At 48.3% G+C, this 288,358-nt stretch overlaps 2 protein-coding genes across 10 annotated transcripts; one reads left to right on the plus strand and one right to left on the minus strand.

Moving 5' to 3' along the window:
- Nucleotides 1–264: 264 nt before the first annotated feature.
- ZRANB1 (zinc finger RANBP2-type containing 1) lies at nucleotides 265–68,809 on the plus strand. 4 transcript variants are annotated; one of them, XM_040254504.1, is made up of 10 exons: nucleotides 265–667; nucleotides 27,832–28,682; nucleotides 48,431–48,618; nucleotides 52,594–52,747; nucleotides 55,097–55,168; nucleotides 57,975–58,173; nucleotides 63,757–63,877; nucleotides 65,643–65,772; nucleotides 65,875–66,104; nucleotides 67,288–68,809. In XM_040254504.1, the coding sequence occupies exons 2-10, from the start codon at nucleotides 27,869–27,871 to the stop codon at nucleotides 67,339–67,341; spliced, it is 1,962 nt and encodes a 653-aa protein (XP_040110438.1). In that variant the 5' UTR covers nucleotides 265–667; nucleotides 27,832–27,868; the 3' UTR covers nucleotides 67,342–68,809. The 4 variants fall into 4 exon arrangements, with proteins under 4 accessions (XP_040110438.1, XP_040110436.1, XP_040110437.1 ...); XM_040254502.1 differs by having other exon boundaries at nucleotides 530–667; nucleotides 67,284–68,809; XM_040254503.1 differs by lacking the exon at nucleotides 265–667 and adding an exon at nucleotides 26,490–26,875.
- Nucleotides 68,810–70,710: 1,901 nt separating this feature from the next.
- Nucleotides 70,711–238,309, minus strand: CTBP2 (C-terminal binding protein 2). 6 transcript variants are annotated; one of them, XM_040254495.1, is made up of 12 exons: nucleotides 238,164–238,309; nucleotides 237,808–238,018; nucleotides 186,485–186,588; nucleotides 118,096–118,255; nucleotides 82,647–82,801; nucleotides 82,222–82,366; nucleotides 78,334–78,540; nucleotides 74,839–75,053; nucleotides 74,527–74,657; nucleotides 73,866–73,993; nucleotides 73,260–73,377; nucleotides 70,711–72,101 (listed from the first exon to the last, which is right to left on the minus strand). In XM_040254495.1, the coding sequence occupies exons 4-12, from the start codon at nucleotides 118,151–118,153 to the stop codon at nucleotides 71,921–71,923; spliced, it is 1,338 nt and encodes a 445-aa protein (XP_040110429.1). In that variant the 5' UTR covers nucleotides 118,154–118,255; nucleotides 186,485–186,588; nucleotides 237,808–238,018; nucleotides 238,164–238,309; the 3' UTR covers nucleotides 70,711–71,920. The 6 variants fall into 6 exon arrangements, with proteins under 6 accessions (XP_040110429.1, XP_040110434.1, XP_040110431.1 ...); XM_040254500.1 differs by lacking the exons at nucleotides 237,808–238,018; nucleotides 238,164–238,309 and adding an exon at nucleotides 237,336–237,352; XM_040254497.1 differs by lacking the exons at nucleotides 237,808–238,018; nucleotides 238,164–238,309 and adding an exon at nucleotides 236,121–236,324.
- Between the last annotated feature and the right edge of the window lie 50,049 nt (nucleotides 238,310–288,358).

Here is a 288,358-nt window from a genome sequence, read left to right on the forward strand (position 1 = left end):
GTCTCCGTATCCCGCACGGTCGCCTCCCTGCGTCCCCCTCACGTCGCCGAGTTTCCGCAGCCCCGGCCTCCGCAAAGTGGGCGGGGTTTGGGGGGGGCTGGCGCGCGGTGCTGCCTCACAATCGGGGCCGGCGCCTGCGTGACGTCAGCTCTCCACCGCCCGCCTCCCGCGCCTGGAAAGAGGCAGCCGCCCATTGGCTGCGCCGCTGGCGGCCTCGGGGCCAATGACAGGGCGACGAGCTGCGGGGTCCGGACTTGACGTTGTGCGGCTACCCGCAGGGTTTATTTGGCTCCGGGGCCTCTCACCGCCGCCATTAGGAGCCCGCTGCGTCCGAGGCAGCCCCCTCTCCTGGCTCCCCCCTCCCCTCGGCGTCCCCCCGCCTCCGCGCCTGCCTTCCGCCCCTCTGCCCCCGCCTCCGGCAGTGGGAGCCGCGCGCGGGCCCGCGGAGACCATGTCCTGACTGTGGGGAGAGGGCGGAGGCGGCAGCAGCGGGGCGGGCGGAGGCGCGGAGGGAGGCGGAGAGGGGCCGGGCTCGGCTCGTCGCCGCGGGCTGCTCGGGGGGGAGTCGCCGCCGCCGCCGCCGCCGCCGCCGCCGCCGCCGCGGCTGCCGGGCGCCGAGCGTCGGACGGGGCGGAGGAGCAGGAGCTGGAGGAGGAGCCGCCGCCAGGTAACCGGGGCCCCCCGGGGAGGGCGCCCTGCCGCAGGCCCCTTGCGGCCCCGCCGCGCGGCCTGCCCGGCCCCTCGCTCCCTCACGGCACCCTGGTCGCAGGGTCTCCCGGACACCCCCCTCTGCGTCTTCCCCCACCCCACCCCCGGGGGCAGCGTCGCCGGCGAGGAGAGGGGAGGGGGGCACGGGCTGGCCTCGCCGCGCTTCCATCTTGGGCTTTCCTAGTGAGGGGACAGGCCCGGGGCTGTGGGAGGGTGTGGGTCCGCCCGGCTTGTTTACCGACCATCGGTCCGCCACGGCTGGACGCGCTGCCTGCCCAGCCGCCTCTCTTCCGCCAGATTACGTCCCCCTCTGCCCCCAACTTCTTTTCCTGCCACCTACGGGCTGGTCTCTGCGATAGGGCCCTCAGTACTTGGGTTCGTCGCCACAAGTTGGTACCGGTCCCCCAAAACTGGTATTTCAGCCCACCCCCCAACCCCCCGGCGGCTTCCTCTCCGCCTCCCGCGGTGGCCTCCCGTTGTTTCCCTTTTTCTCAGAAAATAAAGGTGGGGGCCGACAGGGGTGGGCTGAGGGGCAGTGGGGGGCTGGTGGTGGGGAGAAGCTGGAACTAGTGGAAAGATTGTCTGGCCCTCTCGTTCGCAATAAACGATGGTTCCGTGCACACTTACCTTGTTATTCCCTTGCCTGTGGCTTGATGTGTGGGGTCATTCCACAGACAAAAGGACCGTAATGAATACTTGCATGTTAAGCTCGAGGGGCCAGCAGTTGAGGTTCAGCCTGGAAGTTTGAGCCGACCCCACTTACCTTTGAGATAACCCCGGTGTTTGGAAATTCTTCTGGCAGAGAATTAGGTATTTCAGTCAGTTGATTCCGTAACTCCGTAGACTTGTATCAGGTTAAACGCCGTCCCCTTCCACCCAAGTGTTGTGGTCTGTGTGTCCCCCTATGATCCGTTACGTTGTTGTCAATAAATTTAATGTACACAAATGTTTTAGGAATACAGTTGAAGAGAAATCTTTATCGCTCTTAGAAACGTTATATAATGAGTGTTTTTTTCCTGAGGTCTCTTTTTTTAGTTGACTTTATCACTTGTGCGACCTCAAGGGTACCCATGTTTTGATCAAGCATGGATGACTCAGTGTTCAAACCATAAGCCAGGGGAAACCATGAGGAATTTTGATCTTGGCTTGTGCCAGGGGCCTTAGGAAAATCATCTAAACTACGTTTGTGAAAAATTAAGCTGGACCTCTCCTCCTGGTTATTAGTTGTATTAATTAAATGAGGCAATTATAAAGAAATTTAGAACCCTGCTTCCCTGTTTGATTTTTAGCTCTTGACAAGATATGCAGTCACCTTCTTATGCTAAAATTTCCTAACATTGTTTTTATAGGGCTGTTAGTGGCACTGAGAGGACAGGAATGGCATATTTTAATCTTTGGGGAGGATACTGTTTGAATGTCATGAGAGATTTTAATTTCTGTTGTTGTTTCAACCCCTTTTATTAATGCTTGGGAGCATTGAGACACCCATTTATATACTTTTGAAATGTGCTTGGGTTAGTATGATGAACTCTTTCACAGTATTTTAAAGTTTGTGGCCTTGATTCAGTTCTGTACACTGATAAAGGTTTTGGCATATTATATTTAAAATCTGAGGGTTAGCATAGGTTTGGAACTCATGACCCAGGTGTAGGATATTTGAGGTAAATTGCCTCCTGTGTGTAATTGATACAGTGAGAGCTGTTCAGTGTGCTTTTATACTTTGCTTGCTTTTATAATAGGTGGAAACTTTAAACAAATGGGGATTGCAAAAGTAGACCTCTGTAGCTTTTTGTTTAACTTGGGTCAGTGTCAGTATTTGTGCACTGCTGCTCACTTCCCTCCTTCCCCCCCAAATAAGCTCTTGTACCTGGACTTTGAGTACGTTTTTCTCCTGGTGATGTGTTTCACCTGGAGTATTTGTGCTTCACTAATGCTTTGAGTAAATAATATCTTGCGGATGTTAACATTCACCTTCTCACATCACAACATAAAAACTTCCAGAGACTCCCTGTTACACGCAAAGTAAGGTTTTAACTCCTTGGTGTGGTTTTCAGGTTTCTCTATAATCTGGCCCTGATCCATTCTTCAATCTTAACTCTTATTTCTTGCCTTTGTGAATCTTTAGTTCCAGCCAAACTAACTTGTTTGTTGTTCCTTTGAAGTTGCTCCTCTTGGCCTTTCTTTGTGCTTTTCTTTCTGTTTGAAACCCTCTTCTTCTTGTGTTCATGGATATACCCTTTATTCTGGCCTTGAGAAGCCTTCTTGACTACTTCAACCCCAAGAGATCTAGTCTCACCTCTGCAGTGAGAGACTGTTTTTCTCGCTTTTTTTTCCTCCTTCTTAGAATATGCTGGCCTGGATTTCAATTTATCTTTTTATTCTACTTCCCAATTAGATTTTTAAGATCTTTGAGGATTGGGTATGAACCCTAAGCCCTACATCTGTGCACCATCTATTACGCTCTGAAAATATGGATACATGGTCTGACAAAGTGTTTTTGGTTTTAGAGATGTTCTAGAATACGAAGTTTGTACTTCTCTAAGTATTGGAGTTGCTGGAACTTTGATTTATGAGGCAAAATACTGGAAACTATCGGTTCAGTAGTATTTGACTCTTTGCGACCCCATGGTGCTGCAGTCCATTAGAAACTATGACAATCTCTAAAAAAATTTTTTTTGCCAGTGTGTTTATATCTAAGTGTCTCAGTGGTTAAAAAAAAAAAAAAATCTGCCTGCCAAGCAGGAGATGCAAGTTCGATCCCTGGGTTGGGACGATCCCCTGGAGAAGGCAACCCACATCAGTATTCTTGCCTGGAGAATCCCATGGACAGAGGAGTCTGGTGGCAGGCTACAGTCCATGGGGTCACCCAAAGTCGGACACGGTTTAGAAACTAAGCAACATTATCAGCGTAATTCTTTCTATAGAAGATGCTTAACATTTTGATAATGATCATTGTGTTATTCAAATAAAAATAAGTACTACAGGTCTGTGGTTTATTTCAACTTTGACTCTGGGCCAGTTACTTGGGTTTGAATTTGGCACCAGTGACATTAAGGGTTGGTCGTTCCATATTTGTACTGCTGTTGATGTTTAGTTGCTAAGTCGTGTCCCACTTTTTGTGACCCCCATGGACTGTGGTCTACCAGGCTTCTCTGTCCATGAGATTTCCCAGGCAAGAATGCTGGAGTGGATTGCCGTTTCCTTCTCCAGAGGACCTTCCCGATCCAGGGATTGAACCTGTGTCAGCTGCATCGCAGTGGATTCTTTACCACTGAGCCACCAGGGAAGTTTACAGGCAGCATTAGCATCCTGGGAGGGGAAGCTCATCTGTCACCTCAGTTTGCGTCTTTAACCTCAGCTGTTGGCTGCGTGTGTCACTGATCATGAGGCAGGTGAGGCTCAGGAGAGTGTGATTCACTGCTACCTGTCAACACTGTTGGAAGGAAAACACAAACTGGTCCACAGTAGTTTTGTTTACCAAGGATAATACATGTAATTATGCGGTACATGGGTGGTTGCTGATGCAGTTGGAAAATAGGTGTGTGTGTTCGTGTTGTGTTGTGTTGTGTGTGTGAGTGGGAGGCCTGATGGTTTGTGGATACAGAGTCTCCTAGCAGTAAATCATCTTGATTTATCCACTGCATCTATATGGAAACTTGTGCTCTTCCCCCAGTTCATCAAAATACTTTTTTCCCCTTAAAATTGATTGGTTTTTAGAAACTAGATTACATAAAAACTTTTTTTAAGCTTCGGAAACCTTTTTAGCATAATTGAAGCTAAAATTAGTCTGTTAACTTTCCAGAAACACTAAGCATTTTTACTTAGGCTACTTGCATTTGTAAAAGGGACTTTCATAGAATTACATCAGTAATTTCACCACTTGAGAAGTCAGGATCAGCAAGCATTCTTTGCTCTCTGGTATTTTGGTTTGACAGGAGTCATTAGTTGGAATTTTAAAATGGAGGTTGGTTAGGTAAATTGAAATAAAATTAATAATTTTTCAGGTGCTTAATGAACTTTTCGATAATGAAAACACTTATTTCCTTTATTTTTATAGTTAATTTATTGAGGGCAGACTGCCCCACTCCCTCTCAAGCAACACAACGCAATTTTGGTTTTTTATTTTGTCTTGTTTGGCAAGTCAGATTTTTATGTGGATTGAATTTACATAAGTAAAAACTATTCAAATAGATAAAAGCATTGTTGGAAGTCAGCTGCACATCTCCAGGTGTTTCTTAATTTAAAAAAATATCAGCTTAGGGTATTTGCTGGCGGACTAGAGGTTAAGACAGCTTTCCAATGCATGGGGTCCAGGATCAATCCCTGGTCAGGGAGCTAAAATCCTACATGCCTTGTGGCAAAAAAATGAAAACTTAAAACAGGCAGTGTTGTAACAAATTCAATAAAGACATCAACAATGGTCCAAATTTTAAAATCTTAAACAGCTTAAATAAACTTAGTTCATATAACTAAATAAGTTTAGTTCATGTAAAATTCACCCTTTTAAAGTATTCATTTCATTAGTTTTTAGTGTATTCACAAAGTTACATAACCATTACCACTATTCAGAACATCTCTCACCCTCCAAAGAGACCCTGTACTCATTTGCAGTCATCTCCCTTTGCCCCAGTTCCTGGCAACTGGAAATCTACTTTCTCTGTGGATTTGCCTGTTCTATATAAATTGGTTGTTCAGTCACTCAGTCGTGTCGTGCAGTCACTCAGTTGTGTCCGACTCTTTGGAACCCCATGGACTGCAGCATGCCAGGTTTCCCTGTCAAAGAGTTTGCTCAGACTGAGGCGATGATGCCATCTGACCATCTCATCCACTGTTGTCCCCTTCTCTCCTTACCCTCAGTCTTTCTCAGTGTCAGTCTTCTGCAACCAGTCGGTTGTATCAGGTGGCCAAAGTATTGGAACATCAGTCCTTCCTTCCAATGAATATTCAGGGTTGATTTCCTTTAGGATTGACTGATTTGATCTCCTTGATGTACAAGGGGGCTCTCAAGAGTCTTCTCCAGCACCACAGTTCGAAAGCATCAGTCTTTGGTGCTCAGCCTTTTTATGGGCCAACTCTCTTAAATGACTACTGGAAAACACATAGCTTTGACTATATGGACCTTTGTCTGCAAAGTGATGTCTCTGATTTTTAATACGCTGTCTAGGTTTGTCATGGCTTTTCTTCCAAGGAGCAAAGGTCTTTTAATTTGGTGGCTGCAGTTGCTATCTGCAGTGATTTTAGAGCCCAAGAAAATAAAGTCTGTTACTGTTACCATTTTCTGCCCATTTATTTGCCATGAAGGAATCATACAATATGGTCGTCCCTCAGTATCCATGGGGGATTTGTTCCAGGACCCCCCTCAGATATTAAAATCCAGGGGTACCCAGTTCCTTTATATGAAATAACCAAGTATTTTAGGTTTGTCTAGGTCCGTAGGTTTATGCATATCCTTCTATACACTTTAAGTCATCTGTAGATTACTTATGAAGCCTAATATAATATAAATGCTATGTAAGTAGTTGTCAGTGTGTGTAAATTCAAGTTTTGCTTTTTGGAACTTTCTGGGTATGACCTTTTGTATCTGGCTTTGTTCACTTAGCTTGATGTTTTAATATTTATCCATGTTGTAGCATATATTAGTACTTCATTCCTTTTTATAGCTGAATAATGAATATTCCATATATGGGTGTAAATCACATTTTGTTTATATTTTTCTATTCTTTGAGGGACATTTAGGTTTTTTCTGTGTTTTGGCTTTTATGAAATATGCTGCTGTGAACATTGTGTACAAGCTTTTGTGGGGACATAAGTTTTCATTTTTCTTGGGTATATACCTAGGAGTGGAATTGCTGGGTTACATAATGGCAATCCACTCCAGTCAATACCATTGCCTGGAAAATCCCATGGATGGAGGAGCCTGGTAGGCTGCAGTACGTGGGGTCGCAAAGAGTCGGACACGACTGAGCGACTTCACTTCACTTCATGGTGACTCAGTGCTTAACCTTTGAGGGACTTTGTGACTGTTCTCTTCCTGCAGTGTATTATGAGGGTTCCATTTCTCTACATGCTCATTAACACTTGTTGTCTTTTGTATTATAGCCATCTGAGTAAAGTGACGTCTGTTTTTACTTGCACTTCTCTAATGGCTGATGGTATTGAGTATGTTTTCACGTGTTATTGGTCATTTGTGTAGTTTTAGAGAAATGTCTGTCACAGTCCTTTGCCCATTTTTCAATTGGATTATTTGTCTTTTTATTGTTGGATTGTGAGAGTTCTTTATATATTCTGGATAGAAGTCAGATGATTTGCAAGTGGTTTGCAAATACTTTTCTTATTCCATAGGTTATCTCTTCACTTTCTCGATGGTGTTCTTTGGAGTACAAAGATTTTAATTTTGGTGTCCAGTTTATCCATTTTCTTTTGTCATTTATGCTTTTGGTGTTATCTCTAAGAAGCCATTATCTAATCCAAGGTCAAGAAGATTTGCATTTCTTCTACAAATTTTACAGTTTTTGCTCTTACATTTAGCTCTTTGATAATTTTGAGTTTTGTATATAGTGTGAGATAGAGATCCAACCTTACTCTTTTTGCAGATGGCTGTCTAGTAGTCCCAGCATCATTTGCTGAAATTCAGTCAGCTTTAGTAACATAATTATTCTCAACTAAAATTGATTATTGCAAGACAGCATTCCCTGGGTGTCTGAAGAAATTATCCTGACGTTGCAGATGGAGAAATGGAGTTCTACTGAGGGTTGCAGCAGTATCCTTGAGATTGGAATTCTGAGGGCAAGACATCATTTCTGTAACTTTTAACAAGTCACTTTTAAATCCTTTTCTGATTGGGGTGGGTAATTAACTTCATTTTTTGGTATTTAATGATGCTAAAGTTTGTTTTTAAACGTGGGAATGATAGCAATTTGCAGAACTTTTGACTAATCTTTGTTTGAAATACTATCCTTCGATATCAGTAGAATAGTGAATTGCTTTTTGTTGACTAAATGATCAGTGAGCGGCTGTTTTATAGCAAGCTCTGTTCATAGAGACATTGAGGTTTTTTTTTTTTTACAGTTGATTATTCGAAACAAACCTTAATCCACTAAACAGAGTACTGTGAAGTGGTAAAGAAAGGACTGAATTAATTTAGCACAAGATTATGGTTGCACCAAGAAGGGTTGCACAGGAGTGGACACAGTTCAGCTAGGCTTTGAAGGAGGTTTCTAGGTATGTGTATGTGTATGTATACACGCACATATAAGCGGGATGGGGGAGCATTGTGTGCAGAAGCAGCCATGTATAGTGAAGGGGTGGAGACGTGACAATTCCATGTCACATGTAAGGACCTGCAGAGGGTATAGTGTGGCTTAAGCATGTGGTAGAGGTTGGAATATTGATCCTAACACCTGGATGTGAGTGCCTTACTCTTCTCTAGTCCTTACTCCTCATTTTCCCTTAGAGCTAGTATTGTCAAGGAGCTGGAAAATAGAAAGAAGTGATCCTCTCCAGTGTGGGTCGTCTTTACAGGTAGGAAGAAGGAAGGGTTGCCTCTGTGTGGGGAGGGGATATGACAAGGCTATATGTTGTATTAAGTTTGAAATCTGTATTTACATTCTAGTATATAGAGAGAGCAGACAAGGAAGAAACAGAAGCAAGCAACCAGATACCCAAACCAAACCCAGGTGGTGATAAGCGCTCTGCCAGTAATGTAATGAAAGTAGGGTAATGTGGTGGAGGGTGACATCAGTGTGGTGAGGGAAGACTTCTGAGGAGGTCATATTTAAATCTAGTTTTTGATGACAAGAGCTGGCCATGTGAAAATCTAGGGAGAGAGAATTCTAGGCGGAGGAGATTGCTCCTAGAAAACTCTCATGGAGAGACTGAGCTTGCTTGTAAAAGGAACAGAATGAAATCCACTTTTATGTAAAGATTTGCAAGAAAGACTGGGGAAATCTTAATTTTATTCTGAGTGAGTAGGGTTTAAGACCTTATGTGGTAACCTGGTTTACGTTCCTAAGGGATCCATCTGGCTTCTATGCGAGGATGGTGGCTAGAATAGAAGCACCAAGATTAGTGGGGAGGTTACGTAGTAATCCACGTGAGAGTTGGTGGTGGCTTGGAAGAGGGGCATGATAGGGTGATCTGGAGAAAAACTCAGATTTGGGGACTTGCTCTGGAGGTAGTGGCCATGCCTTGTGGTAGCCAGACACAGTGACTATGCAGTCAGTCCATCTTGTAATCTAATAGTCGCATTTCGTTCTGTGAAAATGTTTTTGTAACTCTGGAAGGCTGTGGTGTATTAGTTGGGAAAAATAGAAGTCAGAATTTGGGCTTTACTTCCTGAAGTTTGGGCAAGTTCCTAAACTGTGGGCAAGTTCATTTTACCTTTCCTGAAGCCACAGATTTATTGTCATTAAAATGAAGATACTTGTACCTCAGAGGGATTCTGTACCCGAGGGTTTGGAAAGTACCCGAGGGTTCTGAAGATGAAGTGAAATAATACAAATGTTCTGTGATCTGAAGCTTCATATAAAATCGAAGGTGTGTTAATTCAAACTGACATTTGTTCATATTATTTATAGGATGTAGATCTTGAGATTATTGGTATTAGCCCCCAAGTAAAGACAGAAAAGAGATCATAATTTTTTCAGGTGAAGAGCCTTGGGTCTTAAGGATTTGGCAAAATCCTCGACTCAGTAACAGGTGGAGAGGGACATGAACTCACATCTAAGAAGTGCAGTGCATTCTTCTCTATATGAAATATCGAGAGATGGAACTCATCTTCCCAAAGTACAGTACATTTTCCCTTAATAATGCTTTGGTGAAAGGCAGTAAATCACTGAAGGAAAATACTGTCAGATATTCTTGACGCACACATGTGTTTGTGTTTGTTAAGGATCTTTTATGTTCTTTTTAAGACTTTTAATTTTAGTGGGGTGTTGACATTTTTAAAGTTGCTGAATAGCAACACCAGATTTTTTTTTTTTTTAACAGATTACTTTGGTGGAGATGTGAAGTATGAAGGTAGGAAGACCAGTTAAAATAATAAAATAGTTGAGAGAAATAATGAACTAAGACTTGGTGGTAGCGGTAGAAAGAACTGACAATTCTTGAGAAATATTTGGGATATAGGAGCCACATTTGCTCTCATTTGTTGTGTACCTGTTTTGTGGACTTCCCAGGTGGCTCAGTGGTAAAGACTCCGCTTGCCAATGCAGGAGACAAGAGATGCAGGTTTGATCCCTGGATCAGGAAGATTCCCTGGAGGAGGAAATGGTAACCCACTCCAGTACTCTTGCCTGGAAAATCCCATGGACAGAGGAGCCAGGTAGGCTATAGTCCATGGGGTCACAAAGAGTAGGACACGACTGAGCATGCACGCACCTGGACATATGTAAATACAAATATATTTTCCCACCAGAACTGTCTGAAAGTAAATTGCAGGCTTGATATCCTTTAATCTCTAAGTATTTCAGTGTGTATTGGCCTTCTCCTATGTAACCACAATAGAGGTATCAAAGTCAGGAAATTAACAGTGTGATTTAATTCTTAAGAATAAGATTCTATAAATCTTACTTAAATTTTGCCGGTGGTTCTGTTAATGTTCTTTATAAAGACAAAAGAAAATCTGAGATCATGTGTTGCAGTCTATTGCCTTGTTTTTTATAAGCTCCTTTAATTGAACAATAAAGTCCTATTTTTCATGATACGTTTTTGAAGAATATAGGTTTAGTAATTTTGTAGTTAGGGCTTCCCAAGTGGCACTAGTGGTAAAGAACCCGCCTGCCAATGCAGGAGACATAAGAGATGCGGATATTTGATCCTTGGGTCAGGAAGATCCCCTGGAAAAGGGCATGGTAATCCACTCCAGGATCCTTGCCTGGAGAATCCTGTGGACAGAGGAGCTTGATGGACTATAGTCCATAGGGTCACAAAGAATTGGACACGACTGAAGTGACTTAGCACACTCATGCAATTTTGTAGAAAGTCACTTAATGTAGCATTTCTGATGTTTTCTCATGATTGTAGTCAGAGGATGTACTTTTTGGCAAGAATATCACACAGTTTTGTTCTTAGAACAATATAACAAAAGGCAAATGATGTTTTTCCTGGTGTGGTTAACTTTGATTATTTAGTTAAGGTGTCTGTTGGCTTTGTGACATAACCAGTTATGATTTTGGGGAAATACTTAGAGACTATTTAAATATCCTGTTAATACTCAAATTTTCACCTACTAGTTTTAATGTTCACTCGTGATCTTTTTTTTTGATTGTAGTGGGAAGATTGCCAAATGGTGAATTTTTAATCCAGTTAGTCCTTTTGCATTTATTTGATTTCTGTTGTAAGGAAGAACTTTTCTTCTCCATTATTTAGACTTACGGAGTTTTCTTTTAGTCAGTACTTCAAAAATCTTTTCCTATTTTTGTGTGGGTGCTTGAGTTGATTGACATTTAGCTAGTGGGGAGCCTTTCATGTTAATTTCAGTGTCTTTTAAAAATTTAAAATGTTGGGTGTGAGCATATTTCAGATTTAATTTTTAATTTTTTGTTTTTTTGCAGTTCTGTTTGTTCACATATCTTTGGCTGCACTGGGTCTTGGTTGCTTTGCGGGGCCGCTATCGGGTTGCGGTGTGCAGGCTTCTTGTGGTGCTGGCTTCTCTTGCTGTGATGGGTCTCTAGGGCTGGTGGACTCAGAGTTGTGGTGCACGGGCTTAGTTGCTCTGAGGCATGTGCTCTTTTCCCAGACTTGGGATCGAACCCGTGTCTCCTGCATTGCAAGGTGGACTCTTAACCACAGGACCACCAGGGAAACCCATTTTATTTTTTAAAGCAGTTTTATTAATTTCACATCAAAAGCTACATAGTTTTTAAAACTTCTTGTCATTATGAGGACTTTTTTTTTTTTTAAGAACATATTTCCTGGATATTAGTGACTAAAAACATTGTTAAGAAGTAGGTTTTTAAAAGTCTTTATTTTTTAGAGCACTTTAGGTTCACTACAGAATTTAGCAGAAAATAAAGTTTTTAAACTCCTCACTCTACACATGCATAACCTCTTTGACCATCAGCATCCTGCACCTGAGGGGTGCATTTATTATGTTGATGAGTCTACTGTGATGCATAATTACCGATCAGAGTACATAGCTTACATTAAGGTTCATTTTTGGTACGTACATTTTATGGGTTTTGACAAATGTATAATGACATGTATCCACCATTATAGTGTCATACAGAATAGTTTCATTGCCCTAGAAATCCTCCATGCTCTGCCTGTTCATCCCTTCCTCTCACCAACCCCTGATCTTTTTTCTTAATCTCCATAGTTTTGCCTTTTCCAGAATGTTGTGTACTTGGAATCAAACAGAATACAGCCATTTCAGACTGGCTTCTTTCACTTAGTAATATGCTTTTACGGTTACTCCATGTCTTTTCATGGCTTGTTAGTTGATTTTTCTTTAGTGCTAAATATTTTCTTGTCTGGATGTACTACAGTTTATCCATTCACCTTCTGAACTTTGGTTGCTTCTGTTTTGGCAGTTATGAATAAAGCTGCTATAAACATCCGTGTGCAGGGTTTTGTATGGACCTATAATTTCAACTCCTTGGAGTAAATTCCAAGATGCACAATTGCTTGGTCATATGGTAAGAATAGCAAGAAGAAATAAGAAAGCCTTCTTCAGCGATCAATGCAAAGAAATAGAGGACAAGAACAGAATGGGAAAGACTAGAGATCTCTTCAAGAAAATTAGAGATACCAAGAGAACATTTCATGCAAAGATGGGCTCGATAAAGGACAGAAATGGTATGGACCTAACAGAAGCAGAAGATATTAAGAGGTGGCAAGAATACACAGAAGAACTGTACAGAAAAGATCTTCACGACCCAGATAATCACGATGGTGTGATCACTCAACTAGAGCCAGACATCCTGGAATGTGAAGTCAAGTGGGCCTTAGAAAGCATTACTATGAACAAAGCTAGTGGAGGTGATGGAATTCCAGTTGAGCTATTTCAAATCCTGAAAGTGCTGCACTCAGTATGCCAGCAAATTTGGAAAACTCAGCAGTGGCCACAGGACTGGAAAAGGTCAGTTTTCATTCCAGTCCCAAAGAAAGGCAATGCCAAAGAATGCTCAAACTACCGCACAATTGCACTCATCTCACATGCTAGTAAAGTAATGCTCAAAATTCTCCAAGCCAGGCTTCAGCAATACGTGAATCATGAACTTCCAGATGTTCAAGCTGGTTTTAGAAATGGCAGAGGAACCAGAGATCAAATTGTCAACATCCGCTGGATCATGGAAGAGGCAAGAGAGTTCCAGAAAAACATATATTTCTGCTTTATTGACTATGCCAAAGCCTTTGACTATGCGAATTACAATAAACTGTGGAAAATTCTGAAAGAGATGGGAATACCAGACCACCTGACCTGCCTCTTGAGAAATCTGTATGCAGGTCAGGAAGCAACAGTTAGAACTGGACATGGAACAACAGACTGATTCCAAATAGGAAAAGGAGTACATCAAGGCTATATATTGTCACCCTGCTTATTTAACTTATATGCAGGGTACATCATGAGAAACGCTGGACTGGAAGAAACACAAGCTGGAATCAAGATTGCTGGGAGAAATATCAATAACCTCAGATATGCAGATGACACTACCCTAATGGCAGAAAGTGAAGAGGAACTAAAAAGCCTCTCGATGAAAGTGAAAGTGGAGAGTGAAAAAGTTGGCTTAAAGCTCAACATTCAGAAAACTAAGATCATGGCATCTGGTCCCATCCATCAGTTCATGGGAAATAGATGGGGAAACAGTGAAAACAGTGTCAGACTTTATTGTTTTGGGCTCCAGAATCACTGCAGATGGTGACTGCAGCCATGAAATTAAAAGACGCTTACTCCTTGGAAGAAAACCTAGATACAGAGACATTACTTTGCCGACTAAGGTCCATCTAGTCAAGGCTATGGTTTTTCCTGTGGTCGTGTATGGATGTGAGAGTTGGACTCTGAAGAAGGCAGAGCGCCGAAGAATTGATGCTTTTGAACTGTGGTGTTGGAGAAAACTCTTGAGAGTCTCTTGGACTGCAAGGAGATTCAACCAGTCCATCCTAAAGGAAATCAGTCCTGGGATTTCTTTGGAAGGAATGACTCTAAAGCTGAAACTCCAGTACTTTGGCCACCTCATTCAAAGAGTTGACTCATTGGAAAAGACTCTGATGCTGGGAGGGTTTGGGGGCAGGAGGAGAAGGGGACGACAGAAGATGAAATGGCTAGATGGCATCACTGACTCGAGGGACATGAATATGAGTGCGGGAGTTGTTGGTGGACAGGGAGGCCTGGCGTGCTGCGATTCATGGGGTAGCAAAGAGTCGGACACGACTGAGCAACTGAACTGATGGTAAGAGAGCCCATTCAATGGAAAAAGACCCTGATGCTGGGAAAAACAGGGCAGAAGAAGGGCATGACAAAGGACGAGATGATAAGATGGCATCATTGCCTCAGTGGACATGAGTTTGAGCAAACTCTGGGAGATAGTGAAGGACAGGGGAGCCTGCCTTGCTGTAGTCCATGGGGTTGCAAAGAGTTGGATATGACTTAGCGACTGAACAACAGTGTGGCAAGAATAGGGGTTTCCCTGGTGGCTCAGTGGTAAATAACCCGTGTGCCAATGCAGAAAATGTGGGTTCATTCCCTGAGTCGGGAAGGTCCTCTGGCAACGCACTGCAATACTCTTCCCTGGGAAATCCCATAGACAGAGCAGTCCATTCGCAAAGAGTCAGACACAACTTCGTGACTGAACAACGATGAAGCACTGGTGGTGGTTTAGGCACTAAGTTGTGTCTGACCCTTGGGGCCCCGTGGACTGTAGCCCACCAGACTCCTCTGTCCATGGGATTTTCCAGGCAAAAATACTGGGGTGGGTTGACATTTCCTTCTCCAGGGGATCTTCCCAGCGCAGGGATTGAACCCCCATCTCCTGCAGTGGAGGTGGATTCTTTACCGACTGAGCTACAAGGGAAGAAGTTGCCAAACTCTTCCCAACTTAGTTGTATCACTTTTCATTCCAGTCAGCAATGGATGAGAGTTCTTGTTGATCTGTATCCTTTCTAGCATTTGTTGTTAGTGTTCTAGATTTTGGTTATTCTAAGAGCTGTGTGTCATATCTCATTGCAGTCTTAATTTGCAGTTCTCTGCTGCTGCTGCTGCTGCTGAGTTGCTTGTCCTGTCCGATTCTGTGTGACCCAATACTAATGAGGTATAATGTTGAATATTTCTTCTTATGCTTGTTTGCCATTTGTATATCTTCTTTGATGAAGTGTCTGTTCAGGTCTTTGCCCTTGTTTTAATTAGGGTGTTTCATTATTATTGAGTTTTAAGAGCTCTTTATAGTTTAGATAACAGTCTTTATCAGATATTTTTTCCTGTTTTTTGGCTTGTCTTGTCATTTTCTTGACCATGTCTTTTGTAGAACAGAAAATTTCAATTTTAATAAAACCAGTTTATAAAGTATATCTTTCATGGATTGTGTCTTTGGGTTTTATCTGAAAAGTCATTTGCATAGTCAAGGTCATCTAGATTTCCTTTCATATTATCTTCTGGGAATTTTATAGCTCTGCATTTTAGTGAAGAGGATCTACGAGCCTCATGATGAAGGTGAAAGAGGAGAGTGAAAAAGCTGGCTTAAAACTCAACATTCAAAAGACTAAGATCATGGCATCTGGTCCTGTCACTTCATGGCAGATAGATGGGGATAATGTGGAAAGTGTCAGATTTCATTTTCTTGGGCTCCAAAATCACTGCAGATGGTGACTGCAGCCCTGAAATTAAAAGACCCTTGCTCCTTGGAAGAATAGCTATGACAAACCTAAGCGGTGTATTAAAAAGCAGAGACATCACTTTGCCGACAAAACGTCTATATGGTCAAAGCTATGGTTTTTCCAGTAGTCATGTATGGTTGTGAGAGTTGGACTGTAAAGAAGACTGAGCCCCAAAGAATTGATGCTTTCGAACTGTGGTGTTGAAGAAGACCCTTGAAAGTCCCTTTTGTGTACATCAAGGAGATGAAACCAGTCCATTCTAAAGGAAGTCATCCCTGAATAGTCATTGGATGCGCTGGTGCTGAAGCTGAAGTACCAGTACTTCGGCCCTCTGATACGAAGAGCTGACTCATTGGAAAAGACCCTGATGCTGGGAAAGATTGAAGGCAAGAGTAGAAGGGGACGACAGAGGCTTGATGGTGGGATGGCATCACCGAGTCTATGGACATGAGTTTGAGCAGGCTCCGAGAGATGGTGAAGGACGGGGAGGCTTGGCGTGCTGCATGGTTCACGGGGTTGCAAAGAGTCAGACATGACTGAGCAACTGAACAACAATTTAACATTTGGTCTGTGATCCATTTTGAGGGAATTTTTGAGGGGTGTGAGGTTTGTGAGCCATTTTTGTTACTGCATGTGGATGTCCAGTGGTTTCAGCACAATTTTTTGAAAGGATTTTTTCTCCATTGTATTGCCTTTCCTTATTCAAGTCAAATATCAGTTGACTCTATATGTATGGGTCAATTTCTGGGCTCTCTATTCTATTTCATTGACCTATTCTTTCACCAGTACCAGTGTTTTGATTACTGTAACTGTATGAAAGCGAAAGTTGCTCAGTCATGTCCGACTCTGTGTGACCCCATGGACTGTAGTCTGCCAGGCTCCTCTGTCCATGGAATTCGCTAGGCAAGAATACTGGGGTGGGTTGCCATTCCCTTCTCCAGGGGATCTTCCCAACCTGGACATCAAACCCAGGTCTCTTGCATTGCAGACGGATTCTTTACCATCTGAACACCAGGGAGGCCCACTGTAGTTGTAGAGTAAGGCAAGAAGTCAGAACTCCAAGTTCTCTGACTTTAAGTAATCTGGTTTTGGGTGTGCTAATATAAATGGTGATGTGTTTTAAATTTCAGATTCCATTTGTTTATTGCTGGTATATAGGAAAGCAATGGACTTACTTAACCTTTATCCTGCAATCCTGTTACAATCCTGTAGTAGCTGTAGTTTTGTTGATTGTTTTTTGAATTTTCTTCGTAGACAATCCTGTCATCTGTGAATATAAACAATTTTATTTCTTATTTCCCAATCTATATCCTTTTTCTTTTCTTTTCTTTTCTTATTTTACAGTACTTGCAGGAATTTCCAGTTTGACTTTGAAAAGGAGTGGTGGGAGGCGACCACCTTGCCCAATACGGGTATTGGCTGAAAAGTGTCTAGTTTCTCACTGTCAAGTGTAGAGTTGATGTGCAGGTTTATTGTACATGCTGTTTATTGCATTGAGAAGGTTCCCCTGAAATCTGCTGTTTGTTTTTTTTAATCATGTTGGATTTTATCAAGTACTTTTTCTTCATGTATGTATGTGGTCATGTGATTTTTCTTTTTCTTTAGCCTGTTGATAGGATGTGTTATGTGTATTGATTTTTGAACATTGAACTAAGCTTGCATATCTGGAATAAATACTTAGTTCTGATGTAGAATTCTTTTTATACATCGTTGGGTTTGATTTGTTTCTATTTTGTTAAGGGTTTTTGCCTGGGTTCCTGAGAAATGTTGAAAAGATGGATTTTTGTCACTCCAATTTAAGTCTGTCTTGGTTTTCTGAAGTGTGATACCCATCTGCAGGTTTAGCGTGGGAGAAGCTGGTTCATATTGTGATACGTTTTCTCTCTCTAATGGACCATACCTGTGAGTTGAAGATAAGTTTTTCAAATGTTTTAGCATTGCATCTCAAACACACACGCAGATGTTTTACTACTATTTTCAGCAATCATAAAATTATTCTTTAAAATTGCTAATAAAATTACTCATTTTCTCTACAGACTAGTAAACAGTTTGTAGAATATCACAGGACCCTGGACCAAGTTTTGAATAACAGTCTTAACAATACACGATATACTACTTTTTGCTCCTTTTCTCGTTTTAGCAATGTAGTCTTAGAATTAAAGGCTTGATTCTTAGTCTGTAATAGCACTTGTTACCTTCTTGATAGATTTTAAAAACTTTTCATGTGAAAAATTTCAAACAAATATGCATACAGAGAGACTGGGAGAATGAATTCTCATGTAAATCCATCACCCAGTTAGCAACACATGTTCAGTCTTGTTTCATTTATATTCTTCTTGCTTCTCCCCAGTGTATTATCTTAAAGCAAATTGAAGACATAATACTGTAAATAACTCAGCATGTGTCTCTTAAGAGAGAAGTACTCTTTTAGAAACATAGATACCATACTGTTAATCATACCTTAAAATTTTAATAACTTTGTAATATCAGTTCAGTGTTTAATTTTTATCACATATTTAAGTTTTAATATGGGCTCCTCTGGTGGCGCAGATGGTAAAGAATTTGCTGGCAGTGCGGGAGAGCTGGGTTTGATCCCTGGGTTGGGAAGATGCCCTGGAGGAAGGCATGGCAACCCACTCCAGTATTCTTGCCTGGAGAACCCCGGGACAGAGGAGCCTGGCAAGCTGCAGTCCATGGGATTACAAAGAGTCAGACATGACTGAGCAACTAAGCACAAGTTTTACTATACACAAACCCATAGGAATTTACTGATTGCATCTCCATGGAATCAGTTTGAGTCTGTATCCCCTATGATCCTATAAACTGGTAGTTACATCTCAAAGCTCAGTCGCATTCAGGTTTGATACATTATTTGGCACAAATAATTCATTGGTGGTATTGTATATGAGTTTATTGATATAGCTTTGTTTTAGAAATAGGATTTTGATACTGTTTAGGTATAGTAAGTGATCATTAACTTAATATTAAGTGCATATTTTAAAATTTGGGCTTGACTGTTGGAGTTTGTCACAGATGGAGCAGGGAAAAGTTAGAAATGTTTATTTGCAAAATGAATAGAGTGAATCTTTTTAAACACTCGATCCCTGGGTTGGGAAGATGTCCTGGAGAAGGAAATGGCAACCTACACCAATATTCTTGCCTGGAGAATCCCATGGACAGAGGACCCTGGTGGGCTACAGTCCTTGGGGCCACAGAGTTGTGCACGACTGAGCACACAGCATACTATTAAAGAGTGTTGAGTAGAGTCCCTGTGCGGGGCGGTCGTGGGTCCTTATTAGCCATCTGTTTTATGTACAGCAGTGTGCATGTGTTTATCCCAGGCTCCCAATTTATCTCTCCCCGCTAAAGTGAGTCTCTACATAGAAGAATGTGGGACTCTGCGAGTGAGGGTTTTTACACACTCTGCTGTATTTGTTTTTGGCTACGCTGGGTCTTCACTGCTGCATGGGGACTTTCTCTGCTTGCAGACAGCAAGGGCTACTTTCTGGTTGCGGTGCGTGGGCTCTGAGGCGTGAGGGCTTAAGTAGCTGCGGCACGGGGGCTCACATGGGCTCTAGAACATGGACTCGGTAATTGTGGTGTAGGGGCTTAGTGGCATGTGGAGTTTTTCTGGACTAGAGATGGAACCCATGTCCCCTGCATTGGCAGGCAGGTTCTTACCCACTGTGCCACCAGGGAGGCCCTGGAGCTCATCTTAACTCATTTTTTCACAGATGAGAAAACTGAGGCTCTCAGCAATAAAAACGATTTACTTACTGTCTCACAGTCTTTGCCCTAATACCAGGCCCTGGATAGGTAGTGAAATCCACACATGCCCGTCACTGGGGGAGACTTTTCCCTTTTTCAGTTGTCTCAGTGAAAATGGAAGGTTTTCTGTTGATGTACTTTTAATTGATATACTTCATTTCTTTAGTAATTTGGATACGTGTATTGGTTTAAGAGAAGTCAAGCTGACTTTTATATTTTCTTATCCAGGGATTGCCTCCAGAATAGAAAATACTTAAAAAGCGTTTTGTAGTCAAAAGCCATGATGTATATATGAGGTGGTTTTTTTTCTTTTCCCCATTCTACTTTACATGGAAAACTTAGTGTTATCTTGTTTTTAGAAATAACTTTTTAGGTCCTGTTTACTTTTTAGCCATTTTGCAGTAGTTCTCATTCTAGATAAGCTTTGGGAAGATTCTGTGTAACTTTAAAAAGCTAATAAAATTTGACCAAGTGTGTGTTTTCAAGTTTAGTTTGCTTGTTTAGAGATTGTCTATTTTTAGTTATCTAGGAAAGACTGTTTAATGAGTCAGTACAGTTTATTAGTTGTCCAAATTCTGGATAATGGGAATAAGTGATTATGGGCTTCAGTATAAGTGTATTTTTATTACCTTGTCTGTTTAGTACAGACTTTGGAGCCAGAATGCCCAAGTTCAAATCCTGGCTCTGCCACACAGCAGTTTGTCACTTCAGGAAAGTTATTCAACTTTTCTTTTCCGGTTTCCAGTCTTTAAAATTGGAGATTATATTAATAGTAGTACCTGTTTCATAGAGTTCTGAGGATTAGATTAGTTAATAATATATTCAGTACTTAGAACAGTATCTGGCATATAGTAAATGCTTACGTGTTAGCTATTTTCTTTTCTTAGTTGGACAAGGCTGACCCTGGCAAAATTGTGAAATAGAGTTGGCCTGTACACTCATTCATCTCTAGTAGTTGGGTAAGCAGTCCTTTTTCAAGCTGCTGCTGTCTTTGGCATTCCTTCCCAGGTTGTCCTTTGTTTCTCCCTGCTTAAGCAATGAAAACGCAACTCACAAAATCCCCACCCTATTTTCCTGTTATTCATTATAGTAGGAATTGTGAGAAAAGTAATCTGATTGGATGACTTCACACTATTAATAAATAAAATTTGTGAATAACTTGCTTTGTAATAGCTCTGAGTTGGTTTTGCCCTGGAATAGTTCATTCATTTGCTTCTGCCTGCTTTTCAACTTTTATATCAGAACTCAATATTTTAAAAGTTTCTACCCTTTCTTTTTCTGTCACACAGAAAACATAGTGTTTGGTTAAAAAGATGGCCTTTAGTTGGGCTAGGTTTGGTCGTGACTTTTGGTTCCTATCCAGGCTTCCCTGGTAGCTCAGATGGTAAAGAATCTACCCACAATGTGGGAAACCCAGGTTCAATCCCTGGGTTGGGAGGATCCCTTGGAGAAGGAAATGGCAATCCACTCCAGTATTCTTGCCTGGAGAACCCCATGGATATTGCTTGGTTCCTGCGGATATTGTTAATTGGGACTTATCTGTTCAACGTGAAGAGAGGATGGATAGGATGATAAAAACCAAATTCTGAGTGAAGTAACATGTTCATAGCTTTTGCAAAATACAGTTGTTTCACTGTATTTTAAATCCTGGCTTGATGTGCACTCTTAAAATAATCTCCCCAGTTCTGTGTGCATTTAAGAAAAGCCGTAGTCATCTTTTATCTAGTTAAATTGCAGGTGTCCTGAGCATAAGGACAGTATTTTATCTAATAGATACACCTTTGCACATTTCTGAATGTGTAGTAGATCTTCTGTAACTAGTCCTAGGTTGTTACATTAAATTAGTTTTGTTTATGAGGACTAATTTGCGGTGCATGATTGACCTGTGATGTTGACCTGTGATGTGTCTGAAACTGTGTATAGGAAGCATGCTAAGAGGGGTTCTGCAGTACCTCAAGATCAGTCTGTGTGTCTGTCTGTCATTGTATTTATCACTCCTCCTTTCTTTTTTGTTACTTTTGAAGAACTGGAGAGTACAGAGGAAGTTGGTGAAATTACAGATAAAGCCCTAGTATGTAAATAGGTAGAATTTCTCCTGAAATGACTGGGATTCAGATTTTAAAAAGTAGCCTTACTAGTGTTTGAGATGTGATAAACTGTAAATTAACCTTGTGTTTATGTATCAGTGGGGTACTAGTTATCTGGTGGTTTAAAAGAAACCATTAACATTGTAGCTTTTATTAATTTTCCTGATTAACACAGTGTTGACTTACTGAAATGTAAACTTTATATTCTTTGTTATATTTTAAGGACTTCGGTTTGGTAGAATGAAGTTACATGTACTGGCTGTACTGGTAACTGCCAATAAGGCATGGTGCCAGTAAGGCCAAAGTCACCATGACGGTGTTAGTTAATTATTATTATTTTTAACTATTATTTTAACCAAAGTAATTTTGTCCAACTTATCCACACATTGCTTGGAAGGGATCTTCTTAGCAAATATGTTTAGTATACAGATGAAATAGATAACAGTGATCTCTGAAGGTCAATCTGAGGGGAAGGTCAGCATATTTTTTAGGTCTTACTGATTCTTAATCATTTATACATGATTTCACACAGATTTAGGACTTTCAGAGGATGTTTAATGAGCAGAGAAGTCTGTGCCCTTGTGCCCTTGCCACCTCAGGACTGGAATACTTAACCAGCTCATGTGTGCCTTCGGCTTGGTACCTAATTGTTAGTGGTAGGCACTGTCTACTGAGGTCTTGCTACAGGAGTGGATCCCATCCTCTATAATCTCTCCTCTTTTTCCTGAAATTGCTCAAAAGCTCCACTCCTTTCTCTGTTCAGGTCACTCAACATGGTCTCCTCTCTGGATTTTTCTAAACATAGGACTGGTCCCCATTCCATACCATTAGAATCTCTGAGCCAAAGTTCTTGACAGCTTGGCTCTGCTGTGCTCACTCAGTCCTGTCTGACTCTTTGCAACCTCGTGGACTGTACCGTGCCAGGCTCCTCTGTCTGTGGGATTTTCCAGGCAAGAGTACTGGAGCAGGTTGCCATTTCCTACTCTATGGGATCTTCCTGACCCAAGGATGGAACTGAAGTCCCAGGCGTCTCCTGCATTGGCAGGTGGGTTCTTCACCACTGGTGCCACCTGGGAAGCTCTGATTGAAAACCGAGTGTAGGAAATGATATGGCTCAGTGTTCCACAAATCAGTGTTCCAGAAACGAGACCCAGGAAGACATACAGTAGATGCCAAATGTGGATGGAAGTGTTGTGGTTGCTTAGAGTGTATATACTTGAAATGATTTGAAAAACTTTATGACAGAGATGAGATTTGAACAGAGCTTTAACGGATGGGTAGGATTTGCCAGAACTGAGTGTGTATGTCTGTTGTGCTTGTTTTTCTCAGGTGATATCTTCATGTGTATATTGTGGAGGGGTGGTAGTACATGAGTGGGTCTGGGGTGTGTGCTGTGTTTGTGTGTTGGGAAGGAGCTGAGAGTTTGTGCTGTTACAGAAGAGTTTCAGAAAGAGGGCCTTGTTATTAGGATTATTTTGGTAACGGTGAGCTGGATGGATTTAGAAAGGGAAGGCGCTTAGGAGGCTATTAGAGTAGTTCTGACCTGAACGGAGAAAGGGTTGATGGCTGCTGGAATGGAAAGAAAACTGATTGTACAGAAACCACTAGAAAGAATCTATGGGGTGAAGGTGGACTTCACGATGGGTCTGAGCTGCTGTGCTGGGTCCAGTAGTCTTAGTGGTGTCCTTAATGGAAACCGGAGAGAGAAGTCAGGCTGGGGTTGGTTGTAGGTGGACGATAAGAGGTTTAATGTGGAATGCGACAAGCTTTTGGAGTCCTGCAATGAGGTGAGATTTGTAGACAGACGGTCCACCATATCTGCATGCTTCATGCTTTAAGATCTTGCTCAAGACCAGTTGTTTTTTTCTGTTGACTGTTATGAGGAAGACAGCGATGTAGAAAGATGCTGAGGGGAAAAGAGGAAATGACTGTGTGGAACTTGGAGCTCAAGAGTTAAGCATGGTACTTTCTAAAAATAGAAACATTGCCGTTCAGAATTACCTTGTGCTAATACTTCAATAGAACCTGAAAGTTCAACTTGGAGTATCCTTCTAGTTTTAGCTTTCATGTTCATTCCCCTAAAATGCTTTCTGAGCATTTGTAAATCTGCACAGGTTTATGTTAATTAATATCTACATTAACAATTTACATTAAAAATGAATATTTGTATTACTAAATATAGGCTTACTAATAAAGCTAATATAAAACATATCTTAGACCTTCCTTTGGATAACTGGTTGTCATTTGACACTTACTGGCAGTTAAGTTTCTGTCAGTTTGTTTCTCAAGGAGTTTGTATTTGGTGAGGACCATTTCACTTCTCTAGTTCTCCTTCAGAGGGTTTTAGTAGGTGGTTGGGGGAATTTGTAGTGTATTTACAATTTTGAGTAGTTGACCTCAAAGATACGTTTCTTCGTAGTGTTTAGTAATGCTTCACAAGTATGGTCTAATTCACTGCTAAGGATGACAGTATAAAAAATGTTTAGTTGGGAGCCCCTCCCTTTTGCTAGCCACTGACTCATGCTTCATAATACTGAGTTTTATTAGTGTTTGAACTTGGAAGTGTATCGAAAGCAGTTGTGAATTTAATACTAGAAAATGGTTAATATACTTGGAGACATTATTCGGTCTGCAGGTATGGTTTGATGTATAGATTTGTGGACTCTTTGGTCCACAAGATGGGAACTGCTGGTATTGCATTTCAACCAAGGAATGTTTAACATTAGTAGTTGTGTCTCATGCCGCTTGAAGGGGCACTTATATATAGATTTTATTGTTACTTTGTGTACCAGTTAGCTGAAGTATGATTCACTGGATAGAATTTGGAAAGCTGTGTTTTATGCAAAAGTAGGCTTGTAAATTAAATTTACTTGGGTATTTGAATATATGTTTACTTGAAAGATTTTTTTTTTTAATTTATTTATTTTACTTTATAATTCTGTATTGGGAAAGATATTTAATAATGGTTTTATTTCAGTGTGCAGTATTAACTCTTAGAGCTGGTTGCTGTTAAAAATAATTTCATGTTCTTTTTGGGATGTTTTGACTTTGGTAGAAAAAGTGTACTCAGTATTAATGTCATCTCAGTAATGCAAAATCATGTAGTTGAACTGATGTTATTTTTACTCTTCCATTCCATTTACTGTTACCACAGGTACAGATGATGCTCTCAGATAATTCTAAGATTTTAACTTTGTAAAAAAGTTTTGTAGTATTAAGTTCACAACTGCTTTTAATTATATACTTCTAAGTTCAAACACTAATAAAACTATGAGTATTATGAAGCATGGGTCAGTGGTTAGCGAAAGGGGGGGGCTCATAAGGAAACATTTTTTATACTGTCATGTTTAATAGTAAACTAGACCATACTTGTGAAGCATTACTGAACACTACAGAAGAAATATATCTGTTTTGAGGTCAGTTACTCAAAATTGTAAATACACTACAAATTCCCCTGTAGTTAAAACTGAATTTTAACTTTCAGTTATGAAAAAACTTCCTACAATGTCTCAATAGAGTGTATATGTATCATTGTCTAATATAATGCACTTACCTCAGAATTCTTGAGTTTGGTTTTGGTATTGCTTAGTTACCTGAATTTTGGGGAGGAGTAGGCTATGTACTGGGCTTTCTTGGCAGCTCACACGGTAAAGAATCTGCCTGCAGTGTGGGAGACCTGGGTTTGATCGCTGTGTTGGGAAGATCCCTGGAGGAGGACATGGCAACCCACTGTAGTATTCTTGCCTGGAGAATCCCATGGACAGAGGAGCCTGGCAGGCTACAGTCCATGGGGTCACAAAGAGTCGGACACGACTGAGCAACTAGGTACACAGCACACACAGGCTGTTTACCAGGCTCACATGATGACTTTTTATTTTTTAATGGCAGGGTCTTCTGTTTGTTTTCTGTGAGACATGGACATTTAAGTTATGCTGGCACAGCATTAATTCCTTGAATATTAGCTAAGGTAACGTAAGGCCACAAACTGTTTAGTTGAGACTATATCAAAGAAATACTTATCAAAGCAGGCGTGAGTTTTTGAATGTGAATGTTTTAAATGACATCTTGAGATTACCTATCCTTGGATATGTACATTATGTCATTTGTTCTTGTCATGTTAAGTTTCTGTTTGCTCATTTTAGTTTCCAGTAGCAGAGCAAGTAATTTATATTTCATTCCTGAGAAACCAAAGTAAGAAACTGCCTAATGAATATGAAAGTTGCCATCAAATCTCAATTGCCCATTTTATGGATGCTTTTATGATCTTAGCCTTTGCCCTTCAACACACTTTTGGATTGCTGTCAGATTGTGTATAATCAGTAGGTGCAAACTAAATTTAAAAATCTTAAGTAGATAAATATAAATTACCTGGATTTGAGAAAAATAAAGCTGCTGAATGAGAAAGGATTTCAAAGTTAAATATAAGCGCTGCTGCTGTTGCTGCTGCTAAGTCACTTCAGTCGTGTCTGACTCTGTGCGACCCCATAGACAGCAGCCCACCAGGCTCCCCCGTCCCTGGGATTCCCCAGGCAAGAACACTGGAGTGGGTTGCCATTGCTTTCTCCAGTGCATGAAAGTGAAAAGTGAAAGTGAAGTCGTTCAGTCGTGTCTGACTCTTTAGCACGATTATATATATATATATATATATATATATATATTTGCTTTTTTCTGTTAACTTGGTTTATACCATCTTTATCTCTGCAATAATAATAAGTAATACAGGTAGGAATTGACTTATTAATACTACCGACTTAAATTGTAAGTCACTCAGTTGTGTCCGACTCTTTGCGACTATACAGTCCATGGAATTCTCCAGGCCAGAATACTGAAGTGGGTAGCCTCTCCCTTCTCCAGGGGAATCTTCCCAATCCAGGGATCGAACCCAGTTCTCCCGCATTGCAGGCGGATTCTTTACCAGCTGAACCACAAGGAAAGCCCAAGAATACTAGATTGGGTAGCCTATCCCTTCTCCAGGGAATCTTCCCAACCCAGGAATTGAACTGGGGTCGCCTGCATTGCAGGCAGATTCTTTACCAACTGAGCTATGAGGGAAGCCCTACTACCAACTTAAGATTAATGATAATAGTGCATACACACATATGTTTAAGGTTTTCGGGGAAAAATATCTTTCCTGTACCTAACTTGACCAACCCAATCAGCTGACTTTTTGCTATGTTAAAATTCTAAAGATCAGAGTCCATTATTAAAATAAATGAATAGGATTAGAATAGAGAATTTACAAAAATAAAGCCTTTTAAAAAAAAAAAAAAACTTTTGGATAAAGAAGCAGGCTTCAAGTGAAATTCAGTTTTGGTCTCATTTACAGGAATAGCTATTCACAGTTCTGCAGAACCACTTACCACATTTTGCAGTATCTCCTGAGGAAGTCAGAATCTGAGCCACCATGACGACTGAGTCTTGTCTTTGTTCTGATTTATAAACTGTGCTTTCATTCTGACCATGTACAAGGTGGAGGTTATAGCATGGAAACTAAAATCTTAGTAAGTGTGATTTTTATTTTAGCTATTAAATAGTAGGCTCTCTTATAGTGAAATTGTCCTCTTAACGAAGTTTACGCTATTAAAAGGAGTGAGAACTTGGCAAGCAGGGACGTAATAATATACTTGTAAAGTGAAAGATTTTGCTTTCCAGGTTCAAAAGGAAAAATCCTTGAGAAAGAGAAGGAAAAACTTCTGTTACTTTCCCTAGATTTCTTTGACTTTTTTGGTTTCACATAGGTAGCAGGATGATATACATTTAGTTGAGAAAGGGATTTAAGAAAAAGGAAAGGCTGGCTTTTGTGGCCAATGTCTAAATTCAAGCCATTAAAAAAAAATCATTACGTTTGCTGTGCAAGTTGCCTCATTTATAAATTGGTTGTCATTAAATAATAAAGTCTTCATAGTATTGTAGTGTTAGTAAGTCCAGTGTAGAATCCTAGGAACCTTTTAAATAATTAATTGAGTGTATTTTAAATATTGAATATTTTGAGTATAAATATTCAAAATTATATTGGAGTGATTATGCTAGTGGTTATCTCAGGGATGTTTTGTTGATTGGTTGTCCTGAGAGTAGGTAATGTGCAGTTTTTATTTTTTGTACTCTAGACAGCAAGATTTAATTGATGGTGATGACCTGGCTGAGATGAAACATTTCTGTGAGAGGCTTCCTGCTTTAACTTCCTTCCCTCTTAGAACAAACTTACTTTTGCCTGTCTCTCTTGCTTTCCAAAGTACGTTTTCATTAAATCCCCAGGTCTAAGATTTTTCTTTGGGAACTATCTCCAGTGTCTCTCTGGAAATTAAAAAAAAAAAAAGATTTCAGTATGAAATGTTACATGCATATCTTGAGAAATTGATATTTTATAAGTTGAAGGTTACGTTTATATTTTGGGCATGTTTTCAGGGGTGAAGTTATGTACCTATTGCTTTAATAACCATGTCCTAATTATTTATAGCTTCCTGCCTGACATAACTCACTTCAAGAAGTGCACAATGTCAGAACGTGGAATTAAGTGGGCTTGTGAATACTGTACGTATGAAAACTGGCCGTCTGCAATCAAGTGTACTATGTGTCGTGCCCAGAGACCTAGTGGAACAATTATTACAGAAGATCCATTTAAAAGTGGTTCAAGTGATGTTGGCAGAGATTGGGATCCTTCCAGCACCGAAGGAGGAAGTAGTCCTTTGATCTGTCCAGACTCTAGTGCAAGACCAAGGGTTAAATCTTCATATAGCATGGAAAATGCCAATAAATGGTCATGCCACATGTGCACATATTTGAACTGGCCAAGAGCAATCAGATGCACTCAGTGCTTATCCCAGCGTAGGACCAGGAGTCCCACAGAATCTCCTCAATCCTCAGGATCTGGCTCAAGACCAGTTGCTTTTTCTGTTGATCCTTGTGAGGAATACAATGATAGAAATAAACTGAACACAAGGACCCAGCATTGGACTTGTTCTATTTGCACATATGAAAACTGGGCCAAGGCTAAAAAATGTGTTGTTTGCGATCATCCCAGACCTAATAATATTGAAGCAATTGAGTTCGCAGAGACTGAAGAGGCTTCTTCAATAATTAATGAGCAAGACAGAGCTCGATGGAGAGGAAGCTGTAGCAGTGGCAACAGCCAGAGAAGATCGCCGCCAACTATGAAACGGGACTCGGAGGTGAAAATGGATTTCCAGAGGATTGAGCTGGCTGGTGCTGTTGGCAGCAAGGAGGAACTTGAAGTGGACTTCAAAAAACTAAAGCAAATTAAAAATAGGATGAAAAAGACTGACTGGCTGTTCCTCAATGCTTGTGTGGGTAAGTTTCTGTGTTTTTGAATAGGTTGGGAAAAGATATTAATGACGTGAAAGATATAAGGAAGGTAACATTTAGCATTTAGTTCATTCAGCATGATAGTACACTCCCAGTGTGCATGCATAAGAACCTCTGAGTTTGTGACCTTGTCCTTTGAATGGGTTGGGAAAAGATACTAAAAGTAACATGAAAGATACAAGGACGGTCACATTATTTAGCCTTTAGTTCATTCAGCATGGTGGCTGCTACTTGCAGTAGGTGCGCATGCACAAGAACCTCAGAATTTGTGATCTCGGCGTAACATTTTCCTGTATTGCCTCCATTTCATTGCGCATGTGTCTTTCCATCTTTAGAGAGAAAAATGTCAAGTTATAGCAGAGTTTTTTACATATCTGTAGTAAATATATACCTGCAGTTTAAAACTGCTACTCTGCTTATTGTAACAAGATGTGACTGAGGAGCGCCAGCTGCAGCTTCGGAGTGTCTGTAAACAGTGTGAGCGTCTTGTGATGGTAGAAGCTTCAGTCAGGAGTTAAAAATATCACAAAAATGTGTGACTCCAAGAAGTTGAACAGACAAAATACTGACCTTGAAAACGCTGATGTTAATTTTTTGTAAATGTCTTGTAGTGAATATTTGCAAACTTCGTGAAACTGATTTCATGTGGCCAGCTGGTTCCTTAGTTCAAATTATGATTTGTGTGTGTTGTGTTTTGGTACTTTACTAAGGAAATGCTGGATAATAGTCTCAGTTACTGGCTCAGAGCTGTTAAGGGACAGAGCCATGTTGTGAGAGTAATATTTTCTCCAGTTACTTATCTTGTGAGTTAATTATTTATGATGTAGTTAATGAAAGCAGTTATTTGTATGCCCCCGACTGCTTTTGAGTAGATTAGCTATTTTAATTATATAAATTTAAATAATTTGGATTGGGTGCTTACTTTTTTTTAAAATATAAATTTATTTATTTTAATTGGAGGTTAATTACTTTACAATATTGTATTGGTTTTGCCATACATCAACATGAATCTGCCACGGGTGTACACATGTTCCCCATCCTGAACCCCCCTCCCACCTTCCTCCCCATACCATCCCTCTGGGTCATCCCAGTTGGGTGCTTACTTTGACATTCAGTTCTGTAAAGAAAATTTTGAGTGACTGCTAAAGTAAAATCTCGTGTGGAATAATAGCTATGCCTTAAACATGGCTTGGGCTGTGTGTGTGGTATGTGTGTGTATTTCCCAGTACTAATTAATTTTGTTTATCCTCCTGAATATAGCCCCAAGAATATGGAGTACATAACTTATGAACCTACAAGTCCAAAGAGTAGATTTCAAGAAATCTGTTTTTTTGTTTTAGCTTGGTCCTGGCCCCCCAAGAAAGTCCCAGCAGATGGGCCCTTCTGCACAAGACACAGACACAGCCCTTAGGAACCATTAGCTCCAGTTTTCTCCTGTCCTGAGGACAAGGAACGAAAGCACACTGAGCTGTGTTCAGTCGTCTGTGCTGTCCCATTACAGCCCATCGATTCTTTTTCTCTCCCCAAATTGAGGTACCACATATGGTGTGAGTGTTTTTTCTTTTTTTTAAAACCCGGAGATACAGAAGGGTTTTTTTATTATGAATGTTTAAAAATTGAGGTCAAATTCACATAACATAAAACTCATCGTTTTGAAAGTGAACAATTTGGGGGTATTTAGCACATCCACAGTGTTGCAGCCATCATCTCCATCTAGTTCTGAACATTTTCATCATCCTGGAAGAAAGAAACCCGTTACCCACTTAAGCAGTTGTTCTACACCTCCAAGACCCCCGTAATCAGCAGTCTGCTTCTGTTTCAGTGACTATTATTGTGAATATTCCATACAAACGGAAACTTATGTGATCTTTTGTATCTAGGTGTGATTGTCCTTTAATTACCCATCTGCTTTTTAGAACACTGTTACGATTATTTCTGCAGGCAATAGTGTAATATATTAATATTAACTGTAAGGTGGTGTTATAGTACCTGTATGTTTATAGAAGGTAAGAAACTAGATTGCAGTGATTTTTTTAACCTCTTTGGGGTTACTGTTTCTTCAAGTTAGTGGATCTAATGATGAGAACTGCTTTGAAATATTTTTTCTCCTTGACATGCACAATAGACCTGTCAGTATATCTTTGTCTTTATGGCTGTTATTTCTTGCATTTCTGACTACTGTGTCTTCTTGATGTTTGTCTTTCTTTCCATATATTGAGTTTTTTGGGTAACTATCTTTTTGCCTCTTTGAATTCTTATAACTGAGCAAAGTCAAGCCCCATTCCCACATACTCCGTAGTTTCTAGGTTCTTAGGGCTAAAAATTGATTGGTTCTTGGTACTGTGGATTCTCTTTCCTACCAGCAAGTATTTTTGAGTTTTCACTGTATAATATGGTTCTAAACAGTTGTATGAAAGAGTTTGGTCCTGTCTTTGTTGGATAGTCTTATCCTGATTTGTAAATACCATTGAAATATGTTAACTTTTAGTTGTTTACATTGTGTTGGGTTAGCAGAAGTCTACATGTATTGAAAATTAATCTTCTCCCTTTCTGTCTGCCTTATGCTTTCCAGATTTCATTAGATACGGTATATTATGGCTTACCGATTTAGACATTTAATAAAGCCATCTTAGTACTTGGTTTGGCAGCATATATACTAAAAAAAATCATCTCCAAAGTGTATACTATGCATAAAATTTATACTAAGTATAAAATGTGAGACTTTCCCAATTGAAAAATCTCAACCTCAGGCCAGCATTTTAAAATGGGAATGAAGATTCAGTATTGAGAAGGCTAAAGCTGAAGTTTCCACAGTATTAAGAAAGTGCCTTTTATGTGACTGGTGGGTGTACGTTTCACCTCAGTGGTATTCTCTCGCGTGGTGAGGGGATGTTGGGGACTGCAGTGCCAAAGCCAGGAGAGAAGGAATCTGGGAGTGGGTGCCCGGATGGTAGAGGCAGAGGTGTGGTTAAACGGTGCCCATCTCTGGGATGTCTGCAGTTCAGTGCCCGGTTATTTTCTGGGAGCTCTGTTGGTTCTAATCATGGTCTGCCTTTCCCACTGGATAAGTGATGATGTCCCTAGATAAGGCAGCACCACCTAACACACTGTTTCAGTGCTGCTCTTCTACTGAATCAGCTGCCCTTTAGAAGGACAACAAGGGACCCCCAAGTTGGTCCCTTGAAAAGACACAGGGTCAGATAAGAATCTCAGGTTAAATCTGTACGATAACTTCTTGTATGCCTGAACACTAGACTCTTCTATCCAGCTGCTGCCTCTGCAGCATTTTCCCTTGAATATGTAGTATTTCAAACTCAGTGAGGCTAAATCTGAGCAAGCCTCTCAAATCTGTTCTCTCTCTCTCTCCCATGTTGGTTTAGGACTTTGGACCCAGCAAGTTCATTTATATTTGCTGTGTCCAAAGCTTTGGTCATCCTCGGTTTTCTCCTTTCTCTCTTATACTTCATTCTCACTGGCTGTCTTCAAAATATATTCAGAATCTGGCCACCTGTCATCACCCTGGTCCAAGCCATGATCCTCTCTTTGTTTGTAGCCTTGTTTACAGATTGTTCTCGGAATAAGAGCTGCTCCACTCAGTAGTAGCTACTCACTCCTCCAGTGATTCCCTGTGTTGCTCAGAGTAAAAGCCAGTTTTATAGGCTCTTTCTGCTCTCTATCCCACACCTACTTCCCCCATTTTTAGACACATTTTCTTTCTCTCTCTTTCTCCCCCTGATTCCAGCAACTCTTGCAACCTTTCTTATCTGCAAATAAGCCTCAAGCCCTTTGCACTATTTCCTCTTCCTGGATTACTTTCTCTAGATTTGCAGGATTAGCGAATGTACCTCCTGCAGGTATTTTCTCACAGGTTATCTTCTCTGGGAGGCCTCCCTGACTGCTGCATCTGAAATTTCAGTCCTTTTCCCCCAACTTCCATTTTCTTCACAACACTTGTTAACCTCCTAGTATACTTATTAGAAATTACCTCATTTGTCTCTTTCGTAAAACTTAAACTTTTTTTCCTAGTACCTTAAACAGTCACAGTCCCTGATATATAGCACATTGAAATTTTTGTTAATCAGTGAATAAAGTTTTGTGGAAACTGGGATCTGGACAACTAGACCTTTCAGAGACAAATCTTTTTGCTTCTCTCTTAAATTTCTCCACTTTGCTTTCTCCCCACCTTTCTGTACTTTTCACCTTATAGACTGCCCTCAACCAGCTTGGCTTCTTGTCACGTTAAGAAGAGCAAGTAGGTCCCATGGATCTTATTATAAGAGGTCTCAGTTTATCACTAGGTGGTCTATGGATATGGAAAGTCTGAAGTCAGATTTCTTCATATTTAATTTCTCCATCTTCCTGATGAATATTTGATAGCTTGATGAATATATAAGGGAGAGAATTATGGTGTGTGTTTTCTGTACCTTGAGTCCTAAATCAAAGTTTTTTTCTAGAAAAATTTTTATTCAGTTGCCATTGGATGTGTTGCTTCCTGTTTTGCATTTTGCCTTAAGCAGCTGCATATTTCTTACATTTAACTTGTCTAGTGATGCTAGGCAATGGCACCCCACTCCAGACTCTTGCCTGGAAAATCCCATGGACCAAGGAGCCTGGTGGGCTGCAGTCCATGGGGTCGCTAAGAGTCGGACACGACTGAGCGACTTCACTTTCAGTTTTCACTTTCATGCATTGGAGAAGGAAATGGCAACCCACTCCAGTGTCCTTGCCTTGAGAATCCCAGGGACAGGGGAGCTTGGTGGGCTGCCGTCTATGGGGTCACATAGAGTCGGACACGACTAAAGTGACTTAGCAGTGATCCTGCTAATGAAAATGGGAAGGATTTATATGGGAGGACAGTGGGAAGGAGTGCTGTTGAAGGTGTAGGAGGGAAAGAACTGTGCTTGGCAATGGCATTAGAGGTAACATATGCATTAGTAACAATCTCTGTTGCCCCCAAGCTTTGGGGTGACCTACAGTATGTACTGGTGTACCCCTGTTGAGAATCAGACTTAGGAGCTAACCCAGAATCTCATTATCATGGAGCATGTTGAAATGGAGTCACGAGGATTGTAATCTTATTACTGAGCAAAATTCTGATGTATCTAAACATTGATTCTTAAAACATAGGAGATACATTAGGTTTAATTTTTTCTTACAAAGTGTCTGCAAGCATTTTGTTGTATTTGATGGAATGTTTTTCCCTTTCTCATAACTTCTGTTGAAAAGTAGTATTTGTGGCAGTTATATTCTGTATTTATTCTGTTATATTTTGGCCCCCTTACTATATACAGTGTTACATGCATCTGTCCACTCCAGAGTGTCAGATGTTAACTGTAGACTGTAGAAATGTCTAAAACTTGTGTGTTGTTAAACATGTCAGAATGTATTGCTTTCATTAACACTTTTTTCATTTTAACAATAATTAGTGTATAGGCTTATTGCATTTTAAAATGGTCTTTTCAGTTTATTTTGGTACTGCTATTAAAAATCATGTGTATGATGGTTTTTCTCAAGGAAGTGAATGACTAAGGTTTCATTAATGGTGTTTTCTTCCTCTTGTGTAAAGGGTTTCAATTCCAACATGTGTCTGTATTGGGAAGCTTCCTCATGTCTCAACAGGTCATTCTCAAAACAACACCAGCAGGGTGCCTCAGGGTTCAACTTAATTCTGATACTGTCTACCCTGTAGGTTGAATCAAATCCTGTAGGTGAAGGAGTCAGTCCTAGAAGACCTCCCTCCACTTCAGGTGCCAGAAGCCAACCCCAAGCCCAGGTTGTTAACCTGTACTTCTGACTGCCTATAAATCAGAGGTTCCCATGACAGTCCCACCCTCACGCACCTTGGGTTTGATAAATTTGTTAGAACACCTCACAGAACTCAGAGAAGCAGTTTACTTACTGGGTCACTGGTTTATTATAAAAGGATGATTAAAGGATACAGATGAACGTCTAGATGACAGAGATGTGTGGAGAGTAGGGTTTGGGGGAGGGGCGCGGACCTTCCATGATGCTCTTCCCAAGTGTGCCGCTATCCTCAGATCTGTGTGTTGTCACCAACTGCAGGCTCTTGAAACTCTGTCCCTCTGGGGTTTTATGGAGGCCTTATTACAGAGACGTGGTTCATTAAATCATTGGCCACTGGGAGTCTCCTGCTTCTCTTCCCTCTCTCCTCTCTGGACGTCAGGGTGGTATAGTGGGTAGAGCTGAACGTCACAATCCTCTAATCACATGGCTAGTTCCCCTGGCAGCCAGCCCCCACCTTGGAGTGGGATCCAAATGTTACCTACCCTGATGTGTTTTCAGGAGCTGAGGAAAAGAGACCGAAAATATTATCTCACTGCTTTTATCACTCAGGAAATTTAAGGGTTTGGGAAAGTTGTGAGCCAGGAATAGTGGATGAAGGTCAAGTATATATATATATTTATATATAGTTCAGTTGCTCAGTCGTGCCGACACTCTGCGACCCCATGGACTGTAGCACGCCAGAATTTGCTGTCCTTCAGCAACTCCTGCAGCTTGCTCAAACTTGTGTCCATCGAGTCGGTGATGCCATCCAACCATCTCATCCTCTGTTGTCCCCTTCTCCTCCTGCCTTCAATCTTTCCCAGCGTCAGGGTCTTTTCCAAGGAGTCAGTTCTTCGCATCAGGTGGCCAAAGTATTGGAGCTTCAGTATCAGGGCTGATTTCCTTTAGGATTGACTGGTTGGATCTCCTTGCAGTCCAAGGGACTCTCAAGAGTCTTCTCCAACACCACAGCTCAAAAGCATCAATTCTTTGGCACTTAGCTTTCTTTGTGGTCCAACTCTCACATCCATACATGACTACTGGAAAAACCATAGCTTTGACTAGCAAAGTAATTTGACCTTTGTTGGCAAAGTAATGTCTCTGCTTTTTAATATGCTGTCTAGCTTTGTCATAGTTTTTCTTCCAAGGAGCAAGTGTTTTTTCATTTCATGGCTGCAGTCAGCATCTGCCATGATTTTGGAGCTCCAAAAATAAAGTGTCTCATTGTTTCCATTGTTTCCCCATCTGTTTGCCATGAAGTGCTGGGAATGGATGCCATGATCTTAGTTTTTTGACTGTTGAGTTTTAAGCCAACTTTTTCACTATCCTCTTTCACTTTCATCAAGAGGCTCTTTAGTTCTTCTTTTTCTGCCGTAAAGGTGGTGTCATCTGTATATCTGAGTTTATTGATACTTCTCCTGGCAATCTTGATTCCAGCTTGTGCTTTATCCAGCCCGACATTTTGCACTATGTATTCTGCATATAAGTTAAATAAGCAGGGTGACAATAGACAGCTTTGACATACTCCTTTCCTAATTTGGAGCCAGTCCATTGTTCCATGTGTGGTTCTAATTGTTGGTTTTTGACCTGCATACAGTTTGTGCAGAAAGCAGGTCAGGTGGTCTGGTATTCCCATCTCTTGAAGGATTTTCCACTTTGTTGTGATCTACACAGTCAAATCTATGGCGTAGTCAGTAAAGCAGAAGTAGATGTTTTTCTGGAACTCTTGATTTTTCTATGATCCAACAGATGTTAGCAATTTGATCTCTGGCTCCTGTGCCTTTTCTAAATCCAGCTTGAACATCTGGAAGCTCTCGGTTCATGTACTGTGGAAGCCTGTCTTGGAGAATTTTGAGCATTACTTTGCTAGCTTGTGGAATGAGTGCAGTTGTGTGGTAGTGTGAACATTCTCTGGCATTGCTTTTCTTTGGGATTGGAATGAAAACTGATCTTTTCCAGTCCTGAGGCGATTGCTGAGTTTTCCATATTTGCTGGCATATTGAGTGCAGTGCTTTCACAGCATTTAGGATTTGAAATAGCTCAACTGGAATTCCATCACCTCCACTAGCTTCATATGTAATGGTGCTTTCTAAGGCCTACTTGACTTCTCACTTTAAGATGTCTGGCTCTAGGTGAGTGATCCCACCATTGTGGCTATCTGGGTCATTAAGATCTTTTCTGTATAGTTCTGTGTATTCTTGCCACCTCTTAATGTCTTCTGCTTCTGTTAGGTCCATACCAACTCTGTCCTTTATTGTGCCCATCTTTGCATGAAATGTTCCCTTGGTATCTCTAATTTTCTTGAAGAGAACTCTAGTCTTTCCCAGTCTATTGTTTTCCTCTATTTCTTTGCATTGTTCACTGAGAAAGGCTTTCTTATCTCTTTGCTATTCTTTGGAACTCTGCATTCAGATGGGTATATCTTTCCTTTTGTCTTTTGCCTTTAGCTTCTCTTCTTTGCTCAGCTATTTGTAAGGCCTCTTCAGACAGCCGTTTTGCTTTTTTGCATTTCTCTTTCTTGCGGATGTCTACCCAGAAGTAGCCTCAGATCCCACAGTCTTAAGGGCTCAGTCCCACTAGAGTGTCTCTCTCCTTTCCTACCCCCTTCAGACGCCAGTACTAATCCAGGTTGTCACCTGTGTTTCTGACTGTAGACTATAAATCCTAGGTTCTGACAGTCACCTCCTTGGCTTCAATTTTTCAGAATGGCTTACAGAATTCGGGAAAATAGTTTACTTACTAGGTTGCTGGTCTATTATTAAAAATACATGATTCAGGAATAGCCAGGTGGAGGAGATGCATATGGCACGGAATGGGAAGGGATTCTCGCAGCACCTTCACAGGTTCACCAGCCTAGAAGCCGTCCAAACCCAGCACCAGGGATTTTTATGGAGTCCCGATGGATTAAATCATTGGACACCGGTGATCGTTTCAACGTTCAGTCCATCTTCCCCCAAGGAGGTGGTAGTGGGGTGGGGCTGAAGATTCCAACCTGCCAATCACTGAGTTGGTTCCCCTGGCAACCAACCTCCATCTTTAGGGGCTTTCCTAAAAGTCACCTTATTAACATAAGCTCAGAGGTGTTTGAAAGGGCTTGCTATAAGAGTAACAGAAGACTCCTATTTATTTTATCTTTATCATTCTGGAACTATTTAGGAACTGAGAACAAAACTAAGTACTGTAACAAAAGATGCCTTAATGGCTCTTGATAGGAAATTACACGGATTTTAGGAGTTATATGCCTGGAATAGTGGATGAAGACCATATATTTCTTATTCACAGTATGGTGGTGTTTTTTTTTTTTTTTTTCTTGATTTGGTTGAAAGAAATGCTGTTACTGGGACTTTGGAACGATGTTTGATGCCAGTGAATATTAATGTTTTCAGTCTTCTTTTTCAAGTCAGCTAAATAAGTATGCCTAAGTGAAGTTTATTGTCGTATCCTAAGGTAATCTTACCACTTGCTAGTATTTCTCAGCATTCCATAGCTAGGGCACATTATTTGAGCTTGATTTTTAGTATGAAGTATTTGTTCTGTTTGCTTTGCTGTGTTTGCTTATACCTGATAAACTGCAGCTATTTCCATCTTTAGAATTTTTCCTGCCTTGTGGAATTGCTTAGTTTTAAGCTATGGTTATTCTGTAACTGCTGGACCATTTTATTTGCTTGTGAGATTGGTTTTATATTGATACCAAGCTATCCTCCTGAAAGATAACTCTTCTTTAGTGTCCCTTTTTCCTTAATACATTGCTTTATGTATGAATGAATGTGGAGCCTGCAAAAAAGGTCTTCTTAGTCTTTGACATTCAAAGCCATCACACCTTTTAAAAACATTTAAAAAAATGGTTTGAGTTGCAATATTCTGTTAAAAGCTTTTAATAGAATCCAGAATATATGCAGACTCCTGCAGCAGATCTTTGGCACTGCACCCCTAAAAGGAAAGCAGGCTGCCGCGATGCTGGCAGTGCCTTGTATGTCCTTGGTTAACTCTGTGTGATACTCTTCGTGTGCGATGTTCGTGTAGCTGTAAGGACGATGGTGTCTTCACTTCATACCCATTTTTGGTAGTGGATCTCCTTCCTGTCCCAGGTAGTTGATGTCACAGGTAATGGAGCTCTTTTTGGCCCTGTGAAAGCAATATTATCTTCAGCTAGTTCTGTCTTGTTTTTCTTCAAGTTTCAAAGGATTTCCTTTTGTGCTTTTGGAATTCTTGTTTTAAAATAACATTTTTAAGTCATGGTTTTTAAGTGAATCTTGGTAATTCTCCAAAATGTAAGATTGTAGTCAGGAGGGAATACACACTCATTTTAAGTGTTTCCCCTGGCCAGTTCAGTCTGGCTTTTCATAGTGCTTCCTGACACCTGGGATAAGAAAGAAGCTTCCAGGAATGAGTGTGTCAAGGCAGATGGACGACAATGGCAGAAATAGAGCCCTGGCAGGATTCTTCTGATTGCCTTTAGTCCCTGAGACGTAATTCCTGGCTTTTAGAAATGATTGATTACACAGGGCTGCCAACTAATAATGTGCCTCCTACTGCTGAGAAAGGGAATATGTCTGATGATTCTTGGTTGTATGATACTGATGTTCGAGTATGCATCACTGATTTAGTGAAGGCTTTCTTTCTTTAAAAACATTATATTAAATGAACACACTGAATTATGAAATCCAAAAGTAGCATTTAAATATTAAGTATGAAAAGAAATATTTAGACTCCAGGGAACTTTACTGTTTACCATAAAATGTCTTTAACTTTAAACATTTAATAAATTATGCACACGGTTATAAAAATCAAGCAGTTATAGAAGGAATTTATAAAGAAAATAAGTTTCCTTTTCTTTTCTCCAACTTCAGTTCTTTGTGGAGATAACTTTCCCCCATCAGCCTTTCATTCTGAGAAATTTCAAAACCAATAGATAAGTTACAAATATAATACATTGAACACCAAATGCTTTTGAAATAGGTTTTCCAGTTGTTAGTACTTTGCCATATTTTGAGCTTTCTTTTTTTTTTGTCTCCGTCTGTCTCTCTATAAGAGCTCTTCTCTGAACAACTTGAGAGTTAGCTCCAGATGTCATGACATTTACCCCTAAATATTTCAGCATTGTATGTTTTAAGAACACATTTCTCCTGTATATTCACACAGTGTAATTATCCAGAAACTCTAATATCTGAAGACCATATTCAGCTTCACTATTAGTTTCACTAATAACTTTTGTTCCAACTCCATTCAGTCAAGGTTATTTAGTTTTATCTCCTGTAATCTAAACAGTACCTCAGGTGGTTTTTATTTTTGTTTTTTGTTTACTCATGTCATTACCATTTTCAGAGGCCAGACCGTTTCTTTTACAGAATGAGCCTCAGTTGGATGTGATTAGGTGAATATAAACATTTATCTTTTGAGGAGGAGGGAGGAACACTACATAGGTGATTTATTTGAAGCAAGGCCTCTAATATCTCTGAATATTGTCCTTTTGTCATTTTTTCCTTTAAAAAAATTGAATTGTGATGAAATATACATTGTATTGAAATATACATAACAAAATTTGCCATCTTAACTGTTTTTAAGTGTATGGTTCAATGGCTTTGGTACATTCACATTATTCTGTAACATAAATAACCATCATCTGTGTCCAGGACTTTCTCCGCCTTGCAGGACTGAGCTCTGCGTACAGGAAGTCCCCATTCCCTCTTGCCCTGCTCCTGGCAGCCGCCACTCTCCTGTCGCTGTGAATTTGACGACTATGGGTGCCTCAGAGGTGGAGTCATATGCTGTTTGTCCATTTGTGACTGGCTTATTTCATTTAGTGTAATGTCTTCAAGATTTATCCATGTTGTAACGTGTCAGAATTTCCTTTTTTTTTTTTTTTTTAAGTTGGAATAATTCCATTTCATTTATATGCCTCACTTTGTCTATTCATTTGTTGATGGACATAGCGGTAGTTTCTTGTTTTATCAAACTTGACATTATATACTGACTTCCTTTATGAGTTTAATTCATTTTTAAATAATAAAAGCAGAGCACCCTAATTGTAGAATATGTCAGAAGTAAGAGACAGTATGAAGAAAATACAGTTTATGCTATCTCTATATAGAAGAAATCTTTTGTGTGTATATTTTGTGCATTTTGAGTGTTCAGTTTTTAATATTTTTATGTAAATGAAATACATTCTTTTGTTGTTGAAGATTACATTTTGAAGTAATTAAAATAATTTCATCTTTAAAAAAATGAATTGTGCTATGACTTTGAGTTGCCATACTTTGTTAACCTAGCTCTTATTACTGGCCTTTGATTTATTTGGAAATTTTTTATTCTCATAATGTTTTGAGGAATTGAATTGCCAGCATTTTTGATGCTTTTTTTAGATTCCCAGAAATGGGATAATAGGATCAAATGATGTAAATGTGTCACAGGTATTTTATGCATATTAGTAAATTGCTTCCTGGAAGGACTGGACTGGTTATATTCTCTTCACTGTAAGAGACTGCTTGTATAGCTGTACCTTTGCTGATGTTTGTTACTAAAAGAAGCAAGCTATCTCATTTAGTCAGTCATTTGTATTTTTTTCTGTGAATTGATTTATGTCTTCTATTTTTCTTTGTGATTTTATGAAGTTTTTGTGAATATAAATGTTTATATTACAGATATGTACCAGTTATGTTTGTTGAACATTTTCTTTACCCTTTTTTTTGTGGGGAGAGTTACAGCATTTTGTCTTTCACCATCTTTTTTTTTTTAAGTGAGGATTAAAATGTGTTTTCCAAGTAATTTCCATTTTGATTTATTAAATTCTCCTTTGATTTGGGTGGTTCTGTCTTACATAAAATAGTTCTGCTTCATTTGTTTTGAGGCTCTTTATTTTGATTTTGTTTTTTATATCAGTATCGCACTTCTGCTTAAACAATTATGGCTTTATTAGATATCTTAAAATCTCAAAGGCAAATGTCCAACCTGTTCCACCCTCCCATTGCTTTTCAGAGTTGTCTTAATTTTCACCTTTTCTTTGTCCATTCATGTACACATTCAGATGATCATTAAGTGTGCTCACAAGCACTCAGAAAGAAGTCAGGGCTCTCAGTAAGTTTGTGGTCTGGTCAGTGTAGTGTGATAATTTTAGGAGAGGAAATAAAGGAGGCTAGAGCAGTAAGTCTGTACCCTAATTTCATTGGGAAATTTGGAGAGGACTTTCAGGAAGAGATGACATCTAAGCCAGAACTTTAGAAGAGGGGAAAGAGTGTTTCTGTCAGAGGGAATTGCTTTCGTTAAGACCCCAGAGGCTAGGGAGCGTGGCCCATCCATTCAGTTGAAGTCTGCAGGTTGGAGTGTAGAATGGGAGCTGTGAGAGAGATGGCTGCAGGGTAATGCTGGGCCTTTCAAGCCTTTTAATCTGGTTACAGATTGTAGCTCTTAGTGTAAGGGCAGCGGTAAACATTTGGAAGGGGACTGCCTTCATCTGATGTGTGGTTGGGAAGCTCATTCCAGTCAGCGTCTAGAGACTAGATTGTGGGGGGCAGCACTGGCGGCAGACAGATCATCTAGAAGGAAATGACGGCAGTCCAGATAAGAAAGGGTGCAGCCTTGACCTGAGGTCAAGACGGTGGGTGGAATAAGGGGGATATATTTGAGAGAGACTTTAGTGGCTCAGAGGTTAAAGTGTCTGCCCGAGATGCGGGAGACCCAGCTTCAATCCCCCGGTCGGGAAGATCCCCTGGAGAAGGAAATGGCAACCCACTCCAGTACTCTTGCCTGGAGAATCCCGTGGACGGAGGAGCCTGGTAGGCTACAGTCCACAGGGTGGCAAAGAGTCGGACACAACTGAGCAACTTCACTTTTCACTTTACAAAGGTAGGATGGGTAAAACTTGGAAGAATTGATATTGGAGTTGAGGCGAGAATTAAGAAAGATACTCGGGTTTTTGGCTGGGACACTTGGGTTGGCTATTAGTATCATTTTTCTGAGACATCGAAGACATGAAGTTCTGTTTTAGGCATGCTGTGGTGAGGATGTCTGAAACTTTGGGGAAAAATTTACCCCACTCACTTTTATGTTTATTTTTCTGTGGATTGTTGTGAGGCCCTGAGTGTTTACTGAAGCTGTGGAACCTTCTCTTTCAGTAGCAAATTATAGCAACTTCCTTGTTTTGTGCTTCTTTCTGAGGACCTTATCAGGATGAACTAATACCTTTTCCAATCTGATGATTCTCTTCTTAATTCTATCAATATTTTGGCTAGAAGAAGAGTTATGTGAACATAATCTAAAAAGTATAAAGTTATGCCATGAGAGGTTTTCTTTTTATCTATCTGCCCCTTTTAAAATGCTTATTTACTCTCTAACTTTCTCACTTGTAAAAGAGAGTAGCTAGACTTAGTCTCTTCACTTTCATGCATTGGAGAAGGAAATGGCAACCCACTCCAGTGTTCTTGCCTGGAGAATCCCAGGGACAGGAGAGCCTGGTGGGCTGCCGACTGTGGGGTCGGGCACGACTGAAGCAACTTAACAGCAGCAGCAGACTTAGTCTAATTCAGTTCCTCTTAGAAGGCTGATCTAAAATGGTATAACTTTAAACATCTAATGATTAGTTTTAAATTTGTGCAGGATAGCTTGACAGTAGAGCAGATGAAATTTTTTCTTGAAGAACTTTAATATCCCTTCAGTTGACTTTTTGACAACATGTTAAGTAACCATTCTAATTTGAACTCACATTCATCTTTAACCCATTAACGTTGGTCCTCATCTCTGATCGCCTTCCCAAAATAACTTTGTGACATGTTCCTTTCTACCCTTCCATTGTGCTTTTAGCAGTAATTCTTCCTGCATGGCAAGATCTTCTTATGTAGGTATCTGTCAATTCAGCTATTTTTTTTGGTGACTGTGGGGATTTATATTTCCATGGCAGTTAACGATGATCAAAGATATAAGAAGGTAAGAGCTCGAAAGTGTAAACTGCATTTATCACCACTTGTCGTGATTAATAATAGAACATTTAAAGGTGTTCCTTAGATTATTGTTTTGACTTCCCTATCATTTGAATTCATTTTTCTAAAGAGGATGTTTCTGGGAGTTCCCTGGTTAGTGGTTAGGATTCTCAGCCTTCACTGCTGTAGCCCAGGTTCAATCCGTGGTTGGGAAATGGAGCCCACAGGCCACACGACGCAGACAGAAATAAATAGAGAGGATCTTTTCATAATGAAGTAAGTTTATTGAATGAATTGAATAGAAGCTCATCTTGGTAAAGTGTAGATTCAATTAAGAATTTGTTTCCAATTTATGATTTTCACATCTTGGTTTTTTGAAAAGGTATTGTTTACTTAGCACTATTCTAGGAATAGAAATGATAGATTTTGACTTGTTGCCATTGGTTATGTGAAAAATGCATCTAGAAGGTGATTTGTTTGGTCTTCTCAAACTGTTTTTGGGATTGCCATGAGCTTGCATATACTTAAGATACACCTAAAAATATCAAGGTCATTTTATTAAAAAAAACAGCTTCTATTTGAGTATTGAGAGTGATGGCTGTGTCTGTCTTAAGTTCATCTTTGAACTGTAGCCAAATGGTTAGGAGTCTGAAGAACTGGGTGGTCAAGTTTCCTTTTTAGTATGCAAAGACAGTTAAGGGAATGGAAAGTAGAGGAAAACTGTCCAGACGTTGTAGCCACCGACCTCTGCATCTTTCTACTGACCAGAGTAAAGGGCATTCTGAACATTACCACTTAAAACTAACTTTTCTCTTTAAGGGCTCCTGAAATTGTGCCAGCTGACTCCAAGTCCACCCTGACCCCACAGCATAAAGCATGCTGTGATGTCACAGCTACCATAGAACTCCAGGGTAGTGTTGAGCTGGCCCATGTGGGCTCAGGTAAGTCCTGGCTTTTTTTTTACCATTTGGCATTCTTTTCAAAGTTAGTTACCATTATGATTTTATGTCGAAAGAAACAAGGCAAAACTTTGAAAACTTTGCCATATATGGGGGAAAAAATAAGTCTATTTTCTAAATATCTATGAGCCAGCTCCATATTCTAACCAACGGAGTTCCATAGTAGCTGTGAAGTCCTCCGTGAATTGTGACCTGTGACTTCAGAATATGTTAAATTCTACTCCTGGCCCACCTTACGGAACAGTATGAATTTTTTTTTCTTTTTTTTTTTTTTTTTTTTTTTCCCACTTATTCTGAGGTCTCTGTGTTTTTAAAAGTATTTTAACTTGATCAGTAAGTATGTACCACCATTTAGCTAGTGTGTGTTTCAATCAATTTTGAATGCGTAATGGTACTGCCAATTAGTTTTTAAAGTTAATCTTCTTAGAGTGCTTTCAGCTGTCTTTTTAATTGGTTTTCATAACATGGGCTTCCCTGGTTGCTCAGAAGGTAAAGAATCTGCCTGCAGTGCAGGAGACCTGGGTTCAGTCAACTGGGTTGGAAAAATCTCCTGGAGGAGGGAATGACTACCCACTCCAGTATTCTTGCCTGGAGAATTTATGGACAGAGGAGCCTGGTGGGCTACAGTCCATGGGGTCACAGAGTCAGACATGACTGAGTGACTAACGCTTTCACTTTCACTTGGAGTAGGAGGGGACAGAGCATGTAATATATGTTTGTTAAATTTTCAGACCAGCATATTAGAGAAAGAACCTTCCCTTAGCTGTTGGAGTTAGTCTGAGATGTCAGTAACCTAGAAAGCTTGTATATGTTACCTATTTCTATTCTGCTGGGACTTTCCAATTTTTTCATGGTCTTTGTGGCATTAAGTGAGGTTTTACCACTTAGATTTATTTACTGTATTTTCCTACTTACCACTTCTTTTATTTTCTTCCTGCTTTCCTTTTATCCCCTAATGTTAAAAGGTGGTAAAAATGTTATGTGAAGGACTCAAAGACATTTTCTTAGTTGCTTTGCATATAATCTGATGCTTTTTTCTCCCTAAGGAAACGTGTAGCTAAAACTTAAATTATCTCAGTATAGGTCAGATCCTTTAGACACCATGTTGACAGTGAAAACCCATCTGTGAAGAAACTTTAATCACTAGCTCCTCTTGAGCAGTGTGTAAGTGATATACAACAAACATTTGGACAGTTCATTGACATTCTTGTGAAATTTGATTTGTAATAAATTTACTGATCTTTTGTAGTCCAGAATTCACCGAGCAGTAACCAAAACTAAGAGCTCTTAATTATGGTTGATGAAAAGAATGGAATTATGTATTCCTAAAATATTAGACAATGAAGTATTTTTCTTTTAAATGTTATTTTGTCTCTGTAGTTGAATTCGTGTTTTTCGTGCTCTAGAAAGTTTGAAGATTTATTTATTTATGCTCTGAAGAATAGAGAACAAGATCTCTGTTCACCTTCATTTTCTGCCCTCCTGTGTATATTCCAGGCTAAGGGCAGCAGCATTTCCCATTTACAGTTTAATGCAGAGCTTCTGGTCAGGGGAAGTAATTGTTTTTGAGATCTTGGATTAGGCCAAATAGAAATCTGTTTGTATGTATGTATGTCAGCTTTATTGAGATGTAATTCACATACCATGCAGTTAAGTCCTGTTTTTGGTAAAATACACGAAGTGTGAAGGCAGACTGTAAGTCACAATTCCCAAGCACAACTTCTGAGTTTGTTGTGCTGTTTGGTCTGCACTTCTTCCCACCTTTGACTGGCTAATTAGCTTCTAGTTACAGAAATCCTTCAGAAACATTAGAGAGGAAATGAATTCTTGAGCATGAGCGTGTATTTCTGAGGTGAGATCCTTCCAGACATCAGCTGTGTGATGAATTAAAATAGTGAAGACAGCAATTTAGAAGTTGTCTTCTCCAACCAAAAAAGCACAGTTAGTTGGCATTTACTTTTAGATTACCTCATCTTTGGGAAACAAAAAAAATGTATGTATGTATATACACACACACAGTCTCTTGTGTGTATACGTGTACTGTGTAGGTCTTCCTCTTTTTTTCAGGTAAATTGATCAGAACTTTTTGGTCCTTTTGTTGCTTTTGAAAGTGCTTAGGACATTTTTTATATCACACAAAATTTTATAGATGCATATAATTTTAGTTTGAAGCTAAAAACTGTAAAAGGTACAGTGATACTGCACCTAGGAGTAGTTAACAGCTTTGCTAGAGCTGAAGTGAAAAGTTGTTGCCTTCATAAGGAAGTAGTGTATACATGAAAAGAAATGGAACAGGGCATGTTCAGTTAAAAAAAAAAAAAGCTGCATTAAATTATTCAAAATGTTATGAACCCTACTAGATTATTCTCATCTGTTTGTTAAAACAGGTAGATTTTAGATTTCTGTGTCTGATCTCCAGGCTTGCTCTTTTGAGAAGTCCATCTCTCTTTATCTCATGCCAGGTATATTACGTTTCAGCCCTGATGACGTCTCCAAGGCGCTGTGCCTCATAAGGTTTTGTTGAAGTCCTTTATGTGTTGGAGTGGGGGCTATAGCTGTCCTTAGGTGTTTATGTTGAGGAATGTATTAACCTTTATTGCTGTGAAATAAAAATTTATCTAGGAAGGTATTATCAGTTTCAGGGGTTGGGGGTCATCTTTCTGGGGAGAGGATCTATTTTTGCAGAAGGGATCTTTGATCCCAGAGTTGGAAAACTTTGAAGCTGGCTTTTTATGGCTCACAAATATGATGAAGGGCTGTTTTGAGCACAGGAATCATGTTTTTACGTTTCTCACATTGCCTGGCATATTGCTCTCTGTGTTATGGGCATTCAGTGAATGTGGGGATTATCATTTTAAAGCTTCGTTATTGTTAATAACGGGGGAGATTGTGGCGTTGAACCAGTCTATTACACTTTAAGGAACAAGTCTTATTTATCTAATTCCTAATTCAAGATAGCAGTTTAAAATGCAAGTATACTAAGAAATATTTTTAGCTAGTAGCAGCATTTTATGTAACAAATTTTTCTTGATGTAATTTAGGAAGCAGTTATTTAGTCCTGCAGTCTTGGGGTGGGTGTGTGTGTGTGTACCACTATTTGTGGTAAATGTGAAGCTAACCTGCACCTTCATATTTTTGCCAAGGTTATTTGCTTATTATTCATAGATATACTGCACTTACTAAATAAGATTTCTGTTATTAACATCAATTGTGTTAAGAATAATAACATAGTTTAATGGGAACAGAAAGTTCTTTATAGATTTGGGAAAATTGGAAACTTGTTTTGTACTTCTACCCCCAGCTGGTTTATCGCATTTTGTTTTAGCATATTTCTATTCAGAATTATCTAGCTCAAGTTTTATTATATTAATAATTTAATAATTCTTAATGGGTATAAGGAAGACTTGACTGTGAGAAATTCTGAAATCAAAGTATTGCTAACTTTTACTTACATTAAACATTTATTTTAACTGCTCTTAATTGTCTCAGTTAACAGCAATGTGGAAGGAAAGCTCAGATTTACTTTGATTCAATTTAAAAAATGCAGCATAGGGACACCCCTGGTGGTCCAGTGGTTAGGATTTGGTGCTTTTACTGCCAAGGACCAGGGTTTGATCCCTGGAGGGGAACTAAGGTCCTGCAAAGCCACTCAGTGCAGCCATAAAAAGGGACGGGATCAGAATAAAGGGCAGAACTTGCCCAACAGCGGCAGCAAGCACATTCTTGTCTCCTTGGTTTCTGTAGAACCAGGACCAGAAAACAGGGGCTTTAATGTCTTCACACTAGATGGTTGATCTTTGATCCTCTTAATATATTCTAATAATTTCTCTAAACTTAACCAGAGCATGGAGCCAGCACTGATGGGATGGTAAGTGCCCAGCTAGGCAGTTCTAGTTCTGGAAGGAAATGAAAGGGAAAGGAATACACTGTCATTTCCTTTGTATTCTTTAGGACATTTGAATGATGCCCTGGGATCCAGGAATCGCAGAGAATCAGAGTTTTGAGTGACTGCTACAGGTTTGTGCTTTTTGAAGAAAAATAGAATTAAACTTATTTTCTGTCCTGATGCTTGTTTTAGGTGTTGTAGAAGGTGATTTAGCTGCTATTGAAGCTTACAAATCATCGGGAGGGGACATTGCCCGCCAGCTCACTGCAGATGAAGTCCGCTTGCTGAATCGCCCTTCTGCTTTCGATGTTGGCTATACTCTGGTACATCTGGCTATACGTTTTCAGAGGCAGGATATGCTAGCAATATTGCTTACAGAGGTGAGTGTGGCATTCTGATTAAATATTCTTTTATATGAAAGAAATGTGTTCTTTAGTTTTTATTTTTGATGTTTTAATATTTCTCAGTTCTTAAATGTTTTAGATTTGATCAGCCCTCTTTTAAAAATGACATTTAAAATTAAGAGATTTCAACAGAAGGGATATGTGTTTTTTAAAACAGGACGTTTTGCCACAATGATTGAGTCATATGTTTGGTTTTAAAAAAACTGAAATGCATTAGTCATTCATTCAGCTAACAAATATTTACTGAGTACCTGCCATGTTGAAGGCACTGGGCATAAAGGGGTGTAATGGTGAAGACACTGGCTCCTCCTTCAGTGAATCTCCAGTTGCAGTGATTCTGTACAGAGTGCACTTTCATAGATGGAAGTGCCAGGTGCTGTGGGGAGCACTTGAGAAAGTGTTTTGCGGTACCTTACTTACCTTCTTACCCACAGCAGGTAACGTTTTAGCTGAGATCTGAAGGAGTAGGATGAGTTAGCTTCAAAATAGGTGGAGAAGAGAACAGGATTGAGGAGGCTGTTCAGAGGCAGAGGTGGTGGTGTTTGTGGCAAATTTGGAGCTGGTGGGCAGCTCAGCGTGGTTGTATGGCAGATGGGATGTGAGAGAGACAAGTAGGGGATGCAGTGTGAAGGATCTTCTAGGCCAGAGACCTGGAAGATGATTCTGAGGGCAGTTAAAGGCTTTGAAAAGGCTTAGGTAGAGGAACAGCGGACTGAGAAGATGAGAGTGTTCTGGCCACTGGGATTTGAGGGGGCGAGCCTGGTTAGGGCACTGCAGTGACGCTGGCGGGAATTCCGCTGGGACAGTGATGGCAGTGGCCGGTTTGGGAGAGATGCTGAAGATGCCAGTGGAGTTCAGTGGGTGGACTGGCTGTGGGGAGTAATGGTGGGTGGGCGTCAAAGTGGCTTCTGGGTTTCTAGATTAGATAACTTGGTAGATGTTACAAGTAACAGAGGTTGGAATGAATTAATTAGGATGTGACTGTATCATCCAGGTGTTTCTTTTTTAAATAAGAGAAATAGGTTAAAAGTGCAGAGTGTTTGATTAGTTGTTGATTCAAATCCATTATGGTCAGTATACTCCTTCTGTGTATGCTTGTTTGCGTATTTGAGCTCTCCAGTATCTGGAAACATTTATGCACAGAGCATAAAGTGGGAGGAGCGGTTAAGAAATATAAATATTAGGTAGAGGCATGATTGAGACGGCTCGCCATTGTGTTTAGTTTGTTAAGAATCCAGTTAAACCAGGGGCAAGGTAGGGCTTGAGAGACAGTCGTGCTGAAAGCAAAGGGCAGGCTTACTGAAGACAGGGCTTCCCTGGCAGCTCAGATGGTGAAGAATCTGCTTTTAATGCAGGAGACCTGAGTTTGATCCCCAGGTTGGGAAGACCCCCTGGAGAAGGGAATGGCAACCCACTCCAATATTCTCACCTGGAGAATCCCATGGACAGAGGAGCCTGGTGGGCTACAGTCCGTGGGATCGCAAAGAATCGGACACAACTTGGCAACTAAGCAGCAGCAGCGGGTTCCCCTCTGGCTGGTAGAGGTCTCTGAGAAGGTTCTGCAGGGACTGGTGTAAGCCATCAGCCTCCTAAGAGCATTCCGAGGACTAACAGTGGGAAGACAGTAGGACCCCAGTGGGTAACAGATCCCCTCAAAACTTAGCAGCTTACCACAACACTTGTTATCACAGTTTCTGAGAGTAAGGAATCCAGGAGCATCCAAGCTGAATGATTTTGGCTCAAGGTCTGATGAGGTTCCAGATTGCCAGGGCTATTGTTGTCAAGAGGCTTGACTGGGGCTAGAGGCTGTGGTTCCAAGTACACTCATGTGGGTGTTGGCAGGAGGCTTCAGGTCCTTGTCCTGTGGGCCTGTCCGTAGGGCTGCGTGTCATGTGCTGGCTGGTCTCTCCTTGAGCAAGTGAGCCGAGAAGAGCGTGAGGAAGAGAGGGGGAGTGTGAGAGAGCGAGTGAGGTGGAAACCGCAGTGTCTTTTCTGTATAGCCTAATGTAGGAGGTGATACTCCATCATTTCTGCCATATTCTGTGGTACACATGGACCAGCCCTGGCACACACCATGGGGGAGGTGGAGAGGATGCTTGTTCTAGGGAAAGAACAGAATCGGTGGTGGAATTTAGTCTCCGTGGTGTGGGCACTCCACAGGACAGAATCGAAGGGGTCAGTAGGGAGACTGGGACGGGGGAGCATGAGTGTGGGCTGAGGGCTGTGTCTGCAGACAGGGCATGGAGCCAGCCAGGGCCTTTGGGGTTGAGAACAGGGGAGTGTTACATTTTGGGAATGTGTGTCTGGGGCTGGGGGCTTACTTAATGGGATTTTAAACCATGAGCCCTGTTTGTAGTCTGGTGGAATAAATGGACTGCTTTTCAAACTGTTGTTTTTAAATATATAAAATAGAAAATAGATTTGCAAAGGAAATCAGTTACATTGAAACATATAGTTGTCAGAATATTAAATTTGTGATGTATAAGAACATGCATTTTAAATGTAGGCAAATGAAATGAACGATTTAAATTAAATTGAACTTCCTGTTCTAGTTCGTGGACCCTTCCCAAGTTCATGGGCCCTAAATTAGCAAGTAGGCTAAGGAGCTGATGGAGAGTCATGAGGCTGAAGAGGCTAGGAGATCAGGGGCAGGGTTCAGGGGCAAGTGCTTAAGGATGGTGGCGGGAGGAGAGGTTTAGCAGTCAGTCACTAGCTCTAAGGTTTCTTTTGAGGTGTTCAGTGTTCAAAATCTCCCCAGGATTTTGCAAAGGGACTAAGGGTTAGCAGTTTCAAAAAAGCTATTTTTGAGTTTACTTTTGAGATCCATTTTAATGCTGTTATTTGAGAAATAGTTATATTCTGAAAATATTTAATGTTTTTCCACAGTTTGTTGCTTAGGTTGGGCTTGTGGAGTTCAGGTGTGGTGACAACTTCACCATCAGTGTTAATCCTGGCCAGTAATGTTTAGAACTGAATTTTCATGCAAGGGTTTTCAGAAGGGGATGTCTGATGGTTGTCATGAGTATACAGGGTGTTTAAGTGTGTCCACATATGTTATGTAGATGGCAGTATCATAAAACTTTGTGTGTGGCTTTATTGGAAGATCTGCTGCTCCAAGCCCCACTTGTGACTGGAAGTCTGTTCATGAAGGTCGCCCAGGTTAGTGGCTGCAGCTGTAGTGACAGCAGACTCATTTCCTCTCGAGTAGATGGATACTCACCTTGGGTTTCAGGATTCTCTGTGTATAGATTTCTTGAGCTCCACAGAGGAAGACAAATGTAAGATAATGCCTTTTCATCCTTTGTTGTTGTTTATCATTTTAAAAGGACAGGAAAGTTCTTGCTCAGGTTTCATTCCTGTTGAGTTGTACTACTTCAGAGCTTTGTTGTCTGCTCTACACTTGGGGAAGCCAGCTGCTTTTTAAAAAATACAAAATTATAGGGACTTCCCTGGTGGTCCAGTGGTTAAGATGCTTCCACTGCAAGCAGTGTGGGTTTGATCCCTGGTTGGGGAACTAAGATCCTGCTTCTACTTTCCTCTTTCTCTGTGAGCTGGAATTCCCTGTTTAAGAATGTTTTTATTAGGGGCCTGATGGTTATTCTTAACTTTGCTTTCTGTACTCATTCCCTCTCCTATGATGAACCTTTGTGAACAGCTCTGTCTTACATACATTTTTATCTGCCTGTTTGTATATTTCCTTGGGATAAATGCCACTAAAAATTACTGAATTACTGAATCGAGAGGGTAAAGCATTTTTATCACTGTTTCCCAGGAAAGTTGTACTGATATATACTCATATACTGTTGAGGACATAACACCAATATCTCATATATTTAAAGTAAAAACACCTTAAGTTACTGGGAAGTTTTGGTAATTTCTTTTTAATGCTGTTGATTTCTGCTTCCCGTGATGATGAATGAGATGTAGAGGAAAGTTTCTTTTGTATTTAAGGTGTCTCAACAAGCTGCAAAGTGTATTCCTGCAATGGTGTGTCCTGAACTGACAGAGCAGATCCGTCGTGAGATCGCTGCCTCTCTTCACCAGAGAAAGGGGGACTTTGCTTGCTATTTCCTAACTGACCTTGTAACATTTACATTGCCAGCAGGTAACTCCAAATCTCTTTGTGAAAACAAATTTCCACTTCATTATATTCTTTCAGTGTCTGGATGAAAATGATTCTGTTAGAAAACAGCCACTATTAGTGGCTATCAACTTGACTGTCCTGTTTTACTGAAAGTAATCACTATATAGGTCATTTATAAACTAATGCTATAGAGCTGAGAGGAAGACAGCAGCTGGTAATAACTGACTTCTTTGTGCACCTCAGATATTTTTAAGAATCTGTTTTATCCACTTCTTTTTTCCTGTTTTTTAGAGTGTTATGAATCAGGTTTTTTCTTTTTCTTTTCACATGTGTTTATTATTTTTAAATTAGATAACTATTGGTTACCTGATATTAGGAGATAAGATCAGAACATGGGTTTTTGATGGGTAGATACAAATTATTTGAATCAAAGATACTGGCATTCTTTTGAAAGTGTCATTGCTTTACTTCACTTGTTATGTTAGTTTCTACTATATTTGTGAAGCAACTTTTTATTTTCCAGTTCCATGACAAGTGGAAATGTTTTCCAGGTTGTTTTTTCTCAGTTGACACTGAATAAATACACTGAACACCTGAAGTTTCTAAGTAAAACTTAGATTTTGGTTTTGAATGTTCTGAGCTTTCTATTTTAAGCTTATATTAAGATGTGAGCAGAGGTATTTACAAAATGATAGGAAATTACAACCAAGCCTTATAAAATTAGACAAATTTCATTTCAAGTGCACTCTCTATATATTTAAACTTATTACACTGAGTGATTAGATTTTATTTTGAATTGAAAATAGTACTGTAGTTTTAAAAAATGTTGTAAGGGTAATCATGCTTTTTATTCTAGACTACTCAATTAGTAAACTGAATAGAGCATAGAAAATTTCAGGAAGGTGAGAAAAACAAATTTGTGTGCCAAAAGGACTGGTTCATTGACTTTTATAAGAAGATTCTAAAGTCTGCAAAAACAGTTCTGAGCAGAGATTGAGCATGGTGGGGGTGGGGCGGCAGAAAACAGATGGAATTTGTCTGTTGTTATTTTAACCTGAGTATCAGAGACCTCTGTTCTTGTTTCCCCCCCCCCCCCACCCCTTTTATTTCAGCTATATTAAGTTGTCATTAACAGAAAATTGTAAGATTTTAAGATACACATTGTGGTGATTTGGGGCTTCCCTGATAGCTCAGTTGGTAAAGAATCCACCTGCAATGTGGTTCCTGGTCGGGAAGATCCGCTGGAGAAGGGATAGGTTACCCACTCCAGTATTCTTGGGCTTCCCTTGTGGCTCAGCTGGTAAAGAATCCGCCTGCAATGCTGGAGACCTGGGTTTGATCCCTGGGTTGGGAAGATCCCCTGGAGAAGGGAAGACCTACCCACTCCAGTATTCTGCCTAGAGAATTCCATGGTGATTTGATTCACACATAAATTGTGAAAGGCCCCCCCACCCCCACCCAGTCTAGTTAGTTAACACACTTATTACCTCACCTTGTATTTATCTATTTATATTTTGGGTGAAAACATTTATGTTTTGTTCTCTTAGAGAATTTCAAGTGTACAATACGTGTTACTGATTATCATCACTATGCTTTACATTAAATCCTATCCTCTTCATCTTATGGCTTATAGTTTGTACTTTTACCAGTTTCTCCCCATCTTTTTTTTTTTTTAAGATCTGTATATAAGTGATGCCAAGCAGTATTTGTCTTCTTCTGTTGAACTTATTTTGCTTAGCATAACATCTCCAAGGCCCTTCTGTATGTTGCAGATGGCACGATGTTTTCTTTCTCATGGTTTAGTAGCCCATCTACTTTATATTTATTCACCCACTGATAGACACTTAGTTTGTTTTCGTATGTTGGCTATTTTGAGTAACATTGCAGCTAGCATGGGGATACAGGTTTGTCATTTCTATTGTCTGTATACCCAGAAGTGAGATCGCTAGATCATTTATGATAGATTTATGTTTTTGAGGATCCTCCATAACGTTTTCCATAGTGGAAGCCCTTCTCCAGTTTACATTCCCACCAGTGGTGCACAGGGATTCCCTATTCTCTGCGTTCTTGTCTGTATTTGTTATCTCTTGCCTTTTTGATAATAGCTGATTATTATTACTGGTTCATATGCTTTTCGTCTTATTATTTGTAGATAGATCGCTGTTTTGACAATGAAGTACAGAAAGGAACAATTCTGCACCTCATACACACAACTCATGAGATACATGCATGTTTTTTAAAAGACGCTGCTTGACAGTCTTCAGTGGAAAGGGAGTTATTTTAGAGGAAGTTACTGTTAGATATTGGCATCAAATTTTTTAAGTTATGAGGCATTTAAAAATTTTTTTAAGACAAGGTTTTTCTTTGTAGATATTGAAGACTTGCCTCCAACAGTCCAAGAAAAATTATTTGATGAGGTGCTTGATAGAGATGTTCAGAAAGGTAAGCATGAAACTAATGAGTATAATTTAATTTTTAGTGATTTCAATAAATGTTTTGCTCTGCTTTGTAAGCTTTGGAGTAGTTTGGTGTATAGTCATTATATTTTATTTCTACTTTAAACTGAAAATGTATAAAGTCCTTAAGAACAGTATTGTATTATGCTGTTAAAACAGCTCATTCACAGCTCATAACTGTGGTAGAGTGAATACAGGTATAAAAGTTTTAAAACCTTGGTTTTGTGTTTCCTATTCTAGGATGAGTATTTTTTCATAATAAACATTTTAAGAAAATAAATTATAAAGAATTTAAAAATTAAATTATTCTAGGGCCTCAAGATGTTTCCATTACTTAAAAGGTTTATATTTCAGTTGATCAAAATTTCTAGCTGTTTATTAGTATATTACATATACATTTTTTTTACACTTTAGAGAATAGTTTCTTTCTTCCAAGAGCTTCCCTGGTGGCGCAGACGGTAAAGTGTCTGCCTGCAATGTGGGAGACCCAGGTTCAATCCCTGGGTCAGGAAGATCCCCTGGAGAAGGAAATGGTAACCCAGTCCAGTATTCTTGCCTGGAAAATCCCATGGACTGAGGAGCCTGATAGGCTACAGTCCACAGGGTCACAAAGAGTTGGACGTGACTGAGTGACTTCACTCTTTCTTTCTTCCAAATAGAATATTTCTAAATTGCAGAAGAATGAAACTGAACATGTTACATTTATTTACTTACTTGTGTCTTTATTTATATTGTAGTTGATTTACAATATTGTGTTAATTTCTTCTGCTATATAGCAAAGTGATTCTATTATACTTCAACATATGTTCTTTTTTATAGTCTTTTCCATTATGGTTTGTCACAAGATAATTGAATATGTTCCCTATGCTATATAATAGGATCTTGTTTATCTGTTCCATATATACTAGTTTCCATCTGCTAACCCCAAACTTCCACTCCATCCCCCCACCAGTCTTGGCCACCACAAGTCTATTCTCTGTGTCTGTGAATCTGTTGCCTGGAGAGTTTCATTTATGTCATGTTTTAGCTTCCACATTCTAAGTGATGTCAGATGGTATTTGTCTTCCTGACTTCTCTTGGTATGGTAATCTCTAGGCCGTCCGTGTTGCTGCGACTGGCATGATCTCGCTCTGTTTTCTGGCTGAGTAGTATTCCATTGTGTATGTGCACCATAGGTTTTCATCCACTCATCTGTCAAGGGACATTTCGGTTGTTTCCATGTCTTGGTTATTGTGAATAGGGTCGCTGTGAACATAGGAGGAGCGTTTGTTTATTTCAGTTACAGTTTTGTCCAGGTATCTGCCCAGGAGTGGGATTGCTGAATCGTATGGCAGCTCTATTTTAAACAATTGGTTCAAGAACCTCCATACTGTTCTCCATATCGGCTGCACTGGTAGTGCAGGAGGGTGTTCCCTTTTCTCTACACCCTCTCCAGCATTTGTATTTGTATACTTTTAAATGATTATCACTCTGACCAATGTGAGGTGGTATTTCATTGTAGTTTTGATTTGCATAATTCTAGTAATTAGCGTCGTTAAGCATCTTTTCATGTGCCTTTTGGACATCTGTATGTTTTTGGAGAAATGCCTGGTTAGGTCTTTGCCCATTTTTCAGTTGGGTGGTTTTTCTGTGGTTGTGTTACATGAGAGCTGTTTGTATATTTTAGAAGTTAAGCCCTTTTTTGGTTGCATTGTTTGCAGATATTTTCTCCCTTCCAAACATTGTGATCTCTTTTTGTTTATGGTGTCCTTTGCTGTGCAAAAGCTTTTAAGTTTGATTAGGTCTCATTTGTTTGTTTTGCTTTTTTCTATTGCCTTGGAAGACTGACCTAAGAAAATATTAGTACAGTTTATGTCAGAGAATGTTTTGCCTTTGTTCTTCTCTAGGAGTTTTATGATATCATGTCATATATTTAAATCTTTTAAGTCATTTTGAGCATATTTTTGTATTTGTTGTATATTGATTTACATGAAGCTGTCCAACACCGCTTGTTGAAGAGGCTTTTTCCCATTGTATATTCTTACCTCCTTTGTGGAAGATAATTGGACATAGGTGTGTGAGTTTATTTCTGGGCTGTTTTGTTCCACTGAGCTATGTGTCGTCTTTTGTGTGAATACCATGGTGTTTTGATTACTGTAGCTTTACAGTCTTATCTGAAGTTTGGGAGTGTTGGACCTCCTACTTTGTTCTTTTTAAAAATTGTATTTTTTTTTTTGGCCGTGCTGGGTCTTCGTAGCTGTGCGGGCTTTTCTCTAGTGGAGAGCAGGGGCTACTCTCTAGTCGTGGTGTGTGGACTTGTGGTGGTGGCTTCTCTTGTTGTGGAGCGTGGGCTCTGGTTGTGGCACGTGGGCTCAGTAGTTGTAGCTCCTGGGCTTTAGAGCACAGACATGCTCAGTAGTTGTGGTGCACGAGCTTAGTTGCTCCACGGCATGTGGGATCTTCCCAGATCAGGGACCGAACCCATGTCTGCTGCATTGGCAGGCAGATTCTTTACCACTGAGACACCAAGGAAGCCCTTGCTTTGTTCTTTTTTCTCAGGAGTGCCTTGGCAATTCTGGATCTTTTATGGTTCCATATAAATTTTAGGATTGTTTATTCTAGTTCTGTGAAAGATGTCTTGGGTAATTTCATAGGAATTGCCTTAAATCTGTAGGTTGCTTTAGGTAGTGTGGCCATTTTAAGAATATTAATTCTTCGAGTCTTAAGAGCATGGGCTATCTTTCCATTTCTTTGAATCATCTTCAGTTTCCTTTATTGGTGTTTTATATGAATATGTTAAATTCCTCATATAGAGTTAGAAGAAGAATCTCCAATTATAAACTGGTCTTTGGAATTGGCTACACGTTTGGACAGTCGACTGTATGCACTTTGGAACCGGACTGCAGGAGACTGCTTACTTGATTCAGTACTACAAGCTACCTGGGGCATTTACGACAAAGACTCGGTGCTTCGGAAAGCCCTGCATGACAGCCTGCATGACTGTTCACATTGGTGAGCTGACATCCTTCCCTTTTGAAATCCAAGAGAGCACTAGCTGAAACCTGTCCTTACAGTGATTGGATGCTTTTTGTCTGTTGTTTTTTTTTATGGAAGCTGGGGGAGGGGGAAGCTTTGGTTTTAGACATTGAGATGCTTTGAACATTGCAGTGGTTTTTACATGTTTTGCTAAGCTTTAAAACAAACATTTGAATTTGTGGTAGTGGTCTTATTAAATATAGGAAGGTCTTTGCTCATATATTAAAGTAGCTGCTATTTAGTATTTTTGTTCAAGTTTAAGATACTATATTAATGATGTATTACACGTTTTTCTTCCTGAGACAGGTACTCTTAAGACCACATTTTTGTAATTTTGCAAATTTTCAAATCCACAGAAAAGTTAAAATCAGTCTGGTGGACCCCAGCATCTCCTTCATTGGCTTGATCAGTTGTTGATGGTTAACATTTTTCTGTATGTTCTCTCTATATATTATCTCTATATATTAATGCAGAAACAATTTATTTTAGACACCGTGATGCTTTCTCCTTCAGTGTTTTATCCTGTATCTTTTAAGAACAAGGATATTCTACTACCCAATCACATCCTCATTACCACATCTAAGAAAGCCAACATGGACTCAGTTATCTGATGGTTTAGTCATTTAGCCTTTGTCCATTGGAGAGGACTTTGTGCCCTTTAGAGGAGGGAGACTGCTGTGGATTGATTTGGTATTCAGGGGAATACCACTCTTTTTGTGGTGTGGATTCATCAGGCCAGGTAAGCCTGATGCCATTAAGTGTCCGTCCTGTCTCACCTCTCTGGATTGGGTGGTGTGCTCATCAGACAACATCCTCGTGCTCTGGCTGTTTATGTGGGCCTGCCCACACTGAGAGGATGACAATTGTTTGGGGTACTGTGGCTTTATAGGTCTGCCTTGTAGGTTTGATTAATGTGTGTCTGCCCTGGAAAGATGGATCTGTGTTTTGAGTGTGCATAGCCTAGAAGCTAGATCTGGATTTTGGTAAATCTACCATTTTGCAAGTCCTTTAAAACAGGCAAACCTAGAGTCTTTCCTTTGGTGGTAATATCCTGCCTTTGTTGTAAGGTTGAAAGTGTACTGTAAATTTCAGCAGTGGTAACTAATGTCAGGACTGAAATTCCAGTTTTGAGTCACTTGAAGTCTCAAAGTTTAATGTGAAAGTAGATAAGTGCCATAATCTGAGGTTTGGGCTCGATGGCTGGTAGAGTGGGGAAGACCTTGGTCTTAAGAGTGCAGCCACAGTAAGTGCTATTGCAGCAGGTCTTTCAGGAATGGCGGCCTTAGTTCTAAAAGGATATTTCAGCCAGCATATGAACAGGCTTCTGAAAATAATGTCTCTCTTGGTACCACCTCTTCCAGTCCCTTCCATATAGGATCAAACCTGATGTTTTACATATAGGGTCAAACTTGATGTTTTACATACAGGGTCAAACCTGATGTTTTACAGTTAAGGTGTAGGAAGCTGCAAGGGTTATAGTGATCACACAGACGTCTTTTTCAGTATCTTGAGGTGGAGATAGGCTGGGGAGAGGGAATGAAGACTATCAGATTTTGGGGGGGACGTGATGCCATAGATTCAGAGCTTAGGTGATGTGGGTCAAATATATTAGCCTTACTGAATAAGCATTAAAATGGTGACTATTTTGAGTTGTGACCAGTTTGTTGACTGGGATCTTATATGGCTATTACTATTAGAAGGTAGAATGAGAATGCCAACATGTCACTTGTGCAGTCTCCTTTAAATCATTTTTTTTTTTTTGACTAGGATTTCCTGTGCTAATAATCCAGATCGGGTGGAATGAGACATTCTCTTACATCGTATAAAATATCTGAATGAGAATGGAGAAAGTAATTTTATTTAAACCCCTCCCCCATCACGTCAAGATAGGCCTTTTTTTTTTTTTTGTCGTAGCAGCTGTGCTTTTCTGTTGAGTGCCTGTGATTTGAACTGACTCAGGTGCTCTGATGGACTATCGTACTTGTCTTTGATTGACATGTCAATCCAAATAGAGAGCCAAGTGAGAGTAATATAAATGGGAAAAATCAGTTATTTTAGAAATATGATTTGTAGCTTAGTATTGTGCCTCTCTATGTATCAAGTTTTACACTTAATATATTGTTGCTATTATTTTGAATAATATCTGTTAAATCAATTAAGAGTAAAAAAAAGTTTTAATTTTATCTTCAGTTTATTTCCTGATGCAGATAAAGACCTTTATGTAGTTCAAAATTTCTGATGTATGTTATTTTCCTTCTTTCTAAAGGAGTTCTTTGAATATTTATGAAGCAGGTCTCTGGCAACAAATTGCCTCCATTTTTGTCTGAAAAGGATTTTAGCTTAAAAAAAAAAGAAAGGTTTATTTCTGACTGTCCTGGGTCTTGGTTGTTACACGCGGGCTTTCTCTAGTTGTGGCGAGAGGGGCGTCCTCTTTGTTGCAGCACAGGCGCTTCTCATTGTGGCGGCTTCTCTTGTGGAGCACAGGCTCTGGGAGCAGGGGCCTCAGTGGTTGTGGCTCTCGGCTCTAGAGCACAGGCTCAGTACTTGTGGTGCTCAGGCTCAGTTGCCCTGTGGCATGCGGGATCTTCCCTAACCAGGGGTCAAACCTGTGTCTCCTGCATTGGCAGGTGGATTCTTACCCACTGTGTCACCAGAGAAGTCCTCTCATTTACTTTTGAAGGATAATTTCACAGGGTATAGAATTCTAGGTTGGTGGGTTTTTTTCTCTCAACTTTAAAAAATATTTCACTTTATTCTCTTCTTGCATGTATGCATGGTTTCCGAGAAGTTGGTTATAATTCTTTTATTTTTCTGTAGGTAGGGGTTTTTTATACTCTGTCTTCTTTCAGGACTTTTTTCTTTAATTTTCTGTCATTTGAATATGATATGCCTAGGTGGGGTTTTTCTGGCGATTTTCCTTCTTGGTTTTCTCTGAGCTTCCTGAATCTGTGGTGTGGTGTCTGACATTAATTTGGTGAAATTCTCAGTCCTTACTGTTTCAAGTATTTCTTCTTGTTACTTTTTTTCTCCCTCTTTACTGTCTGTAATGTTATATGTTGTACCTTTTTTAGTTGCCCCACAGTTATTCTTCTGTTTTTTTGTCCATGTTATCTTTTTTTTTTTGGTTTTATTTTTTTTTTTACTTTACAATTCAGTATTGGTTTTGGCATACATTGACATGAATCCACCACGGGTGTACACGCGTTCCCCATGTTATCTTTTTAGATTTGAAGTTTTGTATTGATGTATCTTTAAGAGGTTCTTTCTTTAGCCAAGTCCAGTCTACTAATAAAGCTGTCAAAAATACTTTCATTTCTGTTAGTGATTTTGCTCTCTGGAATTTCATTTTCGTTCTGTCTTAGGATTTCCATCTCTGTTTAAATTGCCCATCTGCTCTTGCATGCTGTCTTTTTCCATTAGAGAGCCCTTAACATATTTATTATAGTTATTTACAGTTTTTAAATTTATTTTATTTTTTTCACTCAAGTACTTGGTACTTTTGTTGAAAAATATTTTCATAAAATAAAGATTTGTTTCTGGACTCTTGGTTTTTCCTGTTGATCTATATGTCTGTCTTTATGCCAGTGTTAGATTATCTTGATGATTATAGCTTTGTGGTAGGTTTTGAAATCAGGAATCTTAAGTCTTCCAACTTTATCCTTCTTTTCTTCAGATTCTTTTTGCTGTTCCCTTTGGACTTCTAAGTGAATGTTAGGTTCTAGCTTCTGCAGAAAAGCCCTCTGGGATTTTGATAGAAATTGCACTGAATGTGGAGATTAATTTTGGGAGTATTATCAGATAGAGTGTTAAGTCTTATCATCCTGAAATTGACTTTTGAATGTTAAGCCAAACTTGTATTGCTGTCTCACTTAGTCTCTTGTTCGGATTTGTGTCCTTGACTGAGCCAGGTAGATTGACAGTTTAGGTCTTTGTGTGGTGGGTGTGATTTTTAAATATATTTTTGAACCCCTTTATTCTGCAGTCTTCTTTAGTTTTGAGTGCAGTCATCATTTGATTCCTGGCAAATTTAGCTATCTCGATATTAAAATGATTTTAGGCACTAACACAAGAAATTTATTACCACATACATCTTTCAGTTTGTAATAACTTTCTGTTTCACAATAATTCCCCCAAACTGATATCAAAACAATGTATTTTGTCATTTGTGCATTAAAATATATTTCTGTATATCTTAGGTATTTTAAGAGGGATATCCATATTTTATTTTTAAACATTTGGCATTGAAACTTACATTCCTGAATTACAAAGAAAAAACCTGTGGGTTACTATAAATAGAAAAATTTTTTTTTCTAATCAAGAGTTAAGCCTCTGTAAGGCAATGCACCCCACTCCAGTACTCTTGCCTGGAAAATCCCATGGACAGAGGAGCCTGGAAGGCTGCAGTCCATGGGGTCTCTGAGGGTTGGGCACGACTGAGCGACTTCACTTTCACTTTTCACTTTCCTGCATTGGAGAAGGAAATGGCAACCCACTCCAGTGTTCTTGCCTGGAGAATCCCAGGGACGGGGGAGCCTGGTGGGCTGCCCTCTGGGGTCGCACAGAGTCGGACACGACTGAAGTGACTTAGCAGAGCAGAACATTCTATTTTAAATCTAAAATAACATTAATTTACTTTTTACAAAACCCTGCATTAAGTTAAAGAAACGCTTGACACTAAGACATTTAATACCTTAACTTTTCAACAGTTGGGAGAGAATGTTTTCTGATCTTTTGATTCTTTCACCTAGAATTGAAGTACATAGAAGTATTGGGGATTGATAGTTCATTACATGTGAGAGGATTGTAATGTTACAAGCTGGTTAACTGTTTGTAATCTGTTACTGGTTAATCTCTCTTCAGAGGCCTTTGCTGGTTTGTTTGTAAGACAGTGGATCACAGTTTTCAATGTGATTATATCTGGCTTTATTTAATTGTATACTTCATGTTATAAAGAAAAAGAATGTTTAGTTTTAGTAATTCAGTCTACCAGTGGCCTAGTTTGAGTTTTAATCTTCATAATTTATTAGGCTGAAGTATTTAGAGAGGGTATTAAGCATGAAGAGGGGATTATTTTTGTAGTTGCATTTTTTTATCATGTGATATTCAAATAATTTTATGTAATGAAATCTCAAGGAAGTGATTTTGATATTCTCGTAAACACATGGGCTATTTCTAAATCTGTGACCAAGTAGTGGATACTATTCATTAATGGAGTAAAGTGTCTTTGATTTTATCCAAACTGTCAGATGATTTTGAGTGTTTTCCTTTTTCATTTGTAAACCAATAGTAGACAGTTGAAATCAGCTGTTCTTGTCATTAGTGTTTGAAGTTCTGATGAAAGTTTTGTGGGTGGTGAATCAGATTATGTCTGAAGATATGTTGAAAAATGTCTGCTAGCAGAATGGGGGCATCTTTAATTTGAAAAATTTACTTCAAGCCAGGTAAAATTAATTATTAAATCTCTGCATATGAAGTGCTTAAAGACTACATTAAATAAATGATTAGAACATTAAATAACTGTTTATAGAAAGGCTTCTTTTTTACTGTGTTGCTTTTTAGGTTTTATACACGTTGGAAAGATTGGGAGTCCTGGTATTCTCAGAGCTTTGGTTTACATTTTTCCTTGAGAGAAGAACAGTGGCAAGAAGACTGGGCATTTATACTGTCTCTTGCTAGTCAGGTAAGAATGCTTCCAGGCTTGTTGCTTCTCTGAAAAAAGTGAGGCAGCTGCTCTGCATGTCTTGGTTTGCAGTGAGACCACGTTGGAGCAGAGTGGACAGAGGTGAGTCGGGGACTTGGCATCAGGTGACTCGGGTTCCACTGACTGCTGATTGGCTCTGTGACCATAGGCCTCATTGCCGAACAGGGCGGGCAGTATGTTTCTATGTTAAGTCACTAGAAAACTGTCAGAATGAACGTTTTACTTAGTGATTTAACCTCTTAAATATTTCCTCAGATTGCTCTTCAGTTATGTTGTCCTCACGGAGAGGTAGCTTTGGGGGATTGACATACACGCACTGCTACATATAAAACTGATAACTAAAGACCTACTGTATAGCACAGGGAACTCTGTAATGATCTTTATAGGAAAAGAATCTAAGAAAGAGTAGACGTATGTCTGTGTATAAATGATTTCACTTTACTGCAGAAACTAGCACAACATTGTAAATAAACTATATTCAAATAAAAATTTTAAAAAAATGGCGGCTTTACGCCTGCTTTACCCACCTGTGGGTTAGCTCCCGTTCCTTGTCCAAGATCACTCACTGATAATGGGCACTCCTGTGCTGGTGGTGCGCTGTCAGGCCCCTGAGGATCAAGTTGTGGTCTTCGTAGGGCTCCCTGGTTGATGCTGTGTCCACGTGAGGTGGGCCAAGGAGAAGGTTCCATGGACAGAAGTGATTGGGAATGACCTTGTGTAGATGTGTCGAGTTGTCTCTCAAGACACGTACTAGTTTTGTGAAGTGTTATTAATATACTTCCCTCATAGCTCAGTTGGTAAAGAATCCGCCTGTAGTGCCGGAGACCCCAGTTCGATTCCTGGGTTGGGAAGATCCGCTGCAGAAGGGATAGGCTACCCACTCCAGTATTCTTGGGCTTCCCTTGTGGCTCAGCAGCTAAAGAACCACCTGCAATGCGGGAGACCTGGCCTTGATCCCTGGGTTGGGAAGATCCCCTGGAGAAGGGAAAGGCTACCCACTCCAGTATTCTGGCCTGGAGAATTCCATGGACTATATAGTCCGTGGGGTCGCAAAGAATTGGACACGACTGAGCAACTTTCACTTCATTAATATACTGAACTGTAAAGTTCATGTATATGCACAACAAATTACTTCTTTTCTTTGCAGAAAACACTCTAATTCATTAGTACAGTGTGAGGGAAGTCCCTCTGCCTTTGACCCTTTGGGCAGGGTTCACCCTTTGGGCAGGGTACACGTCTGAGACATGTACCTGCTGTAAAGATGCTGCTGGATTCGCTGCTGAGGGAAGGAGACCAGTTGAGTATTCTTGTGTTAGGTGATGTGGCCATTTCCAAGCTGTTTGTATTCCTGTGAGACAGTCAAGCGCATCTTTTCACTTCGGGAGGACCCTGTTGTAAGTAGTACTTCCATGAGGAACTTAACCAGAAGGCAATTATATAAATAAAACTTCCTTTGTTGTCTTAATCCCTTATTCCTCAGATCAATATTTAACCAAATCTGTTTAGTTCTTGAGTTTTGGATAGCGAAGGATATCTGTATGTAAGCTTTGCAGATTTCTCTCATTGGACTTTGCTATTTGAGGAATCATTCTTTAGCTTGACAGTAGTAGTACCATTTTTTTTTTTTTTAATGAATGGAGATAGTGTGCTGAAGGAGAGCAGCATTTTGTTGTACATGTCAGTTTTCCAGGGTGGTAGTGGATGTTTTAAAGAGAAATTCTTTCTTTTGTTTTGTTCTGTACAGCCTGGAGCAAGTTTGGAGCAGACTCACATTTTTGTACTTGCACATATTCTTAGACGACCAATTATAGTTTATGGAGTAAAATATTATAAAAGTTTTCGGGGAGAAACTTTAGGATATACTCGGTTTCAAGGTAAACCATTATTAGTATTTTGGAACTTTCTTGTTTATTATTTTAAGGCACAGTGCAGTCACATCCTGAAAATCCCATTGTGATTTTCTTCCCTCTCTCCAGGTGTGTATTTGCCTTTGTTGTGGGAACAGAGTTTTTGTTGGAAAAGTCCGATTGCTCTGGGCTATACAAGGGGCCACTTCTCTGCTTTGGTTGCCATGGAAAATGATGGCTATGGTAACCGAGGTGCTGGTGCTAACCTGAACACCGATGACGACGTCACCATCACGTTTCTGCCTCTGGTTGACAGTGAGAGGAAGCTACTCCATGTGCACTTCCTTTCTGCTCAGGAGGTAAGACGTTTCTTGCACTAACTGCTTAAAGTGGCAGCGCTGTGCTAGAGCAAGCAGCGATGTGCCAGAGCCTGGCCTTGGGTCTCTCGGATGTGCTGGTATCTGCACTACCACTTAGGGTTTTGAGTTTGGTCACAGTTTGTCACTTTGTATAGATGCTAGTCAGACAGACTGAAGTTTGCCCTTTCAGAACAGCTGTGTAGGAGGTGTTGTGTGGAGATAAAGCAGTGAGGAGGAAAGTCCATGCCCTCAGGTAGTGATGAGTGCCAAGGAGGAGAAGTAAAAAGATGGGGTGAGGGGAAAGGGAGGGATGGGGGTGTAGGGTTTCGGTGACTGAACTGGGGGGGTAAGGTAAGGTGTCACTGAGGAGCTGGTGCCTGAATCGAGACTTCAAGAGGAAGGAGTCTTGCAGAAACTGGGGGAGGAGAGTTGTAGCAGAGGGAACTGGAAGGCCGACGTGGCTTGTGGGACTGGGTGGGGTGGAGAGGAGGCTGAGGCTGCGGGCTGGCTGTCGGCAGTCTTTTCAGTCTTTCTGACTTTTACTCTGGGTGAGCTGGGGAGCCAGCAGCCAGTTTGCGTAGAATAGGCGCACTGGCCCCTCAGGTGAGACTAGGTGCCTGGGCAGTGGTGGGAGCAGCAGGTAGGAGCTCCCTGTAGCCGCAGGGAAGTGATGAGAAGGTGTGAAAGAATACTCGCAGCAAACCTGTATTCTTATAAAAAGTATTGGCCTTTTATTTAATAGTAATTATTATAAAACTTTTATAAGCATAACATTAAGAAAAAAATTCATAGATAATTTTTGTAACTTCACCCTATACATAACTTTCTGAGCAAACTTACCTTGTTCTTTTTGAAGCTGCGACTTTTCTTTCTAGTCTTTTCTTTGCCAGAATCAATGTATTGGATAACACTTGTTTTTTGCCATTATATCAAACAAAGGAATTTATCATTAGGCTGTTCTTCCCTCTAGGTTTGTCTGTGACTTTTCAAGTTGATATTTTCCTGTTTACCCGTAGGGTTTTAAACATAAAATTGAAGAGAGTAGAACCTAGGTTGAAACTCTTTGTTGCTCTGGCCCTTTCATTAATCATACCAGCTGTAGGTCTCTGAAATTTTTCCTGTGAGGTCTCTGATCTGTCATATTATTTTTCCTTTTCTTCATTCACATTCCTCTAAAAGCTAGGTAATGAGGAACAGCAAGAAAAGCTGCTCCGGGAGTGGCTGGACTGCTGTGTGACTGAGGGGGGCGTTCTCGTGGCCATGCAGAAGAGCTCTCGGCGGCGGAACCACCCCCTGGTCACGCAGATGGTAGAGAAATGGCTTGACCGCTACCGACAGATCCGGCCTTGTACATCCCTATCTGATGGAGAGGAAGACGAAGATGATGAAGATGAATGAAAAAAAAAAAATCCAAGAACAGAAGACCAAGGTATCAGCTCTCTGCGGGACCCCACATGAGTGTGTTGCTCCAAGCAGAGTGCACGGCATGGAATGAAGAGAACCTGGCAGGATCTGCTTGGAAGGGTTTTTTCTGATCCACACCCAACAGAGACGATGTGTCTGCTGCATGAGGAGACAGAGAACTTTGGACTACAGTTTGTAAAAAGGAAACAAAAAACTAATTTTATTAAGACAGAACTTTTTTCCTTTCAGATTGTAAATCTGTCTATAAATGTAACGCATGTGGTTGTGTAAGAAGTTGTGTAATAGGAAAAGTTGTACCAGCATCTTCATATTACTGAGACGTTTTTCCAGCATGGGCACCTCCAAAAGCACATGGCAGGTCACTCTTTGTTCCTTTGAGATAATTCTTTTTAAAGTAGAACCTGGCATTCTACTTCCATCTGAAAAGATCCATTTTACATTCTGTCTCACTAGAGCTCGTTAGAGATTTGGAAACTTTTTGTACAAATTATCCATAGCAAAACATAAAAATAAAAACAAGCTTTTATTTTTTATTGGTAATTTAGTTCCTGTTGTGCCCAATAAAATCAAATCTTTAAGGAACAAACTGTAAGAAAAGTCAGAATTTTTTATTGAGTGAACTTCATGTAGACATTGATCCCTTGTTTTGAAAAGGGTTTTGGTTTCTCTTGTCTTCAGTTTCTGATAAGCCACCTTTCAGTATTTAGGTATTTATTTGTTTGGAAGAGTGCTCTTAAACTGAGGCTTCCTCCACCAGACTCTGGGCAGCAGTCTCCTTGTGAGTTACCCCGTGGATGTACATTAGGGCAGTGGCTGGGGAGCCAGCCCACTCGAACTGAATGAATTATGTGAAAAGTCTGCTCACTTGCCTCTGTGGACATTAGACTCGCAGATTGCCGTGCAGAGGGTCTTTGGATTCTTCATCATCAACTCTGCTTTAAGCAAATTGTGTTAGAAAGGCATGCCTTTGCTTGGGCTAATTGCGAATTTCTGTTCAGAATAGAATAAAGATTTGAAGAATGCAGTAAGGTGGTTAAATGCATTGTATAATGAATTTCTCAGTGAGTAGTCTGAGAATTTTTGCATGTTGGTTAATTGTGGCCATTCTTATTTAAAGTTATAACTATAATCTTAGGTAGAAAAACTTTCTATAAAAGTATTATTTGACCACTTCAGGTATACATTCAATACTGGGTAAAAATTTCAGACCTATCTCAGGAACACAAAAAGACTTAGTGTCCTGATAAGCACTTTGTAGACTATTGATGTGGCAAGGAATTTCAACACATACACACACTCTTTCCCTTTGATAAAAAGGCTGTGAAAACCTTTAAATATTTGCTTCTTGTTTTCTTCTAAGTTCTATTTAGATGGTATTGAAATGTGCACAACCTCAGATTTGATGCTGAAATACTAAAAATAGTAAAATACCTGTGAGATGTCATCTCTTTAGTTCTTTCTTCCCTCTCTGAAAGGCATTCCCAGGATGAAAGGATTGCTGCTGCTGCATGCTAAAACTTGTGGGAAGAATTGGATTCCATATAAATGAATTTTGATATAATATTGGTATGTTACTGTTTCAAGGGGCTGATGTTTTCTTACAAAATGGACCCTCTGGTTTGCTTTCGTTTTGGACAGTGATTAAGCAAGGATTTAGAAGGCTGCTATTCTGACTACTTAGCATAGCATCCCTATGCACTTTTCTTCATATGTAGGAAGAATTTTGTAGCGGCTAGACAACCCGTTCTAGTTGCGGTTAAGCCAGTTGAAGAAGCCAAAGAGAAAGGTTTGAGGGAGAAGCACCTGTGCCAGGGTCTCTAGGGTAGCCAGTGCTGTTTAGGAAGCTGCTGCTCGGTCTTCAGCCTCCGTGTGCTGTGTCTGCTGAACGATGTGACCCTTGAGGTGCCTCTTTATTTATAGATCAGTGACCCTGGCCACATCAGGCTTAGCAGGTACAGCATTCTTGCCTGTGGGAAAGGACTACACCTGTGTGTATGTGTGTGTGTACACGTGTGTGTGTGTGTGACTTCAGACGGGGCGGAGCTTTAAATGGTTTTCACCATTTAATGGTTGGCTGGTAAAGGCTAACGTTTTGGTGAGTCAATGCTATGTTAAGCTCTTGAACTATCAAACAGCCATAACTATCGTCCCAAGACAGAATTTGCAGTCCTTTCTCGGATGCCATGTGGCGGGGTGGCAGATAACTCGGTGTCTTTTGGTTGACTCGGGACGGTACTACCTGAACCGTATGGACTTGACTTTACGGTTCCTCTTCTCGGGAGAATACAGTGCGGTGGTTTCTGTCCAAATTAAAAGGCAGGGTGTGGGCCTGCCTTTTCATGTTTCTGGCTCCTAGGCTCATCCTGTGGCAGACGAGTCTGTGTTAAGGGAACACTGCTGCACACAGGCGGTCGGGGTCTCCTTGCTGTGCAGATGTCATCCCTGCACTGATGACCCGTTTGACAAGTGGTTATGGAGACGACAGTGAACCGCCGCCCCACTCCCCGGAGTGATGATAGAGGTCAGTAACCATGCGTTCCACCTCGATCCACGTCAGGTGGTGGTAATGTAATTTTTCACAGGAGAGTTGGGATGGGACCACCACCTTAAAATGAGTGAGGAGGATGATGTTTTCAGTTGCCATGACTTTTTTTTTTTAATGGAAAGAGGCGGGGCAGTTGTAAAAGTGTTTGATATCTGGACTTGTTGGACTTAACCAGCATTTACAGAAGGGATTTAATGCTATTTAAGAAAGGAAGACTCATTAAATCAACTGAAAGTTCTTAACACATGGAAATGACTGATGTTACTTATTTTGCAACATTTCTTTGTAAATATCATTTACAAACAATTTTTTGAGATTCACCTCCCTTCCTGCATTAATGCTCAGGTCAGGTAATTTTACTTTTGGGTAAATTAAAATCAAAACTCAAACTTAACCAGTTTTGTTTCTTGAATTGACTTAGTTCTAACCCACCCATTTCATCTTAAGAATGGACATATGTGAAGTTTTGGTTTATCACATGAAGTAATTACGAGCATTCTTGAGTCTGGTTATGAAATAGGTAGGAAAGTATTAATCTTTGAACCTGGGAATAAGAAGAGCTGGGAAAGAAATGGGCTAATTGAAAATGCAGTTAACATCTCGAGAGAACTTTTACATTAGTGAGATGTGCTTGAATTTCAAAGCTTAACAGAAGTTTTTATTACTTTTTATTGAAAACTGCACTGAACGCTAAATGTCCACCTTTACAATAAACAGATACAGTAACGGTAACTCACACTAAAACAAAACATATTTCTGATAGCCATTATTTTTCTGTTTGGGACAGTTTTTAAGTTTTTTTTGTCACAAAAACAGGAATGTACCTATACAAAGGCTCAAAATAGGCCATCTTTTAAACAAAAAAGGCGATGATTCACAAAAGACTATGAATATAACATGTAACTAGTTGATACAAATCTAATAGGATTTGTTAAAATCAGTCACATCTAATAACACACCTGAAGTGTTCTTGTATAAAATAGCACGTGAAGAAAAGAAGACTTTATCAATGTCTAAAAAAGTGGGTTTGTTCATAGACAATCTGACAAGTTACCATAAAAAGTGTTTCCTGAGACATAAGGAAATGCAACATTATTCTTCTTGAACCCTTTCAGTTCAAGACTTTCCACTCAATAAAATAGCTGAGGATCTGAAACTGAGAAAATATATTTGAGTACAAACAGCTTGTGAAACTTAATACTTTTTTCTTTTTTTGCATCATCAGAGGGTTTTACTGAACTCACAACCAACTTGCCCGCTCAGTACGCAGTTCAGATGGGGGAGAATTCTCTGTACAGGAGCCTGTACTGTCTTCACTCCTGTGCTCGCGGTGTCTAACACAGGCAGACAGCGTTCTCCCCATTTTGTAGTAATTTAATCTTCCTATTAGCAAAAGAGGTAACCAGTCCGGTGGACTGAAGGGACTAGAGTCATAGGGTGGGGATTTCCTCTTTAATATTTTATTTTGATGTTTGGAACTCTTGATGCAACATTCTAGAGCAAGGTGTTCAGGACCTCCTGTGCCCAAGGGACTGATAAAGGAAAAAGATCTATATTTATTCTTTGTGATTTGATGCACAGATGAAAAACTTAACACACAATAACAGAAGTTGGTCGTTAATAAATCACGTCCTAGTCTCTTTCAGCGCTTCTGCAAGCAGACGACATCTTCAGTTTTCCCACGTCTCGGCTTCTAGCTCTTTTGTAGCTGTAACACTGCAACGTCAATGATGCATATATGTCCAGAATCAGTTAAAAAGACTGTCAAATTCCTTTTCTCTTAGTTCATTTTTCACTGTCTCTTGGTCCCAGGTGTATCTGAATGATTACCTTTCATCACTCGCTGCTATTGCTCGTTGGGGTGCTCTCGATTGTCCCCGTGTTTTGTGGGCTGGTTGGGAGAGGGAGCTTGGGAGGGATGTGCCACTGTGGGGAGGTTGTGGGTCACCGGGATGCCTCCAGGGATGATCCCTTCCATGGCAGCAGGAAGTCCTCCCGGAGCCACGCCCACGATGCCTGGCGGGTATCTGAGGAGCACACGAGAGAGAGGGCTGGTTAAGTTCAGGGTCCGGAAGTTGCCGACCTCTTGGCTCTGCCTTTTTTATGGAATCCTACCAGCATGGGCTTCCCTTGTGGCTCAGCTGGTAGAGAATCTGCCTGTAGTGTGGGAGACCTGGGTTCGATCTCTGAGTTGGGAAGATCCCCCGGACAAGGGAAAGGCCACTCACTCCAGTGTTCTGGCCTGGGTCGCAGAGTCAGACATGACTGAGCGATTTCCACTTCACTAACAGCATGAAGTGCGCTTCCTAAGCGTGACTTCCTACCCTGGTTATGTGTTCCTGTAACAGACACGGAAGGGCAGCAGGGGAGATGGTGAGCTGGCGATGGGCTGGAGGCCTGCCCCCTGAAGATACCTGCAGGGCGGCTGGACATGGGTTCCTCTTACACTGTGGGCACAGGGATGGCTCTGTGTGTGTTCGCAGTGCACAAACGTGACTCGGTACATTCACAGTTTTTGAGGACAGAACATACTTATGAGGCAGGGGCTTTAGAATTCATCTGAGGTACCCAGCCCTTCACAGCTGCGGTAAAGCAGGGAGTGTTTCCCTCTGGAAGCTATGCTACCCCTCACCCTGTAGCCTGTGACAGTGACTCTGGTCAGGGACCACCCAAAGGGACTCTGGACGGACAGGATCCCTGTGAGCTGCAAGCCCCTCCGGCACAAGCAGTTTTCCTAAAGGCCAAGGAGCCTTGCTGTGTCTAGAGGAATAATTAGGATGTGACTCTTAAAGGGTACAGGGGAATCCAATCTGGGACTGGGCTCAAGTGTGGCTTGAAAATGCTTATGAGGAGGAATCACAAGCGGAACTTTAATAGAACCTGTGAAATGTAAATAAAGCCATGGGACCTGGGAAGAAATAGCTCCGCTTGCCCAGAGCAGGAGCTTTCATGTACAGGTCCTGTTACACGCACTAAATATTTAATCACATCCTGGCACAGTGGTTCAAAGTCTGTATCCTTTAAAATAGAAATTTAAATTCTTGGCTCTGCCCCAAAACTTTAAAATTTGTTTCACCGAAACCAGGGATGAGGGGACGGGCCTGGATTTCCCGCCAGTGCTCCCGTTGGCTTTATGCCCCGGACCCACCCCTGGGGAGCGGGGCCCTGGCCGTTCCTCTCCTCACCTGTATGTGGCACCATTGAGCTCTGGATGAATTGCTTGCTGATCTATTACTGACCAGGGAGCTGTTGTGACAAAGAATTCCTTGTTCACACAGTTTCTTAAGCTCTCTGGGATGCGACCTGGAATAAGACGATTGAAATTAATCAATGAAGTTAAACATTAGCTGTTCTGGGGGAACAACTACCATGCTAGTCTCTCTACCTTTGGACCATTTTAAAAGTCTTGGTTACAGTACTGTGTATGTTTTGGTATTTTGGCCACAAGGCATGTGGGAATCTTCGCTCTCGAGCAGGGATCAAACCCGCACGCCCTGCACTGGAAGGCAGAGAGTCCCAACCACTAAGCCTCCAGGGAAGTTTCCCCAAGTCTCTTACTCATTAATAGGAAGGGCTGGCTCATAATTTCCCAACATACAACCCATTCCAGGCCTGAGCCACATGGGTCCCTCAGCCTAACAAGGGCGGCTCCTCCTCCAGGTCTGCAAAACTTCACGTTGGCTAATACAAAAGGGGATTGGTTTCCTCTGAAAGCAGCATGGCCCAATTCACTCACATTTCTTCGACTTGACCCCTAAAAGCAATTCCTGCCCACGGCAAGGCCTGCTCACCTGTGATGGCCCGGCGGATCTCGGTGGCGGCCGCCTCCCGCATCTCCAGTGAGGCTTGCTCACTATACCAGGCTGTGTGGGGAGTACAGATGAGATTCGGTGCATCTTTCAAGGGACCCTGAGCAAAGCTGGGTGAATGTACAAAAACATAGGAAATGAGACGAGTGCACATCACTCCCTGTCCGACTGGTCAAACGGGAGCTCTTGGCCATGTGGGATGTTAGCTGACGCAGATAAAACAGATTCTGCAGTGTGTTCTAGGGGGTTGGGATTTTCAGAACCCACTCATACAACTGCTCTGTAATTACAATGTCAGGAGTACTCGGGAAGAGGAAACAGTTCTCCGGAGGATTGGCTGGCCTGCCTTTGACCGGGATGGTCGGGCTGTGGACACAGCCTGCTCTCCCCCACTGTTTTTCTGCCTGCCCCCTTTCTGGTGATCTTTGGGGGAACTTCTAGCTCTTTTACCCTTAGTGAGAATATAGCACAGCCCTTAGAAGAACAGAGTCCTTTAGCCTCTGGTTAAAGCCACCTCCCCAGGACCTGTTTGGGCAGCTGCCCCAAGTTCACAGCGAGGAGTTGGATGAGGACCTGGGGCCTAGAAGTCCCAGTGAGTCCTGAGCTCCAGCTGCAAACATCGCCACAGTCTCCCCAAACCAACCTGAAAGGCTCCGACTCGTGCACGTCGAGGGCCGCCCCTCGTATCCTGCCTTCTTTGAGGGCTTGGGCTAAGGCTTTCTCATCCACCAGTCCGCCGCGGGCTGCATTCACTAGGAAGGCGCCTTGCCTCATCTGGGGGGGTGGGGGGGGCGGGGTGGGAGAGAAGCTGGTGAGCAGATGCTGCCCCCTCGGGAGGTGCCGGTACCGAGGTTTCAGGAGGAAAGTGGGGCTGCAGTGGAGGTTGGTGGGTCCACCGACATTTCCCATTTCCCCTCTCATTTGGAGAGAAGTTCTCCAGTGTGTTTCCATTTACCTGCTTTATAGTGAAGTCATTGATGAGGTGGTGGTTATGTTCGTTAAGATTGCAGTGCAGGGAGACGCAGTCGCTCTGGTACAGTAAGTCCTGCAGGGTATAGACCCTCTGCACGCCCAGGGACCGCTCCGTCCCATCCTGCAAGTAGGGGTCATAAAATAGGACGCTGAATCCAAAGGCCTTGGCTCGAACGGCAACCGCCTGCCCCGTGCGACCTGTGCGGAAAGAGAGCGTCCCGGTGAGTGAGGCCGGCCCCTCCTGCTCCTTGTCACCAGGCTGGGGGGCCTTGCAGGGTGTGCCCCACCTCTGCTGCCTGCATTATTATTTCTGGGACCGGGAACTAGCTGGAGCCAAGCAGTGGTGGCTGCTGGAGGAACACCCAAGGTTTGGCAATGCCATGCCAGCACTTCTTCCTTCCTGGGTCACTTGGGCAGAAGCTGGGCCAGCTCCCTGGGTGAGCAATGCAATGCTTATCAAGTGTACTTACTATCAGATGTTGCTTCTTTTCAAAACAGTCATTGTTGGGCACATTTTCAAACATAACCAGAGAGAACAATCTAGTGGCCACGTGTCTGTCTCCTACGTCCCAACCACCAGCATTCTCTCCCCTTCGCATTTATCTTTCCCCTCCTGTTTGCTTACACAGCAGCTTTCTTAAGTTGAGCTTCATCTCGTCATTGCTCTCAGTGTTGAACCAGGACTGTTCTCTTATGTAATTACCACTAGGTTTGTTTGCTCATGAAGGGGGTAAACTGACTACTGCACTCTGGCCTGAGCACTCACTGCCACGGGGAACCGGTCTGGGGGGGGTTCTGAGTTTGTGTAGAGCATGGACCAGGCGCTCTGGCGAGTCAGTGACATCACCCGACAGGACGCAGAGGCTTCCCTGACCCCCACCGACCCCCAGGGATGGAGCGCTTTACTTTCCAGAGCAGTTTTCTGCTGGAACACAAAATGGTGTGAATGATGTTTGAAGGGGCTGGTTCGGGGACAGCACAGAATAAATCTTGGTGGGAAGCCCACCAGAGGGCAGGGGCAGACCGGCTCCCCCTCCAGCAGAACCGTCATCTCAACAGGCAGCACTGGTAACAGCGGCTGTGCTTTGGAGGAGGAGGTTTCATAAGGCCCTTCAGGAGGGACAGCTGCAGGGGTCACCAGGATACTCATGTCAGCCGTGCCCAGGGTCACCACTAACACACAGTGAAGCAAGAACTACAGCCACACACAGCAGAGAAGCTGGCATGAGAGATGGGCCGGGAACAAGGGCGACCCAAAGACCCTCCTCTAATGAGCCTGAGATGTGGGACACGCCCCCACCACGCGGGTGCTGGGAGCTCACAACCAATACCGGAACACCCCAACTCTGCTTTGTGGGTCCTCAGGCCCCCCGCCCCATGTCCTGACGCGCTAAGGGGAGATGGGGTCTGGGTAGCAGCTCCAGGGCCTGAGGGTCACGGCCAGTTTCAACGTTACGTCTCACGGCTCTGCGGCTCTCAAATTCACAGACCCTCACCTTTCCACCATGGGGTTTTCCTGACTAAACTGTACAATACCCGATGCTGAATTCTCTTACTGACTTGGTCAAAACCCAGTCTCAGGAGAGCCCAGCTGCCTTGGCCTTAGTGTGTGTGTGCACACTGCCACCGATGGCAGAGTCTCCCTTCATATTTTCATGCTTGTTCGCAACTTGCAGGTCAAACCCAGTCTCAGAAAGGAGATCCCAACTGTCTTGGCACGCGTGTGTGTGTGTGTACACATGCTGTCACCGATGGCAGGCTTTCCCTTCAGACTTTCATGCTCGTTCCCAACCTGGAGGCTGGCCTTGAGCACCGTCCTCAGGCCAGCCCGGGCTGGGGTTGAGCTCGGGCCGGCCCGTCCAGGGCCCCACGTGGTGGCATGAACTGGGTTTGGCGGCACCCGCTCCACACTCGGGGGCCTGCTGCTGCAGCCGGGCAGAGTCTTAGGCAAGTGGGTGCTTCCAGCCTGGGATGGCGGGCAGCAGGGGGCGAGGCTGCCCACGACCGAGCCCCCTCCTGTCTCGGGTCCGCCTGCAGTTCTGGGAAGCTACAGACAGACCAGCAGAGGCAGCAGGGAGAAACTGTGTGTGTATGGGGCACCGTGACCGGGGTGGGGCTGGGGGGCTTGGTGTACAGCCCAGAGCAGGCGGGCTGGCATCACAGGACTAGCTTTCAGAAGGTGGATGGGGAAGGATACAGCGCAAGAAACGACCCCTCTAAGAACCTGCTGTGATGCCTGGAGGCAGAAGCCATGGAAACGAGTGTTCCTCCACGTGGCTGGGCCACTCGCATGGGCAAGAGTGCACGATGGTGTAAGAGCCAGCTCCAAGGCCCACCTCCTGGAGCAGCAGGAAGCCCTGCAGCACCAGCAGAGGGCGCTACGGCTCGGCACCAGCATTTCTTAGTCCTTTCCTACCTTCCACTGGAAGAAACGAAGCTGGACTCTTGTAACAAGTTTACCTGCAAGAGTGTGATCACCCCTGACACGTGGGCTCTTAAGACTCAAGAAAGATGCGCAGGAAACATGTGCGTGCCTGGAAGACGCTCCCTCTACCTGTTGAAGCTGGCACCATGGCCATCTCAGGGGTCCTGTTATTCAGAGACAGAGCTCCAAGCTCAGGGCTGAGGGACAGCTTGGGGGAACCTTCTGGAAGCCAAGCCCTGCTGTCAGGACCGACCCCATGGGCTTCTCCTGTCTTCTTTGAGTTCTAAGGGGCAGCCACTGTGTATCACTCATCCCTAATGTACAGATGGGGAGACTGAGGCAGAGAGAGTTGGAAGGTCCTTGAGGTAGAGTTCTTGACCTTTCCTCAAGGTCACACACAGAACTGGAAGGAGCAGGATTGACATGCAGCAGCAAGCAAGAGCCCTCCTCCTGTTTGACTCGGGTCCCTGTGTTGCCTATAGCCTGGCAGTCCGGCTTCTCTCCACCCAGTGTGTGCCACCCCCAGCTCCCCACTGGGCTAACCCGCCCCAGGCCCCCCCAGAGCGGCCAGTGGGCGCTGGGTCTTGTGTTTCCCCTGGTGAGTTTTCCAAGCTGATGATCTGACCGTCTGGCTCGAAATCCTTCAGAGACTCCTTGCACCCACCCCTGCCTGGCACCTCTGGGTGCTCAGCCCAGCCTGCTGCCCAGGTTTCCACCCGGGCACCAGTTGTCAAGCGGGCACCTGCCCTTCACCCTCTGCCCCTGGGGGCGGTCAGGGAGCACGGCCCCTCCCTAGGGACGCCCTCCTGCAGCCTCCTCCTTTCCTCACACCCATCAGGCGGGGTCTTCCAGAAGCAGCCCCCATCTTCCCTGGGGTTCAGCTCCCTAGCCAGCATTGACCTCTGACCTCCCAAGCCACGCAGCCACGGCCCTCTTCGGGCCTAAGAGGTCCTCCTACAGCTACGGTGAAGCCTGAGTTCCAGGGCTGGGCCTCCGCCTCCCCGAGGGTCCCTGCGGCAGCCCCTCCCCGGGCGGTGGGCGGGGCGCACTTACCGAAGCCAATGAGGCCCAGCGTCTCCCCGCGGATGCGTGCGGCCCCCGAGGCGACCTCCCGGATCTGCTCGACGCTCTGCACCCGCGTGCCTTCCCGCAGCGCCTGGTACAGCCAGGTGTTCCTCCTGTACAGGTTAAGGATGTGGCAGATGGTCGAGTCCGCTGTCTCCTCCACAGCCGCAGATGGGATGTTGCACACGGCGATCCCTGGGAGAGGCAGAAGGCCAGGCGCGGGCATCAGAGCCCCGTGTTCCGTGGGGAAGCGCCAGGGCTTCCGGGCCACCCAGGGTGGCAGCGTTGGCCGGTACAAGCCACTCTGCGCGTGTCATCGCCGCGGGTCAGGGTCTCTGTGGCCTGGGGGCCTCCAGCCCCACGGCCATCCCAGGAGGATTGCTCTCCAGGGCTTGGCTCCCCGCCCCTCAGCCCCTCACTGACCCCACGTGCCCCCAGCCCCGTGCTTCTAGACCCACGTCTCTGCAGAGTGAGGAGCGAGCAGCTCTGACCAGCACCCGCGTCCAGTGGCAGGAAGGCGGCGAGCAGGGCCCACTCCTGGCAGGCCGCGGGGCCTGGAGACCCAGAGGTTCCTTGCCATACACGAACTCCTGGATCCTCCTCTCAAGGTGTGGTTGGGGGTCATGGAGGCTGGCCTTTTGTTGAAAATTGTATTCTAAAAGTCTAAAGTCATGAACGTGTTGTTACTGGTTTTTTTTTTTTTAAAGGCAAGACAGAATTAGAAACAAACACCTTCAAGGCCCATGGGCTGGGACAGGATGCATCTGTAGTCCAGTCTCACCTTTGTCCCGCAGACCCCAAACCCTCTCCCGCTTGGGCTGGAAAGATCGAGGGACAGGTGCCCACCCGGCTTTTTCAAAGCATTGCAGGGCTGAGAGCAGCTGCGGAAGAACTAGCCCTCGGGGGTCTGCGTGAGGAGCAGAGACGAAGGCCAGAGTCTGCCAGCACCGGGAGGCCTCCGGGGAGACCTGCCCCAGGTCTCCCGTGGGAAGGGCCTGGGCACTGACCCTCCTCACTGGTGGGAGGAGGAGAGTATTTGTCACACGAGGGAGGGACAGCTCCTCCAGCTGCCCAGCGTGGCAGCCCGGCTGCAAAGGTCCGCCCTGAACCCCAGGCGCAGGAACCCGGGAAACACACCAGGGCTGCAGCGTCGGGCCCCTGCCGCTGTCCTGCAGAGACAGGACACGGGACCCACTCCATGGAGCACCTCCTTCTATGTCATCACCCCAAGAGGGCCTCCCTGAGCTCTGGGGTCTCGGAGACCCCCCAGGAGGAGCTGCTTTTGCTCTCTGCTCTCATCTGCTGACCTGGGCCAGACTGGACACCACATCAGCAAGCTTGCCAGAAAGGCTCAGAGGGACAGTGCTCGGTCTGGTCACGGGCTCTTGCTACCCACTGCCCGCCTCATCCTGCTCCTTCCTGGACCTTGGGGTGACACGCCCTCTACCTGCCCAGGCCCTAGGGCGTGCTGGAGGGGAGCTGCCCTCCTGGGAACACAGGCCAGGAACCCGGGGCATCGTCTGGAGGGGCAGACCTGGGACACCTGCTCTTCCATCCTCATTACAGGTCAGCTGACCGAACAAGCGGCGAAGGCAACGTGGAGACAAAGGATGGCTGGATGGAGGCCCAGGCTCCTTCCACAGATTCCACATTTGAAAACGCCCCTTTTCCGACAGCCCAGCAGATGACCCTGAAGCCGCGCTCTTATATCAGAGCGGGGATCAGTGAAAAGGCCTCCGCGGACACGCAGTTTACATCCTCCAACCCGACATCGCAGGCCCCGAGCTGGCCTCCGCGGTTAGGGGTAGGGGTAAGGGCCACGGGGCCCCACTCGGGCACAGCCCCTGCGACTGCATAGACGGCAGGCACCTCCCCCATCCAGCCCGGCCCCGCCCCAGAGCAACGGCCGGGTCCAGGCAAGGAAGCCCGATGGCACACACATGCGGGTGGCTGCGCCGCAAAGGGCCACACCGTGGAGACGGGAAGGGGGTGGGGCAGAGGGAAGGGTGCGGAGCCCTCGGGGAGCCGGGCCCCACTTTCTCAGTCGCTGCTTGAACTTGGGATCTCAGCTCCATCCAGAGCACAAAGAACGTTTGTTTTCAAACAAAAACATTCTTCTGGCGCCAGGGGAAAATGGAAAATTTTAGTTTACATTAGACATGCTTCTGGAGGCGCAAGTCTTCCCTAAGCTTCTCTGTGGAGACAAAGAGGGACTGAGAGTGACTTGGTGGACGTGGGAGCCCCCTCGGCCAGACCCCTGTCGTGAGCCTTCTCTTGGACGGGGTCAAGCGAGCCCTTGGGAAGGGGGTTGAGATGCTGGAGACTGGCCAGGGGGCACCCGGAAAAAAACCAAGATCGATCTTCTGAGCCACCTGCCACGAGGCACCCCACTCGGGATGGGCGAGGGGAAGAGCAGAACCCGTGGGGCAGGGACCACTTCCTGCTTTTTCCTCAGGGGTCACCTGGGCAGCAAGCCCGACCTGCTGGGGCCCGAACTCCCAGACCGCCTGCCAGATCGCACAGCAGGCCCGTGCCCTCATGAAGAATCAAACCAGACTCAGCACCACTCAGAACAGGCCCCACTGGGTCAGGTTTCCCCTGCTTCCTGCTCGTGCCCATAAAGCTCCTGCGGCTCAGGAGCTGGGTGCAGCCCGGATGCACGCAGGGGACCTCAGCGGGGAGCTGCAGCCCACCTGGTGCACCCAGGTGGAGAGGCGGCAGGTGGCTGTCAGTGGGCTGCGACCAGAACCATCAGGTCCCACGTGCGTAGGTGGTCACACGCAGGTGTGACGCTGAGCTGATGGAGCCGGGCACCGCGTGTACCCTCCTGCCTGTTGCTGGAGCAGGCAGGGGCTCAGAGGCCTGGGTTCCCGGCCACTGGGAGGTGCCCGCCTCAGCCTCATGGTTGCAGAGCACCAGGCGGATCACAACCTGCGTACTAGGTGCCGGGCTGGCATGCTTCAAGACAGCAAGGACGCTGACTTCAGAGGGACTTGTCCAGCAGGACCTCCCTGGCCCCTCCAAAGACAGCAGGGCAGCCTGGGGACCCCTGTGGTCAAAGCTTAGGCCCCTTGGTGGTGGTGATGACGGCAGTGGAGGTGATGGAATTCCAGCTGAGCCATTTCAAATCCTGAAAGATGAGGCTGTTCAGAGTGCTGCACTCAATATGCCAGCACATCTGGAGACCTCAGCAGTGGCCACAGGACCCAAAAAGGTCAGTTTTCATTCCAATCCCAAAGAAGGGCAATGCCAAAGAATGTTCAAATTGGGCCCTTGAATCTCTGCCAACACTCCAACACGCTTAGTGCCCACATCAGGTGCCAGGCCGCCATGCCAACGCCCTCTCTCGGGGAATGTGCAGCCAGGGGTCTGGAAAGCAGCCAGGAGCCCCGCCTTCAGGTGCCCATCTGCTGGGCGGGCGGGGGGACGCTCGGAAGTGGTCCCCCTGCACTGCCCTGACCTGGGAAGGTTCCCGTGTGGACAGCTGCCCTGGGGAGATGGCGCCACCCCAGGACGGGAGGAGACCCAGAAAAGGGCGCCCCCCACCCCAGGAACACCAAGCTATGCGCTCAGCAAGAGTAACCTCGGTTGATGGGTCCTGGCCGGCTGGCACAGGGCTGCGGCCGCTCACACAGTCCCCTCTGCAGTGGAGGGCTTGTGGCTTCGCCTGGCTCACATCCTTCCCAAATGAGACAGCCCAGCACAGCCCCCAGGCCCCTTGATGGGGCCTCTGCCCCCAGCAGGGAGGTGTGTCTGGCTGGCTAGGTTCCCTCTGAAACCAGCCACCACCCTCCTGCCCGGAGCCAGCAGGGCGCTGTCTCAGTTCCGGCCTCGTCTGCTCCACCGGGCACTTGGCAGGCACTGGCGGGCACTTACCGAGTTCCCCCGCAGCTTTGATGTCGACGTTGTCGTAGCCGCTGCCTATCCGCACGATCACCCTCAGGGCCTTGAACTTCTCCAGGTCCTCCCTGGTGAGCGTGATGGTGTGATACATCATGGCGCCAACCGCCTCGTTTAAAACCTGTGAAGGGGCGAGCAGAGCACGGCTGGACGCCCCCATCACCCTTGAATTCTGGCAGGAAGATGACCGGTGAGGATGCGGCCTAGGTGTCCACAGTGTCCCCCTAGGGGAGAGGGCCCTGGTGGGGCTCTGGGGGCCTGGTGGTGACTCTGGGTGATGCCAGGGAATGGGGGCAAGGGGCAGGCTCAGGGAGGAGGGGCAAGGCACTGGCCAGCAGAGACCAGGGTAGAATATCTAGGGGGCAACCCCAGCCGGGCGGACAGGATGGGGCGGGGCGCACCTTCTCGTGGATCTCCTGGGTGGACTGCGCGTCGCAGAAGGCCACGGTGGCCAAGTCCTTCAGGATGGGCATCTCCACCGTGCAGTCTCTGCCGTCAAGCAGCGCCACCAGGGGGCGGGGGTGCAGGGGGCCGTTCATGATCTGGGGGCGGATACCTGGGAGGAGGGAGGGGACAGGGTGTGTGTGCCAAGTGGCCGGGGCTCCCCTAGCTGTGGTGGGGGGCACCCACGGAGGTGTCCCCACTCCAGCATCCACGTGCCTCCCTCCTGGGAGGATTCTGGGACCAGCCCAGGAGACAGAGAAGAAACATCTGTGCAGCTCATTTTGGCAGAGGAGCTAAGATGCCCCTCCACGGGGCCACGTGCGGCCAGCCCTATCACCATGTGAAATCAGGTCAAGCCCACATCAGCTGCTGCCACCAGGGACACAGCCTCAGGGCTACCCGGCTGCCCCTAAACCTCCAAGACCCAGAGACCTTCAGGACATCCGAGGGGGTCTAGGCCACGGCTCCTGGAGGTAGAGCAGACTTCACTTGGCCCCTCTGCCGTGCCTTGTTGTCCCTGCCAGGCCCCACTGCCCTTCTAAACATGCGTGGCATGTGCTGAAGTGAAACAAGAGGGACACGTTAGTCAGCATCCTGTGGGATGAAGCTGAAGGTCCAATTCTTTGGTCACCTGATGCGAAGAGCCAACTCATTAGAAAAGACCCTGATGCTGGGAAAGACTGAAGGCAGGAGGAGAAGGGAGCGACAGAGGACAGGATGGTTAGATAGCATCACCAACTCAATGGACATGGACCTGAACAAAATGGGAGACAGTGGAGCACAGAGGAGCCTGGCGTGCTGCGGTCCATGGGGTCACAAAGACTTGGACTCGACTGAGCGACTCAACACCATCCTGTAAGAGCTTCCTGGAGGAAACCCGTGGGAGACATGCACCCTCTCACTGGGCTTGGGGAGAAGCGGTCAGGTGAGGTGGTGGAGAAGGGTTACGTGTATATGACAGTGTGAGTGTGTGTGTGTGTGTGTGTGTAGGCCAGTCTGAGGTGGTGGACAAGAAGTGTGTGTGGTGGGGGCACAGGAGGCCTGCTGGGGATTTGACAAAAGGAATCTTCTCAAAGGACCACAGTGCAAGTCAGCTACATAGACCAGCCAGAGCTGTTTTCATGTCCTGATGCTTCCAATGGAGACCAAGGATGCTGGACCCCACAGCTGGCGAGGGGGCGGGCCTGCCCGCACGCTGCCTAAGTCCACATTCTCCAGTGGCACCGTGCCTCCAACCCAAATGACGGAGGACTGCTCTGCCCTCTGCTGTGGGGACCCATCGTCGGGCCCACACATCAGCCCAGGGCAACTCATCCTCTATGACCAAACCATTCCCTTCACATTCACACTGCAAGGGCTTGGATTTTTGGCCCCCATGTTCAATCACCTTCCTGGGCTTCCCTGATAGCTCAGTTGGTAAAGAATCTGCCTGCAATGCAGGAGACCCTGGTTTGATTCCTGGGTCGGGAAGATCCTCTGGAGAAGGGAGAGGCTACCCACTCCAGCATTCTCAGGCTTCCCTGCTGGCTCAGCTGGTGAAGGATCTGCTCGCAATGCGGGAGACCTGGGTTCAACCCCTGGGGTGGGAAGATCCCCTGGAGAAGGGAAAGGCTGCCCACTCCTGTGTTCTGGCCTGGAGAATTCCATCACAGAGAGTTGGACATGACTGAGCACCTTTCACTATGTTAAATCACCACGAGGAACTGCAGCACCCGGTGGCCAGGACAGGGCCACTCCTGTTTTCTTACCAAATCACAAGCGTGTGTGTATATGTGTGAGTGCTGGGGTGTGTGTGTGTGTGTGGGTGTGTGTGTGGTGGCCTGCCGGGGACCTGCGAATGACTCTTCTCAAAGGACCATAGTGCAATCAGCTGGCATCACAGGTCACAAGACAGCCTTCCACACATCTAAGGTTCTCAGATGTTCAGATAAACTCTGACCATGGTCACTGCACCAGGGCCAGGCCGAGCACAAAATCTCTGTATCCTCTTCAGCACTGGGCTCACTCAGGCTCCCGAAGGCCAAAGCAGGAGCTGCTGACGTGCTCACACGTGGGGCCTCAGTCTTCCAGCCCAGAACCACCAGAAAGGGCTCCCCTCGCGGTAGCCATGAGACGGCCATGGGTGAGTCCCCTCCTTTGTTGGCCACCAGGGCTCAGGACCCAGCCCCACAGCGCCTGCACGACCTGGACATGTCCCGGACAGCTCTCCCACGCCACAGCTGCAGCCTCGGGGGACAACTGTCTCTTTGAACTCGAGCAGAGAAAAGCCTTTTGTTCTGGCCTGGGAAGAACCAGCCGGGGTGGCTGGGGGCAGCAGGCTACCTCTGGGCAGCACTGGGCTGGGGCTCACAAGTGATCAAGGTCCCTCCCAGCCCTCAAGTGGCAGCCAGACCCCTACTGCCTCCTCGGGACCCGGATCCCCCAAGGGGGGCAGCCAAGGGAAGCTGAGTTCCCAAGTGGGGACAGGGTCCCCAGCCCACATCCCACAGCACTGAGGCCAGCTGCTTTTTGGGGGGGCTGGTGCGCACCCCACGAGCATCCTGCTTTGCCCCAACGGAAAGGTCCATGAGAGCCAAGGTGCTGTGTGCAGATGGGGAGAACATACCCCAAAGACCAAGAGTGATAACTGCAGACAGGACCCCTGGACACCCCGCAGAGGGAGAAGTGGGGAGCAGGGATGTCACCTGGCGCCCCACACCCTCCCCTCACCCTTGAGACGGCACCACTGTCCTGTTAGCAGACGAGGAAGCACAAGGTGGAAAGCACTTCACTGGAGGAGACAGTTGAAGGGGCGGGGGGCAGCCGGTGCCAACTTGGGGTCCACACCCACCCTGAGAGGTAAGATGGCGAGACAAGCAAGCCTGAAAGGACCCATTCTCTTCCTCCAGCTTCACCTTGCCCCCAACACCTCCTACGAAGCCCAAAGCTGGGCCCCTGGAGGACCTCTTGGGTAAACGTGCTCACTTGGCCCAGGCTGACACTCCCACTGGGTGAAGAACACCCCAACTTCACTCCAGGGTGGGGGGTGCTGTCAGGAGGGTTAACCAGACAACATTTGTAAAGTTCATGATCACAACTAGAGATCCAAGCGGTTAATTAAAAAGGCGTCACACAGGAAAACAGTGGGCACCAGGCAGGCATCTGGAGAGGCTGAGGGGCCAGTGCTGCAACGTGTCCATCCACAGCATCAGTGCATGCATTCCGTTACCTGGGAAACAAACTCCGGGTTGCCTAGCGATTGCCTCCCTCCCTGACTTGGGTCGTCTTTCTCTTTGGTGAAACCCACCCTTTGCCCTTGTTCAGGCTGGGCATGCAGAACGCACAAGACCCATGGGCTTCCTGAAGCCTGAGGCTTGGATATCGGCTTCAAGCTCTCTATGGTAAGGCAGGAGTCAGAGACGCAAGGGGGACCACGAGGCTCAGGTGCAAAGGCTGGGGAAGGATGCTGAGGGGGGATGGCTGGCTGGCAGGTGGGCGTGGGCGAGATTCACAGGTGTTCTGGATGAAGTGCAGGGACCACAGTGTAGAGCCAGGCTTTAAGGGGGCCACATGAGGCCCCAGCACTGAGGACAAGACGGATTAGCCAGGTCACTGTCAAGGTCGGATTCTACAAAGGGGCCATGCTGGATAGACAATGCTCCCTCAGTTCCAGATGGGACTCATCAAGCCACATGCCTCAGAATCCAGTTAATTTCAAGCCACTGTGCCCAGAACCCAATGTCCCTACAGTCTTGCTGGAGGAACCCAGGAAATGCCAGGAAGATGAAGTAGCAATTAGACTTTACATCTCACCTCACATTAACTGAGACATTCTCTAGTGCTTCTGGCATTGAAACACTTTTAACTGTGAGATTAAAAGACGCTTACTCCTTGGAAGAAAAGTTATGACCAACCTAGACAGCACATTAAAAAGCAGAGATGTTACTTTGGCAACAAATGTCCGTATAGTCAAGGCCATGGTTCTTTTCAGTAGTCATGTATGGATGTGAGAGTTGGACTATAAAGAAAGCTGAGCGCCGAAGAATTGATGCTTCTGAACTGTGTTGTTGGAGAAGACCCTTGAGAGTCCCTTGGACTGCAAGGAAATCCAACCAGTTTGTCCTAAAGGAGATCAGTCCTGAATATTCATTGGAAGGACTGATGCTAAAGCTGAAACTCAGGACCAAGGACCCAGCAGAGGCCAAGAAAGCACCTGATGATGAGGATCAGAGGGTCCTGGTGGCCCTCAAGTCAGACTGACCATTGCCCTTCTCCAGTCTCCCTTCCCATTGATGAACTCACTCCACCCATTTCAGAATAATTCCAACTGCACCTGGATACACCTCGGAAAGTGTATCAGTGTCCAGCATTAAGTCTGTAGGGCAGAGAAAGCTCAGCCAACTCCCCTAGTGTCAATTACTTGCTGGTTTCAGGCTCGCTTCCTCACAAGCAGGGACACAGCGCCCCAGCTCGAGGCTACCTCTGATGTCTGCCCCTGGGCCTGGTGTTGCTTCAGGCTGCAACTGCACACAAATAATTGTGCAATTAGACACATTTAGTGGAAAACAAACACCACAACAGGCTGAGTTGCCGGAGGTTTGTTAAAAGGGGGTGCCCCAGGGAGATATGGGTAAATTTCAGGCCCCCAGCCTTGATGCCACCTTATCTGGATAACAGCACCAGCTCCTTCCCCCAGGCGACAGGCTGATGGGGCTGCAGTTGAAGAAACGGGAAGACGTGCTCATGCCATGTAGAGCGGCCCTGTGGTGTATTTCCTGGCCTTTCTGGACACCAAGTGAGTTCAGTGGACATCCTACAGAACCATGCATCAGTTTCTAAAGGTTGGGTTCTGTCACTTGCAATTCAAGAACCAAACTGTCTGAGACGTGATTCTGCAGCTTTTGGATTTTAGTCGTTGTGCAATTTTACCCTAAAGATAGTGGCTGTAATAATCATGTTTGACCCCGCAGGCAGAGAGGCCCCTTTTAACAACGGACCAGATTTTAGGAAGTGTCCCCACACCGCAGCAACCTCAGAGTCCCCAAAGCCAGGCTGGCCAGGATAATGGATGACAGTCACGTGTGTAGACGGCCACACCTGTGCGGGGTCACCTCTCTGCTCACAGACGGGGCTGGACAGGTACAGCGAGGCTGCCGTTTGAGGCCTCACAGGACGCACAGGTGGGGCTGGGACCCCTGAGGGAAGAGGACCTGCCATGCATCCCAAGTCCATACTAAGGTCCTCCCTGCTGCCCAGGATTCTCTGCGCGGTATCACTGGTCTTGGCAGCTGACACCCTGGGCAAGCACCCGGAAAGGCCAGCAGACGGAGACCTGTGTGGGGCCGCAGAAAGACCCAAGGCAAAACGCACTGCTCTGCCCAGCTCAGCAAGAGGGTGGGGAGACGATCAACCAGCTGGTCATTAGCTCCCAGGACCTGCACGGGGGCCCAGGAGGTAGAAGGTGGCTCCCATCCTCACGTGCAGGTGGCCCTGGGGAGAACAGGGAGACGCAGCCATGCAGAGCTCAGAGTGGGCGGAGAGGGACACGTCAGGCCCGCACCTGTAGCCCTCTAGCCCGGGTCACTTCGCAAGGATCTGATCGCATCTCCCCTCCCTCCCTTAAATGCAGCTGCTCCCCAATTAAAAGGCCATTTCCTGCAACCCAGCATGGCCCCACCCTTCTTGGCTGGGCTCGTCAGTTCCGATCCCCAGAAGGTCAGACCCAGAATCAGACCCCATGTCTGACGAACAGCATGTTTCACAGGCTGGTGTTTCCATGACCCAGAGCTGCAGCTCGTGACTCGTGGGGCCAAGGAGGAACCAGATGCTGACCCTGGGACAGAAACGAGCCCTTATCCGAGACTCTGCTTTCAACTCGCAAACGTGGCTGTGTTGAAGGGTCTACTTGTCCACCCGCGGCCTAGGGCAGCAGACTCCTGCCTGCGGAAGGAGGCTGTGGAGCCTCGTGGGGGGCGGGCTTCCCTTGCTTTGTAAACATGTTTATCCATGTTACGAAAACTATTCTACACTGTTAACAGCAAACGTTCTGCAGTTGGCTGGAGCTTACTCAGAAAGCAGTTCTGGAAAGCGAGCGAAGGCAGTGACTGTCCCCAACACCCCAAGAAAGTGCCTGACCTGCAGGAGCGCCCCTCGCCTTTCATGGCAGGGACCACGGCAGGAGGAGAAGGTGAGGGGTGGTTCAGAGAGCGGCTGCAAGGCAGGGATTTGCAGAACGATGTGTGTCGCTAAGTGTGGCGCTATTTTAAGGTTAAAAAAGAGTGCAGTTACTTTTGGAAACCTCATCTTTGTTCCCACACTGCTATCTGCCTTTTCATTTGGCAAAAGTGCTTTTCTCTGCGGTGTTCCTGGGCAGCTCTCCCAGGCCCAGGAAGCCGCGTCCGCTTTCTCCGGGCCAGTCTGGGATGCAGCCAGGCTGCAGTTTGATTTTGAAAACTTGGTCAAGCGCAGACGTGCTCTCCCGGCATGCCGGAGAACCCAATTTTTCTTTGGCGGCCTCGCTTTTCACACCTAGTTTTGCATCGCAACACTACCCACTCCAGCACTCAGCCTCCATCCTGCACCCTACCTGGCCCGAGTGGCAGTGAGCCCTTTCTCACTGGTCTGGGATCCTGAGCAGGAATGTCCCAGGATCCTGGGCAGGAATGTCCTAGGATGGAGGCGATGACCAAGGAACGGTGCACCTACAGGCTGAGGGCTGAGGGCAGTTACTGGAGTGGACACTGGTTCACAGGCTTCCAGCTGCCCTCGCCAAAGTGGACCTTCAGATCCAATCCATCCCCGCTCCTTCCCGATTTCTCACCTCCAAGCTCTGCCATGTGAGAGCCTGGCCTGGCTCTAGGGCCCCAGTGAAGATACAGGCATGGATACTTTCCTCAGGGAGCGCTACATGCACAGAGACTCTGGCTTATAGAAGAAATAGCTTTCCCCGAGATACTTCAAAATTCAGAGCAGGAGGGAATTCCCTGGCAGTCCAGTGGCTAGGACTCTGCAATTCCACTGACGGGAGAGCCCGGGGTTCAACCCCAGGTTGGGGAACGAAGATCCCACGAGCCATGCGGCACAGCCAAAAAATAAAATAAGAATGAAAACAAAGTCAGAAACACGAAATCAGTTTCTATCTGGGCCTAGATGGGGAAGTCCACTCGTCTAATACAGGCCAAGCAAGATGGGAACATCTTGCAGTTCGACGCAGGCTGGAGCTGAATGGCCGTGTGCTCAGGGCTGGAGGGGACAGCAGACCTGGACGACAAATGCAGATACACAACCCCTGCGCTCACGGCAGGCATGACTAATCAATCCCAGTGGTCTTGGTCTCAGACTCCCTGCTGACCCTGTGGGGTGCCCCGCAAGGCTAGCTGACATCTGCCGGCCATGCTAAGTGGACCCAGTCTCCCTCTTGGATTGGGTAAAGGAAAGTGAAGGTCAGTGTTCCACACGTAACACCACCACTGTGAGCGTGAAAGAAGCAGGGAGATGTAGGGAGGCCCCAAGGGAAGGACGCAAAGGCCCCCCAGCCAGGCGCAGCCCTCTGCAGTCACTCTGGGACGGGCCTCTGTTCTGCTAAGGGGTGGGTGGTGGCTTCTGGAGAGGAAGAGGAGAGACCCCCCGCCTAGAGTGGGGCTGGGCTCTGCGGCAGGTGCCTGGTTTGCACCCAACTCCTCGCAGCAGGACCTCAGCTGTGCCTGGTACTGCTCTCGGTGGCCTCTGACACCCGCTCTGTCCAAGGGTAACTCTGTTGCCCCCCTCCACCAACCCCAAGACGGGGAATCACTTCCCCACTCCTGGGAAATGGGCTGGGCTTGAACTTCAGCCTGAACCCCCTAGAGTGACAGAGGGGCTGCTGTACCACTTCCTAGGCTGGGCCCCCGGGGTGGGCACCATGCCTTCCAAACTCACAGTGAAACTGAGACCAGCTGTGAGCTGGGACACACTGGGAGGCAGGACCACAGCCAGGGTCCAGCCATCTAGGCCGAGGAGGGGAGGGCCGCCACAAGCCGTCCAGTCCCAGCAGAGCCCCGCTGCCTGCAAGCCAGAAGTTCTGGGGCCATCGGCTGCCCAGCAACAGCAGACTGATGTGTTCAGCAAGGCCAGGCCAAGGCGGAGAGCGCCCACGTGTCCTCTGACTAGCAGGGACCCATCGCCAGTGCGGCAGGAACCCCCAGAGGCCGGTCCTCAGGCCTCCTCAGGACAGATCGAGGCAAAAGATCCCATGGACTTCCCCAGGTGAGGCGCCCCAGGCAGGGATCAAGCTGGGGGTGGTTCAGTGATGGGACTGGTTCACCAACACGGGCATCCCTGTCAGGAAGCAGCTCCCCCAGTGATGGGTGAGGCTGCCCCGACAGCTCTCACCAGGGCCTGTCTCCAAGGCCTGGCAATGGCAGGATTCTGGGGTGGCCTTTCGAAAACAGAGCGGGGGGTTCCCTGGCGGCTCAGAGGGTAAAGCGTCTGCCTGCAGCGTGGGAGACCTGCGTTTGATCCCGAGCTCGGGAAGATCCCCTGGAGAAGGAAATGGCAACCCACTCCAGTACTCTTGCCTGGAAAATCCCATGGATGGAGGAGCCTGGCGGGCTATAGTCACTGGGGTTGCAGAGCAGGACACGGCTGAGCGGCTTCACTTTCTTCTTTCTTTCGAAAACAGAGTGGGTTGCCATTTCCGTCTCTAGGGGACTGTGCCTACCCAAGGACTGAACCCCTGTCTCCTGCACTGCAGGTGGATTCTCTGTTGACTGAGCCTCCAGGGAACACCCTGGGGAACCAGAAGATCTGCGTAGATTGGGAGTTTGCGATGGACACGCACACAGTTATGTTTTAAGATAACCAACGAGGACCTACTGAAAAGCACAGGGAACTCTGCTCAATATTGTGTAATAACCTAAAAGGGAAACGAATCTGAAAAAGAATAGGTACATGGATACGTGTAACTGAATTACTTTGCTGTACACCCGAAACTCACACAACATTGTTAACCAAATGGATTCCAATATGAAACCACTAAGGAAAAAAGTTAGTGTAACTTGCTTTATTTATGATACTTTATTGCGGTGGTCGGGCACAGAACCCAAGTCATCTCTAAAGTATGGCTGTGCGGGCACTGCCCACAGGTTGCCCAGGGATGAACAGTACCATCAGGCAGGAAGGGAGTCCAGTGGTCACTGCACACACAGCCCTTTCCTGAAAGACCATCAGCAACTTGAATGCCGCTTGGTCTTCCAAAGCCAGGTTCCTCTACTCAGCTGTGAATACGCTAGTAACCGCTGCCCGGGCGTGAAAAACCACAAGTATGGGGAGATCTGGCCCTCTGAGTCCTCAGGCAGGGGTGGCGCTGTTGGGGGTGAACCACACCAGGGGGCTCCCCAGAAGGCTGAGCGTGCCCCATGGTGGGGGGGGTGGGGGGGGGAGGGTGGGTTTGCAGCCACTCCTCAGCCCTGATTTTAGTGACCTCTATAAAGGTGGCTGTAGGCTTGGTCCAGATGGCTACAGAGTGGCCCAATAAGTAGATTAGCTTCTTAAATAAAACATGGATCTTAATGAGTCATGGCCTCCGAGTGAGAGGCTCTCAGGCCATCTCGCCTTAGCTCAGGTTAACAGCTGGACAGAGAGCTGACGAGTTGGAGGCTCACGGGCTCTCCAGGGCCCCGGCCACTGCCCACAGCCCACCCTAGGCTCACTGGGCAGACACGCGAACCCAGGATGCACACGAGGGCAGCTTCTGGAAGCTGAGGTCTAGACTTGTGCGAAGCATGCCATCTAGTTTACAATCTGGGACTTCCCTGATGGTGCAGTGGTTAAGAACCCACCTTGCAGGGGATGTGGGTTCGATCCCTGGTTAGGGATCTAAGATCCCACTTGCCACGGAGCAGCTGAGCCCGTGCGCCATGACTGCCGAAGCTCTCACACTCGGGAGTCTGTGTGCCACCGTCAAAGGTCCTGCAGGACGCAACGAGGTCCTGAGTGCTATGACTGAGGCCCGATGCAGCCAGCTTCTGCACCTCCAGAAAGACCAGCACCACATCACTTTAACTGACCCCTTAGTGCCACACAGGTGAACTGTCCTGGCAGCCTGAACTGTGTAGGGTCCACACCACACTGGAGAACGAGAACTGAGAAAAAGAAGTGACAGACACTTTTCCTTTGCCCAATAGAGCTGAAGAACAAAACCAGGCCCATTTTGCACTTTCTTAGACACTCACACCTGGGCAGCTGTCTGGCATCTAGACGCCCTGACTCTGCTGCACTGGACACGCTACTTGCAGGGTGGCCCTGGGTCTTCAGTGCTTCCCCCAGTCTCCAGGGAGCCTCCTGTGCGCCTGGTGAACCCCTCTGCCCGGAAGCAGCACCTATGTTCTGCCTGGAAACCTACTGCTTTCGGCGGGGGGGGCGGGGCAAACATCACCCACATCAGAGCGCAAGACTGACCCTCCCGACTGACTGGTCCAGAGGAAACCACTGAGCACCACTGAGAAGCAAACCCGCCACCAAGGAACACATCTGAAGCAGCCAAGGACATGTGGCTCTGCTTCTGACTTTTCGGTCAAATGATCCAATGGTCTGTATGTCCCCCAAAGGCTCAGTCTCACGTGGGTGGTCCCACAGGTTCCGGGATGTGGCATGGGGACAGGGCTGCAGGCTCTGGGCTTGGGGAACAGCAGGGCTCCGGGTGCGAGGACCCACTGGCTCCCAGTCCAGGTGAGGTGGCACCTTTGCCCCCAGCATGGGGGAAGAGTCCCTGGAGGGGCAAGTGACCAGGTAGCTTATGCCTGGAGCGGGGACGACCTCAGTCGCCCCATCTGGCCGGGAACATATACACGCCTCCTTTCCAATCAACAGTGTCCGTGGGAGCCTCTGGAGCCCCTGCTCTTAGTGTGGGGGTTGCCAGGAGTCAGAAGCCCCCCCCAACCCCCGCCACCAGTGACCTGAGCCTCTCCCCCATGCCCTGCTTCCTGGTGGCAGCTCCTCCACGCCTCTGCCAAGGAGATGAGCCCACAGCGGGAACTTCTGAAGGACAAAGGGGGGCTCCCAGGCCACACGTGAAGTGACCCGTGTGTCTCAGTGGCCAAGCTCACCCACCACTCCTTGGTCAGGGCCTGGCTACCCTTCCCCGGGACCAGGGCTCCCGCAGCAGGAGGTGGGCACTGGCGGGGGGGTGGACGTCCAGGCCTGCTCCCTGGCATGCAGGCAGCTGCCTCTCTCTGGTCCCAGCTCACAAGCCGGGGTGTTCAGAAACCTGTCGCCCACTCCCCCCGCCCCCCGACCCCAGCCTTGACACTGGGTGGGGGAAGCTGAGCCCGAGCCTTGGAGACTTCTAGGAAGGCCCTGCCCACGGCGCGGAGGAGGCGGGGGGGATGCCAGTGGAAGACACTCAGTGTATATTTCTCTTGAGAGTTTCTCAAGTTCTAAAAACGTGCCTGTAGCAACGACACAAGAGGATGTTTGAGAGAAAACACAAGTGAAGTAAAGATGAGAAAAGAGCCGGCGGATGCCAGGAGTCCGGCAGAGGCAGGCGCTGCACACCCACAGCCCAGCCCGGGTGCCGCCCGCCTGTGACGGGCTCACGCGGGGCTGGCGGGACCCCGGGGGCAGGAAGACCCTTAGAAGGGTCCCCACCAGGCCGAGGACACCCCAGTCTTCTTGATTCCTGAAGGGCCGCTCCTTCCAAAGCACAGGAAAGAGCAGTGAACAAGCCTGGCTCTGCGAGCCCCCCAGTCAAGGTCGGGGCTCACAGCGGACACACCACGAGGAGGGCAGGGCTGCTCACGGGTGCTGCCCGCCCAGGTCGCTGCCTCTGTGGTTGACTCGTCCCCTCTGATCAGAAGGACCGGCTCCACCAGGGCCCCTGAGGAACAGACAACGAGCCCTTCTCCCTAACGGCCCCTGGAAGAGCCTGGCAGACTCAGGCTTATTTTTCTAATTGCATTGCCTGAGCCGAGGGCCCATAAAAACAAAACACCGCCCTGCTTCTTAGCCGTGGCAGCCACTAAGGCCAGGAAGTAGATAGAACAGGGACAAGGCTTTCGGTTTATTGCAGTTTTTCACGGGGCTCTAAAGCCCGAAAGGAAAGTGAGTCTTAAGCACCCTTTCACAGGCTTGCTGTCCGGCGGGCTGGAGGCCAAGCGTGCTGCCCTCGGGCCCCGAAGCAGCCAGGAAGTTCATTTTCCCAAGTGCGACAGCTGGTCGGATGTCCCCACCCTGCTCTTTTCCGCTATAACTTTTTCTTAAAACTTAATGATGTCTTAAGCAATCCAGGCTCAAAGCCCAGTTCACAGGAAAACACTAGAACCCATCACAAAGCCATATTTATCCCTTCAAATAAAAAGCATCTCACAGAAAGCTCTCCAGCAGGGATGCTGGTGGGGTGAGGAGGGGAGGTTGTAAGGACCGTGGCTGGAGGGGAAGGGACAGGCCTGGGCAGGGGTGCTGATGACAACATTCACGCCACGCCACCCCCAGGCAGAGAGCCCCCTCAACCGAGCAGAACCGCCCCTTCCCCGTGGACTTGGCAATGCCAACCAAGGGCTGGATGAAGGAAGCAGCGGATACCCTGGGGAGGAAGCCACTGCCAGCTGCTGAAGCAGCCCAGCCAGGCCCCAAACCTGCGCCTGTGAGCTCAGCAGCTTCAACTGGACAAGGCCCTGGGACAAATTTTGTCTGAAATTTTAGATGAGAGGTAGCAGCCTGTCAATAGGAGGGTGCAGGCTGGGGCAGGCACACCTCAGGCCGGTGCTGGCTTCTTTGGACATGTGGTTGAGGGCAGCAAAAATCCGGCTCTTGATTGCTCAGAAAAAGGTTCTTTGGAGCGATGGACTCGGTGGTCCCGTCTCAGGCACAACGTGAACCTCACAGCGATCTCATTTCCCTCATTACCGTGGTGGCTAGGAAGCTCAGCATCAAATCCTTTCCTGTCCTTTGTGTGCAGGACACTGGGGAGTCCTCTCTGAGCTCTGGCCTCATCCCCCAGCTTCATCTTTTCTGCCCTTATTATTTCTCCATCTACTCAGTTTTACCCTTGTATGTGTTAGAGCCCTTCTAGAGCCAGGCTTAAATCCTCTTAGGACCAAGGAACATCTGACATTCCATTTAATCACACAGAAGAATTAATTTCGGGGACTTCCCCGGGAGGGAGCACAGTACGGAGGACAGGGGCTTGGCTCAACAGCAGAGCCATGCGTGTCCCAGGGCAGCTTGTGGGGCACCAGCTGGGGACAGGCAAGTGCCTGCCGGTACCCTGGGAGCCACCAGCACTGAGCTTGTGCTGTGCAAAGCCTGGGCCCGTCCACACGATGGGGTCCTCAGAAGGCTGGGGAGGGGCCCCCAACTTGCCCTCAATGTCACACCTGGGGAGGTGAAGCTCACAGCACCTTGGGGCTCATGCTCTGGAATCACCCTCTTGACTGCCTCTTGCTGGCGTGGACCTGCGCTCCCAGCATTGGGTTGGAGTTCCTTCAACCCAGCTCACAGTGCGACTGAATTTCCCGTGCTGTGCTTGGTGCCTCCTCCTGACACAGCAACCAAGAACAGGTTTGGAGTCAGACAGGTTGGCCCAAAGTCCTTGCCCTGCTGTGTGACCTGGGGAAGAATCGAACCTCTCTGAGCCTCAGAGTTTACATTTTAAAAAGGGAAATTGTCGAGAGTCTTCCTGGGAATCAGATGCGATCACTGCACCCAGATGCTGCAGGACAGTGACACTGATTGGGCCGGGCAGGTCCCAGAGGACTCACGGCTGGCTTCGCTGACCCCAGTCTTGGAGAGTGCAAGAGGCCTATCAGGGGAACTTGGGACCAGGAGGGGCCCCTGAGCCCTGCAGGGGGCTATGAGTTCCGATTAAGTCAGTATTGGGAGGACCCGCTACCCATGGGTCTCGCCAGCACTTCACAGGCGTCAGATACAGAGCCCTGACTCCCCTCCTGGCCCATCCAGAGACCTCGCTCAGGAGGGCTTTCTCACCCAGCCCTCCCACAGTTAAACAAGGAGTTGTTCTGCTCACATTTGCAAACCCTTCCTGGGATCAATTCTCAACCGAGCTTGGGAAAACACATCCCCAAGAGTCGCTCACCCCTTGGTGGGGACAAGTGTTTACAGGTTTGATTTTATGCTCTCCTAACAATTTGGCAAAGGGTGCTTTATTCATACACTGAGCACCACTGTTGGGCTAAATTTAACTGCCTGTTAAACTGTCCCTTCCTGTTTCTTGAGCAGGAGGGAGCAAGTAGAAGTCAATGGTCTTGTATTTTTCCCCCATTACATGAAAAACAACTAGAAACATCCTTTATGTATAAGCCAGTCTCAGAGGAGGGTAAAACACACCTAACATCAGTTCATTTAGTACATGGAGGTTCTATGCTGCTAATGTGGGCTATGTTATGGATGAAAGCACTATTTCCCTTTCATAAACTTGAAAACAAAAAAGAAAAAAAAAAACAAACCTCCATGTACCAGCAAAGAACCTATGAAATGGCTTTAGAATTCTTGCCTTGTATAATCTTGGGGACAAAAAATAGGTTCCAAACACCTGCAAATCTTCCACGTTAATATATGTTGATATTTCTCTTTCTAAAAATGGTGCCTGGGGCTCCCCTGGTAGCACAGTGGTAAAGACTCCATCTGCCAATGCAGGAGACGTGGGTTTGATTCCTGATCCAGGAAGATCCCACATGCCGTGGAGCAACTAAGCCTGTGTGTCACAACTATTGAGCCTAGGAGCCACAACTACCGAGGCCCACGCTCCAGAACAAGAGAAGCCACTGAATGAGAAGCTCGCACACCACAACTAGAGAGTCGCCCCCAATCACTGCACCAGGGAAAAGCCCACAGCCAGCCATGAAGACCCAGCACAGCCAAAAGCAAGCAATAAGATAAATAAGCAAAAATGGTACTCAGACAACTGAGCCTCCATTGGCAAAACAATGCAGAGGGACCGCCACCTCACTCTAGATTCAAGTCAACTCAGGATGCTTCAAGGACTTAAATGGGAGAGCTAACACTCCAGACTTTTTAGGAAGAAAACATAGGCATAAAGCTTCATGACCTTGGCACCAAAACCAGAAGCAACCAGAGCGGAAAGAAAGAAACTGGACTTTATCAAAATGAAACCGTCTGTGCTTCAAGGCACCATGGGAGAACATGTTTGCCGATCAGGTGTCTCGTACCAAAAGCCAGTGAGGACTCTGGGTTTTGCTTCCTGGCCTACCCAGGTCCCACCCAGAAGAATGTGAACTGGAGAAGCCCTGTGTGGACACTGGACACTCAAAGGCAAAGGTCACGTGAGGAAGTAATGTGGCGAGGGGGTATGCTGGCTTTGCCTCTTCTCGGGTAGATAAACGCACCACGGCTTGCCCCGTCTTGGGGCTCATGTCCCCGGGCAAGTCTAACTGCTGCTCTGGGCGAGACTGCCACTTCTCAAAATGCGCAGAGTGGAGTTGGGGGTTGGAAAGAGATAGTAACACACAAAATTGTTATCTGCAGACCAGAGCCACATGGGACAGGCTGCTTCCTGAAGGCAGAGGCCCTGGTGCATGGGCCCTACTCTTTTTACTCAGATCTGCTTTCCAGAACTGGAAGAGAAAATGCCTCAGAGATGAGAAGGCTCGGCTACCCTGTGCTGGGCAGCCTGGGCCACACAAAGAGGGTCTGGTGGTGGCAGAGCTGGCTGGTGTCCAGCCATAGTCCTGGCCCCACGTCCCCCCATGAGGACACGGATCGATTCCTTTGAACTGAATGGCAGGAAAGCACAGCAAGAATAACTTCATTAATCACGTTCTCCGTGTCCCTTACTATGCCAGGTTGAAAACCTGTTAAACAAGGACCTCAGAGCCCTCCAAGCAGCCAGGAGCCCACTCCCCCCACACCTTATTGGATGGAGTTTATTAAGACAGTCCACACCCACATTCCCATATAGGATTTCCCTGGGGGTGCAGTGCTCCCAGTGGAGGGGGCATGGGTTTGATCCCTGGTGAGGAAACTAAGATCCCACATGCCACAGTCAAATAAAATAAACAGTAGTAATAATAATAAAATATTAAGAATAAGAAAACCCAAAGCCCAAGTCCCCACAGACCACACTCCTTGTACGATCATGGATATACACGCCTGGCAGCAGGGGTCACGGCAGACAGAGCTGGGAGTGGAACACAGCAGAGATGAACGGACAGAAGTGTCCAGAGACCCGGTTCTGTGAAAGGCCCGTTTGGTTCAGCCTCACCCAGGCTTGGCAGCACCACCCTCTGCCCCGCTGCACGGACAGCAGCTGGAATGCCGCCAGGCCACAGCTCACCCAGATGCCGGCCTCCGTGGACAGAAGGGCCCAGTCCATACCCGAGAGGTCAGAGTGGGCCTTTCTGAGGGACAGAGAGCTCAGGATAAGGCCGGTCTCTGAGCCAAATGCCCCACGGCCAGACAGACTCCCACCCCGGGCCTCGGAAGTGGCCCAGGACAATGATGACGACCAGGGTAGGCCTGGCTGATGGGGCCCCCTGGGTGAGGAAGAAGAGTGAACCAAAGGGGGAGCTGGGACTCTCAACCCAGGTGCAAGCGGCCAGCCCTGCAAAAAGTCTCAAAGCGAAGCCGTTCAGTCGTGTCCGACTCTTTGCGACCCCACAGGCTGTAGCCTACCAGACCCCTCTGTCCATGGGATTTTCCAGGCAAGAGTACTGGAGTGGGGTGCCCTTTCCTTCTCCATTTTCCTTCTGCCAGTCCCAAACACCTACCAAATACAAAAGCAAAACAAAGCCTGTTGATTTTACTGATCTGGGACTTGTGTCAGGGGTTGGAATGGCCTGCCAGCACCTTGAAAGTGCACAGCTCCATCCCTAGAGCTTGATTTGGAAGTGACTGCTGGGGAGAAGGGCTCTGGACGAACCCCCTTCCAGCTGAACTGAGGCTCGGATTTCCTGATCATGGAGGTAGAGGTCGACCAGCAAGGGAAGCCTGGAGATGCCCCAGGGAGCCCCAGGCAGCAGCCAGGACCTCAACAGCCTTCCCGGGGCTACAAACACTGACACAAACACACAACCACTCTCACGCTGGTTTGCACAGTGACCTCTCCCTCAGCTGCAGTTTGACGGTCATTCTGGAGTCAGAGCACTGTGCTCAGTGGCCCCTGCTGGGGTACAGGCTCTTCAGGGATGCATTTCAAGTGCTGCAGGCTCCCCATGTGTCCTTATCACATTGTGGTGACTGTCTTTCTATTTACTAACTGGGTGGGCGGTGGTGGGAATGCCTAAGAAGACCAGGCTGGGCTGCACCCATGTGTGAGTGCCCAACACGTGACCCCAGGCCTGGAACACCACGGGGGCTGGAGCAGTGCTGAGGGATCCAGCCCCGAGCTCGGGCCCTGCCCTGCTCAGCCAGGGCTCTGGGTTCAGGAACCCTCCCTGGACCACAGCCCAGAGAGGCCTGCTCCTTTCACACATCTCCCGGGGTTAGGATGTAGGGTCCTAAAAATGAGAGAGCTAGGGGTCAGCATCCCACTGCTTGCTCTCTGCAGGGCCAGCTGGCTCCCAGGCTCAGTCCCCACACCCAGTCCCCGAATGTAGACATGCAGGGGGCTGGCTGAGCCCACCCTTCCTGGTCCAGCTCTGCTTTGAGGTTGGGGAGTGGGTGTCATCAGCTGGCTTGGTGGGAGGGTGTCTTTGGGGGTCTCATGGCACCCCTCTCCAGGCTGATGGTTTCTGGGTCATCACTCTCAGAACCAGTGAATCATTTGGACCCCACTCCCCAGCACAGATCTTCCTGTGCAGAGGGACCTTCAAACAAAGGCAGGGATATGGGAGGAGTCACCAGGTGTGAGACGGCCGGACAAGAACAAACCTCCATTCAGATCCAATGGGACTTCTGACCCAGGGGGGTGCTGGAAACCACTACTACGACGTTAGCACGAGTGAAGCAAAAGCGACCAGTTCCTGTTGACCTAACACTGTGACACCACCAGCCTCTCCCACAGTCCCGGTGTAAACGGGCCCCAGACACCCCCTCTCCTGTCCTGGAGGGTCTCTGGGTAGTGTCCCCAGGAACTAGATGGGGATTACAGGTGAACTACAGATCGAGCTGTATCTAGAAAAATGCCTGGACAGAAACCAAAGGGAACCAGAAAAAGACTGGGCTGGGGCTGTGCTTCTCACACTGGAAGGTCTGCAGCCCCTGCAGCCCCTGCAGCCCAGGTGCGTGGCTGTGTTCAGGGGGACAAATCCGTGAAGATGGCTGCGGAGCTGCTGTTTACGCAACGCGTCCGGCTGCACCAGCTTAGGGAGGGCTTGTGCGACAGCAAATCCTTGGCTTCGGTCAACGCCATGTGACACAGGGGAGGGGGCATTGCTGGGTGATAGCCACTGCCAGAAGGTTCCGCAGCCTGTGCCCCAGTCGAGCAAGTCAGCATGTAAACAGCAGCAGATCAGGCAGCTACTGCCGCTCACATGGGTCTGACATGTAGCCCCAGTAATCCCGCATCACTGGGGCTGCGGGCTGCTCCAGGGGCCTGTCCTCACCTGGCTACTCTCCACTGCCCAGTCCACAGGAGCCAGTTATTTATACCAATGAAGCCAACCAAGATGAAGCATGTAGTTCACAGACAGAGAAAAGCAAATACAAATTAAAATATGTACTCAAGGATGTGCCATACAACACAGGGAATATAGCCAATACTTTGTAATAACTGCAAATGGAAAGTCACTTGGAAAAACACACAAAAGATGAAAAAGATTAAAATACCCGAAGCACATAAAACCAAGCACTCAGAAACAAACAAGACACCCACTACAAGCGTTTGGATCACCAGTCCGGACAGAGAGAGGAGGGAGGCCTCCTCCCGGCACCCCTGGCCCGCCAGATCAGAAGCAAACAGGCGAATTAGGCAATGACCAGAATGAAGATTTATTCAAGCTGGTTGTGCCACAAATGACCGAGGCGGCAGGATCTGGATTGAAAGATCGCCATCTCCCATTTCAGCTCAGGGCGGTGGGGCTGCCCCCGTGAGCTTCAGGTTTCCGGACCCGAGGTCTGCGGTGCGTCCCTGAAACCTCAGTGTTATCCTCCCCGGGGGCAGAGTGACCGCCCAGAGTGGGACTGGAGGCTCCAACAGATCCATCTGCTATTGCCTTTAGGAAACCTGCCTCACAAAATGTCTCTTATCCAGGCTCAACGCTCCCGGGGCAAGCCGAGCGTCTACCCCCACCCCACTCCCCATGCCTGACACACTGCTTTTGGGGGAGGGCTATGATGACACACTCAACATGCAAGAAGGAATGAGAGGCGACACTGCTACGGGACAGATCATCTGACAGAGAAATTTATTTCCTGGCAGACTTCCGACTGCAGGCTTCTTGGCACTGGCTTGCTGCCATGCAAATGAAACAAAAATCAATATCCCTAGGTCTGCAAAACCGTGTGTTAACAATCACACTCCAAACAACTTAAATAAGATCCCTAGCCCCGTCCCCAAATAACAGAGACTGTTTTTGTTAGAAGGCAGTGCAAAATAAACAGAAATGAAAAGAAGAAGAAAAGAAGGCAATTTAACAGGTCCTCCTTCAGCAAAACCTTTCCAGGACTTCAGCATGCAGATAATCTTTCTGTGATTATGACCAAACCCTCCCGTTGCTTAGCAACACATAATTAAGGAATATGTTTTCAGATCCGCTTTGCAAGCCCAGCCATTATCAGATGAAATTACTGAAGCAACAAATGTCATCGCCATGCAAATTAGTTGGTTGCAAAGAATGAATGTTTGACGGTGAGGGGAAAGACACAGGCCCTGGGAAACATTATCTGACTTTTCTCCTGCCACATACCGATTTTAAAAAGTCAAATAAATTTTATATAAGACTGAAAAAGGAAATCTATACATGAAACAAAACTAGAATACATATATAGAGAGACAACAGAGAAATTCAACCAGTGCTTCTTTGTAAGTAAGAAAGAAACGTGTGAAGGTCAACTTATAAAGCAACAGCCCCACTTCAGTCTGCGAGTAGCTTAACCATCACCAGCTTCACCAACGTAACAGATAAACCTAACGCTTATCTCAGGGCTATCACATCAGGCTACCAGCCCCCATCCACAGCTATTTAAGAGATATTTTCAAAAAGGTCCCTCTTATTTTTACCACAATTCTCATCCCACTATATCCACCCTATAATGCTAATAATTCATTAAAATAAAAAAAGTCATTGAAAAAAGGTGCAGTTTTCTAAACTATGTTGAGGGGAATGGGGAAAGAAAGGAAGAAAGTTGATTTACAGCTTAAATGGTCAGTAAGGGTTCTAGGGTTGAAAGGACAATTCTGAAGCACGGCTCTGCCGAGGGTGTCCACCTGGAAATCTATCCAGGTGCCCGGGGACACACACGCACTCAATTCCACTTGGCTCGTGGTTTGAAGAGGACAAGCTAGGACCATTCTCTCTTTCCTCCGCACAGAAATACATTCTTCCCTACAAGCAAGCAGAATCCCCCAACTGTGTTTTCCAACATGCGAGACTGAGTCTGTTTTTGAAACAGGGAGTTCTAAGGGATTTCAACATCTTTGTTTAACACACACGTCTGGAAGCACACCGGTTTTTAGCTCGGCAGTGATTAACCCTACCTCTGATACTGTGTAGACCCTTCAGAGGGGCGTTTCCACACGGGAAAGCACTTCTGATTGCAAGTGAACGCTGCCTACTGTACAGGTAGGCACTGCACAAATACCCAGCATTCTCCAAAGCCACTGAATATGAGCTGGAGAAAACGCCACTGCCCGTGAGCTGAGGGCTTCATCCTGTTCTGAATGATCTCCTTCCCCGCCCATAAACAGTTGTGCTTCCTCTCCATAAAGGGAAATCCACAAATCGGCTTGAGCTCAATTGGAGAAAAACGAAGGTAGTGCCATTCTTAGTGGGTCAGCCTGAACCACACACACCAGTTTCACCCAGGAGAACCCTCCTGTGTGTTGGCCAGCTGGCTGGGGTGCCCTGTTTGGAGAAAGGGGTGTATAGCTGGGTCTGAGGCAGGGGTGGGTTGGTCGGTCTCTCCAGGTTCGGCCGGAGAGTGACAGCAACAGGAACCTGTGGGGCCCACTGTCCATTGCTCAGACCTCGGCCCCCACCGTCCATCCCCTCAATGTCCCCCGCGAGGAAAAGGCAGGGAGGGGCGCATTACTTGGTTCCGGGGCCAGCATGGTGGAGACGATGATGGGGGCCCCTGTCCGCCGGGCCACCTTCTGGTAGGGCGAGTGAGGCGTGTGGAAGCTCTGGCTGGCTGGCGGCAGGGCGGGCGGCTCCAGGGGTGCGCCGGGCTTCCGCAGGAGCTGGGGGCTGCTGTGGGGGCTTGGCACAGGGGAGACCGCTGCGCCACGCTCCCGCTTCAGCAGTTCCATGGGCACCGTGTACGCTGTTGAGTAGGCAGTCCTGGGGCCCGGGTGAGTCAAGGGCACGCCGGGTTGCAGCGGGTACGTGGGGCTTGGGCGCGCAGTCAGGGCGCAAGGGGTCGGGGAGCTGTACCCGGAGTTGGACGAGAAGTGGGCGGCTTGGGCGCCCACCCCGGGGGCTGAGTAGGTGGCAGCGGTCTCCAGGAGGTGCTGGGACGGCGCGCTGGAGGGGCGGCGGTGAGCGGGGTCTACAGCCCGAGGGGACGCCGCCTGCAGGGGCCCCGCCTGGGGTTGGGGCTGGAGGGCTGCAGTGCCCAGGCCAGCCGAGTCGCCTGGGAGCTCGCTGCGGTGGCTGAAGCTGCTGGAACGCATGCGGGGCAGGGGTGCGCCCCGGCCCTGCCTGCGCAGCCGCATCTCCGCCCGGCACCCGCTGGCCAGGCGGCCCAGCACTCGGGCCTGGCCCAGGTTGGGCGCCACACACTTTATGTCCGCGTCCTCCATGGTGGCCAGGACGGCCGGAGAGTCGAAGCCTTGCTGAAGCAGGGCCACGAGTGTGGCCTCTGCCACGCCTTCTGCCCGCAGGAGGGCCAGGAACTCTGGCATCACGCTCCTCTTGCTGCCCCCGGGCCCCTGGAAGGCGGACGGGTCGGCCTCGCACCTCTCGTAAGCCATCCTGGGGTGGATGCCTTCCCGGGTCGGCCCATAGCCTGGGGGTGGGGCGCCGGGGGCGGTCCCCACACCGATCCTGGAGGCAGCTGGCGCTCCCGGGTCCACAACCAGGCACGTGGGGGCCGCCTGCCTGGAGGCGGCGGAATCCCCCGGCCTCTCGCCCGCATCGTTGTAGACCTGGCCGGTGGGGTAGGCGGGCACCTCTGCTCCGTACCTGCTGTCGGCCGGCTCCCCGACGTACCGCGCGGGCGAAGGGGCCCTGCTGTGTGATCGCTGCCCCTGGGGGATCATTTTACCTCCAGGGTCCCGGTACAGGTGACCGGTGTCCTGCAGGGCAGAGACCCGGCCTGCCACTGGCTCCCACGTCATCCTGCCGCCCGGCGCTCCGTAACCAGGCAGCGGCTGGCCAGCTCCCGGGTGGCGATGGTGCGGAAGCTCCCCGGGTGCCCGGGCGGCTCTGGCCGGGTCACTGTAGTAATCCCCCGGCAGCAGGGCCCCGCGGGCCGACATCACCGCCTGTCTGCTGTCGTAAAAGGCAAAGTCGGGGACGGAGCTCTTCCTGCCAGCAGCCGTGCTGTAGAAGGCCTCCCGGTAGAGGCAGGGCTCAGCTGCTCCAGGCATGGCGACTTCCTGCAGCCCCGGGTACCAAGGGCCCTCTCCGCCTCCATCCGTCAGAGAGCTTCTCCTCCCAGGAGCCTCGGCGACCTCCCAGGGGCCCTCGTACCACCCGGCTGCATCCCAGCTCTGAGATCGACCAATATTTACATGCCTGCTGGGAACCGGCATTGGAAAAGGGAAAAAAAAAAAAAAAAAGACTGCGGCCAGAGGCAGAAGAGGAAGGCTTTCTTTATAAATCTTCAATTACATGCATCCGAACCAGACCTGGCTATATTCTAACCCTTCTGAGACGGCAGGAAGGACCAACTGGGGGTTTTCGATTTCAAAGTATGGCCTGAATTATTAATTCTCCGAAACCTTAGTAGACGAAACACTCACGGTAACTTTGCCTCACTCTCCAACGGTAGCACCAGAGGTCTTTTCTTTACGGCTCAGTCCCAGAAAGGAGGCTGCAGCCAGCCAGCCGGGCACCCCCACCCCCCCTGGCTGGAGTGCTCACATGGACCTCCGCTCTCTCAGCGAGCGGATTAGGAGCTAAATAAAACCCCTAAAGCTTTTGTTCCATGTGACATCTCGTTGGACTGATGAAACCGGCTGCGGGCTCCATCCAGGCCTCCCGACCTGCGACCGGGAATTCTTTTCACACTGAAGCCCTGGCTTATCTCCCCCGTCCTCACCAGTGCACTTTTTGGATGAGCCCACCTCCCCCTCCTGAAGGTGCACCCCCCACCCCCCCCAGATCAGGATCGCCTAAAAGTGACAGGAGGAAAATAGAAAAAGATTGCTTTACTGTCGATGCAATCTTAATCCACCCTGATGAAATGTTAATCCATTGCACACGGCTAAGAACAAATTAAATGGGAACAGGCAGGCGGGATAAGAAAGAAAAAGCCTCACGCATAGTCCTAGAGCAGGAGGTGCCAGAGAGATGGGCCAGGTCCGCCGCCCGACACTTTGCCAATATTGAAATCTGGCTCCTAGATGACTCTGGTTACAAATCAAACGAGTTATTAACATCGCTCAAGCCCAGACGGAATCTTTCCCGTATTATCACACAACACAGACCCTTTCATACCGCCTGGAAAAACCACGGCAACAGAAATATATCCCATGTGTGTAGCCTAGAATTGAGCATTTTAAGAGGGCAACAGAGGTCAGCAACTAAACCCCAATGTTATGAAGCAGAGCCGGGAGGGAGGAGGCTGCATCTGAGGCATGTTTGCCTTTAAATCTGTTTGCAAGGGACGCATTAATTTTAGCAGGCTTGGCCTGGCTCAGATCTCGTGGATCATCTCCCATATTCCCATGGATTAAGATTTTATGGAGCCCACTAGGGACGTTAGGTGCAGTAATGCAGAGGACGGCAGTTATCTGCATGCAGGAAAGCCCCACAGAGGAGCATTAAAACATTTCCTCTAACGTACAGTCAGGGCCCTGGGAAGCGCCACCACAGATGCGACTGGGGTCCTCCAACTGTAGGTTCCAAGACACAGAATTCACAGCGAAACCGAAAGCTGGGAATCCCATGCTTACAAGGGCTGTGTATAGTCAGAACATTTAAAAATGAGACAATATACATATTTGCAGCCATTAAACTTCAGAATGTTTCGTCTTCACCCACATGTCCCTTAACCGAAGATGCCATTAGAATCTCTAAAGAGAATTACCAGTTAAAAAAAAAAATTTTTTTTTTTTTTAAATGAGAAATATTGAAAACTTAAGAGTGAGAAGGAAAGAGAGTGCAAATCCCTGTGCAGAACCTGGAGGCACAGGGAAACACAAGGGCAGCGCCCCCTTGTCCTGATCAGTACGTATTAAACTTTGGGACAAGCTCTGCTGAAACCAATATGACTCCCCAAAGAGGACTTGGTCCCCTAAAGCCAAAGCTCTGGGAAAAGCCTGACTGACTACAGAGAACTGAGCCAAAAGCACTGACTGCCTGGGGGCACAGCCCCAGGACCCCAGGCTGTGACCAAAACACCACTTCTGACCCCAAAATGCCAAGAAGGCCTCAAGTTAACTGGGAAAAAGCCCTGGCAGATGGCAAAGCGACTCTGACCCTCCCCCAATCCCCTCCACCTCCTAGGATGCATGACAGCAAGGGAAAAAAAAAATGAAAAAGCCACACTGCAAAACGCTGGGTTTCCATCTACGAGAGCAGCCTGCTGGCGCCAATTTCTCTAATTTCTCTTCTGGCACACTCACTGTCATGGGCTCAAAGGCCTGGGCAGGGGAGACAGAGACAATGGGCCCGGCCACACACAAGACAGTATTTGCACCACATCTCGCCAACAGCCCGAGGATGTGCTCACTTCGAAGAGACATCAAAAAGGCCAGGAAAACGTTGGAGCCCCAGACTAAACAGAAACAGCACTACCTGGTTGCAGCAAGTCGCTTCCCAGCTCTGCCGGGCAGGCGAGCCCGATTTCCGCAGGCCTCCTCTTCGGAACTTCCTCCCCTCCGGAAAGGAGGGGAAAGATGGGGTGGTCTCATGCTAAGAAGGACCCCAAGGAGACGGGACTATGCAAAAATTGGCCTGCTGTATCGAACAGGACACATCCTCACCCCGGAAAGGATACTAACCTGATGACCCTGGGCAGCCCCAGCCCACCCAAACCTGTCACCCCCTCCTCCCAATCTGGGCTCCTTTGGCCAAGAGGCCTTTGTGGCCTCCCGGCGGGGGTTCAGCCCATTGCCACTGCCGCCCCTGCCGCCCCTGCCACCTTCACTCTTCCCTCGCTGGTCAGAGGACACTGGCTGGCTGGGTGGGAAGGGCTGCAATGGCCCTGCCTGACCCTTCAGGGTCACCAGAAACAGGGCATCTTTGACAGCCTGGTTTTCTTCCAGGATCCTCGTTACAGGGGCCTCAACATGTGTTCAGTGTCCATACCGGGCCTTGCTCTGGGTGTCTCGCTCATCCCCAAGGTGTGGGGATGGAGAAGTTGGGTACCAAGATGCACAGGAGCCAGGTCAAGAATTCCCTGTGTCGACCTGGGGAAACTAACAGCCCTGCTAAAACAGCAAGAGGGGAACCTCTTTAACAAACTAATCCTGTTATTTTCTTAAGGTTTCCCCAAACCCCAAATATAACATATATCACTTGAGTCAGCCACTTGAGTATCCGACAGTAATTCCTAAACAGATGACTGCTCCAGCTCCTTGAAACAAGGTGCAGTGGGCCCCTGGGAGAGCCAGGAGCCAGCCCAGCTAACGGACCGCACCCATCAGTATTGTGCCATCTCAGCGTTTGCCTTCCCTTCCTTCCTGTCATAAAGAAAAACTTAACATGAATGTGGTGTTGATGCTGCAAAACTCCACTTGGGGTGCAGACGCTCCCTTCAGAGACACACAGGTGAGCTTTGGAAGTCATGCCAAATCTTTTTGCAGTGGGGTAGCTGGCGGTAACTCACCCAGCTTACAAATAATTAACTGGTCTTCGGCTGAGTCCTCTACTTCAGCAGGTCGACCTAGGACCACACGTGCTCCACAGCCCTGGTTTATTAGGTGCAAAGCTGTAATGCCAAGAGCAGGTCAGCAGTGGGCAGGAGAGCTTCAGGGAGGTGTCACGCTAGGCCCCAGAGTGAGGAGGCCCAGATTTGCTTCCATCAATTTCTGACCCATTCTGCTTGGAAGCCACCAAAACTCATGCAGCCTCAGCTCTGCAGCCTATCAAATATTATCACACATGTTTTCCTGTGTTAGGTAAAAACACCTGTAACTGGACTTGGACTTTTCTGAACACCCTGGCAGATTTAAAAAAAAAAACAAAAACAAAAAACCCATTGCAGTCTTTAGAAAAGGGAGGATTTTTCTGGAAAAAAATCTCATGTTAACTAAATAAAGTGAGATGGGACCAATTTCTGAAAGATTACTGAGTCTCGCAGACTTCATTTGTAATCCTGCAAAGAGTCTCTTACTACAGAAAACTGCATGAAGGAAAAAGCCATCTTCTGAGAAGTGAGAAGAAACAGGCAAGCCAAATCCTCTTGCAGACAAAACAAACCAAGATAAAGCTGACCCTGTAGCATCATCTGAATGGGGACCTCAACGTTATACGCGACATCCCCCCAAAGCCAAGTCTTCAATTCCCTGTGCAACGTAAGGCATCAGCTGAAACCTGTAGAGACCTGAAAATTGAGATGATTTAGACAGTGCCAGAAGAGCAGGGGAAAAAACAGGCAGACAAGCAGAGGGACAATCAACGATCCCCACCATGGAGCCGCCCTCAGATGTATCTCCTACAAGCGCTTTATGTTCTCATCAACATTACTTGGGAAACTGCTCGAAAAGAATGGGAAAGAGAAGTACTGCTCTGGGTCTAGTCCTCACTTTTTTTTTCTTCTTAAATTTGTTTCTTTATCTATTTGGCTGTGTCAGTCTTAGTTGCATTATGCAGGTTCTTTCGCTGTGGCATGCCCACAATGAAAGGGACTAAGTTAGGTGTCCCTCGACATGTGGGGTCTTACTTGGTTCCCCGACCAGGGATCGAACCACATCCCATACACTGTGAGGTGGATTCTTAACTACTGGGTCACCAGTGAAGTCCCTTCATGCCTTAAAAAAAAAAAATCAGGTATATGGTGGACTTTGTGAATCCAAAGACTGGATTTGCATGGAGGTCGCTGGGTTGAGCAGTCCCGACAGCTGTGCTGTTTCTGCCGAACTGGCGTCAAGGGCGCTCACTGCTTCCTCAGGAGGGGCTCCGAAGCGCTGGTCACTTCGGCTGGCCCTCCTCCCTATGCTGGGGCTTTCCATCTCCTGGGACTTCCCTGTGGCTCAGATGGTCAAGAACCCAACTGCAATGCCAGAGACCCAGGTTTCCATTCCTGGGTAGGGAGGATTTCCCTGGAGGAGGAAATGGCAACCCATTCCCGTATTCTTGCCTAGGAAATCCCATAGACAGAGGAGCCTGGCGGGCTACAGTCCGTGGGGTTGCAAAGAGTTGGACACCACTGAGTGACTTTCCTCCCCATCTCCTGGTTCTCCAGTCCTTGGGGCCAGAAGCCCAAGGCAGCTCTGAAAGCCAAGGAGGAAATCAGAACTCCCTGGAGATGCTTCCCTGTGCTTGCTGTTGGCCAGAGAGAGGCCACAGCGTTGCCTTTGCCCCCTTGCCTCCCATGGGTACTGCAGGGGTTAGCGGGTCACACTCATTTCCGGCAGCGACGGCCAAAAATAGGCCCGTGACATCCCACTTCCTACTTTTAACTGTGTACAGGCTGTGTTGGGTTGTTGCTTGTTTCTGTCAAGTGTTTGAGAATATATGTTTAAAAACAGCTTTCTGTCTTTAAAAAAGTTTTTCTTTTTTTTTTTACTGTCTCCATACTATCCCCTACCAAAGCAACTTACTTGGCTAATCTAAATCAGAGAGGGGGAATAAACCCCATGTACACTAGAAAAACAGCAAACAGGGTCTGGCAGGGCTTTAAGACCGCCTTCGTCAAAGTGACAAAGTACAGAGACAAAATGAGCAGAGCAGACCAGACGTCTCAGTCATCCCACAATGGATACAGCCCCAGAGGTCCCTGGATGCAGGCTCCGGGCTCCTGCACCCCAACCTGGAGAGGGAGGCTTTCAGTCATCAGCACAACTCTCCAGAGAAAACCCAGGACCCGAGGTGGAGCCTTGCAACCAAATCAGCTGCCTGCTGAACAGTCCCAGGTCGCCCAGAACTTACAATTTAGCCATTTAAATGAAAACCGAGGCTTGGGCATGGCTCCTGACAATTTCTTGACTAGATAATGATACAGCTTAATGACAGCCATGTTATGAAAGTTACACTTGACTCCCACAGGTTATGGGATTAAAAAGTCTCTTTTATGGCATGTTTTGGCTGTGCTGGTGAAGCAGGAAATATGAGCTGGGACCGCACCTCAGAGGCAGGGCCTGCGAAAAGCACGGGAATCTACTCGGAAAGACCTGGCTGGATCCCTGACACAAGGTTGGTAGGTGCTCAGAAAACTCTGCCTCCTTCCTCTCCATAAAATCCTGCAGTAACAGCTCTTCCTGCAAAATCAGTGTCTCAGGACACTGAATCCCCCCACACATCTCGACGCCGCGACCCTCTCCCCGCCCTCTCCCTCCTGACACGCCCCTCCTTCATCATCATGTGCTCGCTGGCTGGACACACACGTAAAAACGAACCCAAAGAACAGGACTCTGCACGAGAAAAAAGACTTTGTGGCAACAGTCTTTGCTCTCCGAGCCCAGGTCCAGGCTAAAGCAAGCACAGTCCCTCACTTGCAAGGACCCAGGCACAGTGGGGCATTGAGTGAAGATGGCAGAGGACGACGACCGCTTGCAGTATCAGAGCCTGCTGGCAGGGATCCAGCTGTCCCAGCTGCCCTCATACGAGCCCTGGCTTTAAGGTGAGGGCCATAAAGAACCATAAAGAACCTTCTGCAGACAAGAAAGGACCGACTGCCAACACTCGTGTTTCACTCATTCCAGGGTACGAACAGGAAGGGGGCACCCTCTAGGCACGCTGTTGTCGTTTAATCACTAACTCACGTCCAACTCTTTTGCAACCCTAGCCCGCCAGGCTCCTCTGTCCATGGGATGCTCCAGGAAACAATACCCAAGTGGGCTACCATCTCCTCCTCCAGGGGATCTTCCTGACCCAGGGATCAAACCTGCCTCTCCTGCTTGACAGGAGGATTCTTTACCACCGAGTCTCCAGGGAAGCCCCCTCCAGGGAAGCCCCCTCCAGGCACATACAGCTCTCCAACCAGAACCCAGGAGGCAGGTTGGTGGATATTCCAGCCCTTCTGATGCCCGTGCAAGGAGCACAGGCAGCGTGGAGCCGGTGGTAAGCTGGTGCACGACCACGTCCAGAAGGCTCTCCAGGCCGTGACACAGTCCCACTGCTGCCACCCCCGAGCCAGGTTCCAGCCCAGACCTGAAGGAGCACTGGCATCTCAGAAAGCCTCTAGGAGGACCGAAAGCCCCCTTGCACTCTAGAGCCAGGGAGTCAACCAATGTCCAGGACGTTCATCAATAAGTAATGGTTTGATGTAATGAGTGTACGTCAGTTGGGACTTACTCCCATGTGTCTTTGGAGAGAAGTCTTACTCCACCCACACATGTCATTTGTAAAAGGAATCAGAGGGTGGGAGGCAGGGAGCAAAGCCCTGTATCTTGGGGTGCTGGTAGCAGGGTCGCCCCATACACTGGGGATCAGGTTGAGCTGTGTAGGACATGATGCTCCCCCATCTGCAGGCCTCCAGCTCTGCAAAGCCAGGTGACCCTACTGTCCTCAGGCCTGCTCTGAACAAGGAGGCCTGGCCCAACGTGTTGGAACCCTGGTTCCTGCGAGGAGTTCACTGGGCCTGGAGCAGACACTCTTCCCTCAAAGGTGCCACTGACCAAGATGAAACACATCCAGGGCGAAGCAGGCTGGGAAGGCGAGGCAGGCGGCGGCTCATGCCTAGGAGACGTGACCCCAAATGCCAGAGACAGGAGCTGCCCACTTCGGGCACCTCGGGGGGAGCATGCCCCGTCGTGGAGGGGCGAGAGGCAGAGCAGCGGCCACAAGACAATACCCAGACGCTGATAAACAGCTGCACCTGGCCACTGACTAAAGTCACCACACCCCAAACCCCAAATGGAAGCAGCCTTAACATGCTGCTTTTAGAAATGTGGGGAGTTTAAAAAAAGTCTGCCAAGCCCTATGAAAGTCCACCGGCAAATCAACCAATGCAGAGAGTAGCTTGAGCATGCATTTCATAGATGAGCGATGTCTGAGAAATGATTACAATGTTGAACCCGGTTTTCATCTGCAGTAAGTGGGGGCCTGAGTGTGGGCAGTTCTACAGACCCAATCCCCAAGTGACAGCGGGCATCCCGGGGAGGGGCTGCTGTTCCAAAATTCTCTTTGAACCATTTATCTCGTGGACATTTATCCTTTGCAAATTAAGTCTATGAAGCTGCCACTTGACCATTCTCCCCCTTCCTTTTCTGATCCTTTACCTCATACCATGTTGCTTCATCCTATTCCTTTATACTAGAGTTTTAAGTCATGTCTGGTTGACTATTGTATATTTACATACCTAATGTAATTATCACTAATCACATAATTACTGGAAATGTACATAATTGCCTGATCCAAACATATAATTATAATGTATAGCAACATTATGAATCCCATTTTTAAGGTCTACATTTTGGGGCTATTTAAAGATATTTATTAGAAATGATTGTGGACAAACATAGGTAGCCAGTTTTGACGCGGCTTCTTGATAAGGTGCTTCCAAGTGCTTTATAAAACAATAATTCTACAGTGCCTTTTCTTAAGCCTGGTCAAACAAAAAGCATGCAAATGAAAGATAAAATGACTCTGGTCTGAGTCTACAGATGAGGCTTTTCCTGTGGGGAAATATAGGTCAATCCTTCTGCTCTATGGATCCCGAAGGGCATGAGCCAGGCAACGAGATGCTCCCAGTCCTCCCTGCTGGGGGCTCTCACCTGGCCCAGACGCCCTCACTGCTTCCGCCACCTCTGTAAGACCGAGAAGCTCTTAGACAATATTTTTGCTCCTTGAACACTCTGGGATCATGAATGAACATCCCTGGGGGAATGGTCCACGGAGACGTGCTTTGATAACAGCAAGCTCATCCAATTAAGAAGAGAATGACACAGGTGAAAGCGTTTTCCTCCACTTCATCCCTATAGTATTTTCTCTCTGTCTTTTCTTCTGCTCCTCAGGGACAAGATTAATCTAGATAAAGATTTCCGAGATGTATAACTAACTATGTGTTCGGCGGACACCAGATGACCTTTGTCTCCTTCCCCACGTCCACCCAACCAACCCATCCATCTTCTTCACTGCCTTTTATTCCGTTTTCATGAGAGCATCCCAGAGGTGAAACAGAAGTGTTAGTAAGTCGTGTCTGACTTTTGTGACCCTGTGGACTGTAGCTCACCAGGCTCCTCTGTTGATGGAATTCTCCAGGCAAGAATACTGGAGTGGGTTGCCATTCCCTTCTCCAGGGGATCTTCCCGACCCAGGGCTCGAACCTGGGTCTCCTGCACTGCAGGGAGATTCTTTACCACTTGAGCCACCAGGGAAGTTAATTCAAAGGTAAGGAATGTTGAATTTGATTGTTTACTTAATAGGAGGTCTCTAACATTTCTTTTTCTCCTGTAGAGGAAAGGAGAAGTCTTCTCCTGAATTATGTAATGAAGGGGACTTAGCTCAGCTGATATAATCCTCAGGACCATTTTTCCACATGTATAAGACATTTGAACAAAATGAAGTAAAATGAAATATCTACTTTTCTCCAAATTACATTTTCAACAGCCACAGGAGAGGATGGTGTTCAGTGCTTTATTGTTCCGTAACCCACAGTAAGATGTTCCAACAGAAAGTCATCCGCAGAACCACCGTGGTGTATTGCAGCTCTGTAAACCCAGGGCCCGGGAAAATGCTCTGCTGGGTTCCTTCTGCCATGAGAAGGGATGGCAAGCTCTCCTCTCTGGCCAACAAATACTTGGGGCAAATCAAACTGATTCTGCCATGATGTCATTAGGTCCTAAAACACTCTGAATGGTGCCATTCACAAACACGATGTGTCCATTAAGGACACAGCAAACCAAACAGAAAGGAAAATCCAGCCCTATTCCATACACCAGAAAGAGAGGACTGCAGCCTGCTCAAGTCTGTTCACAGACCCTGCTCCACACAATCGTTACACAACAGCACAGAACAGGCATCGAGAAAGAGCAGAGAATAAATGACAAATATCAAAACAGAAGAATAGCTTTTTGGGGAAAAAAAAAAACCAAACTGGCTTTTAAGTCAGCTTGAAAGACTATTATTCTCTAATGGATTTTGATGGAGCCCCGAAGATGGGAGGAGAAGGGGACGACAGAGGATGAGATGGTTGGATGGCATCACCGACTCAATGGACATGAGTCTGAATTGGTGATGGACACGGAGGCCTGGCGTGCTGTAGTCCGTGGGGTCGCAAAGAGCTGGACACAACTGAGTGACTGAACTGACCTGAACCCAAGACTTTGGGTGGTGAGACGCCAAGCTGTACTCTGCTTAATCTCGGGCAGGAACATCCCCTTTGAGGTGCTAAGGTGCAGATTCTGGGTGCAAGAAGATGGACAGACTAGGTCCCACAGGGACTGTGGCTCAGGAGGAAGAGACCCCAAGGTCCAGCGTGAAAGGTTTGAGGGAGAAACGGACCGGACTCTGGAGGGAAGAGAGATAACGTGGGAGAAGTATGTTCGTAGGGGTGACTTCCCCCCAGTCAGGCTCAGCTGGAGGAAAGGGGTTCACTGCGGAAAGTGGAGGGCTGGGAGGGACCCTTGAGGCCACTGAAGGCTTGTCAGGCTTGGGGTTGGCAGCAGGTTGGAGGGAAGAATTGGAAGGAATGTGTGTTCCCAGAGACCGAGTGAGAAAACAACGTTCCTACAAGCCCACAGCAGAGGAGGGCAGCTTCACGCTTTAAATCATAAAACAATGAGAGATACTGCAAGTCCTCGGGGGTAGGGTGGGGGCAGTGGAAAGGAGACAATCTTTGCTGGGCTTGCTGGACTTCCAAGGAGAACATTCTCGATCGGTTAGTTCAGGTTTCTAGAACAGAGCCTGGTGAGAATCCAAAGCCAGGGAGGGAGATGTGTGAGGCTGTCAGGAGGGAAAAATGACAGAATCCCCAGGGCTGATCGGAGGGCAAGGCCACATGCAGAGAGCAGATGGCCTGGGTGCCCGAGCTGCTCACTAACTGCCCTGGACCTCGCCGGCACCACCTGGGAAACGGTGACCCCCCAGTCCCTGACCTTTAAAGGCACTGCAACAGCTAATAAATGCACGGAGCACCAACGAAGCATCTTGAAACAGCTCTTAAACTTCATGGGACACCAAATGAATGTGTGGGATAGTGGATTATAAATCACACCTGGGTAACTTCACGTCAAGCATCTACCTTGACAGTGGATAGTGAAAAATTAAACAAACCATTGCTACTGGCTCCTTGCGTGCTGCAGTCCAGGGGGTCGCAAACAGTCAGAATGAAAGAATGAATTGTCTCAGGACCACTGTTCATGAATAACGAAGATCCTGGAATTTGTTATAAAAAAAAAGGAAGGTTGGGGACTGGTGAACTATGACTGAGAAAGAGGTTTTGAAAGAAGGTTCAATGGTTTTTTTGCTGCCACTGACCGCCCTGAGCATAGAAAGGAAAGGCCACTGACGCTTCGACCCCATTCTGGTCTCCGATGCGGTATCTCGAGTTAAGCACTGGGGCTCAAGGGGTGCAATCAGCCCGCAGACATTCCTGATAACTAACCTTAGAAAGCTGATCCACCAGGGCTTTCTGGAATGGGGACTCGGTACCAAAAATGAAGGACCGAAGTAAAACTTTAAGACCCCCCGAACAATCATGTGAACCTAGACGGTGAGACATTGTACAGACCTATTGGCTTGGGTTCAGCAATGATGTCAATGTTTCTGAAAGTCAAAGGCCAGGGAATTATTTTTGACTAAGGAGACATGACCACTAAATGCCACATTTATGCTCCTTGATTGATTTCTGCACAGAGGCAAACAAGCCAGCTAGAACAGACGCGTGGGGGAGACATGAGCACACCACCTAGGTCAGATAAGGGTGCAATGACCTCCAGTTCCCTGGGGGTGATGGTGGTGGTGTGTTTATGTAGAAAAGGAGACGATCGTACCTGCCACCAAAGGTACTTAAGAATAAACGGGTGCATCTGCAGCTGCCTTTCAGGTAGTTCTGGAAAAGTCCATCCATCCATCCTCCATTCATTCACTCTCTCTCTACACACACACGCATCTCTATCTATGTACCTCGGCATACAAGGAAGCAAGTGATAACGAATGCTTGTGACTGGTGAATATAGTTGAAAGGAATTATCAGTGTCCATCGCACTGGATCTATCTTTCTGTAGGTTTGAAAAGTTATATCTAAAAATATCCCTAATTCCCCAAACCTCCTTATACCCAGGGGTGTGGGGGACAGTGGGTGCTCTTCAATTCTTTTAGGTGGGAGCCATCACGGGGCAGAGTCTCAGAGCACAACACGACTTTTAAGGCCTCCACACCACCAGCTTGAGCCACATCTACAAGTGATCCCACGTGGACAGCTTATGGGAGGCATATTCCCGGGCTCGAGTCAGCCGGCCAGCTAGTGCACTAGCATGCTTGGGGGCTGCTGAGCCCATCCTGCCCAGGGGCTCCCCTCCACAGCCCCTGAGAGAAACGCACAGCCCGGCAGTGTGGACACGGGCCGGCAAGGGACACTTCACGCCTAGCCCAGGCCTACGCCCTAGACTTCTCACCACTCCCCCAAGGAGAGGATGGTCCTTAACCCACATTTTAGAGTTCTGTCCCTTGTTTCCATAAGATTTGAACTGTTTAATTTCCTTTCATGACCAGAACAACTTCCAGAACATTTTCAAAGATAACCAGGGACATGAATGTATTATGAGGGGCTACGCTGGGCTCTAGGTATTTGCAGTGGCAACTGTTTCTGTTTGAAGTGGAGAAAGTCCAGAAACTTCAGAAAGTAGGTTATCTTTCACATGCAAAATGATCCTGGGACCACAGACCCCCCCCCCCCAGCTGCCCTCCTTGCGCCACCCCTGCCCTGGGGTCCCCTTCAGCCTACTCGAAGGGCAGGCCAGTCACCCCCAAAGACACGGCAGACAGGTGCCTGGGACTGTGGGTGGGGATGGGACAGCAGCCTGGCTAGGAGACCGGGCCCAGGAGCCCAGGGCCGGTCTGCACGTTCTGTTTAAAAACCGCCAACCACGCTGGCTCTTACCTTCGCAAATTCTGTCCAATCGCTGTCGCTTGACTTTGTGCTTATCCACAAGGGCCATTCTTTATCGAACTTTGCACCTCTCTGATTCAAAAGGCAAAGCAGTCCTCTAAGAACTTAGGGGCCCTCGCAGGAGTCTGCGGGCATTACGCCACTACGCGCCCTGAAACGAGGAGAAAAGAAGCCTTACTCTCTGGACACCCTGGGGGCAAGGACAACCGGTCATTCAGGCTTGGCTGCCACTTGCGACAAGGGGACCTGCCCTGGGGGACTTGTTCTCCTCCAAGGCTGGGGACAGGGTTTGCTCCCTGTCCCTGGGACAGTCTCCTGCCTCCGAGGGAAACGGGTGAACAAGACAAAAGGTCATCGGTTCCTGAAAGCGGCCAGCAGCGCATCTGCAGCTCTTGCTGCTGACGGCCAACGCCAGTCACCGACCAGCCTGGGCCAGGATACCTCGGCCTCCAGTGCCAGAAACGAAGCAACAGCCAGTGGCGCCGCCCTGTAACCTCTGGAAGCTGCAACGGGACAGAGGCAGGGACCAGCCCGGACTGCCTGGGAGCCCACCCCAGCGTCCGGAGGGATGCAGGCACCCAGCTGCGGCTGCTCTCCCACTGCCATCCCCCAGGCAGTTTCCAAAACTGTCCTTTGGCCACTGCTCAGCACCTTTCAAACCCTTCCCCCACTGCCCAAGGAGGGGGCAGGAATGGATGCCCCACCTAACCAAGGCTTGCCCAATTCCACCTTCCAAAGCCTTGCTGGCTTCCAGGGGGGTCACCGCTGGGGTCCACAGCCTGTGCCTGTCCCACTCCCGCGGTGTTTCAAGCATGTGAGGCACAGGAGGTGGGGTCTCCCGTTTGGGTTTGGGGTATTTGGGCCACTCCCGAGGTACTCCACTGCCCAGTTTGTGGAGATAAGTCAGGGCTGCCTGTTTGGGGAGGCCCTGACCTTCATCCCCTGCTTAGCCAATGTGCCAGTTGAGGCCATAAGTCATCATCTCCAACCTCTAAAGCCCTAGAGCTTCTCCTAACACCACCACCAACTGCAACACACCCACACACACCCACACACACACACACACCCCCACCCACCCACCCACACCCCCCCCCACCAGTTATCCAACAAATGAGGAGGGGGCAGGAGACAAACATGAGGCTCCAGGGTTAATAATGAGAATTTTTATGGGTGGTCATCAATTATGCAGAATGCTGGGAGTTACTTTATCAAAGGTCAGAAAATGCAGGTCTGACTATGAAAAGGTAGCTGACTTCCTGGAAGTTAATGGCTAATTTCTCAGCAATGAGGCTGAAAAGGCACCCTAAAGATTTATGGCAATAATTATGTGATTTTTAAAATAAGAACAAGGGGGGAAAAAAAAAAGCACAACTTCTAATCACATAAATAATTAAGGCAACATCCAAGAGATACTAAATCCTTTCCCAACCTGGGATGACCCTGTTGGACAAACAAGGAGATGAAGGTGGTCCTGAAGTGAGCCAGGGCATTGCTGGGAAGACCTGGGTCAGCAGAGATGGAGTGGACAGATTTCTAAAATCCTCGAAACTCCCCTGGTGGGTGGTCCAGTGGTTAATACTCCATACCTCCAATGCAGGGGGGAAGGGTTCAATTCCTGGTCAGGGAATTAAGGTCCCACATACCATGAAGTCAAAAGAGTGGCTTCACTTTTGCTGGGCTTTGTGAAAGGTAATTATGCAAAGTGGGGAAGGTGGTTCCTTACTGGCCAACTTGAGACAGACAGACGGAGGAGCAGGAACTCGACCAAGGGTTTGTGCCCAAGAGAGCCCCTTAGAGGCCAGCTGGCAATTTTCATCTGCTTGGGTCCCAGGGTCTGATCAAGAGATGGCCCTTCCTTCCTTGGCTCCGGAGACAGACCCCATGTTAGCCGCGGCATCCAGAGGTGGGAGAATTAATTAGTTAATATTTGTGAAGTGCCATGGAGATGAGAAATGACAGCATTATCATCCGAGGCAGGACGGGTTTCACACCCTCCTCCTCCTCCAATTCCCTGAGTGAGGCATAATCATTCTTTTTGCTTTCCTTTGAATTTTAATTTGTATAATTAGACGGCTTCCTGAAAAATTGATAAGTAGAATCTCAATTATGCAATCAAAGGAAAGATCAGGCATCAGCTTACACAAAATGTGTGCGTCCTAGTATTATTTTTTAAAAAAAGCGGGCGGCAACTGACTTCTGTGTCTTGCTTGGGGTGGGGGGCGGGGTGGGGAGTGGGGACCAGCCCTTCCACGGGGTTCCCTCCAGGTCTAGTACCTCTCATGACTCAGGCTGGCCCTGCTGATGGAGAGTCTAGTCGTGAGGCCACCAGGCGGAGGCTGGACACCATGGCAGTGACCACTGCTTCAGGTAGCCCCTACCCCTGCCCGCCAGGACATCCCTCCGCCCAGTATTTCTTTTGAAGCAAGGATGTATGCAATATGACATTTTCCACCTTCACCCTCCGAAGCAGCGAGATATTTACGAGGACTTAGTGAGCACAACCCTCTTCCTAATGACAGGGACAGGCCCTGCTCAGAACTGGGCTGTAGGCAGTGGTCCCCAGCTGATGTCCCCTGCAAGAATGCCAGCACCCCGCCACGCACGCCGGTCCTGGGCTCCCTCGACAGGGGCCCCAAGCGATGCAAGCCAACCTCTGCCTTTACCGTACGCCAGTCTAGGCTCCACGCATCCATCACAAACTCTGGGCCACCGGGGTTATCAGTACTCTCACCAATTGACACCATCTGGTCAATATTTCACTACAAACAGATAAAGGTCCACATAGGGAAGAAAAACCAGAAGGAGGATGTATTACGTTGTCCCACTTTGAAATGATAAACCTTCGAACCATAGTGGTATGGGTGGGAAGAGAGTTCTAGAACCCGCTTGCAAAATGACTGTGAGGGAGCCAGCCCCATGCTTGCACGACAGGGATGGTGTTGCAAAGAAGCTGTGAGGATCAGACGAGAACACACAGGAAAACAACTGGGGCCCAACGGCAGGCCTCTGAGAACAGCTCACAACTTCCCCTGCGAGAGACAGGCCTGCCTGGACGTGGGCCGCCGTCACACTGGGTCACCCGCCTCCTGCCGAGGCTGGAGATAAATCGCAGTGAGACTTAAGAAAGGGCAAGAGGAAACTCAGGTCCTTTCACAAGTAGGAGGGGCACACTGCTCACAAGCCTTACAGGAAAAAACCCTGCCTCCTTCCCCCACAAAGGGAAGAGATCTGCCTAAAGTCTCTTAGCTTGAGAAGAAGGGTATGATCGGGCGCTGAAAGGTTTGGGAATTCAACTTACTTTAGAAAGAGAAAGATGCTTGCATGAGAAAGCTACTTGGGGGAATTCCCTGGAGATCCACAGGTTAGGACTCCATGTACTGTTACCACCGAGGGCTGGGGCTTGATCCCTGGCCAGGGAACTATGATTCCAGAGTCGGCACAGTGCACACCCCCCCCCCCAAAATATAGATAAATGCATTGATTAAATAAGAAAAGAAAGCTACTTGGAGATTCTTGGAGATACTAGAAGGAAGCTACAGGCCCGGGTCTACGCAGGCTTCAAAGACAAACCTGAGAGTTAACAAAAGGGAGAAAAGAAAGGAAGGCATCACTTTACAAAGAAAGGCAAAACACCCAAAATTGAGACTGAGGAAAAGAAAAGGTTCCCCACTCACCACTCCAGGACTAAAATCTGGGCAGATTAACTAAACCACAAGCAGCCCTGCTGGTCAGGACCGAATCACTATAATGACCAAAACCTAGCCATCACTGATTGGCATTCTCAACGTCTCAAATAAGTTTCTAAGACTCCCTCAGTTTTTTTCTTCCAGTTTCAAGTCTTCTTAAAGATTAGGCAGATGAAGGAATTTACAGAAAATAAACAATGTCTTCAATGATGTCTCTCAAACTGAAAATTCCTCTAAAACCAGTTAATGGTGATGCTGCTACTGCTAAGTCGCTTCAGTCGTGTCCGACTCTCTGCAACCCCATAGACGGCAGCCCACCAGGCTCCCCCCTCCCTGGGATTCTCCAAGCAAGAACACTGGAGTGGGTTGCCATTTCCTTCTCCAATGCATGAAAGTGAAAAGTGAAAGTGAAGTCGCTCAGTCGTATCCGACTCTTAGTGACCTCATGGACTGCAGCCTACCAGGCTCCTCCATCCATGGGATTTTCCAGGCAAGAGTACTGGAGTGGGGTGCCATTGCCTTCTCCGTAATGGTGATGGTAGCCTTCAATTCTGTTAAGAAAATCTATGGAAACATTATGTTAATGAAGACAGACCAAGTAGAACAGACGCCTGCAGCCCCAGCAGCATTGGTTCCTGAGGTCTCTGGCCTTTCTGAGTCTGGGATCCCTAAAGCAATGACACCATTCCTTGGGTCTCCTTTACCGTGGCCGACAAGGATAGGGTCATCTCACAAACTTGTGCATGACCAGCAAGTCGGCACCATCCAGGTAAAGGCAACACCAATGACTAAAAAACCCTCTGCTTCTTCACGTTGTACGAAATAAAGCCAAGGGCTTCAGGTTACCTTGGAAAAAACCTCTTCCAGAATCGTTAGAAGCCAAACAAACATCAACAGCAGATGATAAGCTGGGTAGAATCCTGGGAGCTTTCCAGGTGGTGCTAGTGGTAGAGAATCTGCCTGCCAATTCAGGAGGAGTAAGAGACCCAGGTTCGATCCCTGCGTTGGGAAGATTCCCTGGAGGAGGGCGCGGCAACCCACTCCAGTATTCTTGCCCAGAGAATCCCATGGACAGAGGAGCCCAGTGGGCTAAGGTCCACAGAATCACAAAGAGTTGGACATGATTGAAGCAACTTAGCATGCAAGAATCCTCCTAACAGGTGGATGTGGGTTTTGTTTTGTCAACTATGCCTGAAGGACCAGTTAAAATCCAGATAGAACAAAAGAAACTTCCTACAGGAGCAAGAGCTGACTCACTGGAAAAGCCACTGATGCCGGGAAAGATTGAAGGCAGGAGGAGAAGGGGGCAACAGAGGACGAGATGGCTGGATGGCATCACCAACTGGGTGGATATGAGTTTGAGCAAGCTCCGGGAGTTGATGGACAGGGAGGCCTGGCGTGCTGCAGTCCGTGAGTTCTCAGAGTCGGACACAACTGAGCAACTGAACTGAACTAACAGGAGTGAGGTATCAGTGGGAAAAACACTGGCGTAGCCTTTGGTCAAATGGTTGACACAACACCCCAGGTTAATAACAAAAATGATTAAAACTGCACTTTATTCAACAAAATAATCTATGGCTAGAATCTAGAAAAGAGTGGATATATGTATACATATAACTACTGATTCACTTTGCTGTGCATCTGAAACTAACACAACATTGTAAATTAACTATACTCCAATACAAATTTAATAAATAAATGATTGAAAAAAAAAAAAAAACCCCAAACACTGCACTTTAAGAAAGAAGAGGAAACTTCGGGGAAAGATCAGTCGCAGGAAATGAGTTTACTGAAGTTAATCTTATCCACATCTAAAAACTACTACTGGTCCCTGATTATTACTCAGTAGCTTTGGGGCATATTTGGGTTTTGAGGAAAGAGGGGAACGTGTGCGCTGAATGGTGCGCAGGGACACTGACTCTCCACCCCCCACCCCCCAGGGGTAACCAAGCAATACCCTCCAATACACACTGAGGCCTCATCTGGTTCCTGGAGTCTCCCACACTGCGCAAGTTAGTGTCAGCCGCTCATTCGTGTCTGACTCTCTGCATCTCCTTGGACTGTGGCTAAGCCCCCAGGCTCCTCTGTCCATGGGATTCTCCAGGCAAGCATGCTGGAGTGGGTTGTCATGCTCTTCTCTGGGGGATCTTCCCTACCCAGGGACTGAACCTGGGTGTCCCTCATTGCAGATGGTTGCTTTAAGGTCTGAGCCACCAGGGAAGCCCAAGGTGGTTTGTTATTTCCCCAGGGAATGCAGGGCAGCCCAACCCCAGGGTGACAAGGTCACACCCTGGTCACATGCCCTCCATCTGATCCACGGGCCCCACCCTTGAGCCCCTGGGGCTGAAGCAACACCAGTGTCCCAGAGAGAAGTGCAGATGACTCCAGAGCTGTGAACACAGGGCCACCACCCTCTCCAACACTAGAGGCCAGGCAGGTTTCAGAATTCAGGTGGGATTTTAAATGGGCAATCTGGTGCTTCCACCATGTTATCATGGACCCCCAAAACAGGCAGTAACATTTCTACGCTAGGACACAGGAACACGCTTCCCCAACTGGATCAATATACAACGATATCCCCTCAACAATTCAGGCCAGGTCAAAATCTGCCACTGAATGGGTTACCAAGAATTTAAGTCATGGGTTACCAAGAATTTAAGTTTTCAGAGCTTTTTACAATTTGGATGTGAGGTTAAGGAACTGTGGGTTTACGATCCCCCCCAACCCGCATCTAAACTCCACCAAACCATTTTCTGGGGCTTTGAAGGAGAAAAACAAAGTCTATGATCTCTGTCAAGAGTGTGACAGCAGAGAAACACAGAAAGCGACTCTTTCAGGAGGTGGAATGCCAGTGCGTCCTGTGAGGTTTGAGGCTGCCAACGTGAAAACCACGCTTCCGCTGAGACGACCTCCTTGGCCAGCAAATAACTTCTGAGCGCATCCTTTTGCCTGGTTTAGATTTAGAAAAGATTATCTCCTGGCGTTCAACATAAAACTCAAGAATTCTAAATATTTTCACTTGCTAAAAAGCTTTCATCAAGAACAGAGGACTGGAGCAAAAACAATTCATGATTTTCCTAATTGGTTGTTGTATTTGTGTCATGATGAAAATTAAGTGTTGGTGAAGAAAATGAGACACTTCTGTGTTAAGAATTTTCACACATTTTTAAAGCATCTGAATGGATAAATATGCTCAAAATAAATATTATTCATTCTAATACTAGAGAATTCTTTAAAAAACAAAATGAAACAAAAAGGGTAAAGGCAAATAAGCAAACTTTCACCCAGATTAGGAAGTGTCAAATGACACCTTTTATTTCCATTGTGTTGAGACTGCAAGTGAATATTCCCGTCCCAGCTTTCTGACCCCTTCCTCCTTTGGCAATTCTGATTGGTCGCTGAAGAGTCTGGCTGAGCAGGATGAAGGGATGAGCACCCACAATTTCTCCGTGGACAGAGGAAGCCCCATCCTGACCAGAGGACTGACCCTTTTTCACATATTACATGCAAGAAATTATTGAAACAAGTTTATATCTGAGCGACTAAAAGTGAACAGAGGAAGAAGCCGCAATGTCGGAAAGTTTGGAAAGATTTCACGAAATGCCTGGAGAGGAGCCTTGGCCATGGTGCGGCTTTTAGGGTGGCCCCTCTGTGCCCCGAAGATCGCCTGAAGGTGATGCCTGCAGGCTATGAAAGGACTGGGCGCCCATGTGCACTTGCTGTGGTCCAGTGCGGAGTAAAACCATGGATAACTTGACGTCCACTGGGGCTTGGACCCAGGGGGCCACCGAAATAGGAGCCACCTGGAGACAGCTAACGGGAGGTCATATGACAAACTCATGCTAGACTTTAAAGACAGACTGTGGAAGGGAGCTGGGGTGTCAGGTGGGGAGTAAAGAAGATTTAACCTTTGAAAGGCAACTGGAGTATTTGGTTTTAACATACACGAGTTGCACTTGCATTTACAGCAATTTGTTGGTTATCAAATAGCAACAATGAGATCTTAAATGTTTAAAAACTTGATGGGAGATTTTGCAGACATCTGCTTCTTGATTTCTTGCCACTGGGAGGCCCTAGAACCTAGACTGGCTTCACTGCGTCCAGCTTCCATCAGGGACACAACTGCTTTGCTGCCCTTGTGAGGTCCCAGCCCACGTGCTCGTGACACTATGGAGTCTGGAAACAACGTACATGGGGAGGAGGTCTGCAGTCTCAAAGCCGATGGAAACACCAGGAGGTCCGACCTTCTGTTCTGGTCATTCCTTGAGCAGACCCACCCAGAGGAGGCCAGGCGCCCAGCAGTGGGGCCCGTCGGCCAGCAGAGGGCACTGCACACCCTGCAGGGCCTTTCCGAGGCGGCAGAGGCCGGAGCTGCTTTGCTGGGACTCATCTTGGCTCCTTTCAGTCCTAACTTGGAATCTGCGAGCATCTGGAGAAGTGAAACCAGATACCTCCAAAAGGGAAGGTCTGAGATGGCTTCAGGATGATGGGCTGCATGTCCCCTCAATCTCAGGATGCAGAAGGGACAGAAGAGACCTCCAGCCTCCCTTAGAGCAACAGGTGTCTAGCCTTTAGGAGACATGGCCAGCCAGGGGACAGAAGAGGGCACAAAGATCAATCCCCTCGCCCAGCTCCCTCTCTCCTGGGCGGGCAGCCAAGGTTTCCCTTTTAGAGCTGCAGGAGCTGGAGAGGTGGGGCGGGGCGGGGGGGGGGGGGCGGGGGGGCGGGGCGGTGCTCGAGGCCCTGGGCTTGGGGGTTTTGATCCAAGGAAGGCCATGGACCACCCTGAAGCATGACTTTCCATTCTATCTGTGCTTCTTGTGTAAAGATATCAATACGTCAACGAGGAAGGAGCCACGCAGTGAAAGATGAAGACAGATCAGAGACACAATTTACAAGGAGAGAAGAGGATCGAGGTGGACCCGGGCAAAGGGCACTGGGGTTTCCATTACAAACCACAGCTCCTGGGGCGCCCCGCACGCCCGCTTAGCTGGAGGCTGCTCCACCGTCCTCAACCCCCAGATCCCTCTGTTGTGAAACAGGGATGACTTCAGGACATGTGACCTTTTTTAGTAGACAGTAATTTGGAAAGAAGGTGGAAAAGGGGGGATTCTTCCAACCTTATTCAGGAACTGACTTTGGCTAGAGGCACCAGCTGGGAGGTGGGGGCCTTCGCTCTGGGCCCCTGAATCCGCCCCGAAGGCGGCAACCTTTATGGATGCTGGCTTCTACCTGCCAGGCTGATCACCACATTCTAAAAAAGCTGACACACTGATGCTGTAAATCTGTTCCCTTCTCTGTGCCTGCAGGGCACCCAATGGTTCCTGCTGGAGAAGCAGAGGAGGGGCTGGGGTCGTCCATCAGTGCTGAAGCAGGGGGACACACACCCCACCCACTCCCCACACCTCTGTAGGACCAGCATCCTTTCTCACCACCGCTTCAAAGCCAATGTTGCCATAGCAACAGATGCCACTGGACAACACGGGTTAATCTTGGCCTGACTTGGCAAGTGATACCTTTGGAAGGACTAAACACACAGAGATCCTGGGGGAGTCTGTCTGCTCCAGGAAGCCCCCTGCACAAGCATCTCTGCCCTTCTTCTCGCCCTGCCTCTGACACCACAACCCAGTCCCTAGCTTGTTCCAAAACCACATTAAGTGGGATTCGCTCTGACCTCATGGAGCAGAGTACTCTGTACAGCCCACTTCAGGGTGGACAAAAGTGAGGCACGTGGGCTACCTCATGCCAGAGGAGAGGCTGAGAGAGGCCAGCAGGTGAGGCCCAGGTCAGGCTCACAGGAGTGGGCGGGCTTCAAGCTGGTCCAGTAGAGATGAGGTTATCATCCACGTGAAGGATGGCTGGCTGGCGTTCTTTGTCCATGTTCAAAAACCAAGTGTCTGGAAAGATTATCTCAAAAACAAACAGCAGAGCTTACTCCAAAAGTGAAGGAGCAGGGACCCACCTTCCCAAGTTCGGTGCCAATGGGTCACAGGGTCACCAGTCAAGAACCAAAGCCAAGCGAGGCTTCTGAACAGCCCTGCTCCACACACCCGTGGCCCAGACTGAGGCGCGCAGGTTGGGAGGAGCATTTCTGGGGACCCAGGCTTGACTCCCACGCAGCTCAGCTCATCCCATCCCAGGTCATCACTCAAGGGTACGGCCAGGGCAGGAGTGCTCCACGGGCCTGGGGCCAGCCCATCCTTTATTGCAAAGGATTCGCTGCTTGCACAAAGGCAGACACACAGGAAGGCCAACTCAGGCCTTGTGATCAGAGTAAGAACTCTGTATCATGACAGATACTCTGCGTCTGGATCTTTACAAATATCCAAGCCCCATCGTCATGTTGCTCTTCAAGGAAAGGCAGGGGGCTGCAGCTGGGGAGGTGCAGGGAAGCCTGCGCGACACTGCTCTGAAGCAAGCGCTTTCTAGAAATGTTAGCAGGGAATCAGACACGATGCATCCCAGAAAGTCTTTTTGTTAGAAAAGAGGTTCTTCCCAGACCTTATCTTTTCAACCTGAGTCACAGAAAGGAAAATCTTCATCTTCTATGTAACTATTTAACAACACGAAATAGAACAGCTTGGGGCTATTTATTTTGCTTCATGCAGTTTTAAGGTGGAGGATGGGGAGTGTAACGGCCCCCGGGGGTGGGAAGGGTGGGGGGTAGGCCAGCTTTGTTCGTGTCCAAGACGAAAGTGGGGAGAGGCAGCGAGAGGTTGGGGGTGGGGGGAAGCAGTGACACTCGTGTGTTACACGAATCCATCTTTGCCGATCAAACTGAGAAAAAAGGGAGTCGCTAACTGGCTGCTTTTGTTTTGCTGTTCATTTCAGGGTATTCTTAACCAGTCTTCTTGAATTTTTCCCCCTGCGCCGGACTCCTGGCTGGCTTCCACGGCTGTGAGGGTGAACGATTCCATTTCTGCACGGTGTGAAGCTCCGCATCGTCTGGGCTGTGGCCAAAATGTCACCTGGTGTTGAGTGGCTGCTGGGACTGGGGACAGGAGGTGGCCGCAAGGCTCCACCCGCCCCCCCAAGAATTCTCTAGGTGTGAATCCTTGTCATGATCAGTTCAGTTCTTCACAGACAGGGTGAACACGGGGCTGGTGGGGAAGGATGGGGCGTGTGTGAGAAGAGGCACCTGTTTATACAATTATGGCTGACAGTGTGCTTAATACCCAAGGATCCTCATTTCACATCAAATCCTACCAAAGAAGTCTTGACAAGGTGATGGCCATTTAAAAGTCTGCTGGGCTAATGTACGTGGATGCTCTACACGTTGGGGTCCCCACCACCCCAAGGACAGGGCAAGGAGGCTCCAAGGGGCTGGACATCTGGACGCCATGTTCATGTCCCCGGACCAGACAACCCATGGGGACGAGAAGATCTTCTGGGGGAAGGCAGGCTCCTGAGTAACCCCTCCTGGCAGCACTGGGCCTCCTGCCTGATAAGCCCAGACTGCTCAGCTGTGGGCTGAGTATATGGAACCCCAAAGGCTTAACACAGTTCCTACTAACTGCCCACAGCCACACCATCCTGTCGTGGACTGAATTATGCACTTATCACCATTTATGTTGAAGTCCTAAGCCTCAATACCTCAGTGGCTTTTTATTTGGAGATAGTCTTTATAGAGATAATCAAGTTAAACTAAGGCCCTAATCAGAGGATGGCATCACCTAATCCAAGGTGAGGGACAGCAACACTGACTCAATGGACAAGAGTCTGAGCAAACTTCGGGAGATGGTGAAGGACAGGGAAGCCTGGCGAGCTGCAGTCCAAGGGGTCGCCAAGAGTCAGACGTGACTTAGTAACTCAACAGCAACAATTGAAGGTGAGCGGGGATCCTTCTAAAAGGGGAAATTCAGACACAGAGATACAGACAGAAGACCACACGAGGTACAGGATGAAGACGGCCATTTACAAACCAAGAAAAACCCAGAGAGATGTTGTGGGGAGGGGGGTGGGAGGGGGGTTCATGTTTGGGAACGCATGTACACCCGTGGTGGATTCATGTCAATGTATGGTAAAACCAATACAGAATTGTACAGTAAAAAAAAAAAAAACAAAAACCAAGAAAAGAAACCTGCAATCGAGCCTCCTTCCCAGCCCATATGGGGTACTCTGAATATTCACTGCAAGGGCTGAAGTTGAAACTGAAGCTCCAATACTTTGGCCACCTGATACGAAGAGCCGACTTGATTGGAAAAGACCCCGATGCTGGGAAAGATTGAAGGCAGGAGGAGAAGGGGATGACAGAGATGAGATGGTTGGGTGGTATCACCGACTCAATGGACATGAGCTTGAGCAAGCTCAGGGAGATGGTGAAGGACACAGGAGCCTGGCGTGCTGCAGTAGATGGGGTCACAAAGAGTCGGACACAATTTAGTGACTGACCAACAACACCGCAGTCCTCAGAAGCCAAGCCTGACACCTTGCTCTCCGGTCTCTGCCTCCAGAACAGTGTGACGATACGTTTCTGCTGCTTAAGTGGCCTGGCGGTAGTGCTTTGTCATGGTAGCCCTAGCAAACCACACCTCGGGATATCCTGGGGTGACTGCCCCCTGAAACCTCTCTGGGACCTTGCCTCAGTGATGCTGAGGAAGCGCAGGACCAACTTGGTGGGAAGCCCAGCTGTAGTGAAGAGGCGGCCTCTACAGGTCCTGGCCTTACTGCAGAGTGCCACAGCGAACCATGTCCAGACACGAGTTTGAACGTACAACCAATACTGACATGCCTGTGGCTGTGCCCCAGGGGCTGTTCTGCCGGGCAGCGGGGTCTGGCTGTGGGACCGAGGGGCTGGGGGCCCAGCACAAACTCCCACAGCCCTTGACACCAGCCTCCTGGAAGACACACCAGAGTTTCCAAGGGAGACACACAAATGGTGCCAACCTTACTTTGCTTTCAACTGTGTTCTGCTCCCCAAATCCAGTCTCTTCTGAACACCTTGGCTCTGTGTCCTCTGCATCAGCTGCAGGTAGACGTGCCCACCCGGGTGCCAGGGGCGGGGGAAGGGTGTCCCACACCACCGCCCCGTCCCTTCTCCTCAGTCACAGGCAGACCTTATTTCCAAGATGGCAGGAATCTGCCCTGGGTCTGCATGGCCCCTTGAGGTGCTAGCAAGCAGATGACTGGGCTGTGCCTTGAACCCCAGGGTCTGGGTGCTAACAGTCTGGGGCCAGGTTCCGCGAGGGACCTGCATTCTATACACAGTGATGAGACGTTGTTTCTGCTTTGGAGCCAGGGATCCCGGGCTCAGGGTGAACACTGAGGCTCAAATTGCCTCCATTAACATACCATGAGGGCGGCTCGTACATCCCCATGCTTCCAAACTTCCTGGGCAACTGAACGGAAATCATCCCTGACTCTTTGAATACATACACACCCCAGCACACAATCGGCAGGGCTGGCAGGGGCCGCCCTTCATGCCCAGCGACACAATGAGCCAAAGAGCCTGCACAGGACAAGCCGCTGCCCAGGACTCCCGAGAAGGTGGCGGGGACAGGTTGGTGTGATTGACCTCGCTCCCACAGGGGCTGCCTGGACCCAGAACTCCAGGGCCGCTCTGCACAGCCCCCTGCTGCTGGCACAGAGGTGCCCAGGGAACAGTGAGGAAGGGGCATGAGCTGTCAGGGGGCCGTGGAGGATTTTCAGACCCTTCTTAAGAGGCTGATGACCTTCCCTCTTCTCTGCTCGGGACAGATTCCATCTTTGCTATGGAGACCAGAACAACAAACACACACAGCCCCCAGTGACCCCACCTCCTGTCTAATCTCTGCTGCTAAAGAACAGACTTGATAACAGCAACCAGGCAGGTGGGTGGGACGCACTGTTCAGACCCTGCCATCTTGGGCGTCTTCTCTCTCCCTCCCCAACCAGCCCTGGCCTTTCTCTCCCTCCCAGGAATCTGGCTGCCAAGTTGTGAGCTGCTTTACGGAGCTGACCAAAGACCCAAGGTGGCCAGTGAGGAACCAAAACCCACTAACAAGCACCCAAAAGGCCTCCCCGAGTCGAGCCTTCAGATGAGGTGGCAATTGGGCGGACACGCTGCTGGCAATTATCACGAGAGACCGCGGTCACGGCACCCAGCTGAGCTGCGTTGGGTTCCTGACCTGAGAAGATGCCAAGCGAAGGTTTTGCTGTTTTAAGGCTCAGTAAGTTTTGGGGTGGTCTGTCACAGAGCCACAGACAACTAATACAACACTCTCTGGTTGGATGGCGTCACCGACTCGATGGACAGGAGTGTGAGCACGCCCCGGGAGTTGGTGATGGACAGGGAGGCCTGGCGTGCTGCGGTCCATAGGGTTGCAAAGAGTTGGACATGACTGAGCGACTAAAGCAAACTGAACCACGTCTGTCAAACTCACCAGTACGGTCGTTCAACAGAAAGATAAAAGAGGTAACACATCTGTACCGCAACGGTGCCAAGTTTCTATTACCTACAGGACAGAGAATGCTAACAAGAGGCCGGCTGGCTGCTGTAAATCCCCGGCTGCCCACGCTGACATGAGGGGTGTCTGTGATATATCCGGCTATGTAAACCCTAGGTGAGCTCCATTCTGTGCACATCAGCAATGCCCACAGGCCTGGAGAATGGGGTGGCTTGTGGTGTTTTCACCCAGATGCGGCCATAAATTCCAGGGCTGTGCTCAGTGTGCACAGAGTTAACTCGGGCGCCCTGGGGTCTCCACTCTGACGCACACACACCCATAAATCTGGGACATTAAAAAGATCTCCCCAGGATGGGGCCCCACATTAAGAATTCAGCCTTGGAGGCCACCCCTCTGCATGGGAATGCACTGGATAAACAGGCCCTTGTGCTTTCTTATTCTTAGAAGAAGTCCTTGAACTGCAACTGCTATTTAAGCAGAGAGCAAAAAGGAGGCAGGTGACATGAAAGTCAATCAGCAGAGCGTTTCTGAGATTCCCGCATGAGAAAGGGCAGAAGGGAGCTTAAGATACCAGCAAGCCTGCCCGGAACCCGAGGGGCAAAAAAAGGCGGGCAGGGAGTGTAACACAGTCATCCACATATGCTCACGTGGTCCTTGGTGATTTCCTGGAACCATGGCACTTCTGGAACATTCTTCGGCCCTCAGAGAGAGACTGAACCCCTAGCTCGTATTTGTGTTCAACCCCTGTAACTCCTCGGTCACCCCAGCTTCAGTTAGCCACTGCCCCAGTCGTAAACTCTATCTAACATGACTCCCTGCCGTGGGAGAGCTAGCTCCCAGACCCTGAGGGAGGGAGCAGCCATAGAAGGAAGCCAAGAGCCACAGAAGGAAGCCAAGAGCAAGATCAGCGAAAGAGAAAAACTGGTCTGTAAACACATTAGACCAAGTCCAAACAGAAGGGACCCAGCCCCCAGAAGGGCTCCTCGGGGGAGTGGGACCGTGCGATAGGGAGGCCTCCCACAGTACAGTTTGCACCCACAGCTGTTAGTTTAACCACAGCGACCACTCAGAGAGGATTTAATGTGCTGCAGGCTCGACTCCAAGCGCTTGCGGAGGGTTAACTCCAGCACACAGATAGCCCGAAAATACATTCTGCAGCACAGAACTCAACAGCAACAGCGTCTGGCGGCACACGGCACGTCCCACCCCATCGCCCACTTCGGTTACCACACGGGCCCTGGGGGAGGCTTTGGGCAAGTCCCCAGCACCCCAGCTGTCACAGGGCAGAGGTGCAACCCCGATCCCAGGCACTTCTAGAAGAGTGAGCCCAGAGGAAGCCTGAATCCCTCTCAGATAAAGTCATAACACGGGGCCCCACGCCGGCTCGAAACACCCTCTTCTCAGGATCCGCTGGTCTCCAAGCCATCGTGTAAAGGCCGAAACAGCAGCATCACCTTCCAGCCTCCAGAACAGATCTGGCCTCTGGTCAGATGGTGGTGGGCTGTTCTCCTGCAGGAGGGGCGTCAGTTCCAGAAACTTCCATGGGCCTGGGACCCCAGCCTGATCCCTCCCAACCCCACCACAGGGAAGGGCTTGTCTGGGTCCCACAGGTGAGGCGCACCTACTGGGGACCTGCCTCCCGGTCATCCTGTGCCCCCAGGGCTTGATGAGCTGTGATCACACCCAGACCCAAGTGCAAAGCTGCCAGATCCTAGAAGGTTCCCTCATAGTGAGGTGGTTGGGTCCTTCACTGCAATCTTGGGTTATTAGTCTTCATTACACCTCTCTTTTTCAAGGGGTTTTTTTTTTTTTTTTCAGTGTGAACCATTCATAAAGTCTTTACTGAATTTTACAATACTTCCTTTTAAAATAAATACTTTGCCACACATCAACATGAATCAGCCATTATATATACATTCGAATGTCTCTTCTTAAACCTTCCTTCCACTTGCCACCCCATCCCACCCCCTAGGCTGTCACAGGGCGTCATTCAGCAGATTCCCACTGCCTATCTAATGCTACGTACGGCATCGGCTATGTCTCTGTGCTGCTCTCAATTCGCCCCACCATCTCCTTCCTGCACTGGGTCCCCAGGTCTGTCGCGATATCTGTGTCTCCGCTGCCGCCCTGCAAAAACAGGTTCATCTTGTTTTATGTTTTGTCCCCATGAGGCACGTGGGTCTTAGCCCCCTGATGAGGGATGGAACCTATCACACCTCCTGCATTGGAAGGCAAAGCCTTCACCACTGGACGCCAGGAAAAGGCCCTACATTACACCTCCAGGTGGAAGCTATAGCTCTCCACGGTGGGTCTGCCCAGCTCTATGGGACCCAGGGTGGGCTCAGCTCCCTCCCGAGTAGGTCTGGGGACAGAAGAGGGACCTGCTCAAACAGGAGGTAGTGCTTTTATTCTCAGAGGGGAACTCAGCAAGGGTTAAATGAATTTTTAGCAACACAACTTATGAAAACGGCCCCAATACGATTTGATGAGGTCAGCGAGTAGAGAGGCCTAATGACACTTGTAAGAAAAAACATCTGTCCGTGTCGAAAGGTCGGCAGGAAGTGAGTGGGACTGATGCGGCTCTGATTGGCCAGACCTACACTCCTAGAAAGAGAGACACATGGCTTAACTTAGCCCAGAGGAACAAAAAGCCCCTTTCAATTGTCCTTGGACCAACCCCGCCCCCCGCTACACAAGAGGCCAGCCCCTGAGCTGAGAAATCCGTCCAGGACCCTGACTGGCAATTAGGTCTTTGTTCACCCGCTGGCTGATCAGCCAGAGAGGCCAAAATATTCCTGAAGGAGCAGTCATCTTTAAAGGGAATGAGGTTCTTAACAAAATCCCCAGTTTTACTTTTTGGTTGGAAAACAACAGGGGTCAGTCAAATAGCAAATATTTCAATAATCCATCACTGCGAAAACCAAAACAAAGGGTTTTGGAAAAACAGGAAATCTTGGTACATTACATGGCTTAAACTAGGGCCAAAATCATCTGTTGACAAAACCCAGCCTCCAAAGCCTCTTGCCCTGATCCGTCCAGTTTGAGTGTACCCCCTAAGCCTCCTCGGGACCCTGCCCCCTTCCCTCGGGTGACAGGCTGGCCTGGCCTTTGTTCCTCTGACTCAGGACACAGGGCTGGGCGGCCTGCTTCCTGTCCACAAGCTCAGAGGAGGGTCTTGAGAGGAGCCCTGCCACTGCAGGAACCAGGCCTGGGGCTTTTCATGAACCGGGGCCCTTTCAAGCATCTCACTGGAGTCACATAAAACGAGGAGGCCTTCTGGAATTAGTGTTCTGTTTATCCTTTGTAGACAGTTAGCAGAGCTGGGTTACACAGAAGCCCAGACTCTTGAGCAGACAGCCCGTGGGTTTTACCTGAACTCAAGCCCCTGTGCAGCCTGCAGAGACTGTACCCAGCTCCATCCACGTCTGGAAGACCAGCCTCCTCCTCCCTCCTACCAGGCAGGAGAGGAGTCAGGAATTTAGTTTCCAATCTTCCCAAAGACATCCACTTTCAAGAGGGTAGGCACAAAAAAGGTTTCAAAGAAAGGGACTGAAAGTTCTTCAGCTGACAGGTAAAGCTAACCCTGCCACTGCCAACTCCACTCCATCCCCACAAATTTCCACCTTTTCTTTACTAGCCACCAACCACCAGGAGGACGGTGGCAACACGGCTTGGGGTGACCACGTATCATCACCGAACATTTGTTAAAACGTGAAACCAGACAATGTGTGCTGAAAGATCACAGAACCGAGCCAGCCAGATTCTGAGACACCTCACCACCACCAAGCTCCACTTCCCAGGGCACGCTGATTCTCTAGACCTGTAAAATGTCTCTTTACCAACAGGAAAGGCAGAAGCGGGTTTCTATGTTCTAATTATAAAAAAACAGTCTGGTATGTTGCATTACGTAACTTTTCTACACAGTTGGTAACCTAAAGGAGAATTTTTCTCAAGTCCAGACTTAAGTAGAAAATGCTAGCTGTTTCAGAATTCCGGTGGGTTTTGTTGGTTTATGGAGAAGAAAGGCACCTGCAGCTCTGTGAAGAGTTAATAGTCATGCAATCTCATGTAAGAGAGGAGAACTTAAAATTCAGTCCCTAAGCTTGTTCCCTGGCAGGTCTATGACAAACCCAGACAGCGTATGAAAAAGCAGAGACATCACTCTGCCGACAATGGTCCATATAAAGAAAGTTATAGTTTTTCCAGTAGGCATGTATGTAAGTAAGAGCTGGACCATAAAGAAAGCTGAGCTCCAAAGAACTGATACTTTCAAACTGTGGTGCTGGAGGACTCTTGAGAGTCCTTTGGACAGCAAGATCAAACCAGTCAATCCTAAAAGGAAATCAGCCCAGAATATCCATTGGAAGGACTGATGCTAACACTCCAATACTTTGGTTACCTGATGTGAAGAGCCAGCTCATTGGAAAAGACCTTGATGCTGGGAAAGATTGAAGGCAAAAGGAGAAAGGGAAGGCAGAAGATGAGGTGGTTGGGTGGCATCACTGACTCAATGGACCTGAGTTGGAGCAAGCTCTGGGAGACAGTGAAAGGCAGGGGAGCCGGTGTGCTGCAGTCCGTGGGGTCCCGAGAGTTGGACATGACTTAGCGACTGAACAACAATAACAACTCTAATATGTGGCCAACTGTAGCGGAAAATGGGGGAAAACAGAATACGTAACCTCGACCAATAATGTGATACAGATAAAATTTTGTTTGGGGCCAAGACTTGCCTGATTCACAGATTCCTGGACCCTAAGAAGGGCTACAGCTTGAGGTCAGTATGCTGTGCCAGCCGACCATCCCCCAGGGCACTGAGGTGGGAGGGAACCTTGCAAGGGAGGAGCCCTCCTCTCAGGATGTCCTGCCTACCGACTCGAGACATGCTTCCAGGGCTTAGAGAATCTACCAGCCTCTGGGATCATTGGGAAAGGATAAGCCCGCATGGGATCTGACTGAGCTGCTCTCTGGGGGGAGACACTTAGGATGAGATGGGGTTCAGGTCCTAAGCAGCTCACCCAGCACCCTGCTGAACACAGTCCCCGTCCCAGACGGAAACCCTCAGGACCTTCCTCCCCCGGGGCCACAGGCAGGGAGGTCTCTCCCCCAGAACCAGACAGTTGCCGGAGGGCGGCCTCTGCAAACCACGTCTCCAAGCCACTCTCTAGAGGAGTGAACAGTATGGAGAATTTGAACATATGTGACAGCACGCAGCTGACGCGCACAAGCATTCCACGCAGCTTTTATTTCAGGGCCTCGTGAGCTATTTTTATTCTCCACCGAAACACTGCCAAGGGGATCCACAAAGGAAAATGAGTGCACGATAGAGCCGCTCTGGCTGCTCTGGCTACTCCGGCCGCACATGGTTACAAAAGGAACCAGCGCAAGGCACACGGTCTGCTGCATTTCTCGAGACAAAGGTCATCAGACAAATCACTCCAAATTATTTGAGTTCAAGCACTTTTTCTTGAAAGAAAGAAAGAAAGAAGAAAAGCACACAAGTGGCCTTTAAATGGAAATGCAGTTTTCTTATTCACCTCTGCTCCCCGTGATATTCTACAACCCTTGTGTGTGTGTGTCACGGCCCACCTGCAATACTGGTTCTGAGCAAGTAACCTGCTTGAAACTCCACTGTGGGAAGAAGTGGTCATGCTTAAGGAAGAGAGAAAGTTCTGGAGCCATGATCTCTGCCTGCAATTATGTGCTGGGCAGTCATGCAGAAGATCATGTGTGTCCCATGTAGGCAGAGCCGTGACCAAGGAGGGCGAGGAAGCCAGGAGAGATTTCAGATGGATAAAAGAGTTTCTCACAGTTAAGGACGGGCTGTCGGTGAATGTCAGCCAGACGCCCCCTGCCCCCAACGTAGGGGGCACAGCCCAGTCAGGAGACCCCCTTGAGCAATGGGGCAGGGGCACTAAAAAGTGAAGGCGGGGGAGGGACATTCGGTCTCAGACCTGCAGATGCTTTTCCCCTGCTCTAGAACCTTCCAGCCTGCCCCAGAGGTGTGCCCCAGGACAGCCCACTGCCAGCCCCTACTGGCCCCAGGTTGCCCGAGACCCTCGTAATTCTGAACTCTCACGGGATTCCTGCGGAGGGAAACAGCCCTGGTATGATCCACTTTATTTTCACTCAAAACATCCTTCCTGGGACCATCCCAATAAGCTGAGCGTACTATTTTCAACTGAGGCCTTGGCATTGTTTAGGAATGTTTTCAGGACTAAGTAAATTGCTAAAGCAAACATCTTATTTTTGTCTCCTAGGACAGCCAAGCTGGGTAAAAATATTTCCTGCCGGGACTTCCAGTGGAACGGCCCCCTCTGGTGGAACCGTCTAAGCAGACACTCGGATCAGGGAAAAAGGCTCTCGCTCTGGACACGGGGGTGTGGGACACCCACATGTTCCCTGGGGGTGGTGTCTGCTTCTGGTATGCACCGCCTCCCACACCAGGAGCTCAGGAAATGTTCCCTTTCCTGCTAGCAACCTGCTCCGAGGCACAGCCAACGTGTGAAACCAAAAACCAACTCTCTTGCTCTCTGCTGGAGAAGACAGACCCCAGTCCTTTATCAGGGCAGCCTGGGACTCAGCCCTGTGGTGATCGGGGCATTCGAGAGGGGAAGAGGGTCCAGAGAATCAGAGCAGTGGGATCGGACACTCTCCAACCAGGGCCAACGGCACTGAGGCTGGCACTCTGGGGCCCGATGCACGCCGCAGCCGGTCCAGCCCCTCGGGCCATGGCCACGTGAGCAGCTCCGATGGGAGCAGAGCTGCAGCGGGACCAGCGTCCACAGTCTGAGCGGCATCCACAGTCCGAGCACCGTTCTCGGTGTTTGCGGCATCGCCTCCTCCCTTTTCAGTCTCGGGAAGTAGATTATTAGCATCAGGGTCCCCACTCCCTAACATTATAGCAGTGTAGTCCCCACGCTGGCCTCTGCAGCAGAGACAAAGCTCGTGGGCGTCTGTTAGCATTTTCAAAAGGCCAGATGGGGTGGTGGTGGGAGGGGGAGGGGTGTGCCACTGAGGCCCACCGTCTACACTCCCCCAGCTATGGATAATTAGGCATGAGGTGGCCCTGGCAGCGGGGGCGCCCAGGAGTGAAACAGCAAGGTCGCAAACTTCAATTTTCTTTAGCTGCCCTAATGCTACTGTCACCACATTTTTTAATGAAGGGTCCTTAGCATTTAGGAATGTAAGCTGAACCCGTTTATTGATGCCAGGAAATGATGGCAAGGCTCTGCTTTAACGTAGCCTGCACAGGAAGTGAGACTGGCCCTTCACGGACGATGTGGATGTCTGGTACAAGTTTTCTCTGCTTTCTTGTATGTGAGACCTTCTGTCTGTAACATGCAAGGGCTTTCCCTGGTGGCCCCGACAATAAAGAATCCGCCTGCAGCACGGGAGACGTGGGTTCGATCCCTGGGTCGGGAAGATCCCCTGGAGAAGGGAATAGCTACCCACTCCAGTATTCTTGCCTGGAGAACTCCACGGAACAGAGGAGCCTGGAGGACTGCATGTCTGTGGAGTCGCAAAGAGTCGGACAAGACTGAGCAACTAACACCTTCACTGCCATCTGTAAAATGGGGACAGCATCATCCATTTTGCAGAGCAGCTGTGGGGACTGGAGGGTGAAGCAAATTCTTAGCACACGGGGGAGCTTGTTCTGAGTGACGTTCCTGGTGGCCCCAAGGACGGCAGGTGGGCAGCCAGCTGGGCTCCAGGGAGCAGGCCAGCACCCTGGAGAGGACACCGCCCACTGCAATGCTGAGCACCACACATCCCATCAGCTGCACCCGGACTTTCACCACCACAGACTGTGCTCAACAGACAGCATGGGCTGATCCAAGACGGAACAGTGAGCAGATGACCCACCACCCTCCTCCGTGGGAACAGGTCTGGAAAGCTGACTGCGTGTTACCCCAGGCACATTTTTGACATAGAACGAGGGTGGGAGATCGCTCTAGTGGGCCGAAACATCCTATCTAGGAAATTCATATGAGCTTCTCCTCCGTAAGCCTTGTGTAGGCCCATCACACCGCGAGGAGTGGCCATTTGCTCACAGGCCTGACTCCGGCCACACAAGGAACCCAGAAGAGGCAGCAAGGGCCCCACCATGACCACTCCCTGGGCAGTCCTCAAATGGATCCTTTCTCACGGTGGCGACCCCGTTAAGTTCTTCTCAATACACACAAACACTGGGGTAAAAGATCTAGGCCCTTGGCTCCCTGCCAGTAGTAAAAACTTAATTGCCACATAAAATTGCTGATTCCTACCAAATGAAGCTCTACGATTTATCAACTCCTGGATGGCACAAACTCAATAGTGGTTTAACTGCATCACCTAAGTTATTGCTGTGTTTTGTATCAGTGACAGCTTTACTGGGAAGGAAAGTTTTGCAAATTCAATTCTCGCAGGGCAAACTTTGAAAGTAAAGAAAGGCATTAAGCAGACCCAGGTCCCCTCACCCCCTGCAGCTGTGTCACACAGATTCTCAAAGCCAGAGGATATCTGGAAGGACAAGGTTTTCCTAGCACAGGCCTGGGGTGGGGACTCACGAAGCTCACTTGCACCAGAATCACTCCCTACCCCCTCCCAGGGGTGCTGTCCTCTGACCCTGGAACCGCGGCCCTCTGACTTTTAGAACCCATCTTAATATTTCAATTCTGCCTACCTGAAGGAACTCCGGAATTAAAAATTCATGGAAATAAATCATTGCCAATTGCTTTTTATTTTTAGCCAGGACAATAAATCTATAAATAGCATATCCACTGCACCAGACAATTAGGTGAAGACCAACACTGGGGCTTCCCAGCTGGCACTAGTGGGAAAGAATCTGCCTGCAACGCAGGAGACCCGGGTTCAATCCCTGGGTCGGGAAGATGCCCTGGAGAAGGGCATGGCAGCCCACTCCCAGTATTCTTGCCTGGGAAATCCCATGGACAGAGAAGCCTGGTGGGCTACAGTCCAGGGGGGGGGGTCACAAAGAGTCAGGCATGACCAAGCACACGGGCAACAACACCAGGCTCCTCAAGACGCTTTGTGCCAGTGACTTCCCAGCGCTTCATGGGTTACGACTGCTGCCTTCCTCGCCTAATTCCACATTTGTTGGACTGAAATGGGTTGATCTTTTTCTAATTTGAATCAGGGTAGATTACTTTCCTGTTTATCCACAATCAGTGGAACATGCAAGTTTCACTCAAGTTTTAAGTTTAGTTCTTCCCAACTCCTGATAATGAGGCTTTTGGAGGAAAAAAAAACTTTCCTTTTTTTTGGAGGGGGGGGCAAACTTGGGGTAGCGGGTTCTTAAGGAGAATTCTGTAACACTCACTGATACTTCTTCAAAGCCCTCGCTCTCAAAAGGGAAGCACCCCAAATTAAACTCAAGAATTCGAATTACATTAAAAACACACCAGTATTGGGACTTCCCCTGGCAGTACAGTGGTTAAGACTGCCTTCTAATGCAGGGCATGCAGATTTCATCCCCGGTTGGATAACTAGGATCCCACATGCTGCAAGGCATGGTCAAAAAAACCCAAACAACAAACAAGAAACAGCAGTGTCATAACCCGCTGTATGAACGGGCTTTATTTTCTATCTGTATATTCAGAACAGAGGCTCTGAATCCATTTTAGAATCTTATTCTTACGGAAACCGTGAAATACAAAGCAGAGGCTGGTTTCTTAAAAGAAACAAATCAGAGCCGTTACTAGTGTCCAGGCTGCTGATTTTCCCCATTTCTGGCCTCCCTCCAATCTGTCACTTTGTCGCCCTCAGCCGCTCCCTGCCCAGGGACTGAAGAAGCATTGGGGGAGTGGCGGGGGGAGGGTGGTGCGCGCGGAGATACAGCCTGGGTTTGTGGTCAAGGTCACAGGAAGAAGAAAGAATGAAAACTTTCTGGTTTGGTCACTTGGCTCAAAGCTGGTTTTGTTCTTTTCTTCTTTCTTGGCCAAGTTTTGCATATTTCGGGTTTTAGTTTCACAACCTTCCCTTCCTCACTGGTTTTACTACTGAGCAGAGAACACTCTCTAATGATGATCTTCTAACACCCCCACAGGTAACCTCAGCCGCTTCACGTGCCACGCGAGACGCTCGCAGGACGCGAGCTCTGTGAGTGGTGATGCGGTGTTCACCACCGGAAACACACCGAGTCATCCCGTGTCACGGGCCGGACGCCACTCGCTACAGAAACTGCGGATCAATCAGGAGGCGGCTTCAGAGAACACCAGGGATCTCCCGGGTTCGGCGGCTGGGAGGGGAAATCAGGTCTCGGGAGAACACAAACAAAATGCCCATGAACAGCTGCTCTCCCTGCCACGAGCTATATTATCTGGAATGTTCTCTGACCCTGGCGTCTGATCCTTCCAGGAAGGCCAAGCCATCCTGAGAGCCCAGATGGAAATCCTGCAACCCTGGGGCTCTGCTGAGCTCATGACCCCGCAGGGCCTGCCCCCTGGGATGGCTGGCTCACTGTGAGGCAGTCTGGTTTCCACCTTTCTCTGTGGGCATAACCAAGGGAGAGTCATCATGTAAATCAGCTCACACCTGGCTGTAAATAACTTCAGCAAAGATACAAGAAGGAGCCACTGCCATGGGGCTGCTGGTCTCATCACTGGCTGGTGGAAGCCCCTGGGAGATTCAGGCCAGGGGAACTGCTCAAGTGAAACTTGGAGCCAGTAAAAGGATGCCACATTTGTGCCCCTGGGCACCCAGCTCCCGGATTTTGAATCCGTGGGTCTCTGAGCTGTGAACTAAGTGGGGGGTCCAGAGAAAGGGTGGGTGGGCGCGTCAAGTTAGAAGTGGTGCCCACTGGCTCGGTGGGCTGCTCCAGCAGAAAAATCCTCCTGAAGCTTAAGACTCAAGGTAATATCTGTCCAGCCTCCACTGAAGAAGAGGAGTGATGTGTGTGTGTGGCAGGGGTCGGGGGGGGGGTCACTTCCTCTGTGGTCCTGCCTGGCTTGCCAGGTGAGGCTGATGGACAGCTCTCAGCCAGATGACTCTGAGCTCCTCTAACACCCAGGCTGATGTTGGCAGAGGGATGTCAGAACCTTGAGCCCGTACCGCGCTTGCATTAAATGCAGCAGCTGGACACAGCTAGCTGCCCCTCTGCCAGGCCATGGCCGAGACCCTCTCCCAGCAGAGAGGACTAGTGCAACGGTCTGCAAAACCTCTAGTCCAGAATGATCTCTGCCTCCTCAATTTTTAGGTGCACCCATGGGGCTGGGTGGTACCAGACACACCAGGTGAGGAAGCAGGGCTCCCTGTCCTTGGGGAGAAGTCCAAGGGAGAGGCAGATACACGAAAATGCCGAAAAAGTGGGGTGAGGCGCGTCCCTGGTGGTCCAGTGGCTAAGACCCCATGCTCCTAATGCAGGAGGCTCGGGTTTGATGCCTGTTCGGGGAACTAGATCCCACAGGCCACAGCTAAGCCGTAGCACAGTCAAGTAAATAAATCAAACAAACACGCAGAGTGTGGTGATGCTGCTGTGCGTGTGGGCTGGTGACAAAAGTGGGCGACTGGGGCGGTCCCACCGCGGGAGGTCTGAACGGTGGAGGAGGCTGACCCCTGAGGACAGAGGGCTGACTCTTGTCCCTTACGGGCAGTCTCTGAGACTCTGCAGCCCTCCACACCTCGATTCCTCATCCATCAAAGGAGCCACCTCTCTGGATTGCAACAACAGAATGAGGAAGGGTCGAGTCCAGGATGTGGCAGCCCTCAGTACTTCACTTATGCCTCAGGGTGACCTGAGGGGATTCCAGAAGCTTCCAGAAGAGACCAACTCTGTGCCTGGGAACGTCCATGGCCAGGGAGCGGTGACTGCCTCTGACTCCCTGGATGGTCTTTCTAGCTCCATGGAAAAGTCTGTGATGAACGGAACCCCAGCAAGGGCCCGAGACTCCTGAAAGTCCTCAGACCTAGGGCAGCATGAGGTCAGACCCAGTCAACACCGGGTCTGAAGGACAGGACTGTGCACCCAAGGACAGCGACTCCATGGGGTGGCTTGTCACTTGCTGGCCAAGTTTCACCTTTAAAGCATCTTTCGTTTGAAAAAGCCCACAAGAAATGGCTCCCACACAACCCATAATCCCGTCTACTCATGAGAAAACCAGCAGACAAACCACAACAGAGGAACAAGCCCACAAAAAACACACGACCGGACTCTTCAAAACTGCTGTGGTCAGCAAAAGCAAGCCAAGCCTGAGACACTGTCACAGCCAAGAAGAGCTGTGAAGGAGCCACAAGGAATAAATGTCACGAGGTGTCCTGGATAGGGGCCCTGGGACAGAAGGACATCAGGTAACCTGCATATGAGATGGACCTCAGAGAGCAGCTTGTCAACACCGGCTCATTCGTTGGAATAAATGTACGACAGTAATGTAAAGCGCGTTAGGAGCAGAGAAATGGGGCGGGGTAAGTGGCAACTCTATGCCAATCCCCAACTTTTCTAAAAGTGTTCCAGAAAACAACGAGCATTTAAAAAGGGGAGGGAAAAAAAAATCAGTCCTGTATGTGCCATTTCTCACCATATCAACAACTGCTTCTCACCATCTCGGTAACTGTTTCAGCCAGCAAAATATGGTGCGTGCGTCCTAAAACGTGGGGCGCACCTAGCCTGCCCAGGCCACCTGGGCCCTCTGCGGGAAGCCAGCAGGCGCAGGGTCAGCCCCCAGGAGCCGGCGAGCTCCAGGCCCTCAGTACCTGATGGGGCCTGGTCAGGCCTCACAGTGCCCCCTCACTCAGAACCCACATCTCAGTAACATCGGTCGACGCCAGTCACCCCCAACATCCGGGTGTCCAACGGGGCCACAGGAACCAAAGTGGGGGTAACAACTGCCCTCCACGGGGCAGCAACCCCAACGATGAGACTCCAAAAGCTCGGGGGGCAAGAGTCCTGCCCCAGGGACCTTCCTGGTGTGTGGACAAGTCCTGTCCAGCAATGTCCCCTGAGCCCCTGCTGGGCAGAGGGCAAGCACCACAGAACGACTCTCCCAGTTCAGGCATCCGAACTTACGTCTGCACTTTTTACCACCAAACCAAAAATAATGTACAGAGCAAACAACAGAAATCAAAGGAAACGGTTAATCTGCACATACAATCCCACTGTCCTGTTTCTCTCAAAGCAATAAGGTGCTTTAGGGAGCAAAGAAAATGTTATGCATACTTTAAATGGGCTTCCCAAGTGGCTCAGATGGTAAAGAATCTGCCTGCCAGTGCAGGAGACTCAGGTTCGATCCCTGGGTCAGGAAAATTCCCTGGAGAAGGAAATGGCAACCACTCCAGTATTCTTGCCTGCTGGGCTATGATCCAAAGGGTCTCAAAAGAGGCAGACAGGGCTGAAGGAATGAACCACAACAACATTTTAAATAACTAAAGGTTTAGTGATCAAAGAAAAAGAGAACTTTCCTCCTGAAAGAGAGTCTAGAAGCCCCGATGGTGCATGACGCACAGTGGAAAGAAGATCAGAGTCACAGGCTCATCTCATGGGGGAGCTGAGAACGCCCAGCCTCCTGGACCGAGGAGGGGGGCTCCCAGGCCCTGGCCCAGACAGCTGCCCTGGTTCCTCAGACCGGCTGGAGAAGTCCCCTGACGCCCACCCCCAACACAGAGGGCTTCCTGAGCCATCCCTCTTGGCCCCAAGGGAACCTGGGATGCTCAGGGTTTCGGGGAGGCATTCATCGCGTCACCAAGCCCTTCACAACCTGGAGGCCCAGGGCCTGCCCGTCCCTGTGACCCCAGCACCCCCTCAGCAAACACTCCAGGCCCATCTCTTTCCACGTGAGGCTTGGGTTCCCTCTGGACTTCCAAGCCTTGACCTTGGACCACGCACTTCATCTGTTCCTTCAGCTCCTGATCAGCAAGATAAGCCCCCAAGGATGAAATGGAGCGATGCCCATGAAGAGCCTGGGCAATGCGGGTACCTACCACCCCTCCCAGCAAACAGCTTCCACTCAGCCGTGCCACGGCTGAGGCTCCCTGGTCGCCTGCCTTGTCACCGAGGGAAGGCCTCCTCCAGGAGCTCCAATGGTGGGGGCCCTTCGGCTGGCAACACCGGCCCCGCAGAGCAACGGCATCCCAGTTCTGGAAGGTTTTAAATTCCAGCATCAGGATAAGTCTAATCTACAGAACATTGACAACAATGAGTTTCACCCAGCACATACTTGCTCAAAGTTTCCATGTAGGCAATTCTATTTCCCAGTATTAAATTCCTAAGCTACGACACGGTCACTTCTGTTTGTTTTGCTATTTAATCAGGAAATGGAGACTTTTGCTGACTAAACCTCCTTTTTAATGGAGGTTCTACACAGAATATTTTGTTTGCCTGCCCCTCAGACACCCCAAAATTGATCAGAAACTGAAGATGTGTAATTATTTCCTTTACTGCATCATTTCAAAAAGATAAAAACACAACACTAACACCTCTTAAGAAATTGAGTGCTGTGGAAAGATTAAAAGTTACTGTTTTTAAATTAACTATGGAGAAATCTATAATTACTGGTTCATTAATTGTAAAAAATCACACTAACTTCAGGTGTTAATGATAGGGCAAACTGGGTTCAGGGCATATGGCAATCTTTGTATTATCTTCTCAATTTTTCTGTAAAACTTAAAAATATATATAAATGTAAAATTGATCGAAAAATATTACATCAAAGAAAAAAAGTCACCCATCCTTCACCCTGACACTGTATTCCTGTAAAGAATAATCCCACACTGGCAGGGATTACCTGCTTTCTACTCTCCCGAGCACACATGAGTTGTGTGTTAAACCACTGTTCCATTAGCATCCATCAGAGTCTATGGACGGAGTTGGGGGTGGGGAGGAGGGGTAGGCATGGTCAGGGTAGCAGCAGGCAGGCTGGCAGAAACCAGGTGATGGGGGAGGGGTGTCCACAAACCTCAGGGCTTGTTGAAGGCTAACAGTCCTTGGCATCAGACTAGAGGGGCCAACCAGGGATTTGGGGAAAAATGAGGAAATACATGCAGAACGCCACCGACGGAGGAAGTGGAGAAGCCTGCTAACAAATGGGTCATTTATGTAGTAAGCGTGAGCCGGTGTGGGGCAGGAAATTAATCCAACATGCTGAAGACTCGCGTTTCAATTTCTGGAACAAGGCAGGGGAACCCACCCACCCCTCAAAAGTGAAGTCAGACCAGAAAGATGGCAGTAAAAACTTACAAGACTCAAATTGAAACAGAGCTAATGGTGATGACAACCAGCCAAGGAGCCAGAGAAGGGGCCCGTCAAGCCAGGTTTTTAAGAGCCCTTCAGAGCAGCCAGGCTGACGGGAACGGCAGAAATAAAAACCCTTAACAGATCAGACAATATATCTCTGAAGCCAGAGCGAGCAGTGCAACATTTTCCCTTCAACAAGAAAACGATCAGCAGAAAGCGACTCCCCAGAAATGGATACCACGCTGTCCACTGCTCCCCACAACAGATACCACACCTTCACAAAGATGTCCACCGGTCGCTGCGACTTCAGCATGAGAGCAGGAAACGCAATCTGGCAACATCTACGGGGAGAAGGAGCCAGAACAGTCGGCTGCGCACAGATGCAGAAGCTGGAGCACGTGGGAGAAGGAAGACGGGCGGTCAGGACCGGCACCTCCCCTCCAAGCTGCGAGGGTGGCCGGGCCGGGCCAGGCTGTGCCCACAACGCATGCCGCCTCAGGGCCTGGGCACCGGCTTTTACAGCCAGATGCTGGACACCAGGATGGAACCCGGGCCCGGCGAGAAAAGGCCCCAGGAGAAAAGTTCAGGAAGTAATAATAGATGCCGATTCCTGGGCCTGTCACACACCAGCCTCTGCTCCCCATGGGAAGTGAGGAGGCCCCCAACACTGTCCATCACCAGGGGCCGGGTGACCGTCTGGGACTCTCAGAGGGAGTCTTGGGGTGACTTGGGGTGACAGGTCTCCCCACCTGGCCTTGAAGGGCCTGAACGCTCAAATCAATAAAAAGCTGCTCTCAGAGGTGTGGTGTATTCCCCTTGATAGGTGCTTCAGGACCAAATATTTTATAAGCAAGGCCCCCAGTCATGAACAGAATCGCTGCCTGCAGTTTTGGCAATCATTACCGAAGCCATTACTTAAACTGTTGGATGCAATAAATAGAGTCAGGACAGAACAGCGAGCCGCCGAGATCCACCTCTGGAGCCCGAGAACACTGCGTCAGAAAAGGAATACAGCTCCGCTGGCTCCAAACGAGCTGGCTGGGTCTTCAGTTAAACCCACCTGAGAAATTTCCCTGAAGACTCCATCCCATGGTTGCATTTCTGGGGGCCACTGCAGTTAAGTTTTGATAATTGTTTCTTCCTTAATCTCAAGTTGATGACATCCCCTTAGAAGCTCCAAAGCATCACATTCCTCCAATGGCTTCCGCATTGCTTTCACGTTGGCACTTTTCCATAAAGTGAACGTATTGATGGGACTGGAAACCAATTTTCACACAGGCAACAATTTTCCTGTGGCAAGCCAAGTGTCTTGATTCCTGCATTTGTGTGTGTGCGCTAAGTTGCTCTGTGCTTAGTGTTCAACTCTTTGCAACCCCATGGACTGTAGCCCGCCAGGCTGCTCTGTCCATGGGATTATCTAGGCAAGAATAGTAGGTTGCCATTTCCTTCTCCGGGAGTCTTCCCAACCCAAGGATTAAACCTAGGTCTCATGTCTCCTGAGTTGCTTCAGTCATGGCTAACTCTTTGCAACCCCATGGACTGTGGCCCGCCAGGCTCCTCTGTCCACGGGATTCTCCAGGCAAGAGTAATACTAGAGCGGGTTGCCATGCCTTCCTTCAGGAGCGCTTCCAGAACAAGGAAGGGAAGCCACGTCTCTTAGATCTCCTGCACTGGCAGGCGGGTTCATATCACTGGTGCTATCTGGGAGCCCTTGATTCCTACAGGGGTTACCTAATATTATGGCTACCAAAGGTGTTTGTTTGTTTTTTTTTCCTCCTAAAGAAAGATAAAAGAAAGATGTTTTTTTAGAATACAGGTTCAGTATGACTTGCAATCTGCAAGAGGCTTGCCGGCGTGGATACAAGTGACCTGAGAGAGAACACTCCCCCCAGCCAGGGCCAGGTGCTGGGCTGGGAGGCTGGGAAACGCCCTCTCACCCAGGCCATAGGACAGTCTGTTCTCGACCATAGGCCACACATGGAATCAGCTCCTGAGGGTTCTCAGGCACTTGTCCAAGTCCAGTCTCCAGCCTGAGTCTCCTGGACCCCGATCCTGAAACGTGTCCGACAACATAGGATGCTGAGTGTCACCCGGGCATCTTCAGGCTTCCCCAACCCTGTGCACATTCGGCCGGTGAATCCCTCCCCGTCGGGGGCTGGCCTGCACATCGTTGTATGTTTAATCGCATTCCTGACTCTTAAGTGTCCGTAGCACCCCCTACCCCCACAGAACCACCAGAAAGGTCTCCAGGCATTGGATTAGTACCAGCGGGGACAACACTGCTAGGCTTTGTGATGGAAGTGGGCCCAGACTTTCTCACCAGGGCACGTGGCTGCGGTAAGAGGGCAACACGCAGTGTACAAGTTCACCCGTGGCCTCTCTGCGGGGCCAGCAAGGCCCCTGCAAGGCTAAGTGGGACCACCTCCCTCCCCACCCCCGTTCTGAGACCCTCTGGCTCTGCAGGGCTCCCACGACCACCAGGCCCTCGGGGTGGGCGTGCTGATGACGCTGCAGCAGGAGGGCACCCCGCTGGAAACAGGGGGTCAGCTCCTCATTATCGCTATTTTTAGACTACAGAAAATTCTGACCCAGTGTGACCATCATTTGTCTCAGGAGGCATTCCATAAAAAGCCACATGTATATTTTCAATGCCGAGGGTCTAGAGACACCTTCTACTCTGCAGAACTTTTTGGCAAGACGATGGATCTTTCTTTCCCACAGAATTTCCTTTTAAAACAGCTTCAGGAATTTCCCTGGTGTTCCAGTGGTTAACAGTCCACCTTGCAACGCAAGGGACGCCGGTTAGATCCCCGGTCTGGGAAGATTCCACATGGCACAGAGCAGCTAAGCCAGCGGGCCACAACTACGGAGTCCACATTGCTTTAACTACTGAAGCCTGGGGACCTAGAGCCTGTGCTCCACAGCAAGATAAGCCCTCTCACTGCAATTGGAGACTAGCCCCTGCCGCAACTAGAGAAAGCCTGCTGTGCAGCAATAAAGACCCATGACAGCCAAAAAAACAAAAATAAAGAAATCTTAAAAAAACTAAAACAACCTCAACACTATTCATGGGACTTAGGGGCCAATGAATACAAATCACCACCTTGGCCCAAGCTGAGGGAAACAAAGTCTTGGACTGCTGATTCCCGGAGACATGTAGCATCACCTAAGCATCATGGGGGGGTCACCCTGTATCACTCGCTACCATGGTGACTGTGGGGAGGAGCTGGGGCCGGATTTTCAGGTGTGGTCTTGAGGACAGGCTGTCCATTTGGAAGAATGAGCCCCCAATTCACAGTGGATTTGCCCCTTTCCACTCCTCACTCCCCTAAAAGGAAACTTGGAAGGTAACTGTTCTCCCCAAAATTCCCCTCCCAATACCTCCCTGAGAATCTTAATGAAAAGGTTCAGCGAGCAAGCAATCTAAAGCCACCTAAGAGTTCAGATCCTTTTCTCTCCCTGGAAATAAGTCACATTTCGGGCCTCAGTGTTCTCATCTGAAAAACAAAGAGGGTGACCTGGTGGCCTCCAAAAGATTCCATCCAAGCCTTGCACGTTGTGACTTGAAGCCTATGGGTCACTTTGCAATTCTGAATGAGAGGAATACAGCCAGAATCACTAAAAGAACAAGCTTAAAGCACCCGCACACAATTTCACGGGACAATATTCTGTGTAACTCAGATCCTGCTCAGGATAATAGAGAGGGGAAACATTCTTAGGCTGTAACAGCCATGAGCCAAAGTAACTGCCAGCAAACACACCGATCATACAGCAGCAGTGTTTTCATTAGGAAAACAGTGGCTACAGGGAGGAAGACAATGCATCAGGCCAGGGAGAGGAGGGGATCCATATGGATGGCTGGCCACAGGGGTGACGTGGAGTCTTGTTGGCGAGGTCATGGCGAGCACTGCCTTTTGGGCACTGGCGTCAGGGTGGCCGAGGGGTGTGTTCTGAAACACACAGCACTCGGTCTTGCTAGTTCTCCCGTGTTTTTTTCTGAGCCTTGAAGCACACCTGTGCCTCCCTGTTGCCCTGGCCTTTTCTATATATTAACTGCTTAAATCCCCATCACCCAGGGGCAGGTCCTCCTCATGAGCTACAAGTTCACAGAGGCAGAGAAGGCGGACCAGGTGAGCTGCAAGAACCAGGGAGGCCTCCCACACCCAGGACAGCCCAAGGCTATATAAAGCCCCGAATGCCCAGCAGCAGTAAGACATATACAGTCACTGAGGTTTGTTCATACAATGGAGTGTTACAGAGCAGTGGGTAAAACAAACTCCTGCCTGTACAAAACACAGATGAATCTCAGACGCAATGCACGAACACCGTAAGTACAAGACAAAGCTGATGTAAGTTGGAAGAGTAACTTTGGGGGGAGAGAGACGTGGCTTGGGGTGGGGTGTGGGGGGTGGTCTTCAAGAGACTTCTGAGGGACTAGCCCTAGGTGGGGGTTAAACAGTGTATTTGCTGTGTAACCTCATCAAGCTGTACACTTCAGTTTGTCCACTGTTTGCACAGTCTGTCTTCATGAAAAATTTAAAGATGAATAAGCAGCTGAGTCCCTTCACTTACCCTAGGCTTTCCCTTCCTCCCTGCAATGAACAGCTGCCTTCCTTCTCAAGCTCCAAATTCCCACAACCCAGATGCTGCGTCCCAACACCAGAGGGAGCACCCACTTCTGGGCCGCATCCCACTGCCCCAGTCCCAAGGGTGATCCTGAGCCAGGGTGTCGAGGACTCAGCCATGTGGCTTCCACTCAGGGGACTGGAGTCCCGTGTTGTTCCCGGGAGGGTGGTTCAGGCAGGACTCACGGGGTCCAGCCCCAACTCCACAGCTCCCTCACCAGAGCCATCCTGCCCTGCTCAGCTCACACACCATGGGCAGCTTAAGGAGAAGAGTTAACCTCTCTTCCAGGTCTGGAAACTTCCGCCCTGCCCATGATTGCCGTCACGATGCTGCCCAAGTCCATCCTTCAGCTCTCTCCAGTCCTCACCAAGGGAAACACAGGGATCTGAGAGGCAAGAACCTTGCTGCGAAGCACCAGCTCATTTTTACGAGCCCTCCCGCCAATGACTGCACGTAAAAGGCACATTTAAGCACAAACAAGCCTCACAAAACTAAATGCCAGCCAGGGCAGCACGGCTTTGAGATGACAGAAGAAGAGAAATTGAGTTGTCGCAGGGGTTGAGAGTCTGACATCTCTGCTGGCCAGAGGCAGCTCATTTCTCAGGACTGTCTGCTCATTTCCAGATTTCTTCCCATGAGAGTCTGAACATCCAGAAAGGTTTCTTCCTTCCCAGACCCTCTTCTCATCCTTCCCTCTTTAAAGGATCACTTCTGCCAAGAATCATCTGTCTCGCTACTTCCTGCTGCTCCATTAATTACAATAACAAGAAATAACCCTGCAGTGATGTCATCCAAACTTTTACTTCCTGGAGTGAACCAACAGGTCAGCTCGGAGGCCAGCTGCATCACGCCTCCATTTTGCAAACAACAAAATTATGGCTCTTGCCCTCCATGAAAGCTTTTATGTTTTCAGAGGCACTCGCCCCCAAAGGTTTTACAAGTTAACTAAAAATCAAATGGGTGTCAGGCGCTGCTACCACCAAAATGTAGCTATTGTAAGGGGACGACAAGCTATCGATTGTGTGAAGCTGTGAATGTAGGTTTACATACATAAAGAAAAGCCACATTTTCGAGACACGTGGAACGAGAGGGAGGACACAGCATGAGCGGAGAAGAGGCGGAGTTCTTAGATTCTGGCGTCTGCAGGGACATGAAGGCAGCTGTGGGTGACAGGGACACTCGTGGGGGAGGAAATGCTTCCTTGATGGGTGTGATCAGAATGACAGGGCAGCACTGGGTTCCAGGAAGGAAGCGTCAGCCTGCCGTGGACTCCAAGCTCCCTGACTGCAGAGAACAGAGCGACTTGCCTCCTTCACAAGGACTGGCAGCCAACGTTGACAGCTACTGTTTTTCTTTTTCTCCTTTATTCTCAGTTGTGCTTGGGTCTTCACTGCTGTGTGGACTCTCCTCTATTGCAGTGTGTGGGCTTATCCTTGTGGGGGCTTCTCCTGTTGCGGAGCACAGGCTCTGGGGTGCCTGGGCTCCAGTAGCTGCAGCCAGAGGATGAGATGGTTGGATGGCATCACTGACGTGAGTTGGTGATAGACGGGGATGCCTGGTGTGCTGCAGTTCATGGGGGTCACAGAGTCGGACACGACTGTGCAACTGAACCTAACTGGGCTCTGGAGCACACAATCTTAGCTGCTCTGTGGCACGTGGGATCTTCCCAGATCACGGATGGAACCCGTATCTCCTGCGCTGGCAGGTGGATTCTTTACCACCGAGCTGCCAGAGAAGCCCAGACACATATTTCTAATTTTCTGAAGGGATCAAAGAATAAAGCTGTGGCCCAATGGCACATGGTGGAAACGTTCTGTGCTTGGGATTTCTTATGAAAAGGGCTCTCTGGGGCGGGCAAACAGGAGCCTCCCTGGAAGAAAGGGAACCCAGGTGGGCTGCAGAAATCACTCCTGAAATAGCTGTGTCCAAGGCAACTGCATTCCACAGGCTCAGCATCACTTTGAACACTGCATCAGCCGCAGGTCACCTCTGCAACATCCTGTCTAAACGGGGCCACCACCTGGAGTCTCTCCTGTGAATTCTGTGACTTCAACGTTTGGTTACCTTGGGTTACTGCTTCAAGGGCCAAGTCTGAATCCAGACATCCCTGGATGTAATGTTGGGGGAGGCAGTGGAGGAAACCTACTCTGACCTCATCATCACATTGCCTGTAAGAACCAAAACAGAGCCCTTCTCATGGGAGGCCACTCCTGTGCGCTGAAATCAACAATCAAGGCAACACCTAGGGCTCATTTCCTGGGGCAAGGACAGCGCTCTGTATCACAAGAGGGGAGTACTTTTTGTTCCTAGCAAACTGGAAGTAAGGTCTTATCAAATATATAAATGATTTGCAGCTGAACCTGTTGTGGTCCACAAGGACACTCCGATACTAAGAATTAGACATTCTAGAGGCAGACAATGAGATGGTGGGATGGCATCACCAACTCGATGGACATCAGTTTGAGCAAACTCCAGGGAATAGGGGAGGACAGAGGAGTTTGGAGTGCTGCAGTCCACGGGTTCGGAAGAGGAGTTTGAAGTGCTGCAGTCCACGGGTTCCCAAGAGTCAGACATGACTTAGTAACTAACCGAAAACAGTAACAAAATAGCCAATCCACAACAGTAACAAAATAGCCAATCCACGAGTCTTCAATTTCTATAGCTGTTTTAATCCAAAGTGCCTTGGACAGGTCTTCATAAACTCCACCAGGATCAATTCCAAGTCTATGGGGAAAGTGTTAAGGAGACATGGGGGTACAGGCAGGCTGGACTGTAAAGGTGAAGCCTGGGCAGGAGGCAGGTGGGGCGAGTCCACTTTATTGGAGGCAACTCTGGAGCTGCAGCCAGTTCATGCAGGGGGACCCAGGAGCATTTTTTAAAAATATACCAGGGAGCAGGCTCCACAATTCACTTTGACCCATACCAGTGATAATGTTTCTTTTTTTTTTTTTTTTGCCTCATCTCGAGGCTTATGGAATCTCAGTTCCCTAACTAGGGATTAAATTCACACCCTCTGCAGTGGAAATGTGGAGTCTTACCACTATGCTTCCCTATAGCTCAGCCAGTAAAAAATCTGCCTGCAATGCAGGAGACCCAGGTTTGATCCTCAGGTCAGGAAGATCCCCTGGAGAAGGTAATGGCAATCCACTCCAGGATTCTTGCCTGGAGAATCCATGGACAGAGGATCCTGGCGGGCTACAGTCCATGGGGTCACACAGAGTCAGACATGACTGAGTGACTAACACTACACTACCACCAGACAGTTGGTAAAGAATCTGCCTGCAATGCAGGAGACCAGGGTTCAATCCCTGGGTTGGAGAGATCCCCTGGAGAAGGAAATAGCAACCCACTTCAGCATTCTTGCCCAGGAAATCCCATGGACAGAAGAGCCTGGTGGGCTACTCCATGGGTTGCACAGAGTCGGATACGACTTAGCAACTAAACCACCACCAGCCACCACCACCAGCCCACTGGGGAAGTCCCTATAATGTTCTTTCTTGAATTTTGTCTTCCTACTGTGGATCATGGCCAGGGAATTTCTTCCAGGCCAACCAGAAAACTGGGGGAAGAGCATCCCAACCTCCATCCCTAGGTGGGTCAATTTTCCCCACCCTCCACCCAGAGTCCAGAAGCTGCGAGCGGGGCCCCTGGCTTGTCGAGGCCCCCGGTCCCTTGTAGGGGGAAGACTGGAGGAGCAGCACCTTCCACGGTGTCTGCTGACTCTGACATCAACCGGTGTCCCCCACAGTGCCAGGCACCCCTCAGGGAGCCTTAATTGATCCAAACTTGGGGCAGGGGCCACCCTTCAGTCTCGTGGACGCCACACCCTCCACGCTCTCCTCCCACAACAGTGGACTGGTTTCAATAAGATATGAAGAAACAATGAGGAAAGACCGTTTTGAAACAGCCTATTATACACACAAAATTAAAGCAAGCCCTGGCTCCAAACAGAAGGGTGGGCCATACACTAGCCTGCATTAATTACTAATTCTCCAGCAGCGTCCCAGTGTGAACCAAGGCGCCCGTTCCCAGAGGGCAACGTTCTCACCGACAGAAGAAGACCGAAGTACCTATAACCGGCGTTCATCTGAATAGAATCAGTTCCAAAATAAGGAGGGGCGACTATTTCAACGGTGAGTTTATTTACAGGGCATTTTCTCTGATGAAGCCAAGGAGACTGATTTTAGAAACCACAGCCTTTCTCCCGTGACAAAGCCCACTTCCAGTATTAAGCGCTCTGCGGAGAAGTACTGACTTACATTCTTTCCCTTTGATTTTGAATATTTTAGGCAGAAGTTTAAAATCCCAGTAACTGTGCTAAAAGGTTTCAATGGTGTACCTGAACATCTGAGTGATCCTGTCAAATAAAATGTTCTTCCGAGTTAACTGTGCTGTATATTTATGCATTTAATATCACGGCTTACTGCAAAGCGCACAAATCATTTTAACCGAGTGTACATTTAACTACCATGAAGGCATTTTATCCTCTGCTTAACTTCTCTGAGGGGCCCATATTTTTTGGAGCAGATAAATCAAGCTTCCATATAACTCTACTTAAGGGAACAGCAGTCAAAACTTCTAAAGAGAAATATACCCCTCAAGGCTCCTTGGCTTCGGGGGTAAACAAACACAAGTCTACACCCTCAGTCAAGTCGCCTACCTCTGGCACCTGCCTCCTTTTCTTACCAAGGACCAGTGGCCAGCAGCACACCTAGGTCCGGGCAGGTGTGGGGAAGCGACAGGCTGGCTTGTCAGGGCACAGCCTCCTCCTCGCCTCTGGTCACTCATTGCCCCCTGACCATTCTGGAAGGACAGGGAATGACCACTGTGGACTGGAGAATACCCCTAACATCATGCGGCTGCCATCTGTGCCATATTGACTGTCGTCGTCAGAAACACGATCTCCTAGGGATCCTTTCTCAGATGGACTCCAAGCCCCAGCACCACAAAGGTCTCCAGATGCACGGAAGAAATAAACAAGTGGTCCAAAAAAGAAATCCATGCCTATGGCAGCTGAAGTCGTAAATTATTTACCAAACGGAGGGAACCCTAGCCACGGTCCATCTGGGAGGGCCAGACTTGGGTCTCAAGCTGGACCCCAAAGGTCGACAGAGAGACTCTGCCGGCCCCAGGGAAGCCCGAGGCAGTAGCTGCTGAACTCACGGGCACAGAAGCACACTTCTATGTTCCGAGTGTGTAATCACACATGTGTCCTACTCGCAAACTAGAAATACTCAATACTGCCTCCCTAAGCCCACCCAGTTCATACCCACACACTGTATGTAGGAGAAAGACACACAAAGTCATGTGTAGGATGACATGGGGGAGAAAAGGAGGTTGAGTCAGAAAGAATGGAAATGCTCCAAGAAATAGAGAGACATTTCAGAAATACGAGACAATACTGTAGCCAGCTGGACACCCACTGGCCAAATCTGAAGCGATTTGAACATCACAATGAAGGATGATCAGAATCCATTAGGTGAAATAAGAACCTGAGGCTTTATATATATACAAATAAAGCACGTTATCTTATTATATGTAAGGGAAAGGGGGAAGCTTCTTTAAAAAAAAAAAGTAGAACATAAATAAGTGTATGTCGAAGAAAGGATGGAGTTGGAAAATTATAACTTGGCAACCATCATCATAATTGATTTGGGTGAGAATCATCAATGGACATTGAGATCAGTGACTGAGAAAGTGTGAAGGCCAAACAGCATATCTCCATAGTCTCAAAATATCTGCCCCCCACAACATGCTTATTAATCAGAAAGGGAAAGAGCGTAGCTTTACAGTGGGGAAAACAGAAGCACTGAAATGCAGTGTTTGAAGTTAAGCTCACCAGGGATGAGATAAAGTGACGTCACCTGCCTCCTGTGAGGATGCACGGAGAAACACATCATCTCCCCAGTAGTCCTGCCCAGAGTACATAAGCTGACTTTAATAAGGAGAAAACCTGAGACAGACCGGATGGAGGACATACACCATGACTGGTCTGTTCTAGTTTAAGGAAAAAAAAAATCAATGTTATGGACCAAAGGCAGATTAGGGATTGCTCTGGGATTAAAGATGACCAAGGAGAGTTTCACTTTCTCTCACTTTCTTTCAAGGAGAAACGGCAACTAAAGTTTCTTCAGCCATAAACTGTTGTGACAACTGGCAAAATCTACATGCATAGTCTGAAGACTAGATAATATATATCATCAGTGTTAATTTACTGATTTTGATACTTGGTGTTGTAAAAGAATGTGCTGGGACTTAGGAAACTTTTTTTTTTTTTCCTAAACACATCTGAGTTAGGTATTTAGAATCTCAGAGAGTTCAACAAATATAATGTTTCTGTGTTTGTGTGTATGAAAGAAGAACCAAGCAAATATGGTAAAATATCACTTGGGGGTATCTAGGTAATTAGAAATTCTTTGTCTCATTCTTGCAACTCTTCTGTAAGCCTGAAATTATATCGACTATAAAACTAAAGAAAAAAAAAAAAAGAAATGGGCATAGATATCCACAGCAGTTGTGATGAAGTTTAAGGATTATCTGATATTTCAGTGTTTTCCTGATGGCTCAGTGGTAAACAACCTGCCTGCCAGGGCAGGAGACAAAGGCTAGGAAGATCCCACATGCCACCATGCAAGTAAGGCCCTATGCCACAGCTACTGAGCCTGTGCTCTAGAACCTGGAAGCTGCATTTACTGAGCCTACAGGCCCACACGCCCTGGAGGATGAGTCACATTGGGAAGCCACTACAGTTGAGAAGCCCAAGCACCACTGCGAGAGAGTGAGCCCCAGCCCACAGGACCTAGAGATAAGCCCGCACAGCAAGGCAGACCCAGCTCACCAAAAATAAAGGAATTATGGGAAAAAGGGAAAAAAGTTGATTGACACTCCAACACAGAACCCAAATCATTGCAATGTGATTCTGGTACTCCTGAAGGTAAAATGATCAAAAACACAACAACAAAGTACGATTCCCAGGTCAGGAGCTCTAAGTGACAGACAAACGGACCAAGTTCTCCCCCTGCCCCGCGCTGGGTTAAGAGGGGCTCTGAGACAAGGGCCAGTGAGGTCTCCCCACTCTGCCATCGCAGTCTGGGGTTCCCTGGCCTCAAACAAACCGCAGAGCTCTAGAAAGGTGGGAGAGACCAAGCAGAGAGTGCCTGTCTTCTACCTGCGCTGGGGCGGCTCCGAGAAATGGGCCAGAGAGTGAGGAGCCGGAAACACCTCAAACGCCTGCACGGCCCCTCAGGCGGTCTCTGGACCCACAACCACTTCCGGTCTCTGGCTTCAGCTCGAGGCCCCTGGCGTGAGAAGGATCAAGAGTTCACACACCTCTCCCTGTTCTCAAACTCCACCGGACACGGATGACATAGGCAGCAGCCCAGTGGCAATGCTGAGGCCCACGGCAGGACATGGGGTCTTCACTTGTCCTTTCTGGTGGCCCAGGGGCAAGGCCGCCTCTTCAAAACCCCATGTTCCTCACAGTTAAAACAGACTTGCTCCCCAAGGAAACACAGCCTGACTGCTCAGTCTCCCTGGAGCAGAAGACTGTCAGGAGCTTCCACAAAAAATTGTTTTTCTGTAACTCCTCTTGACTTTTTCCATCATTCAATCAATCCTTCAAATCAATCAATCAATCACCCATCCATCAATCAAAAACTGCATATCCCTCTTGCCTCAGGTAGCGCTTTCACCTAACTCTCCCTCTCCCCTGCGGCTCGATCACTGCGGCCGGGGCATATGGCCACGCTCGTGCTGGTCTGGCCAGCCAGCTTCCGCGCTACCTTCCAGTCTTCACGTTCTTGCTGCTGGAAAATTCAGTTCTGGAAGCGCTTTCTCCAGGAGAGGGCTTCCAGGAGCCCAGGACTGCCTCTGAACCACAGGGCCTGTCTGGGACCCAGGGGCAGAGACCATCTCCCTGGGTGGCCATCCCCACCACCCTCTGAGGATGTGCCCAGGAGGACAGGGACGGGGTCAGCTACAGCCAGTGCCAACAAAGTCAGACCCCAAAGACGTGGCTGGGTGTGAGACCGCTGGGGCTGGCTAGCACAGAGTCCCAACAGAGTTCCCCAAACGGGAGCGAACACAGCCAGGTCACGTGGGAAGAGCTCTTGATCTGACTCTGGCTCAAAAAGAATCTCTAGATACATGTGTTAGGACAGAGACCTATCCCAGGCACGACCTCTCCCATCACAGAGGCCTATCCACGAAGCACCAGACACCTGTCGCACGACCTCACATGAGCCCCCGCCCTCGAGGGACAAACTGATGGGAGACAGCTTCTTCAGGTGCAGAAGGTGAGGAAGATGGCCGCGGCCGGGAGAGGAGGACCACACCCTCCAAGTTCACAGTCCAAACTGATACTGAGCGAGGAGCCAGGATGCCCCTTCGCAGAGGGGATCCAGGTGGCCTGTGACTCTGCCCTGGTCCACAGCACAGGGGGCCACAGCAGGGGAGGCCAGCCCAGGGTCCTTCTAGTAGGAGCCCAAGGCAGCTGGGCAAGGAAAGGCAGCTAAAGGAATAAGAGCCTGGCCTGCAGGTGCGTTCCTGCAGCCCTACTTGCCACACACCCTGCCCCTCCCTGCCCCTCCAGGTAGGAAGGGCACCACCGGGAGGGGTACCCACCCCAGCCTCTTGTCTTGGCAGCCCTCGCTGGTGGCCCCAGTCTGGCACGATTTCTCAGGCCACTGGGATTCTCAGAAGTGCCCACAAGCCTCTCTCCTTCCATCCTGGGTTCCTTGGCAGAGAGGGTGGGCCTTCTGATCACAGGGCAGGTCATGACCGCCCAACCCAGGAAGCAAAGCCCACTCCCTGTTACCTTCAGCCTGGCCTTGCTGACCATCAGGGCCTCCTTTCTACCCAGGCTCCTCGTGATCCCGAAACACTGCCCCACTGCTGCCCCCGAACACGCCAGCTTCTCCACCTGACACCGGGTGCTTGACACACGAGCCCAAAAAGCACAGCCTCCGACACCCAATCTGCAAATCTTCACAAAAGTGCACTTGCCCTTGAACATCCCCTAGGCTCCATGCAAACAAAGCCCTCTCCTTAGCAACAGCTCTGGGGGCAAAACCCCAAGGCGACACGACTTGGAGCTGCCCTGGCAACCCAGGGCTCCTGGCCACCAGGACAGAAGTCACCCTCCACCCACTGCGCCCACCCATCACCTGAGTTGGGACACTAAGACGTCCAGAAGAAACAGGAGGCAGGGTGTAAACGGCTGCCCAGCTCCAGGATAAAGTTTTATTTTAGTGGCTAAGAGGGAATCCAGTGGAGAAAAGGCGCCAAGATTTTTACTAGCAGAATAATTATATCAGAGACAACCCCCTAGTCTAAGATTCCTACAGGCAGGCCCTGACAGCAATTTAAGCAGCTGAGAAAAGATGGTGAAGATCAAGTCCTTACAGCAGGATTTCGGCTCTTTCTGACACGCCCGTCTGACGCTTTTTAATGACAATGAAAGCAAGCTCTGAGGACATATGAGAGGGTCGCTACCCAGTCTGCACTGGCAGTTTCAGGAAGTGTTCAAGCGGGGGATTCCGCTGTTAAAGACCTGTGTGTGTGTGATTCCATTGTGTCTGACTCTGCAACCCTATGGACTGAAGCCTCCCCCAGGCTCCTTTGTCCATGGAATTCTCCAGGCAAGAGCACTGGAGTGGGTTGCCATTCCCTTCTTCAGGGGATCTTCCCGACTCACAGATCCATCTTGGGTCTCTTGCACTGCAGGCGGATTCTTTACCATCTGAGCCACCAGGGAAGGCCAAGAATCCCATGGACCAGAAACAACTCCATCTCAGACTCCAGGCAGAACTGTGAGCTTTACATTTGAGATTAGGGCAAAAAAAAAACAAAAAAAAAACACCTCAAAAGTTATTCTGGGGCCATGCTACCATCCAGCAGGAAACTTTAGGGAAATCTACTCTGACTGATTTCAAACTCACCACCTCCAAGTTAACTCAGACATTCTCGGCTAAAGAATGAGTAATCTGAATAGATGGACCATGATCTTACAGGCCCACTTAAATGGTCTCTATCTATTCTGGCCTCCTTCAAAACCATTTTCCACCGAGGGGTCTCAGTTTTTTTGGCTTAAGGGGGTATCGCTTTTTTCAAAACTTAAATCTGACCATATCACACTGTCCTTGAAGCCACAGCTCCCACTGCCTTGACGGTCAAGAGCAGGACTCTGACGGCCAGCCTCCCACTGCGTGCCCCCTTGTGCAGCCCCAGCCACACTGGCTGTGGTCCTGTGCAGAGTCCTTCACCCAGACCTCCACCACCCCAACCTCAGCTCTGTCCTGGGAGGCCTGCTCTCAACACTCCTGCCGAAGTGGCTACTCTGTCCAAGTCAGACTGTATTCTCAGTCTGGCACTTACACACCTCGCAGGAAGACCATCAGCAGGGGCTTATCATCCTCTAGAACACAAGCTCTGCGACAGCTTGTCAGCAGTACACACAAATCCTAGGACAGCCTTTGGCACGTACATGCACATGATGTTTTAAGGGTGAATTGACACACATGATTTTTGAACGGATGTGTGGTTGAGTCTGTCGGGAGCACAGGCTGACCAGCCTCCACCTCCATCCTGAAAAGAGGGGCTTGGGCCCCTTTCTTGCTACGGACAGAAGCATTTGTGAGGGTCAGTTGGTCAAAGGAAATCAAGCCCTGGGGATGGACCATCCATTCATTCACACCAGAGCACATCCTGCTGGCCCCCAGAAGGTGAGGTCTGTCTGCTAAAGGAGCCCAGCCTCCCAGCTCTGCAAAGCTACTGACCCATCACCCCACATCTTGCATCTCTCTTTACATCTATTTTCTCTTGGAATTTTTCTGTTGGCTGACAAGCAAGAACCTCCCCCCTCCCCCCACCATCTAGAAGGGTGTGGGCTTCTCCCATGTGTTGACTCTAGGATATCTTTGGGAGGCAGACACTCCTGACATGCAGTGACCCTGCAGGCTTGAACAGGTGGCCTGTCAGGCAGTCTACCAGACATGGGGTTCTGACTCATGACTGGACAATGTGTTAATCTTAAGAATTCCTTAGGTTTAGGGACTTCCCTGGTGGCCCAGTGGTTAGAACTCTGCCAAGGACCCTGGGTTCAACCCCTGGTTGGGGAACTAAGGATCCGAAAGTGAAGTCAAGTAATTCAGTCGTGTCCAACTCTTTGCATAGGCTGTAGCCCACCAGGCTCCTCTGTCCCTGGGATTCTCCAGGCAAGAATACTGGAGTGGGTTGCCATTTCCTTCTCCAGGGGATCTTCCGGACCCAGGGAGTGAGCCGAGGTCTCCCACGTTACAGGCAGATCCCTTAACATCCGAGCCACCAGGGAAGGATCCGAAGGGCGAGGCCAAAAAAGAAACATTCCTTGGGTGTAAAAGAACTCGACTTCCCGCCTCCCCGCCCAGCTCTGCCCTCTGGGGCTGGCGGCCTCCTCCCTTCACGAGGTAACACTCCTGCTCCAGAGTCCAGTCCCTAGGCTCAACTTGCTTCTGTGAGCTCTGCAGGGGTGGAGGTGCGGCCACACCCAGCCCTGGAATCTGACTCCGGCACCCCAGGCTGCGGGCCGCTGGGGCACACCCCACTCTCTCCTTCTGCTCCCCCCTCCTTCTGCCTGCTGGGTCTAAAGGTCACACGCATTCCTGGGACAGACAAACGTCACGGGCACCTCCCAGGGGTCAAATACGTACCACAGGATCCCTCAGGCTGCTCCCGGAATGGGGCAGCAGGCTGTGACTAACGAAGAAACCGAAGTCAACGGAGCAGGCAGCTGGCAAGGGGCACGGGTTTCCTTGTTACAGGGAAGGAACTGCGCCAGGAGAGGGGACAACACAGGGATACCAGGGTTGGTCGCGAGCGACCACCCAAAGGGAAGAGTTATAAACTATTCCCTCTCCACCAACGCTGCAAGCATCCACGCTGCCCTCTAGTAACCTTCCATGCCCTTTAAGGTTCTACTTGGAGAGTGTTTGACAGGCTTCCCACGTGGCTCAGCAATAAAGAATCCACCTGCCAATGCAGGAGACCCGGGTTCGATCCCTGCAGTCAGGAAGATCCCCTGGAGAAGGGAATGGCAGCCCACTCCAGTATTCTTGCCTGGAGAATCCCATGGACAGAGGAGCCTGGCACACTTACAGCCCATGGGGTTGCAAAAAGACACAACTGAGCGCGCGTTCATTCAAGACATTCATTTGATAGCGTCTGTCGCTCAATCACGGCCAAAGATCCCAAGCAGGGTTGGAGCAGCAGCACCCCTCATCAGTGGGCACAGTGGACAAGTCTACACCCTTGATGATCCCTGCATTTCCTCTGGTGCCATTATCTTCTGGACTATTGTGGTATGACTCAAAGGCATGTGAGGAAGTCTCTTTCCTGGGAATTACTTACTGTTCCCAATTGTTGGAAAACAACGATTCTAGCTAAAGTGTGTAAGAGTGTTGATTTTCCTTAAAATACATGCCAGGGGCTGCATCCATTGCAGGGGGCACAGGTCAATCCCTGCTATGGGATATTAAGTTCACATAAGCTGCGTGGTATAAAGTGAATGTGAAGTCGCTCAGTCATGTCCAGACTCTCTGTGACCCCATAGATTGTAGCCTACCAGGCTGCTCTGTCCATGGGATTTTCTAGGCAAGAGTACTGGAGTGGGTTTCAATTTCCTTCTCCAGAGGATCTTCCTGACCCAGGGATCGAACCTGGGTCTCCTGCCTTGTAGGCAGACGCTTTACTGTCTGAATGGGGCTTCCCTGGTGGCTCAGAGGTTAAAGCGTCTGCCTCCACTGTGGGAGACCTGGGTTCGATCCCTGGGTCGGGAAGATCCCCTGGAGAAGGAAATGGCAATCCACTCCAGTATTCTTGCCTGGAGAATCCCATGGACGGAGAAGCCTAGTAGGTTACCGTCCACGGGGTCGCAAAGAGTCGGACACGACTGAGCGACTTCACCTCACCTCACCTCACCTCACCTCACCTTACTGTCTGAGCCACCAGGCAAGCTGTGTGGTATGCTCCCCACCAAAATTAAAATACACATAAAAAGAAAGAGCACATAACATCACATTGCCCATCATTCTGCTTCTCACCATTGTGCAAATCTACCTTAAAGAAACACCCCAAATAAGGAGATCCAATTGGAAGGGAGATAAATATCAAGTCTCAGCTCTGCCCAGCCCTCATGATTCAATGATGAATTCTACCGAGCAAATCAATCAAGACAAGATAAAATATCAAACGGAACCATTTAAATTTTGTAGCCTATCAGATGTGCCTTTCCCTCTAGCCAGGACTCATCAATTTGGTTTCTGAGATGTAAAATTAGTATCAAGACCCAAATGCTGGATTCTAATTTCTTCCCCAAAACATGCAACAGAATATGAGTAAGTGTTCTCACGAAGCATATTTCTCATGTGTGTCCCCCAAAGAAGCCGAGCCCTGCACAGGATACTCCTGAGCCTGATAACATGATGCAGAACATTCTCTTTTTAACTTTCAGATATTTGCTCTTGGCAACAGCTTCTAGACGAGAGAACAAGAATTGTTTTCCTTCTCAACACTCTTGTGACAAAGCAAACACAACTAAAGAGATTTCTGACATAGGAGCAGGTTGATGCAAAAAACAATTTAAATTGGGGCAACAAAATTACCTGACGGAATCAGTGGAGTTCCTCTTCAAAAAGCTGAGCACAGAGGTGAACTAGAGAAGAAACAGCCTGAGCAGGGAAAGCCTGACTCCAGGTGGACGAGTCAACCTGGGGTTACTGAATGACAGCTTTAATTTTGTCCACCGAAAGCCCCATCACGCAGCACACAGGTCTTAGGACCTGTCCCGTCCTGGATGGGCTCAACTGGTAGGATTCCCACCTTGGTCTCTGCTGGTTCTGTTTGCACAAACCCCCGCCCCGTCACCCCCATAAGTCAGCATTCATTTTTTGTCCCTAGAAACACTTTTCCGGCTGGGTCCACCCCTGAATTTCTCCTGGTTCCAAGAGGCAGCTCCAATGCCACAGTCCTCGAAGACCATGACCCAAGCATGCTTGCTCCAGACAGATAACGTCCGCTTGTGGTGGGGAGGGGAAGGAACAGGAGTAACCCAAAAGAGATTTTCCTTTAAACACAGAATCTGTGAAAGGCTCTGAGGAGAGGCGTAGAGTTTGGCTGCTGTATTAGGGCCATTAAGTGCAAAGGATGCGTATTATGAACTGAGTTCTGTGCTTTTAAAGTGTTACATGTGTGTGGTTACAAATATGGGGAGAATGTGAACTAATGCAGGTTTTTAAAAACACTGGGAAAGAACACTGTAAATCAACTATACGCCAATAAAAATCAAAACAAACCAACACTGGGAAGATGAGAGTGGCACCGTGACCGAGCTCTGGGAACCAAGGTGGTTCACCCGGCGGACAAACACCGACTCGTCAAGTACTCTGAGTTCTACCGGACAGGCACGACTGCCCCTGTTTTTAAGGAGGAAACTGAGGCACGAGAGTGCACGAACTATTTCCCAAAGTCACACAGCGACCAAAGGGCAGCTGGATACCAGCAGACACAGCTCCGCCAAGAAAGACAACAGCAGGGGTGGGTGGTGTTGCAAAAACCGAAAGACAAAGCAAGTACACAGACCCACTGACATAGAGAGTCCTGTGTCCACTCACGGGACCAAAAACAATCACAGGGAAATACGGGGATGGCTGGGTTCTTTTGGATTAGTCAACAGAAACCCTTGTGTTTATACACCCTTTATACATAATTTCAGGAAAAGCACGGAGAAAAAAACCCTGAGGCTTTATCTTGAGTTGGAATGATGGACTTTGCTTTTATAAATCTTGTAGTGCATTTCATCCCTCTTCATTAAGCATATGACCCTTCTGGAAACATCAAGATGACCAGCAAATTTTTTCCCTGTTTAAAAAAAAAAAACCCACAAAAGACAACATATATTCATTAGAGAATACTGACTGGAATGAGAAGAGTGGGGGAAAAAGAAAACACACCCAAATTCTACCAGCTAAAGATAAGCACTATAAAATATTCATCATCAGATTTCCCCCACGAGTATTTCTCTGGCTTTATTCATAAATGTACATTCAATATTGGATCTTTCCACTTTAAGACAAGCCTTCTACTTATGTTATTTCAAACTGTGAAAGCATCATTTTAAAACGAATGAGCTATTTTCCCAGTGTTGGGTGCTTGAGGCATCTGTCTTTTTGCCATCAAATAACATCATCTTAGTGTATGAAAGCTTTCCTGAGAATGGGTGGGAAAGGGAGCATTAGGAGGTCAAAGGGCACACATGGCCATTTTTGGAGGTGACACTGGTTTCCACGTCTGAAGAGTCTGACTCATCACCTCGTACTCACAATCTCTGAGAGCGTCTTACTAACCTTCCTCCCTCCAGGGACACAGCCCACCTTCCACAGAGGCACCGGAGCAACCCCCGCTTCTGGAGTTTAAGGGCGGCCCACGGCCCAGCTGGGGCTGCTGGGTGGGGCATGACCAGTGCCCAGAGCGGGTGACATTGCATGGACCTGGCAACCGGGGATTCCGGGGCCCAGGCTGCCTGGGCTCTGTCCTGCCTTGGTGTCCCGGCTCCTGCCCTTTCCTGGAGAAACCTGCAAGTCAGAGCCGTCATCGCCTGGCCTGCTTTCTCAGGAAGCATTTAACACTCCTGGTATTGGGTTAAAAACACCCTCCAGAAACAAGGGCTTCCCTGAGAGCTCAGCTGCTAAAGGATCCGCTTGCAATGCAGGAGACTCAGTTCCATTCCTGGGTTGGGAAGATCCCCTGGAGAAGCGATAGGCTACCCCACACCAGTATTCATGGACTTCCCTGGAGGTTCAGATGGTAAAGAATCCGCCTGCAATGCGGGGGACCTGGGGGTTCCATCCCTGGGTTGGGAAGTTCCCCTGGAGGAGGGCACGGCATCCCTCTCCAATATTCCTGCCTGGAGAATCCCCATGACAGAGGAGCCTGGTGTGCTACAGTCCACGGGGTCGCAAAGAGTCAGACACAAGTGAGAGACTAAGTGCAGCACAGCAATGCGAGAGACCTGGGTCCGACCCCTGGGTTGGGGAGATCCCCTGGAGGAGGGCATGGCAACCCTCTCCAGGAACACAGCTTCACTGTGCCCTGTGACCTGGAGCCAGGTCCATGGGCACCCTGGGGCCGCCGGGGAAAATAGAAGACCGGCTCGGTTACCGAGTCCTCGCCAAAACAGGCACGCTGTCACCCCACGTGCTGCTCTGGTCCAAGCATCTGACCCAGCCTGTCTGTCTGCGGACAATCACGGCAGTAGGCCCTATTTTAGGCAGATTTTCCACATTAGAAAGCAAACTGGTTAAAGTGATTGTCCGACACACCTTCCACTCCTGGCGCTTTGTTTAATTCCCAGGCAAATAGCAAAGCAGGAGAGGGGCCGGTTTCGCCCATTTATAGATTTATAAACGGCCTTCCCAACCAGCACCCAGGCCGCCCCTCCCCCTCCCCCCCTTTCAGACACACAGCTGGGTAGGAATTCACTGACCTAATATTACTGGACAGATAATTCCTCGCCTCGGGGAAAGACTGGCAAAGCCCATGGCATCTGCCATTTCCAATCTTTGTTTCAAAATGGTAAACAGGGGCTCGTGCCAGGCGGCGGGGGGAGAAGCGGGCAGGGAAGGCGCTCCTCTGTTAAGTGACAACTGCAAACACCCCCCGACCGCCTCGGTGGCGTCACCGCGCTGCACTGGGAACCAGGCGTCCAACTCCACTAAACCAGCTCCAAACCCACGCTGGGGAAAATAACTGAATTAAAGAGTTGCCGTAACTCATTCAACTGAGATAACCACCATCATCCGGGGGAAGCAGAGACAGGGCTGTTCAAACACGCCGTCTTCTGGAGATAGCGCGGAAAAGGCAATAGAACGCGGTTCAAAGGACAGATGGGACTTCCCTAATTGTCCCCAGATTCCTACCAGCAGGGGTGGTAACTAAACGGTTTCAATTAAAAGTTAAAGAAACAGGGAAAAGCAGGCAGTAAGTTATGCCTGGCGCTGAGAAGGCTCCTCCAGTTCAGACTGAGGGGTGCCGAGGCCCAGTGTCCAAGGACATGGCACTGTACTGCCGGCAACCGCCCGTGTCGAGTCTGCGGGCTGAGCAGGAAGAGGACCGCGTCTCAGAGCAGGGAGGAGGCCTCGTCCTCCACCAGGACCAGTGAGCAAGCAGCCAACACAGGTGCGCAGGCCGTGTGTTCCCAGAGACGCAGAACCGGCTAGAAGGTGATTTCCCAACAGGCATGGAGGAGACATCAGCCCGGGAAAAAAGTGATCTTGGTAGCAACACGTATACCTAAGGCACCTCAGGTAATGTGTCTGGACACCAGCTGCCAGAAAGCGGGTAGGAAGGGTGAGCCTGGCACGTGGTGGGTGGGGCCAGGACTCACAGGACAGCTCCCCAATAGGGACTCAGTAGGGGTCCCAAATGTCAAGAGCCCCCCCAAGCTGAGAAACGGCCTGAAAAGAATCCTAAATTGAAGCTTCTGAAGCTTCAAAGGAACTGGAACACTAAGAAATGGCCGGGATCGACGGTTCACAAGTTAACTTTCCACCGATGTGGGACAGAAGAGACATCACTCATGTGACGTCTTGGGAGACGTTATGACCATACCCATCCCACAGCTGCGTGCGGTGGAAGCAGAAGCCGGAAGCGCAAAGGGCACATTTCCTGATCGGGAGATGAAAGCAGACGCCCAGGGCAAGTCTCTCAGCAGGCTCCAAGTTCACATTCCATTTCCCAGCCGAGCCACTGACTGTTCCGAAAGCCAAAGATGGACACCTACCAACTGATCTCAGGAAAAGACCAAACCCCTAAATGTTAGAAGGTCCCTAAACCAACAAAGGTAAAGAGAAGGATGGAAGGGTTCAGAAAGCCTACTTCAACAGATAAGAACCTCAAACCCGATAAACAGAATCCATCAGACCACTCCCAGGACGTAACCACATTTGGGCCCAGTGGTCACTAACTGAGTGGGGGGTGGAGTGGGAGGCAGTGGTCCGTCCCCGTGTCCTCCTGGGACCTGGAAGTCAGCCTTGGGACTTCCTTGATGCTTTCGTGGTTAAAACTCTGCACTCCCAGTGCAAGGGTGCAGGAGCTGCAGATTTGATCCCTGGTCGAGGAACTCAGATCCCACACGCTTCATGGCAAGGCCCTCCCTTCCCGCAAAAAATCAGTCTCCCCAGGTCTTCACTTCCTTAGCCCTAATGGAGTCCTTTCTAGGAAGCTCTTGGAACACGGCATCCACCGTGGATGGCAAACCAGGAAAACGAGGAAAATGGAGAACCAGGGTGGAGTCATCTTTTCCCTCCCTTTTTAAACACTCAGTTTGTTTTCTGTCCCCAGTGTAAAACAAACAAATCATAAACCAAAGCAAAACAATAACCACACTCAAAAAGAAAAAAAAAGCAAAAAAATCTGGAAGATTTGAATATCCCTTAATTACACAGCACCACCATTACTCAACTTTCTGTTTGCCTCTGTCCATAGATCTCCCAGGCAAGAACACTGGAGTGGATTGCCATTTCCTTCTCCAGGGGATCTTCCCAACTCAGGGATGAAACCCATGTCTCCTGCATTGCAGGCGGATTCTTTTACCACTGAGCCACTTGGGAAGCCCAAGGTTTTGTTACTACAGTTAATACTTCCTACTCATCTTTTTCTGAGAGTAGGTTAAAGAGTAAGAGCAGACACTGACTTCAGTTTTGGATCAGCTCCATGGGAATAGAGCTGAAAAAGTGAAAAAGTAAAACAAAAACGCAAAAAACACAGTGATGATGAGAAATTTGAGACAGCCTCAGGAATCGAATACGGTCTGATCAAGATTTCTTATTTTCCAGCTCAAAAACAAGGACAATAGACCTACCCAGCCAAAACCACAGTCAAACCAAAAACAAAGAAAAGAAAAGTTAACAGTCACTGAAATACAGAACGTTATGTTCACAAATCTCCACTGGGTCAAATCATGTAGACACAGCTCTGCCCAACAAATTCTCTCATTTAAGACGATCAAGTACGTAACGGTTTTAAAAAAAAGAAAGTAAGCTAACTCAGGTAGGAAATACAAAAGTCTATGTAGCATGAAATATCTCCAGGAGACTTGTTTAGTGAAATTAACTAGCGGTTTAATAGGGGGGAAAGCCTGATATACAAGGGTGCCCCAATTTCTTCAGAGGAATTAACATTTCAATCCTGTTTTTATCTAGAAGTCATTAAACTGTGCAACATGAATTATTGGAACTGTAGCAAAGAATTAACTCTATTCATCAACTAAGTCCAAACACTTTCGAGTGCATCTGTAATGAAAAAATAGCTCTACATTTCTATCTCTTCTCATTAAAGTAAACCGGTTTTCCCCCTCTCAGTATATAAAACTGTCTTCTCTTCATATAATTTATATTACCATAAGCTGGCTCACACTCTAAACTATTACACGCCTCCAATTAATTTTTGCAGCTTTTGCCTGAAAATTTAATGAGATAGTAGTGTATGAACCTGCTGACTCTAGATTACGTGTGTGCGCCCAATATTAATGTTGGCATAATAAAATCATCTGATCCATACACGGTGAGAGGCTCCGGTGGCCACAGTGGTAAAGCTAACGTGCCAGCCCGGGCCACACAGCTTCCTCTCTTAAATCCATTATAACATTTACTAGTCTCAGATGAAACTGCCCCTACGCGTCAAGCTGGGGAAGATGGAGAAAGAAGCAGCAGCGTCTAATTATCCCCAACTCCATCTCTATAAACATTTCAGCCAACAGCGTAGATGGATGTCTTTGTCTAAGACCTCTCTGCTCACCACCATGGAAGCAGAGAGCCTGTACACGTTTGAGCTGATCCCAAGAGTCAGCCAAGGCGAGCACCCGGGGATGGCCCTGAGAAGCCTCCATCACAGGGTACACCACAAGAGGGCCACACCCCCAGGTGTGCACATAGGAGTGTGTCCACATCTGTATGCATGTGAGTGTGAACGTGAATCTGAGTGTGTGCGACTGTGTGTACATCTAAGTGCACCTGAGTGGACAAGTTCAGCCAGAGATGAATAGGTCACGGGTGCTGGTAACTCAGCAGTCTCAAGGACAACGCCTCTGCAGTGATTTTGCCAAAGGATCTAGGTTCAAATGAGAGAAAAGAGGGACTTCCCTGGTGGTCCAGGGGCTAAGACTCTGCACTGCCAGTGAGGGGAGCCCAGGTTCGATCCCTGCTTGGGGCCCTACATCCCACACACCACAACTAAAGACGCTGCACGTCACATCTAAAACACCCTGCAAGCTGCAACAAGGATCAGAGATTCCGTGAGTTGCACTAAGACCCAGTGCAGCCAAATAACTATTTTTGAAAAAAAAGGCCAACAGTAAAGTCACTAACCACCCTCGTGAAGGCCCTACTATGCACTGCAACTCTCAGCCACCAGTCCCTGGGCAGGTGTGAAGTAGGCAGTGTTCAGCCCACAGAACCGGCTGTAGGGTCTTGGACAGAAACCCTCAGATGGCACAGCCCATTTCTCTACCTGTGCTGGGAATGACAACACCTACACACCATCACAGGTGGCTGAGCATCAGGGCTCACAGGAGGATACACTGCGCTAAACAGTGCCCAGCACATGGCCGGCCCTTAATACATCACTTGGCTGGAGTCTCTGTGGTCAGCAGCCCGCAGGAAGACCAGGACCTGGGCGTGAGAGGGCCAGGCTTCCAGGGAGGGGGCGGGCGAGAAGACCTGCTGTTCATCCGTTTCCCCTGCCTGGCCCCCACTCCAGTTACATCCTCACAGTGTCAGCGTGGCAGCGTGGGGGCTGCTTCTGTTAAACAGAGATAAAAACAGGAGGGACGGACCCTCTGAGGTGAGCGCTCCCCTCTCTGCACTGGTCCAGCCTGGGGGCTTGACTACTGCAAAGTCCGAGGGGCTTGTCCTGGTCTGGGGCCACCCCCAGCCAGGTTGGGTACCTTGCAGCTCTGGATCCCAAACAGAACACAAGAGCAGCTGTCTGGGAGTATTTAGGTCAAGAAGCCCCCGATCAGAGGTTGTCTGCAAACAAACTTGGGAGTCTGCAGGGAGAGGACAATCAGATCAGCTGGCCAGGGACACTCAACATCAACATCAAGCCCTTTATACCCAGTGTCCAAAGGCTTCTGGGAGATGGTGACGGGGTATAACAGGCTGTGTATGCAGGTACAACCCAGACCTAAGTTCAAACCCCACCTCTGCTCCTGCCAGGAGCCAAGAGCAGGCAACTCACCCCCATTATCCACTATAGGGAAAGTGAAAGTTGCTCAGTCATGTCCAATTCTTTGTGACCCCATGGACTATAGAGCCCGTGGAATTCTCCAGGCCAGAACATTGAAGTGGGTAGCCTTTCCCTCCTCCAGGGGATCTTCCCAACCCAGGGATCGAACCCAGGTCTCCCACGTTGCAGGCAGGTTCTTTACCAACTGAGCTCTCAGGGGAGCCCCTAAGATAATAAGAATAAAGATTCCCTGTTCCCCGCCTTCACAGGACCAGCCACGTGGAGGAGATCGAATGCAGTTGAGCGCCCAGGAGGGACAGGCTTTCTCAGAACCCGGGACTCAACCTGCCTCCTTTTGCGAGCCAGTGCTGAACCACTTCAAGCCTCCAAACACAAGTGCCCTTTCAACTCTGTGCTCCGTGGCCAGGGCAGGCCTGCAACACAAGCCCCAGTGCCCAGCACACTGGAGGGACGCCTCCCCTGCCCAACCTGGAGCATCTGCCACCAACTGCTAGAGAAACTCTCCTTTTCCAGGGGGCAGCATTTAGAGTGCAGCTCCTCAAACCTAGTGGGAAAAGGCAGGACACTTCCTAGCTACGGGTTTGGAAGAAAAAAACACGTTCTTGAGTTGCCAAAACCATTGCCTAAGGGAAAATACAAGGGCATTCTGTGACCAGAGGAGGTGGCATCTCCAAGGAGGACAGAAAGGTTCTGAGGGCTGCCCAAGCCCAAGGTCACTTGCTCTGAACCCATCCCTCTACCCAGTCTGGTTTAGGCTGGGGTGAGGGGTGGGGACACAAGACTAGAGCTGGCTGTCCTCCTTATCAGGGGGTCCCCAGCCTCCGGGCCACAGACCAATACTTCCTGTTGGCTCGGCAGCAGCATTAGATTAGAAATAAAAAGTGCACAATGTGGGACTTCCCTGGTGGCGCAGTGGGTAAGAATCCCCACCTGCCAACGCAGGCAACTTAGGTTCAAACCCCAGTCCCGGAAGATCCCACATGCTGCAGAGTAACCGAGCTGGTGCACCACAACAGCTGAGCCCACGCGTGGAGAGCCCGCACTCTGCAAGTACAGAAGTCACCGCGGTGAAAAGCCCGAGCAGCATAACCTGCTCGCTCCAACTAAAGAAATCCTGAGCAAAGCTACGAAAGCCCAACACGGCCCAAAATAAATAATATTTTTTAGTAAGTACAAAATAAATGTAACATGCTGGAACCGTGCCCAAACCACTACCATCCCCCAACCCCCCACCTTCCTGGTCCGTGCAAAAATTGTCTTCTGTGAAATCGGTCTTCAGTGCCACAAAATTTGGGGACCAATCCCATGGTCTCAGGCCCCAAATTCCACAGGGCCAAGCCCTGGGGAAGACACAGTATGTCTCAGCGAGGTTGCATACAGTGAAAACCTCTTCTTATGTGGAAGATCGGAAGCTATTAACTGTGTTACTGGCAAGCACAGATGTTGTCTATATCTGAAAACTCCCAAATAGATCAATTAGCATATTATAAAGAATTTACTTTCATTTTCCCTTGACAGAGCATAAAAGCCAAAACACAACTCTCAGTTTGAAACTGACATGTGCGTATAGCAGGAGACGCTCTGTTAAATGGAGACAACAGCAAAAGAAAATGGTATTTATAATGATTAGCCACCTAATTAATTCTAAGAGCAGAATGTCAAAAGCTATAAATCCATTTCATTGGTAACTGAAGCTCAACATCAAACACGTTGCTTCTGTACTCGGGAAGGGAAGCCCTTGTCTCTTCCTGACATTTGCACCCGGCAATATGGCTGTTCTATTAGTTTTCCAGGTAACAAGCTTTAAATGCACGTGGAAAAAAAGCCATGGAAGGACAGAACTCAGGGGGGAATAAAAAACACATGCACACACACGGATAAGCAATACAGTCTAGAAAGAAATTAGGTTAACCAGAGTTCTCGGATGTGTGTTCATTTCTTGTGAATCAGTTCAAGCTTCTGCCCTCTGATAAAATCTGGGGTCCTTTTGTGTTTCTTCAGCTTGGGGTGGTGGGATGTGTGTGGAGGAAAATTCTAAGGAAGACAAAGATATGACATTGCTATTATCCTTTGAAACTTTAGGCGCTTTCCTAAAGTTGTGTGTTTACAGATTACCCTTTGGGGTAGAAGGTTAAGGGCAAAAAAGGCAGAGAACTACATGAAACCAGAATTGATTCAATAGATGCAGAGTTGTCCTTCTTCCTACGCTTCTCTTCCTAGATTGCAAATCAAATCTGCATTTAAAAAGGAAGCCCTAGGGTACAGAGGTATTACCTTCAGTATCTACGGGCACAACATTGCATTTTAAATGAGATGTGGCATCTTGAAATTTACCGAATAGATTACACATTCCAAATGGTCTCATTATTACTACTATTTTTACTAAATTCGCCTCTCCTAATAGGTGTGTTTCTTTTATGGCCAGGACTGTTAATAAAAGTAATGTGATATTACATCATGCTATCAATTGAATCTTGAGAAAAGATTACACCGATCCAAGGATCTCATAAGCCCCTGGCTCTGATAATTCCAGCCATTATTCAGTGTGAAATTCAAACAGTCTGAATTCATTAACGTTGGTTGTTACAAATCTGCATTTTTAGACGTTGCCATAAAATGCAGGAGTCCAAACCCGGTGACCTGAATCTAACAGCCTTTCATGTGAAGTGGCCGTGCTAACCAGCCTCTCCCGGCTCGCCTCTCAGGATAAAGCCCCGTGTGCTGGTTCCTCTCCAAGGCTGACCCGGTCACCGCTGGGGAGAGACCAGGGGTTGAGTCGGCCTCAGCCCTGTTGATCACACTCTGTGTTCAGGCAAATTGCAGAGACCCGAGCCTCTGACACCAGAGTGGGGGACTGCTCCCAGGACATGTATCATTAGACAGGTAGCCAGGCACACCTGGGTGCAGATCCTGGCCGCCAGCACCTCGCCTCTGCTATGGCTGCAATCAGCTCATCCTCATGAAAATAAAAGCTCAAACTCAACATGCAACATGTAGGGAACGTCTCGGGGAACCCTATACCTTCTCCATCCCTTGATGAAGAAAACATCATTACTAGGCTCGTGGGAAAGGGGGGGGCGCATGCCACTTCAACATCCCAGGAGGAAAGCCAGCCAGAGCTGCAGTGAACAAGGGAGTCTATAGAGTTCATCTCAATGTCCACCCAGAGCACGGGTGTCTCCTTTGCAGGGTGCCCTGGGCTCTCTGCTCCTCCAGCCATGGGCAGGTCACTGGGGCTCCCCTCCAAGCTGAGCGACCATCTCATTTGCGGATACTGCTAATGACGACGACAGCAGTGATGATAACGGCAGTCGTTCTCTAGGAAGCCCTCACGATGCAGCAGGTACTCGCCAAACCCTCCTCGATGTTTCACTGAACCCCCATAACTCTGGTTTAGTACTGACTCACCCGCATTCAGCAGAGAGAGCGAGCCTGTCGCACTAAGTAAACAGGGGTTTAGTTTGCCCAAGGCTGATGCCATTGGAGGTGGTCCAGGGTACCCTGCAAGCATCTCCTGGCTCCACCTGCAGGACCCTGTCCCCCACCATCACCAAGGCCTTGGCCGCTGCAATTTTAACCTTCCCCATGGAAACACAAGGCCGTGAGGGCTGCCCTGCTCGCGCAGTCCCGGACTAAAGAGCTGGGCAGCTTTCCGGCCAAGTCTAAGGCCACATCCCTCTGCCTCGTTTAGACACGCCAGCAGAAGTCTCTCCAGCCTGAAACAGGCCTCCACGGCGCTGCCACTGGCCGTGGGTGATCCGAGTACCAGTCAATAAGGACCCTCTTTAGAGAGGAAGTTCAACCCTGCGTCGCAGTTTGGAGGTCCTCTTCCACTGTAATTAGGAAGTGGCAGTGAGCCTGACTGAATTATGAAAAGTCAGGAGCACTGGATTCTCAAAGTTCGAGTTTTTAACAAACAAGATCCGCATGCACAGAATCCCAGCCTCCAGATCTCCAAAGGCAGGCAGGGCAGGACAGGCCGCCACACTGTGTCCATGAAGGAATCTGATATGCGCGCCATCTGTCCTTCGGCCCCAAGGGACTGGGGCAACATCCGGGTCTTCGTAATCCCAGCTCAGACACAATCAAGGCGGCTGAATCACAACCCCCTCCTGCCCACGAAGCCGCCACAAGCACAGCCCTCCAGATGAGAGGAGAGTACAGCTGGGTCCCCCAGACACACAGAATTCAAACTCCCTGCCCTACACATGCCCACCTGCACGCAGGGGAGGCACAGACATGCTCTCCTGCTGCGGAAAGTTCAGGAATGTGGATTTATCATTTCAGAGCACACACACATCTCCAAACAGGTAGTGTAGCACACGCTGGTTCGCCTTCTGTCAGCAGAAAACACTCCCAGCTGACGCAGAGTCCACCCTTCCTTTCGGACAGATGCTGGGACGGGCAGGCTCCAGCATGGACTCAGCCACCCTGCACCTCCCTGGTCTCTCCACAGCCTGGGATTTAGTTATTCAAAAAGCAGTCCTGGGACATCCCTGGTGGTCCAGGGGCTAAGACTCCATCCTCCCAATTGCAGGGGCGATGAGTTCAAGCCCTCGTCAGGGAAGTCGATCCTGCATGCCGCAAGTTAAGACCTGGTGCACCCAAATAAATAAATAGCTTTAAAAAAAAAAGAAGGTGGTCCTGTGGCATCTGTAACATGTGGACCATGTACAGAAAATCAGAGAGATCATGAGGGCATCATCAGATGTGGCCTCTGCTTCGGAAAGCTTGCAGAAATCACTCTGGAAGGTTCTATAACAGAGCACCACTTCTGAATCTGAGTTTCTTTACAAAATCTTTGTCTCTTCTCGCCTGATGGAGTCAGAAGAGACTCAGGTCCTGGGTTTCTGCGTTAACGATGACTGGAGAACTCGCCAGTACCCAGGAAACACGAGTGGGGACCCACATGAGCTGGGGCAGCAATGGGTGTCCAGAAAAGTTTATCAATATTGATCAAGGGATGTGATGGAGCCAAGGGCAATTTGAGTCAATACCTCGCAGGATGCAGAACCCACCTTTCCCATGGTGCTTCTTCCCACATGTCCGTTTCTGAGTTGTGGACACCTTCTGCAGTATGCAGAGGGGCTGGGACACAGGTGGTCATGCATGACCTGAGGAACCAAGGGGAACCCCGGAATGAAAGCCTCACGCAGCCAACAACAGCCTCCCTCTGGACCCCACGAACGCAAGCACTGCCCTGTACTGCTTCAGCTGAATTTTTCAAGGAGTTGCAGGTTACACCCTGCTCTGGCCAACAAAGGTTTCCTTTGAGTTCAACAATGTATACGCTGAACCGGAAAAGGGGAGGCGGCCACAGACCAGGTGTTGAGTTACAAGACACAGGAACCAGATATCTTTGCACCAAGACTCATTTGCTGCAAACCTCCTATATTAAAGGACAGCACAATGCTGCCCGACAAATCAAGGCTGCCCTAAGCGGGTCTGAGGAAGCTCACGAGGACACCTGATCCATCTGTCAGCCTGCAGAAAGGCTGGAAAGCGGGTCCCGGGTGGGAGCCACGGGAGCCGATCGGTAGACACATGAAGAGACAGAAATTAAATACCCGGATCAGAGGCTCGGAACTGCTTCTCGCCCATGGTCTGTTTCTTAACCCTGCATATTCACATTTTTTCCTTAACGTTTTATCTTTTTGACAAATATAATTAATTTTAACAGCTTCTGTAACTTACCCCACAGGTTGTTGCTGTTGCCTTTAAACAGTAGACTGCTGACAAATTGATTTGTTTGAGCCCTCTGCTTAAAGAAACCACGTTATAAAATATGTATAAATGTCACTGTTCGGGCTGCTGCTTCAGAGAAGTACAGAAAAATGTTGCATTTTACCCCTTCACAGGAGTCTACTCACGGCGGACATTCTCAAGTATTACCCATCTGCCCGCACACACAAACCAATGGATTACAAGGCATTTTCTTTTAAAACCTCCTGTTTATCTTTAACTGGTACAGAGTCTAAGGGAATTATCTTAATTGCTACATGGAAGAATGAATTGCAAACCAGGAAGACTTATTTTTAATAGCATGCGGCCAGGTGGGAGTTGCCAAGTTTGCCAAAAAATAAAAGAATCAACCATCAATAAAGCAAAAGTGTTCTACCACGTGTTTAAGACAGATGGGAGGGCAGGAGGAAGCCACTTCCCCCTTGGCCGACTGAAATCCAGCCACTTCCTAAAGCCTCACTTCAGAAAATATACGCAACTCAGGACCCGGAAAGTAAATGAACAAACTCTGAAGTGTCCTGGATCATTCTGCATCACGTGGACTGATTCTTGGGCTGTGGAATATTTCCTTAGCGTTTACACCTGAGAAGTTGAAAGCAGGGCCAGATGTACACTTGAACTTGGGGAGGTACCGTGTGTTCCTCCACAAATATCTAGATGGAATGACCACCAAATGGCCCTAAAACTAAGACAGTATTTTAAAAAGACGTTTAGCTGATCCAATGCATTCTAGAAATACTTACAGCAGCAGTGGTAACATATAAGTGCTCAACAAAAATATTTATATGGAGAAATAACCTCTTCCTCTCCAATTAATCACAACCCAAAATGCTTGCCTGAGACCCAAACAATTTTAAACTAGAAAGTCCATTTCCCCACCCACTCACACACTGACATGTACACACTCAACCTGAAACTTACAATCAGTATGAAGTATGTCCATCAGCGGGCCTGGCCCTAACCCTGTCGCAGGTCCTTACCTCCATCCACTCTTCCCTCCCACACCCACCTGGCTCCCAGTCCCAGGGAAGTGATAAGGATCAGACCCGTGACACAGGCCTCTGGTGGCCCCAGAACCTGGGGCGGCTGCTCCTGTCCATCAGGGAGGCCAGGGGCAGGAATCCCCGTGTGCGGGCTTGTCCAGGTCCCCATCACGGCTGGCCTCAGAGGGGTTTTCCCGGCACACAGTCACACCCTCGGAGACAGGCAGCCAGCCCACGGTCAGCCCCCGCATCCCCGGGACCAAGTGCCTGATGCAGGGACAGACTCCATCACGCAGACAAGAACATGAACTTCCCAGAGAGCCGCAGACCCCAGGAGCAATAATGACAGAGTCTCGCTACAGAGGGATCCTGTATGAGGGGAGGGCACAAGTCAGAGGACTCAAGTGTTTCAGCAAGGACCTAGGGACCCCTGAATCTGGGGTTACACCATCGGAGCCTGAGCCCCAGGTCTACTCGTGGGCCCCATGTGCTGGCATACGATCTCAGCATCACTTAGTAAATTAATACTACTATTACACATTAATAAAACAAGAATCTCAGCCAAGGTCATAGGATCTTGGGAAGAGAGGGCCAATATCTAGCCTGTCCCTGCATAACACTGAATGGCATGCTTGGTGATGACCCAACTCGTGTCCCTCCCAGGACAGAGGGCTGCAAGAAACAGTCTCTCCCAGCCAGGCCCGCCCCCTGCCCAGCAGGAGAACACCTCAGTAGAGTCCCTCCCCGGCTGGGAACCCCAGGAAGTCCACGAGGCAGACTGCCTATATTCCAGACACATGGATGCCAGAGTTCCGTGCCTCCCTGGCTGGGGAAGAGACTTGGATTAAAACCAGCCATCGGTCTGGAGGGGCGGGAGGCAGGGAACAGCACCAACAGAGCAGAAAAGTGACCTACTAGAATGAGGGGCCTGGGGACTTGACCCCATGTGAACAGGATACAGACAGTAAGGGGACTGGCTGGCTGATCTCCCTGGGGCTGCCCAAGAAGCCTTGTGGGAATCTGGAAATTCTAGGAGGAAAGGATAAGGGCTGAGCCAACATCTTCCAGAGAAGGGCCCCTGCAGGAGCTTGGAAGCACGGCTCAGGAAGAAACACAGACAAGAGCCAGGAACCCAGAGCTCCAGCAGGGCCCTCCCCTCTCTCCACGGAGAGCGAGCTGCAGCTCCATCAGCATCATCCCCGCCGCCCGGATCATGGCCTCCTGGCCGTTTCTCATCTAGAGAGTCCCCGGAGATGAAAGGCCCAGCGAATCTTGCTCTGGTTTGTGGTTTCCGATGTTGGCAGCTGTGCCTCTAGCCTTTAAGTTGGAGGAGGATCACAAGGCCCTTGTGCAGACTGAGAGCTCCAGGGGAGCCTGGAGGCCACAATCAAGGACCAGCGTGACCAGAGCCGGGTCCCTCCAGTGCCCAGGGGAAGCAGCAGTCAGGGTGGCTGCAGGGTACAGGCATCTGTTTCTGGGGTAAGGCAGTCCTTTCCCCTTCTGTCAGGGGAGAAAGAAGCTGTGTTGGCAGAAACGGGGCAGAGACCCTAAAGACTGGAGACGATGTGGCTGAAGCCCACTGGCCCACTGAAGCCACACTCAGGTCAGAACTGCCTGGTCCCCAAGGCAGACTTCGCAAGGCCCTCCCCTCTGAGTCACTGGCGCCTGGAGAACCTCAGATTACCTTTCCCTGGGGTTTTGTGAGGCCGGTCAAGCTTCTACAGCATTATCACAATCTGTCAAAATAAAGCAGCGCACGCGCTTCTCTGGGTGCAGGCAGCCGGATACCCCACCGTGTCTGCCAAACCACAGCCACCGCTACCCCACCATCACTTTACAGAATCAAAGCGAAGGGAGGTGATTTGTGTTTCCACTTAGTTGTAGACATTTGACAACAAGCACTTATTTCTTTCCCCGACACTTCTGTTGAAATTACAAGGTTAACTGGCACCGCTACAAATATTAATGCTTAATGACAAAATGGCACAAGAAGAAACAATGGACCCATCTGAACCACGGGAGAACTAAGGCTGGTCCCAGAAACCTGCAAACTGGGGGCGTGTGGGGTTTTCACCAGAGCAAGCCAACAACTACAGGCTGGATAGTAAAAGCAGGACAAAATGCAACAGATCTTAACGCAGCAGGTAGCTGTTCATTATGGACAACAGAGGAGCCTCTCTGGGGAGAAAGTGGAAATGTCTGGTTTGAACTTAGGAAAAGAAAAATCCACGAAAGCCAGAGTATCAAGTCTAGAAATATTAAGAGAAATCTTAATGCCCTTAAATGAGGACACGCACAAATATGCCAAGAAGACAAGAAAGACCTACGCATGGTTCTAGCACCACGCAGGTCTGCCATTCCAAGACGGACTTCCTATGAACTGTGTTTTTCATCTATTTCCTTCTCCCCTCCCCACATTAAAAAAGGTGTGTCTAGAAGGAGACCTCAACACGTAAGCTATCAGGTTGAAATCGACATGGGGTCCCTTTCTCAGGCTGCAATTCAAGATGCTGCCCCACAGGGGCTACAGGTGGGGCTGAGTGGATAGCCACCCGAAAAGTGGGGTACAGTGTGTGCTGGGTGTAGAAATGAGCTGAGGAGAGAAGAGCCCGGAACTAACACATGTTCCTGGGACAGGGACGAACCCCACCCTGCGAGTATACCTGGGGGTGGTCAGGGGCAAAGGTTAATCCGCTGGCAGGGTGCCCAGTGCTGGGGAGGAGCCAGGCCAACAGGGCCACAGTTGCCATGGGTGAGGCTGCGGACACCACGAGGCATCATCCTCCAGGCATGGTGGCCATGTTCCAATTAGGGCCAACTCCAGGGTCACGCTGAGCTTCTTGAGCTTTTTCAGAGCACTGCCAAAAACCTGTTCCCCCAAATTATGCTAAAAACATGTATGTCCTGAGAACCATCATATGAGGTGGAATGTCTGAGCATGCTAGGTGCCCAGGAAAAGTCTGTTATCAGGAAGCGTGTTGCCACTGCATTCTGACATTGGATGCATTTTATCCCATGGTAATGTTCAAGCTGGTTTCAGAAAACCAGAGATCAAATTGCCAGTATCCGCTGGATCATGGAAAAAGCAAGAGAGTTCCAGAAAAACATCTATTTCTGCTTTATTGATTATGCCAAAGCCTTCGACTGTGTGGATCACAATAAACTGTGGAAAGTTCTGAAAGAGATGGGACTACCGGATCACCTGACCTGCCTCTTGAGAATCCTATATGCATGTCAGGAAGCAACAGTTAGAACTGGACATGGAACAACAGACTGGTTCCAAATAGGAAAAGGAGTATGTCAAGGCTGTATATTGTCACCCTGCTTATTTAACTTCTATGCAGAGTACATCATGAGAAACGCTGGGCTGGAAGAAGCACAAGCTGGAATCAAGATTGCCGGGAGTAATATCAATAACCTCAGATATGCAGATGACACCACCCTTATGGCAGAAAGTGAAGAGAAACTAAAAAGCCTCTTGATGAAAGTGAGAAAGTTGGCTTAAAGCTCAACATTCAGAAAACTAAGATCATGGCATCTGGTCCCATCACTTCATGGGAAATAGATGGGGAAACAGTGGAAACAGTGTCAGACTTTATTTTGGGGGGCTCCAAAATCACTGCAGATGGTGATTGCAGCCATAAAATTAAAAGACGCTTACTCCTTGGAAGGAACGTTATGCCCAACATAGATAGCATATTCAAAAGCAGAGACATTACTTTGCCAACAAAGGTCCGTCTAGTCAAGGCTATGGTTTTTCCAGTGGTCATGTATGGATGTGAGTGTTGGACTGTGAAGAAAGCTGAGCGCCGAAGAACTGATGCTTTTGAACTGTGGTGTTGGAGAAGACTCCTGAGAGTCCCTTGGACTGCAAGGAGATCCAACCAGTCCATTCTAAAGGAGATCAGTCCTGGGTGTTCACTGGAAGGACCGATGCTGAAGCTGAAACTCCAATACTTTGGCCACCTCATGCGAAGAGTTGACTCACTGGAAAAGACCCTGATGCTGGGAAGGATTGGGGGCAGGAGGAGAAGGGACGACAGAGGATGAGATGGTTGGATGGCATCACCGACTTGATGGACATGAGTTTGGGTGAACTCTGGGAGTTGGTGATGGACAGGGAGGCCCGGCATGCTATGGTTCATGGGGTCGCAACGAGTCGGACACGACTGAGCGACTGAACTGAATGTTCCTCTCTCTGAGATAGAGATCACAGATCAACAGGATCCTGCAGTGGTAAAATTATTAGGTTGAGTCAAATGAAAACGCTGTTACTTAACCATTTTTTTTGATGTTTGGGTCGGGCACTGCCAGTGCTTGGACGTGGAACTGGGTGTGCTTGGGAGCCTAAAGGATCTCCATCACTGTGAGCTGCTGAACACATCTTCAGCCCCAGAGCCCTGTCTTGGAACTTTCCCAGGTCCACAAAGAATGTGTGCAATGACGTCCCTGCCCAAGAACCCGGGGCAGATTACAGCACATGAGGTCTTTAAAACAAAGCCTTCTTTTAGAAGATGAGTGGCAGACAGGAAAGAAAGAAATATTGGCTTTCAAAGGCCAAATTGAGTGGATATGGTTGAGAGAGGCCTCCATGACTAAAACAGACACACCCATGTCCCACTGTCCCAAAGGAGGTTCACCGATTATTTCTAGCTTCTCATCCCCTCAAAACAGAGACTTGTTCAAAGGTTACGGAGCCCTCTCTGTGAGGTCACCCTCTGTGACCTGCACACTCTGCTGCGACCTTCGGCCGGGCAGCCTTCTCAGACGACTCTTGGCAAAGGTTTCTGGACGTCTATTGGGTTGGTCAAAAAGTGTGTTTGGATTTTTCCATAAGATGTTACGGAAAAAAATCTAAACAAACGTTCTGGCCAACCCAATACAAGGCGGGGGCGCACGGGGACCACTGCAGTAGAACTACCCATTTCACAAATAAAGGCCTTTAGGAGGGACCTGCCGGGGAGCAGGTTTCACAGGCCCAGGTCCGGGGGAGCAGCACCAGGGCCCACAAGAGACTCTCCTCCACAGGGGATGGGGGGAGACTGTACAGGGAGACCCCTCCTGGGCCACAGCCCCTTGGCTGGCTTGAGACTGAGGGTCAGTTTCTCACGCCCAGGCAGGACCACCCCCAAAGCCAGGCTGCCTAAGGCTAACATGTTAAAGGCAGCATGTATTTCTGTATTATTACTAACATTTACTCTAGGGCCACGTACAGGGACCTGCTTAGGAGTCCCAGGCACGGACACTGCTGCACAAATTCTTTGTGAGCCTCTGACCCATAGCTAAGAGATGGTCTGTCCTACTCAATACTGCAGGGAGTAAACCCAGGGCCTAGACAGAAAGAACACCAAGAAACTTTGCTCACCTTCTTTTTTTACCCCTGGCTTTAAAATGACACTGTCAGCTCAAGGAGCAATTTTTTTTTTCCCCTAGTAGGTTGAAAATCAATCATTTCTGAGAAGCTGGCACTTTGAGACTCTGTAAAGGTTTTGTGGGAAATGGCTAAAGGCACGTTGAAATTAACTCAGGAGCCCCCTCACCCTGCAGACTCCAAGTCCTTGCTCTGGTGGTAGGAAGGGGACTGAAGATCCATCCATATTTTCTCAACCACACTCTACATGAGGGCTGGCAACTGAAGGGTCTCCTCAAAGCATACCCACATCCCTAATCCATTCCACCAGAGAGAAATCATTCTATGTTCAGGACATCCTTGAGGGACTCCCCTGGTGGTCCAATGGTTAATTCCACTGCAGGGACACGGGCTTAATCCCTGGCCAGGTAACGGTAAAGCATCCGCTTGCAACGTAGGAGACATGGGTTCAATCCCTGAGTCTGGAAGATGCCTTGCAGAAGGGAATGGCTACCCACTCCAGTATTCTTGCCTGGAGAATTCCATGGACAGAAGAGCCTGGCGGGCTACAATCCATGGGGGCTCAAAGAGTTGAACACGACTGAGCCACTAACACTTTCTCTTTCAGGTAACTAAGATCCCGTAGCCCTGTGAGGTTGTGGCAAAAAATTTAAAAAGGACATCCTGGAGGTCTGTAACTCTCAGACTCTTAGCTCATTAAAGATGCACCAGCATCAGCAAGCTGCTTTCTTCCTAAAGACGTCCATCTACCATTTTGCTTGAGCCACTCGGCGTGGCATGGGACTATTTCTCTAATTCATTTTTATTCTTTGTAATTAATATGTCGAGAAGCCCTAACACAGCTCCATCCTGACTCGAGTTTCCTAGTGTAATTTCCGTTGACTTATCTCTATAGCAGCAGCGACAGCAGCAACATCACTTTACACTGAACTGTATTGCTTCAGAGTTAATTACATGTATTTTGCTTTTGATAAATGAAAATACCAGATGCAATTAATTGAAAGACAATCAATATGATCCTGCTATTAAACGTCCCAATGAAATATCCAGAGGCTGTCGGAGATCCATAGTCATCAACAAATTGAAAACACAAAGGGGATTTTTGAAAAACCTGAACTTTTACCTGGAGCCATTTTATAATAACTCACCAACATAAATTTGTCCACAAACTCTATAGTTCACACGATGGGCTGTCCGTCTTTTTTAAGAGAATCCAGCTTCATTGGTTCAAAACCATTTAAGGCGATGAAACCTTGAAAGCAAAAATGAAATGGGTCAGTGGAGCTGAGGCAGTGATTTCTTTCTTTGTTGTTTACATCTAGCCATCCTTTAATTGCATTTTTCCAATGCCTTCGATTCTAAGCTACCAGAGGTTATTAAATGGTTTCATTAAAAATACTATTTGTCTTGCTTTAGTCACACACCAGATCAAATTAAACAGTAGAGCACCAGAACAAATGATCTCTTTCCATCTATTTTGACACGAAGCCAAATGTGCAAAACCAGAAGGTGATATTGTGTCATCGCCCTGAAAATGTCATTTAACTTCTTTACATCTCCAAGTAGCAAGCAAAGGGACAAAACAATCAATACCTTCAAGCAAACCATCTTACCAGCAGTTTGAGAAATATGGAATTGTAAAGTGCAAACCAGAATTCCATGGTTTATAAGTGCTATTAGCATAAGTGCTGACAACTGTTAATCCACTGTAACTGATTAACGGTTGCAGTTGTCATTAATAGAAGGCATTTTAACTTACTACCGAAATTGATTACTCAGTTAAGAATTCAATCCTAATGTTCAATAAAACTGCACTTTCTTGGCAAATGCAATATGAAACGAGGTGATGCATTAAACAGCACTCACATCTATTTTACTATACGTGGAACGAAGAGGAAATATATGGGACCTTCCACATTATCTGAACCACTTCCTGCACACTCAGAGTAAGAGGGGGTGGACGCAGAAGTTACAACTCCCAGGGCTGATAGAAAAGGCAAACACCTGGGCGCAGGCGTGTCTTCTCTGTGCCGTTCCCATGAAGGACAGAAACAATTGCACCATCAGAGGTGCCAGGCACCAGGGGTGTTCATGTCTCAAGTCCCGTGAGAAAGAACTGCTGCAGCCGACCCTGACCATTTCCAGGCTCACCTTACAATGAAGCAGGATTCAAATGGTTGATTGATGTTTTTTTAAAAATGTATGAAATTACTGTAACCTGTTTCCCAGCTGCACTCTACTTTTCAAACCATTCAAAAGAAAGCATACTCCTGAGACTTCCCTGGTGGTCAAACGGCTAAGACTCCACGTTCCCAATACGGGGGGGTGGGGGGGTGGGGGTGGGGTGGCCCAGGTTCAATCCCTGATCAGGGAACTAGTTCCCAGGTGCTACAACTAACAATTCTACACGGTGCAGCTGAGGCCCAACACAGCCAAATAAATAAATAATTTTTTAATTAAAAGAAGAAGAAAGAAAGAATGCCATATTCCTGTGCTCTTTCTAATGGAAGGAAGGGTCCAAACACTGACACCAGCCAGCTTCTCTTGTCCATGAGCACCGAGTCAAGAACAGGAACATGATGGTCTCTATGGTCAGGGCGAGCATATACCCAAAGGCAAGAAGTAATTCACGCCCACTGTGCCCCACACTGCCTTACACCCCAAACTTTCCAATCAAGGGAGTGGGTGGGGAGAGCGGAGACATCCAATCTCTGATGTGCTAGAAGGGACGGATAAGTCACAGGCTCTCAGTGGTCGCAAGCCTCTAATGACACTTTCCTTGACTAAGTATCTATTACAGCCAAGGAAACACCCTCTGGAGGCAGCGAGAACCTGCCTAACTAACTCTCATCCACCCTTCAAATCCCATCGCCTGGCCATCTTCTGTAACACCTTCACGTCAGACTGCCAGGCTGCAACATACTCTGCACATCATCAAATCCCTAAAGTATTTTAATGCCCTGATTACACATCATTCATCTCCAAAGTCCTCCAGGTCTGGAACACAGCGGGAAATCAAACATCTAATTAAAACAACAAAAAAAATTACTTATAATATCTAATACATATCATATTAAATATATATATATATATATTTATGTTTAAAAGGCTTCCTAGGTGGCTCAGTGGTAAAGAATCTGCCTGCCAATGCAGGAGGTGTGGATCTTCCAATCCCTGGGTCAGGAAGACTTCCTGGAGAAGGAAATGGGAACCCACTCCAGTATTCTTGCCTGGGAAATCCCATGGACAGAGGAGCCTGGAGGGATACGGTTCAGGGAGCTGCAGAAGAGTCGGACATGCCTGAGCCACTAAACAACAACAGACAAGTGTGTGTGTACACACATGTCTGTCAGTAACATTCTTTTCAAAGAAGGCCTGATACCAAAGGTGACATGTTAAATCTACCCGATCTTAGTGGTGGGTACAGACTCTCCTTGAGATACTTCACAGTAAAATTAATTAAATAGGGAACAGACAACCCCACCTGTGTAGAAGGCCTCACAGAGGAGGTGACCTTCCATGGAATTTCAAGCCAAAAATTTGGAAGAGCCTGCAGTCTGCCCAAGTGAACAGTGACAGCTCCTTTAGTGGATTAAGAACATTAAAAAGCTTGGAAGACTGTCAGAATCTTTAAAGCGAGTGCCCATTGTTACTTGAAGGTGGAAAAGAAGTACTTAAAAAGGCTGGAGCCAGAAAGGCTAAAAATTCAAAAACACTTTGTTTCCGCACATACTTGATGACAGTTCAACGGGGAGCCGTGCCCCGTGGATTCGCCAGGGGAAATTTTCCTGGCAGGATTCCTCTAAGAACTTCCAAGAGTATACAACAAGACACAGAAATGACTGCGGTGATTAAAATCACCACTGCTCCTACACCAGCAACCCCAGGAACCTAAGCAGGCTGTTCCACCAAGTACAAAACTCGGCCTCAGCCAGTAAATGCCAGGAAGCTCCAAGTTGACTCAGCTTCATCTGGCCAAGGGAAAGGGCATCTATTTTTGTACAATAACCTGGGTGAATCTATTAAACATCACTTGGCAAATGTGTCCCGCCACAGTTGATAATGAGGAAGGTGTGAGCGCGTGTATGCACACACACACACACACACCCATGCACGCGAAGGGGCAGCACCCAGGGCCTGCAGGGGTCTGAGCCAAGGCTAGGATTTTCATGCAGGAAACTTACAAATTGAGACGCATTGCCTAGCAGGGTCCCCACTACCTGGACTTTTAGTTTCTTCTTATCCTGAGTTGAGCGTATGAAAATTACCTTTTAGGTCCACAGTTAAAACTGAATGAGATGCACTCTAAAAAGGTCTGCAGGGGGTCCTGAGAGGCTCTGCCCTGGCTCATTCTGGGAGGACCAGCCCTGTTCCCACTTGAACTTTGCTCTCTCAAGGCGCTGCCACTGTGCTCCGCTCTGTGCCCTGCATGAAGGTCCTGCCCCATCCAAACTCTACAGAGAAGAGAGGCACGCGGGCAGCCCAGCGTGGGCTCCCTGGGACTCCCCGCCAACCCTACCTGTGGCAGGTATCACAAAGTGCCCACTTATCGGCACTTACTACGGATGAACTATTTCTAATGCCTCTAAAGCTGTGATGAGTCAGCTCTGCTACTTTCCCGGGGCCTGCCTGAAGCCACCTGGATTCTCTGCTCTGTCGGACTCACATTTGGGTCACGGAGGCTTTGAAATGCCTGTCCTCTGTCCTGCCATGGGCGGTGGGCGTAGGCTTCCAAGGAAAGTGCCTCTGTTCCTCTCCCTCTGGCTGGGAGGAACAAGGTGGCCAGTGAGCAAAAGAGAGGCCTGGCCTGGACATCTGTGAGCAGAAGAGGAGGTCCTCAAGGGGTAACTGTGGACAGAAGCAAGAAAACCTGGTGCAGAGAGAACACGGGTCTTAACTGGAACCCGCCCTCCTTCACGCTGTGCTTATCTCGGATCCAGGGGGCCCCCTTCACATTTAGTACTTCCGGACTTTCCTGCTGGTCCAGTGGTTAAGAATCCGCCTACCAATGCGAGGGACAGAGGTTCGATCCCTGGTCCAAATGCCGCGGAGCAAGTAGGGCCCCAGCGCTGCAACCAGTGGGTGCAATGAGAAGCCCCCGCACCGCGGCCAGAGAGTAGCCCCTGCTCGCTGCCAACTAGAGAAAGGCTGTGAGCGGCCACAAAGCCCCAGCGCCACCAAAAATGAATATTAAAGGTTTAGTACTTCAACAGAGAACCAGCAAGTAGTCCACAAACTCTTTCCTCAGGCAATCACGAATATGCTGCAGTAAGTAGAGGGGCGAGTGGGGAGGAATGGAGGGGAGAGTGTGGAATTAACAGGACTCCACAGAGAAGCCCAGGCTCCTCGGGTTGAGGTGACCAATGCCCTGGGTCTCTGTCCCATCTGAGATGGAGGTGACAGCGTCTGCTTCATGGCTGATCAGGTCCTTTCGAAGAGATCATGCTTGGGGGCTCGGCACAGGGCCAGGGTCCCGCAGGTGCTCAGTAAATGCTAGTGGTCATCAGATACCGGCACGTGACTCTGACATGAGTGTGTCATCACCAGCCTCAGCTAAGGGCCAAACCAGTCTCTGCTCACATCATGAGATAAATGGTTCCCGTTTGGCTCTCGCCAGGTCACGAAGGGACCCGCATGCTCCCTGCAGGCAGGGTGGACCCGCCCTCCCCATGGTGAGAGTCCTGAGGCCAGGCTGTGCTCAGGAAAGGAACACGGGACCGGGTGGAGAACGGTCCAGAACCCCAGGCTCGTCAGTGTTCTTGGCTCAGTTGCTGCTGGCGGGCCCTCTCAAGGGGGCGCCTGTTATCAAATTTACAACTGAACATACCGAGTGAAGTCAGGCAGAGACGGAGAAACAGCGTATGACATCCGTTAGATGCATAAACTAAAAAGAAATGACACACAAGAAATTATCTACAAAACAGAAACAGACTCACAGACTCAAGAGGACGACGAGTCCAGGGTGGTCAGGAGAGAAGGACGAGCGGAAGGGGCAGTTGGGGAAGTTCGGGATGGACAGGTACACACTGCTGCATTTAAAACGGACAACCAACAAAGACCTCCTGTACGTCACAGGGAACTCTGCTCAATGTCACACGGCAGCCAGGATGGGAGGGGAACTTAAGGGAGAATGGATACATGTGTAGGTGCGGCTGAGTCCCTTTGCTGTCCACCTCAAACTATCACCAACTAAAGAAAGGCTGTGAGCTATCACCACCTCAAAGCATTGTTAACTGGCTATACCAAAACAAAAGAAAAAGGTTTTCAAAGTAAGTATGCCTGAAGCGATGCACGGTCACTCTCGGAAATGCTGGCCAGCTGTCCACAGCTGCAGGGTCCCACCCTGGGGAATCCAGCTGCCCACCTGCGCCCCAGGCAGAAGGAACCACTTGCCCATGGGTTGCTGCAAGAGGGACCCACAGACACGGAACCTGAGTCCCATCTCTAGACAAAAGCCAGTCCTGGGGAGCCGGGGTGACCTGGAGGTCACCCCAGGCCAGCCCTGAGTCAACCTGTTCACCGTTTCTGCTCCACACACCAGCCACACAGCACTGTGTCAATCTGTGCAAAAGGGGAGCGACCCTCTGGGATGGGGTCACAGTAAGGATGTGAGGGCACGGGAAGTGGGTGCCAGGGGCTTTCCCCGTGTATCCACCGCAGGGCCTCGGACTATCTCAAGTTCAAGGGTGGCGGGTGGGGAAAAGCCTCAAGCAGACATGGAACCCAGAAGCCCCCAAGAGAAACCAAATGCCTGCCCTGCAGAACCAACCCACCCCTATCAGCAAAAAGAAGCCCTCTGGCCAGAGAGGCACACCCAGACAGGACAGCCAGACAGAGGTATCAATCTGAGGCCATGGGCTCCCGGAGCACAGCTCATGGGACCCCTGAACAGCCCGGGCCCTCCCGCAACCCCTCCAGCTCCTGATTCACACCTGACCACCCTCAGCAGCTCTCCCGCACATCCAGGGACCCATAATCATCCACAACAGAAACAGATGGTTTCGGACTTCGGCTGGACCAGGGGACCAGAGCTGCATACATCAGGGGCTGCTGGGAGCACAGATGGGCATCTCTGAGCACCAGGGGGGAAGGTGGGTTGAGTGGGAGGGGCCAGGGGCTGCTGGGATGTAGACCCCGCCCCCACCCAACCTCTGCCCCTGGGCTCAGAACTTGTGTGGCCCCCAAGTGTGATCTGACCCCAATCAGGACCTCAGACTGACCCAAGTCACCTGGGGTGGGGCCCAGCCTCTCAATATTAACACAGCCCCCAGAAAGACCTGGCCCACCAGGCATAAAACAGTGTGGAATTCTGGACTGGTTGTCACCAGGGAAGGACAAACGTCCTCCAAAGACGGAAAGGCTGGACAAGACAGAGTTAACACGGTATGACCTGAGATGCCTTCCCCTTCTACAGCCATGCCATTCCTTCCCAGGATTCAATTCCATATGCGATTGCCTAATAATGAATAAATCGTATTAATTAGCTTGGAAACAATTACCCTTTATTGAGGGGGGGGTGGGACCCTGAAAGTTAATTGTCCATGTCCCGATACAATTGCGCTACTATCAAGACACCTAAGGTCAAATCAACACTTCATGATTACCCCGGTGTCCAAGAGTTTCAGCTTCAAGAAGAAACGTGCCCTCCAGGCACAAACTTCACATCCAGTCTTTGCAGAGGGAATGCTTATGGAAATTTTGTAATATTAAATATCTTCAGCTGGGTTTAAGCTTTAAGAACATGAAGAGGCCCAACAGCCAAGATTTCAGAACTCTGTCTTCAAATATAAGGACAGCCAGTGGAAAACTGTAAGGGAAGTCTTGGAACCCAGCCACTTTCTTAAGGAAAACAAAATAGGATATTTTCTCAGTGTTGTCTCAGATGTAGTCAATTAATGTGTCCATTCCTTGGCTGTCTTTGAGCTTTTTGCTTTCGCACCCACCCTACAGAGCCAGCAGATTTGAGCCGGGCTAGGTGACCGGGAGGAGTCTAGCCTCATAGCATTAGCTGGCCTTCAATCCTCTGGAGAGAGCCTCTCTCTCAGTGGTTCCAGAGATGGAGAAACAAACAAGGGCATCGGGATGGGGGTGGGGGTAGGGTTGGATACAGCTGGAAAAATGAACATGGAAAGCAAATCGACGGGTGCTCAGGCCGGATGTGAGCCAAGTTTTGAAAGAAAGAAAGAAAGAAAAAAAAGTGGAGCCGTGAACAGCAACCCACGCACACCACGACGTCATCCTGTGAATTCAAGCAGCGTTCCCACACCCTAAACTGCCCAGTTGGCGGTGGAAGTGCTGATCTGAGCAGTCTGACCCCCAGCTCCCAGAAGCCTGGCTGTGACCCCGAGCATCTGTCCCAATGTCAGACAAGCCGTGAAGCCGCCTTGTTAACTTTGAAATGCCCAGGGGTGGAGAGTCCTTTCTGGGGAAGGACCCCCTTACAATCAGCCTGGCTCAATGCATTAGGCAACGGGGGTGTAAGTCCATAAGGCAAATCAGAGATACTGTAAGTGGCCTTTTGTGGATCCAGACAGCAAGTGAACCAGAAAGCTACAGGCCCAGGTATTTCCACCTCTAGGAGAGGTTCCAGAACCTGCCAGGACTGGGAGAGAGATGGGCTAGCCCACAAAGAGAACATAGCAAGTAGCAACCACTAACCAGTGGGTCATCTTGAAAGAAGGCCCTGGCCTCAGCTTTCTCCCTGTTAGATTGCAGAGCGCAGAAGAGGTGTGCTGAGTTCCTTTCCATCGGGTACCCCACTGAGCAGGCGCACAGGGTCAGACAGCAAGCACGTCTCCTGATGCTCAACACAGAGACAAAAAACCCACTCAGCTGAGGATCTTTAACGTAAAATCCACGGATGGCAGAACAGAATGTTTGAAGAGCTTGTGAGACAAACACCCCCCCAGTCCCACCACTTCAGTGGGAGTATGAAAGGGCACCATTTCTGAAAAGTTAGAGTTCATCCCCCAGCTCACTCTACCCTTAGACAATAACTAGAGGAGGAGCCAAGATTTAGATAAAAATAAAAATAAATCATCTCAGGGATTTCCCTGGCAGCCAGTGATTAAGACTCTGCACTTCCAATGCAAACGGCGTGGGTTCAATCTCTGGTCTGAAAACCAAGATTCCACATACCACACCAAAAATACAAACCACTTAAGATGATCCCTAAAACAGAAAAGAGTTGGATAACTATTTCTGCGACACTACAGACATGACCAACAGCTATCATGGTATACCTATATATATTATGATACATGTAATCTCAACAGATTATTCAGTTTTAAAAATTCAAAAACACTTCATAACTTAGGAGAAACACTTGTAGGTCAAATGGAAAAGCAGACAGACTCCAAATCTTATAAATTAAAAAAAAAATTCTTAAACAGTGAATTTCATTTCTTAGTGTATGCACATATGCACGAGACAGAAAACACACCCGAAGTGTTAAGAGAAATTATTTTTCCATGCTAAGGTGATTTTTTAAATAGAAGGCTTTTGGACTTCCCTGGTGGCTCAGACGGTAAAGCGTCTGTCTACAATGTGGGAGACCCGGGTTCAATCCCTGGGTTGGGAAGATCCCCTGGAGAAGGAAATGGCAATCCACTCCAGTACTATTGCCTGGGAAATCCCATGGACAGAGGAGCCTGGTAGGCTATAGTCCATGGGGTGGCAAAGAGTCGGACACGACTGAGAGACTTCACTTTCACTTTGGATCATAAAAACAGTCTTCATATTTTCCTCGATTTCTCCATTTTCTGTAAAGGGCAGGTCTCTTACAATCTGGAAAATGCACAGTGAGTCTGTGTGGGCTTCTGCCTCAGGAGAGGGAGCTGAGGCTGGGAATACAGAAACGGAGCTGCTGCTGACGGTTCCTGGCTCGATTCAGCACCTAAGCCCTTAAGTAACTGCTTGCTGCACTGTGCAGGTGAGTCCAAAAGGAAGCAGGAAGTAAGGCATCCCCTCCAAGCTCATGAAGTTAATCTACAAACAGGGTGATGAGACTTCCTTGAAGGCCCAGTGCTTAAGACTTCACCTTCCAATGTAGAGGGTGGGGGTTGGATCCCACATGCCTCGGGGTCAACAAACCAAAACATAAAATATAGCAGCAATATTGTAACAAATTCAGTAAAGACTTTTAAGAAAGTGGGGGTTAAAAAAAAAAAGTTAAAAAAATTTTAAAACAAAACAAAAAGGTGTCCCTCGTATGGATGCCAACACATCAATCTGAATTCCAGTAGCCAATCAACCTGGGAGAAGCCCAGAGGGGCAGAGGAAGGGGCACTAATGCAGCGGGGATCCCTTGACTCCCACGGGGAGCTCAGAACCCACTCTCCCCAGGGCCTGCAGGACAGGATGGCACTGCCACAAGGTGGCCTTGGCAGGCTCCAGCCAAGTTCTTGGCTACAGACTAGACTGCAGAAGAATGAGCTGCCGCTGCTAAGTCACTTCAGTCGTGTCCGACTCTGTGTGACCCCATAGACGGCAGCCCACCAGGCTTCCCTGTCCCTGGGATTCTCCAGGCAAGAACACTGGAGTGGGTTGCCATTTCCTTCTCCAATGCATGAAAGCGAAAAGTGAAAGTGAAGTCGCTCAGTCGTGTCTAAAAGCAAAAAATACAAATATACACATACACACACATATATACGACTTGAGAGTCAAACGGCTGCGTTCATAAGCCCTGGAAAAATTACTCACAAAAACAGTGACTAGATTTAGATACCAACTGCTACTGATCATGGGACTATAGGCAGAATATCGAGTTGGGAGGAAGTTGGGTAAAAATGAATTCAGCTGGTTAACACCCCTCAGACCCCAGCTCTCACCAACTGTTTCCCCATCTCCAACTCTATCATATATTGTACGGGCACCGACCACTTTACAGGTTTGTCACTGGTTTGGTTGGTCAGCTCCCGGTGAGCAGTGAAGGGCGTTAATCCCTCCGTCGTGACTGACTCTTTGCAGCCTCATGGACTGTACCCCGCCAGGCTCCTCTGCCCATGGGATTTCCCAGGTAAGAAAACTGGAGTGGGTTGCCATTTCCTCCTCCAGGGGATATTCCCGACCCAGGGGTCAAACCCACGTCTCTTGCACTGCAAGTGATTCTTTACCATCTGAGCCACCAGGGAAACGCTGATGGCTGCCACCAGGGAAGGTGAGCAGGGACAACATAATTTTTATCTTGGAGAACTTGGAGACCAGCCACTAGCGAAGAGCACTGAAGGAGGCTGTGAGCGGCCCCAGAAAAGCTGCCTAACCCCTCGTTTCGCTTCTTCACCAATAAACCCAGGACATGACCGTTCTTACCTAGAATGAGGGGCCACAGTGGGGTGAACGCGTGATGCCACAGATAAAGCACTCAGCTCTAACATGTATCTGTGAACACTTCTACTGTTTAACAAATGCTTTTCTAACAGGCCTAGGATAATTCAAGAATCCAGAGTCCTGGGAAGAAAGGCCTAAAGGAAATTCTGTTTTATTTCAAAACAAATGTATTAAAACCCAAACCTATAGGTTCAGGGGAGATTTTGGTGTGAAATGAAGCGCTTCACTGCCATCAAATGGACTGGCTGCTGTACCTGCAACCAAAGAGACGACTTCACTTTTTAAAATCCATTTACAGCGCTATGCATGTCACAGTGCAACTCCGCAAATACAAACGCGAGTGAGGACTCCCAGGGTCGAACGGAAAGGAAATTCACGGGGCCAAAATAAGTTTCCTCTACCAGCAACAAATTCTAGTCCTCAGAATGAATCCCAGGGACTTCCCTGGTGTTCCAGTGGTTAAGACTCTGCACTTCCCATTCATGGCTGCAGAGGACACGGCTTCAATCCCTAGTCAGAGAACTAAGATCCCACATTCCCACCTGCAGCGCAGCCAAAAAAAGAGAGAATAAATCCCAGAGCCAGATGAGACCTCAGGGAGCCTCTTATCGGGAGAGGGAACCTCCCCGCTACAAACAGCCTGATGATACAAACCTCCTGATTCATAGTAACACTGGAACGAACTTGCTCACAGACCGAAGCACTCTGTTGCACTTGTTAATTCTGAAAATACAGATGACCTTCCATAGGGGTAATAACTTCATAAATGCTCTCCTCACTGACGGGACACGTGTGTAAATACACAAGCATGTATGTTTAACACAGTGCAAATACATCCACTTTCTGAGGGAACAACAGCTCGAAACTTTCCCTGTGAAAGTAGATTCTGGGGCTATGCCACTTTACAGCTCTCATGAAGGCATGCCAATGCCAGGGAGGTGCTCAAGGTTTCCTCTAAAGAAATCATGCTCACGGAGTTTTTAACTTCTCTTGTGCACCAGACCAGAACTCTCGTTGGTTATTTTTATAGCAGCAATACTAATAATAAAGTATCAAAATCCAGTCACCTTTTATCCCAACTTTTGTTTCAGTCCGTGTACACGGCTCAAAAACACAACAGCACAGATGAACAAAACTCACAGGCTTAAGGCAGGCCCTTCCACTGGTTCCCCAAACCAGCCAAGCTATCAGAGCACACAAACTTCTTCAAACATCACCCCCATGGACATCTGCTACAAGATGCGGGTAAGCTAAGCAGAGGCCAGAGATGCCTCGCTCCTCTCATTCTGCAGCTCTCAGGTTTCCACAATGGATTTCCTCTTACCCAGGGTTCCAGTCTAAGACTGGGTTAAAAAATCTTGGGATGGAATATTCCTCAGCCACAAAAAGGAACCAGCCGGCAATGCAAGTACCTGAATGAATTTCAAAGGAAACTGTGCTGAGTGAAAACACTCTGCCCCAAAAGGGCAGAGTGTATCACCTGATTCCATTTCTATAACATTCTTAAGGGACAAAACTACAGAGATGGAGAACAGGTTAGAGGCTGTCAGGCTTTAGGGCCTGGGGAGCAGGCAGGACACTCTAGCTCCAGAACTTTCTCTGAGTAAGCAGGGTCTTGGAAGTCAGCCAGCCCTGCTGACAAGCTTGTATGTTGGCCATGAACTGTCTGTGCCACCTAAAGTGGGTGTGGCTGGAAATGGGGAACAGGAGACACCCTTGTGGGCTGGGACACTGTTGTGTGTCTTCACTGTGGTGGGGCACACGGAACGTGGTACAACTGCAGCAGTGAATATACCCAAACGAATCCAGGTAACACTGGGGAAATCCGAATAGTACCTGTGGATTGTATCAGTATCAGCTTCCCGGTCGCTTTATCGTCACTGTGTCCTGCAAGATGTTACCAGCTGGGGGAGAACCAGGTAAAGGGTCTTAACAACTTACATGTGATTCTCTGATTACGTCACAATGACAAGCTTAATTACAAAAATAACAAGTAGCTTTGTCCTGTTGTGTCTGTTCCTTTGGCGCATGCTGACCAATAAACAGGGCAATTCCTTTTTGTGGTGGGCCGGGGTTTGTTTACAAGGAGCCACAAGGAGCCTAGCCTGTTGACACGCTTCACGCTCTGAACTGGGATCAGCTTCCTTTGGCTGCCACGGTACATGGCTCCTGAACCCTGACCTTCTCTGCTGCAGCTGGCAAAGATGCTTGCTACGTAAGATCTTTCCTGGGAACAGGCACAACTGACTGGTTTCTCTTGCCCAGCTGCTGCCAGCTGCCCAGGGCTCCCCAGGTCACATCTCACAAAACAGCTCCGGAGAGGACAGGAGAAAGCCAGCCCCCGGGGCTGTTCCATGTGAATGAGTGGGCAAGGAACCCCAGGACTCCCAGACCCCACTTGGCTGCCTCAAAACACCAGGCGGCAGGCTCCAACAGGGCAAGACCGTCCCTGGCTGACACATGCAGTTGTACGCTGGGCTGGCCACCTTCCAGCACCCAGCTCACTCAGAGAAAGTTCTGGAGCTGGTGAGTCCTAGCAGATTGGCAGAACCAGCGAGCCACCTGTCTGAGCTGACCCACAGCTTACATTCCTGCTTTTCCAGCAGCCTGGGGACCTTGAGGTTGCCCTCAAACTCCCCGTCAGCCTCTTGTGACCCAACTTAATCACACTGTATCAACCTCAAGGTCTTTGGTGGCGCTCGGAATCTGTCCCCCGAGATCGCGTGTTGTCTCCCTTTTAAGGAGAGCTGGCAGTCAGTCCCAATACTCCCCGGCACCTCCCTGCTGATTCAAAGAACCCAGAAGGAGAAAATTACAGGAGCATTTTTGCTGTCTCGCCTTATTGTCTTCAGGGTCACACGTCTTTCAATCCATTCAACAGGAGTTTATCCTCAATGCCTCTCAGAAACAATCACGAAAGTAGTCCCCCTCTCCCCAAAATGTGCCATTCGGTACAGTCTACAGATAAAACATATTTCCATCATAATACTATTTTTTCAGGTTCCATAAACCCTTAAATAGCCATTTACTCAAAAAAGCTGAACGCTTTCAAACATTGCCCAGCTTCAAAGCTGATAAAGAAATAACCAGCGACTCCTCCGCGGGGATAAAAATTACATTCTACATAAATTAAATATATAATTTGATTAAACATGTTTATGTCTTTGTGCTGACATTTAAAATAGAAGTAATCATTTTCTTTCTCAAAAGAAAAACTCTTTCAAATATAATTCGAAGCTGTCAAACCTATCGCCTGCTACAGATCTTTTAAATGTCACGTACCTTCAAAGGGGGGTGGCAGTTTCCTTTTAAATATGCAATTCCAAACAGTGCGTTCTGGATCAAGCATGTATTAAAATACACCACTGGCATTTACCCTGATTAAGTAGGGCCCTCTCTCCTTGTTCCTGAGGATCAGCTCCGGAGAGCAGCTCTGAGAATGCTTCCTCCCCATACAACTCCAGAGGCTTAACGCTTCCACACTGGCTGCAAAGCAGCTGGCCCCTGGGACCAACACCAAGTCACACCCCTGAATGCCTTAAGGGGCAAAGGTATTCCTTATGATGCCTGCAGTTTCCCTCTCAGGTATCTCGTTGAACTCTGTGTAACCCAACTATGGCACAGCATCAACGGCCCAATTGTAAGACAGTGTTAATCAGATGCAAAGAAAAACTCCAAACTCATTCTTCTAAGTCAATGACCTACATATTCAATTGCTTCTTCTCCAACTCAGTAGCAAACACCATGCTATATTTAAACACAGAGCACAGATATATCTTTCTTCTGAAATGCTTAGAGATACAGATAAAGCCTTACACTGTAGCCCTCCTCTTCTCAGCTTAAGGAATGCAAGCCTTTGTCAACATCAACTGTTTGGGGAACTCAAGACAACGCACATGATCCATGACACTACTGTGTTTTAATAATAAGGGTAGTTTTTTGTAAAAACTGAAGATGAAGCTCCCATACTTTGGCCACCTGATGAGAAGAGCCAACTCAACTGGAAAAGACTCTGATGCTGGGAAAGACTGAAGGCAGGAGGAGAAGGGGATAACAGAGGATGAGATGGTTGGATGGCATCAGTCAACTCAATGGACATGAGTTTGAGCAAACTCAGAGATAGTGAAGGACAGGGAAGCCTGGCGTGCCACAGTCCATGGGGTTGCAAAGAGTCAGACATGACTTGGCAACTGAACAACAAAAGGTAAAAAGCATCTTCACTGGAAGGCAAGCAGAATGAAGCCCGCCTTCCCAGCCCCTGGCCAACTACATGTGCTCACAAAGAAAACAGACCAAAGGACTTCAAGTCAGTTAAGCACATCACATACCAAGTGTCCAAGGGAGGCGCAGACTCTTCGTAACTGCTCAACCTCAGAACTACGGACCAGCATGGGGATAATCTAGGAGTCAGCAGAGACGACAGGAGAGGAACAGAGAGCTCTCAGAGTCTGTTCTAAGACCAGGGAAAGGGGACTTTTCACTGCCAATCTCTTTGTATGTCAGCCAAACTTGATGATATGTGGGTAAGTCAACTGCTTCACCACCACCCTCTCCAACCAATGTTGCAGGAGGATCCTACAATTATCTCAAGAAGCATCAAGGCAGAGGCTGGGGAGACCACCCAGACCAGCTCTGCACCCGCTGCCTTCCTCCTGGGGAAGGGGCGCTGCCCGTGGAGGAAGAGGTGAGCAGAGGCCAGACCCATGCCCGCACAACTCAGGGAGCCTTGGAGACAGATTACCCACTATGCGGTGGGCAGCCTGGGAGAGGACCAGGGTCGGGAGATACGCTTCACAACCCAATCTGGGCTGGAGCTGGGAAACCTCAGCTGCGGACACCCTGCTGTCTCATCCTACACTGTGACCTCAGGCAAGTCGCTTTACCTCTAGGAAACCTGCTTCTCTCGGGGATGGGAGAGGAAAGCTCCAGAGACACCAAGTTTTGGTAACTCCAGTTCTAATTCCATTTAAAACAGGCAACTCCTGAGACTTAGAGCCAATTCTCTACTCACTGGGGCTTGACAGAGAGCAAGCACATGGAAACAGAGGTGTTATGACCGGAACTCCTCTTTCTCTTTGAATTCAGGTGTATGTCCTTCCTTGGGTGGCGGACCCCCCCGCCACCCTTACCCACTCTGCCCCCCCACCGCGTGGAGCTGAAGGGCCAGTAAACACCACCCGTGAGGCCAGACGCTGCAAACTGACCCCAGCACCCACGGAGAAGCCAGAGAGCACGGCTGAACCTAAATGTCTGTGTGTCGTGGGAGATCTTTTGTGTGCTTCCTGCACCCCCAGTCTCCTCCTAAAAGGGGGGCCTTCCCAGTTAACATCACATGTGTTCCCTCCCATCTCCCCACATCTGGGGCCCACAGAAGTCATCCGTCCAGCACCCCTGCCCCAGTAGACTCTTCCAGCTTCAGTGCTTTTTTTTTGAGCCTTGCTATCTATCAAGCTTAATGAACCCAACGTATGCACACATATCTGTAGCTATAGCCATATATAGACACACACACACTCATTCAAAAAATCTGGCGTGGACTCCTTCCTGATGGTCAAGGCCAACAGCCCCTTCTCATCTGCCGTCCACCTTCCCAGCTGGACCCCACACCACTCCACCCATTCTGCTACTGCACCAACGGAGGGGCAGGCACCACTGAGAGGCAGATTTGGAGACAGACATAACCTTGTCTTCAAGGAGTTCCAGAACGAGCAAGAACAGAACACCAAGTGCTAGAAAAGCAGATATGGAAGAAGGAGAGACAGCAACTTTGCCTGAACTCCCACTCAGACGCGCCCAAATCACTGTCTTCCTCGGTCCCTCCAAGGAGCTCCAGATGTACCTCACCACCCTCCCCCCTCCGCCTACCAGCTACTTGACTGCAAGTCCCTCCCACCCTCAAAGTCAGACTGTTCACTATCGTGGACACCACTGCTTTACCCTGTTGGGAGTCCGAGACTCAACCAAGTCCAGACCCTGACTTAAGTCTCTGATCCTGGAACTGACCATGCCTGCCCCTATGTTTGTCCACCTCCACGTTGGAATCACATCAATCCCCGGGCAAGAATGAAAACTCCAATCATCTTCTCTAAAAACACCTAGAAAAAAATCCAGTTGAGACAAATGTCATTTTGGGAGAATGACCCAGTCCAACTCAACTGGTCTAGTTAAAAAGTATTGTGTTTTAAAAAAAAAAAAAAAAAAAAGGCGTTAGTCGCTCAGTCTCATCCGACTCTTTGCCACCCCGTGGACTGCAGCCCACCAGGCTCCTCTGCCCATGGAATTCTCCAGGCAAGAATACTGGAGCAGGTTGCTAGTCTCTTCTTCAGGGGATCTTCCCGACCCAGGGATTGATCTCAGGTCTCCTGCACTGCAGGCAGATTCTTTACTGTTTAAGACACCAGGGAAGCCTGAAGTGTCTAAAATTCCATCTCAATCAGACATCGTCAGAAGGGCTCCTCCCAGAACAGCTTCCCCTAAATTCTCCCTCAACACTGCTTCTAAGTGTGCCCGCAGACCCGGCCCAAGCAGCAGCTTGTGTTGCCAGACCTTAGCAGCTGGTAGAACCCTCAGCTCCTATTTGTTGTTCAGGTGCTAAGCTATGTCTGACTCTTTGAGACCCCATGGACTGCAGCATGCCAGGCTCCCCTTGTCCTTCACTCTCTCTCAAACTTTGCTCAAATTTATGTCCACTGAGTCGGTGATGCCATCTAGCCATCTCATCCTCTGTCACCCCCTTTGCCTCCTGCCCTCCATCTCTCGCAGCATCAGGGTCTTTTTTCAATGAGTTGGCTCTTCTCATCAAGTGGCCAAAGTATTGGGGCTCCAGCTTCAGTATCAGCCCTTTCAATGAATATTCAGGGTTGATTTCCTTTAGGATTGACTGGTTTGATCTCCTTGGAGTCCAAGGGACTCTCAAGAGTCTTCTCCGGCACCACAATTTGAAAGCATCAGTTCTGCAGCGTTCAGCCTCCTTTATGGCCCAGCTCTCACATCTGTATATGACTACTGAAAAGACCACAGCTTTGACTATATGGACCTTTGGGATTACAGGACCTCTATTCCCATAACTCCCTCTAAGGAAGCATTTCACTTTAGGATGAACTCAAAGACACACACCATCTCTCTAAACTCAGGAAAAGAGAACTGTTTACAGCCAACTGTCCTGAAATCTGTGGTTCCTGTATGTCCATTTTTTAAACAACTCTAGTCGTTCCCAATCTCACCTCTTCTTACAGTATCCTTTTTTCTTTTTTAAATCCTCAAAGCATTGGGTTGGTCAAAAAGTTTGCTTGGGTTTTTCTAGCTCACGGGGGAAACCTGCATGAACTTTTTGGACAACCAATACTTTCTCCAAAAAGACAAGATATAAAAAGTAAAATGTAATCCACTCATTAGGACCTACTAGCAGCCCTATAAACCATATCCCCAAAAGCACTGGCCCTGAAGAGACTCGGAGAAGCTGGCAGTAGCCTCCCCAAGGCCAGCACACCCCAGACCACCGGGCTCCTAGGTGGCCCGGCTCACAGGGTGACTGGTCTGCAGCTGGTTAGAGCTGCGTAGCACGCCTGCTCAGCCAGCTCCCCCACACTGAAGCAAACTAGAAATGCACACACTCCCACGCGATGATGAGCGGGCTCCGAAAACCAACTTCGGTCAGTCGTGAATGCAAAACCGTGGGCACAAGGTTAAGAAACACCAAGGGCCAAAGGCCCTGACCCCTCATGCTTCACTGGAGAGCACAGTTATTTGATAGGTAGGGAAGGGGGTGGGAGATGACGTGGTAACGGGAGCAAGGAGAGAGACAGCCCAGAAAAAAATCAACGATTGTCCCGAGTCGCCAGGGAAAGCCAACAGGAGCAGGCCTCGAAATAAAACAAAAAGTTTCCTTTTACCAAAGCAGGTACACTTCATGGCCCACCCCCAGCAGAGCAGTGGGGTAAACTTTGCATCTATCTCGCTGGCGGAGGAACCGAGGAAGAGGAAAGCATCCCCCACCCCATTATACTGCCCTCAAGCAGAAAGCCAATGTTCTGCTAAGTGGTTTAAAAAACAGCTCCATCTTCCACATGTGATTGGCAGCAGTGTAAAACTTTATTATAACTGCTTTATAAAACTAAACATACACCTATTCTATGACCCAACACTCCACTTCTAGGAATCTACCCAAGAGAAATGAAAACATATGTCCATAAAAAGGCATGTACGAGAATGGTGCACTCCAGCTTTACTTAGGATTGCCAAAGTGTCCATCAACAGGTGCATGGATACACTCACTACAGTGGACGCTGCCCCAGAATACTACACAACAAGTAGAAAGGAACGGGCAACTGTTCCAGGTGAGAACACCCCAAAATTTCAACAAACATGTTACAGTGAATTTAGAAAGCTTTTGCTGAAAGGTATATGTGGTATAATACATGTGTGTAATATTGCATGTGTACATATACATGTATGTATAACGTGTGTACACAAATGTAGTATATTAAGTGCTAGAACATGAAAGATTAATCATATGGGAGTGGAGAGTATTTGCTGGAGATGATCAGGGAGACTGGAATGGGGGCTACCTGGCAAGGGCCATGAAGAGAGTTTCTGGATTGGTGCTAAGCTGTATACTGTGATATACCTGGGGGTACCCAGGTATGTGAATCTGCCAAAACAAATGGATTGCCTCACCTAGGATCTATCCCCATTCCCACCCCGCTGAACACCTCCTCCAAGTCCTATCTCAAAGGAAAAACTAAACTATAAGAATCACAAAAAAGTCAGCTTCAGAAATGAGATGCGTGCTGAGGGACCCAGGCAGGGGTGGAGCTGAGCAAGGACTGAGAACCATTGAGAAGCACTGCCAGGTCAAGATGGACTGATGGGCAAGGGGGTGGAGGGCGTTGAGCCTGCGGTCTGGGGGCTTCACTGCACCATGTGACCACTTGGGGGGAACCGCTGGCTCTGGCCCACCTGCAAAATGACAACCATAGACACACCCACAAGGCCAGGGCCATTTCCCCACCAACAGCCGAAACCCCAGAGGCCCAGAAGGATCGTCGCCCCAAACCAGAGTGTAGGAGCAGCGGGTGTCTAAGTGACATCCATTCTCTCCAGAAACAGACCTGTGAATTCAAGGAGGCCCAGGACAGGCTAAGGGTTGTTTGTACAAATGCAGGCTGATAAAACAGGAGGTCCCAACCCAATGAGAATAAACCCACAGGGCAGTCACATTTGCATCCAAGTAGGTTCCAGTGCTTCAAGGCAGAACCCCCAAGACCAGCCTTTTTTTGACCACAGTTCAGTTCAGTCACTCAGTCGTGTCCAATTCTTTGCGACCTCATGGACTGTAGCACGCCAGGCTTCCCTGTCCATCACCAGCTCCTGGAGCTTGCTCAAACCCATGTCCATCGAGTCGGTGATGCCACCCAACCATCTCATCCTCTGTTGTCCCCTTCTCCTCCCGCCTTCAATCTCTCCCAGCTGTTTGACCACAAACAGTTCCCACAGAGCACATGGATCAAAAGGCACATTTGGAAACAAGCCGCTAAACCCATGTGACGTTTAACGGGGCTGCCCTTAGATGCCGAGTCCTATAGGTCAGACCTCTCAGCCTCAGTCGCATTCCCAGCGCCAGGTCACACATGCACTGCGCCTACCAGACTCTCTCCCCCAAGAGGTCTTAAAGTATCAAGTACTGAAAATACATGCAACTTTCCCATTAAAAGCTAGGGCGTGGACACTCCAAAAGGTTAACGTGGCACCCACTACAGTTTCATTACTGATGCTTCATCCAGGTGGCAGGAAAGCTACAACAAAAGTACCCTTAAAGAGTCGCTGCTGTCGGAACAGAGGAACAGAAACCCACTCCTGACAGAATCCTAGACCTTGGATCTGGGCAGATCCGAGCAATCAGCAAGCACAGACCTGGCCCTGTGGAGGCAGGCAAACTGCTTCCCAAACTGGAAGGAATTCTTGGGCACTGACCCTTTGACCTAATTTATCTTAAATTCAATGTGTGTTAGTTCAGATCCTCCAAAAACAGATACCAGGACAAGATGAGTAACAGGCTGTACCAGAGACTTCTTGGGAGACGTGAAACAGGAGACAGAGGGAGACGCTGGGCTGACTCCTCTAGAGGAGACAGGGAAGGTGCAATCTTGGCCTGCCAGGCAGTTCAAGGCCAGAGGGGAGTCTCTGGGCCCAGAGGACAGGCTGTTGGGAGAAGTCCCAGGTCTCGCGGGGACAGGCTGGCTTTCCCCACCGAGCTCAGGCCCTAGCTAGGAGAGGCCTGTGGAACGAGGGCTCTGTGAATGCGGTGCTGGAGTCCACTTGTGGAAGGTGTTTGGGGCCACCAGTTTCATTCCCAGAAGGAAAAGATCAGGGGTGCCTTTCATGACAGCCACACCATGCCAAGTCACTGCAACACTTTTCCGACCCAAGGCTTGCTTCTAAGCTTCTCCGACAACTGCCACCTGGCCGCACCCGTGTTTAGGTGGCTATCACTTGGCAGGTGTGACGCAGGAAGCCCTGCAGGGATGCTCACCCTCAGGGAGGGCCCTGCAACAAGAGAGGGGAGGGTGATGGGATCTCCAGGACTTGGTGATAAATGAACACAGCAGGTGGAGAAGTGAAAGGTATGACGCTGAGGCTGGGGACCTGGAGAAGTGGCCGCCTGCTCACTGAAGCAGAGTATGAGGCAGGGGTTGGTCTGGTGGATGACCAAGTTAATCAACTACCCAAACTCAGCGTTATTAGTTCACACTGTCTGCTTTAACAAATGAACCCAAAATTGAATATCAACTCAACACAATAAAAGCTTACTTCTGTATCACAAAATGATCAGTGTTCCCAATGGGTGGGCAACTCTTCACCTGGTGATTCAAGGGTCCAGGATCCTCACTTCCTCCTCTGGCCTGGCCACACCCGGTTGACAATGCAGGTAAGAAAGACTGGGTAAAGCACAGCTGCTTCCTAACCGCTTCTCCCAGGAAGTGACACCTACTGCCGCCAGGGCTCCACTGCCAACAGCTACCCGGGTCTCCAGGAGTTGCCCAGGCGGCGGTGGGGCAGCCGCCATAGCAGGAAGTCCCCATCACTGGCAAGGAGCACAGATCTCTGGTGGACATCTGATCGTCTCCACCACACTTACAAGTTCCAACTCGATCTCAAGAGAGGCTTATTTTGGAAGCAATATAGGCCTTCAGCTCTCTCTGAACACCATAATCCAGGGCTACCTGACCACTGAACCAAATCTGAAAAGAGACACCAGCAATTCTGGAAATGCATCTATTAACGTCTCTTGTTACCACACAGCTGTGGCATTCACGTGGAAATCTGGTCACAACTCGACTCTCACCAATCAAGTAAAAAGTTAAGCAACTGTCCTTTTATTGGAAAAGGTGTGCAAAATTGGTTTCATGGCCATCAACTCTAAAAATATCATCAAGGCTTAGACTCAGCATTGTTTAATAAGCCTACTAAGAACGGGGGGAAAAATAAATGAATTAAACTATGCCATATTATCAGTTTTTATGACAGAACTCAGTCCCCAAATGTTGAAAACCAATGAAATAACAGTGCTCTTGTTGAAGTCTTCAAGCCAACCTTGTAAAAGAAACACAAGAATTGCAGTTTCACAGAGCCTAGCCCAGGACTTGGGTGACTTGCCAGAGGTCACCCAGGTGGTGAGGGACAGTCGGGTGAGGGGGGTTTCCAACCAGTTTGATTCGGCACCTGGATCTGGGTCAAGATCCCAGCAAGTTTTGAAAACTCTCCAAGGCCAAGTCGAGCTCCCAACATCCTCACATCCGTACAGATTCCACTTCAAATGGCAAATAGAGCACCTTGGGTATAATATTCTTATAAATGCATCCAAATTAAAAAAAAAAAATTCCACTAAAACACGAGTTTTCATCTGCATAACACTTAACCAACTAATTCCACGACATTCAAGTGAGAACAGGTGATGTACTGAAATATCAAAACAAGAATCCGATTTGGTAAACAGTTGAGCACTATTTTCACATCACCCTAACGAATTTGGTTTCAATGAACACAAATCAGCAAACACTCTGCAAATTTTAATGGTATGGTACAAAATGATGCTTTGAATGACAGCCCCAGAGAACAAACTCTTCTCCGCAAGTGACAGATACCACAAGAGGAAAATCAGAAAGGATGAGTTAGTTCAAATCCACTTCTGGCCTTCACTTGACCCTGGGCTTGCTTCTCACACAGAGCTCTTCAGACTGTGAGTGAAGCAGCAAGGAGAGGCGCTCTGGGTCCCTGGATCTTGCTCAAACAGCTAGGCACAATCTGCTACCAGGTGCCTGGTTTTGTTCCAATACCTGTACAGCAGGCGGGTCAGTACCCACAAAAGATGGTGCATAGATTTGGGGTCAAATTCTTGCCCAGAGCAGGCACCTGCCTCTAGCCAGCTCATTATGGCCCTCAGGGTCAAGGGCACTGCTGGGAAATATCTGGATGTTTGGAAAGCGTCTGGGATGGTAGGATACAGGTTAAGGTGGGTCCAGATGCCTCCAGAGCCCTGCTCACATGCCCACCCATCCTCTCATCTGTGTCTCCATCCTGTCATCACTCTGTAACTGGTACCCAAGTTAAATCTTGGCAGTGAGTTTACATCCACTTAGCTTTTAAAAAAGCATGCAATGACCAGGAGACAAGGAAACGCACTGACATCCCCAGAGAATGCAGAGGGCCATCACATTCACCCGAGTCCTGTGTCTTTTTTCATCTGAAAACCAAGGTTGTTGTTTGGAGGCTGTAATTAGAACATATTGGAACACGGTTGTAAACTGTAAGTCACTACAAAAAGAGTGGACTGGTCTTTTGAAATGACATTTCTGCCTCGGTTATAATTAACCAAAATTAAATCACTCGGTTGTCTTTGGGAAGAATTCTGAAGCCTACCTTCAAACCCAAGTGAACCCCACAGCTACGTGGGGACAAGGAAGCACCTCCTTCCTGCCGTATCCTCCCCGAGCCTGACCTGGGGGAACCATGGCTGCTTAACTGAATCCTGAGTCCAACACACACTTCTTGGCCGCAGCCCCAAGACTGATCCAGCTTTCTTTTTTCCACTGTCAATGAAGTTTGCTTTCAAAGACAAAGGCATTTAAGACAACACCTGTATGATGTTAAAGAAACAAAAGACTACAGATGAGATTTTAAAAGCACGTGATCGGAAGGAAAGTGAGCATTCAAAAGCCACATCTTGGGGCTCTCGCTCCTATGGGTGTGAAGACTAAGGGGGCTCCCCAAAACCAGCCCTACGCAGCCCAACTCCTAAACCTGTCACCTCTTTCCAGTCCAACAGCCATGGCATCAAGTAAATATTCCTGCTCCCAACTCATGGGCGAGGGAGCACTGAGGCTTTGAGCCTCACACCAGAGTCCGCAGGAGAAAAAGCAGAGATGGAACCCAAGTGCACCCATGGAAGGCCACCTGGCACCTACAGCAGAGGGCAAGGGGGCAAGAGGACTTCAGCAAAATGAGACTAAGCGTCAGGACAGACCCCCTGCGGCATTCAGGCCCCTCTGCTTTCTGCCGTCTTCTTCACCCATGTGGGCGGAGGGGGCGTCAGAGCATGGTCTGCCAGCTGGTCTGGTCAGTCTCCTCCCCCATCCCACATTAACCACCCAACCCCCGGCAATGGCTTCACCCCAACACTCAGTCCCCCAGGATCTGATGTGTGATTTTTCGACTCTCAGACCCTTTTCTTTCCATAATTCAGAGGCAGCAGCTGAGTGGCATCATGCACAAAGGGTCCTGGGGCACCTCCAACCCACTTGGTCCAGCTAAAGGGACCCTTTCCCAGGTCCAAGTATCACACGTGTGTTTGCTCCCTCCTACCTGGGGGCACCAAAACCCCTCCTCCCCCAGCACCTTCCACAGCAACCCTGCCTCTAAACAAGACAATTCCCTGGAACTCCTCCAGGGTTTCCTTTACTCCCCCTTCAGCACTACCCAGCCCCGCTGGTCCCCTCTCTCCCTCCTGTCCTGGTGACTTCACGACGGTCTTCGTAGGCCAAGAAATCTCACGCAGGGATACTGAACACCCTAGATTCCCGTGAGACATGGCTGAGCGCAGGATTCTTTTCCTACCAAAAAAAACGCACATAGGACCCTCCCCGCCCCACCCTCCCCTAGACTCATACCATTCCTGGGGTTCACACCCCCAACCCAGGCACAGAGCCCAAGGAGGTCCACAGCCCTGAGTCAGGCCCTCCGGCTTTGTTTCCTAGGCAACAGCCACTCTCTCCTTTGCAGCTACACACTGACCATGGCAGGAAGATGCTAGCATTCCTGGAGTTTCTTCAAGGGTGGGAGACGCCCGCTTTCCTTCCGGAGGGGCCCTGAGGCAGATGGGACCCCGGCAGCTAGCTCTCCCCCGGGCACCTGTGTTGCCAAACTGAGGGCACTTTGGCTCCAGGAAAGCCTGGCAAAGGAAACAGCCCCACAGACCCTCACTCGGCGATGGGGAACCAGGCCGCTCTGGCCGGGAGGCAGAGGCTTACCTGTCACCGCTGACACGTGGCTGAGGGGCTGGGCCTCCCAAGAAGCCCCTCTCTGCCCCTGCCTCCAGCGTGTGGGGCAGGGAAGTTAGGAGCTGCCCGAACCTCTGAGGCCCTGCCTTCCAGCCCCTCGGCTTGGAAAGGGCCATGTGGCCTCAGCTGGGCAGGGAAGGGCCTCTCTACCTGACTGCCCATCAGAGCCACCTGGGAGCTTGTTAATCTACCACGCGGGGTTCCACCCCGCAACCAGGGACTGAGAAACTCCGGAGGGGCTGGGCTTGTTTCCAAAGCTTCCCCAGGTGATCTCAGGTCCAGGCAATGATGAAAGGATGGGGGCAAAGGGCGTGATGGCCTCCAAGGGAGAGGGGGGGAGCTGGAAGGAGCCCATAGCCCACCTCCTTCAAGAGGCCTTCCCAGACCTCGGGTGGGTGAACGAGACCCCCAGCGCCCAGGGGTCTGGGCACCCCCAACCCACTTGGTCCAGTTAAAGGGACCCTTTCCCGGGTCCAAGTATCACACATGTGTTTGCTTCCTCCTACCTGGGGGCACCAAAACCCCTCCCCCAGGGCCTTCTACAGCAACCCACTGCCTCTAAAGAAGACAGTTCCCTGGAACTGCTCCAGGGTTTCCTTTACTCCCCACTTCAGCACAACACACTCCGGTATTCTAGCCTGGAGAACCCCCTGGACAGAGGAGCCTGGCAGGCTAGAGTCCCTGGGGCCGCAAGAGTCGGACACAACTTGGCGACTAAACCACCACCACCACCACAGCAGTACCCAGCACGCCTGGTCCCCCTCCCCATCCTGTCCTGGTGAGTTCACGGGGCCACCGCGAGTCTTCCCTTGCCGGCTCACCTGCGCGTCCACTGCCCTCTGGCTACGCGGCCTGCTCCTTGCGGGCCGGACGTGGTCAGGCTGGTTCAGGCCACCAAGCTAGCTAGGGACACTGCCATGCCATCCCCCCAAGGCTCGTTAGCCACGAGAATACAGAAGGCCCACCAGAGAGGAGGTGCCATGGAGGAAGTGGGCAGGAAGGAAGACGAGCCCATTTTCATAGGATTCGTGCCCGGGGCATCTTTCCAAGCCACGCTGCATTAGGTCCAATTGACTCCTGACCCGCCCCCTGCAGCCCCCAGGAGAGCTAAATCCAGCAAACACTTACCACCTGCCCAGGAGCTGAGGAACTCGGATCCCGCGGTCTGTTACAAGACACCCTCCAAAGCGCTGACTATTAGTCCCCCCAAAATAGCATCGCTAGGCCACAGACATACAGAGACAGACACATAAAACACCTTCTCCCAAAATGGCAACAGGGCGTCTCCCGGGCGGTGCTGCCTACAGCCTGGAAGGGGCTCTGACTTCAAATGGGCTGTAGGCAGGGGAAGGGCGGGGGAGCTACAGCTGGGAAGGGTCGGGTCAAACCTTTCTCCACCCAAACCTTCAGCCCTGACATCACCACCAGGAAACGAAATGTTTGTTTTATTACAAGGTCTCAAGTTCCTGCTGCTTCTTTACCTAGAAGCAAAAAATTTTCCACCTGGGTCCTCACACACCAATGTCACCAAAATCACAATTCACCGAAATATCAAAACCACCCACAACTGCAGAGAAGATTAAAATGGGCAAGGGATGAGGAAATTAAGCAGATACAAAGAAAAGTAGAGGAAAAGTTCCGTTTGATCAGAACAGATTTTGCTCTTTTTTACAAAGCGCTATACTGTCTGTAGACCCAGAGTCCCCTCTGGTGCCACAGTGGTGACTGATCTCAGAGCAGGAGGCTGGTTCGGGGGCCTGTGAGGCCTTGCTGACTGTGGTGGGCTCAACTGCCAGCACCCCACACCCACGGTACCCTGCCGGAGCTCAGCCAGCTCTCAAGGATGGGGAACAGCACACACAATATCAAGGGTCAGACTTTATCTTTTAAATGCACAATGTGCTCGAGCCAAAAACAAAACAAAAAGCCTTCCCAAGATGCTTTCCAAATTCCAGAAACACACTGGGCTGGAAAAAAAAAAAAAAAATGGAGCCCTGTTTCCTCTTATTTTTAATCTTACTTTGGCGAGGTTCATAATAAAAGAGAATAACCTATTTATTTGCTTACCTTACTTGGAAAGACAATAAATTGGAAAGGCTTCATAAATCTCGCAGGGAATTCCTTTAAACAAGGACTGTCAGCAAAAATCCGTAAATAACCCTCTGCCAGTCTCCAGCAATCACCTCCACCACACATTCTTTTTCCTTCCTGCTTTTGTACTAATCTTCCAGCAAACAAATCAAATCAAGCACTAAAACGTTTTTATTCTTTATCAAGGTGAGGCTCAGAAAACATCCGGGAGTCCACCGGGACTGTTGACTTACTTAGGTGGCCTCTGAGAACAATCAGATGCAGCAAAGGCCCCCCAGGACAAGATGAAGGAGACCCCTGAACCCCCAAACCCTGCCACACTGCTCTCACCAAGTTACAAAACCCAGGCTGGCAATGGGCTTTTGCACACAGAGCCAGGGACAGACATCAATTTGACCTGGAGCAAAGCTTGAACCTTATGAAACAGGTCCTATCCAGGTGGGGGACAGGCACTCAGGTTTCCTCCACCTTAGCTCACCCTCCGGCCCTTGTAATCCCACTGTTGGAGACCTTCCAGATCCATCCAGGCGGCAGCTGGTCAAGTTCACTCATCCCCATGTTGACCAAGATGAAGAAAGACAGCTCAGAACTTGGAGATGTCCAGAGCAAACCCACAGCTCATCCAGCAGCCTAGGCCTTGTTCCCACCAGGTTGACTTGTGAGGCACCTGATTAAAACGACCTTCAAAAACAGCCAAAGATGGACAGTCTCACGCTGAGGTTTCAAGGACTGTGCTAAAAATAAGCCGAAATAAGAGGCAGAGGGAGGCTCGTGGATAATCAAATGTGTAATCAATTTACATGTCAGGGAAGGATAATTACCATAACCAAAAAGAAAAGTTCTCCAAGCCAAAAGGTTAAGAAAGAAAATTAAATCAGCAAGCCACAACTACCCAACTACCCACATAGAAACAAAAACGTACGTTTTCAGAAAGGACAAGCCTCTTGTGTTCCCGGCAGCTTCCAGAGCCTTGAAATTTCCCTCCAGGACCATGATTCTTGGTCCTGGGTGTGATTCTTGGGTGTGAGACACAAGACTAGCAAAACCCAAGCAACTTGTCAGACTTGTGCACAGCCAGCAATACACGCAGCTGGTTAGCTGTGCAAGGGTTAGTCGCTCGCGGTGTCCGACTCTGTGCGATCACACTGTAGCCTGCCAGACTCCTCTGTCCGTGGAGTTCTCCAGGCAAGAATACTGGAGTGGGTTGCCGTGCCCTCCTCCAAGGGGATCTTCCTGACCCAGGGGTGGAACCCGCGTCTCTTATGTCTCCAGCATTGGCAGGCGGGTTCTTTACCACTAGTACCACCTGGGAAGCTATGCAAAGGAACAGGCTTTTGATACAAATTCCACCAAGATTTCAAAGGGCTGTGTCCCTACAGGCGACAGCTGCGCAGAAAGAACCTCATGTGCTGAAGATCAACCTCCAGATGGAAGGGCGCCTCGGCTGTTTCTATGATGAAGGCACCAAATTCATCTATTCTTATCGTCTCCCCTCCTGGCTCACTCCCCGTGCTCAAGAAAAATTATTATAGACCCACCAAATTAACGTATTTCTTGTGTTTCCAAGTGAAGGCAGAGGCCTTTCTTAAGTGGCACTCTCTGAAATAGTCACTTGACAATTGGCACACCTCAGGCATGACTGCCCGCTGAAGCCAGTTGGGGCCTGGGCACTCAGCAGCGGTTGCCCACTCCCTTCCCTCCAAGACCTCTGTGATTTCAGGACCCATGCAAGTGAAGCAGCTTCCCGCCTTTTACCTATGTTAACCTGGGGAGCTACCCTGCAGAGACAGGAGTGGAGCCCCAGGAGGGCGCAGGGGAGGCACCCCGGGTGCAGAAGGACACGGGCAGGCCCTTGGGCCGCCTAGAACTGCAGTCCTACTGTGCTCCCCAGGACTCAGACAGCCACCGCCTGGGTGGGAAGGTCATGTGTACACAGGACCACCGAAGATGCTTCCAGAGCCCCTCCGGACAGAAACCACTTCCCTGCCGTTTAAATAAAATCCAGCCTTTGACTTTTCCTGTTAATAAATTCCAGTGTTTGGGCAACTTTTCTCCCCTGGGCAAGGATGGGAGGGCAGGGCAGTCTCAGGGTGGTCATGGCAGCTTCTGGACCCCAGAATCTCCCAGCAGCCGGGTCCCCAGGCTGGGAGGACTCGGGTCTCCCAATGGGCTGGCAGTGTCGTGTCCCGCCCCCTCCCCCACCGCAAGGAAGAACCCTCAAGAGTGTGGAAGCCACCCAGGGACAAGCAGTTCAAAATGCTATTTCAAACAGCTCTTGTCCCATTGGGGCACCAACCTTTCAGCGACTAACCCCAGGCTCCAAACTCTTTGCATCAGGAAGCTCCCCAAATCTTCTAAGCATGTGGTCACGTCTCTGCTGCACTCACGGCATGCGTGTCAGCTCACGGACGACCACCCCACAGAGGCCAAGGATGCTTAGATGGGGAATCTCAGGCCAGGAATCAAGGTCAGGGGGCATCTGAGCTCATAGGCATCAGGTCTGCTAACAGTGAATGCAGGCGAAACGCACTGGGAGTCACTCCGCCCGGTGAGCCCTCTCCCTGCGCTGAGCGCTGGGGCGCCGGGCACAAACCGCAAGCCCTGAAGAGACAGCTCCAGCAACAACCCAAACACTAATAAGTGCAGTGATCCCCACTTAACAATTTCAAAAATTCAAAGACTCATTTCATAAAATTTTCCCCAAGTGAACAGACACAGAGTATTTTAAGACTATGAAGAGTGAGCTGGCGGTGGCTTCCTTCCCAAAGTGCAACAGAGACCACTCACAAGCACATCCTCTGGGCGCAGAGGCGCCGGCCTTCATCATATACCTCCTCCTGAGAGAAAGCAGGGTCCCCTGTGACACACAGGAGCTGGCAAAGGTGGCAGTGGGACCCAGGACTCCGGCTCCAGGGGGGGACGCCAACCCAGGTGACCCACCGCTGACCCTCCCACAGGAAAGGGCGCTGATCCCTGCTGGCTGCCCGCCAACCAGCCTTCTCGACCACAGACTGGGGGGCTGGCCTCTACACCTGCGGGAAGCTGGGCTAGGCTGTGAGGGATGCCCTGTGCCCCTACAGGCACAGGGACCAGCCTGGGCATGCAGGAACCCGAGAGCAAACACTGCCTGGCTCTCTGCTCAGCCACTTCCACACTGAGAGAACAGGAAGGAGCCAGCGACCCATGGTCACTCCCAGGCCCTCTGGACCTGGAGCTGGCAGCTGTGGTGGGCAGAGGCGGCACCTGTCCCCAGGCACCTTCCAAGAGGGGCTGGCAGAACCCAGGGAGGAAGGCGAGCAGCTGTTGTGTGTGTGTGTCCCTGGAAAATCCAGGGACAATGGCCGGAGGTGTACCTAGGTCCGAGGTGTGGGTGTGGTATTGCCCGCTTGGAGGAGGAGGGGGCATCTTAGGGGGCCGGGGGAATTAATGGAGCAGGTAAAGTTTCCAACCACAGAGTCTGCGCAGCCTGGGCCAACTTCCTTCAGTGGCCTTCATTTCCTTGAGTGTTCCTCCCTGCGGCGACACGGTGGGACCCACTCAGGCAAGTCTGTCTGCTGAGCCTGGAGGGTCCCCCTGAGCCGGCGGGACCCTCAGACATGACAGACATCCGAGAAAACCCTGGCACCTCACATGAGCACCCAGGTACTTCCCCACACTTCCCAGGCTGGCCTTGCTAGTGTCAAAGAGGGACAAACTGCAGCGGTGGTGGGTGGGGTGAGGGAGGGCGGAACCACAAGGAGCTCCTGGGACCTCCCTTGGTGACCAAACTGGTCTGCAACCACATGGCTTTTGCACAGCGTTGGACAAAACATGCAGAATTGCACGCTGAAAGGGTGAATTTTACTGTACAGAAAGTATATCTATATAGCATTCTTAAAAAGTTGATCCCGGGACTTCCCGGTGGTTAAGTGGTTAAGACTCTGAACTCCCGGGGCATGGATTCAATCCCTGGTGGGGGAACTAAGATCCCACAAGCCACGCTGTGCAGCCAAAATAAAAATAAGTAAATAAAATAAAGGGCTTTTCAGGTGGCGCAGTGGTAAAGAATCCGCCTGCCAATGAAGGAGATGTAAGAGACTCGGGTTCGATCCCCTGGAGAAAGAAATGGCAACTCGCTCTAGTGCTCTTGCCTGGAGAATCCCATGGACAGAGGAGCCTGGCAGGCTACAGTCCGTGGGGTCGCAAAGAGCCAGGTACGACCGAGTACAGCACAGCAATGAAAAGATAAAATGCCGGGTCTGGCGGCGGTAAATCTGGCCCTCTCTCTTGGCCTCCCCAGCCCCACCGACTGCCCCACACTTTATACTCTTTACTCCAACAAAGAGAGAATGAGAAAAATGATAAAAACAATAAAGCCCACACTGGAGAGAACTCAGGGTGCAACGTTGAGGGTTTGTCATGCATTAACACATTGAGTCCTCACACACACCAGAGGTGGATATGAAGAAAGCCCACCCACCGCAAGGACACAAGGAGGTAGGGACCTTCCCCAGGCCTGCAGCTGAGCCCCAGGGTCGCCAGGATGGGAGGTGGACGTCTGTAGGTTCCATACTCAAAGTGTTAGTCACTCAGTCATGCCCCTATGACTCTTTGCAACCCCATGGACTGTGTAGCCCACCAGACTCCTCTGTCCATGGGATTTTTTCAGAGAAGAAGACTGGAGTGGGTTGCCATTTCCTTCTCTAGGGGATGTCCCCGACCCAAGGATCAAACCTGGGTCTCCCACACGGCAGGCAGACTCTTGACCATCTGCGTCACCAGAGCCACACAACAGAGCACTTCCTCAGGCCAGGAGAACACCCCCGCGGCCCCGGCCTGGAGAGGACCCACCCTCCACCCCTGCGCTCGGGATGCACCCTGCCCCCATCCCAGCTCTCTGAACGTCAGAGTAAATCCTCCTTGCTCTTGCTTGCAGCCCTGGCATTGGTCACACAGTAGGAGCTCTATTTGCTGAAGAAGCAGATCTTTGTTCAACAGGCAATTTTCAGAAGAAGCGAATGCATCTCAATGTCACAGCATCAATTTCCACAAATCAATCCCAATTGAGCTACCTTAGCATACGCTGTAAAAATTTTAAACCCTATGCATAAAATATTATACATCCATTTTTATTTGATCTACTAAGTTATAAAGCTTTCCTCAATCTCTTAAAGGTGGTTTTCCCAGTACTGCATAACTGCTTAATTGGGAAGTGTACAAAACATAATTACGCTGCCTAACACTACAACATTGCTTATGGGAATATCTCTGTTCATGCATTCTGCTTTATTTTGTATTTAATCTCTATTAAGATGTCTATAGGAAAATAGATAGGTATGCTAGTCTTCATAAACACCATAAATCATAAAGTCATCTCCTTGCTAACCCGGGTCCAAAAGCAGCCCCCAAAGAGACGACTGAGGCCCGAAAGGCTCCCACTTCTCATATTTAAGCACAGTTGGTAAGCTTTCAACGTGTGGCCCACTTAGCTCTGTGCCACTTTGCCAGGTAAGGGCGACAGTAATGGCTATTATTTCTCTCACAGAAAGTGGCTTGGCCTGAAAGTCAAAAAATACCCCAAACTGCCCCCCAGAAATCAGTTACTCAAACCAGAAAGGGCAAATTCTTTCCCGTACCCAAGACCACAGTTGCCAACCTCATATCAAGAGGCAGGTGGAGACCCCTTAAATCCTCGGTGGACACTGCACATGACCTTTCAAGCTCACTCTTCAGCTGGCACAGGGCATGTGCCACAGGTTCCTCCAGACCTCAACACGGGGGTACCACCCTGCACGTTTCTCTGCCTTGGAATGTGTACACACACACACCCCATCCCTAGAACTATCTGAACACAGCCATTCTCTAAGCAGCCTGGTGTTGGAAAAAAAGAACCAGTTCAGATTCTGCGCCATCGTTTATTAACTGTGAGCCCATCCCTGTATTGGGAAAGTCTCACCACCTCCTACTGAGGTCATCACTAAAACAAAACAAGCAAGTGTATGATAAGGTGTTCCTAAAAAGGGACCTACAAGTGTATGATAAGGTGTTCCTACAAAGCTGTCCTCGATACAGCAACATAAGCGATCAGCCTCACTGAAGCTAATTAATAAATTCTATATTGATTCAATACTAATCAATATACTAATCAATAAATTTGCCAAGGTAAAAAAGGATTTGCCACAAAATGTGTTTATCTGCATTTCTGAAACAGAAAAGTGTCATCCCCAAATCTGCTTGGCAACATGGATGAAATAACGCACAAGTGAGATTAAAAAGTTGAGGCAGACTTCACTCGCCCACGTGGTGAGGTGGAGTGCCTCCTGCTGACCTCTGCCTTCAAAAACTGTCACCAACTCCACTGCACCCGTCCTCAGCCTGCATATACAGACTGTCAAAGTGCGCTCCACTGCCAGCACAGCTCATACCTTACTAAAACGTAATTTGTAAAAACAATTTCTCTCTTACCACTAGCCTATGACGCTCAGAGCAGCCTCCTCCCCGTGAGCACTGCTGACTGGTCAGAAGAGACAGTTAAATGTCAAGCGCATCGGAACGAAGACCCAGCTCCAGCACACACAATTTCCCTCAAGTCCCTCGGAATATTGAGTGCTGGTTGAGGGGGTAGAACCCCCACTTAAGCCAAAAAAAAAAAGAGAGACTGGGTCAGGCAGAAATCCAGATTTCCACTTTGAGATCTATTCATTCAGATGGGGAAGAGTATTCAAATATAAAATCCTTCAATCATTGGTCACGCCAAATGTTCAAAAACTAGACTCAAGTTGTGTGGGTGTGTGTCGGGGGTGTGGTTTGTTTTTAAAGAAAGATGGTCTGCATGCAGTTGGCAGACTCCGAGTGGCTGTGCTGAGAACCCCCTCCCGGCAGTTCTCAGTCCAGATGTTCCTGAGGTGGAGCCCCAGGAGACTAACTCCCAGCCAAGGGTGCTGGGGGCTCCACCCGCTCCAGAGGCCACCCTCTCAGGGCACCTCGGCAGCCAGCAGCCCTCCCTGGGGACTGTGGGTCACTCATGTGAAAACCACCAAGCCCACAGCCAGCTTCTTGCCACAGAATGTGCGCCCAGCTCACCTGCTCCTTTCTGATAAAACAGGGCACAGAGGACTCCTCCCTATTCCTGTGTGTGTGTGCACGCGCGCACGTGCTTGTGTACTTAGTAGCTCAGTCGTGTCCGACTCTCTGCGACCCCATGGTCTGTAGCCTGTGAGGCTCCCCTGTCCATGGACTTCTCCAGGCAAGAATACTGGAGTGGGAAGCCATTCCCTTCTCCAGGGGATCTTCTGGACCCAGGGATCGAACCCGGGTTTCCTGCACTGCAGGCGAATTCTTTTGGTCTGAGCCACCAGGGGAAGACCCCAATCCCAACTCTCTGTTCTAGATGAAACAAGACACAGTGTGCAGAGGAGGGGCGGGGCAGGGGCAGGACACTTACTCAGTTACCTAAGAACCACCAAATCTGCAGATATTACCACTCTTTTCCTCCATCACCAATGCAAACAACAAGACTATCAAACAGCTCACGTTCGAACCCTTCCCACCTGCATCAGCCTTCCTTGCTGTGCACATTTGCAAACGTGGCAACAGGGCATTCTGGCCCCTGACCCGTGAAATGCCCTTGCATTCCACCACTGGCTGCCTCCCAAGGGCATTTGCAAGGATCATCTCGCCTTACAAGTGACGTTTCTTTTAACAGTATGAATTAAGCCAGAAGAAACTGCTGGTCCGTGAAATGGCCAGCTACCCTGAAGGTGACGATCGGTCTCTTCCACAGACTCCGGAAGGACACGGTCCCTAACCCCAGTCCCCCGCCCCCAACTGTTTCTCGCTCACTTGACCCAATGGGGCAGCTGGGAGCAGCGGCACAGTCGGGGGTAGGGTAACAGGGCCACACCCAACGTGCGCCTGGCCCCTGGGGCAGCCAGCCCATGTCTAGGAGTGGGCGACCGCCCCGTGAGGAGATGATTTCCTGGCCCAGATGGGGACCCATGAACACCCACGGCACATTGGACACCCAGCTGGACCAAGGCGGGTCACCGGCACTGCTGCTGACCAAGTGCCCACCACGTGCCAGGAAGACAAACCCAACACGTGGTTCTCTGGGTAGCGAGTTCACTGCTGCTGCGCTCCAGGTGCTGGGACGCTCCTACCCCAGCAGGAGGAAGGGTGCACGTGAAGGCAGATGTGTGCGGAGAAGGGGACAGGGAGAGGGCCTCGTCCCAGACGAGCCCCGGACGTGGCGGGTCAGGCGCTCCCCCGCCGTGCTTTTTCCTCATCTGGGAAGAAGAGCCAAGCACCATCACCAGCAGACCCCCACAGCCCAGGGCGCTGCCTGCTCCCCGGCAGAGGAGGTGCAGTACCCAACCACTCACCCGTTCTTCCTTCTCTGGGAAGGGAAAGCAGGTCTTAAATAGAAAGCAAATATTTTACTGGGCATCCCTCAGGGGGATTCCACCATCTAAAAACAACCTCCTGAACGGTTCATCGCTTAGGCCTCAGGAATCACTCCCTACCCAAGCCAGCCTCCCGCCAGCCCTCCCTGCCCTGTTTAGGTCGGTTTGTTTTTTTTTTTTTTGGTATATAGTTTCATTTTTTATTTATTTTTTACTGAAGGATAATTGCTTTACAGAATTTTGCTGTTTTCTGTCAACTCTCAACATGAATCAGCCATAGGTATACATATATCCCCTCCCTTTTGAAGCTCCCTCACATCTCCCTCCCCACCCCACCCCTCTAGGTTGATAGAAAACCCCTGTTTGAGTTTCCTGAGCCTTACAGCAAATTCCCACTGTAGGGCAGTATTTTTTTAAGAACAGCAGGACCTGGAACTCTCACCCCAAACACTCCTTCCTGGGCCCCGCCCCCTTCACCTTCTGGTTCCCCCAACTCTGGGAGACTCATTCACCTCTTTGGTGCAAAGGATCAAGTCTCCCTCCACTAGAGGACCCATTCCCCTAGGACAGGACCCACCCACCATCTTGCCTAGCAAGATCTCACCTGTCTCCTACCCTACACAGCCAAAGCAATCAAGCCCCAGGGAGCCTTCTCAGATGTCCCCTGAAGGCAACCCCTCCCCTTCCAGTGCCTCCATCAAGATTCCCTGACCTCTTTCCAGGAATGCAAAAGGAAATCTGCTCCTCAGGGCACACAGCACCTTAGTTAGGTCCCATGGACTGCAGCACACCAGGCTTCCCTGTCCATCACCAACTCTCAGAGTTTACTCAAACTCATGTCCATTGAGTCAGTGATGCAATCCAACCATCTCATTCTCTGTCGTCCCCTTCTCCTGCCTTCAATCTTTCCCAGCATCAGGGTCTTTTCCAACGAGTCGGTTCTTCGCATCAGGTGGCCAAAGTATTGGAGTTTCAGCTTCAGCATCAGTCCTTCCAATGAATATCAGGATTGATTTCCTTTAGGATGGACTGGTTGGATCTCCTTGCAGTCCAAGGGACTTTTGAGAGTCTTCTCCAACACCACACTTCAAAAGCATCAATTGCTCAGGGCAAGAGCAACTAATTTACTTCTCTGTTTATTTTGTATTTATAAATTTAACAAGGTGGCACAGTGGGAAAGAATCTGCCTGCAATGCAGGAGAGGCAAGAGATTCAGGTTCCATCCCTGGGTGGGGAAGATCCCTCTGGAAGAGGAAACAGCTACCCACTCCAGTATCCTTGCCTGGAAAATCCAAGGACAGAGGAGCCCGGCTGGCTACAGTCCATGGGGTTGCAAAAGAGTCAACTGATTGATCGAGCACACACACGGGGCGCGTTAGGACAAAATGTGTGTGGAAGTAAAGTAGATGGTGATTCTTGAAAAACTGAAAATTGGATTTCGCTGGTGGCTCAGCGCTAAAGAATCCACCTGACAGAGCAAGAGACTTTGGTCTGGAAGATCCCCAGCGCCTGGTTGTTAGTGGAGCAAGAGACTTTGGTCTGGAAGATCCCCAGCGCCTGGTTGTTAGTGGAGCAAGAGACTTTGGTCTGGAAGATCCCCAGCGCCTTGTTGTTAGTGGAGCACAGGGTGGGGTCAGTGCAGGGACCACTTTTTGATCATGCCTGTAGCTTGGAGAAGGAAATGGCAACCCACTCCAGTATTCTTGCCAGGAGAATCCCATGGACAGAGGAGCCTGGTGGGCTACAGGCCATGGGATCACAAAAGAATCAAACATGACTTAGCAACTCCACAACATCAGGCCTGATCTAAGCACTTTATTCCAGTTGAGGTATTTCAAATCCTAAAAGATGATGCTGTGAAAGTGTTGCACTCAGTATGCCAGCAAATTTGGAAAACTCAGCAGTAGCCACAGGACTGGAAAAGATCAGTTTTCAATTCAATCCCAAAGAAAGGCAATGCCAAAGAATGTTCAAACTACCGCACAATTGCACTCATTTCACACGCTAGAAAAGCCAGGCTTCAATAGTACGTGAACCATGAACTTCCAGATGTTCAAGTTGGATTTAGAAAAAGGAGAGGAAGCAGCGATCAAATTGCCAGCATCCACTGGATCATCGAAAAAGCAAGAGAGTTCCAGAAAAACATCTACTTCTGCTTGACTGACTATGTCAAAGCCTTTGTCTGTGTGGATCACAACAAACCATGGAAAACTCTTCAAGAGATGGGAATACCAGACCACCTGACCTCCCTCCTGAGAAATCTGTATGTATGCAGGTCAAGAAGCGACAGTTAGAACTGGACATAGAACAAAAGATTGGTTCCAAATCAGGACAGGAGTACGTCAAAGCTGTTTATTGTCACCCTGCTTATTTAACTTATATGTAGAGTACATCATGAGAAACGCTGGGCTGGATGATACACAAGCTGGAATCAAGATTGCTGGGAGAAATATCAATAACCTCAGATATGCAGATGACACCCTTACAGCAGAAAAGTGAAGCAGCACTAAAGAGCCACTTGATGAAAGTGAAAGAGGAGAAGGAAAAAGTTGGCTTAAAACTCAGCATTCAGAAAACTAAGGTCATGGCATCCGGCCCCATCACTTCATGGCAAATAGGTGGGGGAACAATGTAAACAGTGACAGACTTTATTTTGGGGGGCTCCAAAATCACTGTAGACGGTAACTGCGGCCAAGAAATTAAAAGACGCTTGCTCCTTGGAAGAAAAGTTATGACCAACCTAGACAGCATATTAAAAAGCAGAGATATTACTTTGCTAACAAAAATCCTTCTAGTCAAAGCTATGGTTTTTCCAGTAGTAACGTAGGGATGTGAGAGCTGGACTGTGAAGAAAGCTGAGTACTGAAGAATTGATGCTTTTGAACTGTGGTATTAGAGAAGACTCGAGAGTCTCTTGGACTGCAAGGAGATCCAACCAGTCCATCCTAAAGGAAATCAGTCCTGAATATTCATTGGAAGGACTGATGTCGAAGCTGAAACTGCAAATACTTTGGCCACCTGATGTGAAGAACTGACTCCTTGGGAAAGACCCTGATGCTGAACAAGACTGAAGGCAGGAGGAGGAGATGACAGAGGATGAGATGGTTGGATGGCATCACAGACTCAATGGGTAAGCTCCAGGAATTGGTGATGGACAGGGGAGCCTGGCATGCTGCAGTCCATGGGTTCTCAAAGAGTCAGACACAACTGAGCAACTGAACTGAACTGAAGCGCTTTATAAATATGACCTCATCAGACCCTCGCAGCCCACCCTATTCTTACCCTTGCTTCAGATTCAGCAACACAGCCCTTTGCAAGGGCTCAGGAAATTCCAAATGCACTCACAGGTCGGATGTCATCCCTCCTTTTTTTTTTGATGCTTTCTAGAACAGTCTGTCACATCTGATGCCTCCTCCCCTGCTGGTGCTGATGGGTGTTAATGTTGAAGCAGTGCCCTTCCTCCCTCAGCCCAGCCCCAATCCTGGGAAAGGAGGCCTTTTGGTGGGACCTCTCCCATGCCATCAGAGAAAGAGTGCCCAGGTAACACTGAGATCCACCCAGTGCTCCATAGTGGGCTTCCGGGGTGGCCCAGAGAAAAGCTTTTGGATCCAAGCCTGGAGCCGGATGTGCCAAGTAATCACCAGGTTGTAAAACTCTCAGCTACAAGCATTGTCAAAAAGTGGTCCCTGCCCTGACCCTGCCCTGCTCTCCACTAACAGGGGCACCCAGACCCGACTCCCATCGGTCAGTCACTCCCCCTCCAAGACCTCAGCCCACCCACTGCTGCTCAAGAGGACGAAATAAATTAGGAAAAAATCCTTTAATCTCCCCTGCAGAGAAACCTTTCCAAGAACCAGAGTTATACTTGCAACGTACATTTCAAGTGGTTCTGCTGAGCTACAAGTGGTGTCTATGCTCTCGGGCCATCTGAGAGGCACATCAAGAGCACAACCCAGACAACTGTTAGTCACAACCCCTCTCCCTTCCTGCCCCTGGGACACGGGGAGACTCAAATAAGGCAAGCTCACAATTATCGCAAAGAAAACTCAAACCACTTTGAGCCGCTTCCTCTGCCCACTACTTGGGGGAGTACATCTGGCCAGTTTTAGGGAAGGAAAAAAAATCACCCACTGTTCAAAGCCCTCCTTAAATATCCAGGAAGACATTACAGATAGAATTCCAATGTTAATTCTAAAATCTCCTGGCTTTTGTCAGATGAAGCCACATTCTAAATCCCAGGCTTAGTTGAGAAATGAGAAGAAAGGATGTTTGAGTGTAGAGGAAAAAAAAACCCAAAAACTCAGCCCTGAGCAAAAAGCAGCAAACATTTTGGAGGAAGGGGGGAGAATAAACAGAACTCTGCACAAGGCGGAGAAAAACTGGGTCTTGGGAAACCTGGTGTACTCACCAACATGGGCGCGTGGAAACTGATCCGATTTCCCTTGCTCTGCGCTAGAGGGCCTAGCTCAGGGGCCTTTCTGCAGATCCAGGGGTCCCTAAACCTGGGGCAGGACAACGATAAAACACCTGAAGACCCAAAAGATGTTCTGGGGCCATCCGCAAATCTGGCTCTCGACTGGCCCGGGCTGACAAAACTATGAGAGCCACCAGAACATTCCTGCAGAGAAGGCGATGGCACCCCACTCCAGTACTCTTGCCTGGAAAATCCCATGGACGGAGGAGCCTGGTGGGCTGCAGTCCATGGGGTCGTGAAGAGTCGGACAGGACTGAGCGACTTCCCTTTCACTTCTCACTTTCATGCATTGGAGAAGGAAATGGCAACCCACTCCAGTGTTCTTGCCTGGAGAGTCCCAGGGACCAGGGAGCCTGGTGGGCTACCGTCTATGGGGTCGCAGAGTTGGACACGACTGAAGCGACTTAGCAGCTGCAGCAGAACATTCCTGTGTTTAGTTGCCCTAAGATCCAGCCACATCCACCCTCCAGGCTGAACTACCCCAAGGAAGCAGCTTCTCCACTGAGCACTGCAGAGGCCTAAGAGGTGGTGAGTTGGCCCAAGGCTGATCCCCGCACGGCTGCAGCCCGCCACGCACCCTCCCTTTCCCATGGGGAAAGCAGAATGGAGAACTTGTTCGAAAACTGCAGGGGGGGTGGGGGGCTTAGACAGAATCACGGGGCATAATCAAGACCCAAGCTGGCACTGAGCCACCACACTGGGGCTAACCAGATGAACTGGTAAAAAGAACCCACCCCGAGCTGCCCTCAACCCTCTGGGAACAGGCAGAACCCAAAGTTTGAAACAGGCAGTCTTTAGCATCCCTGACCACCACCCCACCCCACCCCCCGCCCACCCTACTAGAGCCCTGGGGCATCAGCAAAGAATTCAGGGATCTATTTCCCAAGCACACACGTGTCTGCAAGCACACACGTGTTCAACTAAAGGAAGAGAGGCGTAGCAGGGCAGGAAGATAATCTCATAATTAAAGGAAAGCCTGTTTTTCAGGAAAATCTCCATCTCGTGGGGACCTTACCCTAAAGGAAGCCAAGGTCAGTCAGAGCGCTCCCACATCACCTGCTCCGGGTGCCTTTCAGGTGAGTTAATCACTCAAGGCAGGGCCAGTCTCCAGATTTCAGGACACACCCAACTTTGTGCCATTCCCTTTCAACTCTCTGATAGCCTCTGTGAAAAGAAAGCTGCTCCTTTTGTTCGGGAGTATTCATTCAAATTCCTTTCCAAGGCCAACACAAATGCAGGGCAACAACCCAAAGGAGGTTTACCCAGTGGAATCAAGTTTCTGGCCAGTTTTTACAGGAGCAGTACAAACAAGACTATTCCGATTAGGTGAAATCCTCACCATCCCCCTGGTCTCTTCTCCCAGATTCCCCCACAATGAACACAGGGGTTCACTCCCACTGGAAGACGTGCATAATGAATCCAGCAGGAAAGAGGGAACAGCCAGAAGGAGGGAGGGGAGTGCCCCAACCACGCCAGCCCCTCCCCCAAGCAAGAGGAACCTGCTGGGAAGGAGATCACTCAACCAGACCACAGACTTGTAAATCTGAGCCTTACCTACTGGTAGAAAAGGTACCTGGCCACTAAATCCAATTTTACCACCAAAAACCCCAAACACTGAAAGCTATCCACATAATCTCAGGGCCAGTGTGTGTGCATGCTCATGCACACACATGCGTGTTTGGGGGAGGGCTGCCCTTCAGCGACATCCCCCAGAAAGAGAAAAGGGAAAAGGGGATCAGGAGGACAGAAGGGGTCAGACGTGGGGAGCACAGCAAAGCCACCCCCAAAAGCACCCGAGTCCCAAATCAAAAGCCAGAAGTCTCAATCACAGAAAAACCAGAGCCAGGTGGAGCTGGCTTCTGGCCCTCTAGTGGCTTAACCTCCCACCCCCGACTCTGCTTCTTGATTGGTGAAACAGTGACACCACTTCTGCCTGGGAGAGGCCGGACCAAAGGCACTGTGCCCAGCCCTCAGGGTCCTTCTGGTGTCTGGTCATTGCCCCGACAGTGAGTCTTTGGTCCAGAGGGGGAACTCTTCCCCCAACCCCTGCACCCAACGGGGACCGTCTACTGAGCCTCAGGCTTCTGCTCAGCAGCCATGCTGTTCATTAACTCAGAAAGCGGAGTGAATTTAAAACAGGCCTGGTCCAGGAAACCATCTAGAATCCCTTCGTTGGCATTAGATCGTGAGATCCCGACAAAAGACCACTAATCAAAGACGGAAATTAAAACAAGCCAGACTTCTCATAGCCCCATGTGATCTGGAAGGCAACTCTGGGCCTGAGAAAGATCATTGTTTCGAAGAAGCCATCTGAACCCTGGGGAGAAAGTACCAGATGTGGGGCAAGCCTTAATGCTCACCTCCCCTCCGCTCTCAGGGCGGCGGGAAGAGCCCCTCCACCAGGGGGCTGGTCCTCATCTCCAGGAGCTTCCCACCTGGAGGGCGGGAGCACGCCCTGTTCCCGACACCTCACCCACCTTGTTGTGAAGGTTCAATGCAAACACTGGCCAAGGGTCTTAGTGAGAGTGAAAAAGATACTAAATAGAGGCTCAATAAAGGGTAGTCCGCAGTGTTATCACAAAAACAGAACAACGACTTAAACAGCCTGCAAGCAGTACTTGGGTACCAAGTTAAGCCTGCGGGGCGAGAGAGCGCCAAACAGAGAAATTCCTCCTCCAAGGAGAAGGGTGCAGAAAGGAAAAGTCATCCCGGATCTTCACTTACTGGCCGCAGCCTCTGGTCACATGGCCCATCCGGCTCCCAGCCTGGAGAAGCCTGCAAAGGCCCGGGAGCCCTCGGAGCTACGGCCGCGCTCTGCGCAGTTCAAGCGAAATACCCCGGATTTGAAGGTGGCGGCGGAAACCGCGGCCTCCACACCGCCCCAGGGACAGGATGCCGAGCCGGCCAGGCCCCGGCCAGGCATGGGACCGTCTACCAGCTAGTTGCATCTGAGCCACCATCGTGCAATGGACGAACCTCCCTGTCCGGCGGGGGGTGGCGGGCGGGACCACACACGACTTCAGCTCTAAGGTCCCCAGAGCCTGCGATCGTCGAGGGGGGTTGGCTGGGGCACGGTCTAGCGGGATACCTGCTTCTGCTCCGAGCCTCGCTCGCGGGGCAGGGGCCCACCTCGGTGTCCTGCGTCCTCTCCCGGCTCCTTCCAGGTACCGGCCGGGGAGGGGGGGAGCGGGGGCTCGGAAGGACGCGGGACAGCCCGCGGGTGGGCGGCCGCGAAGGGGAGGGACCCCGCACGGGGCTGCGGGAGGGAGGAGGAGGAAGTGGGCACTGCAGGGGGAAGGGCCATCTCCGAGGCCTCTCGACGGCGGCCCCGCAGCGGGAAGCGGCTCCCTATCTACAAGTGAAAGGGCAAAGCGCCGGGGGAGGGGCGCTTCCGGCAGAGTCGGGGGGCCGCGCTGTGGATGGGATGGGGTGGGGGTGGAGCTGGCAGGTACACCAGATAGCCGAGGGCCCCCCCGGGGGCAGGGAAGGATCGCCGGGGCGAGGCCGCAGGCAGGCGCTCTTCGGAGGCGGAGCCTCCAGGTAATCCAGTCTGGACGGGAGGGAAGGAGCCGCCGGGTCCGCGGGCCCCCGGCGGTCAGGAGGACCTCACCTTCGGGGCTGGGGTCCCAGAAGCCCCGAACCCCAGACGCCAGGAGACCCCGTCCTTCCAGCAGGGCCCAGCACCCCCTCTGGCGGGGCACGTTCGGGGCGGGGCAGCCGCAGGCCACGCCCCCTCCAGGTAGCGCGCGGCCAGGTAGGGCGGGTTTGCCTTCACCCAGGCCTCAGCGTTGTCCTCCCCCGCAGCACAAGGTCGAGCAGGGGCCCGGAAGTCGCCCTGCGGTCAGTCTGGGCGGGACGATGGGGTTCCCGGGCGCCCGGGGCCCCCAAACGCCAGCTACGGAAACAGGAGGCCTCTTTATTACTTGGCAGAGGCAATTCAACATTTCTTCCTCGCATAAAATAGGAATTGCTCTATTTACCTAGCCCGCAGGAGCGTCGTGAAGATTAATGACTGTGAAATGTTCTTAAGATCAAAACATTCTGAGATTTTACTTGTAGGCACTTATATGTCCATATTGCTATCTGCACGGCAAAATATACTCTTTATTGATTGCCCCCCTGGACTGACTTCTAGCCCACAACCAGAAAGCGCTGAGGAAATGGAATCAGGTACATCACTGTGTCCTCCCCGTACCTGGATACGGGGCAGAAACCATGGCACCCACACTGGGCCTCTGGCTTCATCCAGGCCCCAAGGGCGGCTGGAGGAATCAGCCAGCATCGCAGCCCACACAGTTCACTGTCTGAAGAGAAGCTGAAGAGAAACTTGTCAGAACGTTTATCACACCTCCAGGAAGAAACTGCAGCATCCCTACCCCTCAGTTCCTTAGCAGGGGCCCCCAAGCGTGGGCTGCCCCTGGGGGTGGGGGCGGTCTCTGCTGGTTGGAAAGCCTCTGACCCACGCAGGGGCCCAGTGGTCAGTCAAGTTCAGCCAGTGCTAGGAGCCCACACAGCCCATCTGGCCTGGCAGCTCCCACAGCAAGGCCTCCTTGGTGTCACTAGCTCTCTGTCCCTCCCAGCAAAGCATGCCCGTGTGACCAGGTGAGGCCGCTCCACTTCAGTCCCCTCTACCATCCCTGGAAGGGGCTTTCAGAGCTCCAAGCCCACCCCTTTCCCTTCACCCCCTCCCCCATCCCTACCCTCCCATCCCACTACCCCTTGCTCCCTGCTGGCCCTGGCTGCCCTCCAGGTGGGCAGACCCGGAAGGTGCAACACCCTACGGGCTCCTCACCATCCAAATGGGTGTGCAGCCCACATGGGCCTGAACAAGCAGACTTTGTTTGCACTTCTGGACCCACCGCACTAAACACATCCATCAGCCAAAGAATCAAGTCCCGGCCGGGGTTCCTTCAGCAGGAAAACTGCACACAAGGCTCCCTGGCCTCTACCCACGACAGCCAAAGAAATTCACCTGCAGCTCCTCCCGCCCCCTACCCCCATCCCTCCACACAGACTCACATACCTGGGGCCACTACAAACAACACAATCACTTCCAGGTTGGATGCAGGGCATTTTCATCCATCAAGCTTTATAAATTGCCATGCTTGGGGAATCAGGCTGGAGGAGCTGACCTCTATGATCTCGGTCTCCTGTTCTTTCCAAAGAAACTTCCTGGGATTCCATGACTCCATAATGAAGTTTTTGTTCGTCCTGTGCTGAAGGCCAGATTTCAGGCATGGCTGGAGTAGAGCAGTGAGTTTAAAACCCCGTGGCCAGCCTGGGCGCTGCAGAGAAACCTACACATTCCCCATGTGACGAACTCTATTCAAAGGCCCTTCCAAGATTCTGCCACAACCTGGGCTGGGATGAGACACAGAAACATGGCCAAGACTTCAAACCAATCGTCAAGCCAATTAATAGTGTCTCAAGTCATAACTAAGGATTTACTTTAATGCTAAAAGCACCTTTCTGAGCACTTTTGAGAGGGAGGGAAAGTAACAATGTAAAGTTTTGTTGTTGTTGGGTTTTCAACCTTACAAGCCCAAAGGATTTTAAGAATCACACGGTTCTGTTGAAAAGCACCGCCTCCCCCCATCCCAAGACATGTTTGGACTCTGAGTCAACAACACCCAAAGGCAGGCTGCCCACCAAGTTCAAGCAACAACAGCTATCTGGGATTAACATCCCCTAAATACCATCCGATCCTCCCGGGGATAATGAAGGCTCTATTACTACCCAGGAGCGAAGTGAAAGGAAAAGCATCCCTTACACGAATCCATGAGTAAGAAAGAGCCCAAGTGTCTTATCACTGTTGTGACTATTAAGCCAACCTTAAGCAACCATCTGTTACATTTTGTTACAGAAACAGTTAAAGCAGATCATTTCTAAAACATTCACTCAAGGAAGAACCAGGCTAGATACAGGTGGAAAGTCAACTGGCCCCCAAAGTTGTAACCAAAGCACCTCACTCCAATCAGAACGGGCATCAATCAGGCCTCAACAAGGAGCCAGGGCTACACTGACCCCAGTTCTGGGAGGGGTGAAAAAGAAGGTTAACAGGAGTGCCCACCCCTGTAGCAAGAGTTTTGGCCCCACTTAGGAACCTCAGCTCTCGTGTGCAAGCAGGAAGCTTGGTGAATGGAGGAAGATGCAACTCAGAGGAACGTCTCCAGAAATAGCAGCACCTGTGCAGCAAAATACAAAAATCCAACAAATACTCATTTTCACTGCACTTTCGCTAACATCACCAACAAACCCCAAATGACTTTAATGTGAGGGAAATAATAAAAATAAACACCACTGCTTCCTGTGACTTCAGATGCCTCGATTTCTGGTAAGGGTTGAGTATGATTTCTGAAAATTGCATTCCAGGGAGACAAAAAGTTTGCTTCGTGTACACTTTCTTTGAAGAACCCTGTTATCTGCCTTCAGAATCTTGCCTCCAAAAAAGTAGATCACTGAGAAAAGAAAGCACACAAAGTTCCCTGGCAGTCCAGAAAAGACCACCTTCTAAGAAAAAGTCTGGAAAGGGAGCAGGCCAGCGGCTGGGCAAAGACGGATGACTGCGAGTCTGGTTCCCACCCCGTCTGCAGCTCCTCAAGTTTCTGTGCTCTCGAGCAGTTAGAGAATGAAGCTGCCCCTTGGCTCCCATTGTCAACATTCCACACAAACAATGGCCTGGCCCGCTCACTATTGTACATTCTGTATTCATCTGCGAATCCCGGTTTTTAGCACAACGTGCAAAGCCCTTCTTTTCACTGGTGCAGTCCTGAAGGCCCAAGTGTAGCTGTAATTTCGGCTGGAAACACTAAGATGCTAAGAGCAAACTACACATGAAGCTGAGACGTTAATTTGTCCAGATTATTAGAGTCACACTGATGGCATTTGGATACTGCTGTCCATTAAATCATGATCAAAAGAAAGGCTGAACACCTTAAAAATGGTTCTGAAGTTTTTAGCAATTATTAAGTATAATTTTCCAAACCCAGAAATAGGTATGTTTAAAAAAAAGAAAAAAATCCCTTTCATGAGTCTTTGATACATATTCCATCAAACACACACTTGAACAAAAATTAACTTCAAAAGATTAGGTGAGGGTGAGGGGGTGGGGAGTTTTATATTTTTCCTTCTTTCCCAGAACTCTGTAACTTTAACTGTAGCAGCGTAAATTAGGACATGCTTACCAGCTGGAAAGGAGAAAACTGATACTGCCCAGGCAGTATAGCCTCTGAGAGCATATCCATTCCAGCATTTTCATGTGCCTGCTAAAAGTCTGCAGTAGGGGAAGTCCACACAAGCATTCCTTAGCTAGCGAATCGCCCAGGAGAACAAGGAGCAGCGTTTCAATACGCGGTGTTAAGTATGAGTACCTCTATTTGAAGGGTCAAGCAAACTGCATTCCCGTTTTTTTAATTACTACGAAAATGTGTTCCACCCGCTGTAATTGAACTATCAGCCAGGCGGTGGAAGTACTACCGGAATTGTGCTCTGCTGAACAGATAAAATTTCCTTTCCCAATCATGGCCTATATGAACATATATTTGTGGCCAATATCAGGAACACGAGACACCTGGACTGCTGCTTTTCGCAGATAGAAAGATTATTCACAGAGGGACCCAGGCTTGTATTCACATGTGTTATGGTGACAGCCCTTCTATATCGAAATGACAGGGGTAAAAAATGACAACTGGGGTGGCCGTTCTACGGTTGCTGTAAACGCTTTACATTTTTTCCATTTAGGGAAAAGTGTTAAGTGCAAAGGGGATAACTTTGCCTTCAAAAATGATTCATGATGGAGAGAACTGTTGGCAAATGGCTTTGGGGTGTTAGACCCCAGCGGGGCCACCCTTTTGGTTTTGAACCTCAAGGATTTCCAATGGTGTGAGCCAACCTGACTGAACTCCCTTTGCCAGAATATTTTAACAGCAATAAAATTCTTTCCCACTCCCGCACTGTGCACACACTCATCCTTTACCTGGCCGCTAGCTACTCAGAGCGCTGAACAAGTTCCAGCTTAATTTTGCAGCTTTGTTTGTTGTTGCTGTTTGTTTCACTTCCTCTCTCATTAAAACACTTTTCAGACTTATGAATAGGATTTCCTTCTGGAGTTTTACAAGTCAAGAGTAAACGTATTGATTATTCCCTGAAAGGGTAACTGGTGGCTAGTTAATCATTATACAGATAGCAAGTTTTCCTGTTTCATCTTGTGTACACGACCAGATTAACAATGCCAGGGAAAGCAAACTCGACTTTGCAGGAACAGGTGTGCCCTGAGTCTTAAAAGGCCAAAATATCTCACAAAGTATGTCACTGGTGTATTTTTACAATGCTAGTAGTATTTGTTTTTAAGTAGCCAAACTTTTTAACTTTTTTAACTTTAAAGACACACACTTTGCAAATATTTCTTCACCTAGTCAAAGACTAAGGGCCAGACATAAGTTGCAATTCCAGACCCGAAAAGAAACCCTCTTACGGACAGAGTTGGGTTTTTTTTGCTCTTGTTGCTGTTGTTGTTGCTTAAATCACAGATAAGAGATGGTAATTCCCCTTGCCCCTCCCCCAGGAGAACACCCAGTTAAGGGACAGTTTCAAAGAACACAACTGAAATTTTAAATAGCAGGGCTCTGAGCTCAAATCCACAGAGCTACAGAGAGCACCCAGCTGTTATTAACGCACAATCAGAAAGGAGGAGGAAAACAAACCTAGCTTTATCTCCGGCACCCCCCCCCACTTGCTTTATCAGCAGGAAAAAGAAATAAACCAAAAGGCACCTAGTCAGGTCCAAAACAAGCTCCAAACCCAAGATTCGTAAATTTCCTCTAATAACTGTTTTCTACAGGGACAAACAGGGGTCCCTACCCCTCCGGCACAGAAAACCAATCAGTGTCATAAATTCCCTTTGCCTTCAACCCTCACTCCCTTCTACCAGGGACAGAGCGGGGAGGGGTGACCCCGCATAAACACTTGCGCTAAACCCCTCAATGCTCTACAGAAATATGCTGGCGTATTTCTTTTGTTTGGTCCTGTTACACTTGATCAAGTGTGAACTATTAAACTGGTTTCATTAAAGGCAAGTGCATTCACAGCTAGCATCTAACTTCAATGGCAACTGGAAGCATATTTTGCAAGAAGGAGGGCCTGTTTTTTTGCTTGAAATCTACCATCTCATTAACTTTTCTTTTGGGGGCAATAAAAAGGGCACTAGGGTTTTTACAGGAGAGTGTCAGAGCCGCACAGAGATCTGATGCTAGACAAAAGGATATTTAGTGTTTCAACTCTGGGATAGGGTCCCTGGTACTTAAAAAAGAGAAAAGAAATCCTGTTTCAATATGAAAGCTGCTCTGACTGAAAGTGTTTAATTAGCATTTTGAATATTACTTTGTAATTGCTCTAAGAAGTACTCTTTGAAATCAAATGATTATAAAAACAAGATCCTTAAAAGTCCCATTACTTCAAAATGTAGGGGGAAAATTAAAAAAAAAAAGAAAATCAAAACAGTGGAATTCTCCTAAGCACATGAAAACTGAAGTTCTACTTTGAGAACCATAGAGGCAGAACAACAGTTAAGAACTGAACACGAGGTAAATTTTAAACTTGCCTTTGAACCCAAGCACCTAGCAGAGAAGAGTGTCTTCTTTGACGAAGTAGGAAAGTTTGATTTATTTCACCAAAGTCGGGAGGCAGAATCATTTAGTAAACTAACCAAAATAAACGTCCCCTCCAAATTATCCATGTCAGATAAAAATATACCAGTCTCTACAATATCCAACAGAATTGCAAATAAGGCACTTAGCATTTTAAATTCTCAATGCATATTTATAGGATAGAATTCTCTGGTCTACCCTTCGAGCCACTCACGTCTGACTCTCTAAGAACTTAACCCGATCTCCAGTCTTGAAATATATTAAAAAAAAAAAAAAAAAAAAAACGGAGAAAAATCCAGAAAGATGTTTACCCCGGAGAGAGCAAGTGAGCCCGGCGTGACGACGCAGGCCACCGCCACCACCCTCTACCGCCAAGGACGCAGATCAAGCGGGGATTTCTACGAAAAATTCCTTTCACTTGTTAAATACTAAGCACGGGGACCCTTGGAGCCAACAGCTGCTTGGGCCGCCTCCGGAAAAAGTATTCGGGGGGCTGGGAGCACTACATACACTCGCGCGCGCACTCACACTCGGTGTCCGAGACCATCGGCGGCGGCGGAAAGCGAAGCCACCGGAGGGAGCGTGTGCGCGTGTGTGTCTCGACGCGGCCGGCGGTGACCGCGCCGAGCTCCCGGGCCCGCGGCCTCCCAGCACCCGGGCGCTGCGTGGGCAGCAGGCGACTGGCCACGCCGCGGGCCTCTCCGGCTGGTGAAGGGCCCCCGCGCGCCCCGGATCTCGCGCGCCCGGGTCCAACTTGCCCCGGGGCGCTGGAAGAGCGCCAGGCAGAGAAAGAAAGGCGCTTTCCCCTCGGCCGCGCGGGTCGGTCCGGCGCCGCGGAGGACAAGGAGGAAAAGGCGATCGCGGCCGCCCGGCTGTCGCTGCGCCGCACCGAGTCCCCGCCGCCCGTGGCGCGCCCTCACCAGCCCCTCCTGCGAAACTTTTTCTTTTGGGTTCGCCCCACCCGAAAAGTGCGGCCAGGGCGGGGGAGGCGGGCGGGGGAGGCGGGCGGGCGGGCAGGTTTCGCGGCGGCCGCGGGCGAGGAGGAAGTGGTGCCGGCGGGAGCGCGGCCGGGCAGAGGAAATGCCCGGCCAGCTCGGCCCCCGCCCGCGCCCGTCGCCCGGCTCGCCCCGGGCCCCCGCCCCGCTGCGACTTTGGCGGGCCGAGCCCGGCGCGGCAGTGGCGGCGGCGGCGGCGGCAGATGTGGCCCGGCTGCCCGGAGGAGCCAACAATGCGGGGCCGGCAAAACAAAAGGGTTCCACTTCGCCTGCGTTCCCGTCTCTCACTTGCGCTCCCGGGGCGCTGCGCGGGATCCCCTGCCAGCAGGGGCCGCTCCCCTGGGGGCCCGGAGGCGCGCGCGCCCCGTTTTCCCACCGGACCCCCCGCTCCCCTCCCCCGTCCCCGCCCCGCAGGCCCCAGGCCCCGTGCGCTCGAACTCCCGGTCCTGGGGGATCCGGCCGTATTGTCCCCGCGGCGCGCCGCGCGCTCGGCCTGGGTCGCTGGCGGCCCCTGCGCGCGCGCGCACCCACCGGCCTCGGGGAACGAGAGCCGGGGGCGCCTAGGAAACCGTCGCCGAGACGCCGCCGCCGCCGCTGCCCTCCGGACGCCGCCGCGCTCGGGGTTTCTTTTTTTTTGCCAATCCTGATGGGAAGGAAGGTGACCGCCTACTTCGCATTCATCAACTCTCATCACAACAACAAAAATCCTGGCGCAAACAGCGGTCAGCGGGCGCGATCGGCGGCGGCCGGTGGAGGCGGGGGGGACGGCAGGCAGGGACCCCCAGGCCTGCGCCCACCCCTCGATCGCCGAGCGGGGACACCGGGCCGGGGGTGGGGGGGCGCAGACCAAAGATGTCCTCGGATGCCGGCTCGGTGTCCTTCGCCCTCCTTCTCCTCCCCCAGTGGCGCAGTGAGGCGCGGGCGCGGCGCCCCCCAGCCCGCGGCCGCAGGTGAGACGGGGGCGGCGGCGGCCCCAGCCCTCCCCCGGGCCCCCCCCCCTTACCTCGTCCCGGGCCGCCGGCGTCCACGGCGAAGGGCGCCCACCCGGGAGGCGGCGGCGGCAGCGGCGGCGGCTCCCGCCCCTTCCACCCCACCCGGCGGCGGCGGCGGCGGCGGCGGCTGTGCGGGCCCCCCGGGTCAGCGCGGCATGGCTCCCGGCTCCGTCCCTCGCTCCTCGGGCCGCCGCCGGCTCCTCTGGGCCGCTCCCGGGCCACCTTAAAATGACACACGCACACAGGGACACACACACACCCACCCGGCCCCCGATCCTCCCCAGCCCGGTCCCGGCCCCGCGCCCGCCCGCCGGGAGGGGGCCGCGCTGGGGGTCCCCGGCCCGCACCCGCCCCACGCCGCGCTCACCCCCAAGAGGATGCTGCTTCCAACTTGGATCGGGTGGGGGGGGGGGGCGGGGGAAGGGAGCGTCCGGGAAGCCGAGCGCCTCCCGGCTATTTGCTCTTCTTTATTTGTTTTCTCCTCCGGGGAAGGAGGAGGAAAACGGAGAGAAAAGGAAAGGGAAAGAAGCGGCACGGCCGCGTCTCGCGGTGGCCGCCGGCTGCGCAGGAGCGAGGCGGGAGGCGAGGTGAGGGTCGCGGCTCCCTCACTCCTCGCTCCCCCTTTTTTTTTTTTTTTTTTTTTTTTTTTTTGGGCAAAGGCGGGGTCTCTCTTTGCAAACCAATGACACAACCCCACATGGGCCGGCCTCGCCCCCTACAGATACTCCTCACTACAAATCGGCTCTCTCGGGGGATTAGTGGCTCCGCGAAAGTGCACACGGGCACGGCAGGCGGGCGAGGGGGCCGGGCGCGGCGGGCACTCCCCGGCCTGGCCCCGCCCGGGAGGCCCTGGAGACGCGCTGGGGCCTCGGGGCAGGGGCCGGGCGGGGTTCGGGGAGGGGGGGTCCGGCCCTCCAGCCGCCCTCCTTCCTCCTCCGCCCCTTCCACGTGGGGCCCCGGGCGGCCGGCCACGTGGGGGGACTCGAGTGCGCGCGGGCCTTGGCGCGGCGCCCCAGGGTGGCCCTGGCTCCGGCGGGCCCCCAGCCAGGCCCGCGGCGCCGACCTGCCCCCTTCCCGGCCCCGCGGCTCCAACTTCCTCCCGGGCCCCTCCGCCGGCCGCTTCTGCCTTCTCAGGCCCGCGGGGTCAGGCGCGGGCCGGCCACAGGGGGCACTTGCGCTCCCCAAATCCGGATCCGGGAGACGCTTGCCCTCGCCTGGCCCGAGGGGCGGCGGATGGCTGTGGGTGCGCGCGGAGGGAGCCCGATGTGCTGGAACTCGCAGCGGTTGTGTTCCCTACGAGAAGCAAAACATTTTTTACACATTTAAAAAAAAAATGTTCCTTCCTGTTGCCTGGATCTCGCCGGGGCTATTTTTAAAGCCTTGCCTTTAGGTGGGAGCTCCGGGCCCCGCGGGACGGAGGCGCTCTGCTGCTGGGTCCCCCCCCTCACCCCGCCTCAGAGTCGGGGACCTGGGCTCGCGCGCCGTCCCGAGGCCGCGAGGTTGGTGTCTGGACACCAAACCTGGGATCCAGGCCGAGAGCTGGCTGCATCTACATCCCACGCCCGTGGCCCGCGGCGTTGGAGCGCGGTTTGCTAGAGGGACTCCGCGATGCGGGCTGGGAGGGCTCTTTTCCCTGCGACCCAGAAGCCCACCGACTCTCATCTCTCGCCCCCAAGATTGGCCGCGCGTCCTCCGAGGGCCCCCGGTGTGGGCTGAACGGAGCCCTTCGTCTCGATCTGTTTAAAAACCATATTGAGATGTTACGAAGTGGATTGAGATGTTGAGCTGGAAAGGCGTGGGGAGGGGTGTGAGGCCCGGCCTCTGCAGGCCGCCGGGGCAGCGGTTCCCGGAGCCGAGTCGCCGGGTTTGGCTTCCCGCGTCCTCGGGAGCGCACCACGCCCTACGAATCGGAGGCAATTTCAGCCGGGGCCTGGGGGTCAGAGAAAGGGCCCCCGAACCGCGGGGTCCTGTTCTGCCTCCCAAGAGCGCAGCTCAGGGCCTCTCGGTCTATTAACATTTTTAAAACCCCTACTCAGGCCCGCAGCGTGTGCTAAAGTGCGCCCAGGTTGGCAGGCGCGACCGGCCTTGTGGGGGTCCTGACTCCTGATGGTTGCTTTATCATCCAACAATAGGTTTTCGAACCCTACTGCAGACCTCCTAGAAGGGGAGGCAGGGCGGGACGGGGCTTTTCACACCCTCTAGATCACAAAATTCTGTTACTAGGATGTCCCAAGCTCGTTTTCTGCTTGACCCTATTAGGCCCCGGAGGGCCAGCTGGAATGGCTCCGGTTCCGCTGAAAAACTGCCAGAGCCGCACTCTTAATGATCCCCGTCTTCTGACCACCCCGCACCCCCAGAAACATCTTCGAGGTGCTCCTTTCCCGAGCAGTTTTGCCTCAAGGTCATGGCGCCCAAGATAGTTCTAGATTATACCGTGACCCCACCCACCCCAGACTACTGGACTACTGTTATCTGCTTTTCTGCCTTTTAGGCATAACTATAATAACCAGAAAGATTTTCTGTTTGCTTATTTCACTGATGACCTTTGGTTCTGAGTGGCCCTCTTTTCACCCAGAAAACACAGAAAGTCAGCTGCTTTTTTTAGATCGCTTGTTCAACTTGTATGTCTACATGAATTTGACCTAAACTTAGAAAATACTGTGTTCATTGTTTTAAGAATGTTTAAAAAAGAAAAAGGTATCCTCAGAACCAAAACTTATTTCTCATTTCAACTTGATAACCTGTATTTTGAAATAGAGTCCATTTGCCCCCAACACAAATTATTTGCCCCCAATAATTTGAGTTATTTCAAATTCCAATTATAAAAAATATTTGTCTATTTGGCCGTGCCAGATCTTAGTTGTGGCCTGCAGGGCCTTTTCTCTTTAGTTGTGGCATGTGGGATCTTCCTGTCCCAGGGACTGAACCCCTGTCCCCTGCACAGGCAGGCATATTCTTAACCACTGGACCACCAGGGAAGTCCCTCAAACTCCAGTTTTTAAAAAGATGTTCCAGACAGCAACAGGAATGTTTAAATGGGCAAAGAGTTGAATAGACATTTCTCAAAGGAAGATATATACAAATGACTAACAAGGAGATTTCCCTAAGGAAAATGTGAATATCACAGAAAGATATCACATCATATTCATCAAGATGGCTATTATAAAAAAAAAAGAAAATATCAAATGTTGGTAATGACGTCAGAAATTAGGAATTAAATATAAATTTGTGCAGCCACTGTGGAAAACAGTTTGGTAGTTCCTCAAAAAGTACTGTAAAATTTACTGGATGATCAACAATTCCAATTCTAGGTACATACACAAAATAATGGAAAGCAGGGTCTCAAGCAAGTATTTGTATGCCAATGTTCGTAACAGTAGCCAAAAGGTGGAAATAACCCAAATATCTGTCAAAGGATGAATAGATGAAAAATGTGGTCTACACACACAATAGAATATTATTCAGCCTTTAAAAAGGAGAGAATTCCAACACATGCTAAACACGGACCAGCCTTGAGGACATTATGCCAAGTGAGACAACCAGAGACAAGAGGATAAATATTATGATTCCACTGATATGAGGTGTCTGGAATAAGCAAAATCATGGAGACAAATGGAAACAGATGACCAAGGGCAGGGAAGAGCAGAGAAAGGGGAGTTATTGTTTAATGGGCACAGAGTTTCTGTTTGGAATGATGAAAAAGTTCTGGAAATGGATGATGGTGACAGATTCCACAACAATTGTGAGTGTGCCTAATGCTGCACAACTGTACACCTCAAAATGGTAAATTTTATGCACGTTTTACTGCAATATAAATGTTGTAAAGTAGCTTTTGTTTTACAAACCTTAGTTTATACTTACAATTATGTATAAAGGTATTTTTTCAATAAGAAAAAAGTCAAGATGAAAATGTTTTAAAATATAATTCAGTTAATTTTCTGAATACATGCCTTTGACTAAGTTTGCTCTATGCCAGTTACCTTTACAGTATATAGTTCTGAGATGCTAATTGTTTAGTACTCTTTGTGCTCTCTTCCCATCTAATCCTATTTAACTGCTCAGGTTTAATTTCTGGTGTCCCAACATGGATTTTGAAAGACACATAAAAGAGTCACAAAAATAATTATAACAGCAACAAATGTTGGTCCTTGACTCGCTAGGATGCCTGGCACTGGGTTAAGCCCTTGACATGCATCTTTAATCCTCATAGCAACCCCTGAAGAGACATCTAGTATTATTCCCATTTCACAGTTGAGAGCATGTGAGAGTCAAACACTTCATGTGACTTCCCCAAGGTCACACTGCTGGTGACTGAGGAGCTGGCGTTAGACCCCTGTCTGTCTGATTTTGTTTATATACACATATCTTCATTATTAGCGTGGATTCAAAAAAGGCAAAGTTAGTTACTTTAAAAACATATTTTAGCTTCCTATATGACAGGTTTTTCTTTCTTCATTTTTTAGTAATAAACCTTCAATCTAATCTTTAAAGGAAGAAAAAAATAAGGAATGTCCCAAAATAAATGTACTGTCAGACACTGGTTAAAAAAATAAAAAGACAAAGATAGGTATGGTATGGTGGATTTTAAGACTCCCGAGGATCAATTTCAGAACAACAAACAAAAGCTGTAATAGTGAAAGTAAAAAATAAATTATTACTGAGAATCATAGTTCCACATATTACTTTCATATTAAGGAAGAAGTAATATAAATAGTTCAGAAATATTGCATCTAACACTTTTTTTTTTTTGCCTTGCAAAAGATCCATAATCACTTTTTCCTGATGATCTGAGTTAAATAGAAAAATCCATTCACCCAGAATATTTCATTTGTTCAGGTAATCTAATGGTAAAGAAACGGCCTGCCAATGCAGGAGACCTAAGAGGTGCTGGTTTGATCCCTGGGTAGGTAAGATCCCCTGGAGGAGGGCATGGCAATCCACTCCAATATTCTTGCCTGGAAGATCTCATGGACAGAGGAGGCTTGTGGGTTACATTCTATAGTGTCGCTAGGAGCCAGACATTACTGAAGCAATGTGGCAGCAGCGATCTTGTTAATCAAGCTTCTGAAGTGGGAGGAGTTGGAAATGTACACACTGCCCAGCGATGTGCTGTAGAAGAGGCTTTCCCTTTATTCTGGGGACTCAGTTTACTGGCCTGGGGAGCCTCCATTCCGGGTGGATGTTGCCAATAACAGGCAACTTTGTGCCTTCTGGTTTGATTCTGTTTCTTCTGGGCTATCCGGTCTCCTTTGGTACTTAAAGTCCTTAGCAGAGTGACTTCTCCCCTTGTTCAAGAAGTCTCCCTCCTTCTTTCTGGGTACTGGAATTTGGGGCTCAAATCAGGGGTGTTCTCCAACCCTGAGGCTCTGGGGAAAGGGCTTCACTCTCCAGTTGAGGGGTCTGGCCCAGAATGAGCCCCAGTGCTGCAGCGTGTGGGCTGGTGGATAGTTCTCAGCACACACAGAGCAGGGGCATTTCTCCTGTGGACTTGGCCATCCCCTGCTGACCAGGCCTGGCACAGCTGACCCTTGGAGATGCTGCCTTTTCTCCAGAGCACACACCACCCACCCCAGTCCCTCCCACAGGGCTGCCTTCCCCTGTGGATAAACTGTGTGTGTCAGTCACTCCGTTGTGTCTGAGTCTTTGCGACCCCATGGCCTGTGCCCGACCCAGGGATCAAACTCACATGTCTTGTTGCTTATGTTTCCTACATTGGCAGGAGGTTCTTCACCATTTGCGCCACCTGGGAAGCCTCGAATACATACCTACACACAAAAGAAAGTGAAAGTGAAAGTTGCTCTGTCGTGTCCGACTCTTTGCGACCCCATGGACTGTAGCCCGCCAGGCTCCTCTGTCCATGGAATTTTCTAAGCAAGAATACTGGAGTGGATAGCCATTCCCTTCTCCAGGGGATCTTCCCAACCCAGGGATCGAACCCAGGTCTCCCCCATTGCAGGCAGATTCTTTACCGTCTGAGCCACCAGGGAAGCCGGTACATACACATACATGTATATAAATAAACAAACAAATGGCATCTTTCATGAAGATCTAATGGTTTGCTTTTAACAGATAATCGAACAGTGTAAACCCACTGCTATGTTTAAAATGGATAGCCGACAAGCACCTACTGTGTGGCGCTTGGGGCTCTGCTCGGTGTTCCATAGTGACCTGGATGGAAGCAGAGTTTGGGGGAGAATGGGTGCATGTGTATGTATGTCTGTGTGTGTATCGCTGAGTCCTTCACTTGTTCACCTGAAACTGTCACATTCTTAATCGGCTAAACTCACTCCAGTGTTCTTGCCTGGAGAATCCCAGGGACAGGGGAGCCTGGTGGGCTGCCGTCAATGGGGTCGCACAGAGTCGGACACGACTGAAGCGACTTAGCAGCAGCAGCAGCATACCCCCAGCACAAAAGGACAAGTTTAAAAAAGAAATTAAAAACTGTAAACCATCATGATTCTTTGTTGCCTTGGGCTCAAACGAAGCTAAAGTCAAATGTGAATGCCCGAGGTTGCCAGCCACTCTACTTGCCACATTCCAGGAATTAACTTTTTCCTTCCTTCATGAAAAGTGATCTTGAACTTGCTATGAGAGAGGGCTGGTCTGTGTTGTTTGGAAAGGCGTATGAAATTTTTCCATACAATTTTATGTCTGGATAGCAAAATGCCAAGTGTTTGATAGTACATATTGTGGAAAATAAAGCTCAGTAAAATCTCCTTGCTTGGCACTGATGAGCTGGTGACACAGGATGGCTTCCTGGATTTGGAAAAACTAGTCTGAGACACTGTTGGAAAAAGTTTCCAGTTCACATGTTGACTTTTTGATTTACTGTAGGGTTGCTTATATGTTCTTATTATAACCAACTAAAATATTTTTTTTAGAAGTTCGTTGGAAAATATTAATAAATACCACAAAAGCCCCAGCCATATCAACATCCCTGAGTCAGGGCAAGGGACTTTTCCTTTGGAGAAAATTGCAAGAATTGCTCTTAATAGCAGCTATCACATTTTGTAACATGAAATTACATGATGGTTTGACTGGTTTTGTAGGGCCTGGACTGAAGGAGGTACTTACTAGGTTAAGTATTTCTTGGATGGATGAATGAATCATTCAGGGAGTATATTTCAAGAGATCTGAGCTCTATGAAAATCATCTATGCAAACTGACAAAGAGAATCAAGTCATTTTTAATTGAACCTAGTATTAGGGAGGTAGGATTGCAGGTTATCCTGAAAGCTTTTTTTTAAATCTTCATTCTGTTATATTATTTTTAAGTAAAAAGTGAAAGGGCAAAAGAAAATGATATATGCAACAAACAGTTCAGAAAAAAATAAGTATATAAAACCCATGTGCCAAATGTTAAAAACTGGTGAATCAGAGTAATGGATATATGGGAGGACTAACCACTTTCTCTGTTCATTTAAGAATTATTTCAAAATAAAAAGTTTTTTAAAAAGTAGTGGGAAAAAATGGAATCTATAGCCTCAGTGTGAAATGTTGAGTTTGAAAGGCACTGTTTTCTCCTGTTTGGCAGTCTTTAAACAGGAAGGTATAATTCCTTCCCCTCTTTGTGCCTCCCTGAGAGCAGCTTTGATGTCTCTGGACCCTGGGGCCTGTAAAAGGCCTCCGGTACCGGCCACTGGTGGAGGGCGGGAGCTTTCGCCTGGCCCTGCCTTCATCAAAGACTTCTAACTGAGGGCCTTATTTCTTCTCTCCCTATCTCTCTCCTGTTTCATTTCTAGGAACCAACGGTTGTAGAAAAAAGATAGTGGCCCTAGATAATAGTGGGTTCTTTTATTGTGACTGTTTTGTGCAATAAAGTGGACTAGTTGCGTGCACTTGAGTATTTCAAGGGTCTGTGTGGCGAGAGTTGCTGGGAGTTGGACTTGACTGTATTGTCACTCAGCTATCTGTGTTGTTGAGGGTTCAGCTCACTTCAGAACCACATTATCTGAAGCTCTCAGTTGCTGTCCTGAATGGAGGTGGGAATTTTGCCGGGCTGTTTTCCGTGGAGTAGCTGTGTTCCTGGTGGCTATGATACAACCACGATGTGCGTTGTAATTAATTCAGATCAGTGAGTACATTTTGCCGTTGCAGATGCTGTGGCCCTTTGCAAACACGTGTTAAAACTCCTATGCTCACACTCTATGAAGTGAGGGGTACAGATCGAAGTAGATGAAGCTCTCAGTTTCAGGATTTAACTGGCATTTGGGTTTAAGCCCATCACTTTTATTTTTTAATTAAACACACACACATACACACAAACACTGCCTGAATCCTTTGAAAAACAGCGACTCCAGTCCTAGGAAAACAAAAACAAGCCTGCTGATTGTGGAAGTAAGTGAATTTGTAGTGTAACATATGGAGGAAATAAACAAACATATTGAGGTACTACTACTCAACAAACATTGAAGGAAGGTCTACTCTGTACCTGGCCTGGCTGGACCCTTGGTACAAGATTAACTTGAGCTGGTTGCTGCCTCCCAGGAGAGAGGACCCCGTGCAAACTGCACCAGCACAAGTATTAGCTGTTTCAATCCTCACCATAGTTTGAGGTAGGGTGTAAACCCCAAGGCAGGCTGTCTGTGAAAAATGAAGGAGGATTTGGTGCAAGACCGGCTTCATGGGCTGCCACCCATGTAGTCACACAGGCTCATGTTCAGGAGGGCCCTGAGCTTGCTTTAATGCTCTGCAGTTGCTGTCTTGAAATTCCGAATAATTTGAACAAGGATCTTGTATCTTCATTTTACCCTGAACCCCACAGATTAGTAGCTGGCCCTATTTCAGTCTCTTGCCTAAAGGTCCCTCAGTCAGCAAGTGGCAGATCTAGAATGCAGGGCCGTTTGTCTAACCTCCAAGTATACCATACTTCATTTGCTTTGGGAGACTGATTGAAATACGTGATAAAACATGTCCAATCCCTGTGCAGTGGGAAAGCTTAGAATTCTCTATTAGTGTCCCATACAGTCAAACAGAGTTAACATCAGTCTCAAAAGTCCCTTGGCCTCTTAAGAGGGCACCTTATCACACACCCTGCTTGAGACCCTACACTTGAAATGTTAATTTAAAAAAAAAAATTATTTACTTATTTGCACTGAGTCTTAGTTGCAGTATATGGGATCTAGTTTCTTGACCAGGGATCGAACCTGGGCCCTTTGCAGATTCTTAACCACTGAATCACCAGGGAAGTCCCAGAATGTTAATTTTAGAGTTAGATTTTCTGTGACATGAAGATCTCCAGACATGTCAGAAACCATGACTAACACCAGAGTCATACAGGCCACTGATGTGACTCAACCCACAGTCCACAGTGGGACAGCTGCTGGAATGGCCAAGGGGGTGGCCAGCCCCCTGGAATTGCTGCACGCAGGGAAAGGAACACCTTCGCCAAAGGGTGTGTTATTCAGCTCCAAGCAGAATTGGGTTTGGGGTCTAAAATTTGTTATGCAACCTGCAGTTCCATCACCTGCAAAAGGTCCTAAACTGGAACTGACGTCAATGAGTCCCTCCTCCTTGGGGAACTCTGTACTTAGAAAAAAAAACAAGATGTATCCTTGAAAAATCCACAAATAAAGCCCATCTTCATCAGGTCAGCTGACCAGGGGAGCCCAGGCTTGCCAATTCCCACCATTCACGGCACACTCACTTGTCCCAGGATAGCATCATTTATCTCATATTGGAGAAGGAAATGGCAATCCACTCCAGCACTCTTGCCTGGAAAATCCCATGGACAGAGGAGCCTGATAGGCTACAGTCCATGGGGTCGCAAAGAGTCGGACACGACTGAGCAACTTCACTTTCACATCTCATATTAGCGAGGGCGGCTCTTGAGTTTCAGATGAGGATGCTGAGGCTGCAAGCTTGGATCACTTGTCAAAGCCACTCGGCAGACAAGCTGGGGAGTCCAGGATGAAACTGCACTTCTGGGCTTCCCTGGGGGTGGCGTGGAAAAGAATATGCCCTCCAGTGCAGGGAACACGGGTTCAGTCCCCGGTTCAGGAAGATCCCACATGCCATGGAGTAACTAAGCCCGTGAGCCGTAACTACTGAACCTTTGGGTTGCAACTACTGAGCCCGCATCCCACAACTACGGAAGCCTGTGCATCTAGAGCCCGTGCTCTGCAACAAGAGAGTAGCTCCCGCTCTCTGCAGCTGGAGAAAAGCCTGCATATCAGCAAAGACCCAGCCAAAAGAAAGAAAGAACGAGCCTCAGGTCCGAGGACTTCCAGGCTCTCCCTGGCTCTGCTGTCTGCCTGCCCACTGCTCCCCGGGATGTGGACAGGTAAGTACCCTGTTCCCCGGCCTGCGCATCTCTGGAGACTTGCCCCTCATGTTTAATTTGTGCTGGGAAGAAACGAAGCAGTGATCTGCTAGTTTTTCTTCCCAGCCTCAACTTTTCAAGATTGCTCAAATCTGTAGAGAAGTTGATTTAAGAGTACAGTGAATACCCACAGACTCACCACTTGTTGTGTTACAACAGTTTGTTCACATTTTGTCACATTTGCTTTTTTTTTTCCTATCCTTGTTGTTAGTCACTCAGTCATGTCCAACCCTTTGTGACTGCATGGACTGCAGCATGCCAGGCTTCCCTGTCCATCACCAACTCCCAGAGCTTGCTCAAACTCATGTCCATTGAGTCAGTGATGCCATCCAACCATCTCCTCCTCTGTCGTCCCCTTCTCCTCCCACCTTCACTCTTTCCCAGCATCAGGGTCTTTTCCAATGAGGCCACCCTTCGCATCAGGTGGCCAAAGTATTGGAGTTTCAGCTTCAGCTTCAGTCCTTCCAATGAATATTCAGGACTGATCTTCTTTAGGATGGACTGGTTTGATCTCCTTGCAGTCCAAGGGACTCTCAAGTCTTCTCCAGTACCACAGTTCAAAAGCATCAATGTCTTGGCATTAAGCCTTCTTTATGGTCCAGCTGTCACATATGTATATGACTATTGGAAAAACCATAGTTTTGACTATATGGACCTTTTCTATCATAGATCCTTTTTTTTTCTTGAGTCATCTGAGAGTCAATTGCAGATATTCTGATGTTTTCTCCCTAAATACTTCAGCATGTGTCTCTTAATAAGAAAGCTCTTCTGCCGCAGAACCCTAATATCTTATCACATCTGTGAAAATGAACAAGTCCTCTTACTATCAAGGCTGCCAATTCAGCCCACTGGGGTCACCCTGCGGACTATCAGGAACAAGCTAAATAACAAACGTGAGAGCAAGGTTTCAGAAACTTTTGTAATAATTTTTCTAAAAATATTAATCTGTTTTGTTGCACTGGAACTTAGCTATGGCAAGAGGGATCTTTAGTTTCAGCACGTGAGATCTAGTTCCCTGACCAGGGATCTAACCTGACCCCCTGCATTGGGAGCATGGAGTCTAAACCACTGGACCACCAGGGAAATTCCACTTTCATAGTAATTTGACAGGGTAATCGTAGACCCCATAAATTTAATAATAAAACACCAGGGCTTGCATTTTTGTATATTTTATTTTCAAGAAATTCACTTTTATTATATTTTATAAAAGCATCTGCTGCTGCTAAGTCGCTTCAGTCATGTCTGACTCTGTGCGACCCCATAGACTGCAGCCCACCAGGCTCTCCTGTCCCTGGGATTCTCCAGGCAAGAACACTGGAGTGGGTTGCCATTTCCTTCTCCAATGCATGAAAGTGAAAAGTGAAAGTGAAGTCGCTCAGTTGTGTCCGACTCTTCGAGACCCCATGGACTGCAGCCTACCAGGCTCCTCTGTCCGTGGGATTTTCCAGGCAAGAGTACTGGAGTGGGGTGCCATCACCTTCTCTGGAAAAGCATCTGAGACACACCAAAAAAATAAAAACAAAAACTGGTTCTTCACCGCAGAGAGTTTGAGAAGCTCTGCTTAATTCCCAGATGGTTTTCAAATTTCCCCAACTTTTCAAAACATCTTTTACTAGATTTTTTTGAGAGGGATCAAGGACCCAGCTGCAGCGCACATATTCCATCCGGTGGTCATGAGCTCTACCGGCCCTTCTGAGCAGAGACTAGGCCTTCCTCCTGCTCTTCTTTGGAACTTGAGGGTGAGCTTCCTTAGAGACAGCAACTTCAGTATTTACGGGGTCTGCTGCTTTCTAAGGCCCCTGCAAATTACTGTTCATAAAACTATAATCATGGAAGCCCAATGACCTGATAAATCATTTTCAAATTTCCCATGAATGTCTTTGTGATGACAGGAAAAAAATGATGTATCTGTGGCATTCTGGCAGAGTTACGCAGGGTAAGGCAGAAAAGCTGTGTTTGTGTTCGGTATCAGCTCTTTGTGATGTGCTGATGTCAGAGATGGTCATTGGGTAAACCACCACAACAGCATGTGGTGGTGCTCAGGCTTTGGCCAAACTCCTTTGCACGTGAATCGGAAGTTGTCAGGTTTGGGCTCAAGGTTGTCAGCGAGGAGGTGCTCAGACCAAGTGTGGGCTTAGGGAGTCCCAGCCGGGAAGGGATGCGTATGTGTCTAAATTCATGTCCACTAAAGAGAAATATTCAATGTGACTGATGTAAGACAGGATGCAAATAAATACCACTTGCTGCACGTGTGAAGCATTCAATATGGCACCCGGGACATAGTAGCTCTTAGCGCAAACGCTGGTGGGCTCTCCACCACTGGCCAGCATCATGGCTGCAAAATGAGCAGTTACACAGCCCGTGGGCTCAGAAGGGCCCTGTGTTGGGTTTTAATGCTCTGTGACTGCCCTCAGAAAATGCTTTAATAATTTTTAACAAGGCGACCTGTATTTGCATTTTGCACTGGGTCCTGCAAATTATGTAGCCAGTCTCATCCCTCAAATCTATTGACCTGCCTCTGATTTCATAGCAAGATGGGCTGGATGGCTGGGTGCAAGCTCAGGCTCCCCCGACACTGACAGACACACCACACACACACACACACACACACCCACACACGCACGCTCGCACGCACACAAACAGCACAACTTTCCGTGTTCTGCCCTGAGCCTTCTCTAACACCAAAGGGTTGCCTTCACCTGCACTGAGCTACAGCTCAGAAGGTAGGGGAAATGAAGTGTGTGTGGAGAGGGATTCCTACAAGTGATGGTCATTATTGGGAGTGGGAGCGGTGGGTCAGTGCTCTGGGCTCCAGCTCTGTGGACGTGCACTTCTGACGTGTGTTCTGCACACTTCTTAGAGTTCCCAGGATAAGTGAGCCCCTGCTGCTTTAGTTCCACTCCCAATACCCTTACTCCTGCTTCCTGGGACCACCTCCCAAGTAAAGCTCTCGCATCTAAGACCTTGTCTGAGATCCTGCTTCTGGGGAAACTCATGCTGAGACAGTCTCACTAGGAGGTGTTCTATAACCATTGTTATATGAATAAGTGAGTGCTTAGCTCACTAGGATTATTGACAGGAGTCAATGAGATAAATTGTGGAAACCTCTGGTTCAGAGCCTGGCACATAGTAGGAGATCACTAAGTGGTATATTTGTGTGTGTGTGCAAACTCAGTCATGTCTGACTCTTTGTGACCCCATGGGCTACAGCCTGCGAGGCTCTTCAGTCCACGGAATTCTCCAGGCAGGAATACTGGAGTGGGTAGCTATTTCCTTCTCCAGGGGATCATCCCAACCCAGGATCAAACCTGCATCTCTTGTGTCTTTTGCCCTGGCAGGCGGATCCTTTACCACTAGCACAACCTGGGAAGCCCTCTGTCAGTATAACTTCCTTTCTTACCTGTCCAGAGCTTCCTGTTCAGCAGAAATTGATAGGAAATGTAAGAGCAAGAATGACAGGGATGGGCCACAGACTGGGCAGCTTACAACATCAGGAAAATGTCCAGTTCTGGAGGCCAGAGGTCTGAATCAAGGTGTTGGCAGGGCCGTGCTGTTTCTGAAGCTTCTAGGCGAGGATCCTTCCCTGCCTCTCCAGTTTCTGGTGGTTGCTGGCACTCTGGCTTGGAGACTCATCACTGCCCTCTCTGCCTCAGTCTTCCCGTGTGTCTACATCTGCACCTCTGTTTTCTCTTATAAGGATACCAGTCATGGGGGCAGAGCTGTATTCAGTCACTTAAGTCGTGTCCAACTCTTTGCGACCCCATGGACTGTAGCCACCAGGTTCCTCTGTCTTTAGGATTCTCCAGGCAAGAATACTGGAGTGGGTTGCCATGCCCTCATCCAGGGGACCTTCCCAACCCAGGGATGGAACCCAGGTCTCCCACACTGCAGGTGGATTCTTTATCATCTTAGCCACCAGGGAAGCCCAAGAATACTGGAGTGGGTAGCCTATCCATTCTCTAGGGGATCTTCCTGACCCAGGAATTGAACCAGGGTCTCTTGCATTATTGGTGAAGGAAATGGCAACCCACTCCAGTATTCTTGTCTGGAGAATCCCATGGACAGAGGAGCCTGGCGGGCTACATTCCATGGGATCGCAAGAGTTGGATATGCCTTAGCAACTAAACCACAACCACCACCACCTCCTGCATTGCAGGCAGATTCTTTACCAGCAGAGCTACCAGGGAAGCCTGTCATGGGGTCAGAGACCACCCTAATCCAATACGACCTTATCTGACCTCAGTTACATCTGCAAAGACATCTACATTTCCAAGCAAAGTCACATTCATAGGTGCCAGGGTTGAGGACCTGACGAATCATTTGATATAGTGATACCCACTAAAGAGGGAGACTGGAATTTTATTTAAAAATAAGTGCATAACATTTGGGCCCAGGGGCTGTTTTTTTTTTTTTTTTCCTTGGATCAGCTGGCAGAGGCCAGCCAGAGGATAATTTGTAACTCTGGGATCAGTTCAGGCGTCCCCTTGAATGGCATTTTCACTTTTATGTCGTTACGAGGAAGCCAGACTTCCTGGGTGGATTACAGCCGTGTTTTGACATGGCTCTTTGGAAGTGGGCTGAGAAGTTAACCTCTGATACAGGTCGTAATCCCAACTGGGCTTTTCCCACGTAGCTGTTTATAAATAGCCTCAGATGTTAATAATTAATACATGTAAAATATTTATTAAGCACTTAATTTATGCCAAGCTCCCGTGCCAGGCACTAGAAAGACAAGGACGATTTGGGAACAGACCCTGCCCTCAAAGAATGTGGAGCGTGGTCAGGCAATGGTTATAAAAATTCACAAATTCATGCCAGGAGCATTTGCTGAAAGTTTACTGCATGTAAAGCACGACCTGGCTTCTGATATTTTTGCTCTCTTTGGTCCATATGGGCGGCCAGGGACTGTTTGAGGCAAAGTACAAACACAAGAGCCACTGCTGAGAATAACTGTGGTGTGGGGAGACTGGAAGTCGGGTACTGGTCTTGACCGTCTTTTTTCTGAGCAGGTGACTTTGGATTGATCATGCCCCTCTCGGGGCCTTCTTCTCCTCTTCTGTGAAAATGAGCAGATGAAATGAGATGGTGGTGCAGGGCTTGTCACATCTTACGTCACCGTTTTAGTCAAGAGTCAACCTGGGGACTTCCCCGGCGGTCCAGTGGCTAAGACTTCAAGTTCCCATTGCAGGGGGCCTGGATTCGATTCCTGGTCAGGGAACTAGATCCTACATGCCACAACTAAAGAAATCTCCCATGCCACAATGGAAATCGAAGATCCTGCATGCCAAAACTAAGACCTGGAAAGCCAAATAAATAAATATTTTTTAAAATGACCAACTCCTAAAAGATGATGCTGTTAAAGTGCTGCACTCAGTATGTCAGCAACTGTGGAAAACTCAGCAGGGCCACAGAACTGGAAAAGGTCGATTTTCATTCCAATCTCAAAGAAAGGCAATGTCAAAGAATGCTCAGACTACTGCACAATTACACTTATTTCACATGCTAGCAAAGTGATGCTCAAAATTCTCCTAGCTAGTCTTCAACAGTATGTGAACTGAGAACTTCCAGATGTTCAAGTTGGATTTCGAAAAGGCAGAGGAACCAGAGATCAAATTGCCAACATTTGTTGGATCATAGAAAAAGCAAGAGAGTTCCAGAAAACCAACTACTTCTGCTTTTTTGACTACGCTAAAGCATTTGACTATGTGGATCACAGCAAATTGGAAAATTCTTAAAGAGATGGGAATACCAGACCATCTGACCTGCCTCCCGCGAGAAATCTGTATGTAGATCAAGAAGCAACAACTAGAAAAGGCCAGGGGACAATGGGCTGGTTCCAAATAGGGAAAGGAGTACGTCAAGGCTGTATATTGTCACCCTGCTTATTTAATTATATTCAGAGTACATGGTGCAAAACACCGGGCTGGATGAAGTGCAAGCTGGAATCAAGATTGCCAGGAGAAACATCAAAAATCTCAGATACGCAGATGACACCACCCTTATGGCAGAAAGTGAAGAGGAACTAAAGAGCCTCTTGATGAAAGTAAAAGAGAGTGAAAAAGTTGGCTTAAAGCTCAACATTCAGAAAACCAAGATCATGGTATCCGGTCCCATCACTTCATGGCAAATAGATGAGGAAACAATGGAAACAGTGACAGACTTTATTTTTTTGGGCTCCCAAATCACTGCAGATGGTGACTGCAGCCATATAACCAAAAGAGACTTGCTCCTTGGAAGGAAAGCTCTGACCAACCTAAACAGCATATTAAAAAGCAGAGATGTTACTTTGTCGACAAAGGTCTGTCTAGTCAAAGCTATGGTTTTTCCAGTAGTCATGTATGGATATGAGAGCTGGACCATAAAAAAAGCTGAGTGCTGAAGAATTGTTGCTTTTGAACTGTGGTGTTGGAGAAGACTCTTCAGAGTCCTTTGGGCAACAAGGAGATCCAACCAGTCCATCCTAAAGGAAATCAGTCCTGAATATTCATTGCAAGGACTGATGCTGAAGCTGAAACTCCAATACTTTGGCCACCTGATGTGAAGAACTGACTCCTTGGAAAAGACCTTGATGCTGGGAAAGATTGAAGGCGGGAGGAGAAGGGGATGACAGAGGGTGAGATGGTGGGATGGCATCACCGACTCATTGGGCATAAGTTTGAGTAAGCTCTGGGAGATGGTGATGGATAGGGAAGCCTGGCATGCTGCAGTCCACGGGGTTGCAGAGTCAGATACGACTGAGCGGCTGAACAACAACAAAAATGAGTCAATCGGGACATTTATTAAGAACTTACGGTGTGCCAGGGCAGTACCAAACCCTTGCCAAGTAATATTTAACTTACTTTCACCACAACCTCATGTAGTGTGGATTTTAATTATTCCCATTTTAGAGGCTAAGAAACCAAAGAGTAGGGTGATTGAGTCCACAGGTCATAGAGGAGTGACTGTTAGAACAGGGGTTTTCACTCGGGTGGTCTGACCCCAGTGCCGAGCCCTTATCAAATGCCCTGGACAATCTTCTAGTGCAGCGTGGCATTCTGTGATTTTCTGGTGTCGGAAGTCTTTTCAAGGGAGCAGCACCCCACCAGCTGAGTGTAGGGAGGGAAGTCTTTATGAATCTTAGGCCGGTGCAGAAGAACAGCAATTTTTTTGCCACTTTCCGGCATCATCACTGCAAGTCAGTCAACCCGAAGCGTGCACAGAGTCCACCCTCAGTCTTCCCCTCGAGCTTGTTTTTGCCTGCGGGACACCCCACGTCTCCTTCCTGGTAGGTTTCCTTTCTGTGCTAGTTGCTCACTCACACCCCAAGTCTGAACTAACTCTTGTAACTAGGGCGTCTCTTATAGGACAGCTTTTAAATTCGCTCATCAGTTTTAGCTTCATTTCATTTATGTATTCTTTAAAGATTTTTTTGGATGTGGGCCATTTTTAAACTCTTTATTGAATTAATTTGTTACAAAACTGCTTCTGTTTTACATTTTGGTTTTTTGGCAGTGAGGCATGTGGGATCTTAGTTCCCAGATCAGGGATCAAACTTGCACACCCTGTGTTGGAAGGCGAAGTCTTAACCACTGGACCACCAGGGAAGTCCCCTCATTTACGTATTCTTATTTTCCTTTTATCTGGTGTCCAGATGGTTCCCATTCACCTTCCAGAGCCACTCTGCATCCTTTCCTACCTGTGGTCTGTCGTAGAGGCTGACCTGGGGACAGCCAACATTTGCTCACCCACTGACTTCCCGTTGGGTTTGGCTAATGAGGAGCCACCGTCAACCAGAGGAGAAAGGAGAGGGAAGTCAACGCATTTGTTCCCTAGTCTCCTCTCTCCTCCTTCCTCCTACCATCCTCACCTGGTTGCCTTGGACAGACTGCTTTTTCACCAAAGGTCACGCTCCAGGAGCCCTTTTAAATATTTCTTGAGATATAATTCACATACCATAAATGTCACCATCTTTAAAAAAGTACTGTTTCAGTGGCTTATAGTGTATTCATAAGGTTGTGCAATGACCACTTCTATTTAATTCCATTATTTTCATCACCCCAAAAAGAAACCTGGAATCCATTAGAAGCCCCTCTCTCAACCCTAGGCAGCCACTAATCTATTTGTTGTGTCTGGATTTGCCTATTCTGGACATTTCCTATAAATGAAGCCGTGTAATAAGTGGCCTTTTTGGTCTGGCTTCCTTCATTTGGCGTAATGTTTCCAAGGTTCCTCCTATAGTAGCATGCATCGGTATGTCACTTCATTCAACGTTCCCTGTGACACGCACCATATCTCTCTTTCTGTGTTCTAGTACCTTCTTCCTTTCCCAGCTCTTTGGACCTAGAGCTGATAACAGCTCAGCTTCTGCTAGCCCCAGGTTGCTGCACTAGTTCGTGGGGTTTCGTATACCCATGCTGTACAAAATTAACCCTGCTCAGAACGTCCCTGGTGGTTCTGTGTTTAAAAATCCAGCTGCCAATGCAGGGGACATGTTCAATCCCTGGACCAGGAAGACTCCACTTGCTGCAGGGCAACTAACCTGTGCACCGCAACAGCCTGAGTGCCTCGAGTCTGTGCTCTGCAGCAGGAGACGCCACTGCAGTGAGGGGCTCGCACACTGCAATGAAGGGTAGCCCCCGCTTGCCGAAACTAGAGAAAGCCTGCGTGTAGCGATGGAGACCCAGAACAACCAAAAATTAAATGTAAAAAATCAACCTGCCTTAAACGGTTCTATTTGGAGTGTGCCTTTGTCTTCTGGTGGGACTTGACATCCAGTATCCTGGTGCAGTGTTCTGTGAATCTCCATAGCATGACTTCCATTCTTCTTCGTGATGACTTGAGACAGAAATAAATATCTGATAGGTTTGCCGATAACATGGAAACTGGTGGTTGGCATTTCCTTACAGCCCTTGCCTGGTACCAAGTCCCTGAGTGATTCTAAGAACCCTTGGGGATCTTACATCCTCCAACCGTGGCACTTCTGGAAATACACGCCAGGGGAAGCCTGGCGCTTGGCGGCATTCTGGAAGCGGCTGCACTCACTTGGCTCAAGTGACGATGGACAGAACTCCTAGTGAAAGGCCAGACTGAAGAGTAGCTGTAACTTCTAAGTTCACATGAAGATATACTTGGGAAATGTGCAAAACTCTAATTTTCAAAAGAGGATTCTTTGGGAGGAACTTTAGTCGTCGACAGAGAGCCATTTTCTTTTTCTTCTTGTCACCACTGGTGGCTGGGAACAGATTGTCCAGCCTCTGCTACTCATGAGGATTCTCTAAAGAGTTTTCAATAAATTTCATTTATTAACAAGGAACTGCTCTACTTAAACAACAAAAAAAGAATACCATTTGCAAATAACCTCCTATTACTTGAGGCTTTGAATTTTTTTTACTGTATTATGGAGGAGTTGGCAGGAGCAGCAGAATAAGACAATGGGCCCTGGAGTAGAAGACCAAGAATAACAAGGCGAGATTTGCTTAAGCTTGTCACTCAAACCCGAGGGCTTCTTTTTGGAGCGATCTTTCGTGTGAATGCTCCAAATGCCCCCAATCCAAGGGCCATTTAAATCTTAATGATAAGACTCAGGAGCAATGCAACTGTTTAGAACAGGAAAATGATTCTGAAAGGCCAGCAACACAAAGACTCGAATCCCAGTGTTCCTGGTAGCAGAAAATTGAGGTCAGCCTTGCCCAGCTCAAGGAAATTCTATCTTCAAAGATAGTGTTTACTTGTTACCATCACAAGGCAAATGTGAATGGCTTTCTTAACATTTCATCTACATCTTTTGGAGAATGTTTAAAACCTGAGGGGCATAGAACTTTGTCTAGAAGCAAGGAGGATTGAGAGTTTCAACTGGCCCCACTTTCTGGAGGAAGTTTTGGTACTATGTATTAAAAGTCTCAAAAAATGGCTAACTAGCATATGAAAAGATGTTCAACATCTAAAGGTTAGAACAATGCAAACCAAAACCGCTGTTCACTGACAATGGTTCAGTGACAAAAGACGCCCATTTGGATGGCTAGTTGGTTTTTTTTTTTTTCCTACTTCTCTCTTAATTCGTCCCACCCTCTCCTTCCCCTACTGTTTCCACAAGTTCGTTCTACATTTGTGTCTCTGTTTCTGCCCTGCAAATAGTTTCATTAGTACCATTTTTCTAGATTCTGTATAAACGCATTAATATACAATATTTGTTTTCCTCTCTCTGACTTACTCTGTATGACAGGCTCTAGGTTCATCCACATCGCTAGAACTGACTCAATTTTGTTCCTCTTTATGGCTGAGGAATATTCTATTGTATGTACGTACAACTTCTTTATCTGATGCTGATGGGCATTTAGGTTGCTTCTATGACCTAACTATTGTAAATAGTGCTGCAATGAGCATTGGGGTACACGTATCTTTTTGAATTATGGTTTTCTCAGAGTGTGTGCAAAAAGTGGGATTAGATGGCCACAACTGAAAGAACAAAAGACGAATATTGCTGAGGATGTCAGGAGACTGGAACCCTTGTGCTTTGTTTTGTTGGTAAGAATGTAAAATAATGCAGCCACTATGGAACGTGCTATGAAGGGTCCTCAAAAATTTAAAAATTATGATCCCACAATTCTGCTTCTGGGTATTTAACACAAAAGAATTGACAGCAGGACCTTGAAGAGATATATGTACACCCATGATCATAGTAGCATTGTTGACAGTAGCCAGAGGTGGAAACAGCCCCAGTGTCCGCTGATGGATGATTGATGATTACATAAACAAAATGTGATGCGTGGAATATTATCTGGCCTTAAAAAGGAAGGAGGTTTTGGTACATGCTGCAGCATGGATGATCCTTGAGGACACTATGCTCTGTGAGATAAACTAGTCACAAAAGGGCAAACACTGTATGCTTCCACTGATGTGAGGTCTCTAAAGTGGACAAAACCATGAAACACTAAGTCGAAAGAGGGCTGGGGGAAGGGGAAAGGGGAAATAACGCTTGGTGGGCACGGAGTTTTCAGTTTCACAAGATGAAAATGTTCTAGATATTCGTTGCACAACAATGTGAATATACTTCACTGAACTGGATACAAAAAATGTTTTGAGATGGTAGAAAAGGCAGAGGAACCAGAGATCAAATTGCCAACATCTGTTGGATCATAGAAAAAGCAAGATAATTCCAGAAAAACATCTACTCCTGCTTTATTGATTACGCCAAAGCTTTTGACTGTGTAGATCACAACAAACTGTGGAAAAGTCTTCAAGAGATGGGACTACCAGACCACCTTACTTGCCTCCTGAGAAATCTGTATGCAGGTCAAGAAGCAACAGTTAGAAACTGACATGGAACAACAGACTGGTTCCAAATTGGGAAAGGAGTACGTCAAGGTTATATATTGTCACTCTGCTTATTTAACTTATATGTAGAGTCCATAGGGTTGCAAAGAGTTGGAGAGAGCTGAGAGAGCATGCAAATTAAATGGTATGTGTTTGTAAGTACAAGAAGAAGTAAAATAAAAAAGATTTAAAATTTTCAGAAATTTTTCTACCCTTCTCCAAAGAATTCCATTTCTGGAAATGTATCCTGAGAAGCTCCAGGGACTTTTGCACACGTAGTTTGTCAGTGTGAGATATGACAGTGAAAAAATAGAAACCATGTAATATCCAGCAATAGGGGATTGGATAAGCAAAGGATTATGTATCACCCAAGAAAATATTCTGTAACCAATAAGAATTTTGTCATAAAGAATAGTTAGTGGCATTGGAAAATGATGACGTATTAAGTTAAAAAGGCATGCTAGAATTCAGAACTAAAGTGTGATTCCCAGTGTTACAAGAACCAGGCAGATATGCATAAAGACTGGAAGATACGTATCAACATGTGAGCAGGGGTTATCTTTGGGGCATTAGGATTTCACTGGACTTCTATGTATTCCTGTGTGTTTGTCTCTATTCCCTGAGATGGACACAAACCATTTTGTAATCAGATATAGGCAATTTTAAAAAAAGAGAGAGAAAGAGAGAGAGAGAAAAAAGAGCGAATTCCCCAAAGAATTATGTCACACTCTGGAGCCGAGCTTGGAAGGGTGGAGAAGTGGCTTTCATTGTTTACTTTATGTATGTTTTATACTTTTTCTTTTCACATTATTTATCTATTTATTTTATTTTTGGTTGCGCTGGGTCTTCATCGCTGTGTGAAGGCTTTCTCAAGCTGTGGAGAGCAGGGGCTACTCTACAGTCGGGGTGCGCGGGCTTCTGATCGGGGAGGCTTCTGATCGGGGAGGATTCTGATTGGGGAGGCTTCTGATCGGGGAGGCTTCTCTTGTGGAGCAGGGGATCAAGGCACGGAGGTTTCGGAAGTTGCAGCTCCTGGGCTCTAGAGCACGGGCTCAGTGGTTGTGGTTGCACGGATTTAGTTGCTTGGCAGCACGTGCAATCTCCCTGGACCAGGATATATTTTTTCTATATAAAAAATGTACACACTAGTTTTACAACTAAAAAAAGAATAGTAAGGACACAACAGAATGTGGTCCGCATCCTCTTCTTTTCCAATCCAGACCCTCCAGATGTCTTTTCAGGGTCACGACTTAGGAGAGAGTAAATATAAAAAGCAACAGCCAACAGTGCAGGTTTAGAAAGTCCCGTTCTGTAAGTGCCAGGGAGTGCGATGGTGCCTCCCACGCACAGAGGCACGGAAGTGAGGTGGGCAGGGATTGGGCGATGGCACATTCCCAAGGGAGTGAGGGCCAGAGGGAAGGACCTCACCCCATTTCCCTGCCTCCAGTGAACTAAACTGGACGTCTCTGATGGCAGAGCATTCCCAGTGAGAGCAATCTCCTACAGTTGGGTGCAAACTGTCCATTTCCAGGATCTAGATTTTGTTCAGCGGCAAAACACTCAGGGTGACACTTCTGTTTTGTCTAAGGAGGCGTTTGGGGTTTGGAGTGTTGCCCAAATGTTCAGAGAAGCCTTTTGTATTTACTCACAACAACTGCATGGTCAGAACACTTAGGAAGCCATTCAGCACCCAGACACGGAGTCACCCCTCGTTCTACCTGTAAAGGAGGAAACCACTGTGAGCCTGTGGACGCTGTGGATGACGCTGCAGGAATGTCAGGCTCTGGCAACACTTGCTGGGATCATTTTGAGGGAAACGTGAGGCAGGGAGGGGTCTGTTTCGACTTGTCTAGGGATTTAATTTGCTTTTTAAGGTTGCTTCTGTATTTTTCTAAATGGTTCTTCATTCTTAGGGCAAATTTGGTTCCTTTCATTTTGCTTTCCACTTACAATTATGATATAACTATGTTTCTCATGTTAATACAAAGTCTTCAAAAACCCCCCAAATGGTATAAAATATCCCATCTTCTGACTGTGCCATAAATTACTCCTTTGGTTGCCATTGAGATTTTTGGCAATTTTGTTAATATCAATACGACTGCAGCTAATAATTTTGTGCCATTCAGCTTTGTTTGTACTTCAGATTATTTCCTTAGGACTGATTCCAAAAGTGAAACCACTAGGTCAAAGGCATGTACATTTTCAGAGTTTTTTTTTTTTTTTTTTTTTGTCAAATTTTATTTCATGTTGTTTGTATATTTTTTATTTTCTTTTTTCAAGATGAAAATGGTTTTTTCCATAATTATAAAAGATATACCCACTCAATGTAAATGATTTAGGTAAAAAAGATATAAAGAAATGAAAATTACCAGGCAAATTCATCACCAATAACTGTTAATGTTCCTTCCAGATCTTTCCTTATGTGCATATGTATAAAAAATATAATAACTCTACATGTTCATCTTTAATTTATTCTTCCTTAACATAGTATGATGGAGAAGGCTGATGGCACCCCACTCCAGTACTCTTGCCTGGAAAATCCCATGGACGGGTGCTGCAGTCACTGGGGTCGCTGCGAGTTGGACACGACTGAGCGGCTTTGCTTTCACTTTTCACTTTCATCATTGGAGAAGGAAATGGCAACCCACTCCAGTGTTCTTGCTTGGAGAATCCCAGGGACGGGGGAGCTTGGTGGGCTGCCGTCTATGGGGTCGCAGAGTCGGACACGACTGAAGTGACTTAGCAGCAACATAGCATGAACATCTTTCTAATAATTTAGGCAAGGACTGTATAATTTTTTTGGCTGCAGAGTGTGCTGCTGTATGGAGATATACTTTATGAAACTGAGTTTAGACATTTTTTAGGCTTGGACTCCTATTACCAAAACACTTTCCAAATGGCTTATACCAATAATACCCACTCCCGCTGTCAGCACTGGACAATCCGTCTCATGACCAATGAAAACCATTTACAATGTCCTACTTTGTTTTTTTTTTTTACTGAGCCATTTCTAGCCAGGAGTAGTGCCAAGAGTTCTGATGGATATGTGTGGTGGTTTGGGTTATTTTCTGAGAAAGAATGGAAAAGAATCTCTGCGACTTACCTACCACGGCAGCTGCTGGCTTCTGAAGAGTGGGCTGAGACAGTGTTGAAGAAGAGGCAGCTGGGAGGACCCTGCTGAGCTGCTCAGTCGTGTCTGACTCTTTGCGGCCCCATGGACTGTAGCCCAGCCGGCTCCTCCGTCCGTGGGATTTCATACAGGAGTGGGCTGCCATGTCCTTCTCCAGGGCATCCTCCCGACCCAGGAATCGAACCTGCCTTTCTTACATCGCCTGCACTGGCAGGTGGATTCTTTACCACTGAGCCACCTTGGAGGCCCTGGCTTTCTGTAAATATAATTAGGTATTTGTAACACCTCTGGTCATGTCTCTGAATTCAGATGGGAAGTTTATTTACTGTAATGTAAAGTATCTTAGGGGAACACTGTATACAGATATTAGCAATTAACTCAATCTAAGAATCACAATTTTTGCAGTTAATAGAGCACCACTCTAACACTCTAATTACGAATTCTGCCCAAAAGGCCAATATGGCAGGAAGCAGGAAGTCTCTTAATGAGGCAGGACTTCCAACAGAGACTAAAAACTGAGATGGTAAGGGTCAGACAGGGAGACCTGTGCATCTGAGCTGTGTCACCGAAGCTAGGGCTTTTCCACACACCGTGGCAGGGAGAGCCTCCCCGGCTCTGCCCGTGAGAACAGCGGGCTCACACCCCCGCAGCACCCATTCCCTGGGCTGGAGGGGCCTCTGATAACCTGCTCTTGCTGGCCCTTGGGGCCAGGGGTAAGTCGCCCCCCCGAACTGCAACCTCTGTGCCTGTAACCCAGGTACACGGGGCTGTCGCGGAAGGGGAGCTCGGGACGCAGTGGGAGCAATGTGGGTGGGGGCTCAGGAGCTCTGGAGGGGTCTTCCCTTGATCCCACTTGAAGGCTGGGGCTGGTCTGTGAACTCTGTTGATCCGACTCCCTTTCTAAGTTGTGTGCACTGAAACACCTCTTCTCCTGCAGACAGAGCGCTGTGTGCCTTGGGTTGCTTCTTAATCCTCTCCATTAAGGTCCTGGAGGCAGCGTGGGGAGCTAGAAGCATCAGCAAATCATGGTTTTCTCTTATACGCCTGTGACCTTTCCTTTCTGTATTCTGTTTTGTGGGAAAGCAGATAGCAACCGGGGAAACAAAGTCCTGCAGACCATAGCTGACGGCCAGGGTGCCGAAAGAGAGGGTTGGTTGGCTAAACCATTGACTCTTGTTCTGATTCATGATCTCAGACCTCTCCCTGCCTCTGTCTCTCTCTCATACACACACTACCATGTCTCTCCTTCCCCAGTACTCCTCTTACAGAACCCGTTTCAGAACTCATCTCCCCTGGTGGGAGTGGAGTGTTTCTTGCCTGGGGAGTCTCTGCCTCCTGACAGCTCCCAATGCGTTGGTATTCCCCCCTCAAGCCTGGAAACCTGGAGAGACATTTTCGTCTTACCATCTCTGGATCTAGAGCATGCTAGTCCAGGGCCTGCCACCTGGAAGGTGTGTCCTGGGTGTGGCAGAGTGTCACAGAGCATCAGGCTTTTGGGAGCAGCTGGCCCCTTTCTGCACTCCAACCTGTACCCGGGATTCATTAAGCCTTCTCAGTGCCCTGAAACTGCAAGCAAGGAACACAGTAGATGGTTCCCCTGCAGTTAGTCCCTCCAGGGGCTTCTAGGTGATCAGCACAGCATCCTGAGGGACTGTCAAGAAGCAAATCTAATAAAGAAACGCACATCTTTTTATCTATAGAGACCCAGGGCATGAAATGTCTGTGCCCTCAGAGGGGCTTCACTTCCCAGAAATAATACGAAAATAACCAGGATAAAGCATTTAATTTTGTAAAACTGTTCTTATCAGCTGTTCCTCCCCTGCAGCTGGGCTAGAGGCAGTGCAAGGAATGCCACCTTCTTTGACTATACTCGCTTGTTTCCAGCTTTGCTGTCAGAAATGTCTGAGTCTCACCCATCATCGGTTGGCCCAGGGGATAGAACGTGAGGAACAGTTTTCTCCCTCCCAAAGTTAGGATCAGAAAGCTCCGAAGAACCAGTGCAGCAAGCACAGATTCTGAGACACTCCCAGAGGGGCATCCATTGTCCTGGAAGAGCAAAAGGCTTCTTAGGGGCTGTGGCATCTGAGTGGAATCTGGAAGGATTAATAATAGAGTTTCAAGGTGAATTGATGGGGCTTCCCAGGGGGCGCTAGTGGTAAAGAACAGGCCTGCCAGTGCAGGAGATGTAAGAGACGAGGGTTTGATCTCTGTGTTGGGAAGATCCCCTGGAGTAGGAAATGGCAACCTACTCCAGTATTCTTGCCTAGGAAATCCCATGGGCAGAGGAGCCTGGTGGGCTACAGTCCGTGGGGTCGCACAGAGGTGGACACGACTTAGTGACTGGACAACGATGGCCAGAGCAGGTCTGACACCAACACGAAGCCCTGCATCCGAGGGCTCCTCCAAGAGCTGGTCACCAGGCAAGACCCGGAAGGCCGACGATCTCCTCCAGTTTGGGATGACCTTGACGGAGAAGTTAAAGGAGGCAAAGAAGGCAGATTTGTGCTTTAGCTCTTGACTCTCTACTAAATAGTGACCTCTCCGAGTCACGAGCCAATGCCCTGCTCTGTGGAGGAGCCACCTGGGGGTTCCCACGGCAGTGGAAGCTCCGAGCTTGGAGGACCCCTGTGCGGGGGGAGGGGCGGCCTCCCACGGAGACCCCAGGGCAGATCTGGAGCCCTGGGGAACCCACCACAGGACCCTTTAAAAAAAATAATGGCCTGGATTCTGAACAAACTCTTTTTGTGGGAATGATTTTTATGTTCCTGAGTATTTGTGAGTTCAATTTTGCACACAATTAATTGTACTTACAAATGCCTCCTTGAGGGCACAATTAGTCACTGGCAACTCATTCAAAAGGTGCCAGAGGCTAATTGTACCCCCAAGTGAGAAGTTTCAGGTGTAATTAATTATTCTTTAATTATTAAATTTATTATTCGGTGGGCAGAGGCACAGAGTTGTGCTCGGGTGAACTTGCTGGCGTAGGGACGGCTGGAACTAAGGGGTCCATGCCACCCTCTGTGCAGACCTCTGCCAAGGCGCTGTGGGAAAGAGAGGCTGGGCTTCTTGGCTGCCTGGCTCAGCGTGGGAAATTCCTCCAGTGACAGTCAAGAGCCCGCTGTGCTGGGCAGACAGCGGGAGCGCTGGCCCAGAAAGCTGGTGGCCTTGGGCCCCCTTGGTCAGGCAGAGAGAAGGGCCGGGGTCTGAAGTTGTCCAAGTCGCCACTGGAGCCACATGATGGGGCAGATGACGACTCCTCTGTGAGCCTCTCCTGCAGGGCAGGCAGACAGCGCCGACCCACATGTCCCGCTGTGCTGAGGAAGGCTCTGGGACCACATGAAATGAGGTCAGCTTGGCAGCTTCCCTGAGGGGCAGCCGGGCAGTGGGGGTGACCCCAGGAAGGTCCTCTGGAGCCTGACTTCAGTTCAGTTCTGTTGCTCGGTCGTGTCCAACTCTTTGTGACCCCATGGACCGTAGCACGCCAGGCCTCCCTGTCCATTGCCAACTCCCAGAGTTTACTCAAACTCATGTTCATTGAGTTGGTGATGCCATCCAGCCATCTCATCCTCCGTCGTCCCCTTCTCCTCCTGCCTTCAATCTTTCCCAGCATCAAGGTCTTTTCAAATGAGTCAGCTCTTTGGATCAGGTGGACAAAGTATTGGAGCTTCAGCTTCATCATCCAGTCCTTCCAATGAATATTCAGGACTGATTTCCTTTAGGATTGACTGATTTCCTTTAGGATTGACTGATTTGATCTCCTTGCAGTCCGGGGGACTCTTAAGAGTCTTCTCCAACACCACAGTTTAAAAGCATCAATTCTTTAGCACTCAGCTTTCTTTATAGTCCAACTCTCAACATCCATACATGAAAACTGGGAAAACCATAGCTTTGACTAGACGGACCTTTGTCAGCAAAATAATGTCTCTGCTTTTAAATATAATGTCTAGATTGGTCATAGCTTTTCTTCCAAGGAGCAAGTGTCTTTGAATTTCATGGCTGCACTCACCATCTGCAGTGATTTTGGGGCCTCCCCCCAAAAAAAGTCTATCACTGTTTCCATTGTTTCCCCATCTATTTGCCATGAAGTGATGGGACCAGATGCCATGATCTTGGTTTTCTGAATGTTGAGTTTTAAGCCAACTTTTTCATTCTCCTCTTTCACTTTCATCAAGAGGCTCTTTAGTTTCTCTTCACTTTCTGCCATAAGGGTGGTGTCATCTGCATATCTGAGGTTATTGATATTTCTCCTAGCAATCTTGATTCCAGCTTGGGCTTCATCCAGCCTGACATTTTGTATGATGTTATTCTGCATATACGTTAAATAAGCAGGGTGACAATATACAGCCTTGACGTACTCCTTTTCCTATTTGGAACCAGTCTGTTGTTCTGTGTCTGGTTCAAACTGTTGCTTCTTGACCTGCATACACATATCTCAGGAGGCAGGTCAGGTGGTCTGGTATTCCCATCTCTTTAAGAATTTTCCACAGTTTGTTGTGATCTACACAGTCAAAAGTTTTGGTGTAGTCAAAATCTTGACTTACCAGTTGTGAAACCCAGATATAAACATCTCCATGAGCCTCACTTTTCTCATCTGTAAAATGGGAATATATAATAACAACCTACTTCTTGGGGTTGGGAGGATTGAGTCAATTAGTGTGTGCAAAGCATTTTGGACAGTGTCCTTCTGAATATAAATTGGTGCAGCCACTACAGAAAATACGGAGGTTTCTCAAAAAACCAAAAATAGAGTTGCTCTATGATCCAGCAATCCCATTCCTGGGCATATGCACTCAGACAAAGCTATAATTCAAAAAGATACACACACCTTTACGTTCACTATTTTCGTAGTGAACATCATAGCAGCACTATTTACAAAAGCCGAGACCTGTAAACAACCTAAATGTCCATTGACAGATGAATGGATAAAGAAGATGTGGTACCAAGTGGAATACTACTCAGTCGTCAAAAAAGAATGGAACAATGCTGTCTGCAGCAACAAGGATGACCTAGGAATGATCATACTAGGTGAAGAAAGTCAGAAAGAGGGGGAGAGATGCCACACGGTGTCACTCACATGTGGATCTAAACAAAACAAATGAACACCCCTGTGAAACGGAAACAGACTTAACAGGCACAGAGAACAGACTCATACTTGCCAAGGAGGTGGAGGGCTGGGGGAGGGAAGGACTGAGAATTTGGGATTAGCAGATGCCAATTATTATATATAGGATGGATAAACAAGGTCCTGCTGTATAGCAGAGGGAACTGTCCTGAATACTCTGTGATAAGTCAAAATGGAAAAAATATGAAAAATAATATACATGTATAACTGAGTCTCTTTGCTGTACAGCAGAAATTAAACACAACCCTGTTTAAAAAAAAATGCCCTTCCATAGAAAACATTATGACTATTTATAATTATTTACATTATAATTATTTACTATCATTACTAACGGAAAGCTATTGCACAAATAGTCACCCGCAAACTTTGTTTAAAATGTTATGCATGCTAGTTCCTGACTCAGGAAGAAAAATCAATCTTTTTGTAGCCAAGACTAGAGGAGCCTCACTAAAACGTTCAGAGTGATTATTTCTGTGTGACGAGGTTTTGGGTGGTCATTTTCATGTCTTTTTCCCATTTTTTTACTCTTCCTTGTGTGTGTTAAGTTGCTTCAGTTGTGTCCTACTCTTCGCGAGCCCATGGACCGTAGCCCGCTAGACTCCTCTGTCCGTGGGATTCTCTTGGCAAGAATACTGGAGTGGGTTGCTGTGCCCGCCTCCAGGGGATCTTCCTTGGTTTTTACTTTTAAAATGTGCAATGTTAAAGCAAAGACAAGGGAATAATGTGTATGTGTATTTGTCTGTATTCTTCTGCAAACCGATCTACATGTCCATACCTCAGGTGTCCTTCAGGCCAGGATCATGCTGTCCAGGTGACGTGTCCTAGCCCCTTACTCACTGTGCCCACCTTCCCGTGATGAGTGCTCCTCTCACCCGAGCTCCTGGAGGGCACGCACACACCCTTGCCTCCCGGTTTACCCTGGCTTGATCGTCACTGCCTGCCCTATGAGCTGCCGGGGACCAGGGTCTCCTTCTGCACCCACCAGTCACCCCTCCCCACCAAGGGCTCAGCCAAAACCTCAGCCCAGCTGCCCGTGCCCCTGAGAGCTGGGAGGGCCTTCGTTTAGTTTTAGTTTCATTAGGACACAGAGTCGGAAAAGTTCCTCCCCAGCGCTGGTTCTCCTCCCCCCCTTCCCAGAGGTAACCGTGGCTGTGAACTTGGTGTGCAGCCTTCCCATTCCGTTTTAGAGATTCTTCTACATATGTATGCGCCTGTGAACAATTTTCAGTGTTTTGTGTGTTTCGAAACTGTCCATCAGTGCTATCATGCTGCAACATGCTTTTTTCACTCAGCTGTCTGTCTTTGAGCTCTGTCCACAGAGATGTCTGTGGATCCAGGGCTGCCGAAGGACCAGGTGACTGAGGCCCTGGGGCCCTGCAGCCTAAGAGAGCATGGAAGAGCCCAGCAAAGGAGCCAAGGGACTGTCCCCACTGACTGCCTCTGCGTTATATCCGGCATCTCTGGTCACAGCAACAGAAGCCAACGCCCAGCTATCAATAAGCAGAAAATGATCTTATTGTCAGACTCTCTCGTAGCATGAATTATTAAAGGGAGGCTAGAGAATCAGGTTTAAGAAAAGATGCACAATAATGGCAGTTCTAGGAACCTGGGGTGGCGGGCAGGAACTAAGCCTTCATAACCTTGTCATGAAGATGCTGGAATGAAGGTCCTCTAAGCTGACCTTTTTTGTCATTTCACTTAAGATGCAAGATCTCTGAGAGAACACTTCACTCAAACTGGCTTAAGCAAAGACCGACTACATGGCTCACATAGCTAAAAAGTCCACGTTTGGAAGTAGGGCTGGCTTCAGGTATGGCCTGACTCAGGGCCCAAGTGTTGCAGCAGGGCTCTGTATCTCTCTTCTCCGTCTTGGGTGTCCCCTGTGGTTCTTGGTTGTTCTCCCCTTGTGCCAGCTTGAGAGTTCCCCGGCTCCAGGCTTTCCCTGTCTCAGCCTTCACAGTGGGGAGGAAAAGTGCCAGCCTCTCTGTCAGCCTTTCAAGGAGAAGACAGCCTGGCCCTGGCCTGGATGAGGTCGTGTGTCCATTCTGAGTCAGTCCCTGCGGCCGGAGGAATGCAGCGGTCTCACAGGCTAACCCCCGGTCACATGCTTTCCCCAAGGCGTCTCACCTGAAGCTCAGAGACACAGCTTCTCCAGGGGAAGCTGGCTGTCTTGCCCAAAGAAGGGCAAGGAGATGCCCAGTTGTCAAAAAAAAAAAAAAAATTGCCCACTCTACCGAGCAAACATAAATAAGCAAGAGATCTGAATATAATAAAACAGGGCAGCAGGCTGGCCACCAGAGGACTCACCCAAACCCCTGCTGGGAGCAGGGGGACCCCAGGAAGCAGTGTTGATAGAATGGAAAGAGCAGCTTTTCCCTCACACCCGGGCGCATTGCCCGTGGCTCCCGTAAGGTGGTGGGTCAGGCACTGAGGTGCTGCCTCGACATTCCTTCCATCTCCCCTCCCTCCGATTACTGTCAAATGATGAACTTGCGCTGCATGCTACATTTTCTCGGGATCATCCCCTTAAATGAATTATATGAATAATAAAGTTTCAATATTTTTCCTTCAGCAATTAATCTTGGTGAGCACGAAACTTCATTTGGTGGCTGGAATCCATCCATCAGAGTGACGAAGGAGCCAGCCAGGCACAGGCACCCAGCTGGGGTGATGAAATACGGGCGCCCCTCAAAACTGGGGGGTCCTCTTCAGTGTGAGACGTGTCACATTTGAGGCCCAGCTGTCCCCGGAGATGGCGGAGCCCGCCCGGCCTGTAGCACCTTTCGCTTCTGATTTTATGTGGAAAAGCCGCCGGATTGGACTTAAACATTCACAAGTGGTGTTCACGAGAGGAAAAAGACAATCGAAAAAATAGTTCACAAACCCAAACCAGTCGTTATTAGAGTGGCAAAAACACCGTGCTTATGCACAGAATAGTTTACGTTAAATTAAAAACCATAACTTATCTCCAAGACACTCCATTTAGTACATCTGAGGTTAAATATGGTTCATAGCAGCTCTTTCAATTAAATTGTTCTTCCTTTGCTCTAGTAAAGTATATTAAACATAATTTCCTGAAAAGTAACAGAGATCATTACTCTGTTTGCAAATTGATACCATGTTATTAAAAATAGGAAATATTTGCAGGGATATTTCAGATCACCAAGAACCTCATATTGGCAACGAGGATACACCTGAGATCTGGAATTCTGGCTTCCTGATCACGGAGCAGGGAGGCTGGGGTTGAGGGATGGGACGGGGCTGTGGAAGCGTTAGGACGAGGGGGCATCCTGGAGGAGTTTCCCAGAGTGCTGTGTCTTTCCGGTCTGTATCCCCGCGTCCTCAGGGCTGAGAGCTTCAGCCTGTTAAGCTGCAGGTTGATCTGAGCCTGGGTTGTCATTCCTCTTCCTTTCACATACATGGACTTCATGGCCTTGGCTGGCCTTTCTCTCCCCATCCTGCTGGAAAGGCCCGTAATACAAGGAGCAAGGCATCTACCTCTGTCCCCTGAGTCATGTCACGGGATCACCTCAAGTTCATAAACAAAGCCCCCAGACGGCTTTTCCAAGGTCTGACGTGTCTCAGGGAAGCGCAGCGTGGGTGCGACTCTGCCGTCTGGGCCCAGGCTGGACCACCATCCTCCCAGGCCTCAGCAAGGGGAGGATGGGGCAGAATTCACCGAAGGCAAAGCCCAGACTCAAGGCCTCCATTAGAGGCTGGAGTCTCTGGGAGCTGGGCGGGCCATGAGGTCGAAGCCACCTGTCTGTGGAGGTCAGATGTGACATCAGGCCTGCCACAGGGGTGCACTCCCCGGCACCCCGAGACTGTGAGGGCTTCAGGAACCGGGGAGCCCTGCTCTGACTGGAGTGTGGACTTAATACTTGTTGCTCTGGCCACAGTCTGGCTGTGTGTGCAGGGAAGCAGCATTCTAGGTCCAGCAAGAACACGCAAGAAAGATCACTGTGGGAGCTCCCTGGTGGTCCAGTGGCTAAGACCCCGAGCTCCTGATGCAGGGAGCGCGGGTTCAATCCCTGGTCAAGGAACTAGATCCCGCAAGCCACAGCTAAGATCAGGTGCAGCCAAATAAATAAATAAATACTTTTTAAAAAGGAAAGATCATTGTGGGTGTGTGTGTGGGGGGGGCAGGGATTCTTTAGAACCACCTAACCTGCCCTGGGAAACGCCTCTCCCAACCCCTCGAGGTCCTGCCCCTGTTTTCACTCAGAGGCCCAGGGCCCTGAATGCAGGGTAGAAAATGCTGCTGCTGCCTGAGCCGAGGAGGGCAGAGGAAGCCTGGAGTCATGGTCCCCGTCCTGCCTCATCAAGCACGCAGCTTCTGCAGCTCTGTTCTAGGCCCCTCTGGGGCCCGAGTCCGACCTGGGCGGCAGGCTTGTGTGTGTGACTAGCACGAGCGAGCAAGAGCTGCCGACACCACTGTTGTGTAAAGTGTACTCGAGAAGGGAAGTTACGGGGCTGCTGGGCAGGCGGGCACAGGTGGAAGTGTAAAGGGGCTTTTAACCGCCCTCCGGAAGGACCGGCTCGGGCTGCACCTTGACTGCACGCCAAGGCGCCATCTCCCCAAACTCTCGCCCATGGCCCACGTCGCTCAGCCGAAAACGTGGGCTAATCTGGGGAGTGAACAGGGTCTTACGGGAGCTTTATGGGCTGTTCCCTGATTACCCCTGAGGTGCACGACTGTCCTTAATGCCTCCTAGCCATTTCCATTTCTTCTACAAACCGCCTCTTTGCATTCTTTGCCCATTGTTTAAATTGGGCTTTTTTTGTCTATTCATTATTAAGTTGAAACAGTTTTTCATATAATCTGATTATTAACAGTTTTTTTGTGTATGTCACAAATATTTTCTCCCAGTCGAGAATTAAAATTCTCTTTTAATTTAGTTTATGGTTTCTTTCTTTTTTTCTTCAGAAATACTCAGTTTTCTCCAGAGAAATAGCCTGTTGAGCATAAGAAACCAAGACAGAATGCCCACTGCAGCAGTGTTTTTAATAGTGAGATGCTGGAAGAAACCCACATGTCCATCAATAAGGGACTAGTTAAACAAACCACAACACATCCATACTAAGTATTGGACAACTAAGCTGCAGGAAAAAGACAAATGAGGCCAATATGTGCATGCTGACTTAGAGCATTTTGTAAGCAAGTTGCAGAAAGATGTGTATGGCATGATACCACTTAAATTAATAACATCCCAGCAGATAAAAACCCCCAACTCCACATTTCTTTATATAATATTTTGTATGCATGTATTTATAAATGCATACATATAGATCTGGAAGGATCCACACAACACAAATGCCAGTAGTTGCTTTGGGCAGGAGGCTTTGGAGTGATCAGGAGACTTGAATTAAGTTTTTTCTATTATTTATTATTATGATATGTATTACTTTGACCATAGTATTTGAATATTTTGTGAAGAGACCATGTTATGGACTGAATATTTATGTCTCCCCAAAATTCATATGTTGAAACCCAACACCCAGTGTGATAATGGTATTAGAGGGTGGAGCCTCTGGGAAGTGATTAGGTCCTGAGGGTGGAGCCCTCATGAATGGCATTAGTGCCCTTGAAGGAAGAGCACTCGTTGGGACTTCCCTGGTGGTCTAGGGGCTAGGACTCAGTGCCCCGAGTGCAGGGGGTCTGGGTTCAATCCCTGGTCAGGAAGCTAGATCCCACACGCCACACTAAAGATGCCGCATGCTTCCATGAAGACTGAAGATCCCTCATGCTGCAACTAAGAGCCAGTACAGCCAAGTAAATAGATAGAAATCAGCATAAAGAGAAGAGAAGAGAGCTTGTTTTCACCCTGCTGTTTTTCTGCCATGGGAGAATACAAGAAGTTGGCATCTGAGACTGGGAAGAAGGCTCTCATGGGACTCTGACCAGGTGGGCACCTTGGTATCAGAACGCCAGCCTCCAGATATGTGAGCAGGACATTTCTGTTATTTATAAGCCACCGGGTCTGTGATACTTTGTTAGGGCCAGAGCTGACCGAGACGGACGATGTTCCTATTTTTCTATGGGTTATTGAAAAAGAGAAGCTGTGAGATCGGTGAGGAGTCTGCACAAGCCTCATTGATCTCTGCCAAATCTGCAGAAGCAGCCCAGACGGGGGTGAGGGGAGAGTCTGGATGAGAGGAGGTGGGAAGAGCCTAGCACGTGCAGGGCGCCACCGGTGTGTCGCCCCGTGTCTGCCTTGTGTGGGCATTCCCCTCGGAACCCTCCGGGTCAAGTTCAAGTGTTGACTGTGTCCTTTATTCCCTCTGTGACCCTGGGTGGGTCGTGTGACCCCTGGGCCTCTTTGGGCCTCACCTTCTTTATCTGTAAAATGGGTGCAGCACCACCTGGACTGTCTTCCTGTGCCGGGCAGGGTGCAAAGTGTGAAGCAACCAGGGCAGTCTCGAGGAAGAGCGAGCACTGAGAGGGTGACCCGAGCAGCAGCTGGATGCATTCTCTGACCGTGCAGGGGCAGGGGAAGCGTTCGAGGACTGCTCTGTAAAGACCCTCGTCTTCAATAAGGTGTCTGTTATTCTCGGGGGGAGGAGGCTGAGCCTTCTCTGGCAAAGGACTGGAGTCTCCCGAGGCTTCCCCACCGGAGGCTTTGAACCTTCGATCTACAAGAGGCCTTGGGATGACAGGAATAGAGCGGGTGGCTTCCCTGGCATGGCATTTGTACAGTTAAACCCACAGAGGACAACAGGGAAGATTCCGAAAGAAGACCCTGAGGGTGGGGGGGCATTGAGATGAGCCATCCATTAGGGGTGCGTCCGCCTCTCTGGGACCATCTCTGAGGCGATTCATCAGTGTCAAGGCCGATGAAAAAGACCTGCAAAGATCAATTCCTTTGTACAAGATAAATAGTTTAAAATAATTGTATATATGTAAGGGGGTTGCCTTCTCATAATTGAAGAGAACAGAGGGAGGCAAGAATGTTCCAGAGAGAATGTCTCTGCTCCACAGCGTGGAGTCTGCAGCATCAGGCAGACCGGTTAACAGTTGGCAAAAAGCCAGGGAGCTTAATCAATCTCCAAAGTTTATTATGAATAACCCCCGCAGCTAATGGATCATTCTTAGCAAGAGCATCATCCTGGTTATTTCCTCATTTTTATAAATTGATCTATAACTTTGAATCCTGGTCCTAGAGAGAGCGGCAAGGGACGTTAGAAACCAGCAAACCCAGCAGAATTCTTTTATTTCCACAAAGATCAAGTGAGACTGTTTTTGTGGAACTGGGAGCAAGATTCCACCTGCTCAGACTTCACTTTCCTGGCCCCACAGTGGCCCCTGAGGCACCTCCTTGAAACCCAAGGCTGTGGGGATATACAGAGACTACTGGGCTCTCCAGACTCTCCTATTTTTCAGATGAGGAAACTGAGGCCCAGAGAAAGGAAGTGACTTAACCACAATCTCACGCCACATACTTGTGGATGTGGTTGGCTAGTCACGCAGCAGCCATTGCGCAACTCCCTTTTGCTTACTTGATGAGCCCTTCACCCATTACAGGGGTTAAAAATGGTGAATTACTCACTTTTCCAATCTCTCTTCCAGCTAGAGTATTGGTATTGACTCAATTCTGGGAAGGGTCTACCTCCCTGACAAGAAGAAGCAAGCAAGAGAAATTGTCTTTCTTCTTGACTTTTGGTGTGGTTGTAGTGAGGATGTAATGACTGGAGCTGCAGCAGCTATCTTGTAACCATGAAGATACAAAGAAACAAAGCTTGAGGATGACCGCTGTGTTAGCTGGGTCCAGCCAGGAAACATGAGTCACTCTAAGTGATTAAAAGGGAGGAAACCAATGCAGGGATAGCTTATACAGATGATGCAAGAGCTGATGCAAAGGGAACCGAGAGACCCCACACCCCTACCCACCCTGCTCTAGAAGTTAGCAATCATGGGACACTGGTCACACTCCTGGGGACTGGAAGGATAGGGGAGGAAAGACTTATTGTGAGAGTCCAGAAGTAATCCAGAATCACGGCAGGAACTTCTTGGAAGGAGCTGGGGGAGGGGAGGAGGAGAGGGAAATTGTTTGGTCAGAGCTTAAGCATCATAGAGCCTCAACCAGTCAGGGGTGCCCTGGGACACACACACAGATACCCAACCCCCTCCCTCCATCTGCCCTCCAGTCCTCTATTAGTGCTTCCTGGGGCCCAAGCCGCCCCAGGATCCCGGGCACTGCAGGTCCCCGAGATGCAAGCAGAGCGGGGATTGGGAGTGACCCCATTACCACACTGAAGATGACTGGGCACAAGATGGAAAGCCCTCACGCCTACAACCACCTCGCTGAGCCACGCACCAGTGTGCCCTTCACCTTGTCCTGGGGAGAAGAGAGATTTGAATTCTTCAAGTCACTAGGACTTGGGGCAGATCTGATTCATGGGATTGAAGCAGCCTTTCTGTTGTCGCTGAATTGGAGCCAGACCCTGTGTCTTCCAACCCACAGTCCTGAGACCAGCCTCCACCCTCTGAAGACCACAACAGACACCCGAGACCTGCTCCTGCTCCTCAAAAAGTAAGTGACGGGGCAGAACAGAGAAAGCAGGAGTGTCAGCTTGGAGCCCTGGTCTAGACTGCAGGCCCCTTTGCTCTGAATAGCTCACAGCAGGGAGGAAGAGGAAGGGGAAGGGAGCCCGTCAGCCCCACGAAGCGCAAGAACCACTGGTGGGAGGGGCCCCGGGGCTGAAACTCAGGCTTTTCTCAGGGCCAGTATGCGAATACGGAAAGGATGTCAGCTGGAATGGTTGCCTGGGCCAGTCACTTTCATACTTTGTTGAGACTCAGTATGAAATGTGACTTTTTTTGGAAACTCAAGTGGGAGTGGGAGCCCCAAGTCCCCCCTCTCCATCCTACACTACAGCCCTGCTGGCCTTCCCGGCATTCTGCAGACAGTTTAGACAACTGATCTAGTCTGCCCAGGTCCACGCACAGCCGAGGACACCAGGGCTTTGCTTCCCCCTCAGCTGGCTGCAATGATAGCTACCCTACTCAGCCCCCAGCAGCCTGCAGGGCACTGGTTTATTGATAAAATTGATTCCCTGGTGGCTCAGGGGCAAAGAATCTGCCTGCCAATGCAGGAGAAGGTTTGATACCTGGGTCAGGAAGATCCTCTGGAGAAGGAAATGGCAACCCGCTCCAGTATTCTTGCCTGGAAAATTTCCGTGGACAAAGGAACCTGGGGGGCTAAAGCCCATGGGGCTGCAAGAGCTGGACACGACTGAACACTCGCACACCTGATAAAACTGAGGGAGTCGGGACAGAGTGGGTCTCAGGGCGTCTGGGTCAGGGCATCCTCAGGTTGCCACCAGGCCTCCCTCTCTCTTCCTTTCCCCCCACAGCCTGCCTGCAGCATGGTGGCTCCATCAAGTCTTATTGCTTTCTCTCTCAGCGCGGCTGCGATGGTCACTATGTTGGCCTCTCCAGCTTAGTCCAAGGACAAAATTTCAAATGCCTCTTTTTTTTGGTTGTTGTTGTGCTGAGTCTCCCTTGCAGTGAGTTGCCCCACAGCATGTGGAATCTTAGTTCCCTGACCAGGGATGGAACCTGCATCCCCTGCATTGGAAGGCAGATTCTTAACCCCTGGACCACCAGGGAAATCCTCCAAATGTCTTTTTTTTTTCTTTTTTTTTCAGTTTCAGGATGGAGACTCTTGGGGACACTCTTTGACCCTATGCCCATTGTTGGGACCTCTCACAGCATCAGGGGACTGGGTCTGATGGCTCAGCCTTAACTACAAACTCAGTTATGGGCCTGGGGGCAAGGGTTGACACCAGACCTTTTGCAGGCAGCCCAGTGCTGAGCCCTGCGAAAGCCTGAAGAATGGGACAGTCCCCCTCACATCTACACCTGTTCTAGAGTCAGAGTTGGAGGGAGAGGGGCCTGACCGGGCTCCCACTGGACCACGGACTGGCCTGCGATCTTGGCAGCCCCAGAATCTCTCTGGCTCTTGGCGTCCCCAGCTACGGAACAAGGAGACCACTTCCCATCATGAGACTTCCTGTGCCCATCAAGCAAGATAAGAAGTTAAGAAATGCTTTGTAATGAAACCGACAAGGAACAGACGTCTACTGAGATAGGTTGGGTTTGGGAATGGAGCCCCTGAGCCCACTTTCACGACCACGCTGGGCACCCTGTGGTTCCTCCTAGAGCTTGGGAGGGGGATGAATACCCAGCTCAGCCCTTCCCCCTCCAGGTGAGGCCCTGACCCAGGGCCCCAGCTGACAGGCCTCCTGGAAGCAACTCTTCCCTGGGACTTGAGAATCTTTATTTCTAAGGGTGTGATTCTTATTTGGTTAAATAACACATTTAAAAAAATTGTTGTGATTCCATACTGAAGCTTCCCATATGGTTAATTGGAAGTGTTCTCACCAGTATTGCAGGCTGTAAAAACTAATGAGGTAAATGGAAAATTTATCAAGTGCCACAGTTAGAAATTAACTTATTGCTTGATGCCATGCTCATGACTAATGAAGTTAGAGGGAGCTCTTCATAAAGAGTGAGAACAGAGCCCTTGCTGTCAGGGAAAACCCTTCTGTTTGCCCCTTTCTACCTCTCTCTCCACTTCCCCTACCTCACATATCCCGGCTGAGTACAGCAAAAGACCAGACCAAGTCTACATCACTTGAACATGGTGTCTGCATTGGATTATGTATTATATCACCGATAATAACTTGTGCTTGGTACTTTGTATACCTTATCTTGTGTGCTTCTCACACCAGGGCTGTGAGGGAGGTACTATGATTGTGTACAATTCACAGATGAGAAAACTGAGGCTCAGAGACATGAAGTCACAGTGCACTAGGTGGTGAAGCTGCAAATCAAATCTGATGCCCATATCCATGTGCATTTCACTCAGTGATTCACGCATTCATTCATTCGATCAAAATGACACAGAGGCATGGAATGCCTACCGAGTGCCAGGCACCAGGTGTTCCTGGAGATGCTAGGGTGGAGTAGGGCAGGGAGGAAGGGCCTGGACGCAAGTCTGGGTCCCTCTGCCACTTGCTGGCTGTGGGCAGGCGCTGGACCTTTCAGCCGGCTGGCTCTCCAGATTTACTCCATCCTTCTGCACTCAGCTCTGTGCCCTGGGAGCCCACATCCATGGGCTCCTTTGGTCTCTGGCTTCCGATGGATCCTGCTGATGAGAGGCACTGACCAGAGAGGACGTGGGAGGAGAGTGGGGGAGGGGAGTGTCTACGGTGCAGGGGGCGGTGTTTCTTCAGCTCCCCCCTTGCTGGTTGGTGCCACATCTTCCCACACCTCCTTCCTCTTAGATTGTACCTCCCTTCCAGACGTTTCCTGCATACACGTGCTCTCCGTGGATCCCCGTGGCCCTTACCCCTCACTCCCCCAGGCCCGGGGGTCAGGGGTCCTGGCTGCCACTAGCCAGAAAGATGGTTTCCTTCAGTCTTGCCTCCACTTTGTGAAATTGCTCCTTTAATAAACTCCCCTGTAATGATTTATTTTTTTTTAGGCCTTGGCATTCCGCTTGTGGGATCTTAGTCTCCTGACCAGGGATTGAACCCTCACCTTCTGCAGTGAAAGCATGGAGTCCTAACCACTAGACCAGCAGGGAATTATTCCCTGAAGTGACCACTTTGCATGGCATCTCTTCCCAGCTGAGGTGTGACACAATGATTTTGTTCAAGTTATTGACCTGAGTCTCAGCTTCTTCACCTGTCAACTGGGTTAATAAATAACCAAAACTAATTTGTAAGAAATGATTGGTACAATGCTTCAGGAGATAATAACTACTCAATAGATGCTTTTCTTATTGCTGAGACAGGATCCTGCCTTTCAGGACAAACTGCACTGACTATCACATTTGCACTTCCCATGGAATCCATGGAGATGTTTGTTAAATATGTGGAGTCTGGCCGCAGCCCGTGGGCCCAGGAGGAGCCCTGCAGGTGGCTGGCAAGGCCATGTGGATGGACTGTGACTGCACAGCAGGGGGGAAGGAGCGCCCAGGAAGGGTGCACGGGGCCAGGGGGGGTCTTCGTCGGAGTGCAGGTGGGTCTGGGAAGGCTTTCTGGAGGAGCCGCGCTCACCTGAGACCTCTGCGGAAGCTTGTGGTGCAGGGCTGCTCAATGCCCAGGACACGGCCGGAGGTGACAGGCAAGGGTGGCATGAGGTGGTGAGAGACGGAGCTTTGGTCGGCTGTCTACTGGAGCTCAGATGTCATCTCTCCGTGAGCGGAGTCCCTGCAGGGTTTTCTCTAGAGAAGTGGTTCAATGAGGGGGGACCAGGAAAGTGCCTCTCTGAGGGGACATCACCCACCTTGTTAAAAACAGCAGACTCCTGGGACCTCCCTGGTGGTCTGGTGGCTAAGACGCCGCACTCTCAGTGCAGGCACCCTGGGTGTGATTCCTGGTCAGGGAGCTAGATCCCACATGCTTTAGCTAAGAGTTTGCCTGCCTCAAATGAAGATGCTGCATGCTGCAACTAAGACCCAGTGCAGTAAAAGAAGTAAATAAATATTTTTTAAAATTGGTAGACTCCTGATGATAGCGGGTGGCAGGGAGGGATCTGAGCTTTCCCCAGAATTGAGGCGACTCTGACCTACGTTAGAATTCCATGTCCCCAGCGCATCCCCACGTGCTTCCTGCACCCGGCTCCACTGGAGAGCTGCTTCCTCCTCCTTCCTTTCCTTCTCTGCAGCTCATCCCCTCTTCCCACCTTCCCTTCCCACTCCTGTGTTGGCCTTCTTCCTTCCGCCTGCTGCCGTGGCCCCAGCCTTCAGGGCCCTGCGAAGGACCCCCTGCGTCTAGGACCGTCTAAATACCAACCAACACCTTCTCCTCTCAAACCGCCCTTTGAGTTCTTTCTCTGACCTTGGCTCTGACCCTGAGGAAGAACGCATGCATGGCTGATGACCAGAGTCACCACGCTAAGGGTCCAGCCAGTCCGATCCCTTCCCAGCTCTCTGCTCTTGTCTGTGCCTGTCTTGAGCTCGTGGTAGCAGGCATGAGAAGCAGACTTACAGGCCTGGGAGAGGCCACCTCCCCTGCTGGCTCCCAGAGCAGAGGCTGTGTCTGTGTCTTCAGATGTCCAGGCACAGTGTCTGGCTCGCCTGGGGTTTCTTCCGTGTTCATTGAGTCAATGAAACCAGATGGAGTGATCATTTACAATTCAGTGTGGACGTACTGAATGCATCCTGCCAGCGCAGGCTAGGATCTCTATAAAAGAGAGTGAGACTTAGGAGTTAACAGCTTTGTGGCGGAGAGAAAGCAACCCATATCCAATCCACCACGGGGTCGGCGTGCTGGACACCAACGCTCCCCAGCCCTGTGCATCCCTGAAGCCTCGGTTGTCATCACCTCCTCCTTGGACTGCTGCAGTTCTCAGAACGGGTCTCTGTGCTGTTGGCTCCTCTCCTGCCCAGTCCTGCAGCACAAATGCCCAGATGAGAGTCCTCCTGAAGTGCAGATCGTAGCACACCCCCTCCTCCAAGCTTATGTTTCCCATTGTTTGTGATAAACTGCAAGCTGCCCGCTTACGCTGGCGATCGAGGCCCTTCTTTCTTGTCCAGCTTATCTTCCCAGTCCATCCTGTGGCCCTTCCTCAACACAGCGAAACAGGACTGTGCACTGATCTTGGACTTCTAAAGGCCCATTCCTGCCCTTGACGTTTTGCTCAGCATTTCTTCTGTCGGGAGCATCATTGCCCTGTTCTCTCCACCACTCTTTAGGTTCTACTGCAAATCCTACTCCCGCTAGGAAAACTCCTGATGAAACCTACTGGGAAGTACCCCTTCTACTATAAACATGTTATAGTTCAGTTCATTTCAGTCGCTCAGTCATGTCCGACTCTTTGAGACCCCATGGACTGCAGCACGCCAAGCTTCCCTGTCCATCATCAACTCCCGAAGCTTGCTCAAACTCGTGTCCATTGAGTCGATGATGCCATCCAACCATCTCATCCTCTGTCATTCCCTTCTCCTCTTGCCTTCAGTCTCTCCCAGCATCAAGGTCTTTTCCAGTGAGTCAGTTCTTCACATCAGGTGGCCAAAGTATTGGAGTTTCAGTTTCAGCATCAGTCCTTCCAATGAATATTCAGGACTGATTTCCTTTAGCATGGAATGAGGAATTCTGGAAAAAAAAAAAAAAAAAAGGCACTGCAAATTGGCCAGCAGACAGGAAGTAGATAATCTCTTCTCCATCCAGGGAGGGAACCTGAGTCTCCTGCATGGCCGGCAGATTATTGTCTCGGCCACTAGGGAATCCCTAGTACATTGCCAGTAGAGTTTAAATTGACACAATCATTCGGAAATCCAATTTGGCATATGTATCAGAGATTATAGAACTCTCTCCTTAAACCTAGTAAATCTACGTGTAAGAATCTGTATTATGGACATTCCTTACAGAGGAACTTCTGTACTTCAGTACTATGTACATGTTCCCTGGAATCTAAACTTCAAAAGCTCATGGAGAGAGTCATTGGCTCCACCTCTTACAGCATGGTCATGTGATGAAATATTCACCATTTACAAGCTGTGTTTTCCAGTGGCATGGGAAACTGCTTGTGATATAATATCTGAATAACACAGGCATTCACAAAACATAAATATTTTATGTCTGTTCAAAGGCTGGAAGGAGACAGGTCAGAAGGTGTGGATGGTGATTATTTCTAGTTGGTGGTTTATCGATTATTTAAAATTTCTTCTTTAGGTTCTGTATTTTCCTAACTTTCTGTTTGTATTGCCTTGTTGATGGAAGATAAGATCCTTCCTCTTCAAAAGAAAGTACAGAGCTTTGCATTTCTCTTAGGGAGGAATTCTCCTGCTGTGATTTATAATTTGGGGGGCACTTGTCTTCAATTTCTTATTAGATAATGTACCCCCCCAAAGGACATAGACTAGCTTGCTAGCTCACTTTTGCAGCCTCTGAAAGCTGAGTTGACATTTGGACATAGTAGGACATTGTTGAAAAGGATGGGACTGCCTTTGTTTGAAAGCAGCTCTGGTGCCCTGGGGTCCCTGGGTCTCAGGAGGACACAGGGGGGCTCGGTGTCCGGGAGGCACCGACAAAGCACAGGTGCTGGGGGAAGGGCCAGCAGCCCTTGGTGGGAACTCAATTCTGGCCGTCCTATCTACTCATCTGGAAACGGTTCCATCAGTTGAGTAGATGATTGCTGTACAAAATCTTTTTGTTCTGTAAGAACTTACTCTTGTTTTTGCTTAACTGTGTATTTTTGTTTCTTGCTGATTTTGGGGGGTCTATTTATGGACTCTGCTCTGGAGAGTAAAGCTTCTTCACCCTTAAAACCCTCAGACTACAGCCCTCTTCTGTTCTTCTTTCACGTTTATACTTTTGCTCACCTGATGGATCTGAGTTGTATCACTTCAGAATCTGGTGAAGCTGGAAAAGGAACATGCACAGGCAACCCTCAATTTATGGTTAAACATTTAAAATAAATTTGCTACAAAGAAAACAAGGATCCCCATGGACTTGAATGGTTCCCCGCCCTCTGCTCTCCTCCTGGGGCTCTGTTCATGAGAGTCATCTCTTCTAGTTGCTGTTCTGGGTCCCAGGAGCAACAAAATGTGTGTCTTTCTTTTGCACATTTTTTGAAACTCTGAAGAAAATGAACCCCTCCCTCCCTGCAAGACCACCACTCCTTGGCCGTAGACCTTCCAGCTCAGGAATTTAAAGAGCCCAAGAAAACACAAAGATCATTGATTTCTGGATTCGTGGTCCTCCCCACAGTGGGATAAGCAAGCCCCCCATGAACAGTATGAAAAGGCAAAAAGATATGACACTGAAAGATGAACTCCTCAGGTCGGTAGGTGCCCAATATGCTACTGGAGATCAGTGGAGAAATAACTCCAGAAAGAATGAAGAGACGGAGCCAAAGCAAAAACAATGCCCAGTTGTAGGTGTGACTGGTGACGGAAGTAAAGTCTGATGCTGTAATATACATATTGCATAGGAATCTGGAATGTTAGGTCTGTGAATCAAGGCAAATTGGAAGTGGTCGAACAGGAGATGGCAAGAGTAAACATCGACATTTCAGGAATCAGTGAACTAAAATGGACTGGAATGGGAGAATTTAACTCAGATGATCATGATATCTACTACTGTGGGCAAGAATCCCTTAGAAGAAATGGAGTAGCCATCAAGGTCAACAAAAGACTACAAAATGCTGTGCTTGGGTGCAGTCTCAAAAATGACAGAATGATCTCTGTTCGTTTTCAAGGTAAACCATTCAATATCACAGTAATCCAAGTACTGAACTGAACTGAACTGATGCCCCAACCACTAATGCCGAACAAGCTGAAGTTGAACGGTTCTTTGAAGACTTACAAGACCTTCTAGAACTAACACCCCCAAAAGATGTCCTTTTCATTACAGGGGACTGGAATGCAAAAGTAGGAAATCGAGAAATACCTGGAGTAACAGGCAAATTTGGCCTTGAAGTACAAAATGAAGCAGGGCAAAGGCTAACAGAGTTTTGCCAAGAGAATGCACTGGTCATAACCAATGCCCTCTTCCAAAAACACAGGAGAAGACTACACGTGGACATCACCAGATGGCCAACACCAAAATCAGATTGATTATATTCTTTGCAGCCAAAGATGGAGAAGCTCTATACAGTCAGCAAAAAACAAGACCGGGAGCTGACTGTGGCTCAGATCATGAACTCCTTATTGCCAAATTCAGACTGAAATTGAAGAAAGTAGGGAAAACCACTAGACCATTCAGGTATGACCTAAATCAAATCCCTTACGATTATACAGTGTAAGTGACAAATAGATTCAAAGGATTAGATCTGACAGAGTGTCTGAAGAACTATGGATGGAGGATTGTGACATTGTACTGGAGGCAGTGATCAAGACCATACCCAAGAAAAAGAAATGCGAAAAGGCAAAATGGTTGTCTGAGGAGGCCTTACAAATAGCTGAGAAGAGAAGCTAAAGGCAAAGGAGAAAAGGAAAGATATACCCACTTGAATGCAGAGTTCCAAAGAATAGCATGGAGAGATAACAAAGCCTTTCTCAGTGATCAATGCAAAGAAATAGAGGAAAACAATAGAATGGGAAAGACTAGAGATCTCTTCAAGAAAGTTAGAGATACCAAGGGAACATTTCATGCAAAGGTGGGGACAATAAAGGACAGAAATGGTAGGGACCTAACAGAAACAGAAGATATTAAGAAGAGGTGGCAAGAATACACAGAGGAACTATACAAAAAAGATCTTCATGACCCAGATAACCACGATGATGTGATCACTCACCTAGAACAAGACATCCTGGAATGCAAAGTCAAGTGGGCCTTATTAAGCATCACTATGAACAAAGCTAGTGGAGGTGATGGAATTCCAGTTGAGCTATTTCAAATCCTGAAAGATGATGCTGTGAAAGTGCTACACTCAGTATGCCAGCAAATTTGGAAAACTCAGCAGTGGCCACAGGACTGGAAAAGGTCAGTTTTCATTCCAATCCCAAAGAAAAGCAATGCCAAAGAATGCTCAAACTACTGCACAATTGCACTCATCTCACACACTAATAAAGTAATGCTCAAAATTCTCCAAGCCAGGCTTCAGCAGTACGTGAACCGAGAATTTCCAGATGTTCAAGCTGGATTTAGAAAAGGCAGAGGAACCAGAGATCAAATTGCCAACATCCATTGGACCATCGAAAAAGCAAGAGAGTTCCAGAAAAACATCTGCTTTATTGACTATGCAAAAGTTTGACTATGTGGATCACAACAAACTGTGGAGAATTTTTCCAGAGATGGACCAGACCACCTGACCTGCCTCCTGAGAAATCTGTATGCAGGTCAAGAAGCAACAGATAGAACTGTACATGGAAGAACAGACTGGTTTCAAAGAGGGAAAGGAGTATGTCAAGTTTGTATATTGTCATTCTGCTTATTTAACTTATATGTAGAGTATATCATGAGGAACGCTGGACTGGATGAATCGCAAGCTGGAATCAAGATTGCTGGGAAAAATATCAATAACTTCAGATATGCAGATTACACCACCCTTATGGCAGAAAGTGAAGAAGAACTAAAGAGCCTCTTGAAAGTGAAAGAGGAGAGTGAAAAAGTTGGCTTAAAGCTCATTCAGAAAACTAAGATCATGGCATCCAGTCCCATCACTTCATGGCAAATAGATGGGGAAACAGTGGAAACAGTGACAGACTTTATTTTTGGGGGGCTCCAAAATCACTGCAGATGGTGACTGCAGCCGTGAAATTAAAAGACGCTTACTCCTTGGAAGAAAAGTTATGACCAACCTAGATAGCATATTCAAAAGCAGAGACATTACTTTGCCCACAAAGGTCCATCTAGTCAAAGCTATGGTTTTTTCAGTGGTCATGTATAGATGTAAGAGTTGGACTGTAAAGAAAGCTGAGTGCCAAAGAATTGATGCTTTTGAACTGTGGTGTTGGAGAAGACTCTTGAGAGTTCCCTGGACTGCAAGGAGATCAAATCAGTGAATCCTAAAGGAAATCAGTCCTGAATATTCATTGGAAGGACTGATTCTGAAGTTGAAACTCCAATACTTTGGCCACTTAATGCAAAGAACTGACTCCTTGGAAAAGACCTTGATGCTGGGAAGATTGAAGGCAAGAGAAGGGGATGACAGAGGACAAGATGACTGGATGGCATCACCAACTCAATGGATGTGAGTTTGAATAGGCTCTGGGAATTGGTGATGGACAGGGAAGGCTGGCATGCTGCAGTCCATGGGTTCGCAAACAGTCGGACACGACTGAGCGACTGAACTGAACTGAGCTGACCCTGCCTTTTCAGGAAGGTGGAAGGAAAAGGCAGGCTCTGAGTGTCGCGCTGGTGGCACTTGTGAGATTTCTGCTCCATCTGTGAGTCAGGTGATAGGAGTCTCTGTTCCTCTCTTTAACCACACCAGGGCAGTCACTCAGGCAGACCATTCCTACCTGCACATATTCATTCATTCCATAAATGTTTGCTGAGCACTTACTTGCTGCCACATGCTGCCTGGGCTCTGGGAGGAAGTGGCACACGAAGGTTAACTGGCTTCTAGCCTCATGGAATGGGACACGGGGACAGGCATGGTCTCTCGGGGGTGGGGTCACTCATCACGAACCACACAAGCTGTATTTCAGATGCTGGAGGCACTTCCATGGGGTCGTGGGGACCTCAGGCCAAGGACCCAGGTTGCGAGTTCAGCTCTGGGAGTCAGCTCCTTGGTAAAATGGGGATGATGCTAGTAGCTTTCTAAGGCACACAGCCTGCTCCAAGGTTGGAGAAAGGGGCACACACCAGTGGAGGCATTTCCATGAGGTCTTTGGCCTTTCCACCCCCCTCCCACCCTCCTCTGAAGACATCTGCCTTCCTGGACGGAATCCATTTGCGTGGGCTACGGGAGGGCTGAGATGGGCCCGGGCTTGGAGCCCTGGCTCAACAGGAGTGTGGCAGGGGACCTGTCTGGTGAAGGCAGAGCTCAATCAGCCTGAGACTAGCAGGCAGAACCAGGAAGAACAGCCAGGCTGCAGAGACTGCCTGTCCCAGCGCCTCTGGAAGCCTCTGCATCCAGAGGGGCAGCTACCCAAGGCTCTCACAACCTCAGGCCTCTCGGTAGAAGGAGGCTCGGGGGCCATCACCAACCTCAGGCCAGAGAAACAGAAAGGGAGGGAGACAGAGCATCCGTGTCTGCCGTCACGGCCACGCAGCGCTCGGAGCCAGGTCTAAGATTAGAACGGGGAGGTCTCTGACTCCCAGATACACAGCCAAGCCCCAGACCCATGCTGGTTCTTGGCAAGGCCCCTTCCACATTCCCCTCTCTCAGATCCACCCTAGTTTGTTTCTGGAAATATTGTAGCTGTCATAGTCGTTGTTCTAATAAAACACTCATCTGACGACCTATTAGTAAGGCATGCTGTTGACAGGAAATGTGCGTTTGCCGTATTTCCCATTATATTGTCTATTTCCTGCCTCATTTTTCTTGGGAGGGCAGGAGTCACGGGAGATAATAGCATATTGACAGAAAGAGAAAGCAAGGGAAAGAGATCGTTGAGAGAGGGGGAATTCAGCTCTAGTTGGCGGCAAAGGTTTCCAGCAGGAAATTTACACTCATTTCCTGTCGGCCTGGTCCAAACACCATCTGCCCCTTCCTCCTTCTCCCCTCAACAAATCATCCTCTGGTCTTGGGAGGCAGCGTCTGGCCCTCTGATGGAGGCCTGGCCTGTTGTTTCTGGGGGCCGAGGCTGGGGGAAGACTCTAAGTGTCTGACCCTTTGCAGCTCCAAGGACTGTAACCTGCCAGACTCCTCTGTCCACAGGATTCTCCAGGCAAGGACACTGGAGTGGGTTGCCATTCCCTCCTTCAGGGCCTCTTCCCAACCCAGGGATCAAACCCATGTGTCTCCTGCTTTGGTAAGTAAGTAAAGTCGGTCAGTCGTGTCCGACTCTTTGCAACCCCCTCTTTGGACAGAGGAGTCCATGGGATTCTCCAGGCAAGAGTACTGGAGTGGATTGCCATTCCCGTCTCCAGGGGATCTTCCAGACCCGGGGATCAAACCCGGGTCTCCCGCATTGTAGACAGATGCTTTACCGTCTGAGCCACCAGGGAAGTCCTAGGCAGGTTCTTTACCACCTGGGAGCCCAAAGAATCCAGAGGAGGGTGTGAAACAAACCCTTGGTCACCATCAACAGGACTTTGTGGTGCCTGGTGGACCATGAAGGCAGAAAGAGCC

The sequence above is a fragment of the Oryx dammah genome, unplaced genomic scaffold (assembly GCF_014754425.2).
Source record: "Oryx dammah isolate SB20612 unplaced genomic scaffold, SCBI_Odam_1.1 HiC_scaffold_14, whole genome shotgun sequence".
NCBI classification, from domain to species: Eukaryota; Metazoa; Chordata; class Mammalia; order Artiodactyla; family Bovidae; genus Oryx; species Oryx dammah.

Coding starts and splice junctions, on each gene's coding strand:
- ZRANB1 (XM_040254501.1), top strand. CDS start 26,835: ATGTACAAGGTGGAGGTTATAGCATGGAAACTAAAATCTTA. Junction 26,876..27,831: donor GCATGGAAACTAAAATCTTA/GTAAGTGTGATT, acceptor AATTATTTATAG/CTTCCTGCCTGACATAACTC. Junction 58,174..63,756: donor CTGCATGACTGTTCACATTG/GTGAGCTGACAT, acceptor GTTGCTTTTTAG/GTTTTATACACGTTGGAAAG.
- CTBP2 (XM_040254494.1), bottom strand. CDS start 105,475: ATGCCGGTTCCCAGCAGGCATGTAAATATTGGTCGATCTCAGAGCTGG. Junction 78,541..82,221: donor CAAAGCTGCGGGGGAACTCG/GTAAGTGCCCGC, acceptor TGCCTCTCCCAG/GGATCGCCGTGTGCAACATC. Junction 72,102..73,259: donor CTCAATGGTGCCACATACAG/GTGAGGAGAGGA, acceptor TGTGCTCCTCAG/ATACCCGCCAGGCATCGTGG.